This window comes from Dendrobates tinctorius, unplaced genomic scaffold (genome assembly GCF_039654945.1).
Source record: "Dendrobates tinctorius isolate UK_male_01 unplaced genomic scaffold, ASM3965494v1 ptg000203l, whole genome shotgun sequence".
In the NCBI taxonomy this organism is placed as follows: domain Eukaryota; kingdom Metazoa; phylum Chordata; class Amphibia; order Anura; family Dendrobatidae; genus Dendrobates; species Dendrobates tinctorius.
In genome coordinates, this window is record NW_027361870.1 from 6,893,337 (window position 1) to 7,181,694 (window position 288,358).

Below are 288,358 nucleotides of genomic sequence, written 5' to 3' on the forward strand. Positions count from 1 at the left end.
TGAGTATGCTGATCCCCCATATATGCATGTACATCACTGTTTGGGCGCATGGCAGAGCTCGGAAGGGAAAGAGCGCCGTTTGACTTTTCAATGCAAAATTGACTGGAATTGAGATTGGACGCCATGTCGCGTTTGGAGAGCCCCTGATGTGCCTAAACAGTGGAAACCCCCCACAAGTATCATCATTTTGGAAACTAGACCCACTAAGGAACTTATTTAGATGTGTGATGAGCACTTTGAACCCCCAAGTGCTTCACAGAAGATTATAACGTAGAGCCGTAAAAATAAAAAAAATCATATTTTTTTCACAAAAATGATCTTTTTTATTTTCAAAAGGGTAACAGGAGAAATTGGATCCTTAAAGATGTCCAATTTGTCCTGAGTACGCCGATACCCTATATGTGGGGGTAAAGCACTGTTTGGGTGCACAGCAGAGCTCAGAAGGGAAGGAGCGCTGTTTTACTTTTTCAACGCAGAATTGGCTGGAAATGAGATCGGAAGCCATGTCACGTTTGGAGAGCCCCTGATGTGCCTAAACAGTGGAAACCCCCCCAATTCTAACTCCAACCCTAACCCCAACTCACCCCTAACCCTAATCCAAACCCTGACCCTAACTTTAGCTCCAACCCTAACCCTAATGGGAAAATGGAAATAAATACATTTTTTTATTTTATTATTTTCCCCTAACTAAGGGGGTGATAAAGAGGAGTTTGATTTACTATGCTGTCACACGCTAAAAGACGCTTTTTATTACAAAAAATAGTTTTTGCATCACATTTTGAGAGCTATAATTTTTACATATTTTGTCCCACAGAGTCATGTGAGGTCTTTTTTTTTGCGGGACGAGTTGACGTTTTTATTGATACCATTTTTAAGCACGACATTTTTTAATCGCTTTTTATTACGATTTTTGGGAGGCGGAACGAACGAAACCAGCAATTCAGGAATTTCTTTTGGGGGGCGTTTATACCGTTCCGTGTGTCGTAAAATTGATAAAGCGGTTTTATTCTTCAGGGTAAGTACGATTACAGCAATGCATCATTTATGTCTTTTTTATGTTTTGGCGCTTTTATACAATAAAAACTATTTTTTATAAAAAATAATTATTTTTGCATTGCTTTATTCTGAGAGCTATAACCTTTTTTATTTTTTCACTGATGATGCTGTATGGCGGCTCATTTTTTGCGGGACAAGATGACTTTTTCAGTGGTACCATGTTTATTTATATCTTTTTGATCGAGTGTTATTCCACTTTTTGTTTGGCGGTATGTTGATAAAGCAGTTTTTTTGCCTTGATTTATTATGGGGTTCACTAAAGGGGTTAACTAGTGGGACAGTTTTATAGGTCGGGTCGTTATGGACACGACGATATCAAATATCGCGTTGTTCTGAGGGAAGCACACAGGGAGCTCCCTCCCTGCACAAATGCTTCTGTATGCCACCGGGATGCTGCGATCATGTTTGACCGCAGTGTGCCGGGGGTTAAAGTGCCGGCAGCGGTCCGTGACCACTCCTGGTACTTAGTGCCAGGTGTCAGCTGTGAGAATCAGCTGACACCCAGCCACAATCGGCTGCGCTCCCCCCCGTGAGCGCTGCTGATTGGTAAGACGCACTATCCCGTCCAGGGTCAGATAGGCCTAGGACAACTGGATGGGATAGTACATCTAAGGTTAGAGAGGGGTTAAGACTATCTGAAGAATATACTGAAGGAGCACACTGCTGAGGTCATAGATGAACTTCTGACAAGGACACCCACTGTTTTGTTTTGCCACGAAAATGTCAATCAATGAGGTGAAGTAGGGCAGCGCCTGGTGGGAAAGATTTGGGAGACTTCCTCCTGCTGCTCTCGAGTAAGAAAGTATATGCAGCTCTATCCTTGGTCTAAACCTACCCCAAATAAACTTAATGATGGCAGTGCGTAACTTACTAATGAAAATTATGGACGAATTGACGGTAACTGCTAGAAATATGTACAAAAACCTGGAAAAAATGTCCATTATGAGTGTGTTTATCCTCTAAACCAGACCAGGGCAAAGTGCGCCCAGGGGGCCTGTCGGCGGACCGAGACAGCCGTGTGGCTAGAATTCCGGGGTACGCGGGCTGCACGGTGCTCGCCTGCTGGCTCTCTCCGTTTTCTCCCTAGGCGCAGTCAGCATTGGTGGAGGATGGGCCTCCGGCCACTTCCTCCACCAATCAGCATCTGGAACAGCGGACGCGATGATGTCATCTCATCACGTCAGCTGTTTACCGCTGGAGGGTCAGCACACCGGAGGCAGAGAGAGGAGCAGAGCGCCAGGGAACGGGACCGAGGTGAGTATGTGGTGGTCTTTTTTTTTCATGTGTATGAACATGCGGATTCTATGGGAATGACAGACAATACATGAAGATTCTATGGGGGTGCCATGTAGCACATTGGGAGGCTATGGGGGTGACATGTAGCACATGGGGGTGACATGCTGTGCATGGGGAGGCAATGGGGCTGCGGTGCAGAACATAGGGATGCTATGGGGGTGACATGCTGCACATGGGGATGCTATTGGGGTGACATGCTGCACATGGGGAGGCTAGGGAGCTGTTGTGCAGAACATGGGGATGCTATGGGGGTAACATACTGCACTTCGGGATGCTATTGGGGTGGAATGCTGCACATGGGGTGGCTATGGGGGTGTCATGCTGCACATGGATAGGCTATGGGGGTGACATGCTGCACATGGTGAGGCTACGGGGGCCTCATGCAGTATATGGGAAGGCTGTGTGGGGCTCATGTAATATATAGGGAGGCTGTGTGGAGCTCCTGCAGTATATGGGGAGGCTGTGTGGGGCCTCATTCAGTATGTGGAGACACTGTGGGGCTCATGCTGTATATTGGAAGGCTGTGTGTGGCTCATGCAGTATATATAGGGTAGCTGTGTGGGGCTCATGCAATATATGGGGAGGCTGTGTGGGGCTCAAGCTGTATATGGGGAGGCTGTATATAAGGGGCTGTGGGAGGGTTCATACAATATACAGAAGGGGCTGTACTTGGGTTCAAAGATATATAGGGGGTGTCAGCATTCTGCTTAATATTAAATGATACCATAAATATTAACCCCTTACTGCCATGTGACGTACTATCCTGTCCATGTGCCCTGGGACTTAATTCCCAGGGACGGGATAGTACGTCACAGCGATCAGCGGCACCCAGGTGGTGAGCGGCGCTGATCGCGGCCAGGTGTCAGCTGATTATCACAGCTGACACCCGGCACAATGTGTCAGGGGCGGTCACGGACCGCCCCCGACACGTCAACCCCTTGCACACCGCGATCAAACACGATCGCGGTGTACCGGGGGTTAAAGGGAAGCATCGGCAGGGAGGGGGCTCCCTCCGTGCTTCCCTGAGCCCCCCACAGCAGCGCAATGTGCAGCGCAATGTGCAGCACTGCTGCGGGGGGCTCCATCCCTGCAGGTCCCCGAATCCAAGATGGCGACTGGGACCTTCGGGGCCTGCAAGGAGCTGGCTTTCTCATGCCTGCAAAGTGCAGGCAAGGAGGATGCCTGTGTAGTGCCTGTGACAGATTGCTGATATGTCACAGTGATCTGTGATGTGACAGATCAGCGATCTGTCACAGGACAGTGATGTCCCACCTGGGACAATGCAATATGCAATAAAGTAACAAAAAAAAAAAAAAAAGGTGTAAAAATAATTTTAAAAAAAATCGCTAAATAAATAAAAAAAAAATATTCCCTAATAAATTCATTTTTTGGATATAAAAAAAAAATAAAATAAAAGTACACATATTTGGTATCGCCACGTCCGTAACGACCCGCCCTATAAAATGGTCCCACTAGTTAACCCCTTTAGCGAACTCCTTAAAAAATAAAAAACTAAGCAAAAAATAATGATTTATTATCATACCGCCGAACAAAAGTGCAATAAGTTAACGCGTGATCAAAAAAGACGCATATAAATATCCATGGTACCGCTGAAAATATCATCTTGTCCCGCAAAAAACGAGCTGCCACACAGCATCATCAGCAAAAAAATAAAAAAGTTATAGCTCGCAGAATAAAGCGATGCAAAAATAATTATTTTTTATATAAAATTGTTTTCATTGCATAAAAGCGCCAAAACATAAAAAAAGACATAAATGAGGTATCACTGTAACCGTACTGACCTGAATCAATTTTACCGCAGGCGGAATGGTGTAAACGCACCCCCCAAAAGAAATTCATGAAACGCTGGTTTTTGTTCATTCTGTGTCCCAAAAATCGGAATAAAAAGCGATCAAAAAATGTCACATGCCCGAAAATGATACCAATAAAAACGTCAACTTGTCCCGCAAAAAATAAGACCTCACATGACTCGGTGGGTCAAAATATGGAAAAATTATAGCTCTCAATATGTGGTGATGCAAAAACTATTTTTACAATAAAAAGCGTCTTTTAGCGTGTGACAGCTGCCAAACATAAAAAACGCCATAAATAGTAAATCAAACCCCCCCCCGTTATCACCCCCTTAGTTAGGGAAAAATAATAAAATTAAAAGAAAATGTATTTATTTCCATTTTCCCATTAGGGCTGGGGTTAGGGCTAGGGTTAGGGCTAGGGTTAGGGCTGAGATTAGGGTTAGGGGTGTGTTGGGGTTAGGGTTGGAGTTAGAATTGGGGGTTTCCACTGTTTGGGCACATCAGGTGCTCTCCAAATGCAACATGGCGTCTGATCTCAATTCCAGCCAATTCTGCGTTGAAAAAGTCAAATGGTGCTCCTTCCCTTCCAAGCTCTGCCATGCGCCCAAACAGTGTTTTACCCCCACATATGGGGTATCAGCCTACTCAGGACAAATTGCAAAACAACTTTTGGGGTCCAATTTCTCCTGTTACTCTTAGAAAAATAAAAAATTGGGGAAAAAAATGATTTTTTTATTTTCATGCCTGGGCGTTATAAACTTGTGTGAAGCACTTGGGAGTTCAAAGTGCTCACCACACATCTAGATAAGTTCCGTGGGGGTCTAGTTTCCAAAATGGGGTCACTTGTGGGGAGTTTCAATAGTTTAGGTACATCAGGGGCTCTCCAAACGCACATGACACCCGCAGACCATTCCATCAAAGTCTGCATTCCAAAACATCACTACTTCCCTTCCGAGCCCCGACGTGTGCCCATACAGTAGTTTTCTCTCACATATGGGGTATCAGCGTACTCAGGACAAATTGGACAACAACATTTGGGGTCCAATTTCTCCTGTTACCCTTGGGAAAATAACAAAATTGGGGACTAAATGATCTTATTTGTGGAAAAAATGCGTTTTTTTTTATTTTCATGCCCGGGCATTATAAACTTCTGTGAAGCCCTTGGGGGTTCAAAGTGCTCACCACACATCTAGATAAGTTCCTTAGGGGGTCTAGTTTCCAAAATGGTGTCATTTGTGGGGGATTTCCACTGTTTAGGTACATTAGGGGCTCTCCAAAGGCAACATGACACCAGCAGACCATTCCATCAAAGTCTGCATTCCAAAACGTCACTACTTCCCTTCCGAGCCCCGACGTGTGCCCATACAGTAGTTTTTTCCCACATATGGGGTATCCGTGTACTCAGAACAAATTGGACAACAACTTTTGGGGTCCAATTTCTCCTGGTACCCTTGGGAAAATAAAAAAATTGGGGACTAAATGATCATGTTTGTTGAAAAAATACGATTTTTTTATTTTCACGCCCGGTCGTTATAAACTTCTGTGAAAGGTTAGGGGTGTGTTGGGGTTAGGGTTGGAGTTAGAATTGGGGGTTTCCACTGTTTGGGCACATCAGGTGCTCTCCAAATGCAACATGGCATCAATTCCAGCCAATTCTGCGTTGAAAAAGTCAAATGGTGCTCCTTCCCTTCCAAGCTCTGCCATGCGCCCAAACAGTGTTTTACCCCCACATATGGGGTATCAGCCTACTCAGGACAAATTGCAAAACAACTTTTGGGGTCCAATTTCTCCTGTTACTCTTAGAAAAATAAAAAATTGGGGAAAAAAATGATTTTTTTATTTTCATGCCTGGGCGTTATAAACTTGTGTGAAGCACTTGGGGGTACAAAGTGCTCACCACACATCTAGATAAGTTCTGTGGGGGGTCTAGTTTCCAAAATGGGGTCACGTGTGGGGGGTTTCCACTGTTTAGGTACATCAAGGGCTCTCCAAAAGCAACATGACACCCGCAGACCATTCCATCAAAGTCTGCATTCCAAAACGTCACTACTTCCCTTCCAAGCTCTGCCATGCGCCCAAATAGTGGTTTACGCCCACATGTGGGGTATCAGCGTACTCAGGACAAATTGGACAATAACTTTTAGGGTCCTGTTACCCTTGGAAAAATAAGAATTGAGGGTGAAAAGATCATTTTTTTGGAAAAAAATATGATTTTTTAATTGTACGGCTGTGCGTTATAAACTTCTGTGAAGCCCTTGGGGGTTCAAAGTTCTCACCACACATCTAGATAAGTTCCTTGGGGGGTCTAGTTTCCAAAATGGTGTCATTTGTGGGGGGTTTCCACTGTTTTGGTACATCAGGGGTTTTCCAATCGCGACATGGTGTCCGATCTCAATTCCAGCCAAAAAAGTCAAATGGCGCTGCTTCCCTTCTGAGCCCTGCCATGCGCCCAAATAGTCGTTTACACCCACATATGGGGTATCACCGTACTCAGGACAAATTGCACAATAACTTTTAGGTCCTGTTACCCTTGGAAAAATAAAAATTGGGGGTGAAAAGATCATTTTTGTGGAAAAAATATGATTTTTTAATTGTACCGCTGTACGTTATAACCTTCTGTGAAGCCCTTGTGGGTTCAAAGTTCTCACCACACATCTAGATAAGTTCCTTGGAGGAGTCTAGTTTCCAAAATGGGGTTACTTGTGGAGGGTTTCCATTGTTTAGGTACATCAGGGGCTCTCCAAACGTGACATGGCGTCCGATCTGAATTCCAGCCAATTTTGCATTGAAAAAGTCAAACAACGCTCCTTCCCTTCTGAGCTCTGCCATGCGCCGAAACAGTGGTTCCCCCCCACATATCAGGTATCAGCGTACTCAGGACAAATAACACAATAACTTTTCCAGTCCAATTTCTCCTGTTACCCTTGGTAAAATAAAAAAAATTGAACCTGAATATTTTTTTGTGAAAAAAAGTTAAATGTTCATTTTTTTTTAAATATTCAAAATATTCCTGTGACGCACCTGAAGGGTTAATAAACTTCTTGAATGTGGTTTTGAGCACCTTAAGGGGTGCAGTTTTTAGAATGGTGTCACTTTTGGGTATTTTCTATCATATAGACCCCTCAAAGTGGCTTCAAATGTGATGTGGTCCGTAAAAATAAAATGGTGTTGCAAAAATGAGAAATCGCTGTTCAACTTTTAACCCTTATAACTTCCTAACAAAAAAAAATTTTGGTTCCAAAATTGTGCTGATGTAAAGTAAACATGTGGGAAATGTTACTTTTTAAGTTTTTTTTGTGTGCCGTATATCTGTGATTTAAGGGCATAAAAATTCAAAGTTGGAAAATTGCGAAATTTTAAAAATTTTTGCCAAATTTCCGTTTTTTTCACAAATAAACGCAAATTATTTGAAGGAAATTTTACCACTAACATGAAGTACAATATGTCACGAGAAAACATTGTCAGAATCACCAGGATCCATGGAAGCGTTATAGAGTTATTACCTCATAAAGGGACAGTGGTCAGAATAATAAAAATTGGCCCGGTCATGAACGTGCAAACCATCCTTGGGGGTTAAGGGGTTAATTAATATTGAGAATTAATTTCAAGCTATTGGTTCAGCCCTCCACAACAGTCATGGTCTCTCATGTGGCCTCTCGGGAAAATTAATTGCCCACCCCTGCTCTAACCTAAGACTTTTTCTTAGGCTGAGTGCAGACGGAGTTTTGAGCCCTGCGGATTTTTCCGTGCAGAATGGAAGAAAACCGCAGGTCAAATGACCTGCATTTTTCCTGCGGATTTCTTCCATTTTTCACGCGGTTTTCATGCGGTTTTTGTGCGGTTTTCCCCCTGCGGATTTGGTGACAGGGGAGATAGAAAACCGCACAAAAGAAGTAACATGCTGCGGATTTTGTACCGCAGGAAAACCGCGCGGAAAAATCCGCAGCGTCTGCACAGCGTTTTTTTTTTCCATTCATTTTAAAGGTACTGTACATCACAATGCGGATATGCAACGTTTCTGCGCGGTAAAATCCGCTGCGGAAACGCTGCAAATCTGCATCGTGTGCACACAGCCTTATTGGAGGAAATGTGATTTTTAAATACAGTAAGATTTGATAGTTAGTTGTATACTTTACTGTGTTTGAATGGGAATTTCACTCCCAAATGCTTGATATCTGCTAATTGCCATGTGAGAAGAAAATTCTCTGTTATTTTTGACTTGTTCTGATAGAAAAGAGACATTGAGGGCCTCTATTTTCATAAAATTCACTCTTGTAGCAGCCATTTGAAAGGAACATGAAGCTGAGAAATATATGAGATCTTCTAGGTGTAGTGCAGTCTTAGGCTGGGTTCACACGTAGCGGAACTCTTGCGGAAATTACCGCGAGAATTCCGGAATTCCATTCCGCGGGAAAAATCGCATTTTATATTCCCGCGATTTTCCCGTGGAAAAACTAGCATTTTGCAAGCGTAATTAGCTTGCAGAATTGCTAGCGTTTTCCAAGCGGAGAACTGATTGACAGGTTGGTCACACTCGTCAAACATAGTGTTTGACGAGTGTGACCAACTTTTTACTATTGAGGCGGCCTATGCGGCATCAATAGTAAAAGATAGAATGTAAAAAATAATAAAAAAAAATTGTTATTCTCACCTTCCGACATCCCGCGCAGCCTTCCCGCCTCTCTCCACGCTCCCAGTAATCCTTTGCGACAATTACCGCGATGATGTCCGTTCTCGCGGATCGCGACGTCTCGCGGTCATTCGCGATGACGTCGCACGAATGACCGCGAGACTTCGTGATCCCGCGAGAACGGACGTCATCGCTCGCAAAGGCTTACTGGGACCGGGAGCGTGGAGAGAGGCGGGAAGGCTGCGCGGGACGTCGGAAGGTGAGAATAACAATATTTTTTATTTTAATTCTATTTTTTACAGGGATATGGTACCCACAGCCCGGAGGACAGTCTCCTCTCCTCCGGACCGTGGGTACCATCCGCAAATGTTCTGCTTACTTTTCACATGGTGTGCACAGCCACATGCGGAAAGTAAGTAGAACAATGCATTCCTATGGGTGCGGGATCGCCGCGATTCCGCAAAATTAATGAGCATGCTGCGTTATTTACCGCGAAGCGATTCCGCTGCGGTAAAAGCCGCAGCATTAGCACAGCATTGCGGAATCCCATAGAAATGCATGGGATGCTTATTTTTCGCAGTTAAAACCGCCGCAGAAACGCGAAAACAACGCCACGTGTGAACTCAGCCTTATACTCTGTCGAGCCCATAGGGAGATCTCATCTTCTTCTGAATTGCCACTGCATGATGATCCTTTAATTCTACACACATCAAAAAAGAATGGATACATTTGTCTAGATCTTCTGTATGAGCATGGATGTGAAGAAGGATATTGAAGTATTGTTAAAATCGGTATGGGCATTTTTTTTTTTACAGAATGTATTTATTGTGGACGTCTATGAGCAGAGATCCCACAGTGATATCTGTAGCACCATTTAGCACTGCAGATTTCATTGCAAAAAAGGTACTTTTTTTGCAAAGGTGAGGGAGTACTTTGCATTGCAAAAAAGTGCAGTTTTTATTGACTGCATAGAAATACATGCAGCCGCACACTCCGGTCCCGAGTGCAGGCGGCAGTGCTGTGTATTGAGGCGAGACTCACGCAAGTTTCTCGCATTGCACTTGCAAGTGTGACCCCGGCATTATACCGACGTTTATGTATAACTAATTGCATAGTCAGTAATTTATGTTTATTCAGCAGATATAAAAAGAAATTAAAAAATCCCAAATGTATAAAATCCATTGCACAAGTGCGATAACTTTGTATTTTTCAATTAACATAGCTGTATGATTTTTTTTGTTTTTTTTTCAGGACATGTTGTAGTTTTAAATGACCCCATTCACCTTGCCATATAATGTAAAAGAAAAAATTCTTTGGACGGCGGAATAGTTAGAAAATTACAATTCTGCCCGTTGTTGTTTTGGTTTAATTTTTATGCACTCACTGTAAACATGACCTTGTAACCATATTCGGCAGGTCAGTATAAAATTAAAGCAAAATCAAATGTATAGTTTTTGTTGTTTTTTTTTAGAATTTAAAAAAAAATCATTAATTAGTAAAAACTGAGTATGTATTGTCATTTTTTGAGGCCCATTTTTAAAAAATAATCTTTCCATTGATTGGACTGTGTGTGAGGGCTTGCTTTTGCTGTGTGAGCTGTAGCTTTTTTTGGAACCATTTTGACCTTTCATTGGATTTTTTTACATTTAAATTCCGACTTGGTGCTGCTCCACTGATTCTGGAACCGTTTTATTTCTTTTTCGTCTGTGCCCCTCATTTCAAAACATACTACCCCTGGTAATAATGATGAAAATTTTCCCATCAACCAACTGGCCATGTACCACAGGACTTTCCTGTGGATGTTTGCATTTTCTCCTCTCCTACATGGCAGAGCCGATAGAGATGCTCTTTGGTTCACACCCAGATGGTTGAATGGAGAATTTGGATCATTATTTTCGGAAGGGGGGGGGGCATTACTTTTCAACATAGGGGCACAGAAAAAAAAAACACTGTTCAACAATCAGTGGAGAAGCACCAACTGAAGGAAGTACTCATTTTAAATGAAAATAAAAACCCAGTGAAAGGTCTAATATAAAAATGGTAAAAAAGTGATTTATTTTGAAATTATTTTTATTTTTAACATTTTTTTATTAGTCCCAGTATGGGGCGTGAACCTGGTGATTCTGTATTGCACTATATTGTACAATCCCCTGCAATGATCAGTGATGCCCTGTTGTGGAAGAACAAAAAAGCATGAAGATGACAGAGATAGGGGTTCTTTGGCAGGCTCCCAGCTGCCATTACAATACATCATCACCCTACGATTGCAAAGGATGAGGAGACAAAAAGTCTTGGTTGCAAGTGGCATCTAATGTGTTAAAATGCATCAATGGTAGCGGTCGCTGGTTGGGTAGGCAGGTGCTGATTGTATTACACAGCCGACTTGCCCTAACATGTTGGGCAGGAGTTAAGAAGCGTGCATTTAAAAAAAAAAAATGAAAAAAAGATAGGTAACTTCTCCACAGCTCCACTCTCCAATGTCAGCGGTGCAAAATACGTAAAATTAGGATCACATGTGGATGTGGGCCAATATGAGAATCAGAACGAGGGGCAGCTATTTCTGCGTTTATGCACTTTGTCCACTGACCGCAGGGAACATGGAAATATTTGATGTAGTAACTGAAGCAAATAAACCGAGGCAGAGAATAAACAGTGTATGCACTAAACAAGTGTTCAAAAACATATACATTTGTATAGATGAGGAAGAAAAGTGAACTATAGGTAAGAAGCGGAAAAGATCTTTATTCATAAAACAATAAAAACAATCATTCAACACAACTTAGTATCCACTAGGTAACAAAGTCTAAGGTGCCGCACACACTGATAAAGAGTAAAGAGCAATTGTATGATTTTTCCAATAATTGGATTTTACTGGCGCTCTGCTGATTCGTCTTATGTTTAATCTGTTTTTATTGTGAATTTTTCAGAGCGACAAGAAATAATGTCAAATTAAATGTACACAACAAAACATTTCATATAACAGATAAAACATGAACTGTTTTTGCAGTCATACACAATAGGAAGGTGACAAGAAGTAAAAAAAAAACAGGCATACAGCAAAAAAATATAATAAAACATAAATAAGCAAGAATCAGGCTCTGTTCACACTTGGATAGGAAGCCTCTGTTGGGGATTAACCCAATTTTATGTCTCAACTGTTAATTTTGCTATAAAAATAGCAAAGTCTAAACTATTAGAACTGGGACGCTAAAGGAACTCTGACAAAGCTAATTAAAGCCAAGAGTCCATGATCCATTGAGGAACCAATAAGGGTCCAAACTGGACAAAAGAAGGGGCAGATATAAAGCCTTCTATTTTTGGGATATGCCTTCTAAATGGGTTTTGCTAGGTAACTGGATAAATGTCAAACCTTATTACATTGACTATGGTCTTGTACCTTCAAATTCAACCTGGAAAGATTCAGCCTGTGAATGAAGTCTGGCGTAATCTGGTCTTTTGTCGTGAAAGTTGGATTCTGACGAGAAACTTATCTGTAATACGGAACAGGATACGTGTGATATGTTCAGCTCTTCTTGTCAAGTATGAAAGAAACATGGATTCTCGGATTCCTTCATATCTTACAGGACGCCACTCCTCCACTTATGTGGCAGACACTGATTGGATCTTATCTACAGTTCTAGAATAATCTCTATGACTAATGGCCAAAGGTATTTCCTGTAAAACCACCGTTACACAGCCTCTCCCAGCTATTCAAACTTCAAAGGGTGTAAAAGTTCACCTACGGGGAAATATGCATTTGAAACAATTGTTTATGACATGGTTACAGTTAAAAATAATTTGTCAACCATAACAACTATGTAAATACTTTATGTATTTACTGTTTGCTGTCTGATAATAGAGCATGTAAAAGTATACATGATTCTAAATAAGTCCACTATGGAAAAACAGTGATATTTAAAAGGAATATCCCATGACAGACGTTTGTGGCATCCCAGTAAAGATAAAGAAGAGCAGCATCCAGTCCAGGTGAAAGAGTATATGAAAATTTATTCAGTCATGAAACTGCGACGTTTCGGCCATCAAATGGCCTTTTTCAAGCATAAGTATACAGCATAGATGGCGGTCTTAAATAGGCCAGCATGACTAATCATAATTAAGTACCCGCCCATAAAACAGTAAATAACATTAATATACAAAAAAACATACAAAAAATATAAAACACATGAAAGCACAATACAATATTGACATAATTCATAAAGCTCATTACAGAAATGGTGCAATCAAATCATCACAAAATAAAAATAAATACAAATAAATCAAATTCCATTCCTAGAACTGCCAATCAGAGGTTAGCTTCCCCATGTAACCTAGCAATCCTCCACCAATAGAACATGATCATACAACCAGCGTCACTATTTCGATATGCTAGCCAATTGTTGTGTCCCCTCAAAATCGGCGCCAAACCACCATGACCTATCAAATCTGTCCACACATCCCAAAAGGTCCCAGACCTACCATTCGGCATATAGCACCCGCCCATTATCAATACCACAAAGCGCCAGTCTATCTAAGGTATAGGAAATGACACCACCAGAGTCAAATCTCGCGGTAAAGCGTCACACATAACTCCCGCGCATGCGCAATAGCGCTAAGCACGATCGGTTAACCTGTAACCAAAGACGCCCATAGCAACTCAGTAGCGGTCACATGACCGATCATGGGACTCCAGTCTTCACGATGCCTGACCCCACATAGCGCTTGTGCAATAGTACACGGCCCGGGTAACCTGCCTGTAACTATAGACGCCCAGCGCAGTTTCATGGCTGAATAAATTTTCATATACTCTTTCACCTGGACTGGATGCTGCTCTTCTTTATCTTTACTGGAATTCCTGATGTCCAACTGGGTCTTTGGACTTTGAGCGTGCATCCCTTGGATCCTGGAAGTGCTGTTAGCCATTCTATTGATATTTGACGTTTGTGGCATATCAGACAAAAAAGGTATCCCCTGATCCTCCGTTCTATTTGGTGCTCAACCACATTAACAGGAAGGCGACTGCTCTCTATACACGACTATGGGAGCTCCAGATTAAGCTGAGTGCACTTGCATCTACTAGATATTTAAGGCTTGAGAAACAAGTCGCGAGACAATCTCTTCAAATAAGAAAAATAGGGTATGGTCTTCTATGCGCTGTTTTTTTTTTTACTGTATTGAATGCTAAATGTGAAATGAAACAACCTTCTATATAGTTTTTATTTGAAATTTCATACCAAAGTTGTTGTAGTCTGTATAGCTCCTTCACATAGCTGGCTGTTCTGCTGTCAAGCTGCAAATTAATCCTGCAAATATCAACTTTTTTTTACTCTGTCTCTTTTTCCAGTCTAAAAGGAAGGAGGTGAATCTTATAGGCTGTGTATGAGTGTAGATAGGAAGAACAGAACCCACATCAGAACCTGGAAGGGGTATGGGGGTAATCACACTCATCAGCATCAGTGAGCACAAAAGAAATAAGATACCCCATGAGCATTAGAACGACAATTTTTTACAGGAATATCAGTGAAAGCAGTAGCATCCCGAACTCACAGACTTCACACCCAGCCTGCATTACTAAGAGGGAACATGTTAAATAGTTAGAAAAGGTTGAAACTGAGTAAATTCCAAACTACACGTCAAGATGCTGGAAAGTAAATGAGGGAATGGAGATTGCAGAATGAAATATACTGCAACTAACTCAAAGCCTACTAGAGACTATGTAAACCAATGATATGTCTAATGAACTTTCACACAGAGCTAAATCAGGGAGCTGTGTCAAAGGTAACCTTAACCTTAGCCTCCTCAAGGAGGTATACACTTTCACATAGGGTATCCCCAAATAGTCTCTGTCAGCAACCGATTACACATTGTAACATCCTTGTCGGCATCACTTCATGGCTTTCCATCCCCCACCATGCAGGGATACCAACTTACTCACCACTCTAAGGCCTCTTTTACACTTCAGTTTTTTCGCGTCAGTCATAATCCGCCAATTTTTTTAAAAAAACGGATCTGCCAGAAAAGAGGCGGATCCGATTTTTTCCCCCATAGACTTACATTATTGACGGATCTTGACTGACGGTCGTCCGTCACCCCCATTTTTTGACGGATCCGCCAAAATTTTTCTGGCTCCCGGGCGGATGAGACGGACACTGCAATGTTTTTTCCTCTTGACGGTCCGCTATTTTCATGTGCGCATGGCCGGAAGCTTCGCTCTCTTTTTTTTCCGGCCACGGGTTCATTTAAAATTCAACCTTCGCCGGATCCGTCAAAACAACGGTCCAGTGCCACACGTTGCTGTCATTCCGCTGACGGATCCGTTTTCCGCGGATTACAACTTATCTGAAAAAAGGAGGTGTGAAACAGGCCTAAACCGTGCAGTGTGTGACATGCCCTGCGCTTGCTGTGCATGCTTAGGGTGGCCGCGCCTGCATTTCCTGATTCTTAAAGAGACAGTGTGTGCACTCCTAATGTGTCCCCAGTCTATTGCTAAGAAGCACTTAGTACTTAAGGCACGTTCACCTGTTGGAAGATGCCTGAGCAATATTCTATTTCAGTGTGTGTGCAAAGTCTGAGTTGCCAGGCCCTTTCCTGTTCTTGCAAGCCTGGGGGCTGAATACCCAAGCCTGTAATCTGAATCTGTACCTCTATCTGATGTTTCCGGTGTCTTCCACCCTGACCTTGTCTGAATGAGGACCTATCACTTAACTTGTTTGTATCCAAACCTGGATCTCTCCCTAAACATGCTATGTATGCACCTGTACTAATCTCTATAACCTGCAGTGTCTGAACCAATACCTATCTCTTCCTATCTTTCATGCTTGTACTTCAATCTATCTCTAAAAACCTGCAGTTTCTGAACCGGTACCCATCTCTATTCTATTATATTGTCTCTGTACAACATTAGTAATCTTGGTGTACACTTGCTACTTCACTGTAAGTACCCTGTGTGAATCTGGGTCTGTCTGTCCTGCTTGTACCTGTCCTTGTATTGGTTTTGAGTGAACTTGTTCCTGTCTGTCCTGTGTGTACTTGTCCATGTAATTGTCCTATGCTTTCCTGTTGGCTTCCTCACTGATCGCGTCTAAGGTTTCCTGACTGACCGCGTCTGCAGTTTGCTGCCTCTCCGCTTCTGCAGATCGGCACCTGTCTGCATCTGCAGCGCTACGACTTTCCGCATGTGGCTCTGTGCCTGACTGCGTCTGCGGTCTCCTGCCTGACCGCGTCTGTGGTTTCCTGCCTGTCAGTGTCTGCATCTCTACGCCTGTCTGCATCTGTGGTCCCTTGTCTGAACTGCATCCTACCTGTCCCTGTATTCGTCTTACCTGCCTGTGTCTCAGCCCTTCCTGAAACTGTTCCTGTCCCTCTAGTCTGAACTGGCTCCTACCTCTACCTGTGTATCAGCTGTGCCCGCATGCCAGTGTTAGGTGTCGGATTTCTGCGTTTACGCCGCAGGGATCCAGACCCTCACAATCTGCAGCCTCCTGCTGTTTATCTACTGCAGAGGAGATTGCAGAGGAGATTGCCTTGCAGCAAATCTCTCCTGAGGCTAAGTCCTTCTGTCCTCCTACTGAGCATGTTCATGGGACGATCTCCCATTGGAGATCGGGGGTCATGTGCTCAGGTCCCGCTCCAGATCTCATTGGTCCATCTCAGAGATCTGGAAGCTTACGGAAGGTCCCGGCTGCTATAAAAGGCGCGCATGGCTATTCCGCCATGCGCTAGTATAGACTTACTTGCTGCTGTATGAGGACGGATGTATGATTCTGGTGAATGACTCATTAAAAAACCCCTTCCCTCTGATATTACGTATGTGGTTAGGGACTGAGTTAGAATCAGCGCCAGCGCTCCTCTGCTACAACATCCACAGCTGCTAGCGTCCGACATTGCGCTTGCGTCTTAGCCTTGTCGTTTAGCGGCAGTGTCCACGCCGCGCTGCAGTAGCAGCCCGTTTGTGTCCGCAGTTGCGACGCTCCGCACATGGTAGGTCTAGACGGACGTAGTGCCGCCGTCTGGGGCTACTCCTGTGACCTGATACCGTGTGCGTTTTTACTGAGTACTGTGACCTCAACAGGCTCAGTCTTTTGTGTTTGTACTTATTTGGCATCTCTGTGAATTAACTGAGATTGCTCTGCGCACCTGGGTGAAGTTTGACCCTGTACGCATTTCCGCCATATTGCTCCTTCCACCACTTAGCAGCGGTTATATCACCTACTGCTCGGTGGACCCCGAGCGGCGAACGCACTTTATTATTATTTTTATTTAGTGTGTTCCGCCGTTCCTAACAGCCAGTCTATCAGCTGTGCCCGCCAGCGCCCACCTGCCTGTATTCCGGCGTGTCTGTATCACCTGTATACTCCAGTACAGCGCCCTACAGGGCAAGTGGGGTATTCGGTACCGGGCCGCTTCTTAAAGGGGCAGTGTCACAGCGGCGGTGACCCGGTCCGTGGCCCTGGGCGTCCAATAAAAGGGGTGTATTTACAAGGGAATGAAAAATAAAGCGTTTTTGTAAAGAGTTCATGACACCACCCGTGGTATCTGATCAATAGTGACCAGCGATGCAGTGCAGATCCGCTGGGACTGATGGTGATGCAGCTAAATTGGTAAAGCTCTCCACAGGTGGAGCTGAGTCCCAGGGCAGGTGAAAGATGTTGAGGAATAGATGGGGATGTAGTAGGTAGCAAGAGATGTAGCAGTGCTGAGAAGGTGATGTAGGAAGAATTCAAAGGACACAACAAAGTGAAGTTTCTTTTACCTTTTACTGTGCTTTGTAGGTACAGTCCAGGACTCAGATTACAGATGGTACAGGAGTTAGTCAGCCTGGAAGCAATTTTGGAATCTCTCTATGCAGGTGGGTTGTGAGGTCTCCTTTTCTAGCACTATTCTTAAGTACTTGCAGTTCTGAACTCCACACAAGTTCCTCTTTCTGGCTGTTACTTAGAACTCCACTCGCATGACAGGATGCTGTAGCCTCCTTTTCTCTGGCTCACACACGTTGCTGCTGTGTCGTCGAGACTCAGTTGGGAACAGAGCAATTACAGCCTTTATTCCTCCGGTTTCTGCTGTGAGACCATTAGTATCCACACAGCCTTGGACTCCGTCGTCCGCTTTCCACGATTCAGCTTGGGGACGAGCTCTGCTGTAGCTCCAGTCCCCAGCTCTTCTCCCATGTCCTCACTCTTCCCTGTCCAAACTTCAACTACCTTCCTATTCCTGACCACAGAGAGCAGCTCCTCTGCTGTTAGGTTCAGAGGTCCCTCTGCTGGCCTGGAGTAGGAACTGTGCTGTGTGCTGGAACTACCTGATAAAGAGACACTTTCACTGCTTCCAGGCATGACATCACTCTCCCTAGGAGGGAGGCAAGGCCATTGTGGCGACCGTACTCCTGGGGGCACCACATTAGCACCAGTCTGCATTCCAGCTGTGGCTGCCAGTATATGCCTGTCTATGCTTCACCTGAGGCAGACTTGCCTACAGGACTTGCCTGCACATACAGTGACCTGTGTTTTGAATTCTCTTGCTCGGAGTTCTGAGCCGAAGCTCCCTCTGCTGGTTGCTGAGAGTAGTGGAGCTGGCCAGGAGGATGGAAGTTCCCCACCTGACGACGATAATTGGAAACCTGGGATTACTGGCTGGGAGCATATAATTGTGCTGGCTGCTCTTGGAGGTTGCTGGTGATTTCCATCGTGTGCATTTGGAGCTCTTTTGTCCCCTGCCTGATCTGAATATTCAGCTAAGTGATTCTTTAGCTAATCCTTTGCATCTAATCTGGTTGTGTCTTTTTTTTTTTTTTCTTTCTGTTTTGCTGCTAGGGTTCAGCGTGCTCCCTGCTGTGGGCAGCGCTGGGCCCTGCTTCATATGTTGCAGCTTGTTCAGTCCCGTTATGTTAGCATATTTTTGCTTTGCTGCCAGTTTATACCAGAGTGCTGATCTAGTGGGAGTGAGATCGTGTGACCTCAGGATTTTTGTATATCAGAAGTGTTGGACTTTTTCAGGGTTTTGTGTGTGATTGCAGACAGTATCTTTTCTGTCCTCTCCTGTCTAGACAGCTTGGGCCCCACCATTTGCTCAGTCTGTTCTCTGCCTGTGTTTGTGTCTCATCTTGTCTCACCGACAATATATGTTTGGGGGCTATTCTTTGGGGATCTGCTCCCGGGCTGTTTAGATTTCATCTTTCTGTCTTTAGGCTTAGTTAGCTCTCTGGCTGTGACGAAGCGTCTAGGGCATCGTAGGAACGCTCCACGGCTACTGCTAGTTGTGTGGATAGGATCAGGGGTCTGCAATCCGCTTAGTTACCAACCTCTCTAGTCTTCTGGTGGCTTGGCCTGTTCCTGCCATCCTCCTCGGTGACCCATTCATAACAGTCCTGTCTCCCTTGGGGGTCAGCTACTACTGCGAGATGTCGCCCTGGAGTGGTACCTGGCAGCTACCTGCTGTACAGGCCTGACCTCACATGTGCCGGTGAATTATGTCCCTGAACACAGTGAAATACTTCCAAGACATAGTTCACCGGCGCATGCGCACTAATGCTTTTTGGCTTTGCTCGCAGTTGGGCAAATAATACTGTGCGTGCGCGAGTAAGGATTGCAATGCGCACGCGCGTAATATGGAGGACAACTACGGAAATATTACAGACAGCGGCCAAAGTGAGGTGGAGGAAAGTACCCAAAGCACTGCCCATTGGACCAGACAGAAATCATTTACATAGCCTGCCAAAATGAGGTGACAGATTCCCTTTAACTTACTACTAAGCTCTCTCCTCTGAATCAAAACCTTTCCAGCCAGTGAGATATAAGGTCTTCCCTCTGAACTCTAACATCCAAAATCTATTTGATCTCATGCTCAGCATCAGGACACCAAGAAGGCACTAGGGAGGATGCAGGAAACCTGGAAAAAATGACCACAGATTAGATGCTGGAGCAAAGACATAAAATTAATTGGTCATCTGCAAAGACAATTTACATTGCTCTGTTTCAAGCCATTGTTAAAAAGATCACATCGGGGAAAAATATTTAAACCCATTGTTATCACAAGCGTCAGCCCCGTGACCCGGCCTACTGTGACCACAAGTGGCGGACACGTGACCCTGCCTACTGTGACCACAAGTGGCGGACACGTGACCCTGCCTACTGTGACAAGTGTCAGACCCGTGACCCGGCCTACTGTGACCACAAGTGTCAGACCCATGACCCTGCCTACTGTGACCACAAGTGTCAGACTCATGACCCTGCCTACTGTGACCACAAGTGTCAGAGCCATGACCCTGCCTACTGTGACCACAAGTGTCAGAGCCATGACCCTGCCTACTGTGACCACAAGTGTCAGAGCCATGACCCTGCCTACTGTGACCACAAGTGTCAGAGCCATGACCCTGCCTACTGTGACCACAAGTGTCAGAGCCATGACCCTGCCTACTGTGACCACAAGTGGCGGACACGTGACCCTGCCTACTGTGACAAGTGTCAGACCCGTGACCCGGCCTACTGTGACCACAAGTGTCAGACCCATGACCCTGCCTACTGTGACCACAAGTGTCAGACCCATGACCCTGCCTACTGTGACCACAAGTGTCAGAGCCATGACCCTGCCTACTGTGACCACAAGTGTCAGACCCATGACCCTGCCTACTGTGACCACAAGTGTCAGAGCCATGACCCTGCCTACTGTGACCACAAGTGTCAGAGCCATGACCCTGCCTACTGTGACCACAAGTGTCAGAGCCATGACCCTGCCTACTGTGACCACAAGTGTCAGACCCATGACCCTGCCTACTGTGACCACAAGTGGCAGACCCATGACCCCGCCCACAGTTACAAGTGTCAGAGCCATGACCCTGCCTACTGTGACCACAAGTGTCAGAGCCATGACCCTGCCTACTGTGACCACAAGTGGCAGACCCATGACCCTGCCTACTGTGACCACAAGTGGCAGACCCATGACCCCGCCCACAGTAAGGCCGGTTTCACACTAGCGCTTTTTCAGCGCGCGCACGGCCGGGGGTAGCTCCGCCCCCGAGCCGGCTCTCTGCCCGGCGTGCCCGCCCCTTCCTTGTAGCGCCGCCTCCTAGCGGACAGCGGCGCCTGCGATCGGCGCACCCTATCTTTAGCATAGGGTGCGCCGATCGTGCGCTAGTTGCGCTTTGACCTGCGCTGCGCACTTATGACGGTGCGCCGTGCGCGCCAAAATCCGAAAAGTTCGATTTTGGCGCGCACGGCGCACCGTCAAAAGTGCGCAGCGCAGGTCAAAGCGCAACTAGCGCACGACCTGCGCACGATCGGCGCACCCTATGCTAAAGATAGGGTGCGCCGATCGCAGGCGCCGCCGTCCGCTAGGAGGCGGCGCTACAGGCAAGGGGCGGGCACGCCGGGCAGAGAGCCGGATCGGGGGCGGAGCTACCCCCGGCCGTGCGTGCGCATAAAATGCGCTAATGTGAAACCGGCCTTACAAGTGTCAGAGCCATGACCCTGCCTACTGTGACCACAAGTGTCAGAGCCATGACCCTGCCTACTGTGACCACAAGTGGCAGACCCATGACCCTGCCTACTGTGACCACAAGTGGCAGACCCATGACCCCGCCCACAGTTACCACAAGTGTCAGACCCATGACCCTGCCTACTGTGACAAGTGGCAGACCCATGACCCTGCCTACTGTGACCACAAGTGTCAGACCCATGACCCTGCCTACTGTGACCACAAGTGCCAGAGCCATGACCCTGCCTACTGTGACCACAAGTGTCAGACCCATGACCCTGCCTACTGTGACCACAAGTGCCAGAGCCATGACCCTGCCTACTGTGACCACAAGTGTCAGAGCCATGACCCTGCCTACTGTGACCACAAGTGTCAGACCCATGACCCTGCCTACTGTGACCACAAGTGGCAGACCCATGACCCCGCCCACAGTTACCACAAGTGGCAGACACGTGACCCCGCGCCTCATTGCCACATGGGGTCCAGTAGTTTTTACGTCAGGAACTGTCCGTGTGTTCATCACGTGATTCATGTTTACTTCCTCGACTTCAGCTGCTCTGTGACAGGCTGACACCACACCACGTGACACACCAGGAAGTGCCGGCCGCCTAGCACGCAGTGTGACTGTGGAGGGAGATTTCCCTGCGTCCTGTGCGGCGCTGACAGCGGGCTCCTCCGTTCCTGGCGGCTGAGCCTGGTGTGACATGTCCGGCTACCGGCTGGAGGCCACGGATGGCAGCGGCAGCCATGTTATTCCGGCGGGGGAGACTGTGGTTGGAAGGGGACCGCTCCTGGGTGTAAGTGCTGCGCAGTGTGCCTGGCGTCTGTGTACTGCCCCACTGTGCGGACACATCTGCCGGCATCACCTGCTGGACGCTGGGAGGAGAGCAGGGAGGAGTCCGGGGCATGTGCGGCCGTGTAGGGCAGCGTGTGGACGTCCTAGGGTTATCTGCTGTTAACCCCTGCTGCACTGTGAGGACACTTCTGGGGACAGAGTAGTCCCTGGGATGTCCCAGCAGTGTGCTTCACCACACTTAGTTTTGGAGGATCGATTATTCCTATTCTTGGGTTATGACCCTTTAGATTTCAGGCACTGTTCACACGTGTGGGGAATGTTCACTGTTAATGTGTTGCGAACGTCTGCCTTCAGCAATGCAACATACACTGATCCCAGTAGCCAGACCGTGCAGACAGTGATGGGCTGCAGCACTGACACTATGACATCACTGCAGCCGGTCACTGATCTCAGCAGCCTCGGCAGTGCAGGTAGTGATGAGCTGCAGCGCTGTCGCCATGACATCACTGCAGCCCATCACTGATCTCAGCAGCCCCGGCAGTGCACATAGTGATGGTCTGCAGCGCTGTTGCCGTGACATCACTGCAGCCGATCACTGATCTCAGCAGCCCCGGCAGTGCACATAGTGATGAGCTGCAGCGCTGTCGCCATGACATCACTGCAGCCTAACACTGATCTCAGCAGCCCAGCACTGCAGATAGTGATGGTCTGCAGCACTGTCGCCATGACATCACTGCAGCCCATCACGGATCTCAGCAGCCCCGGCAGTGCACATAGTGATGGTCTGCAGCGCTGTTGCCGTGACATCACTGCAGCCGATCACTGATCTCAGCAGCCTCGGCAGTGCACATAGTGATGAGCTGCAGCGCTGTCGCCATGACATCACTGCAGCCCATCGCTGATCTCTGCAGCCCTGACAATGCACATAGTGATGATCTGCAGCGCTGTCGCCGTGACATCACTGTAGCCGATCACTGATCTCAGCAGCCTCGGCAGTGCACATAGTGATGATCTGCAGCGCTGTCGCCGTGACATCACTGCAGCCGATCACGGATCTCAGCAGCCTCGGCAGTGCACATAGTGATGAGCTGCAGCGCTGTTGCCATGACATCACTGCAGCCGATCACGGATCTCAGCAGCCTCGGCAGTGCACATAGTGATGATCTGCAGCGCTGTCGCCGTGACATCACTGCAGCCGATCACGGATCTCAGCAGCCTCGGCAGTGCACATAGTGATGAGCTGCAGCGCTGTTGCCATGACATCACTGCAGCCGATCACGGATCTCAGCAGCCTCGGCAGTGCACATAGTGATGATCTGCAGCGCTGTCGCCGTGACATCACTGCAGCCGATCACGGATCTCAGCAGCCTCGGCAGTGCACATAGTGATGAGCTGCAGCGCTGTCGCCATGACATCACTGCAGCCCATCACTGATCTCTGCAGCCCCGACAGTGCACATAGTGATGATCTGCAGCGCTGTCGCCGTGACATCACTGTAGCCGATCACTGATCTCAGCAGCCTCGGCAGTGCACATAGTGATGAGCTGCAGCGCTGTCGCCATGACATCACTGCAGCCTAACACTGATCTCAGCAGCCCAGCAGTGCAGATAGTGATGGTCTGCAGCACTGTCGCCATGACATCACTGCAGCCCATCACTGATCTCAGCAGCCCCGGCAGTGCACATAGTGATCAGCTGCAGCGCTGTCGCCATGACATCACTGCAGCCGATCACTGATCTCAGCAGCCCAGCAGTGCAGATACTGATGGTCTGCAGCGCTGTCGCCGTGACATCACTACAGCCGATCGCTGATCTCAGCAGCCCCGGCAGTGCAGGTAGTGATGAGCTGCAGCGCTGTCGCAGGGACGTCACTGCAGCCTAACACTGATCTCAGCAGCCCCGGCAGTGCAGGTAGTGACGAGCTGCAGCGCTGTAGCTGTGACATCACTGCAGCCTGTACACTAGGTCCAGAGCCGCAGACAGAGGCGGTGTTGGACTTTGGGAGGCAAAGCAGCTCAGTTTGGTCTTTTTTCCTTCTTGATCTTGTGGAGCAATAATCTTAGGAGACTACCAGTTTAAAGAATTCTGTCAGCAGGTCAGGAGTGGCCACTTTGTGCCCCGATTCTTATTCCCAGTGCCCCCCTGACTGTTCCATTTATTTATTTTTTAAACCCTCCATGTGTTTCCTGAGATATGGACCTTGTTATTTAGAGGAAATATTTCTGCTGTTTACCAATGGGACATGGCTCACGGGATTATCGGGGGGGGGGGGGGGGGTACGTGTCGTTAGCTACTCTACACAATTACCCTGTGAGCCCTGGAGACCCGCCACCTCTGTAGGCGCCATGAATATTAGCATTAAATATAAAGGCCCATATCTGTGGAAACGTACGGTGGATTTTAAAGATGTAAAAACTGCAATATTCAGGGAATCGGCAGTAATAAAATGCAAGAAAAACTGTCCCCTTTTGATCTGGTCACAGGTCCTCTCATAAAGCTCAATGCACATTGCATATAAGCTTTATTTTTATATACAGTTCTTGTCATGCCATATTTTCCATTAGTCACCTGACTGCTGCAGCCAATCGCTGGCCTCAGTGGTAGCATTACACTACATTACTGCTGAGTCAAGTGATTGGCTGCAGCACTCAGGGAACTGATGGATAATACATCGTCACGTTCTGGCACATTGATGAACCACTGAAATGATGGCGTTAGCTGCAAGGATTGGTTTCTTACATAATCCTGGACACCCTCTTCTCATCAGTGGTATTAATAGTGATTTTTCCGTGTTATTTCCTTTAGATTGCAGATAAGAGAGTATCCAGGAGCCATGCTGTACTCGAGGTGGTAGATGACCAGCTCCGCATTAAAGCCGTAAGTACTGAAGAGTTCATATGGTCTGAAGAGAGCGATGCGGAAGTTGGCTTCTTATTCAGCAAAAGTTTTTTACAGGTTTAACTACAAAAATAAAAAATAACAATATTGAGATACAATGCAGCGAGGTGCCGTGATGTGAATACGCTTAAAAGCAGCTGCAAAAGTCATAAAACTGCCACAAAAACGGGCACCAGAGCACCTCGCCGCATTGTATCTTATATTGTCATTTTTTATTTTTGCCGTTAAACCGGTAAAATAAACAAAACAGAAAAAAATGCAGAATAAGGAGCCAACGTCAGCACCCTATGAAGAGAATGATCTCCTATTTTACCAACTCTTACCATGTTAGTCTATTTGAGATGGGGTCTGGATATGGTGAAAACACAAATATCTTAGGAAATTGTCATATGTAAAACGAATTGATCATAGAGAATGAAATACAATGCAGGATAAGCACAAAATCTGGAAGCAGATCTGGCCACAGTAAGATGAATCCGTTACAGAGCACAATGATGTTTCCCTCATTTTTCTTACTTTTTAGAAGAAGGTGAACAAGCGGCACCTACATCAGACACTTTATGCACCTTTGGGTAATGTCATCCACTTAGGTGGGGTGCTGTATCTTCGCGAATCTGAAAAAACTGTGTTTTATGATCCCATAGACACATAAGGTTAATTATGACCAACTAATGTGTTTGAGGCCTCCTGACTCTCTCAGTAGATATTGTCTCATTAAAGCAGTGATGAGCTGGCACCATTGATTGTCTGGCAGCAGCCTAGGGCCGTGCAGACTTCTGTAGATCTCAGTCCGATCATAGACCCACTGCACAGACCGGCAGGTTTCCTGATATGAGTGCGACATCCTCATTGGATTACATGAAGCTGTCATGCTCTGGTTGGGAGACTTGTGGCCAGTCTCTGATTGGGCCGAGATCCACGGATGTCTGCATGAACCCTGTCTCCTCTGCAATAATATGTATGCTCAGCTGAACTGAGAGTGCTGGTCAGCCGATGGTTGCAGAACAGGAAGTTATGTCAGACAAATGGAATAGTTTTGTCAGTTACTTCTTTACAGCCCCGTAACATGCTGCCATTATTTCTTATTATTTTTATTTTTTGGTCTTTGAGCCTTGGTGTATTAAGCAACTTGAAAAGTGCACTTGGGTGGGGACCAGGATAATTCACGTTACCTTACCAAAGAAAAGTTTAATTTTAAGTGTCTGTGCACATGTCTTTGTCAGGTGGATTCCACCTGTATCCCACCTATTAAAAAAAAACAAAACCACAGCAAAAATAATCAACACATGCGCTGCTCTGTGAAAATGACTTATTGAGTCTTTTTGAGCTTTCTTTAACCACTCCAGGAATGACCCTAACTGTGCAATCCTCATCCTCCATTGTGTCCAATGCTGAATGCTTCTGCTTTTGCTGTCTGGTACTGTCTGCAGCATTGGTGTCACGTTGGCAGCGCTGCTATCAATCAGTGAGCTCAGCAGCTCTGCCCGAGTTGACAGTATGCTGAGCTCACTGATTGATAGCAGCGCTGTCAGTGTGAAATCATTGCTGTAGACACCATTGCAGCGGTGGAGACTTGGTGCTGGATCTGGTGGAGGATGAGTAAAGCATATTACCTCTGAAAAATCACTCCACAGTGCAGGCTATTCGTTTTCTCCCTTTTGTGTAACTTACTGTCCGTTGACTGTTGACCTACGGTATGTAATGTATCTCTAATAACAGAGGTACAAAGACAAAGGAAAGGAAGTTCCAGCAGTTATCGTGCTGACAGAATTCTGATTTAGAAGATCGGGCACTGAATAAGAGTGCATGGCAATTTACAGGGCATGAGAATCACGATAGTTCTTGATATTGGTCTGGTATGTGCACCTAAAGCAGTTTCAAAATGATGTGGAAGTAAGGGCAGCTAGACCGTGCTCTTCTACAGGTTTTGCATTAAAGGAAAGGTACATTTTAGTAAAGATATCTGTTCCCAAGCAGCATCCCGCTGTGACAGTCAGTAAGGCATGTGAGGTGAGTGAACGTATGACATCTGCTTTCCAAGAATCTGAATTCCCCGAATGGAAAGCGGCAGATACAATCTTCCTAACGTTCTACATGGGAATTACGGCAGAACTTGAATTCTTAGACGTTATGTGCGCAGTTTAGAAAATGATAACTGGACGTCATTTGACTTTCAGTGCATGGAGAATTTTTCTAACATTATTTCCACTACCTAAAATCTCTGATACAGACCTTTAGCCTTCTAGGTGAATAAACACAATTTTATAGATTACATTTGTTAAAGCGGACCTGTCACCTGTTTTGGCTGCTATAAGATGTGGCCGCTGTGGCTTTCAGGGTTTTATCTACAGCATTCTGTAAGCCCCCGATCTCACCTGAAAGATAAGAAAAACAAGTTTTATTATACTCACCTGGGGGCGGACCGGTCCTATGGGCGTTGCCGGTCCGGGTACGGCGCCTCCCATCTTCAGGCGATGTCGTCATCTTCCTTGCTTCGTGTCGCGGCTCCTGCCAGGCGTACTGATCTGCCCTGTTGAGGGCAGAGCCAAGTACTGCAGTGCGCAGGCGACAACATCATATGAAGATGGGAGGCGCCGGACCCGGACCTGCGGCGCCCATTGGACGGGACCGCCCCCGGGTGAGTATAATAAAACTTGTTTTACTTATCTTTCAGGTTAGATCGGGGGCTTATCTACAGCATTCCAGAATGCTGTAGGTAAGCCCTGAAAGGCAGTGGCCACAGCTTATAGCTGAAAAACGATGTGACAGGTTCCCTTGGAGATGCACTTGTGGTACACTCCCCAATTACTTGCACTGGATTTTTTGATTAAGGTATCCAGGGCAGGTTTCCCCTCAGAATACCAAGAATTGTATACTGTCCATGGGTGGTGTCTGGCATTGCATTTCCATTGGAGTGAATGGAATTGAGCTGCAATACCACATACTGCCATTGAATAGGTGCTGTTTTGGACTTGTGCAGATACTTTTTCTGAGCCTTATTTTGCTAATTGTGATCAGTCAAAATGGTGTGATAAGTAGAAGAAGCGATCCTGGAGACCCGTATAGTCTGACTGCCAGGACCCCACCACTCCTTATATTTTTCACAATGGCACTAACTGTAGGGCAATCTACAGCAGAGCTTTGTTCAGGGACAAAGCCATATGGTCTCTTTCCCCTTTATGTGGTCGAATCGTCAACAAAACCACAGTCACATTGAGCGTTTCCATATAGCCGATGCCTTGTGCATATAGTAATAAGGTGGCCATAAATATTATATGAATGCAAAATTTCATAGGGCCTGATCAACCAGCTAGTGATTGTCTCAGTTAAGAGACGGTTTTGGCAGGCACCTGTCCAGCGGTCACGCAATACTACGTTGCCGATGGACCGAGCGCTGCAAATTGATTTGCACCGAATCTAGTAGGTACGATTACAGCATTGCTAAACTTGTATAGTATTTTATTATTTTAATGGTTAAATTTATTTTTAAACTTTGTAATTAAAAAATTTAGTTTGTCTGTTTTCTCAGATAACATTTTTGGTTGATGGAGCTTTGTGAGGAAAGTTAAGCTCACAATTTTATTCATACCGGTTTTTGGTTAATGCAATATTTTGATCACTTGCAGGGGCGGTGCTGGTCTCTGCTTGCATGTTCTCCTTGCAATAAGCACTGACCAGGTTGCTGAGAGAGCGCACTGTCACTACACTGAGAAAAATGGCACACAGTGACAAGACCCTACTGGGCATCCATTGGCATTGGCAACCGACTCGTGGTTAGTATTGCAGGGACTATCCCAACCTCTGAAGGGATATCACTGATGACGGTTCAATGAAAAGAAATGGGATTCCTCTGTGCTGCTTATAGGGATCCAAAGGGTTAATTGAGATCCACAGGGTTAATGAAGTTGCTCGCTTGCTACAATTCCCAATGTATCAGTGATCAGTATAACGAGCTCTGCAGACAAGATCCAGGAATCAGAATGAGCTTGCACTCACACTAAGTGTTTGCCACTGTGCTCCTGCAGTGTCAGTGCACACCTGTAGGGATGCAGATTGTGTTCAAGCAAGGCTCATTTTGGGGAAGCAAAGTGCTAAAAATGTAAATGGTCATGAGGCCTTGGTTACGCCAAGGGTGTACCAGAGACTCACTCATTTGCACATAGAGTAATGAAGTAGCTGCTATTACACTAGAATGTATACCGCTGGTATTATTCTTGTATGGGTGAAGTCCCCTGTATAACCAGAAAACCTGTCACCTTGGAAAACACTTTTTACCAGCAGATATAGGGTTAATTTATAGGTAAGCAGCATTGTAAGTGTGGTTACCGGAGTAAACTTGACTTATTTCATCCGAGAGCCGTTAGCTTTCAGTCTTTGGAGAGAGTGTAAGTACACATTGGCGTTTTGCTTGACAGCTCGCCCGGCACAGACATGCAGCAGAGCCAGCTGTCAAAAGGCCATGGGAGGTACTTATAGCAGCGATGTATGGCAGGATATTAATTCCTTAGTATGTAATTACACTGCTCCTTAAGCCCTGTGCCATGGACATACTGTATATCTGGACCAATAGACCGAAGCAGGGATTGACTAGTTCTCTGCAGCCATTGTGACACTGCCTCTGCAATAATTTTCTAGTAAATACACCAAGGGTTACTTTGAGATCATACCCAGAATACTGTTTTCATTGGTTTTGCCATCGTCATCTTCTCTTTTCTAAAATCATTCATCGACTTTTATAGGTCAGCGTCATGTAATATCTTGGTTCATTGTGAGCGAATTATATCTAATATTTCCATTTAGTAGTGATAGACTTGTTTTTGTTCTAATAACACCCCAACAAATGACAATATGATTATATTCTTCAGCACAGAACATAAAGTACATTATTTGCGATCGCTAATAGACACGGCTATTATTTTGCTTGTGATAATGGCAGACTGAAGTCTGTGCGCCACATGAGCGCTGCCTAATCACGTTTAGGTGTCTTGTTAGGAACAGCAATTCTAATCTATCAGCATTGTATCTTCTCATTTATGTCAGACATTTTTTTAACAAAATACTTTTGCAAAAGGAAATGGCGTACAATCAATTTTTAATTCTCTTAGGCCATGCTAAACTGAACATTTTTTTTTCAATTGAATTCATTGTTACAAAATGTTCCTGTGTCCAGAGCTTGTTGTGCAACCTTTTTTTCAATTGCCACTTAAAATTTCTTCTTATTTAGGGAATATTTATGAAGAGCTCTGTACACAGTTACATTAAAAAGAAGCATCATTTTCTGCACTCCATATTTGCACAAAAGAATTTTTTCTCTAGTCACCCTCCATAACAGCACCATAGAAGGATACTCCCCGACCTAATAGGTACAGGAAACACAGAGGTCAAATAGTCCCACCCCACTTCCTCCAGGTTTTTTCCTGTCCCTATGGGGCACGAGAAGGTCCTCCTGCGGTGCTCTGTGGACGGCGACAGAGACTGCACAGATTACCTGTTCAAGCCGGGCAGCTGAGATGATCGCTCCGACCTTCCCCTCCTGAAGCTGCTTCCGTCTCCCCTGGACTCAGGACTTTTTCCCCCCTTCCTGCGCCTCTGGGTAAAGCAGGGTGGCAGGACGCGGGGTCCTCTCGGAGCTCCCCAGCTCTCCTTCTCTCTCTTCCTCTCGCACATGTCAGGCAGTGACTGGAAGTGATGTCAGACATGGAGTCGAGGTCTGGTGGCGTCACTTCCACCGTGGAACACAACCGGAACACACCGCCGGAAGAAGCGATTGCGGGGACATGTACTCTTGTTGGGGCATAATGCCAATACACTGGAGGATTGATGACTGGAAACGTCCGCACCTGGGGGCACTTTCAAAGGAGACAGAGAGGGGGATGGACATCGTATCAGGATGATGTGCTGGGATCTTGGCCCCTATATAAGGAGCCCAGATGGAAGACACCACAAGGTAGGACCTTTGCTGTGATGGAGGGTGGTCGTTGTTCTTGCTCTGCATCTTCAGAACCCAGCGCTGTCCCAAACCCAGTAAGTATCTGGCTTGGTGTCTCTTTATCTTTGGAGCAGGAATGTCCTTGGGTTATACTTACGGTCCCTTCCGTTTTAAGGGAGAAAAGTATCCTGATCCAAAAAGAAAAGACAAGATGTCCCAGAAAGGTACCATCTGTCTTAAAAAGTTAGCTTCTTCATACAAGAAACGCCTTTGTCCGGATTGCGCAGACAATATTGTTAAAGAGGAACAGCCTTCTTGGATAGAGTTAAGGAGTATGGTTCACCAGGAGGTCCAATCATCCCTAGCCACTTTTTCCCAGTCCCTCCCAGTAACGCCATCAGGGGTGAAAAACAGGAAGCTATCCATAGAGGAGCATTCTGACTCCGACTCCCAGGGAGGTCCGGGATTCTTCACTAGTGAGTGGTGTGAAGAAGGCGAGTATGTTTCAGGAAGAGATCAGTCCCAAAGCATTAAAAAAAAATATTACTTTGCATCAGAAGATTTGGAGGAACTTCTGACGGCGGTGAGAACTACTATGAATGTGGAGGAGGAAGAAGTTGTCCAGAACACAGTTCAGGACGAAATGTTTGGGGGTCTAAGATCTCGGAAAAAGTTAGTGTTTCTGGTACATGAAAATATTCAAAAGCTGATACTGGATGAGTGGGGAACTACCAGAAAAGTTTGGTAACACCTACAGAGCTGAAAGGAAGATTCCCACTGGAGGAGAAAATATCCAAATGCTGGATGGCCAAAAGTACCAAAAGTGGATATTCAGGTTGCAAGAAACACAACCTTGCCCTTTGAGGATTCCTCCCAATTATGAGACCCTATGGATCGCAAGACAGCCTGCTAAAGGAATCGTGGAAATGTTTGCGGCTTTGTTGGATGCGAACGTGGGATCTACATGTGTAGCCAGGTCAATGTTCCGATGGCTAAATAAACTGGAGGAACACCTCAACATGAGTATTTCAAGAGAAGAGCCATTGGGATCTATACCTCTCTTAAAGAAAGCCACGGGGTTCCTGGCTGATGCCTCCGCAGAGTCAGTAGAGATGGCGACCAGAGCTTCGGTCTTGTCGAACACGACTAGAAGAGCAGTGTGGCTGCAGTTGTGGAGCGGAGACATTGCTTCAAAGGTCAAACTTTGCTCTATCCCCTTCAAAGGGGAATATATGTTCGTTCAAGCCCTGGACAAATCGTTGGAAAAGTCAATGGACAAAAAGAAAGTACTGCCAGAACCCAAAGAGGACCACTTCTTGGCCATTCTCTCCCCTCAGAATCAACCATCCTCATATAGGGGAAAGAGGAAAACCTGATGATGGAGCTATCCAAAGGAAGGTAGAGGCAGAAACATTTTACTCTCCTAGGGACAACGTCAAGAAAAACAATGATGTCGAATCGGTAGGGAGTCGGTTCCTTCTTACCTCCAATCAATGGGTGAGACAATCAGTCCAAGGTGGGGGGGTAAAAATTGAGTTCTCCTCCAGACCTCCACAGATATTGAGAGTAATCTCCCTGCCATCTCAGGAGATACAAAACGCCTTAATGACTGGTCTCCAAATATTACTCTGGCAGATATCCCCATTTCTAAAAACAGTGTGCGGAATAGGACATTATTCGCTCGTGTTCCTAATAAAAAAACAAATGGAACACACAGAATGATAATAAATTTAAAACCTCTAAATACAGTATGTACATAAAGTACAAGAGGATCAAGAATGGATTGTTAAAAAGCACCATTCTATTGGTAGGCCAAGACTTTGTAATGGCAACCATTGACCTTCGGGATGCTTACTATCACATCCCCATTCACCCAACGCATCGAAGATATCTGTGGTTTGCAGTTGCTCCGGGATGATGGGTACATCACTATCAGTTAAATGTGCTCTGTAAGGCATTTCTTCGGTACCCTGGGCCTTCACCAAAATAATGGCAGAGTTGATAGCGGCTATCTGGAACAGAAATATCTGTATCATGTCTTACCTAAACAACCTGATACTCGTAGGTCAATCAGGAGTTGTCCTCGAGGGCCAAATACGAGAAGTTCTGGGTCTTCTTACATCTTTAGGATGGTTAATAAATTATCAAAAATCCAACCTGGTATCATCCACCAGGAGTATCTTCTTGGGAATAATGTTGGAGTCGCAAGACCAGATGTCTCCTCTACCAAAAGAGAAACAAATACTGATACAGTCCAAGATAACAGCCTTGCGGGATCAAAGAAAAGTATCTCTCAGGTTGGCAAGTTCAGCACTAGGGTCCATGACCTCCTGCATTCCAGCAGTAGCTTGTGCCCAGGAACACACAAGATGTTTACAGTCTCACATTTTATCTTGCTGGGACGGTGCCACTGGCTCCCTGAGTAAGACTATTTGCCTGCCAGGTCGAGTAAAAGCCACACACAGGTGATGGCTCAAGCTGAAGAATTTGAATAGGGGAGTGGCTTGGGATCAAAATCTCCTATCAACCGTCACAACAGACGCCAGTGGAAAAGAATGGGGAGCCATGGTCTCCCATGCCGCATTCCAGAGGATATGGTCCCAAGACGCCAATCTTCGTTCTTTCAGCTTCAGGGAGTTGAAGACAGTAGACTTGGTAAAAGGGACTCTTATAAATATATATTCAGACAATTTGACCACAGTAGTGCATCTGTGACACCAAGGGAGCATGAGACATGAAAGCCTGAAGGCAATTTCAAACAGGATCTTTGCTGGGGTAGAACAAAACGTGTGGTCCCTGTCTGCATTCCATCTAAAGGGATCTGCCAACGTTCAAGCATGTTTCCTCAGCAGAAACACAATATACCCAGGAGAATGGAACATAGGTGGTGGAGTCTTTCAGTGGTTAACAGAAAAATGGGGGCTCCCAGAGGTAGACCTGTTTGCTACCCATTTAAATACAAAAGTTAGCAAATACTTCTTTCTAGACCCGAACGACACATGCATAGTGGTGGATGCTTTCGCCCACCTCTGGAACTTCAAGTTGGCATATGCCTTCCCTCCGATTCCTCTCCTACCAAGGACGTTACAGGAGTGACAAGACAAAGACCATACTAGTAACACCTCTGTTTTTTCATGACATATCGTACTTCATGATAGTGGTAAAATTTGGTCTATATGACTTGTGTTTATTTGTGAAAATACACAACTAATCCCACATATCACATAGTGGAAAAAAGAAGAGATCCCACAATATAATATAATAAAAAGGTATATACAGTGGGGCAAAAAAGTATTTAGTCAGTCAGCAATAGTGCAAGTTCCACCACTTAAAAAGATGAGAGGCGTCTGTAATTTACATCATAGGTAGACCTCAACTATGGGAGACAAACTGAGAAAAAAAAATCCAGAAAATCACATTGTCTGTTTTTTTTCATTTTATTTGCATATTATGGTGGAAAATAAGTATTTGGTCAGAAACAAAATTTCATCTCAATACTTTGTGATATATCCTTTGTTGGCAATGACAGAGGTCAAACGTTTTCTGTAAGTCTTCACAAGGTTGCCACACACTGTTGTTGGTATGTTGGCCCATTCCTCCATGCAGATCTCCTCTAGAGCAGTGATGTTTTTGGCTTTTCGCTTGGCAACACGGACTTTCAACTCCCTCCAAAGGTTTTCTATAGGGTTGAGATCTGGAGACTGGCTAGGCCACTCCAGGACCTTGAAATGCTTCTTACGAAGCCACTCCTTCGTTGCCCTGGCGGTGTGCTTTGGATCATTGTCATGTTGAAAGACCCAGCCACGTTTCATCATCAATGCCCTTGCTGATGGAAGGAGGTTTGCACTCAAAATCTCACGATACATGGCCCCATTCATTCTTTCATGTACCCGGATCAGTCGTCCTGGCCCCTTTGCAGAGAAACAGCCCCAAAGCATGATGTTTCCACCACCATGCTTTACAGTAGGTATGGTGTTTGATGGATGCAACTCAGTATTCTTTTTCCTCCAAACACGACAAGTTGTGTTTCTACCAAACAGTTCCAGTTTGGTTTCATCAGACCATAGGACATTCTCCCAAAACTCCTCTGGATCATCCAAATGCTCTCTAGCAAACTTCAGACGGGCCCGGACATGTACAGGCTTAAGCAGTGGGACACGTCTGGCACTGCAGGATCTGAGTCCATGGTGGCGTAGTGTGTTACTTATGGTAGGCCTTGTTACATTGGTCCCAGCTCTCTGCAGTTCATTCACTAGGTCCCCCCGCGTGGTTCTGGAATTTTTGCTCACCGTTCTTGTGATCATTCTGACCCCACGGGGTGGGATTTTGCGTGGAGCACCAGATCGAGGGAGATTATCAGTGGTCTTGTATGTCTTCCATTTTCTAATTATTGCTCCCACAGTTGATTTCTTCACTCCAAGCTGGTTGGCTATTGCAGATTCAGTCTTCCCAGCCTGGTGCAGGGCTACAATTTTGTTTCTGGTGTCCTTTGACAGCTCTTTGGTCTTCACCATAGTGGAGTTTGGAGTCGGACTGTTTGAGGGTGTGCACAGGTGTCTTTTTATACTGATAACAAGTTTAAACAGGTGCCATTACTACAGGTAATGAGAGGAGGAAAGAGGAGACTCTTAAAGAAGAAGTTACAGGTCTGTGAGAGCCAGAAATCTTGATTGCTTGTTTCTGACCAAATACTTATTTTCCACCATAATATGCAAATAAAATGAAAAAAAAAACAGACAATGTGATTTTCTGGATTTTTTTTTTTTCTCAGTTTGTCTCCCATAGTTGAGGTCTACCTATGATGTAAATTACAGACGCCTCTCATCTTTTTAAGTGGTGGAACTTGCACTATTGCTGACTGACTAAATACTTTTTTGCCCCACTGTACTTTATTGAAAGAAATCACTAAAACCAACGTGAAATAGTAGCAAGATTGCCATGAAGAGGACACACTGCAAAGGCCTTTATAAGGACTATATATTCATGCAGTATGGCATATTAACATACAATTTACATGTGATTACACAAGAAAATTTAAAATATGCAGTGCTTTATTATAGTGAATACATAAATATGGGCTCTACAATAGAGTAATCCCCAGACTCAATGACTGTAACAAACAATATTAAAGCCCATGCTGCAAAAAGAGATATACCATACAATTGCTAATGAAGTCCTAATAATGCCAAAGAAAGCCACAGAGTGTGAATCAACTAACTCAGCTCCAGTAATAACCACCAATGTAACCGGTATATAATAAACCGCGTGTAGACCAAAGGAGCAGAGTAAATATATTTATCTACCTGTGGCAGAGCGGTGTCCCCACACCCCGACGTGCGTTTCGCCGCCTACTTCTTCCGGGGCTTCTTCTGTGGCTTTCTTTGGCATTATTAGGACTTCATTAGCAATTGTATGGTATATCTCTTTTTGCAGCATGGGCTTTAATGGTGTTTGTTACAGTCATTGAGTCTGGGGATTACTCTATTGTACAGCCCATATTTATGTATTCACTATAATAAAGCACTGCATATTTTAAATTTTCTTGTGTAATCACATGTAAATTGTATGTTAATATGCCATACTGCATGAATATATAGTCCTTATAAAGGCCTTTGCAGTGTGTCCTCTTCATGTCAATCTTGCTACTATTTCACGTTGGTTTTAGTGATTTCTTTCAATAAAGTATATACCTTTTTTATTATATTATATTGTGGGATCTCTTCTTTTTTTCCACTATGTGATATGTGGGATTAGTTGTGTATTATTGGTTGAATTGCCTTATCTACCTTTATTGGACTATTGTTATTTTATTTGTGAAAAATCAGAAATTTGGTGAAAAATTTGCAATTTTCAAACTTTTATGCCCTTAAGCCAGAGAGTTATGTCACACAAAATGGTTAAATAACATTTGCCACATGTCTATTTTACATCAGCACAATGTTTTAAATATATTTTTTGTTAGGAAATTAGAAAGATTAAAAGTTGACCAGCAATTTCTAATTTTTTCAACTAAACAATTTTTTATTAGGGACCACATCACATTTGACTTTGGGGGGCCTTTATGACAGAAAATGCCCCAAGTTGACACTATTCTGAAAACTGCTCTCCTTAAAACCACTTTCAAAAAGTTTATTAACCCTTCAGGTGCTTAACAGGAATTAATGCATTGTGGAAGCAAACATTTTTTTTTTACTTTTTTCACAAAAACTATAGCCCCATTTTTTTTTTTTTTTTTAATTTTCACAAGGGTAAAAGGAGAAAATGGAACCCCACAATTTGTTGTGCAATTTCTGAGTACACAGATACCCCATATGTAGAGGAAAACTACTGTTTGGGTGCACGGCAGGACTTGGAAGGGAAGAAGCACTGTTTTGACTTTTTGAACTCAAAAATGTCTGGAATCGTTAGCGAAGTCTATGTTGTATTTGGAGAGCCCCTGACGTGCCTAAACAGTGGAAACACCCCACAAGTGAAGCCATTTTGGAAACTAGACCCCCCTCAAGGAATTTATCTAGACCTGTGAGCACTTTGAACCCACATATGCTTCCCAACGTTGAACTGTGAAAATGAAAAAAAAAATTTCTCTCAAAAATTTATTTGGGTTTTGCCCATATTTTTCATTTTTGCAAGGATAACAGGAGCAAAATGGACTGCAAAAGTTGTTGTGCAATTTCTCCTGAGTACACAGATACTCCATATGTGGCTGAAAACTTCTTTTGAGGCACATTGCAAAGCTCAGAAGGGAAGAAGCGCCATATTGTAGTTCAGATTTTGCTGGATTGGTTTGAGGGTGCCATGTCACATTGGGAGAGCCCCTGAGGTGCCAAAACAACAGAAACCCCCATTATGTGAACTAATTTTACAACCTACACTCCCCAATGACTTTATCTAGGGGTTCAGTGATCATACTGACACCACATGTGTACAGAAATTTATACCATTGGGCGATTGAAGAAACCTGGTTTCCACCACACACACTTGACACGCTCTTTATATAATAAGGTTATCTTCGTCACAACAGACGACACAGAGCATGGTTCCAGTAATCCATGTCCTTAGTCTGCTTGTTTTCAGCAGAATGTTTTTGGGCTCTCTTGCGCATAATCTTTAGATGAGGCTTCCTTCTAGGCGACAGCCATGCAAAACAATGCAGTGTCCGGTGGATGGTCTGAGCACTGACGGGCGGACCCCACACCCCTTTAACCCCTTCACGACCTGTGACAGTGTATGCGTCATGAAAGTCGGTGCCAATCCGACCCATGACGCATACCCTGTGTCATGACTTCAAAGCCCCCCTGCGGGTCGGGTGACCGGGGTCAATGAAAGGTCACCTGACCCGCAGATACAGGAGGCTTTGTTCTTCACCACAGGGGGCGTGGCTTCACCCCCACATCGCTACGATCGCTCTGATTGGCTGTTAAAAGTGAAACAGCCAATCAGAGCGATAGTAATATTTCATCAATGAAAATTGATGAAATATTACAATCCAGCCATGGCTGATGCTGAAATAGCATCGGACATGGCTGGAGACACTAAGTTAACCCCCCCCCGCCGACTGACGGCGCCGATCGGCTGCCGCCACCGACTGACGGCGCCGATCGGCCGCTGCTGTCACAATCTGCCCCCTCCCCCTTCCCTCCGCTCCCCCCACCTTCCGATTCCCCCCCCCACAATACTCACTAATCCCTTCTGGCCGTCCGGCTGTCCCGGTCCATGGGCGCCGCCATCTTGGAAAATGGTGGGCGCATGTGCTGTGCGCCCGCCGGCATTTCCCGGAGGAAGATTCATTTTTTTTTAATTTTGATCACTGTGATAAACTCTCACCGTGATCAAAATAAAAAAAAAAAGTAAATCACTACCCCCCATAGGGACAAATAATAAAATATTTTTATTTTTCAATTAGGGTTAGAAATAGGGCTAGGGTTAGAGCTAGGGGTGGGTTGGGGTTGGGATTAGGGTTAGGTTTGTGATTAGGGTTAGGGGTGTGTTGGGGTTATGATTAGGGTTGGAGATAGAATTCAGGGGTTTCCACTGTTTAGGCACATCAGGGGGTCTCCAAACACGACATGGCGCCACCCTTTATTCCAGCCAATTTTGCGTTCAAAAAGGCGAACAGTGCTGCCTCCATTCCGAGCCCCAACGTGTGCCCAAACAGTGGTTTTCCCCCACATATGGGGTATCAGTGTTCTCAGGAAAATTGCACAAGAACTTTGGGGGTCTAATTTCTCCTGTTACCCTTGGGAAAATTAAAAATTGGGGGCTAAAAAAATAATTTTTGTGGAGAAAAAATTATTTTTATTTTCACGGCTCTGCGTTATAAACTTCTGTGAAGCACTTGGGGGTTCAACGTGCTCACCACACATCTAGGTTAGTTGAATGGGTGGTCTAGTTTCCAAAATGGGGTCATTTGTTGGGGGTTTCCACTGTTTAGGTACATCAGGGGCTCTGCAAACATAACATGATGCCCGCAGACCATTCCATCAAGTCGACATTGTGGTCCCCCCCACATATGGGGTACCAGCGTACTCAGGACAAACTGAACAACAACTTTTAGGGTCCAATTTATCCTGTTACCCTTGTGAAAATAAAAAATAGTGGGCTTAAAATCATTTTTTGAGGGAAAAAAAATATTTTTTTTCATGGTTCTGCGTTATAAACTTCTGTGAAGCACTTGGGGGTTCAGAGTGCTCACCACACATCTACATAAGCTCCTTAGGGGGTCTAGATTCCAAAATGGGGTCATTTGTGGGGGAGCTCCAAAGTTTAGGCACACCAGGGCTCTCCAAACACGACATGGTGTCCGCTAACGATTGGAGCTAATTTTCCATTCAAAAAGTAAAATGGCGCTCCTTCCCTTCTGGGCCCTGCCGTGCGTTCAAACAGTGGTTTTTGACCACATATGAGGTATCGGTGCACTCAGGAGAAATTGACCAACAAATTTTAGGATCCATTTTATCCTGTTGCCCATGTGAAAATGAAAAAACTGAGGCTAAAAGGACATTTTTGTGAAAAAAAAGTACTTTTTTTTTTTCTACGGATCAATTTGTGAAGCACCTGGGGGTTCAAATTGCTCATTATGCATCTAGATAAGTTTCTTGGAGGGCCTAGTTTCCAAAATGGGGTCATTTGTGGGGGAGCTCCAATGTTTAGGCACACAGGGGCTCTCCAAACCCGACATGGCAACCGCTAGATATTCCAGCATATTTTCCATTCAAAAAGTCAAATGGCACTCCTTCCCTTCTGAGCCCTGACGTGCGCACAAACAGTGGTTTTTGACCACATATGAGGTATCAGTGTACTCAGGAGAAATTGCCCAACAAATTTTAGGATCTATTTTATCCTGTTGCCCATGTGAAAATGAAGGAATTGATGCTAAAAGAAAATTTTTGTTGGAAAAATTAAAATGTCCATTTTTTCCTTCCACGTTGCTTTAGTTCCTGTGAAGCACCTGAAGGGTTAATAATCTTCTTGAATGTAGATTTGAGTAGCTTGAGGGGTGCAGTTTTTAGAATGGTGTCACTTTTGGGTATTTTCTGCCATATAGACCCCTCAAAGTGACTTCAAATGTGAGGTGGTCCCTAAAAAAAAATGGTTTTGTAAATTTCGTTGTAAAAATGAGAAATCGCTGGTCAACTTTTAACCCTTATAACTCCCTAACACAAAAAAATTTTGTTTCCAAAATTATGCTGATGTAAAGTAGACATGTGGGAAATGTTATTTAGTAACTATTTTGTGTCACATGCCTCTCTGGTTTAACAGAATAAAAATTTGAAAAATGCGAAATTTTCAAAATTTTCGCCAAATTTCCATTTTTTTCACAAATAAACGAAAAAAATTATCGACCTAATTTTACCACTAACATGAAGTCCAATATGTCACGAAGAAACAGTCTCAGAATCGCTAGGATCCGTTGAAGCGTTCCTGAGTTATTACCTCATAAAGGGACACTGGTCAGAATTGCAAAAAATGGCCTGGTCATTAAGGTCAAAATAGGCTGGGTCATGAAGGGGTTAACGTCTGCAGCAGTGCTGGCAGCACTCGTATGTCTATGTTGAAAAGACAATCTCTAGATATGGTGCTGAGAACATGCACTCAACCTCCTTAGTAGACCATGGCGAGGCCAGTTCTGAGAGGAACCTGTCTTGTTAAACCCTTGTGTGGTCATGCTGAAGCTCAATGTCAGGGTGTTGGCAATCTTCTTATAGCCTGGGCCATCTTTACGCAGAGCAACTATTCTTTTTTTCAGATTCTGAGAGAGTTCTTTGCCGTGAGGAGCCATATTGAGCTTCGAGTGATCAGTATGTGAGAGTGTGAGGGCGATAACACCAAACTTGCCACACCTTCTCCCCATTCATACCGGAGACCTGTAACACTAATGGGTCACATGACACCGGGGAGGGAAAATGGCTACTTGGGCACAATTTAGCCATTTTCACTTAGAGGTGTACTCACTTTTATTTATTGCCAGTGGTTCAGGCATTGATGGTTTTGTGTTGAGTTATTTAGATGGCACATCAAATTTACATTGTTAGGCTGCGTTCCCACTAGCAAATCACACGCAATGGTAATGACCCTCGGCTCCTTCTCTTCTGCGAGCACGAGCCGACTGTCAGCGCTCTGTGCTCCGATCCTCTAGTGAGAGAGAATGGCAGCACATCTGCGGAGGAGACGGAGAAATTAATTTTGGAAATCGCAGGTGATATCCAAGTTCAATGCGATGTATCACACGGCCCCACAGACTTATATGGGTGCTTGTGATCCAAATTCAGCTTCCAGTCGCAGCATGCTGTTCTTTTTTTTTTTTTTTTTTTCCCTGTCCCATCGAGTAGGAAAAAAAAAAACGCAATTGAAAACAGAACCATAGGGAGCGAGCTCTTATACAAGCTGTACACTCATTACTTTACATTGTATCAAAATTTCATATCGTTAGTGTTGTCCCATGAAAAGATCTTATAAAATGTGAGGGGTGTACTCAGTTTTGTGATATACTGTATGTTACAAAGTTTCTTATCTCTTATACTATTGATTTATGCTTGGTTTACAGAAACGATAGTGAATATTCAAAAACTTTGTGGAGACAACCCATTTAACAGAATAGCTATGCAAATCTCTAATAAGAAACAAGCAGCATTGAAAATATTTTTGCTTTGCTTATATAGCGCTAGATTGTTCCGCAGCGCTCTATGCACCTTATCATGATTGATATAAATTTCATACGCACCTTGTGAGACGCGATCTGGTGTCCATGCAATAGATAAAATAATAATAGTAATCCAGCCATTGAAGGTATGGAATAAAGCCATTATGTTGGACTCGCCTCCCCGAGGTGGATTCACAAAGCCACAGGTCAGGGTGGACACAAGGACCCAGGGCTTTGGTGTAGATAACTGGAGAGCCAGGGCTTGGACACACTGGAACAACAGGGCAGAAGAAAGGGAACATGACAAATCCAAAGCTGCACACATACTGTAGGAATGTAAAGGGATGAAAGGTGTTCTTGAAATGATGAATACACAGTATGAACAGTCAGAAAACAGTTCGTTAACTTACCGCCATCGGTGGGTTAATCCAGGAGGTGGCTAGCAGAGGGTTAACCGGCAGGACTTTATGGTATGCAGGATCACAGAACATTTGTGAGATGGATGGACAAAGTGAACAAATGGTGGAGCGTTCCAAGCAGCAACTAAACTATTGAGTCTCAATACTGAGACACAGCTCAGTGTCTAATCGGTTTTTAAGTGGCCTAAGGAGATGACGTCACCGCGACACATTGGGCAACTTGGAAAACCCTATGTGGACCACAGTAAGGATATGCTCACGGTCTGGTGTTGCTGCGGGTTTGACTCTGCGTACTTGTGCCGCTTCAAACCCGCAGCGGGCAGGTGTTACGGCATAGTGGATGGGATATCCACAGAAGCCCACGGAGACAGACATGCGACACGTCTTCACCCATAGAATGTATTGAACTCTGTGAATCCGCATGTTTCAGTGGACACAAGCAGATTCACCTGTGTTCAATAGACAGCAGCGCTTTGGATGCAGCGCACATGCACTGAGTCCATAGCGCTGCTGCTTCCCGATCATCGGCACCCGGCCTTACGGGTAGCAGCCATCGGGAAAAGGCACTGAGCCAGCCAGAGCAGGTGTGTGACACCCAATCCTGTAGTTTTTCATCTTGGGCTATGTTCCCACTATGAGCTTTTTGATGTTGCAGATTTTCTGCACCCATTAAGTAAGATGGGTTACTTGCATTTTATCTGAAATGCGCATCATCAAAAACTCACCAAACACTCTTGGGAATGTGGCCTTACAAGGAGATTTTAAGGGGCTTCTTTTGGGTTGAAACGTTGCATGAGTTAATAAGGGATCTCCCCCCCCCCCCCCCCCCCCCCGCGGATCAGCGCTGCCTGGGCTATTATTTTGTGTATTCGCATTCTGTGCTGCCTATAAACTACACCACTTTCACAGGTGCAAATGACTCATATGGTGGTGTGTCACCCTTACAAATTTAACGTTGGTATGAACTTTTTCTGTTTTTCAATGCAATTATGTCAGTAAATCTGAGCTTTCCCCATGGAGCATAGCGTGCATTAAATATACTGTATTTCCGTACATGACCACAGTTCCCCTTTGCTACCAGTAGATGGCGCACTTCGTACATTAGAATAGATGTGCTGTTGGGATGAATGCCTTTGAAGTCAGGCAGATTTTCGGAACCACCAAAGTTTCATCACAAATGTCAGGGTTATGCCGATTTTCCACTTCTGGAAATACTGGGCAATTTACATTCTTGGACTCAGAATGTTCTTCCATCACAAAATCAGGCTGTCGCCAGTGCTCAGTGTGGATGTTGTAACCGTGGACACTAACCTTTTAATCATACTCTCTAGAGTATTTTGAACAGCGATGACAGGTCACACTATCACATTTTTGAATTTTTATTATTCACATGGGCGAAGGAGAATTTCACTAGAGTCTGTGCCATCAGCCATAGATTTGCCTCCCACTGACCGTCACTTATCATGATACTGCAGTACTGGGCACTTGTTCTAGTTGTCATAGAACTAACACCTACAATGCCAAGGTATCATATACTGGGGTTACTGTGTTAAGAGAATCTGGGTCATTACAGTGGAAAAAGTTCAGATTAAAGTAAAAAGTACTTTTTTTTTTCCCTATAGTGATTCTAAATCTGAGCTAATTACCAGATAATCCAACTTTTCTCACTTGTCATCCAGTAGCCCGTACTTTAAGTCCTTACCGCAAGAGACAATACTGTACAAAAGTTTTAGGCGCATGTGAAAGAAAGCCTGCAATGCAAGAATGCTTTAAAAAAGACAAATGATGGTTTATTTTTATCAATTAGTAAAATGCAAAGTGAAAACAAAAGAAAAAATCTAAATCAAATATTTGCTTTGATATTGCACTTTTCTGAAGGCAAAGCATCACTTCTTCTCGGTACACTTGCACACTGTTTTTGAAAGAAGCCAGCAAGGATATTTGAATATTTTTATTTTTTTTACCTGACATCTTAGAATATTTTATTTTCGTTTTGTTTTTCAGGTGCTACTTTCCGGAGTTTAAAAAGAAGTTTTAAATTTTTAAAATCATTAGTGAATTTTTTTTTTTATAGATTCCTAAAGTTTTGAAAAAAACAAATAGAATTTTGGGACTTGTATTACTTGGCATTTTTTATCATATCTCAGGCTAGAATTAAGGTAACGAGTTGGCGGAGGCACCAATGTATTCAGAATTGTACAGGCTTTAATTTGATATGCCACAAGTATATGTGGTTAGTTGATATTTTGTTTTTGAGGAGTCAAATTTTAAATTTTAGTATGCGATTTTGGGAAAACTGTTATACATTTAAAAAAAAAAAAAAAAAAATTCCTACATGTTACCTATGTTCTTGGTTACATTTGTTCAGGGATTCAAGTTGGGATCTCCGTAGGGTCATATTCCTAGGTGCGATTTTCTAAATTCAGTCTCCTCCTACTCATATGTTTAATACTAAAAATAATATCTCTAACACCTTTTTAAATACAGATGTAACATTTTTTTTTTGTTATTGCATCACTAGACATGTCTGTTTTTAAAAATAGTGCAGCAGTTAAATCGTCATGCTTATAAAATATAGGAACTAGCCTTTATTAATAGTGAGTCTTTACACTGACCTTTTATCATCAATTTGTCCCTTCTACTGGGTGAAATGTAATCCTGTCTGCAATCTCTTACTAACAATGGCCATTTCCTTTTGTGTCACAGTATGTCTGGCCTATTATGGGTTAATATCCGATTTTTGATTACTTTTATAATGTCTGGTTTTTTTGGCTGCACAAAAAACGGTGATGAACCAGAAGGTGTGGAAAAGTAACTTCTACTACTTCTTCATTGTCTTAATCTTTGGAGAATAGATTAGCCAGCCACCAGTGCCCATCATATTCACAAGGCACATGACCAGTCATATCATCCATTGCCAATCTTGTGCCGCCTTCAATCACTTCATGGACTTCACTGTGTGGAATTGCCGAGTCCATTTAATGGGTTCTGCTTCCTGTAAATGATGTTTTATAAAAATTCCTCCTCCTTCGTAGTCCTGCTTTGTACAGTACGTGAACTGGATGTTAAGAATATTTTTCTCATTCCAATTGAAAAGTTGCATGGGTGTTAAGATTTGGTGTGAATATGGCCTCTAGCTCGAGCTGCAAGGCATTTCACGGGCCCTCCTAAACCTAAATTCCCGTTCAGCATCCACTCCAAAATCTTTCTTGTGGTGGCAGACATTTGTAAAGTTTCTCCTGTTTTTATGCTGTGCAGAAGAGCCATCCAAGAAGAAGTAGACCTTGCTCAAACTTGGTAGGAGGTCAGTTTTTATCACTGAAATCAATTTTTTTTTTCTAACAAATGAACAGATATTGAATCATACACTTAGATACCATAATTACACTTTTGTATTTTATTTCTGACTGCGCCACATCCTGAACAACAAAGGAACAGTTTTCTGAAAAGTCTAAGCTTATTACTGCCGCACTCTGATGGTGATCGTAGTAGCCCGACTGTTGGCGAGCTATAAATGTGTTTTGTTTTTTTTTAATTTTTTAAAAAAAAATTTTCAGGGTTAATACGAAACCCAAAGTTAAATTTCAATTAATAAATCATTAAAAACTAATAACTTTTGTAATTTACGTCATGATAATATTCTGTACCATTCAATCCGTGCTGCAACTTAGGGTTCTGTCTATATTACCCACTTCCTATGACGATTCGTTTGAGAAACCCCAGTGCATGATGGGATACTCAGACAAATCATAACCTGCTGACAGAAACTGCTGTCACTCCCCTTTCCGCCCTGCAAAAAGTGTCACCGGGGAGTGTAGGGGGATGGGAAAACCCAAAATATTATTTTTAAATATATATAATCATTATGTAAACTAGGGGGCAGGTCAGTGAGGGATCAGTGACCTGCCAGAAGCCATTCAGATGAATATGTAAGCAGAGCACCACAAAACCCTGCCCATAGCCCCCCCACAGGCCGCCCCGGAGCGCGAGCATATCATTACTCGAAACTGAAAGTAAAGATTACACAGCAACCACAAGACGGATTTCATCACCAAGTATCATTGTAATCAGTATAACGGCGCCGACCTGACACTGTCTGTAGGTTACTGTGCACAATCCTGCTGCTCTCTCTAACCTAGAATGCGGGACATCAGAAATCTTCATATTAACGTATTGGGGGCCCCCATGCAAATCATATGGAAAAACACACTTGTATAACTTTTACAAGTTTATTTTAAAACTGCTAAATAAATTATGATTAGTAAACAAAATTTTAATTATAATTTTTCATGGCCTTATCTCTCCCTCCAAAAATCACATGACATCCTCATATGGCATTATCCACACCCTGGCCCCTCCACCAGCATTACTGAGTACAAATAAAGTAACTTGAGACACAAACACTACTGAGAACATGATAAAAAATACATGGGGGCCTAAAAGGCCTCCAATCCGTACAGATGTGGTTTTCACCAAAAAAGCATTGTTACACCGAAATGCCTATGAAAAAAAGTTATATGAACAACTGGATATTACCAACAACGACATACTAAGAGGATTACCTGGAGTTTCAAAATTCTAACTTACCGTATTTTCCGCTTTGTAAGACGCACTTTTTTTCCCCCAAACTTGGGGGGAAAATGGGGGTGCGTCTTACAAAGAGGATATACCTTATCGGGTGAAGGCCGCAGGGGTGTCCGGGTGTCCGTCGGCGCTGTGGGTGTCTCCGGGTGCCCAGCCGTGTCTCCACGTGCCCAGCGGTGTCTCCGGTTCCCCTCCCGGGGCTCTGCCGACATTTTGCGACAGGCCAGAACCCCGGGGCTCCCTCTCGGTTCCCTCTGTATTGGCTGGCTCCGGCAATATGGCGGCCGCCACTGGGGACGGCGCATGCGCTGATGGTGATCTCGGGACTGAGATCTCGAGGGATGAGATTTCAGCGCTGAAAGTCTGGATGTATCTCAGCCCACCATCGACTGCCTGTAGCATGGTAGCAAAGCTGTAGTCACAGATCACAACTCAGACTTCGTGAGGATGAGAGAAGTGAGATCTGATGAGAATAATTAGTGGGTCATTGTCCCCTGCAGTTGGTTCTGTACGTGTCTTTTTTCTATCTGAGTAAGAATTCCCTTTTATATTCAGATGATATAGTAGGGGCCACAAAGCACAAGACTGAAGAATAGATAAAGTTAGAGGACGCGCTCTTGCAGAAACCCCCATAACTGTGTGGAGCAGTAAACTGAGATTGACTTTTAGTAAAGTTATAACCACACAAAGTGCTGACAAGATATAAAACACAGGTTTTGTTACTGTTGTGACATATGGCACTTTATTCTTTCATTATCTGCGTGCGACTAGTTGACAAGAACATAATTGTGTACTTTGTCATCCCTCCGTTTGCAAAGCTTAAGTGGACCGAAAATAACAAATTGAGATGCTCTTTTACCCTCTCAGATATTATTTTCTTAGCATTACAATTAAAATGATTTATTCTTCACCTCCTGTTATGTTGAATATGAAAATTAGATGTTTTCCACTTTTCCATATTCCGGTTGCATTTATTTTACTTGTGTTTTGCACAATGTTTTTAATAAGTGCATTTGGCCCCTATCTAAAGAAAAAATGGTGCAGCCTACAGATTATTCCATAGTGATGCATCACGTGGGCAAAGTGCGAGAACTAAAACTGGCATTAATCATGTTGACAAACAGGCTTCATGCGCTTCCTGGCTAGTTATCTATTGCCACCTAGTACCCAGCGGTGAATACGCTGGTTAGGTGCACTATGGCTTAGGGCAGGGGTGGGGAACCTTTTTTTTGGCCAAGGACCAATTTGAATTTTATAGTATCGTTCTGGGGTCGTATTAAATTTTTAACTTAAACATTATCCAACTATATTTATTCAAACATTTAAATAACTTGCAGCTCCTCCCACACATAGTACAGTGCATCTCCCCCCACACACAGTACAGTGCATCTCCCCCCCACACACAGTACAGTGCAGCTCCCCCCCACACATAGTACAGTGCATCTCCCCCCACACACAGTACAGTGCAGCTCCCCCCCACACATAGTACAGTGCAGCTCCCCCCCACACATAGTACAGTGCAGCTCCCCCCACACACAGTATAGTGCAGCGCCCCCCACACACAGTATAGTGCAGCTCCCCCCACACACAGTATAGTGCAGCTCCCCCCACACACAGTATAGTGCAGCTCCCCCCACACACAGTATAGTGCAGCTCCCCCCACACACAGTATAGTGCAGCTCCCCCCACACACAGTATAGTGCAGCTCCCCCCACACACAGTATAGTGCAGCTCCCCCCACACACAGTATAGTGCAGCTCCCCCCACACACAGTATAGTGCAGCTCCCCCCACACACAGTATAGTGCAGCTCCCCCCACACACAGTATAGTGCAGCTCCCCCCACACACAGTATAGTGCAGCTCCCCCCACACACAGTATAGTGCAGCTCCCCCCACACACAGTATAGTGCAGCTCCCCCCACACACAGTATAGTGCAGCTCCCCCCACACACAGTATAGTGCAGCTCCCCCCACACACAGTATAGTGCAGCTCCCCCCACACACAGTATAGTGCAGCTCCCCCCACACACAGTATAGTGCAGCTCCCCCCACACACAGTATAGTGCAGCTCCCCCCACACACAGTATAGTGCAGCTCCCCCCACACACAGTATAGTGCAGCTCCCCCCACACACAGTATAGTGCAGCTCCCCCCACACACAGTATAGTGCAGCTCCCCCCACACACAGTATAGTGCAGCTCCCCCCACACACAGTATAGTGCAGCTCCCCCCACACACAGTATAGTGCAACTCCCCCCACACACAGTATAGTGCAGCTCCCCCCACACACAGTATAGTGCAGCTCCCCCCACACACAGTATAGTGCAGCTCCCCCCACACACAGTATAGTGCAGCTCCCCCCACACACAGTATAGTGCAGCTCCCCCCACACACAGTATAGTGCAGCGCCCCCCACACACAGTATAGTGCAGCTCCCCCAAACACAGTATAGTGCAGCTCCCCCCACACACAGTATAGTGCAGCTCCCCCCCACACACAGTATAGTGCAGCTCCCCCCACACACAGTATAGTGCAGCTCCCCCCACACACAGTATAGTGCAGCTCCCCCCACACACAGTATAGTGCAGCTCCCCCCACACACAGTATAGTGCAGCTCCCCCCACACACAGTATAGTGCAGCTCCCCCCACACACAGTATAGTGCAGCTCCCCCCACACACAGTATAGTGCAGCTCCCCCCACACACAGTATAGTGCAGCTCCCCCCACACACAGTATAGTGCAGCTCCCCCCACACACAGTATAGTGCAGCTCCCCCCACACACAGTATAGTGCAGCTCCCCCCACACACAGTATAGTGCAGCTCCCCCCACACACAGTATAGTGCAGCTCCCCCCACACACAGTATAGTGCAGCTCCCCCCACACACAGTATAGTGCAGCTCCCCCCACACACAGTATAGTGCAGCTCCCCCCACACACAGTATAGTGCAGCTCCCCCCACACACAGTATAGTGCAGCTCCCCCCACACACAGTATAGTGCAGCTCCCCCCACACACAGTATAGTGCAGCTCCCCCCACACACAGTATAGTGCAGCTCCCCCCACACACAGTATAGTGCAGCTCCCCCCACACACAGTATAGTGCAGCTCCCCCCACACACAGTATAGTGCAGCTCCCCCCACACACAGTATAGTGCAGCTCCCCCCACACACAGTATAGTGCAGCTCCCCCCACACACAGTATAGTGCAGCTCCCCCCACACACAGTATAGTGCAGCTCCCCCCACACACAGTATAGTGCAGCTCCCCCCACACATAGTATAGTGCAGCTCCCTCCACACACAGTACAGTGCATCTCCCCACCAACACACAGTATAATGCAGCCCCTACACACACAGTATAGTGCAGCTCCCTCCACACACAGTACAGTGCATCTCCCCACCAACACACAGTATAATGCAGCCCACACACACACACACACACACACACACACACACACACACACTAATACATACTCACACAATACTCACCCCTCCTCCTGCTCCGGTCTCATCGGCTCCACTGCTGGTACAGTGTGGCGCACGATGAAGTGATGTCATTGCGTGCCCGCTGAGTCACAAGCAGAGGGAGAGTGATGGGAGACGGAGCGCCTGACGCTCTCTCCTCCATCACTGCTTTCAGCTGTATCGACGACTATGGTGCCGTCTATGAATGAGTAATGGGGGCGTCACTGGGCCACATAGCGGCCGTCCGTGCGCACCTCTGAAAAATTAAAGGGTCCGCGGCCAAAAATGGGCAAAGTGGCAGCGGGACGCACCAGGGAATCTTCAGTGGGCCACGGCTTTCAGTCAAACCCTCAGCACCCTTCTATTGCTTTACAAGGGGTTATAGACGGACAGCCCTATTGGTGCATCCAAGATTGACAGCAGCATTTATGTTACTAAGGCCTCTTTCACACTTCAGTTTTTCGCCATCAGTCAAAATCCGCCAAAATTTGAAAATGGCGGATCCGCAAAAAATGTATAAAAACGGATGCCAGCTGATGGAACGGATCCGTTTTTTTAAGGATCCGCTATACCGATTTTAGTGCAGATCGTTAACAAAACGGATCAGTACCATCCGTTGGCATCCGTTTTTCTCATCCGTTGAATCCGTTTTCTTGCGGATCCGTTTTTCCACACCTCCAAAATGGGATGCTCCCAAATATGATTCGCTCTTGGAGAATGCTCCCAAATGTGATTGGATACTGGAAACTAGGGATAAATATATCTAGGGTGTTGTGATACAATTTCTTTGAAAGGTTTTAGAGCTAGTGGCAGCGATGGAAGGAGTTAATGCAAGTCTGGAAGGAGTTATTGCGAGTATTGACAGCTTCTGTGTGGAATTGGATCTTCACTTGAATCGGTTGGCAATTATTGCTCTCGAGAGGGAGAAAAGAAGATTGCGAATCCTGCGTATGAGGAGACGGCGCCAGTGGATTCATCCCATTAATGCGCAGAGGTTCACCCGTGGCTTTTTTTTCCACACTGTACCTGGAATTGAGGGATAATCCGGACAAGTTCTTCAACTACGTGCGCATGAGGCTGGAATTCTTTGAGATATTGGTGGATCGTGTTGGAGAACAAATCTGGAGAAGGGACACACAAATGCGGTTTTCTATATCACCGGCGGAGCGTTTGATGGTGACCCTTCGGTAAGTTATCTACCTTTTAAAATGTTTCAGATTCTGCAGGCTTTTATTGTTATGTTATGGCTTGTAGTTTGTATTAATTTTACTTTTTTCCATTTTTTAACAGATTCCTGGCAACTGGAGAATCCTTCACCTCCCTCCATTTCCAGTTCCGGATTGGGATTTCAACTATTGCTGGAATTGTACAACAGACCTGCCGGGCATTGTGGGATTCTCTACAGGAGGAATACATCCCAGAGCCAACACAGGAGAGGTGGCTGGAGATTGCCGACAAGTTTCAAGAAATCTGCCAGTTTCCAAACTGCATCGGTGCCGTAGATGGCAAGCATATCAGGATTGTGAAACCCATGGGATCTGGTTCACAGTTTTACAACTATAAGAAATACTTTTCTATTGTGCTTATGGCCATTTTGGATGCAAACTGCAAATTCATTGCCGTGGACATTGGTGCATACGGTCGTTCTAATGACTCTCAGGTATTCAAGATGTCCACCATGGGCCGTCGCTTGTATGGAGACAATTTTGACTTCCCACCTCCAAGACCACTCCCTGGAACAACAGTTCCACCAATGCCTTTTGTGTGCGTTGGCGACGATGCTTTTCAGCTTTCTAAACACCTACTCAAACCATATGGTAGTCGTGGACTAACACACCGGAAAAGAATCTATAACTATCGGTTAACCAGAGCGCGCAGAGTGGTGGAGTGTGCATTTGGAATTTTAACTGCCAAATGGAGAGTCCTGTTAACGGCCATGAAAATGAAAACAGAGACTGTGGATGAGGTGGTGAAGGCTGTGTAATCCTGCACAATTTTGTCCTTTCAAAGGAACCAGTTTCCATCGATGAAAATCTGTCTGAAACCACCTTGTGGGATTATGAGCAGCAAACTTTTCGGAGTACTGGCTCAGTGGCAAGAATGAGGGACACCTTTGCAAACTATTTTGTGACACCAGAGGGACAAGTGGACTGGCAAGATGACATGATATAATTTTCTTCATACCAATTGTGAGTAACCTTTTTTTTTTTTAACTGAAATTTTACCAAGTGTTTGGTTTTCCCAAGCATTGTGTTACCATGTGATTTGGTTTACCAAGTTTTTTTTTTTTTTTTTTTTTTTTTTTTAAGTTTTACACTTTGCAGTGTTACCAATTGTTGGGTACCAAGCGTAAAGTTTTACCAAGTATTGTGTACCTAGCGTTGTTTTACACTTACAAATGTTACCAAGTGTTGGGTACCAAGCGTAAAATTTTACACTTTGAAATTTTACCAAGTGTTGTGTACCAAGCGTTTTACACTTTGAAATGTTAACAAGTGTTGGGTACCAAATGTTGTGCTACCAAGTGTTGGTTTTTTGTACCTTGTACACCACCAGTGTACTGTGAAATATTACCCAGTGTTGTGTGTTGTGTTACCAAGTGTTGTGTTACCAAGTGTTGTGTTTACCTTTTACACCACTGGTGTAATTTGAATATTTCCAAAGAAAGAAGCAAAAAAGAAACAAAGTTTTTTTGAAAAAAAAAAAAACATAGTTTATTTCTGAATTTGTAATAACTGTTTTTTTTTAAATTTTTGGTTTTTTTTTAAATTTTTTTTTGGTATCTTAAACCTTTTTTGTAACTTTTTTTTTTTGCTATATATTACCTTTTTTTGGAAAACAGAAAAAACATTACAAAGTGTGATAATGTTGCGTGGAGATAGTATTGGAGGGGTTAACAGGGTTGACCACATCGAGGGGGGTAGAGGACTGGGGAGGGAGTTGGTGAGGACCAGAAGTGGAAGGGGGGTTTAACACATGCGGTGGTTGGGACGGGAGTGGATGGACAGACGAGGTTTGTGGGTACATTGAAGGTGTATGTGGGGGTGGGTATGGTGAGGGCATTGGGGTATAATGCAATGGGGAAGGAAAGTACTGGGAAGAATGGAATGGGGAACTAGAGAAAGGAGAGGGAGTGGTAGGAGGAGGGACGGCTGTATGATGGATGGACTGTGGAAGGATGGACTGTGGAAGGATGGACTGTGGAAGGATGGACTGTGGAAGGATGGGATGCTTCAGCAAGTACTTCCACTAGAGCATTCTGACAGGCTTGCATCACACGCATCTGCTGGTGAGTACTTAAACCTTCCATTTGCCGGACAACAGATTGAAAAAAGGTATGTCTCGGTGTCTGGTTTGATTCTAAATTCATCTGTTCCATGTATCTTCTGAGTTCCATGATACTTTGATTGATCATGGTCAACCCAGAAGATAACCGTTCTCCATAAGTGTGGAAAGCATGCTGGACAGATGAGTTTAGACTCAAACAGTCAGACAAGGTCATCCTTTCCTGACTCCTCAGACGCTGCCGGCCAGAACCAAAAGTTGGTCGAGATGTTGCGGCAGTGTCTGAGGGGTGGGGAACAGGGAACAAGTCGTCACCAGCAGCTTCATGTGATGAAGTCTGCCCTGCTGCTCCAGTGCTGGTGGAGGGGATAGAGGGATGAGACAAGAGGGTAGGTACAGAGGGGTCGGATACCTCGATGTGGTCACCGGGGGCGGTCTCACTAGGGATTACTCCAGAGGGACGCAACTCTGATGCAGATTCCTGAGTGCTGCAGATGGTGCTAAAAAAAGAGAAAAAATGTATATTAAAAATATTGATATTTAATTTAAGTCTGCTGAAAAAAAATTTGGTTAAACATTTCTACTACAGAAATGGTTTGGGGAATATTTACCTTCTGCACACCATTGTTGATCGCAGGAACGCCAGGGCTTTGTAGTTCTTGTACTGGGGTCCCCGGCTTCCTCCCGATCCACTCGGGGTCTGCATCTCCTTGTTGTAGTCCCTCTTGAAGCGATCCCGGAGCGACCACCACCGTGTGATAACCCTGTCACCTGTGAAGCAAAAAAAAAGGGGTTTAGTATTCAACACTTCACATGCTGGAATATAAGTTACTGAAGTTGTAATACTTACGCACAAAATCCCTGGCCCTCGCATTGAGTTCCTCCCAGTTCTCAATAACTGCAGAATAGACCTCATCCCAGAGCCGTCGGGTGGTTGGTTGGTCGGCGTGTAGACGGTTTGCCATGTTCCACAGCGGCTCCCGGTTTTCCACCTCACGGATGAGTTCATCAGTATCAATCATGACACCCTCCTCCAGATGTCTCCGGGGAGCACGCTGTGAACCCTGTGAAGATAAAAAACAAAACAAAAAACAAAAAATGACATTCTATTCAAACACATGATGTTCATGTAAACAATTATCCAAATAGGGTTACTTACCGTTTGCCGACCAACAGATGCATCACCTTGACGACCCTGGGATGTCCTGGGAGTCACTCTAGTGCGGGCACCGGATTCTGAAGACTGTGGGAAAAAAAAAAAAAATTGTTTGGATGGATGCGTAGTTATTGTGTGTGCACTGTGATGAATGTTTGTGTTGGGTGTAGCATTATGTATCTGTGTATGTGCTAAACTTACACTCTGCGCACCCCCTCCTTGCATCTCTCCACCCTGCACGTCTCCTCCTGGAAGCTCCTCTGAATCAGCTTCCTGTTAAAACATAATACATGGATAGTGTTTTTAACCAAAAAAAAAAATTAGTTTAAATAAAAAAAATAAAATTTTTTTTTTTACCTCAGCTCGCTGATGATGTGAGTGGGAGCTTTCAGGAGAAGACATTACGGTTTGGGGCAGCTGCGGTGCTTCCTGAAGTGATCTGCAAGTATAAAGACACTTGTTAAGCTACTATACAAAGGATCATAATAAGCTTTCAGGCCTTTATACTTACAGGGAAACAAATGGTTGCCTGTACTCTGCTGCGGCCTGGCTGTCCGTATCTGCTGCGGTCAAGCTGTCCGTATCTGCTGCGGTCAAGCTGTCCGTCTCTGCTGCGGTCAGGCTGACCGTCTCTGCTGCAGCCTGACCGGTCATCTCTGCTGCGTTCTCGCCGGTCGTCTCTGCTGCGGTCTCGTTCACCATCCCTGCTGCGGCCTGGCTGGCTGTGTCTGCTGCTGCTTTTCTGGTGGCGCTTCATTAAATGATCTGCAAGTATAAAGAAAATGATATGAAAGTTTAAAAAAAAAATATTCATTTGTATATAATGTGTAATTCCCTGAAACTAAGTATACGCAATTTTAAGTGTTTGCATGTCTAAATTTCCTTATCTCTCACCGAGTGTAACCACAGTGATTGAAGGTGTGTAATATTTTGTGTAAACCCACACTTTCTTTGCATGTGTTTGAATTCCCTGAAAAAGTGTAACTGAGTGTAACCAGTGATTGAAGGTGTGTAATTGCTGTGTATACCAGTGTTTGCATTCCCTCAAAAACTCTGACCGAGAGTGTAACCAGTGATTGAAGGTCTCACCGAGAGTGTAACCAGTGATTGAAGGTGTTTAATATCTGTGTATACCCACACTGTGTTTGCATGTTTTTGAATTCCCTGAAAAACTCTCAGCTGTGTATACCCAGATTTTTTTCATGGTATGTTGCAATCTCTCACTTTTAACCACACTTGTATACCAAAAAATTTAATGTACCTTTATGGTAACTTAATTTTACCTTTTTTTTTTTAAATGATACAAAGGAGATTTTTTCAAAACAGTTTATTTATTTTTTTTTTTGTATAATTTTTTTTCCAACAAATAGGAGCTACTCTGCTCTTTATTTTAAATACCACAATAAATGAAAAATAAAAAAACACCGATTTACAACAGATACATTAATCACACCACAATTGCAAATATGAAAATAAAATCAAATAAACATGCAAAAGAAAAGCAATTAAAATATTTAAAAAAAAAACCCACACAAACACGCATAACACACAGCCAGGCCACACACACACACACTCCAGGGGTCTTGCAGGTGGAAGATTTGCAGCTGAGTTTGGTATTCTATCAGTCAGGCTGGTGTTTGATGTCTGGTTCGGTGTCTTCAGTGTGGCTGTTGCCAGATGTCTGGGCCCAATTACACCACATACAATACGAGGGCTGTGGAGTCGGTAAGCCACAGTTGCGACTCCGACTCCTGGATTTTATCAGGCTCCGACTCCGACTCCTTCATAAATGACCAATTCATAACAACAAATTTGCTGTTGTAAAATATTAAACATCGTGCTTATTCAGTTTCTCACCATCATATAAGTAATCAGACCACTTAGAGCAAAAACTACATTTATTAGAATACAATTAGAATATAGCAAATAACTTTTATAAACTTTTCTAAACTGTAAGTAAATATGCAATAAACACTTTTATGCAGTTAATAAGAAGAAATCTATAAATTTGTCCTCAGAAAAAGTATTGCCTCTGTCAGATCCTCCTTCATGGATGCCCTCAAATCTGATCTAATTATTTTGAGAGCAGAGAACAACCTCTCTACACTAACTTGTGTTGGTGGCAAAGCAGTAACCACTCGGGCAACATCTCTGACAATGTCAGGATACAGAGGAATCGATTGTTGCACTGTTATTTTTGATGAACGGTCAAATTTCTCAATTTCTTTTAGTGCACATGAAAAATTCTGCTGAAATGTACTTGCTGTGTTCCTTGATGGGGATGACTCTTCTATGCGGGAACGCTTTGCACGGTCCTTGTGATCCAAATATTTTTCAAAATTAAATTCTTCATCAGTTGATGATGAGGGTGAAGATGTGGCAGGACGACCAAATTCTTCTTGTTCCTCCTGACTGTTCTGCAAACCTTTCATCCTTACTGCTATTTCAAACAGAGCTTCTTTTCCTTTACCTAGCTGTTGATCATCTAGAAGAATCCGATGCATTGGGTCTACATAAACAGCTGCCAAAAGAATGTTATTTTGTAATAGTAGCTCCTCTCTCCGTTTCATTGATGTAGCAATGCCACTTGCAATTAACCCTCCTCTTTGGGACAGGCGAAACATCAGGTTCTTCCACTCCTTTAAGAAAATACCTGGAGTTAAGTCCTCTGCTTGTAATTTTTTAGTCACTGTAAATGGGTGCTCTGGCAATTTTTCCAGCTCAGTCACCTGATTCCACTGACTTTCATTTAGCGTCAGTTGAGGGTTAGCCATGTCTACAAGAAAGGTTTTCAGTTCAAGCGCTGAATCATTAAGTAAGTACTGCCCCATCGTGTGGCTTGATCAATAATTACCCCTTTTCCAGCACGTCTCTTCAAAATTGAGTCAACTTTAGGGGTTCTGGCAACAGTAGCCAATTTTCTCACCTTGCCAATCAGTGCAGCAGCATGTCCTTCTTGCAGACTGTCTCTTATAGCCAGCTGTAGCGTATGCACAACACAGCGCATGTGATGAATGAAAGAACATATTGACACAGTTTCAACAAGATCATCTAAACTATCATGTTGCTGTTCATCTGAAGCAACTTCAGTTTGCTCCTCAGTTACAATACTGTGTTCCTCTATTTCAAACATTTCTGTGTCTGTGGACCCAGAATGTTCTTCTAGCTGCTGGTCACCATCATTACTCTGATTCATTAGCTTAATAGTACTTATCATATTTGAAGCATTGTCAGTTACGACAGAAAGAACTTGCTCTTTTTTAAGTTCATAGTCTTGCAGAACCTTTTCCACCAAGACCTGGAGAAACTCACTGGTGTGATGAGCTTTGGTGTCTTTTACTGCCAATGTCTTGGTAACTATTTCATTTTTGTCACAAACAAATCGAGCATTGATGGCAAAATAGTTCACTCTGTGACGTGTGCAGGCATCCATTTTAAGAAACAGAAAGCGTCCCTTGAGAGTTTTTTTAAGTTCTTCCTTTTGTTTAAAAGCTTCTTCGATTACTAATTTTCTAATACTCTCTCTCTCCAGAGAAACACCAAGCTTGCGGGCCATTTCCCCATTCAGACACACAAAAGCTGGTCGTGAAAATAATGAAATAGGCACAGTATCCTTTACAACAAGCTCTATGATCTGTTTTTTAAATATATCTACTGTCATTGTCACAGTAACTTTGTCACTGACAAAATATCTTGCAACTGATGGCTGCGTGCAAAGTTCTCTGCTCCTTTGTTTGGCTGGAAGAGCTGGGCACTGGTTCATTGGTTTGGATGCAGTCTTTCTCATCCACTGCTTTCAGTACTTCTGGATGAAAGCGCTGCAAATGTCTCTTTAGATTAGAAGCTCTGGTAGGAGCATTTTTATCTTTGCCTGAATATGCACTCATCTTGGCTTCACAGCATTTGTTTTCGTCTGGATCATTTGTCATACACTGACAGACATAATGTTTTCTATCTTGAGTGATGGTGAAATGTTCAAATACAGCTAATTTAATGTGATGCTTCTTTGACATTCTCAGGTTTTTAATTCTGCATTCACAATCCAAATGACAATTGTTTTTCCTAAAAACAATTGTACAAAATTATTGCCAGGTCGTACAACTGATATAGTGGTCAGTAATACTGTTATTATTCCTCATGTACTCACAGTTAACTGATGCAAAGTTTGTTGAAAGGATAATACTTCTTACAGTCTTCCTCTTCTGAGTAGCAGGCAGCTGTGAGATGCTTGGAAGACGCACACCTAGTATGATCTAGTCTAGAGGAGGAGCTTTACTACTAAGAATTTGCAACACATTTTCACTTTCAGTTTCATACATTGTAAGTAGGGGGGTTGGGGCAGCATGAGGTTAACCAAGTATAAGATTAGATAAGGGCAGTGGAGAACAGTGACACACAAGAAGTAAGAAATGTCTCTATCTCCAGCAGAACTGCTTATCACTGTTGTTCATAGTTTGATAGAACATATATATTTGAGTAACATTTATAAAATTCATATGAAAGGTTAATTATGAAATATTAATACATTTTTTTAAAGCTGGAGTCGGTACATTTCTACCGACTCCGACTCCAACCAAAACTAACTCCGACTCCAACTCCACGACTCCGACTCCGACTCCACAGCCCTGTACAATACCAGTTAGGCCAGTTTCACATTTGCACTTTATAGCGCAGCGATGACCTGCACACGGCCGCCGCTAATCACCGCCCCATCCGGTCATCACCGCCTACTAGCACACATGGACGCTTGCGATCTGCGCACCCTATCTTTAGTATGGGGTGCGCAGATGGTGCGCTGGCAGGATTTTACCGTGTGCTGCGCACTTTTGAAGGTGTGCCGTGCGCGCCAAAATGCAACATGCTGCGTTTGGCGCACAAGGGCACACCTTCAAAAGTGCGCAGCACACGGTAAAATCCTGCCAGCGCACCACCTGCACACCCTATGCTAAAGATAGGGTGCGCAGATCGCAAGCGTTCATGTGCGCTAGTAGGCGGCGATGACCGGATGGGGCGGGGATTAGTGGCGGACGTGTGCAGGTTATCGCTGCGCTATAAAGTGCAAATATGAAACCGGCCTTACACCACACAATCACAGCAAGAAATACAATATTACAGTTGTATGAAAATAAAATGCAGTACACATGCAACAGAAAAAAAAAAAAGGATGGAAAAAAAAAAAAATGCATTACACACACACACACACACACACACACACACACTCCACGGGTCTTGCAGGTGGTAGACTTGCAGCTGGGCAGGCAGGTTTTATAGCTCTAGTTCAATCTTCTATCAGTCAGACTGCAGTCGGATGTCTTGCTTGGTGTCTTCAGTGTTGCTGGTGCCGGATTGTCTGGGCCCAATTACACCACATACCATACACCACTTAATCACAGCAATAACAGCATAAAAAATACAATATAATTACAGTTGTATGAAAATAAAATGCAGTACACAAGCAACAGAAAAAAAAGTATGAAAAAAAAACAAAACACAGACATGCAACACTCACAGACCACACACACACACAGGCAGGCTACACACTAGCAGGCCATACACACACACACACACACACACACACACACACACACACACGTCATAAATAGGTATACTCACACTTGTAGGTGAGCTGGGACTGGCAGGCCTCTTGATATCTGATATGTGTGGCAGCTTGGTGGGTGTCTGGCAGGCTTGATAGCTGTGTGGCTGTCTGCAGGCTTGGTGGGTGTCTGGCAGGCTTGGTGGGTGTCTGGCAGGCTTGGTGGGTGGCTTGGTTCCTGGCTGGCTTGCTGGTTGACTGCTACTGCATGTCTGGGCCTAATTAGCCCACCTTATATAGTTTTGGGACTGTCTGGAAAAGTATCTTTTTTTTCTGGGCATGCGCAGTGCGATTTTGCGGATCCTGCCGGCGGATTCCGCAAAATCGCGGGTCCTGGCGGATCCGCCGCCCATAGGCGGCCATTCTACCGCATGGCGGATGACGGCGGATCCGCCGTCACCCGCCATTTTGACGGCGAAAAAAAACTTTGCAAGCTCCGTCCCCCTCAGACAGAATCCGCAAGGAATTTTGCGGATCCGCCGAATACCAGACGCAACGGACGACCATCCGTCAAAATCCGCCACTAATGTATCCCAAAGGGGGAAATGGCGGATCCGCAACAAGAAAAAGCGGATCCGCCATTTTCAAATTTTGGTGGATTTTGACTGATGGCAAAAAACTGAAGTGTGAAAGAGGCCTAAGCTGCAGAGATATTTTTGTTAGAGGCAGGTGACAGGCAGCATCTTTTTTTGTATGGGACTGATTGCCTCCTGAACCCGCTCCATACACCCGTACCTGGGTTTAACGTACTTTTACGTCGTATGTTGGGAAGGGATTAAAAAAGTCGTCCACAGTTAAGTAAATTTTCGGCAAGCCGTGCAGCTCGCCAAATGTTACCTGCGTGTAATGTAAACGCCATTAGGATTCTTCTTCGCTTGTTGGATGCATTTGTCACAAGTATATGATTTGCTGACTAGAGCCACAGCCACATTTTGCAATGTTCTGTTGAGCAAAAGCATCTGAGACTCTATTCGGCACATGACTGTAACTGAGACAAATCCTAATGGTGTGTACGTTTTACACCAATAGGATTTTTGAATCTGCAAAGCAAACCAAAAAGTGCTCAGGGGTGGAGGAGAACACCTTTTCAAGCAGTTGCCTAACTTCTAAATACTTTTAGCCAGAAGCAGGTACCATTATAAAATAATAGCCAGAGCTATTCTCACTGCTTTCGATACAATAGCAAGGAACAAAAAGAGGTATAATCTGCTGTGCTATAAATACTAATTAATATTCCAGAGAACGAATAGTGATCCAGGATAAAAGAATGCAGTTTATTGTTGAAGCGTTTCAATCTCCTTCCTCCGACTTGTGGTTTGCCCTGAGGAAGAAGTTATCCTTTGGTACTTGTGGCAGCGCAGAAATTAAATCCCTTTGTTTCCTTGCTGCTGTTTCATGGACAGCCATGCGGGTGTGCAGCAACCATGTCAAGCACATTGTATGTTGTAGTCTTACAACCCGTCCAGGTGAGCAATTCCCCAATTCCCCGTATCCTAATATCTTAGTCAACTATAAAAGACAGTATTGCGCCATTGTTTTCTCCACAGCTCCCCATTATTCTCACTGCTTTAGTACTCCTCGTTGCCGCTCTGGCGTCTTGAGTGGTTTCACCCAGGAGTGGAAGTCATGGCGCTCCATTCCAGTCACTTAACCGCTGCAGCTAATCACTGACTTCACCAGTCGGGTGACTACAAAATGGGACATAATTTCAAGATTTGTGCAGAGTATGGTTTTGTTGCTGTTTTATAATATCATCTATATTGGGCTCAAGTTGGACAAGCCCTTTAACGTGATAGAATAGGTATCCCTGCAGTTCCAAGCAATGGTGAGACCCTCAATATGGTCCATTGTAGGGTATTAGACTTCACTCACATATTCCCATGTGCCCGTTCCTCTGTTCCTTTCAGAAGGGATATTGTCCTATATAATGTATCCGTGTAGATAATGGGGAAACCTCTTGTACAATACAAATGTTCTGCATGAAAAGGACCTCGTGCCATTATCGTTTCATGGCAGCATACAATTACGTGTGCTGTGACCTCTCTGCTTAATGTACAATGTGAGACCAGCCGGGGATTTCACGTGTGAATGAATAATATATGATTATGGTAACAAGCCGCTATTGAGAAGTTGACATTAAATGAATGCAGAATTTTTACTGGAAGTGATTTTTTTTTTCTGCATTCCCTTGAAAGGATAAATAAAATACAGAATTTATTCAAAATGCAAATACTTTTAAATTGCCTGGTGCCAGCACATCGCAGCGCCTCGTGAAGGCACAAAATTGCACTTGTGCTTTTCCATACAAGAGCTTGTATGACAAAAGATAACCTTAATGAAGATGAGGACTTCTCCCCACTGATATTGGGCTTGGATAGTAAAGCTGCATTCTGCGTGGTCGATGGCCAAAGTGATATTTTAAGAGGGAGTAGATTTGCTCGCCATCATTTAAAGGGAATCTGTCACCTCATTTTTGGCCTATGAGATGCGGCCACCGCCATCAGGGGCTTATCTACAGCATTCTGTAATGCTGTAGATAAGCCCCCGATGTAACCTGAAAGATAAGAAAAACGAGTCAGATTATACTCGCCCGGAGGTCTAGTCCGATGGGTGTCGCAGTCCGCGCCTCCCATCTTCTAGTGATGACGTCCTCCTCTTTATTTCTACCGCGGCTCCTGCGCAGGCGTACTTTATCTGCCTTGTTGAGGGCAGAGTAAAGTACTGCGGTGCGCACGCGCCGGAGCTTTGACCTTTCCCGGCGCCTGCGCACTGCAGTACTCTGCTCTGCCCTCAACAAGGCAGATAAAGTACACCTGCGCAGGAGCCACGTCAGAAGTAAGAAGGAGGATGTCATCTCTAGAAGATAGGAGGCGCCGGACTGGATCGCGACACCCATTGGACCAGACCCCCGGGTGAGTATAATCTAACTCGTTTTTCTTATCTTTCAGGTGACATCGGGGGCTTATCTACAGCATTACAGAATGCTGTAGATAAGCCCCTGATGGTGGTGGCCGCATCTCATATCGGAAAAATGAGGTGATAGATTCCCTTTAATGATACACAAGACGCCTAGCTGACTTCATTTACTTACAATGGGGGCCGACGTTCTAACAGTTTAAAGGGATGCTTGCTATTCTTACTGTTGAGTGGCAATAACGCAGGCTGCAGCTCCAATGTAAAGCTCAAATGCCATTGTGATCACACTTTCCGTAGTTTACTTAGCAAAATCCTGCTGACAGGTTTGCTTTAATTTTGATGTAGCTCCGCTGCAAAACTGAGCACAACCCATGAATACGCATTTCACAGCTTCAGGAGCTTTGCTGATAAAGGCCACTTTTGAATTAACTTTATTACGTACCATATATACTCATGTATAAGCCGACCTGAGTATAAGACGAAGCATCTAATTTTGCCACAAAAATCATAGAAAACATATACTTGAGTATAAGCCGGGTATGCATTGTCCCCTCATCCCCATCCTTGTCTGCGTGGCTCCTTAGTCCTATCCTTGTCTGCATGGCTCCTTAGTCCTATCCTTGTCTGCGTGGCTCCTTATTCCCATCCTCGTCTGCGTGGTCCTTATTCCCATCCTCGTCTGCGTGGCTCCTTATTCCCATCCTCGTCTGCGTGGCTCCTTATTCCCATCCTCGTCTGCATGGCTCCTTAGTCCTATCCTTGTCTGCGTGGCTCCTTATTCCCATCCTCGTCTGCGTGGTCCTTATTCCCATCCTCGTCTGCGTGGCTCCTTATTCCCATCCTCGTCTGCGTGGCTCCTTATTCCCACCCTCGTCTGCGTGGCTCCTTATTCCCACCCTCGTCTGCGTGGCTCCTTATTCCCACCCTCGTCTGCGTGGCTCCTTATTCCCATCCTCGTCTGCGTGGCTCCTTATTCCCATCCTCGTCTGCGTGGCTCCTTATTCCCATCCTCGTCTGCGTGGCTCCTTATTCCCATCCTCGTCTGCGTGGCTCCTTATTCCCATCCTCGTCTGCGTGGCTCCTTATTCCCATCCTCGTCTGCGTGGCTCCTTATTCCCATCCTCATCTGCGTGGCTCCTTATTCCCATCCTCGTCTGCGTGGCTCCTTATTCCCATCCTCGTCTGCGTGGCTCCTTATTCCCATCCTCGTCTGCGTGGCTCTTTATTCCCATCCTCGTCTGCGTGGCTCCTTATTCCCATCCTCGTCTAATTGCACATATATGAAAAAGTCATTTAAAATTACAAAAGGTCTCTCAAGACCAAGAAATAGACAATCAGGTGAGGAAATAATAAAAGGAAAAGTCTCACCAAGTAGAGTCATGGGTCAGGAGTCACAGAAAATCCTCTGTTCAGTCCAACTGGAGGATAGATGAAGGGAAGACAATACCCTGCCAAATCCCTAAGGGGCTAACAATAAGCTTATCCCCAGACTCCTGCCCTAACAAGGGCAGTCCACAACTAGCCCTAAATTGCACATGCCCTGCACTTTCCCTAAGGCGGTGTCCGACCGCCGTAGGGAACACCGCCTTAGGGAAAGTGCAGGGCATGTGCAATTTAGGGCTAGTTGTGGACTGCCTTTGTTAGGGCAGGAGCCTGGGGATCAGTTTATTGTTAGCCCCTTAGGGATTTGGCAGGGTATTGTCTTCCCTTCAGGGTATTGTCATTCCCTTCGTTTCAGCACAAAAAATGTGCTGAAAATCTCGGCTTATACACAAGCATATACGGTAAGCTTATCTAATGTCTAACCTCTAATGAAAAGCTTTTCTACAGTTAAGGTATTTGTACATGAATGCATTTACTAATATAAAACTAGTACTGTCAACCGAATGAGGCAGATTTTGCATAGAGACTTTTCCTGACCAAGTCATAAAGGCGGGTGTAATTTGTACTGTAGGAAAATTGCATTCTGAAGTTTGCTAGATGTTGCTCCAAAGCATCGCATTTTCCATTTTGTGTTGAAAACACACAGATTCATTCCATTAGTACTAATACTATTGATTTGTTTCGTGGCTTCCATTGTGAGCAGTTTAAAGCCAGACTTCTAATGGTCCCAATCATGTCTAAATGACGGCCTGCGGGCATCGAGCTGGCTGCGCCTTCTACTCTCTGGCTTTCACAAGCGCAATGAAGCAAGCAAACAGATTTATATACATCGTGAGTTTGTGGCTGCCATGAAAACATTGCATGCTGTGAGATTTTCAAGTCTGACTTTAGAAGGTATCTGGGAAAAGTAGACGTTCTTCACTTTGTGAGTGTGCTGTGTCTGTTACTGAATGGACATGATCATCTGGGAAAGTACGATCCTCCATGAAGGGGACATCTGTAGGGCACATATCGTATTTTTACTGCTCACTATTACTGCAGTGGATGGTTTATTCTGAAATCTAGAGTTGTAGGATAAATGCTTGGTCTTGTTTTTTTTTTTTTTCTCATGCGGTCTAAAGATTGTCCTTTGCCAAAGACTTTACTCCTAACTAAATTGAGTTCTGGTACCCACTACTATGCTAAAATGTATGTTACTAATGCAGGAGACTCCTCGGTGACTCCATGTGCCACTGTTAAGGGACCGTTGTGATGTGCATGATCTCGACCTGTTTTGTTTCTGTAGTTAAAGGATTTTGTCAATTTTGGGCAAAATCTGTTTATTAAATGCCCCCCTGCCCCTGGGGTATAGCAAGAACATGGGGGAGTTATCTCTCTGATCAAGTCCTCCAGCAATAGAGTGGAGTGCCATGAGAAAAGCCAAGGTGTGGTACAAGAAGCTGACCGTGCACATTGTACAGATGGCAATGTACAAAGCTTTCATGATATCATGATGTGCAGGTCAGACCAGCACTTCTGGAACTGAAGGTGCTCGTATCGTGCCAGGCCAACATTTCACAGGTGATTTCCCTCAAAGAAACGAAGGTCGCAAAAGAGGTGCCAGTTGTGTGACAGAATGGGATACTCCAAAACACCATTTGGCAATGGGACACCTGCTGTGACAAACCTGGCCTATGTATAAAAGAATGCTTCAAACTGTTCCACACATCCATGGACTACTAAATTAATTTCTGACTTGCAGAACTCGCATATGCCAAACTGACGTACACTAAGTAACTCACATATACCAACCTGATGCACTCTACAAAATGGACGTATGCCACCACATTATTACATTCATATATCAGGAAAACATTAGATCAATTCCAATATAGGGTCACTTGAGGGGGGGGCGAGTGTTTTCTACTCCTCAGGCACATTAGGGGCTCTCCAAATGCAACATGACGCCCGCAGACCATTCCACAAAAGTCTGCATTACAAAATGTCACTCCTTCCCTTTCGATAGGGGTCTGTTTTCCAAAATAGGGTCACGTGTGGGTAGTGTCTCTGTTTAGGCAAATCAGGGGACTCCCCAAATGCGACATGGTGTCGGCTCTCGATTCCAGCCAATTTGTGTTCAAAAAGTCAATCTGTGAACCTGGCCTAAAACATCTAGATCAAAAGTGCATAACCTTATAAGGTCCATGTGCCAAATTTTGTGATTGCACCACTCGAAAGGGCCATATAGAATTCAAAGTGGTACGCTGATACGAGGTATATTTTGGCATACAACCTGAATTTAAGTTGGTGTTCCATATCTGGAACTTCCAGTACTGTAGGCTAGAAATTCCTTACAGCCGCTGTGCTTCTCAGTGCCCTCGGTGTGTCTTCAACCAGTGTCGGTGTCCTCAACCTTCTGTGATCTTTCTCTCCTGTCCTAACAGACACATGTGAATCCCTGTTTTCATCGAGCCAGTGGCAAAAACACATATGCGCCCTTGGAAAGAAATGAATGGTGTTGGCTGCGTTCTGGCGACTGCATCTCTCTCCTGCCAGACAAATACTTCTTCAAAGTCATTACCAGACATCCATCACAGGAGGCCACATTAAGGTAAAGTAATTGGTAGCAGTGGCAAAGTCTAGTGCAGAAATGAACCTTTACACTTAATTAGTAACGTTTAGTTTAGTAAAAACTCATCACTTGTTGCAGTCCAGATGAAAAGTACACTAGCTATTGAACCCGTTCTACACCCAGGTGGTGAGCATTGATATTGGTACATGGTCTCCATCCTGGTATGTGCTGCTTCCATCCTGCACCCTAATCTTCTCATGTGCTACCATTTTGCCACCCCATCCTGTCATATGCTGCTCTCATCCTGTTTTGTGCACCTCCATCTTGTCATGTGCTACTCTCTTCCTGTGCCCTCTTCCTGAAAATGTGCTCCCATCCTGCACCCCAATCCTGTCATGTGCTCCCATCCTGCGCACCAGTCCTGTCATGTGCTCCCAGTGCCCCAATCATGTCATGTGCTCCCATCCTGTGCCCCAATCCTGTCATGTGCTCCCATCCTGCAACCCCGTCCTGTCATGTGGTGTTCCCATCCTGCGCCCCCATTCTGGTACGTGCTGCCCCCATCTTGGTATGTGCTACTCCAATTCTGCATCTCCATCCTGTCATGTGGTGCTCTCATACTTTGCCCCATCCTGTCATGTACTGCTCCCATCCTGCGCCCCCATCCTGTCATGTGCTGCTCCTATCCTGCGCCCCCATCCTGTCATGTGCTGCTCCCATCCTGCGCCCCCATCCTGTCATGTGCTGCTCCCATCCTGCGCCCCCATCCTGTCGTGTGCTGCTCCCATCCTGCGCCCCCATCCTGTCATGTGCTGCTCCCATCCTGCTCCCCCATCCTGTCATGTGCTGCTCCCATCCTGCTCCCCCATCCTGTCATGTGCTGCTCCCATCCTGCTCCCCCATCCTGTCATGTGCTGCTCCCATCTGGCGCCCCCATCCTGTCATGTGCTGCTCCCATCCTGCGGCCCCATCCTGTCATGTGCTCAAATCCTGCGTCCCAATCCTGTCATGTGCTCCCATCCTCCACCCCCATGCTGTCATGTGCTGCTCCCATCCTGCGCCCCCATTCTGGTACGTGCTGCCCCCATCTTGGTATGTGCTACTCCAATTCTGCGTCCCCATCCTGGCATGTGGTGCTCACATTCTGTCATGTGCTGCTCCCATCCTGCGCCCCCATCCTGTCATGTGCTGCTCCCATCCTGCGCCCCCATCCTGTCATGTGCTGCTCCCATCCTGCGCCCCCATCCTGTCATGTGCTGCTCCCATCCTGCGCCCCCATCCTGTCATGTGCTGCTCCCATCCTGCGCCCCCATTCTGTCATGTGCTGCTCCCATCCTGCGCCCCCATTCTGTCATGTGCTGCTCCCATCCTGCGCCCCCATTCTGTCATGTGCTGCTCCCATCCTGCGCCCCCATTCTGTCATGTGCTGCTCCCATCCTGCGCCCCCATTCTGTCATGTGCTGCTCCCATCCTGCGCCCCCATTCTGTCATGTGCTGCTCCCATCCTGCGCCCCCATTCTGTCATGTGCTGCTCCCATCCTGCGCCCCCATTCTGTCATGTGCTGCTCCCATCCTGCGCCCCCATTCTGTCATGTGCTGCTCCCATCCTGCGCCCCCATTCTGTCATGTGCTGCTCCCATCCTGCGCCCCCATTCTGTCATGTGCTGCTCCCATCCTGCGCCCCCATTCTGTCATGTGCTGCTCCCATCCTGCGCCCCCATTCTGTCATGTGCTGCTCCCATCCTGCGCCCCCATTCTGTCATGTGCTGCTCCCATCCTGCGCCCCCATTCTGTCATGTGCTGCTCCCATCCTGCGCCCCCATTCTGTCATGTGCTGCTCCCATCCTGCGCCCCCATTCTGTCATGTGCTGCTCCCATCCTGCGCCCCCATTCTGTCATGTGCTGCTCCCATCCTGCGCCCCCATTCTGTCATGTGCTGCTCCCATCCTGCGCCCCCATTCTGTCATGTGCTGCTCCCATCCTGCTCCCCCATCCTGTCATGTGCTGCTCCCATCCTGCGCCCCCATGCTATCATGTGCTGCTCCCATCCTGCTCCCCCATCCTGTCAATGTGCTGCTCCCATCCTGCTCCCCCATCCTGTCATATGCTGCTCCCATCCTGCTCCCCCATCCTGTCATATGCTGCTCCCATCCTGCGCCCCCATCCTGTCATGTGGTGCTCACATCCTGTCATGGGCTGCTCCCATCCTGCGCCCCCATCCTGTCATGTGCTGCTCCCATCCTGCTCCCCCATCCTGTCAATGTGCTGCTCCCATCCTGCTCCCCCATCCTGTCATATGCTGCTCCCATCCTGCGCCCCCATCCTGTCATGTGGTGCTCACATCCTGTCATGGGCTGCTCCCATCCTGCGCCCCCATCCTGTCATGTGCTGCTCCCATCCTGCTCCCCCATCCTGTCAATGTGCTGCTCCCATCCTGCTCCCCCATCCTGTCATATGCTGCTCCCATCCTGCTCCCCATCCTGTCATATGCTGCTCCCATCCTGCGCCCCCATCCTGTCATGTGGTGCTCACATCCTGTCATGGGCTGCTCCCATCCTGCGCCCCCATCCTGTCATGTGCTCCCATCCTGTGCCCCCATCCTGTCATGTGGTGCTCACATCCTGTCATGGGCTGCTCCCATCCTGCGCCCCCATCCTGTCATGGGCTGCTCCCATCCTGCGCCCCCATCCTGTCATGGGCTGCTCCCATCCTGCGCCCCCATCCTGTCATGGGCTGCTCCCATCCTGCGCCCCCATCCAGTCATGGGCTGCTCCCATCCTGCGCCCCCATCCTGTCATGGGCTGCTCCCATCCTGCGCCCCCATCCTGTCATGGGCTGCTCCCATCCTGCGCCCCCATTCTGTCATGGGCTGCTCCCATCCTGCGCCCCCATTCTGTCATGTGCTCCCATCCTGTGCCCCCATCCTGTCATGTGGTGCTCACATCCTGTCATGGGCTGCTCCCATCCTGCGCCCCCATCCTGTCATGGGCTGCTCCCATCCTGCGCCCCCATTCCGTCATGTGCTGCTCCCATCCTGCGCCCCCATCCTATCATGTTCTGCTCCCATCCTGCTCCCCCATCCTGTCAATGTGCTGCTCCCATCCTGCGCCCCCATCCTGTCATATGCTGCTCCCATCCTGCGCCCCCATCCTGTCATATGCTGCTCCCATCCTGCGCCCCCATCCTGTCATATGCTGCTCCCATCCTGCTCCCCCATCCTGTCATATGCTGCTCCCATCCTGCATCCCCATCCTGTCATGTGGTGCTCACATCCTGTCATGGGCTGCTCCCATCCTGTGCCCCCATTCTGTCATGGGCTGCTCCCATCCTGTGCCCCCATTCTGTCATGTGCTGCTCCCATCCTGCGCCCCCATTCTGTCATGTGCTGCTCCCATCCTGTGCCCCCATTCTGTCATGTGCTGCTCCCATCCTGTGCCCCCATCCTGTCATGTGGTGCTCACATCCTGTCATGGGCTGCTCCCATCCTGCGCCCCCATCCTGTCATGGGCTGCTCCCATCCTGCGCCCCATCCTGTCATGTGCTGCTCCCATCCTGCTCCCCCATCCTGTCATGTGCTGCTGCTCCCATCTTGCGCCTCCATCCTTTCATATGCTGCTCCCATCCTGCCCCTCCATCCTGTCATGTGCTGCTTCCATTCTGCACCCGATCCTGTCATGTGCTGCTCCCATCCTGCGCCCCCATTCTGCCATGTGCTGCTCCCATCCGGCGCCCCATCCTGTCATGTGCTGCTCCCATCCTGCGCCCCCATCCTGTCATGTGCTGCTCCCATCCTGCGCCCCCATCCGGTCATGTGCTGCTATATATATTCAGTAAAAAGTGTTTGGGATGCTGCGCTGATGTATTTTCTATATATATTCAGTAGAAAGTGGCTGGATTGCTCCGCTGACATATCTGTAAAAATGGTGCCGGAAAGCATGGACTGCACAACCCGCCCTCTTCTGACATCACGGCCTTATTTCAATATTTTCCGCCCACCAAAAAAATGGCGAATGAAGTGCGCTATACGCATGCGCCATTTCCGCCTGAGGATTCTTGTCCAGGCCTCCGGCCTGAAGAAACGAACTTACCGGAGATGGCGCATATCGCGATCTCCTGGGCCACAATCCTCATCCCAGGATGCTTAACTCTGTGGGGCCAGACTGCGCAGGCGCGTTGCGCTTGCGCAGTTCATAAAGGCTTCGGACAGAGTGATGCTCCTAGCAAAAAAATTTATATATATATTTAAAAAATCTTCTTTTACATTTTAAAAGTTACTAAAAGGAAAATGCACCGATGCAAGTGTTTTGCACCTTGCATGGTTAGTACCTATAGTGAAAATAGAATATTTATTTTAATTGATTTGTTGCCCGTGCCTCTTTATCCCTATTAATGATATGGGATGATGAATAATATGATTGGTTTGAGGTTGGTAAGACACCTTGAATGGACTTTTGATAGTTACTATGGTTAGTACTTAGTAGCACCCCCTTTTGAAAGTATGGCAGCTTGTAAACACTTTTTGTAGCCAGCCAAGAGTCCTTCAATTCTTGTTTGAGGGATTTTCATCCATTCTTCCTTGGAAAATTCTTGAGTTCTGTGAGTACTGCTGTTTTGAAGTCTAGTCACAGATTTTCAATGATGTTCAGATCAGGGGACTATTGTAAAACCCTCAGCTTGCTTGCATCTTTTGATGGCATCTATTGTGGATTTTGACATGTGTTCACGATTATCATCCATTTGTACAAGCCATCCTCTTTTCAACTTCAGCTTTTTTTACAGATGGTGTTATGTTTGCATCAAGAGTTTGAAATTTTATTAAATCCATTCTTCCCTCTACCGGTGTAATGTTCTTTGTGCCATTAGCTGCATTACAACCCGAAAGCATGAGTGATCTACACACATGCTTAATGGTCGGCAATATTTTCTTTTTCTGAAATTGTGTCCTTTTTTCTCCACACATACCTTTGATCATTGGTTCACAGGACTTGTTTCCAAAATGTATCAAGCTTGTTTAGATGTTTTTTTGCATACTTCTGATGCTGAATTTTATGATGAGGACACAGGAGTGGTATTCTTCTGATGACTCTTCCATGAAGGCCATATTTGTGCAGGTGTCTGTGAACAGCAGTCTGCTAAATCTTTCTGAAAGTTTTTTGCAGTCAAGCAGGGGTTCTGATTTGCCTCTCTAACAATCCTACAAGCAGCTGACACTGAAATTTTGCTTGGTCTTCAAGACTTTATATTGACCTCCACTGTTCCGATCAACTGCCATTTCTTAATTACATTTGAACTGAGGAAAGAGCAATTTGGAGAAAAAAACCTTTTCTGTCTTTTTATAGCCTTCTCCTGCTTTGTGTGCCTCCACCATTTTCATTTTCAGAGTGCTAGGCAGCTTCTTAGACGAACCCATGGCTGCTGTTTTCTGGCACAAGGTTAGAGGGGGCAGAGTTTTTATAAAGCTAAAAAATTTGCATAATTTGGCGTTTCATAGCGGTGATGGTGAACAAGACATAACCCTAACAGGCTGATTAAAGCCTGAAACCTTGGTTAAAGTTATCTGAGCACTAGTGATCAGCGAGTATACTCATTGCTTGGGTTTTCTTGAACATGCTCAGGTGATCTCCGAGTATTTTGGCATGCTCGGAGATTTAGTTTCTGTTGCCGCAGCTGCATGTTTGCGGCTACTTGGCAGCCTGAATACATGTTGAGATTGCCTGTTTGTTAGGGAATTTCCACATGTATTCAGGCTGTCAAGTAGCCGCAAACATGCAGCTGCGGCAACAGAAACTAAATCTCCGAGCACTTCCAAATACTCAGAGATCACCTGATCATGCTCTGGAAAACCCGAGCAATGAGTATACTCGCTCATCACTAGTGAGCACACATCTCCAAGGGTGCCCAAACTTTTGCATCTGCCTATATTCCTTTTTGGAATGTGTAAAATGTAATAAAGATGACTAATTTTGCCTAAAATGCAAAGGAAATGTGTCATCTTTAAATGTAACCCTTTTAGAGATCATTTCATCTTCAACTTGCTTAACTGTTCACAATAACAGTAATTTTGACCAGAGGTGCCCAAACTTTTACATGCCACTGTAGTTGTCAAGTAAAACCTTGCCTCCATGTCCTTGAATTCCAATACAGACACTCGGAACACCTGTGCAATATAATACAGTGAGGCTGAGGTGTATACATATGACAGTGGTGTTCTGAGCCCGGATGGTGCAAATGTCTGCCCTGGATTCTAAAGACAACGGCGTTGAGGTCACCTGGCTGGAGTGGGTCGATCAAAGTGAAAGGACGCCTCTCCACACCACGACTCTGCTAGTAAACTGGACCATCCCAATGACATGGTGTATCAGTTATACTCTAAGGCTAGGTTCACATCGCGTTAGCGCATCCGTTTAACGGAGCCATTAAACGGATTGCCCTAACGATGAACCCCAAATTGTCTGTTTTTTTGCAATCGCGTTAACGCATGGTTGCTTTGCTTCACCCTGCGTTACCAATAGAGTTCTATGCAGAACAAACGCTTCCGTTCTCTGTGCGTTCGCAGGTGCGTCACAAAATAACGGACCATCACTAACACATGCCGATTTTGACATGCGTTAGGATGCGTTACGCTAATGGAAGTCAGTGGGTGCGTTAACAGATCCTTTACATTGCGTTAGTGCCGCATAGAAACGGATCTGTTAAACGGATTGCCCTAACGCGATGTGAACCTAGCCTAATGGAGTAAAGTTTTTAATTAATAACTATATTAATAGCACAAATACTGCACACACAATGTAGATAAAAACATCATTGTAAGGCTAAGGCCAGGTTCATACTGCATTAAAGCGGTCCGTTCAACGTATAGCATTGACGGGCTGCGTTAACGCTATAGCATAACGCAATTGCGTTATGCTATACCGCTAGCGGTGACAGACCCTCGGATGCTGCAGCCCGTGTCCGAGGGTCCGTCACAGAATGACAGCACATTGCTAGCGCATGCCGATTATGGCGTGCGTTGGTGATGCGCCCGATAATGGGGGTTAATGGCAGTGTTAACAGATTGCGTTACACCACGTTATGCCGCAGTGTAACGAATTCCGTTAAATGGACTGCCTAACTCAGTGTGACCCCAGCCTTAGTTCGCTCGACCGTATAAAAAAATTGTCCGAGTGTCATCCAGAAACTCAGATTTTTTTTTTTCTCCTACTAGTTCTCCATGTGCAATCCATTTTATTTTGAGCAGCAGCGGCTTGTAATAATTTACAAGACCATTCAGACTTTCCTATGTTAACGTATTCCATACAGTGACTCCATATGGCATCCCATTTTTTTAGGGTACACCTAAATGGGTTAGTTTCATCTTCTCATACAACACTCGAGAGTAACTATTGCATGCTATGATTTTTTTTTTTTATTTTTCATTGGTCCGTGTACTTTCCGTTATTCACAGACATAGGCTCATAGGGGAAGCCTGTTGACAAATGTAGGATACAAATCGGATTCTTTCCATAAATAGTGTAATTCCTCATGTACACAAACAACCGCTGAACAACCATCTAAAATGGCCGCTACTTCAGCCTCCGAGGCTTCGTCAGTTAATGTCTCTTACTCGGGCGCACGCTTATCCCATTTCTAGGCAACATTGTGCACAAATGTTTTTAAAGAGGACATTTACATATTTCTAAGGAAAACCATGACTAATGACTCCAATTTTGTATAATCTGAGCCGCCGAGACTTAGACTTTCTCTCTGCCAATAATTTGCCAGCGAGTGATTAGCTTTGGATGAGAGGACCTAATTATATAGGAACATTTAATCTAAGCTCAATTAGCTATTAGGCATTATATGCAAAACTCTTGTACTTCCATTAATTAAAGAAATCACTACATATCTACTCTCCACAGTCCAAGAAAAACATGGTAATAAGTTATATACTGCCAGAATTCATCCACTTCTCATTACACAGTCACATCCTCTATCTGTGGTTATTGCCTCACTTGTTAGCGAATATTCCAGTTCATTTGTAGGTATATCTACCTTTTAAATGGGGAGTCCTCCTCCACACTTTACATGTCAGTCTGTCTGGGTGTTGCATCTCTGAAAATTCATATCTTTAGTAAACTAATTACTGCCTCCGTTCTGCAAAATTGAAGTTTTATCTGATATGCTTATTTAGGATGCTTGGTGCACCCTTGGTGTGGCCAGGAGGCTTAAGTGCACTAAAGCATTTTCGGACAGTAGAAAAAAATACTAGCAACAGTGTGTATATATAAGCAATGCATAATCGTAATAGGTGATATCTTTGAGAAATGGCTTTCTTCTTGCCACTCTTCCATAAAGGCTGGAATGTGCAGAGTACAACTGATTTGTTGTCCTATGGACAGACTGTCCCACCTCAGCTGTAGATCTCTGCAGTTCAACCAGAGTGATCATGGGCCTCTTGGCTGCATCTCTGATCAGTCTTCTCCTTGTTTGAGATGAAAGTTTAGAGGGACGGCCGGGTCTTGGTAGATTTGCAGTGGTATGATACTCCTTCCATTTCAATATGATCGCTTGCACAGTGCTCCTTGGGATGTTTAAAGTTTTGGAAATCATTTTGTATCCAAATCCGGCTTTAAACTTCTCCACAAGAGTATCACGGACCTGCCTGTTGTGTTCCTTGGTCTTCATGATGCTCTCTGTGCTTCAAACAGAACCCTGAGACTATCACAGAGCAGGTGCATTTATACGGAGACTTGATTACACACAGGTGGATTATATTTATCATCAGTCATTTAGGACAACATTGGATCATTCAGAGATCCACAATGAACTTCTGGAGTGAGTTTGCTGCACTGTAAGTAAAGGGGCCGAATAATATTGCACGCCCCACTTTTCACATTTCCACAAAAATTTAAAATAAACAATACATTTCGTTCAACTTCACAATTGTGTTCCACTTGTTGTTGATTCTTCGCCAAAAATTTACATTTGGTATCTTTATGTTTGAAGCATGATATGTGGGAAAAGGTTGAAAAGTTCCAGGGGTCCGAATACTTTCGGAAGCCACTGTACATAACTCATAATACACTTCAGCTACTGCAGAACCTCAGAATACTCACCTAAGCTGCTGAACAACCTCATAATTCATGCCTCAGCTGTTGTAGAACATCATAAATCACACATCGGCTGCTGCAGAACCTCACAGTGCACACTTCAGCTGTTGCAGAACCTCACAAATCACACCTCAGCTGCCACAGAACCTTATAATACACCTATCACCTGCTGCAGAACCTCATCATACACACATCAACTGTTGCAGAATAGTGATGAGCAAACATGCTTGGATAACGTCTTATCTGAGGCTGCTCGGGTGTTTTCCCTGCATCTGGGAGTGCTCGTATATTATGTTAAAGGCCCTGCGGCTGTATAATTTGTGGCTATTAGCCTAAAAACGTGTGGATTCCCTAACAAACAGGCAATCCCCACGTATTTAGGCTGTCTAACTATCGCAAATCATGCAGTCACAGGCGATCTAACATAATATACGAGCACGCCCAAGATACTCGGATACCACCTGAGCATGCTCGCATAAGATGTTATTCGAGCACGTTCGCTCATCACTATTGCAGAACCCCTGACGAAGGAGTATATCTCCGAAACGCGCGTCGGGGTGACGTGCGGATCTCCCGGCCATTTGGACTTTCACCATTTGAGGTAATACCATCTTGGGGTTATTGACCCTTTCTGTGTGGGCGCTAGTATGTGTTCCCCGGTAGGGCAGGTAATATGTCTCCTCGATATGACGAGCTCTCACCGGCAATAATCCTTACTTTGAGGTATTGGTAGTAATTGGCTACGTTAATATTTTGGTCACACTATCTAAATGATTATAGGTACATTATAGGTATGGACTTATATGTACACAGGTCTGTTATCATGTAGGCCTTTTAAAACGCCGTTGTGAGCAGGTCATATGATTGCTGGTGATTAAGTATGCAATTTTGACTGTATTTTCTGCTATGCATTTTTTTTGGAGACTATAATAAGATATCTTTTGCCTCTAGAATACCATGTTAGTGATACTTTGGTATCCAAATATATTTGTTTTGGCCGTGGTTAATCCTGCATGTCCTCTAACACTGCTGCACTTTGTTTGCTCCTTTGCACATGTTCCCCATTTTCTCCCGTTTATTTGTCCTTCCCTAATGAAGAGATACTACTTTTTGCTTAATATTGGATCCTTGGTCGTATTTTTTTTGTGGTTTTCACATCCCCGTTCTATATTCACTACGACTGATCCTTTATTGTGTCCATGATTCACAGCACCTGTTGTTGCATTGTCACATACAGGGTGCTGGTATATACCTTTGCTATTGTATTACAGAACCTTATAATGCACACCTTAGCCGCTGCAGACCCTCATAATATACATATCAACTGCTGCAGAACTTCACGATACACACATCATCTGCTGCTCATAATACATCTTGGCTGGTATCATTGAATTAAATTGATAGAATGGCTTTTGTTTGCACATCGGGCCAATACATGGTGAGCTGGAGATTGCAGTTTGTAATGTACAGTAAGACGCTGAGGCTTCCAATGTTATTTTGCCACATTATTGAAACCTGACAGCTGATTCCTGCTGCATGACCCCCGGGCCGTATGAATCAGATTGTAGCTCATTTGTTGCAGTCGTGTATGTTTTACTCTGAAATTCTGCCATGTTTCAGATAAAATATAGATTTAATATCCGTCTGGAGACTTTGATGACAAGCTTAAGAGTCCGGTCCCCTGCGACTTCTCGCTGCTTGGCTCCTCTAGGGTGACAGGTGTCCCCTGTGTTTGGAGTTCTGCAGGTTGAGATTGACACTCTGAATCCTAAAGGTGCGTCATATGCGCTGTTAGGATTTCCCTGTACTTGCTAATTCGATCTGCTGTCACATGATTCTTTCTTTCTTTCTTTCTTTCTTTCTTTCTTTCTTTCTTTCTTTCTTTCTTTCTTTCTTTCTTTCTTTCTTTCTTTCTTTCTTTTTCCTCTCTGCTTTTTCCACTCCTTTCCTCTATTACTGTTTAAAAAAAATCAAAGCAATCTCTCACCTGTCCCCAGTCCCACTTCACGTGGCTTATACCTCTTTCATATTTTACTGGCTGGTTCCATATAAATAATATTATAACCATATATTATGTCGATAGGTAGATAGATAATGGATACACAGATAATCAAATAGATAATAGAGAACAGATAAATAATATATAATAGATGATAGATATGAGAAAGACGGCTGATAAATATATAATAGATAAATATATAAATAAATACATAGATACATAGTTAATAGGTAAATGGATATTCGGTAGCTAGAAAATAAATAAAAAAGATGGATAAATAGATAATGGATAGATCGTTAGACAGACACTCATACAACACAGCACACTATACTCGCCTATGACGCCCCCCTCCAAGAAGCCGACGAGAAACGCGCGTAGGGGCTGGCATCCTGCTGACAAACACTGCGACCAATATGGTTGAGGATCAATCTTGAGCTAGCCACTTTAGTAAGGTGTACACACATTACACTTTACGGTCTAACTTTTTAAGAGCTTGATTCCTTCGTTGTACACTTTTCAAGTGAAGTTTTATCTCCAGGTCTTTCTTTACCTGTGTTATTCATAGTCATTATACCCATGTAAAATTACACATGTACCCATATCCAAATAAGTGTGATGTTTCATATATAAATTTTTATATAATTTTTTTTTTTTTTTCTTTTTTTGCTGCTCAATTTTTCCACTATTTCTTCAAAGGAAAATACTAGACCAGGTGTGACCACCTCCTCCAGAATCAGGTGAGAGCTAGTCACATGCTGAAGTGTGGAATCTAGGCAACGGTGCAGAATGCTGACAGGGAGTATATTACAAGCTGTCAGCATTCTGCAGCCTATGTACACCTACAGAATAGGAAAAGAGCCCGGACAACCCCTTTAAGAAAAACTGATGTGAGAATCCTCACTTTTGTTCTGGTCCACAGACTTTTTGTTGCAGTAAATTTATTTGTTTCTAATTTTACAGGAATAGTCAAGTTCTTGGTGAGGACATTGAAGTAGATGACGTCTCTCCTGGCCCTCCACTAACAACTGAAACGGAAGACATGGCACCACCACAATATGGTCCATCATCTGCCGCAAGCAGCTCCAGGACTAATGGAAAGATCTGCAGCAACTTGGTAAGTTTTTTTTTTCATTTTGCTCTACTTAATTTTTTTTTTCATAAGTTGGAAAAGTCACTGAATTAAACAAAAGTCATGTATAGTTACTTTTTTACTTTGTGTTCACAAGTTCAGGATTTACTAATGACAAATCCAACATGTATTTACAAGAGAATTCACAGCATAGATTTCAGGCCGACACACAGATTTCTTCCATGGATGTCTCAGTCAATACAAGGATTTGCTCAATTATCCGGCATGGATAATCTGTTGTTCTTCTGTTCAGAATCTGGAAGAACAATGAACATGAATGAGCATGCCTACTGCTAATGATTTTTCTGAACGGCAGGTACAAATCCATGAAGATTGTTTCCGGAGAATGTGAATAGGGTGTAACACCTGGAACATTTATCTTTTGGGCACAAGGATTTGTTGTGGATTTTCCATATTTAGTTCCTGTAGGAGTTCTAAATATGAAAGAAAACCCAACTGTTTTTCTTCACCTGCAAAAAAAAACAAAAAACCATCCGATCATATGAAAAAAACAAAACCAAACCCTATACTCCACTTCCAGCAAGGACAAGGAATCCTTTGTCACAGAAGTTTCTATGAAGGTGTAAATAGTATTTTATTTCACATAATCGGCTGTGTTTTACAGGGCTGTGGAGTCGGTAAGCCATAGTTGCGACTCCGACTCCTGGATTTTATCAGACTCCGACTCTGGCTCCGACTCCTTCATAAATGGCCAATTCATAACAACAAATTTACTGTTGTAAAATATTAAACATCGTGCTTATTCAGTTTCTCACCATCATATAAGTAATCAGACCACTTAGAGCAAAAACTACATTTATTAGAATACAATTAGAATATAGCAAATAACTTTTATAAACTTTTCTAAACTGTAAGTAAATATGCAATAAACACTTTTATGCAGTTAATAAGAAGAAATCTATAAATTTGTCCTCAGAAAAAGTATTGCCTCTGTCAGATCCTCCTTCATGGATGCCCTCAAATCTGATCTAATTATTTTGAGAGCAGAGAACAACCTCTCTACACTAACTTGTGTTGGTGGCAAAGCAGTAACCACTCGGGCAACATCTCTGACAATGTCAGGATACAGAGGAATCGCTTGTTGCACTGTTATTTTTGATGAACGGCCAAATTTCTCAATTTCTTTTAGTGCACATGAAAAATTCTGCTGAAATATACTGGCTGTTTTCCTTGATGGGGATGACTCTTCTTCTATGCGGGAACGCTTTGCACGGTCCTTGTGATCCAAATATTTTTCGAAATTAAATTCTTCATCAGTTGATGATGAGGGTGAAGATGTGGCAGGACGACCAAATTCTTCTTGTTCCTCCTGACTGTTCTGCAACCCTTTCATCCTTACTGCTATTTCAAACAGAGCTTCTTTTCCTTTACTTAGCTGTTGATCATCTAGAAGAAGCCGATGCATTGGGTCTACATAAACAGCTGCCAAAAGAATGTTATTTTGTAATAGTAGCTCCTCTCTCCGTTTCATTGATGTAGCAATGCCACTTGCAATTAACCCTCCTCTTTGGGACAGGCGAAACATCAGGTTCTTCTACTCCTTTAAGAAAATACCTGGAGTTAAGTCCTCTGCTTGTAATTTTTTAGTCACTGTAAATGGGTGCTCTGGCAATTTTTCCAGCTCAGTCACCTGATTCCACTGACTTTCATTTAGCGTCAGTTGAGGGTTAGCCATGTCTACAAGAAAGGTTTTCAGTTTAACCAAGCGCTGAATCATTAAGTAAGTACTGTCCCATCGTGTGGCTTGATCAATAATTGCCCCTTTTCCAGCACGTCTCTTCAAAATTGAGTCAACTTTAGGGGTTCTGGCAACAGTAGCCAATTTTCTCACCTTGCCAATCAGTGCAGCAGCATGTCCTTCTTGCATACTGTCTCTTATAGCCAGCTGTAGCGTATGCACAACACAGCGCATGTGATGAATGAAAAAACATATTGACACAGTTTCAACAAGATCATCTAAACTATCATGTTGCTGTTCATCTGAAGCAACTTCAGTTTGCTCCTCAGTTACAATACTGTGTTCCTCTATTTCAAACATTTCTGTGTCTGTGGACCCAGAATGTTCTTCTAGCTGCTGGTCACCACCATTACTCTCATTCATTAGTTTAATAGTACTTATCATATTTGAAGCATTGTCAGTTACGACAGAAAGAGCTTGCTCTTTTTTAAGTTCATAGTCTTGCAGAACCTTTTCCACCAAGACCTGGAGAAACTCACTGGTGTGATGAGCTTTGGTGTCTTTTACTGCCAATGTCTTGGTAACTATTTCATTTTTGTCACAAACAAATCGGACATTGATGGCAAAATAGTTCACTCTGTGACGTGTGCAGGCATCCATTTTAAGAAACAGAAAGCGTCCCTTGAGAGTTTTTTTAAGTTCTTCCTTTTGTTTAAAAGCTTCTTCGATTACTAATTTTCTAATTCTCTCTCCAGAGAAACACCAAGCTTGCGGGCCATTTCCCCATTCAGACACATAAAAGCTGGTCATGAAAATAATGAAATAGGCACACTATCCTTTACAACAAGCTCTATGATCTGTTTTTTAAATGTATCTACTGTCATTGTCACAGTAACTTTGTCACTGACAAAATATCTTGCAACTGATGGCTGCAAAGTTCTCTGCTCCTTTGTTTGGCTGGAAGAGCTGGGTACTGGTTCATTGGTTTGGATGCAGTCTTTCTCATCCACTGCTTTCAGTACTTCTGGATGAAAGCGCTGTAAATGTCTCTTTAGATTAGAAGCTCTGGTAGGAGCATTTTTATCTTTGCCTGAATATGCACTCATCTTGGCTTCACAGCACTTGTTTTCGTCTGGATCATTTGTCATACACTGACAGACATAATGTTTTCTATCTTGAGTGATGGTGAAATGTTCAAATACAACTGATTTAATGTGATGCTTCTTTGACATTCTCAGGTTTTTAATTCTGCATTCACAATCCAAATGACAATTGTTTTTCCTAAAAACAATTGTACAAAATTATTGCCAGGTCGTACAACTGATATAGTGGTCAGTAATACTGTTATTATTCCACATGTACTCACAGTCAACTGATGCAAAGTTTGTTGAAAGGATAATACTTCTTACAGTCTTCCTCTTCTGAGTAGCAGGCAGCTGTGAGATGCTTGGAAGACGCACACCTAGTATGATCTAGTCTAGAGGAGGAGCTTTACTACTAAGAATTTGCCACACATTTTCACTTTCAGTTTCATACATTGTAAGTAGGGGGGTTGGGGCAGCATGAGGTTAACCAAGTATAAGATTAGATAAGGGCAGTAGAGAACAGTGACACACAAGAAGTAAGAAATGTCTCTATCTCCAGCAGAACTGCTTATCACTGTTGTTCATAGTTTGATAGAACATATATATTTGAGTAACATTTATAAAATTCATATGAAAGTTCAATTATGAAATATTAATACATTTTTTTTAAAGCTGGAGTCGGTACATTTCTACCGACTCCGACTCCAACCAAAACTAACTCCGACTGCACGACTCCGACTCCACAGCCCTGGTGTTTTATATTTTTTTTTCTCATGGAAATCAGAACTTGTCAGTGCACCTTAAGTTGGTGTCTGGACGCTAATCTTAGAATAGTAGAGTCTGTAGCTATTCACAAGTTTATACACCATGCAGAAAATGTAATCCACTCTCTGAAAAACCGGCTGCTTGACATTAGATAGCGAGCCTCAAGTCCTTGAGCCGAAGCCTCTGCTGAGCAGAGATATCACATTTCTGCTTGCTATATAGGAAATGCTGAGGCTGACCCTTTTTTGTGCCACCTATCAGCGGCTTTAGCGTCTGTGTGTCATTCTGTAAATGACTTATTGCCGGTCATCTGCAGTATTTGGGATTACATTTCACAGTTATTGTGATTGCATCTTCGCCTCTACCTCCCTGATCCGCTCATCTCATGCTAACCCTCAGCAGGAATTCCTTCTACTCCATCAATTCCTTCTTGCCGCTGACATTTCTCATCTCTCCAATCGTCTGCGGGAGAGGAACTGCGGCTGATTACTTGGAGCTCGCGCTGACATATGTTACTCTTGGCGATCATTCGTTTATTCGGCATCAGATCAAATGAGTAGGGAAGACTGTATAATCTGGTAAATGACAATTTCACCCTTTCCTTTATGCTTATTAGTGGCCTTTTATATCCTCTCCTCTGTAGGGCTCCCTGAACGCACCATGAAATCCCACTTTGAGTCTGATGAAACGTTTTATCTGAACAGCCATCAGTTTTCATATTATTATGATAACAAAGCAATTTAAAGTTCTCGGTTATCTTTTTCAAAGTGGTTTTTTTCCCCCTTTTTCTTTCCCTTTCGCCACATTACACTGTTGATTTGAATTTCATTTATATCCTTAATATTAGTGGAATTTATATTCCAAACTTTCCAATACAGTGGGACCCAGATTCTTCAAGACCGGCAATGTTCACTCCAGTTTTGATGAGGGGTTGTGTTGAGGTTAGAGGTAGAGTTGAGCGACTTTGGTCGGATCGGGTTTCGTGAAACCCGAATGAAACAAAATAAGTTTCAGATGAAACTCGTCCGACTAGAGCAAAAAAAGTCGGAGTTTCGTCCGACTTTTATTTCCCATTGACTTGCTTTGGGGTCGGGTTTCGGACGAAACTCCGACTTTGTTTTGCTCTAGTCGGACGAGTTTCATCTGAAACTTATTTTGTTTCATTCGGGTTTCACGAAACCCGATCCGACCAAAGTCGCTCAACTCTAGTTAGAGGCTCATGCCTTTTAATGAATCAGGCGTGTCTTAAAAGTGGATTGCACAGCTGTGCGCCTCGGCAGAAATCTTGTGGTGTAAGGTATTCCACAGGTTGTCGTAAATTAGAAAACTGGGTTTTGCTACAACTCGTTCCTCCTTTTTCCCACCCCAACTAGAACCATTTTTTGCATAGCTTGCTGTTCCTCACATGCAAATGCCAAAGGTTGCATATTTTTGGTGCAACCTCACATTGTAAAACATTTTTGTGACTTTTTAAAGTGTCTTACACCAGATTTACAAAACATAAACTTTAAGCTGTTATGCATAGTCGTATGTTTTTATGGCCCCCGTGGATCACTGCCTTGAGAATAAGTCTCCATACATAGTTGAGTCTCTTTAAAGTGAACCTCTCAGCTGATACATGAAGCCCAATCCATGGAAACCTGTCAATCCAGGGAAGCTCGTGGAGAGAAGCCGATGGGGACCCGCCTGTCTGATTAATCTACAGCAAAGTCTCAGTCCCCAGCGGTTTTTAAAGTATTTTTTTCTCTGAAACACCACAGCATTTGAGTCAAACCTACCTGGCTGAGGTAGTACAGCCAAAGCCTGATACATGCTGTACCATCGGAGCTGCATCTAGACTTCTCATTCAGCTAACCAGTACTCTGCACTGAACTAGTAAGGGGCAAAACCCCTGAAACAGTTCTGTCTTCAGATGGGTCTTTGATTTGATTGGTACAAGTTACATAGCTTTTTTAATTCCTGTGGATCATTGACTGTGGATCATTGACTTGAAAAAAGAGGCCCATTTTGACTGGCCAGTATTAGGGAACAATTGTTCATAGGAACGCTCATTCCCTATTATTGGTCTATGTAAAAAAGTGGACAATCACCCAAGCAAATCGCTTGTTTGTTGGGTGTGATGATTTTTAAGCAGTCTTAAAAATCATCGTGCTCTGCAGCACATCTTCTGCACAAACAGGTACAAATTGCTGATAACATGATGTTATATGCACACAGAGCAATCTTACTAACAGTTGTTCTTTGTGCATGGAAGTGTGGTTGAATGATCTTTTAGGGTCATTAAACAACTGCTGATCTGCTTGCACATAGCCGATTGTTGGTCGTTTAATGGCTGTTGTTGGCCTTTGTAAATAAATGAAATACAGAATCAATGGATCGGAGTTGCACATGCTCATCCTCCACTTCATTTGGATAGGACTCTGCGGAGTCCTGTTCTCTTGATCGGTTAGGGTCCCAGCTATTGGTATGATTGGGGCTAACTTAAAAATGTGTTGCAAACCCTGATGCATATTAATATGCGTTATTTCTAGGGATGGGCGAACCTGAACGGTAAAGTTCAGGTTCCTAACCGAACACCTAGTGTCCGTGCATGGACTCTGAACACTGACCTCTCCCTGAAGTCCGTGTTACTGTTGGGGTTCGTCAGCCCGAACATCCGGTGTTTACCACACTTTTCATCTTTGTGACAGCACGAGAACCACCAGCTCTGATTAGCGGTACGTTCCGCTAACACTGTTCAGAGCCCTGCAATTCTGTCGCTGTCATACAGATGACAGTGTGTGAGCCAGCAGCTGTGACTGGCGGTGAAAAGGTTACCGCTGGTCACAGGTGTGGATTGATGAGAGTACAACGATGAGAGCATTTATCAGCCAGCGCCTGGGCAATAAATAAAATTAAAAATTGGAGCGGGTCCCCATCTATTTTTGGTAACCAGTGCCTGCAAAACCAACACCTGCTTTCAGCTGTTAGTGTTATCTTAGCTGGTTATCAAAATATAGGGGTCGCCACTCCATTTTTTAATTATTTCAATTAAATAAATTTTTGACAACCAGCCAAGCTAAGGCAGACAGTTGAGGGCTGGTATTCCCAAACTGGGAGGGGGAATTGGATATTGCCCCCACCCATACCAAAAAATAACAGCCCTCAGCCGCCCCAGGAAAGGTGCATCTGTTAGGTGCCCCAATTTTGGCGCTTTGCCCAGCTCTTGCCACTTGCCATGGTGCGGTCAGCTGAGATAAAGCCCACAGGTTACTCATGGAGAGACGTCAATAAGACATCCCCATTTCTAACCCTATAGTCAGATGTAATAAAGACACAGAGAAAAGTCCTTTAATTCAAATAAAAACGCAGACTCCTTTATTTGAAAGAAAAACTCCCCACCCTCTTTTAGCTATTTATTACTGTAAAATTAAAAATAATAAAACACCATATTCCTCACAGGTTTGACGATAATCCATATGTCCCACTACGTGCTCCAACTCTGCTTTATCTGGATGGCTGAGCGGTGACATGATGTGACTGCTCAGTTGTGGATCAAGGAGAGACTGAGCTGAGCCTGAGAGCGCAGCTTCAGTTACCTGCAGTAACGTCATTGAGGTTACCGCAGGTCACAGGCAGCGCTTCACAGGCTCAGCTCAGTGTCTCTTGGATTCATGACTGAGCGGTCGCATCATGCCACCGCTCAGCAATGCAATCCAGATGAAGCATAGTTGGGCTGTTCGTGGGACTAATGGATTATTTTCAGACAGGTGAGGACTATGGTGTTTTGTTTTATTTTTTTTTCATTTTACAGTAATTAATGGATAAAAGAGGGTGGGGAGTGTTTATTTCAAATAAAGATTTTTTTTCTGTGTCTTTATTTAATTTTCACTATGGGGTTAGTAAAGGGGACATCTTATAGACGCCTCTTTATTACTAACCCCTGAGCTTGATATCGGCCGACATTACAAAGCTAACCTCAACCCCCACAAATATTTATAGGGGTCCCCTATAATTTTCATAACCAGCTGAGGGAAAGCCCCACGGCTGGTGTCTGATGTTGATATGCTGGGAATAGGCCAATATCCATAAAGGTCCCCAAGCTATAAATATCAGTTTCCAGCTGTTTGCTTAGCCTTTACTGGTTATTATAGGGGAGACCTCCCCAAAAATGATGTGGGGGTCTTTCCTATATTCAATAACCAGCAATGGTTAAACAGACCGATGCGGGCAGATATTAACCCCTTACCTACAAAGGACGTAATATTCCGTCCATGTGACCCTCGACCTAACTACCATGGACGGAATATTACGTCCCAGCGATCAGCGGCGCCCACGTGGTGAGCGCCGCTGATCGCGGCCGGGTGTCAGCTGATTATCACAGCTGACACCCGGCACAATGTGTCAGGGGCGGTCACGGACCGCCCCCGACACGCTAACCCCTTGTACACCGCGATCAAACGCGATCGCGGTGTACCGGGGGTTAAAGGGAAGCATCGGCAGGGAGGGGGCTCCCTCCGTGCTTCCCTGAGCCCCCCACGGCAGCGCAATGTGCAGCGCTGCTGCGGGGGGCTCTTTCCCTACAGGCCCCCGGATCCAAGATGGCGACGGGGGCCTTCGGGGGCCTGTAGAGAGCTGACTTCCTCACTGCCTGCAAAGCGCAGGCATGAGGAAGTCTGCAGCAGTGCCTGTGACAGATCGCTGATCTGTCACAGTGATCTGTGATGTGACAGATCAGCGATCTGTCACAGGACAGTGATGTCCCACCTGGGACAAGGTAATAAAGTAAAAAAAAGTGTTAAAAATAATTAAAAAAAAAAAATCGCTAAATAAATTAGTAAAAAAAAAAAAAATTTTCCCCAATAAATCCATTTTTTCAAAATAAAAAAAAAAAAACAATAAAAGTACACATATTTGGTATCGCCGCGTCCGTAATGACCTGCCCTATAAAACTGTCCCATTATTTAACCCCTTTAGCGAACCCCTTAAAAAATAAAAATAAAAAACGAAGCAAAAAATAATGATTTATTATCATACCACCGAACAAAAAGTGCAATAACGCGCTATCAAAAAGACGCATATAAATATCCATGGTACCGCTGAAAACGTCATCTTGTCCCGCAAAAAACGAGCCGCCATACAGCGTCATCCGCAAAAAAATAAAAAAAGTTATAGCTCGCAGAATAAAGCGATACAAAAATAATTATTTTTTATATAAAATTGTTTTCATTGCAAAAAACCGACAAAACATAAAAAAAACCTAAATGAGGTATCGCTGTAACCGTACTGACCCGAAGAATAAAAACGCTTTATCAATTTTACCGCACGCGGAACGGTGTAAACGCACCCCCACCAAAAGAAATTCATGAAAAGCTGGTTTTTGTTCATTCTGCGTCCCAAAAATCGGAATAAAAAGCGATCAAAAAATGTCATGTGCCCGAAAATGGTACCAATAAAAACGTCAACTCGTCCCGCAAAAAATAAGACCTCACATGACTCGGTGGGTCAAAATACGGAAAAATTATAGCTCTCAATATGTGGTGATGCAAAAACTATTTTTACAATAAAAAGCGTCTTTTAGCATGCGACAGCTGCCAAACATAAAAACCGCCATAAATAGTAAATTAAACCCCCCGTTATCACCCCCTTAGTTAGGGAAAAATAATAAAACTAAAAGAAAATGTATTTATTTCCATTTTCCCGCTAGGGTTAGGGCTAGGGCTCAGATTAGGGTTCGGAGTGTGTTGAGGTTAGGGTTGGAGTTATAATTGGGGGGTTTCCACTGTTTGGGCACATCAGGTGCTCTCCAAAGGCAACATGGCGTCTGATCTCAATTCCAGCCAATTCTGCGTTGAAAAAGTCAAATGGTGCTCCTTCCCTTCCAAGCTCTGCCATGCGCCCAAACAGTGTTTTACCCCCACATGTAGGGTATCAGCCTACTCAGGACAAATTACAAAACAACTTTTGGGGTCCAATTTCTCCTGTTACCCTTAGGAAAATAAAAAATTGGGGGCAAAAATATAATTTTGCGGAAAAAAATGTTTTTTTTATTTTCACGCCCAGGCGTTATAAACTTCTGTGAAGCACTTGGGGGTTCAAAGTGCTCTCCACACATCTAGATAAGCTCCGTGGGGGGTCTAGTTTCCAAAATGGGGTCACTTGTGGGGAGTTTCAATAGTTTAGGTACATCAGGGGCTCTCCAAACGCACATGACACCCGCAGACCAATCCATCAAAGTCTGCATTCCAAAACGTCACTACTTCCCTTCCGAGCCCCGACGTGTGCCCATACAGTAGTTTTCTCCTACATATGAGATATCAGCGTACTCAGGACAAATTGGACAACAACTTTTGGGGGTCCAATTTCTCCTGTTACCCTTGGGAAAATAAAAAAATTGGAGACTAATTGATCATGTTTGTGGAAAAAATACGTTTTTTTTATTTTCATGCCTGGGCATTATAAACTTCTGTGAAGCCCTTGGGGGTTCAAAGTGCTCACCACACATCTAGATAAGTTCCTCAGGGGGTCTAGTTTCCAAAATGGGATCATTTGTGGGGGGTTTCCACTGTTTAGGTACATTAGGGGCTCTCCAAAGGCAACATGACACCCAGAGACCATTCCATCAAAGTCTGCATTCCAAAACGTCACTACTTCCCTTCCGAGCCCCGACGTGTCCCCATACAGTAGTTTTCTCCCACATATGGGGTGTCAGCGTACTCAGGACAAATTGGACAACAACTTTTGGGGTCCAATTTCTCCCGTTACCCTTGGGAAAATAAAAAAAATGGGGACTAAAAGATGATGTTTGTGGAAAAAATACGATTTTTTTATTTTCACGCCCGGACGTTATAAACTTCAGTGAAGCACTGGGGGGTTCAAAGTGCTCACCACACATGTAGATAAGTTCCTTGGGGGGTCTAGTTTCCAAAATGGTGTCATTTGTGGGGGGTTTCTACTGTTTTGGTACATCAGGGGCTTTCCTAACGCGACATGGTGTCCGATCTCAATTCCAGCCAAAAACGTCAAATGGCGCTGCTTCCCTTCCGAGCTCTGCCATGCGCCCAAATAGTGGTTTACACCCACATGTGGGGTATCAGCGTACTCAGGATAAATTGCACAATATGTTTTAGGGTCCTGTTACTTTTGGAAAAATAAGAATTGAGGGTGAAAAGATCATTTTTGTGGAAAAAATATGATTTTTTAATTGTACTGCTGTACGTTATAAACTTCTGTGAAGCCCTTGTGGGTTCAAAGTTCTCACCACACATCTAGATAAGTTCCTTGGGGGGGGGTCTAGTTTCCAAAATGGGGTCACTTGGGGGGGTTTCCACTGTTTAGGTACATCAGGGGCTCGCCAAACGCGACATGGCGTCCGATCTGAATTCCAGCCAATTTTGCATTGAAAAAGTCAAACGGCGCTCCTTCCCTACTGAGGTTTGCCATGCGCCGAAACAGTGGTTCCCCCCCACATGTCAGGTATCAGCGTACTCAGGACAAATTGCACAATAACTTTTGCAGTCCAATTTCTCCTGTTACCCTTGGTAAAATGAAGAAAATTGAACCTGAAGTATTTTTTTTGTGAAAAAAAGTTAAATGTTCATTTTTTTTTTTAATATTCAAAAAATTCCTGTGACGCACCTAAAAGGTTAATAAACTTCTTGAATGTGGTTTTAAGCACCTTAAGGGGTGCAGTTTTTAGAATGGTGTCACTTTTGGGTATTTTCTATCATATAGACCCCTCAAAGTGGCTTCAAATGTGATGTGGTCCCTAAAAATAAAATGGTGTTGCAAAAATGAGAAATCGCTGGTCAATTTTTAACCCTTATAACTTCCTAACAAAAAAAAATTTTGGTTCCAAAATTGTGCTGATGTAAAGTAAACATGTGGGAAATGTTATATATTAAGTTTTTTGTGTGCCGTATCGCTGTGATTTAAGGGCATAAAAATTCAAAGTTGGAAAATTGCAAAATTTTCAAAATTTTCGCCAAATTTCCGTTTTTTTCACAAATAAACGCAAGTTATTTGAATGCAATTTTACCACTAACATGTAGTACAATATGTCACGAGAAAACAATGTCAGAATCACCGGGATCCATGGAAGCGTTCCAGAGTTATGACCTCATAAAGGGACAGTGGTCAGAATTGTAAAAATTGGCCCGGGAGTTAACGTGCAAACCACCCTTGGTAGTGAAGGGGTTAATAGCCTAGGAAAGGGCCATGGATATTGGCGCCCCCCCCAGACTGGGAACATCAGCTCTCCGCCGCCCCAGGAATGGCGCATTCATAAGATGCTCCAATTTTGGCAATTAGCCTCCACTTTCCCAGTTGCCTTAGTGCGGTGGCAAGTGGGATAATAGGTTTAGGGTTGATGTAAGCTGTTTTATGGCTGCTGACCTGAAGCACAGGGGTTAGTAATGGAGAGGCGTCTATAACCTGCCCACAGTACTAACCCCATAGTCATATTGTAATGAAGATACAGGCAGAATAAAGTTCTTTATTTGAAATTAAACTCCCCGACCCTTTTTTTTTTTTTTACCCATCACTAGTTATTTCTATTTAAACTCCTCTTGTCAGAACTCAGATTGACAGCTTTGTACCTAGTATTGTGGATGGGGGGATGCTGTCAGTCCGTGTCGGGAGGATGGGAGGAAAAGCTGCATTTCATGAATACATCGAATTACTTACTGCTGGCGTCGTGCTTCAGGTGTAAAACTAGTACACTTGCTAATTGCAGATAATACATAGGCTGGAAAGAAGTGCGCTTGCAGTACATGCGTATCCTGACAGGTTCCTTATATGTGAGGGTCATCAATTGCTTTACATCCAGTTCTACCTGTCAGACTCCAGAACAAGGCTCTTTGTGTACTCAGGGTATTGCTGCACACTAATATTAAGCCTTCAGACGACCGTCTTTGTCTCCTTACAGTTGGGTAGAAGCACTTTTTCTTCTATCAATTGTGATTTATCACGGATGTTTAATCTAAGTGTTAGCAAATTATCCTTAATTTATAGTTATTTGCTGCGTTCAGTACTATCAATGAAATGTATTGTATGAAAGTAAATTGTGTGCATTTCAGAAGAAAATAACAATATCGTTAGTAAATCAGTCCTGTAAGTTTTTGGAAACTTTACCAGTGCGTAGTGGAATGGAGCAACCAACAGGGCACTAATCCTGTCTAATGCACAGAAAGCATGGATCGTGGTTGATGATATTTGATGCACCTTAAGGCTGAGTACAGACGGAGTTTTGAGCCCTGCGGATTTTTCCGTGCAGAATGGAAGAAATCCGCAGGTCAAATGACCTGCATTTTTCCTGCAGATTTCTTCCATTTTTCACGCGGTTTTCATGCGGTTTTTGTGCGGTTTTCCATCGCGGTTTTCCCCCTGCGGATTTGGTGACAGGGGAGATGGAAAACCGCACAAAAGAAGTAACATGCTGCGGATTTTGTACCGCGGGAAAACCGCGCGGAAAAATCCGCAGCGTCTGCACAGCGTTTTTTTTTTACATTGATTTTAAGGCTACTGTACATCATAATGCAGAAATGCAACATTTCTGAGCGGTAAAATCCGCTGCGGAACCGCTGCAAATCTGCATCGTGTGCACACAGCCTTAGATACTTTTTTTTGGCTGACCCTTACATCACCTCTTGTTTGGCTTTTTAGATCAGTATTTTGGTTCAAACTTTTCGCATGCCTCGGCGCCTTTTATGCATTAAAGGCTATCTGTCACCAGGTAATCTGAGGACAGCATGAGATAGGGGTTAAAACACAGAATTCAGTGGTGTCACATGTCAAGCTGTGTGCTGCTGTAGACGCAAGCTTTAATCACCTGGTGACTCATTGCTGGGACTACATCAGGGTGTGAGCCCTAGTGCGACTCCGCTTCCTTCTGTGATAAGTAGCTCACGGTCAATAGACTGTACACAGAGCTTGGTGTGGGCGGGATTATCTTTCTCAGCTCTGCTGCGTTGCTAAATCTGAAAACTGATTGTGTCGCAACGGCAGTAATCTAAGTGATATATCGTTGGATTCAACTTCTCTTTGCCTACATAAGGCTGCTCTCAGATGAGGTAGCAAAAACCTGCCGACAGATTCCCTTTACTATATTTTGTTATTGTGTAAGCGGATATTTTACCCACCCAACCCTGGCTTTATATTATACATTATACCGCACAATGAAGAGTGATTCATGTAACTCTAAGGCAGAGGTCCCCAACATTTCTGACCTTGAGAGTCACATTCATCTATGAAAGAGGGTCTCGAGACACATCCAGCTTCTGCCCCACTTACAGTAGTGACAACCAGAGCCCCCATTACCGGTATAATTACAGTCAAAGCTTTTTCACTGAAATCACACCAAGGCAGTGTGCCAAGCTTTATGGTTTCCTATCTTATCCCCATTCAGATCTGCTCTTCTATGCAGGGCTACACACAAAAGTCACCATCTGGAGATCTGCTCTTAACAGCTGTTTGCTACACCTGGTGATAGTGCTCCAAGCTGGCAGACAGTCGCGAGCCACACATCATGGACCGGGGATCCACATATGGCTCCTGAGCTACAGGTTGAGGACCCCTGCTCTAAGGAAACATTGTTGAGATTGCCATGACTAAAGTTTAAATGCATTGAAAAATTCAACTCTGTTTGCCCACCAAAAAATCCCTCTAAGGCTGGTTTCACATTTGCGTTTTATAGCGCTGGAAAAAAACGCATATTTGCGCATGCGTTTTTTCCCCTATATTTAACATGGGTGCGCATACCTGCGCGCTTGTAAGCGCATGTATGCGATTTTCATGCGCTGCGTTTTTTTGGGGTGTGCGTTTGTATTTTCCAGACGCAGCATGTTGCATTTTTTGGCCCTGCAAAAAAGCGCATGCGCACATATGCGCACGTTTTGCGCTAAAAATGGCCATTATAGCCTATGGATGCGCATATGTGCGCACTGGCATGCTCATGTATGCGTTTTTTTGCATATGCGTTTTTTTTTTTAACCATGGAATTTAATTTTTTTTATTCAACCTTGTCACCTGCTCGGAGTACTGCCATATGTGGTCTGACGACGATGTGGCACAGTGGGGGACCATCCTCTGAAGTGGCAAGCCTCATTTCACAGAGTGCTAGTAGGAGGCTGTGAATATTGATCAGTGAAGAATTACCCGCTCTACCGTGAAGTGCATCAGCACATGCTGGGAGACATTCTCAATGGATTTGAGGGATTTTCAGTAGTTTTCTTTAACTTGGTGAGGCTGAGAGAGTTTTTCTAGATATAATATATGAATAATCCCACTTAGTATTTACAAATGATTGAGATTATCGGTTTATAGTATTTTTGGCTTATTTAGTAGCTCACTGCTCAGATTAATTAGGCTGACTTTCTACTTCAATGCAACAGATCTGATGACGCTGCTTGGCCTTTTTTGGTTTGTGATGAAGAACAAGACTGAGAAGTTCTGCTTGGCTGGTGGAGCCATTCTGAAGCACCAATATCACCGATTTCCAGTCCTTTTAAATACAGAAAAACCCAAAAAGAAAAAATGGACATCGGAGCAATGATAAAATATTCTTGAATTTTATTGAAATGTTCACAAATAGAATTAAATTAAATAATGATAATAAGCAGAGACTCAGCGACACCCAGTACCACACTGAAGTGAGGCTGGTAAAAATGAGGACACTGATAGGAATATAGGTTGATGGATAAAGTAGTCAAAATGCATAGGCTACACAAGACAAGTTCATATATTCAAAGCTATAAAGTGCAAAAATAGTGCCAATTTTCTCATAGTGAGTACATATGGTATTTGACAAAGTCTTGTCAGGATTAAAAATAGTAGTCTATAATACCCTTTAAACAGTGCAAATAAACCATATAAGTATAAGAATGATAGATCTAATGGCCCATTTCTATCTTCACCAAACAGAAATACCGCTAAAATAGTCACAACCTAAATATCCAAAGTCATAAGAGTGCCAGGACCAACCTTGCCATAAAATGTGGACAGGGATTCGTGCTTCCTCGCCAACGCGCGTTTCGCATTCGTGCTTCCTTGAGGAAGGACAAATGCGAAACGCACGGTGGGGTCTTCCTGTTCACACTTTATGACAAGGTTGGTCTGTGGCACTTCAATAAAATTCAAGAATATTTTAGCATTGCTCCCATCTCCATTTTCTCTCTTTGGGTTTTTATGCATATATATGGATGAGCTTATTTAGCCTTTTTTTTTTGGGGGGGGGGGGATTCTCTTTTAAATACAGAATTTCTAACCATAGTTTAAAAAAATAGAAAATAAAGCAGAGCAGATTGGCTTAAAGCTAGTTAGCTTCCATGGACCCTGTGTCGAGTGTGTGTTGGGAAGGCGATTGTTTTTTTTTTTTTTTTTTTATACAGTTTCACACATCCGTGTTTGGCGGCCCGAGTATGGACCACTATGTTTGGGTCTCTTGTGGATTTCCTGACCCGTTCTTGACCTTCATAGGCATATATGAGGCTGTTGAGTTTGGGTCAGGAGTCTCGTTGCTAATTCATGCATAGCGGCCTGAGAACAGAGTGCAAAACACGGATGAGTGAAATCAACATGTAAATAAAGTAATAATCTGTCAGATAAACTGAATATTGCTGAAAATTTCCACTTGGCCAATTACTGGTGCAGCGTTAGCCCACCTCAGTTGGCGATTACCATATGGGCCTGTTTGCCATGTCCGGTGTAAGATCAGGTCAGTTTCGGACATATGGAGGAATCTCTGAGGATACGGATCACTTTTATTATTTTATAGCTGCTCTGCCTTTTTTTTTCTAAATTTTTTGTCTAAAAGATTCCTTCACATTTCCTAATTTTATGACTAAACTTTCAACCAAGGACGAGAAAGGGGCTGGCTTAACTAATAAGCTTAACCAGAAAGTCAGTTCTTTCATCACATCCCAAAATGAAGGGGGAAGGAAACGCCTGTCGCTTATGGATTGATTGCATGGAGCCATCATGATTAAATTATATTAATAAGATTATTCTGGTTCCACTTGAATGTCATGGTAAAAGCATTGTATCGGTTTGGACGACCACTCTATTATACGGTCCTGATCATCGTTATTGGCACCCATGAAGTGCAAGAATACAATGTTGAATATCTCCTGAAAAAATTAATCAAGTGAAACTTTTTTTTTTTTTTTTGTATGGAGCTCTCGTGTTAAATACAAAAGAGCAAATGATAAACAATAATTTAAAAGAAAAAACAATGGGAGGGAAAACTAGAAAAAACAAAAATTCTGTGACACTGGTATTAGCACCCTTTACATTACATTAGCATAGCTTTTTGTGCAAGAAGCTTATTGGTGGCTACAAGAAACGTTTGGAGGCTGTCATCAATGCCAAAGGGTGGGCAACCAAGTATTAATTAGGGGCGCCTGTATTGCTGCACGAGCGGTTGCTTCTTTGAAATTGCAAGATGTGGTAAGTTGAAAAGCAATGTTTTATTGTTGGATTACTTTGAACCACTTATTATTAAGTCCTGAGGATATAACTATGGCACATTTCCAATTATTTCTGAAGATATTGTGTACAGTCTATGGAAAAAAAAAATGAAGAAGTGCCAATAATGGTGAGCAGCAATGTATAGAAAACCCTGGGCAAGGTACAGATACAGAAAGCTCAGGATTAGTTTTTTGCTGGCCATGTAATCTTGTTTTCTCAACACTTTAATAAGTATCTGTCAAATGATTTTCCTCACTATTGCATTTCTGTATTACAGCCATCTGCTCGCAGCTCTGAAGGTGATGCGAGACCGGTCATACCTGCACCTAGGAAACGTGTTCTTCCAATCTGGATGTTGCTGGGAGATCTCCCAGTTCAGGCTCTTTCAACCCCTGTTATTACAGCAGGTAGGTTTGTGCCTTCGTTTATGATCCTGTGTGAATAATGCATACATTCGTGTCTTTCCTGGTAATCAGCACATGCTGGATTCTCGGTAATTGTGTGTACCTGGTACACATTGTAGGTGCTACAATGGCGGCATTAATTGTTTCATCTGTGTGTTGTCTGGTTCTAGGAATTGTAGTCGAATACATTGTGCCGCATACAGCGGTCACTGCTACCACACATCCGTTACTTCTGGAATATCTCATCAGCGTTACATGGGTATTCTAGCAGAAAATATTTATTCTCCGTCTGATGGAAAAGTGAGAAATATTAGTTTCCAACGTTTGAAAATCCCACTGACTTCTATTACGAGACCTTTTTATTACCATTTCAAAGGATGTCAGACTTTTCCTTATGTAAAGCTGATATTGACTGCATTGATAACTGGGTAACAGTTATTAAGGTTGAAGGAAGACTTTAAGTCCATCTAGTTCAACCCATATCCTATCCTAACCTGCCCTAACATGTTGATCCAGAGGAAGGCAAAAAAACCCCATGTGCTACTGTACAGAATTAAGGTGAATAGGTAGAAAGCCTCGATAGAAACGTGTTGTGGAATGCATGAGCACTGCAACTTACCAAAACATTTTAGGGTTTTTTTCAGAGAGAAGACGACTCAAAAGCATTAAGGTCTATTAAAGGGATCTTATTAATTCCGCCTAAACCACGGACATCATGAATCAGACTGTGCGATTCCAGATGAGATCCTCCAGCTCCAGCGAGTCTTGGTTGACCAGTTTGAGGTAGGTCCCTGGCAGCTTCTCCCTGCCTTTCTTCCCTTGACTGATGGATCTCTCACAATGTTTGCATAGGGAGAGACCTGCCGATCATGGAAAGCGGGTGGGGAGAAGCCGCTGTGGGACCTGTTTCAGACGAGTAGTCCAGCTTAGTGTGTGTTTTTTTTTTTTTTTTGAAATGTGAAAGTTTTTGAATGAAACTAGCACAGATGCAGTTAATACAGTCTGTGTCTGCTTCATGTTGCGCAGTCTGATTTATTTGACAGGCTCCATTTACATCAGATCTGATAAGGCTGGTATACTTTTTGAATAGTCCTATCAGGATGGCTGTATGAGCATCTTTTAAGGCGCGCCCAGGGTTATTTGAATATTAAGGAGGGGGAGAACTTTCAGAAAGGATTTGGGTATGTGCACTCATTAAGTATTTGCAGAATAAATTTCTGCACCAAAACGCTGCAGTTTACAGTATCGGCATAATAAACGAGACTTCTGAAATCTCATGCACACTACTTATTTTTGTCTTGCAAATTTCAAACAGTTTCTAGTTTTCAGCATGTCAATTTTTCTCATGATTTTGCAACATTTTTCACCAGTTTAAATAAATGGGGAAAAATGCATATAAATAGGCTTGTATTTTCCAGTGTTTTTCCTGCCAAGAGTTGCCTTTTTGGTGCAGAAATTTAAGAAGTAAATACTCATTGCGTGTTCCCTTATACAGCCTTTCTGATGTGGGTTTTGACAGTACACCAGTCTCATCTGGTCTTTATAATGACACAGGTCTACAGACAAGTTTTTTTTTTCCAGGTGTCAAGGTTTTTTGATTGTATTTAGGTTATTTTGAGGGTGCAGAATTCAACAATCCCATTACTTTTGCCAAATTAGTTCAAGTTTTGAGAAAATTCATCCATGAAAATAATGCATTTGCCCAGTGTGACTTGTGTGTGATAACAAACGCAGTAGCTTTCAGTCTTTTGACTCTAAGGGCCTCGTCACACACAGCGAGATCGCTGATTTTGTGACACATCAGCGATCTCGCCAGCGAGATCGCTGTGTGTGACGGGGATCAGCGACCAGCCTCCCTGCCGATTATCGCTGATCGTGCTCGAGCGGCCTGGGCCGTTTTCGATCGCTGGTCTCCCGCTGCCCAGCATGCATCGCTGCTCCTGGATACCTGACGTTTGCATTAGAAACCAGCATCCAGCGTCGCTGGTCCTGATCGCTGGGGCTGTCTAACGATGTCCCAGCGATCCCATCGTGTCGGATCGTTGATGGGATCGCTGGGACATTGTTATGTGTAACGGGGGTTTAAGGCTGCTGCTTTTACACTTACCGTGTTTTTGCAGGATGATTTTGCGGACCCAATAGATTTCTATGGGGCCACAAAATCAGCCCACAAAAATTCCACGGTGCGCCGTGTGCTGTTCGGCCGTGAGGGACGTTTTTGAGGCCGTGATAAAAGATCGAGCTTGCTCGGTCTTTTATACGGCATATGGACATGGCCCCCAGTGTAAATCAATAGGGCCGCAAAAACAAACGGAAGTTTGTTTTTGCGGCACACCGTCACTTCCAGTTTTGCGGAACGCAGTTTTTTTTCCAATACTATTTCCATAGTATTGGAATCGAAGAAGTATCATTTCTCCTTGCGGAGAATGACATGCTAAGCATGTCGAGATGAGGAGACTTAACCCCTTTCTGCCACGAGACGTACTATCCCATCCATGTGCCCTGGGACTTAATTCCCAGGGACGGAATATTACGTCATAGCGATCATCGGCGCCCACGTGGTGAGCGCCGCTGATCGCGGCCGGGTGTCAGCTGATTAGCACAGCTGACACCCGGCACAATGTGTCAGGGGCGGTCACGGACCTACCCCGACACGTTAACCCCTCGTACACCGCGATCAAACACGATCGCGGAGTACCGGGGGTTAAAGGGAAGCATCGGCAGGGAGGGGTTTCCCTCCGTGCTTCCCTGAGCCCCCACAGCAGCGCAATGTGCAGCGCTGCTGCGGGGGGCTCTTTCCCTACAGGCCCCCGGATCCAAGATGGCGACAGGGGCCTGTAGGGAGCTGACTTCCTCACTGCCTGCAAAGCGCAGGCATGAGGAAGTCTGCAGCAGTGCCTGTGACAGATCGCTGATCTGTCACAGTGATCTGTGATGTGACAGATCAGCGATCTGTCACAGGACAATGATGTCCCACCTGGAACAATGTAATAAAGTTAAAAAAAAAAAAAAAAAGTGTAAAAATAATTTTTAAAAAATCGCTAAATAAATTAGTAAAAAAAAAAAAATATATTCCCCAATAAATTCATTTTTTGAAAATAAAAAAAACAAAACAATAAAAGTACACATATTTGGTATCGCCGCGTCCGTATCGACCCGCCCTATAAAACTATCCCATTAGTTAACCCCTTTAGCGAACCCCTTAAAAAATAAAAAAAAAGCAAAAAATAATGATTTATTATCATACCACCGAACAAAAAGTGCAATAACGCGCGATCAAAAAAGACGCATATAAATATCCATGGTACCGCTGAAAATGTCATCTTGTCCCGCAAAAAACGAGCCACCACACAGCGTCATTCGCAAAAAAATAAAAGCTATAGCTCGCAGAATAAAGCGATGCAAAAATAATTATTTTTTATATAAAATTGTTTTCATTGCATAAAACCGACAAAACGTAAAAAAACGACCTAAATGAGGTATCGCTGTAACTGTACTGACCTGAAGAATAAAACTGCTTTATCAATTTTACCGCACGCGGAACGGTGTAAAAGCACCCCCCCAAAAGAAATTCATGAAACGCTGGTTTTTGTTCATTCTGCGTCCCAAAAATCGGAATAAAAAGCGATCAAAAGATGTCACGTGCCCGAAAATGATACCAATAAAAACGTCAACTCGTCCCGCAAAGAATAAGACCTCACATGACTCGGTGGGTCAAAATATGGAAAAATTATAGCTCTCAATATGTGGTGATGCAAAAACTATTTTTACAATAAAAAGTGTCTTTTAGCGTGTGACAGCTGCCAAATATAAAACCCGCCATAAATAGTAAATCAACCCCCCCCCCCCCGTTATCATCCCCTTAGTTAGGGAAAAATAATAAAATAAAGTATTTACTTCTCTGGCTAGGGCTAGGGTTAGGGCTGAGATTAGGGTTAGGGGTGTGTTGGGGTTAGGGTTGGAGTTAGAATTGGGGGTTTCCACTGTTTGGGCACATCAGGGGCTCTCCAAATGCAACATGGCGTCTGATCTCAATTCCAGCCAATTCTGCGTTGAAAAAGTCAAATGGTGAACATAACAGAAAAGCAGGGATGGGCTATACGCGGGGGGATCACCACAGACAAATGGTTAACGTTTAGATTAACAACTTTTATTGGACATGTATAAACCACACATAAATTAAAAACATTAAAAAGTCACACATGTGACATGATAATAGCATACACTGGCTCGCAATAGAACCTACACTCTGTGAATACACTCCACAGGAAACCTGCCTATATAAACAGCATACCAACTGGTGGCTAAGTCCCCTGACGAAGCCACTGTGGGTGGTGACACGCGTCGGGTACTTTTCCTCCCTGATTTTGCTCCACATGGGCTCTGCGCTCTGATGCTATTATTTCATACCATTACCTATGGGTCATTGATCCCGTCCATTATTGTTCATGTGCTTATGTCATCTTTTTTTTTGGGTCTGAGAATGCATTTATTTGATGATGTCTATGTGCATGTATGACTCTTATGACGGGCACTGTGGGCGATGGTGACCAATTGTCTTTTCCATGGAATCCATTTAGGGGGTACAACATCATTGAACATCATTGGTTTCCGTCCCTTTATGTATTAAGGTTGGTGGGTGTTACCTTATGCTCACGCACATCCACATCCCCCTGGAAGCTTTCTCATTTCATTTCTCAGACTTAGCCACCAGTTGGTATGCTGTTATGTTCAATATAGTCTCTTTGAATGGGCTGGGGTTGGATCCCACTTTGTTATCTATTTATTGTGGTGCCCCTACTCTTGGTTTGCACAGAAAAAGTCAAATGGTGCTCCTTCCCTTCCAAGCTCTGCCATGCGCCCAAACAGTGTTTTACCCCCACATATAGGGTATCAGCATACTCAGGAAAAATTGCAAAACAACTTTTGGGGTCCAATTTCTCCTGTTACCCTTAGGAAAATAAAAAATTGGGGGCAAAAATATCATTTTGTGGAAAAGAAATGATTTTTTTTATTTTCACGTCCAGGCGTTATAAACTTCTGTGAAGCACTTGGGGGTTCAAAGTGCTCACCGCACATCTAGATAAGTTCCTTAGGGGGTCTAGTTTCCAAAATGGGGTCACTTGTGGGGGGTTTCCACTGTTTAGGTACATCAGGGGCCCTCCAAAAGCAACATGACACCCGCAGACCATTCCATCAAAGTCTGCATTCCAAAACGTCACTACTTCTCTTCCGAGCCCTGACGTGTGCCCCTACAGTAGTTTTCTCTCACATATGAGGTATCAGCTTACTCAGGCCAAATTGGACAACAACTTTTGGGGTCCAATTTCTCCTGGTACCCTTGGGAAAATAAAAAAATTGGGGACTAAAAAATCATATTTGTGGAAAAAATACGATTTTTTGATTTTCACGCCTGGGCGTTATAAACTTCTGTGAAGCACGGGGGGGGGTTAAAAGTGCTTACCACACATCTAGATAAGTTCCTTGGGGGGTCTAGTTTCCAAAATGATGTCATTTGTGGGGGGTTTCTACTGTTTTGGTACATCAGAGGCTTTCCAATCGCGACATGGTGTCCGATCTCAATTCCAGCCGAAAACGTCAAATGGCGCTGCTTCCCTTCCGAGCTCTGCCATGCGCCCAAATAGTCATTTACACCCACATATGGGGTATCAGCGTACTCAGGACAAATTGCACAATAACTTTTAGGGTCCTGTTACCCTTGGAAAAATAAAAATTGGGGGTGAAAAGATCATTTTTTTGGAAAAAATATGATTTTTTAATTGTACCGCTGTACGTTATAAACTTCTGTGAAGCCCTTGGGGGTTCAAAGTTCTCACCACATATCTAGATAAGTTCCTTGGGGGGTCTAGTTTTCAAAATGGGGTCACTTGTGGGGGGTTTCCACTGTTTAGGTACATCAGGGGCTCTCCAAACGCGACATGGCGTCCACCATGCGCCGAAAAAGTGGTTCCCCCCCACATATCAGGTATCAGCGTACTCAGGACAAATTGCACAATAACTTTTGCAGTCCAATTTCTCCTGTTACCCTTGGTAAAATAAAAAAAATTGAACCTGAAGTATTTTTTTTGTGAAAAAAAGATAAATGTTCATTTTTTTTAAATATTCAAAAAATTCCTGTGACGCACCTAAAGGGTTAATAAACTTCTTGAATGTGGTTTTGAGCACCTTAAGGGGTGCAGTTTTTAGAATGGTGTCACTTTTGGGTATTTTCTATCATGTAGACCCCTCAAAGTGGCTTCAAATGTGATGCGGTCCGTAAAAATAAAATGGTGTTGCAAAACTGAGAAATCGCTGGTCAATTTTTAACCCTTATAACTTCCTAACAAAAAAAAATTTGGTTCCAAAATTGTGCTGATGTAAAGTAAACATGTGGGAAATGTTATTTATTAAGTTTTTTGTGTGCCATATCTCTGTGATTTAAGGGCATAAAAATTCAAATTTGGAAAATTGCGAAATTTTCAATTTTCGCCAAATTTCCGTTTTTTCACAAATAAACGCAAGTTATATGAATGAATTTTTACCACTAACATGAAGTACAATATGTGACGAGAAAACAATGTCAGAATCACCGGGATCCATGGAAGTGTTTCAGAGTTATAACCTCATAAAGGGACAGTGGTCAGAATTGTAAAAATTGTCCCGGTCATGAACGTGCAAACCACCCTTGGGGCTTAAGGGGTTAAAGCCACAATACTCCTCTGGGAAATATGCTAATTATGCAAATTGTCTCTTCAGAGAGGAAGAGGACTAGAACTATTGAAAGTAGCAATCCTAAAAGTCAATGTCAACCCTTTAACGAGCCTTGTTACATGACTTAGGGTGGCTTTTATCCTAAGTCATGTAACAAGGCTCGTTAAAGGGTCGACATTGACTTTTAGGATTGCTAATTCCAATAGGTGGCACTAGAGTTCTAGTCCTCTTCCTCTCTGAAGAGACAATTTGCATAATTAGCATAGTATTCAAAAAATGGCGCTCCGCAAACTTTTTTGCGGTCCGTTATTGCGGCAGATCACTAAAAATGCGGCGATTCAGCCCTCTAAAACGTTCCGCAATAACCAGCTGCATAAAAAGCGGTAAGTGTAAAAGTAGCCTAACAGCATCTTAGGAAATGAAATATCCCATATATGCACAGGAGAGGCTGCAGACTGATCCCGGTGCAGCGGCATTCATGTCACAAGCAGTGTATAATGCTTCACACCACAGCAGGAAGGGGCAGACATTACTGAACAGCAATCATCTACAGAAACCAGCTTGAAGAGGATTCAATCACAACACCGAACAGAGAATATTCTTCACATGCATCTATGCAAAGCCCGAATGACATTATTCATTTTGCCTTGAAATTACAAGAAAGAGCATGGTTGTCAGACCTACTGCTAGTTTAATGAGGGCCACCAGAATAATAGCATTTTGTGCCGACCTTCCTCGTTCTCCTTAATGGAGTAAATCTCACAATGTACAAACATCATGGAGCTTTATAGTGGAGGTCTATCTCTGCAGGACTGATTTTTTTGTGACTTTTCTAAAGCAAAACCCTGATGTTCTATAAAACATCATTACAAAGATACCGGTTTTATAATTTGGTCAGTCTGCGATAATGTAAAAACTTCCAACAGACAATACGCAGCAAGTTCTGAGACCTCAATTACAATATCAAGGGCCGTAGAGAACTGAATGTGGCTCCAGGATTTTCGTGTTATTGAAATAAAACATCCTGACAGTATTATACCGACTGAAAACGAAATATCTGCTAGACTAGGTGGATGGCATTTAAACGATTGGATTATGCAGCGACTCAGACATGAGTTTGGTAAGTATACCCGCTTTAAAAGGACACCAAAGTATCCAAAATACCACTCAAAAGAGGTAAAGATAAAATAAATTTTATTCAAAATGAATACACATTAAAAAAGCATGAATCAAGGATTGAACATGATGCATGTAAGAGGGATCAAATGGAGGAAAATAATCAAGAACGAATGAAAGGTAAAGCAGCGTGAGGTCAGGCTGTTGGTAATAATATCAGCAATGTATATGAGCCCTTATTACCAGGGATAAATCATCAAAAGCATTTTAGTCAGAACACATGGGAAGGGATAAAATGTCGAGCTTGCCCATAGTGCAGTTAATTGCCCGTCTGCAATTCCACAGATGCCCCAACGTGCGTTTCGCGGTTGTGCTTTCTCAAGGGGAGTGTCAAATGTATCATGTTCAACCCTTGATTCATGTTTTTTTTTAATGTGTATTAATGTTGAAAAAAATATTTTCGTTTTATATTTATCTCTTCTCAGTGGTGATTTGGATACTTTGTATTCTTTTTTAGGTTGTATATGTCCATAACGCACCCAATTATAATTGCGATACTGATCTTTACGCTTTTAAGACCATTTACATTTATGATATGTTTTTGGATATCTTTATGGTTATAAACCAGGGCTGTGGAGTCGGAGTCGTGGAGTCGGAGTGCTCATTTTGGTGGAGTCGGAGTCAGAGTTGGAGTCGGTATAAAATGGACCGACTCCGACTCCTAAAATATATAATAAATTGGGTACAGTAATTCAATGCAGGATGTGCTGAATATTTTTTCATAGGAGTTTGGGAAAGTTATGAAATGTCCTATAAATGGCTGTTATATTCCTGATCTAAGGCTACATTCACACACAGCGTTTTTCCTGTGTTTTTTGAGGATACGTTTTTCAGCTGCAAAAGGTGATCATCTTTTTAAAAAACTGCATCACCTGAAAGGTTTTTGAGCTCATAGATAATGTTTTCAATAGCAAAAGCAGATTAGAAATCTGCTCTATCTATCCATTTATCCATATCTATCTATCCATATCGTATCTGTACCAAAAAGAATGAAAACCGGGTAGTACACCAATATATATTCTGTTCTGTCTAAATATCTTGATTATTGGATCATAAAAATGATTAAATGTCTGAGGTTCACATTGTACTACAATAAATTTTTCACTTAAATATAAGCAATATGTGTGGGAGTCGGAGTCGGAGTTGGAGTCGGAGTCGGTGTAAGGGAAACTGAGGAGTCGGAGTCGCAGGTTTGGCTTACCGACTCCACAGCCCTGTTATAAACATACCAGCTTTTTAGCTTTTAAACCTCATTCTGTTGTATACATTTTGTATACTTTCTATATATTTTTTTATTAATAGTACGATAACTGTTTCTGGTGTAAATGCTCTTTAGGTCCATTTTTTTCGTGGGCCGAGATTTCGTGACTGCCAGGGTCAAATTTTATCAGTGCAGATGCCTAAGTACAGTCATTGACCTCTGAAGTCATGATTCCTTATAAGCGGAAGAAGCTGGTCGAAGCTGTCATTCACAAGGTATAATCAGAGACAGATTGAGGCCAGGTTCCTTGGGACAATTCTGAGAGACTCTTCTTGTTCTCTGTGCTTCTGGTGCTTTCAAGCCTCTAGAGACGATGCTCAGTCTTCTGTAGTTATTACATAAAATCTCCTGGCTCTTTGATGTTATGTCTCCAGAGGGGGATACAGGTTTAGCTTGCGGTGGTATTTTTAGGATGGACTGTCCTTGCAATATGCAACAGACGTCTGCTCACAAAGCTGCATGTTCTGCCTCGGATCAGGCTCATATCCGCTCTGTTTTCATTTACAAATATTACAAGGCAACCGGTATGTTATGTTGATGGTCTTGATCCTTTTTATGATTTGTGACGTCTTTTTGGCTTTGATGCTCAAAACAAAAGAGAGCGGACGCATTGACCCACACTGCTATATAGCATATTTTTTACTTATTGATAAAATGCATCTATAAAAAAAATGCATAGATTTCTATTTTATCTCTATGAAAGTCCCCTGTGTAAAAGGAAATTATATAAAATATACAATTGTTCATAGCTACATAAAATGATGGGGAACATTTAAGCCTTGCCTCAATGAACTTTTAGGAATGCTCCCAGAAGATCCACTTTTGGATGCAGGTTTAAGCCCCCATCCTTATTTATGGCCTGGTTCCCCTCACTCCAACCTCTGACTTCATTATTTGGATGTACCAAACCATGTCAAAACAGAACTGTAAGAAGAGAATAAATCAAATTAATATCATTAATCAGTTTAAATAGATTTAAGGCGCTTTTTTAAGGGGTTGTCCACTACTATTACAACCCCTTCTCGTCCTGAATGTTTGCCCCCGTTACAATAAAATCACTCATACTCGCCCCTCTGCCAGCGCTGTTCCAGCGGTATCGTTCCTCGCAGTCCCAGGGCTCTCATGAGGTTGGTGGGTCACGGTAGCATCACACCCAATCAATGCTGGCATCAGTGTCCCCACCGTCGGACATATAAGTAATCAAGAGGTTACAGCTCTCACTTCCTGTTGATTACTTTTACATTCAACGCCGGCATTCAGATCAGGGAAGGTTTGTTCTAGTAGTAGACAACCCTTTTAAAGGGAATCTATCAGCAGTATGTAATCTGACAGCAGCATGAGGAAGGGGCTGACACTTTGATTCCAGTGATTTATCACTTGGTGTACTGGGTACAGCAGTTATGATAGTCACAGTTTTCACAGCGGCAGATGTAGCAGAGCTCCGTTGTTGAGCTGAGTATAAAGCCCCCGTTACACATAACGATGTCCCAGCGATCCCACCAACGATCCGACATGATGGGATCGCTGGGACATCGTTGGGCTGATCGCTGGTGAGCTGTCACATAGACAGCCCCAGCGATCAGGACCAGCGACGCTGGACGCTGACTTCTAATGTAAACGTCGGGTATCTAAGAGCCGCGCGACTCCTGGATACCCGCTATTTACATTAGAAACCAGCGTCGCTGATCGTTGGTCTTTCGCTGCCACACGCAGCGATGCACGCTGGCCAGTGGAGACCAGCAATCGAAAAACGGCCCAGGCTGATGCTGCACGATCAGCGATAACTGGCAGGGGGGCCGGTCGCTGATCCCCGTCACACACAGCGATCTCGCTGGCGAGATCGCTGTGGCGTCACAAAATCAGCGATCTCACTGGCGATATTATCGCTGTGTGTGACGGGGCCTTAACAGTGCCCACACTGCAGCTTTCTATGTAAATTGTATAGTGAATAAAAGCTGCTAATCAATGCTAGGGGCGATGTTGGACTAGGAAACACAAGGCCAGTTGTCCTCTACTGATAATCTCCTGCTGATAAAAAAAAAACTGGTTTGTATTTAAACAGCAAAATGCAGCCCAGTAAGTGACACATCCCTGAAATCAGGCGCTCTCCCATTACAGTATGCTGCTGTCAGATTACACTGCAAATGCTGCTGACAGATTCCCTTTAACATTTAAGAAAGCTTATCCTGCTTTTTAAGATGTCAGGAGAGATCAGGATCTGACCTGATGGATTCTTTTGGTTTATGGGAAAGGAGTTTGACAAGTGCCTTCCTCATAGAAAACTCAGGTGCGCTTGGTGGAGCTGAACGATCCTGTGTTTGGAGCAGTCAGGAGAGATGACTGTCAGCCGAATGATCGTCTGTCTGACAGCTGTCTCTCATGTGTATACAGGCTGCAGTTTTACACATGTCTGCCTCTCTTAGCTTTGCTTGCATACTGGATTATCATCCAGGTACCGATACATTGTAGAGAAGACGCAAACATAATTGGGCCGGGTTATCTAAACGATTACATAACTTATTATTACGCTTCTACATATGACAGGTCCCCAATGGCCCACTGCAGCACAAGTTATGGCACCTCCAGCGGGGCTTGGCAGCAGGGGGCTTCTTCTCCTCGTTTTGTGCTGGTGATGCACTTGCCGGTGTATCACTACCGCTATGCTACCTGCCTTCTTTATGGCCGATGCAGAGAGGGCTTAATTCAGTAGGGTCGACGAAGCTCTCTGCTGCATTGCAGACTTGATACCAGGTGAAGAGATATCAAGTCAATCACTGATTAGGACCCCCCAAGAAGCCCAGAACGAGCAGGGTCTCCTAACAATAAAATACAAGCTACGGAACTATTTTTCCACAAGGCTGTATATCTGTCTGTACAGCCCCTAATGCTGCTGTCAGATCAGCGGGGCCATGGCCGATATCACCGGTTCCCTGTAAGCGGGGCATGTTTCCAGCGGGTGGCAGGGAAGATTGAAACACTTGTCCCTTCTTTAACAAAGACTGTGCCTCACAAACAACTGCAGCCACAATGTATTTTGCCCTTTGACTGACATCAATTTTAGGCTTTGTACACACTTACAACTCTTGTCTAATTTTGTGTCCTCAAAAACAAAATTTTTTTATTCGTAACAGCGTGTGCCATCTATTATTTCCTCACTTTAATAATGGGCATGCTTGCTTCTGATCCACAAATATGGCTTAGTAACGTTTATCTGCTGCTGTGCAGTCTGTCCTCAGGAGCAGGTAGTAGACCAGGGTGAAAGCTGGTCCATGTGGACATTATGCTGCACATTGCCCATCAACCAAAAGCACCTGTACCTTGGATTGTTGATGGCTGCAGAACAGTAAAGGTGATTGTCCAGGATTGGGGAAAAAAAGATTGTTTCAAGAAAAAAATCCAATGTTTAATATCCCAAAGGAGCATTGCACGGCCCATAAGTCACTTTACACTGGCATTTCAGGCATGTCATTCTTCACAAGGGAAAGCATTATTCTCAAGTCGGAGGTCTCTCATAAAGCCAAATCAGATCTCATGCTTTGCACTGATGAGGGGCAACACCCAAAAACATGTGTCTGCAAATTGAGATTATGGTTTGGCTTTTATCCGAAGTCATGTGACAAGACTCATTAAAGGGTCAGTATTGATTTTTAGGATTGCTACCTCCTGTAAGTGGCACCAGAGATTAAGGCCTCTTCCTCTCTGAAGAGGCAATTTCCATTATTGTGGACATATGCACCCTCTAAGGCAGTGTTGCCCAGCTCCAGACCGCAAGCCATCAACAGGTCAGATGTCCAGGATTTCCTTAGTATTGCACAGGTGATATCTGCCCTCCTGCACAGCAATAATTCCAACACCTGTGCAATACTAAGGAAATCCTGGACATCTGACCTGTTGGTGGTTCTCGTGGATTGGAGATGGGGAACCCTGCTCTAAAGGCTGACAGGAGCACATGCTGTCTACCTTGGAGCACTCACATGATCCTCTTCATGTTCTAGCCGTGATCATTGCCGTCTGGTACCAAAATGTTGGCCATTTGCATTGTTTGGCGTGCACCTTGCTGGCAGTGCAATAAATCCCTTCATCTTCATTTATTTGCAGCTATTCTTGGAAATACAGATTGGGTCTATTCTTCCTACATCTGAAGCACTCTCTTTTAGCCACAAGTGCCAATTATATCTACTGCCTCACTGCAATACTAGAAACAGCCTATGGGCATAAGTGGCACTGTTTATGGATTTAAAAAAAAAAATAAAGTAAAAGAATCCTTTTTTTTTTCTACTTTTAGACAGCTTTTTTGTACATACAGTAGATGGTTGTAAGGGCTCATACTCACATGTGAGAAACTCGGATGAGTCTCGCACGTCATTTCCCGGTACTCTGATCCGAGCGTTTAGCTGCATGTATTTCTGTGCAGCCGCACACTCCGCCCCCGAGTGCCGGCGCCAGTGCCGGGTATTGACGTGCGAGACTCGTCCGAGTTTCTCACATGTGAGTATGAGCCCTACGGGCTAGTGTGGGAAGTACAGGAGTTGTCCGTGGAGTCCCCTGACCTGCTGGTCCTGCAGCAGCTCGCTGTGGTCTGCCTGGTACAGTAGCTTTCACTATCTTCTCTTTTTATTTGATTAGTTTTGTAGTGAATATTGTAACTGTTAAGTAATATAATGGGAATTATCATTAGATATTAATGTTCTCACGACAATATCTGCTCCGTTCTGACATGAGAAGGGAGTGGGCGGTCGGGACCGGCCAACTCTGATTTTGATGACTGTATCTAAGGAAATGTTTGTACTGGAAATAAAATAATGTGTGGTTAATGATCTGTTAATCCTCAAGGTGCACGGATGACTCGCTCTCTGGTCACAAGTGAAGACGTCTCATTCTTGGATCGGAGGTGATCACACGATCCTTGGATGGATTTGTTACTGTGTTACGGGTTACTGAGCTAGATATTACATGTATTCTGCATTTAGAACTACTCCTGTAAAAGAAGCCTACAACCAGGGTACTGGATTTTCCAAAAAGTATTAGGACTGTTTCTAGATTTTATTTAGAGACCTTTTACACTTTTTTTTTTTTTCTGTCCATACAACACAATGGGTAATAGTGATGTAAAATACTGTAACTTTTACATGTGGGTGATTTTGGTAAATTAATTATGAAAGCAAATGATGAATTTTAAGAGGGTTCTCAAGACACAAAAGTTTTGGAAAGAATAAGGCTAGGGTCACACAAGACCTTTTTATCGTCTCATCCGAGAGAATCAGATTAATAATGCAAATCTAACTCCGGAGAAACTCTCAAATTTTCTCCATCTTCTCCATTGTGTAAGTCTGTGGAAATTGGACTGCACTCAGATGTCATCAGAGTGAAGTCCGATGTTTTCCACGCACTCATAGATTTGCATGGCCAAGTGCGATCTGAATATCGCATCAAGCTTGGGCATGCTGCTATATTTATATTCCCTGGTCCGGCTCTGTTCGATGAAAAAATTGGACATGTGCATGGCCCCATAGACTTGTGTTGGTCCAAGTACGATCCAATGCTTTATTGGATCGCACTCGGACAGAAATTCTTTGCATTGTTCTATTTTTTGTTTTCCTTTTATCTTTTTTTTTTTTTTTTTTTACTTGCGCCCAGTCAGTCTTCCTCTTTTTGGAGGAACTCCTACTTTAAAATCTGTCACCAGGTTTTAGCTATCCTATCTGTGATTACATGATGTAGAGGCGCAGACCCTGATTCCACTGTTGTGTCTTTTGCTGGTCCGATTCCTGCAGTTTTGATAGTTTTATCTGATGCAGATCTACCAGTTCTGTGAATGCTAAATGCTGAGCTCTGTATAACCCCAACCAAATCTTTGGCACATCACTGTGTACACTGTGCATAGGCAAAAAGCTTCCCATAAATATTGGTGCTTGTTATACAGAGCTCATCAATATGGAGGACTACAACATAGCAGGTTTCCTAGTCCTTTAGTCTTAACCTCCTGCTGATTAAAGCTGTGACTTTCTAAAAACTACAGCAAGCAGCCCAGTAAGTAACATATCACTGGGATCAGAGTCTCTGGTGACTTATGCCCTTTACAAATGTTGTAGAAGAGGGAAAAACATTCTGTCGTGTATACTGTACAAATGCTGTGTTCTGGCTAAAGTTATATTCACACAGGACATGTCCACTATTAAGGTTTCCCCAGCTGAAGATCTGCAGTGGCTAAGTATTCTCTAAATAGTGTGGAAATGCTGCGGGTGGGTGGGATCTTTTACCCCTTATATTATAGAACGTGGAAATTGCAGTGAAAATTGTCATGGGGCTAACTTGTGAAGTTCTTGGGTTTTCTGCTACGTGTTCCATGCAACCTTGGGTTCTGAATTGGGAATTGTTGATCACCTGGATTTAAAGAGATTGTCCACTTTATTTTTAACAAATGTATTAGCGGGTCATGATTTTTATTTTTCGTCCCATACTAATATATAGGTATTACAGGTTCCCCACCTGCGCTTGTTATTAGAAGTTGATCCTACACCTTTGAGTGTTGAGAATGAAACCTCTATTTTTCATGCTTTATTGGGGTTATAACAATTTTTTTCTCTTAATTATTGAAATATTCCTTTCCCATAGTTTGGGTATGGGGGTATGAGCCGGCCTTGCATTGCTTTAATTTCTCCATATATCGATCAGTTCTTCCATAAAATTATTTTTCTTTTTCTTTCTTTCCTTTTGTATTTGTAATAAATAATAGCACTTGTCTTAACACGGTGCAGCAATTCTCAGCACATTAAATGCCATTCATCACTGTAGCCATTACTTTGGAGAAATACTTTTCACGTTTTACTTCTGTTTGTTGTAACCGTTGATCCTCACTAAGGGGGTTGCTGTACTGAGGTAGCTCACTTTTGTTTTTTCCTGGTCCATGTACGGCATGTATGATAGGCAGGACCACTAGACTAGTTCTCCATTAGGGGAACATTGTGAAGAAACCTTTTAAGCAAGAATTTGGTTCTGTTCACATCTGAATTCGTTTTGTTGAAATTCTCGTAATGGGCAACAATGGAAACTAATGCATTGGCTATAATGGAGTGGATTGGACGTGGAGACTGTCACCAGATGACTGTTCTAGTTTGCCCTTTTTTTTTTGGGGGGGGGGGGCTGGATCTGCAGCTTTGTGTGGAACCTACAACACATACGTGAAAATGCAGATATAATACAATCGTGGCCAAAGTTTCCTGCTTGTCTTTTATAGTGGCCGTTTGTGTTAACTCTACATTGTTATGAGGAGTGATCAGATAAATTACAGAGTCATTCCTTGACAAGAAAATTAACTTAAGAGGTTTGCTGCAGTTAGTTGTTTACAAAAAATAAAAAATCTGTACTCTCTCTTTCCTGAATCCACCGGCAAGTCTCCACCGCTGTTCCCAGTGTCTGTCATTGGCTGTGGTGCAGGCGTCACTTTGACAGCGCAGCAACCAATTAGTGACCTCACTGGGTCAGCCATTGTAGATGGAACCCGTCAGTCGGAGCCACTGAACTCGGTGAGTACCGCGCTGTTGACATGACCTCAGCGCCTGACGGCATTAGCAGCAGGAGCTGAGACTCACCGGTGGACTCTGGGAGGGTGAGTACTGCATGTTTTGTTCTTTTTTTTTTTTTTTAATTTTTATACCAAACTGTTGCCAGTGTAGAAACTTAATTCAAAGGGAACCACTCTTTAATTCCAAACAGGCCTGTGGAGTCGGTAAGCCAAACCTCAGACTCCTCAATTTCCATGACTCCGACTCCACCATAATGGGCTCCGATTCCACAACTCGGACTCCGCAGCCCTGATTACAAATACCCAATTTTCACTTTAAGCCCTGCCACAAAATTACATGCTTACATAATTTTAGTAATCTTTTTGTTAGCTTGAGAGAAATAGTTAATGAAGACAAGGCAGCTGATATTAAATCTGCATGACACCGTGATAAGAGAAGACTGGCTGTTTTAAAAGTGACTGGTGCTTGAGATTATTTACTTCTGTTAATCACAGTTACCTCCAAGAAAACGTAATGAAGGAAACGTTCAGTCATTATTTAGCATCAAAATGGCTTTACAGGCAACGGTATCGCTGCTTCTAATATTGCTCTTAAAGTAACCATTTATCAGATCATCAACAGAGAGATTCAAGTGCTGAGAAGAAGGCTTTAGGGCTGTCAAGAAAGTCCAGTAAGTGCCACCACCATCTCCTGAAGAGGATTCAGCTGTGAGATTGGTTCTACACCAATGCAGAGCTTGTTCAGGAATGGCGGCAGGCAGAAGTGCATATTCTTGCACATTAAGGTGAAGACTTTTGGACGATGGACTGATGTCAAGAAAAGAACCCACTTGTCTTCAAGAAAAACATTTTGGACAGATTGATATTATGCAGGAAACACAGGGAATGTACTGCAGAAGATTAGGGAAAAAATAATTTCTCTGAAACATCTTTCAGACTCTTTCAGACATTGGTAATAATTATTGTCCGGAAAAGAAAAGTGAGCGCTACAGTAAGTCCTGAATTATTCCAACAGTAAAGCATCCTGAGACCATTCATGTGTGGGGGCTTTTCATCCGAAATAGGGGGGCACACTCACACTTTTACCTAAAATCCGTGCCATGAATAAAGAATGATTTCTAAAAATCATCTCCCCACGAACCAGGAGCAATTAATTTACGTTAGATGAGCTTACATACAGTGCGTTGCGAAAGTATTCGGCCCCCTGGAACTTTTCAACCTTTTCCCAAATATCATGCTTCAAACATAAAGATACCAAATGTACATTTTTGGTGAAGAATCAACAACAAGTTGGACACAATTGTGAAGTTGAACGAAATTTATTGGTTATTTTAAATTTTTGTGGAAATGCAAAAACTGAAAAGTGAGGCGTGCAATATTATTCGGCCCCTTTACTTTCAGAACAGCAAACTCACTCCGGAAGTTCATTGTGGAAATCAGAATGATCCAATGTTGTCCTAAATGACTAATGATGATAAATATAATCCACCTGTGTGTAATCAAGCCTCTGTTTAAATGCACCTGCTCTGTGATAGTCTCAGGGTTCTGTTTGAAGCACAGAGAGCATTATGAAGACCAAGGAACACAACAGGCAGGCCCGTGATACTGTTATGGAGAAGTTTAAAAATGGATTTGGATACAAAATGATTTTCAAAGCTTTAAACATCCCAAGAAGCAATGTGCAAGCGATCATATTGAAATGGAAGGAGTATCATACCACTGCAAATCTACCAAGACCCTGCCGTCCCTCTAAACTTTCATCTCAAACAAGGAGAAGACTGATCAGAGATGCAGCCAAGAGGCCCATGATCACTCTGGATGAACTGCAGAGATCTACAGCTGAGGTGGGACAGTCTGACCATAGGACAACAATCAGTCATACACTGCACAAACCTGGTCTTTATGGAAGAGTGGCAAGAAGAAAGCCATTTCTCAATGATATCCATAAAAAGTGTTTAAAGTTTGCAACAAACCACCTGGGAGACACACCAAACATGTGGAAGAAGGTGCTCTGGTCAGATGAAACCAAAATTGAACTTTTTGGCAACAATGCCAAACGATATGTTTTGGCGTAAAGGCAACACAGCTCATCACCCTGAACACACCATCCCCACTGTCAAACGTGGTGGCAGCATCATGGTTTGGGCCTGGTTTTCTTCAGCGGGGACAGGGAAGATGGTTAAAATTGATGGGAAGATGGATGGAGCCAAATACAAGACCATTCTTGAAGAAAACCTGTTGGAGTCTGCAAAAGACCTGAGACTGGGACTGAGATTTGTCTTCCAACAAGACAATGATCCCAAACATAAAGCAAAATCTATAATGGAATGGTTCACAAATAAAGGTATCCAGGTGTTAGAATGGCCAAGGAACAATGGGCAAGAATTTCAGTCTCTCGATGTACAAAACTGATAGAGACATACCCCAAGCGACTTGCAGCTGTAATCACAGCAAAAGGTGGCGCAACAAAGTATTAATTTAAAGGGGCCGAATAATATTGCACGCCCCACTTTTCAGTTTTTGAATTTCCACAAAAATTTAAAATAAACAAATTTCGTTCAACTTCACAATTGTGTCCCACTTGTTGATGATTCTTCACCAAAAATTTACACTTGGTATCTTTATGTTTGAAGCATGATATGTGGGAAAAGGTTGAAAAGTTCCAGGGAGCCGAATACTTTCGCAAAGGCACTGTATATATAATTTGTGGTTAAATGCAAATTACACTTTTGCAGTTGATTTTGTTTATTGCTTATTATGTTATGTTAATCTGTTATGGTAATCTGGACGCTTAGTTGAGTAAAATATTAAATTCTTTTGTGTATACAGCTCCTATGTAATCATTTGAGTTCTCGTGCCTACATGCAAATACTTCAAAGAAAATCTATCAAACTAAATGTGCCAGAATTTGTCTTTCCTGACTTGCACCATATTTGTGTTTTAGACACTTTTCACATCTTGCCCAACAAAGGTAAATGGCCGAATGGGATAAAATTGTGATACACAGTTCTGGCATAAAGTAAGCCAAATAATAAGTGGTGTAAATTTAGACTACATAGTCTGAAAATTATACAGTCATCAAGCAGCATGTACTACTTTGATAAATTTGCCACATTTCAAGAGTGTATAGTATAAGTTTGTACTGTCTAAGTATCAGGCAGTTCCAATTAATAGGCCCCTTCGTGTAGTCTGCTCGTCTATATGTCATCCTTGCATCTGTGTCCCTTTTCTGATGAAGGCGAGATTGGACTTCATAATCATTAAAGTTGTTCAGCTGACTTTATAAGGTGTATGGGCACCATTGCACACCGTTTGTACCACATATAGGTCTGCTCGGTAACTGTATACCGAAAACGGCACAATATTGTTAAATGCAAAGTCCTCTTTATTTTATGCTTTAACGCAGATCAAATGGTAAACCTTGTATCCAAATGCGACAAACGGGAACTTCTAATACACCGTTAGATCATGTATATTCCTTTCAAAGGACAGTATCACATCTAGCGGTTATGTACCACATACTGGTTAGTGGGCCATCTCCTGGGTTTCCATGTGCTCAGTATGTAACTGACATGCCAGGCTTGGCATGTCACTCTTCACAAAGAGAAACCTTACCCCTTAGATCCCCCGGTCAGAAGCGTCTCACGTGACCAAACCAAATCTCACACTTTGCACTGATGAGGCCAGCACCCTGAAATATCGTGTCTGCAAATCGAGAACTTGACTTCTATCCTAAGTCAGGTGGCAGGGTTCGTTAAAGGGTCGTTATTGACTTTTAGGATTGCTATTTCCTGTAGGTGGCGCTAGTGCTCTAGTCCTCTTCCTCTCTGAAGAGGCAGTTTGCGTATTCAGTATGTAACTTTCATCCCTAATGATATTTACGGTCAAAGTTGTAATTACTGTAGAATCAAAATTGCTTCCTTTTGAAGTGTGGGCCTAACGTTTTTCAATCTAACGATACTTGCTCTGTTCTCATTAGTATTTGATCTTCAATTTAAGGGAAAAAGAAGAGGACTACAATCCGAAAGACTCAATCATCACCATCCCTTAAATCAAAGGATGAGGACGTTCCTAAGAAGAAACAATCAGAGGTAAGATTGACTTTTTTTTGTAGGACAGGGGTTTGGAAAGCAAGACATTGTATAGGAATATATTGGGGTTTTTTTGCAAATTCCTCTGCAGCATTTTCTTCTAGCTTCATAAAATTCACATTATTTTTTTGTTAATGTTCATTCCTGTTCACCTCAAACACTGTAATATCAATTGTCTGATAAATCTGTCTTTGATTAAAGAAACACAACAGTCTATATTTTTTATTAAGTGTGTGTATATGTGCATATAATACAGTGAGTGTACTGTATTAAAGGAGTTGTCCGATCTAAATCGATAAGTCTGCAGTCGATTTGTGACTTGCAGACTTATGACTCTCCCCAACACATGTGCTGTGCGCTGCAGGAATTTGCCGGTTTCTGAGCCAGGATCGGCAGGTACACATGCGCTATGCATATCTGCCGTCCTGAGCACGTCTAGTGGGCGCCACCTCGCTCCATGCACCTGTGGGCATGGTGTCACTCTATACGAGTGTATGGAGCGAGGCCATGCCCACTAGTCAGACTCTAACTTTGGAGTATACATGACGCATACTTACGTAACGGTCCCATCTCAGAAGCCGGCGAACCCCCGCAGCGCATGCAGTGGGAGATTTATACGTCTGCTTCGCTGCGATGTCACCGCAGTTGTAATTAGCCGGCTCACTCTGTGCTCTATGTGTGAGCCGGAAGACTTTTACAATGAAAACCTATGATGCCTCGTTCGCTTGCATTGTAAAAGCCACTTCCCGATCACACACAGCGCAGTATGCCACCTACAGTCTGCAGAGGGGTGACATCACTGAGAAGAGAAGAACAGCGCTGCACACCAAAGAGAGCTGGGGTAGGTGAGTATATAATACCCTCATACTACATTACATGCATATATACACATACTTAATTAAAAAGTATAGACGGGAGTGCTGCTTTAAGGGGGAAATGCTGCACAGAGACACACACAGTTCTACTGCTTCTAGGAAATGCTCTTCTTTTTCTCCTCTTTGGTGGAGTCGCATCTAAATTGCTCCTTACTCCGTGATGTAGTCACAGCTACATTGCTTATTACCGCAGCATAATTTCCTTTTTATGATGCTTTTTCAATATGTGTGGGCAGAATTTGCTGAAGACGGTTCAACACGCTTATGTTTCCTCAGTTCTCTTCATTTTTGTTGCCTTCTGTTATTCACAGTTGTACTCTGTCTCTGGTGTGGCGGATATTACTAGTCATTAGGGTTTATAGAATAGCTTCGGATAAGAGCTTATCCGAATAGCTATGGCGCTTACCGAATAGCTACATTGGTAACCCGGATACCTGGAGCGCTCTCGATAATCAGCTGTTCGGCACCGCAGCTGCATGTGTCGGGCTATTTCACAGTCACAACACATGCATGGGGAGCCCAACACACAGTCTCTCCATGCATGTGTTGTGACTGTCACACAGCCGCGACACATGCAGCTGCGGCACCGAACAGATGATTATCGTGAGCGCTCCAGGTATCCGGGTTACCAATGTAGCTATTCGGATAATCTCTTATCCAAAGCTGTTCGCTCATCCCTACTAGTCATGTCTCCTCACTCCATTGTAGGTCGGACCTTGGAATATACATACTCTTAGGTGAAACTATTGGGTTAGAGTTCTTCCTCTTGGTGGAGCGCTATTTTTATAAGACATAAAAACAGAGCAGAAGAGATGGAGTATATGTATTCCAGGCTCCTACTTAGCTCAATAATCCTCCTGTCTGACTCCTGGTATGATTATATATGTATAATCCCACAATCTGTATGCATGCCCGTCTCCTAGGAAATCGTTGCTATTTCCTGAAGTCATTCCGTTACATACAAGGTTGTGGTTGCACCGCTCTGCAGATCAGTGAGATGCTAATGTGTATATAGCGATAGGCATATTATTTCCTGCTTGATTTTGGTCCATGCTTTATGTAGCCGATATCGACTTCATTCTCTGGTAGAATATAGGCTTTGTTCTTTTTCCTCTTTTATTGACGAATGTCTCATTTTGCTGAGCCGCTCCCAGCTCGTTCCCGGCGCCCTGCCGGTTGGCTTTCTTTCTGTTTTACCGCTTTCCCCTGTGGCACCGCACGTTCCCTCCACCCGGATTGCGTACTGTGAATGTAAAATAGACAGTGAAGCGAAGAAGGACAGAAAAGCGATTACACTGGACCCCATATTAAACTACTACTGGGGGGACGCTGGAGAGATGATTACTGGTGACCGGACTTTCTAAGTTTCACCACTTCACTGTAGTCCAAAAATGTATTCTACTCAGCGTGTTGGTCTATTGAAACATAGTATATTTCATATGATGGCACACACATTAAAGTGGTATTCCAATCTCCAAGATCTTATCCCAGTATGTAGCAGATGTAGTAGTAATAATATTAGCCAATACCTCCAATAAGAAATATAAAATAGTTCTTCTGATTCACTTTGTTGCTTACTCCATCTGCAGGGCATTGCAGGAGCTTAGGTATCCATCATTACAACCACTCATATAGTGACAGTTAGTTGTTAGTGGTCGTAACCATGGATACCTGTTACTGCAATGCCCTGCACATGGGGTAAGCAATATAATGAATCAGAAGGACTATACTATATTTCTAGTTGGAGGTATTTGATATTATTATTATTATTATTCCTTCTACATATTGGGATAGGATCTAGGAGATGGGAATACAACTTTTAAGGTAAAAAGCAAATGTCAGATATAACCTTGAGACCGCTTGCCTCATGCCACCCAAACAGCTGTGGACTCTGCAGGGTCTATGAAGGTGTGCCGCGGTATCTGGCACCCAGAAGCACATCTGCTTAGTCCTGTAAGGTAGAGTGGGGTCTCCATGGCTAAGGCTTGTTTATGTATCGCATCCCGCAGATACTTAATCAGATTACATCTGGAGAATTAGAGGCCACATCGTCACCTTGAACTTATTTCCATGTTCCTCAAACCTTTCTTGAATGTTTTTTTTTTTTGTCTTCAGAAAACGTCCGCTGCCAGTAAGGTATATTGTTACCATAAAGCTGTGTAGTAGGTCTACAACTATATTTCTGTGTGTGGTATGTGGCAATGTAGCTTCCACAGTAATGCCAGGACCAAGAGATTCCCAGTAGAACATTTCCCTGAGCATCACAATGCCTCCGCCATCTTGTCTTCCTCCTATAGTATGGCACCATCTATTCTTCATTTAAGCAACACCTACTCCTGTCTGTCTATACCAGTGGTCCCCAACCTTTTTTGCACCAGGGACCGACTTCAAGCAAGAACATTTTTCCATGGCCTGGCAGAGTGAGGTGGGGGTGGGGCAGGGCTTTGGTAATATATGGGACCGGGGTATATATAGTATGATCGCCCAACATGTAATCCCCCATCTATAGTATTATGGACCCACACCTGTAATCGCCCATATATAGTATAATGGCCCCACACCTGTAATCCCCCATAATATAGTATGATGGCCCCACACCTGGAATCCCCCATAATATATTATTATGACTCCACACCTGGAATCCCCCATAATATATTATTATGACCCCACACCTGTAATCCCCCATATATAGTATGATGGCCCCACACCTGTAATCTTCCATAATATAGTATAATGGCCCCACACCTGTAATCCCCCATAATATAGTATGATGGCCCCACACCTGTAATCCCCCATAATATAGTATGATGGCCCCACACCTGTAATCCCCCATAATATAGTATGATGGCCCCACACCTGGAATCCCCCATAATATATTATTATGACTCCACACCTGGAATCCCCCATAATATATTATTATGACCCCACACCTGTAATCCCCCATATATAGTATGATGGCCCCACACCTGTAATCTTCCATAATATAGTATAATGGCCCCACACCTGTAATCCCCCATAATATAGTATGATGGCCCCACACCTGTAATCCCCCATAATATAGTATAATGGCCCCACACCTGTAATCCCCCATAATATAGTATGATGGCCCCACACCTGGAATCCCCCATAATATATTATTATGACTCCACACCTGGAATCCCCCATAATATATTATTATGACCCCACACCTGTAATCCCCCATATATAGTATGATGGCCCCACACCTGTAATCCCCCATATATAGTATGATGGCCCCACACCTGTAATCCCCCATATATAGTATAATGGCCCCACACCTGTAATCCCCCATAATATAGTATGATGGCCCCACACCTGGAATCCCCCATAATATATTATTATGACTCCACACCTGGAATCCCCCATAATATATTATTATGACCCCACACCTGTAATCCCCCATATATAGTATGATGGCCCCACACCTGTAATCTTCCATAATATAGTATGATGGCCCCACACCTGTAATCCCCCATAATATAGTATGATGGCCCCACACCTGTAATCCCACATCTATAATATGATGGCCCCACACCTGGAATCCCCCATATATAGTATGATGGCCCCACACCTGTAATCTTCCATAATATAGTATGATGGCCTCACACCTGTAATCCCTCATATATAGTATGATGGCCCCACACCTGTAATTCCCCATAATATAGTATGATGGCCCCACACCTGGAATCCCCCATAATATATTATTATGACCCCACACCTGTAATCCCCCATATATAGTATGATGGCCCCACACCTGTAATCTTCCATAATATAGTATGATGGCCCCACACCTGTAATCCCCCATAATATAGTATGATGGCCCCACACCTGTAATCTTCCATAATATAGTATGATGGCCTCACACCTGTAATCCCTCATATATAGTATGATGGCCCCACACCTGTAATTCCCCATAATATAGTATGATGGCCCCACACCTGGAATCCCCCATAATATATTATTATGACCCCACACCTGTAATCCCCCATATATAGTATGATGGCCCCACACCTGTAATCTTCCATAATATAGTATGATGGCCCCACACCTGTAATCCCCCATAATATAGTATGATGGCCCCACACCTGTAATCTTCCATAATATAGTATGATGGCCCCACACCTGTAATCCCCCATATATAGCATGATGGCCCCACACCTGTAATCCCACATATATAATATGATGGCCCCACACCTGTAATCCCCCATATATAGTATGATGGCCCCACACCTGTAATCTTCCATAATATAGTACGATGGCCTCACACCTGTAATCCCCCATAATATAGTATGATGGCCCCACACCTGTAATCTTCCATAATATAGTATGATGGCCCCACACCTGTAATCCCCCATAATATAGTATGATGGCCCCACACCTGGAATCCCCCATAATATATTATGACCCCCACACCTGTAATCCCCCATATATAGTATAATGGCCCCACACCTGTAATCCCCCCATATATAGCATGATGGCCCCACACCTGTAATCCTCCATATATAGCATGATGGCCCCAAACCTGTAATCCCACATATATAATATGATGGCCCCAAACCTGTAATCCCACATATATAGTATGATGGCCCCACACCTGGAATCTTCCATAATATAGTATGATGGCCCCACACCTGTAATCTTCCATAATATAGTATGATGGCCCCACACCTGTAATCCCCCATATATAGCATGATGGCCCCACACCTGTAATCCCCCATATATAGTATGATGGCCCCACACCTGTAATCCCCCATATATAGCATGATGGCCCCACACCTGTAATCCCACATATATAATATGATGGCCCCACACCTGGAATCCCCCATATATAGTATGATGGCCCCACACCTGTAATCTTCCATAATATAGTATGATGGCCTCACACCTGTAATCCCCCATAATATAGTATGATGGCCCCACACCTGGAATCCCCCATAATATATTATTATGACCCCACACCTGTAATCCCCCATATATAGTATGATGGCCCCACACCTGTAATCCCACATATATAATATGATGGCCCCACACCTGTAATCCTCCATATATAATATGATGGCCCCACACCTGTAATCCCCCATAATATAGTATGATGGCCCCACACCTGGAATCCCCCATAATATAGTATGATGGTCCCACACCTGGAATCCCCCATAATATATTATTATGACCCCACACCTGTAATCCCCCATAATATAGTATGATGGCCCCACACCTGTAATCCCCCATAATATAGCATGATGGCCCCACACCTGTAATCCCCCATATATAGTATGATGGCCCCACACCTGTAATCCCACATATATAGTATGATGACCCCACACCTGTAATCCCACATATATAATATGATGGCCCCACACCTGTAATCCTCCATATATAATATGATGGCCCCACACCTGTAATCCCACATAATATATTATTATGGCCCCACACCTGTAATCCCACATATATAATATGATGGCCCCACACCTGGAATCCCCCATAATATATTATTATGGCCCCACACCTGGAATCCCCCATAATATATTATTATGGCCCCACACCTGGAATCCCCCATATATAACATGATGGCCCCACACCTGTAATCCCCCATATATAGTATGATGGCCCCGCACCTGTAATCCCCCATAATATAGTATGATGGTTCCACACCTGTAATCCCACATATATAATATGATGGCCCCACACCTGTAATCCCACATAAATAATATGATGGCCCCACACCTGTAATCCCCCATATATAGTATGATGGCCCCACACCTGTAATCCCACATATATAATATTATGGCCCCACACCTGTAATCCCCCATAATATATTATTATGGCTCCACACCTGTAATTCCCCATAATATAGTATGATGGCCCCACACCTGGAATCCCCCATAATATATTATTATGGCCCCACACCTGTAATCCCCCATATATATGATGGCCCCACACCTGTAATCCCCCATATATAGTATGATGGTCCCACACCTGTAATCCCCCATAATATAGTATGATGGTCCCACACCTGTAATCCCCCATAATATAATATGATGGCCCCACACCTGTAATCCCCCATATATAGTATGATGGCCCCACACCTGTAATCCCCCATAATATATCATGATGGCCCCACACCTGTAATCCCCCATATATAGTATGATGGCCCCACACCTGTAATCTCCCATATATAGTATGATGGCCCCACACCTGTAATCCCACATATATAATATGATGGCCCCACACCTGTAATCCCCCATAATATATTATTATGGCCCCACACCTGTAATCCCACATATATAATATGATGGCCCCACACCTGTAATCCCCCATAATATAGTATGATGGCCCCACACCTGGAATCCCCCATAATATATTTTTATGGCCCCACACCTTGAATCCCCCATATATAGCATGATGGCCCCACACCTGTAATCCCCCATATATAGTATGATGGCCCCGCACCTGTAATCCCCCATATATAGTATGATGGCCCCACACCTGTAATCCCCCATAATATAGTATGATGGCTCCACACCTGTAATCCCACATATATAATATGATGGCCCCACACCTGTAATCCCACATAAATAATATGATGGCCCCACACCTGTAATCCCCCATATATAGTATGATGGCCCCACACCTGTAATCCCCCATAATATATTATTATGGCTCCACACCTGTAATCCCCCATAATATAGTATGATGGCCCCACACCTGTAATCCCCCATAATATATTATTATGGCCCCACACCTGTAATCCCCCATAATATAGTATGATGGCCCCACACCTGGAATCCCCCATAATATATTATTATGGCCCCACACCTGTAATCCCCCATATATAGTATGATGGCCCCACACCTGTAATCCCCCATAATATAGTATGATGGCCCCTCACCTGGAATCCCCCATAATATATTATTATGGCCCCACACCTGTAATCCCCCATATATAGTATGATGGCCCCACACCTGTAATCCCCCATATATAGTATGATAGCCCCACACCTGTAATCCCCCATAATATAATATGATGGCCCCACACCTGTAATCCCCCATATATAGTATGATGGCCCCACACCTGTAATCCCCCATAATATAGTATGATGGCCCCACACCTGTAATCCCACATATATAATATGATGGCCCCACACCTGGAATCCCCCATATATAGTATGATGGCCCCACACCTGTAATCTTCCATAATATTGTATGATGGCCCCACACCTGTAATCCCCCATATATAGCATGATGGCCCCACACCTGTAATCCCCCATATATAATATGATGGCCCCACACCTGGAATCCCCCATATATAGTATGATGGCCCCACACCTGTAATCTTCCATAATATAGTATGATGGCCTCACACCTGTAATCCCCCATTATATAGTATGATGGCCCCACACCTGTAATCCCCCATAATATATTATGACCCCACACCTGTAATCTCACATACATAATATGATGGCCCCACACCTGTAATCCCCCATATATAGTATGATGGCCCCACACCTGTAATCCCCCATAATATAGTATGATGGCCCCACACCTGGAATCCCCCATATATAGTATGATGGCCCCACACCTGTAATCCCACATAATATAGTATGATGGCCCCACACCTGTAATCCCACATAATATGATGGCCCCACACCTGTAATCCCCCATAATATATTATTATGGCCCCACACCTGTAATCCCACATATATAATATGATGGCCCCACACCTGGAATCCCCCATATATAGTATGATGGGCCCCACACCTGTAATCCCCCATAATATAGTATGATGGCCCCACACCTGGAATCCCCCATAATATATTATTATGGCCCCACACCTGTAATCCCACATAAATAATATGATGGCCCCACACCTGTAATCCCCCATATATAGTATGATGGCCCCACACCTGTAATCCCCCATATATAGTATGATGGCCCCACACCTGGAATCCCCCATAATATATTATTATGGCCCCACACCTGTAATCCCACATATATAATATGATGGCCCCACACCTGTAATCCCCCATATATAGTATGATGGGCCCCACACCTGTAATCCCCCATAATATAGTAAGATGGCCCCACACCTGGAATCCCCCATAATATATTATTATGGCCCCACTCCTGTAATCCCACATAAATAATATGATGGCCCCACACCTGGAATCCCCCATATATAGTATGATGGCCCCACACCTGTAATCCCCCATATATAGTATGATGGCCCCACACCTGTAATCCCACATATATAGTATGATGACCCCACACCTGTAATCCCACATATATAATATGATGGCCCCACACCTGGAATCCTCCATAATATATTATGATGGCCCCACACCTGGAATCCCCCATAATATATTATTATGGCCCCACACCTGGAATCCCCCATATATAGCATGATGGCCCCACACCTGTAATCCCCCATATATAGTATGATGGCCCCACACCTGTAATCCCCCATATATAGTATGATGGCCCCACACCTGTAATCCCCCATATATATGATGGCCCCGCACCTGTAATCCCCCATATATAGTATGATGGCCCCACACCTGTAATCCCCCATAATATAGTATGATGGTTCCACACCTGTAATCCCACATATATAATATGATGGCCCCACACCTGTAATCCCACATAAATAATATGATGGCCCCACACCTGTAATCCCCCATATATAGTATGATGGCCCCACACCTGTAATCCCACATATATAATATTATGGCTCCACACCTGTAATTCCCCATAATATAGTATGATGGCCCCACACCTGGAATCCCCCATAATATATTATTATGGCCCCACACCTGTAATCCCCCATATATATGATGGCCCCACACCTGTAATCCCCCATAATATAGTATGATGGCCCCACACCTGTAATCCCCCATATATAGTATGATGGCCCCACACCTGTAATCCCCCATATATAGCATGATGGCCCCACAGCTGTAATCCTCCATATATAATATGATGGCCCCACACCTGTAATCCCCCATAATATAGTATGATGGCCCCACACCTGTAATCCCCCATAATATAGTATGATGGCCCCACACCTGTAATCCCCCATAATATAGCATGATGGCCCCACACCTGTAATCCCCCATATATAGTATGATGGCCCCACACCTGTAATCCCCCATATATAGTATGATGGCCCCACACCTGTAATCCCACATATATAATATGATGGCCCCACACCTGTAATCCCCCCTAATATATTATTATGGCCCCACACCTGTAATCCCACATATATAATATGATGGCCCCACACCTGTAATCCCCCATAATATAGTATGATGGCCCCACACCTGGAATCCCCCATAATATATTATTATGGCCCCACACCTGGAATCCCCCATATATAGCATGATGGCCCCACACCTGTAATCCCCCATATATAGTATGATGGCCCCACACCTGTAATCCCCCATATATAGTATGATGGCCCCACACCTGTAATCCCCCATATATATGATGGCCCCACACCTGGAATCCCCCATAATATATTATTATGGCCCCACACCTGGAATCCCCCATATATAGCATGATGGCCCCACACCTGTAATCCCCCATATATAGTATGATGGCCCCACACCTGTAATCCCCCATATATAGTATGATGGCCCCACACCTGTAATCCCCCATATATATGATGGCCCCGCACCTGTAATCCCCCATATATAGTATGATGGCCCCACACCTGTAATCCCCCATAATATAGTATGATGGTTCCACACCTGTAATCCCACATATATAATATGATGGCCCCACACCTGTAATCCCACATAAATAATATGATGGCCCCACACCTGTAATCCCCCATATATAGTATGATGGCCCCACACCTGTAATCCCACATATATAATATTATGGCTCCACACCTGTAATTCCCCATAATATAGTATGATGGCCCCACACCTGGAATCCCCCATAATATATTATTATGGCCCCACACCTGTAATCCCCCATATATATGATGGCCCCACACCTGTAATCCCCCATAATATAGTATGATGGCCCCACACCTGTAATCCCCCATATATAGTATGATGGCCCCACACCTGTAATCCCCCATATATAGCATGATGGCCCCACAGCTGTAATCCTCCATATATAATATGATGGCCCCACACCTGTAATCCCCCATAATATAGTATGATGGCCCCACACCTGTAATCCCCCATAATATAGTATGATGGCCCCACACCTGTAATCCCCCATAATATAGCATGATGGCCCCACACCTGTAATCCCCCATATATAGTATGATGGCCCCACACCTGTAATCCCCCATATATAGTATGATGGCCCCACACCTGTAATCCCACATATATAATATGATGGCCCCACACCTGTAATCCCCCCTAATATATTATTATGGCCCCACACCTGTAATCCCACATATATAATATGATGGCCCCACACCTGTAATCCCCCATAATATAGTATGATGGCCCCACACCTGGAATCCCCCATAATATATTATTATGGCCCCACACCTGGAATCCCCCATATATAGCATGATGGCCCCACACCTGTAATCCCCCATATATAGTATGATGGCCCCACACCTGTAATCCCCCATATATAGTATGATGGCCCCACACCTGTAATCCCCCATATATATGATGGCCCCGCACCTGTAATCCCCCATATATAGTATGATGGCCCCACACCTGTAATCCCCCATAATATAGTATGATGGCTCCACACCTGTAATCCCACATAAATAATATGAGGGCCCCACACCTGTAATCCCCCATATATAGTATGATGGCCCCACACCTGTAATCTCACATATATAATATTATGGCCCCACACCTGTAATCCCCCATAATATATTATTATGGCTCCACACCTGTAATTCCCCATATATAGTATGATGGCCCCACACCTGTAATCCCCCATAATATAGTATGATGGCCCCACACCTGTAATCCCCCATAATATATTATTATGGCCCCACACCTGTAATCCCCCATGTATAGTATGATGGCCCCACACCTGTAATCCCCCATAATATAGTATGATGGCCCCTCACCTGGAATCCCCCATAATATATTATGGCCCCACACCTGTAATCCCCCATATATATAGTATGATGGCCCCACACCTGTAATCTTCCATAATATTGTATGATGGCCCCACACCTGTAATCCCCCATATATAGCATGATGGCCCCACACCTGTAATCCCCCATATATAGTATGATGGCCCCACACCTGTAATCCCCCATATATAGCATGATGGCCCCACACCTGTAATCCCACATATATAATATGATGGCCCCACACCTGGAATCCCCCATATATAGTATGATGGCCCCACACCTGTAATCTTCCATAATATAGTATGATGGCCTCACACCTGTAATCCCCCATAATATAGTATGATGGCCCCACACCTGTAATCCCCCTTAATATATTATGACCCCACACCTGTAATCCCACATACAGTACATAATATGATGGCCCCACACCTGTAATCCCCCATATATAGTATGATGGCCCCACACCTGTAATCCCCCATAATATAGTATGATGGCCCCACACCTGGAATCCCCCATAATATATTATTATGACCCCACACCTGTAATCCCCCATATATAGTATGATGGCCCCACACCTGTAATTGCACATAATATAGTATGATGGCCCCACACCTGTAATCCCACATAAAATGATGGCCCCACACCTGTAATCCCCCATAATATAGTATGATGGCCCCACACCTGGAATCCCCCATAATATATTATTATGACCCCACACCTGTAATCCCCCATATATAGTATGATGGCCCCACACCTGTAATCGCACATAATATAGTATGATGGCCCCACACCTGTAATCCCACATATATAATATGATGGCCCCACACCTGTAATCCCCCATAATATAGTATGATGGCCCCACACCTGGAATCCCCCATATACATGATGGCCCCGCACCTGTAATCCCCCATATATAGTATGATGGCCCCACACCTGTAATCCCCCATAATATAGTATGATGGCTCCACACCTGTAATCCCACATATATAATATGATGGCCCCACACCTGTAATCCCACATAAATAATATGATGGCCCCACACCTGTAATCCCCCATATATAGTATGATGGCCCCACACCTGTAATCCCACATATATAATATGATGGCCCCACACCTGTAATCCCCCATAATATATTATTATGGCTCCACACCTGTAATCCCCCATATATAGTATGATGGCCCCACACCTGTAATCCCCCATATATAGTATGATGGCCCCACACCTGTAATCCTCCATATATAATATGATGGCCCCACACCTGTAATCCCCCATAATATAGTATGATGGCCCCACACCTGTAATCCCCCATAATATAGTATGATGGCCCCACACCTGTAATCCCCCATAATATAGCATGATGGCCCCACACCTGTAATCCCCCATATATAGTATGATGGCCCCACACCTGTAATCCCACATATATAGTATGATGACCCCACACCTGTAATCCCACATATATAATATGATGGCCCCACACCTGTAATCCCCCATAATATATTATTATGGCCCCACACCTGTAATCCCACATATATAATATGATGGCCCCACACCTGGAATCCCCCATAATATATTATTATGGCCCCACACCTGGAATCCCCCATATATAGCATGATCGCCCCACACCTGTAATCCCCCATATATAGTATGATGGCCCCACACCTGTAATCCCCCATATATAGTATGATGGCCCCACACCTGTAATCCCCCATATATAGTATGATGGCCCCACACCTGTAATCCCCCATATATATGATGGCCCCACACCTGTAATCCCCCATATATAGTATGATGGCCCCACACCTGTAATCCCCCATAATATAGTATGATGGTTCCACACCTGTAATCCCACATATATAATATGAGGGCCCCACACCTGTAATCCCACATATATAATATGATGGCCCCACACCTGTAATCCCCCATAATATATTATTATGGCCCCACACCTGTAATCCCACATATATAATATGATGGCCCCACACCTGGAATCCCCCATATATAGTATGATGGCCCCACACCTGTAATCCCCCATATATATGATGGCCCCACACCTGTAATCCCCCATATATAGTATGATGGCCCCACACCTGTAATCCCCCATAATATAGTATGATGGCCCCACACCTGTAATCCCACATAAATAATATGAGGGCCCCACACCTGTAATCCCCCATATATAGTATGATGGCCCCACACCTGTAATCCCCCATAATATATTATTATGGCTCCACACCTGTAATTCCCCATATATAGTGTGATGGCCCCACACCTGTAATCCCCCATAATATAGTATGATGGCCCCACACCTGTAATCCCCCATAATATATTATTATGGCCCCACACCTGTAATCCCCCATGTATAGTATGATGGCCCCACACCTGTAATCCCCCATAATATAGTATGATGGCCCCTCACCTGGAATCCCCCATAATATATTATGGCCCCACACCTGTAATCCCCCATATATAGTATGATGGCCCCACACCTGTATTCCCCCATAATATAGTATGATGTCCCCACACCTGTAATCCCTCATAATATAGTATGGTGGTCCCACACCTGTAATCCCCCGTAATATAGTATGACGGCCCCCACACCTGTAATCCTCAATCATATGGTATGATGTCCCCACACCTGTAATCCCCCATATATAATATGATGTCCCCACACCTGTAATCCCTCATATATAGTATGATGTCCCCACACCTGTAATCCCTCATATATAGTATGATGGCCCCACACCTGTAATCCCCCATAATATAGTATGATGGCCCCCACACCTGTAATCCCCCATAATATAGTATGATGGCCCCACACCTGTAATCCACCATAATATAGTATGACGGCCCCCACACCTGTAATCCCCCATAATATAGTATAATGTCCCCACACCTGTAATACCCCATATATAATATGATGGCCCCACACCTGTAATCCCCCCATAATATAGTATAATGTCCCCACACCTGTAATCCCCCATATATAATATGGTGGCCCCACACCTGTAATCCCCCATAATATAGTATGATGGCCCCACACCTGTAATCCCCCATAATATAGTATGACGGCCCCCACACCTGTAATCCCCCATAATATAGTATGACGGCCCCCACACCTGTAATCCCCCATATATAGTATGATGTCCCCACACCTGTAATCCCCCATATATAATATGGTGTCCCCACACCTGTAATCCCTCATATATAATATGATGTCCCCACACCTGTAATCCCTCATATACAGTGGGGAAAAAAAGTATTTAGTCAGTCAGCAATAGTGCAAGTTCCACCACTTAAAAAGATGAGAGGCGTCTGTAATTTACATCATAGGTAGACCTCAACTATGGGAGACAAACTGAGAAAAAAAAATCCAGAAAATCACATTGTCTGTTTTTTTTTCATTTTATTTGCATATTATGGTGGAAAATAAGTATTTGGTCAGAAACAAAATTTCATCTCAATACTTTGTGATATATCCTTTGTTGGCAATGACAGAGGTCAAACGTTTTCTGTAAGTCTTCACAAGGTTGCCACACACTGTTGTTGGTATGTTGGCCCATTCCTCCATGCAGATCTCCTCTAGAGCAGTGATGTTTTTGGCTTTTCGCTTGGCAACACGGACTTTCAACTCCCTCCAAAGGTTTTCTATAGGGTTGAGATCTGGAGACTGGCTAGGCCACTCCTTCGTTGCCCTGGCGGTGTGCTTTGGATCATTGTCATGTTGAAAGACCCAGCCACGTTTCATCTTCAATGCCCTTGCTGATGGAAGGAGGTTTGCACTCAAAATCTCACGATACATGGCCCCATTCATTCTTTCATGTACCCGGATCAGTCATCCTGGCCCCTTTGCAGAGAAACAGCCCCAAAGCGTGATGTTTCCACTACCATGCTTTACAGTAGGTATGGTGTCTGATGGATGCAACTCAGTATTCTTTTTCCTCCAAACACGACAAGTTGTGTTTCTACCAAACAGTTCCAGTTTGGTTTCATCAGACCATAGGACATTCTCCCAAAACTCCTCTGGATCATCCAAATGCTCTCTAGCAAACTTCAGACGGGTCCGGACATGTACAGGCTTAAGCAGTGGGACACGTCTGGCACTGCAGGATCTGAGTCCATGGTGGCGTAGTGTGTTACTAATGGTAGGCCTTGTTACATTGGTCCCAGCTCTCTGCAGTTCATTCACTAGGTCCCCCCGCGTGGTTCTGGGATTTTTGCTCACCATTCTTGTGATCATTCTGACCCCACGGGGTGGGATTTTGCGTGGAGCACCAGATCGAGGGAGATTATCAGTGGTCTTGTATGTCTTCCATTTTCTAATTATTGCTCCCACAGTTGATTTCTTCACTCCAAGCTGGTTGGCTATTGCAGATTCTGTCTTCCCAGCCTGGTGCAGGGCTACAATTTTGTTTCTGGTGTCCTTTGACAGCTCTTTGGTCTTCACCATAGTGGAGTTTGGAGTCAGACTGTTTGAGGGTGTGCACAGGTGTCTTTTTATACTGATAACAAGTTTAAACAGGTGCCATTACTACAGGTAATGAGTGGAGGAAAGAGGAGACTCTTAAAGAAGAAGTTACAGGTCTGTGAGAGCCAGAAATCTTGATTGCTTGTTTCTGACCAAATACTTATTTTCCACCATAATATGCAAATAAAATGAAAAAAAAAACAGACAATGTGATTTTCTGGATTTTTTTTTCTCAGTTTGTCTCCCATAGTTGAGGTCTACCTATGATGTAAATTACAGACGCCTCTCATCTTTTTAAGTGGTGGAACTTGCACTATTGCTGACTGACTAAATACTTTTTTTCCCCACTGTATAGTATGATGGCCCCACACCTGTAATCCCCCATATATAATATGATGTCCCCACACCTGTAATCCCTCATATATAATATGATGGCCCCACACCTGTAATCCCCATAATACAGTATAGTATGATGTGCATTCCTGGCTGCAGCCACATGTGCGTCGCAATGTTCAGATGATGAACGCTATTTGCGTACGCTCACCTCGCCCCGGTGATAATGAACTACGAGGGCAGGCACCCGGAAAATTAAAATGGTCGGCAGCCATCGCAGAGCACACTGTCGGCATTTATTGCTCGTCTGCGGGGGCAGAACGGACCGGTAAAAAACCCCAATGGCCCAGTCCTGGTCTGCGGACCGGTGGTTGGGGGCTCCTGGTCTATACGATCTAACAGTTTTCAGACGCCAGACCAGGCCACCTTCTATGTGAAGTTCTGACATCTACATAAAGTAGGAACTTTAGGTTCGGCATGGGGTTGACATAGATATGCTGAGTGATCGCCAGTTCTGTAGGCAGAAAGCAGAGTTTTACCAGAGTTCTGACACATATCTGTTAGTCAGTATTAAAGGGGAAATAAGGTTTCAGAATATCCCTGTCCTTTGGCTTCCTTTAAAAAAAAAAAAAAAATATTATTTTCATCCTCCCCAGGTCCAACGCTGAGTCTCTGCCACTGCTTACTGTGTCTGTTAAGGTCTACAACACTGACAGCATGTGAACAGCGCTGCAGTCAATAGCTGAGCTCGGTGATTAGCTGCAGCACTGTCGATGTACAGCCAATGAGAGCAGTAGCGGAAATTCTGCGCTGGACCAGGGAGCAGAAGTAAAGCAGGTTGTTTATTTTTCTTTTTTTTTCTTTTTTTTTTCTTTTAAACAAACTGCAGCTTCCCCTTACACTTTTTTGGTGGTTGTGCTATGATAGCTGTTCCGTGAGATCAGACCATGGGTCCTTTACACATTTTAGATTTACCATATAGAGTTGTTTCGCTGGTTTTAGTATTTTCTTTTTATTTATTTATTTATTTATTTTTAATAGGCCTCTCTCCCAACAACATCTAGTAATTTGACGAAAATCACAGCCAGACCTGTCAGTTTACAGAGGGATCATGTGGAGGACAATGAGGAAGAAGAGATGGAAGAGGAGCATGGTGACTACACTCCCAAACTCTCCATTCCACCACCTGACAACCATAGTCCATCAGGGAGTCCATCTACTTCAAACCTGAAGCCTTCAGTCACTAATGACAATATTAGTCTTAGTCCAACGTCATCCCAGAACACCCAGCAATCGCCAAAAAAGAGAGTTCCCTGCATGTATGGCGAGCAGTGCTACAGGTAAGAGCAGTTCACTTTTCATCACATGTTGAGAATAAATCCCCTGTTTAGCTGATGTAATGTGCAGATTTGCTGTTAGTCTGCTGGTCAATGGCGTTCTGAAGCTTTGCAGCCGCTGCACTGAGAGCCCCGCTGCCAGGAGGAAGTTACCTTTTAGGCTATGTGCACACGTGAGGAAATGCTGCTGACAAGTGTGACCAACTTTTTACTATTGATGCTGCCTATGCAGGGGGTGAGGGGGACCATACATATCAGGATAGGGGGGTGAGGGGTAGCATGCATACCAGGATTGGGGGGTGAGAGGACCATGCATTCCAGGATTGGGGGTTGAGGGGACCATGCATACCAGGATTGGGGGGTGAGGGGACCATGCATTCCAGGATTGGGGGGTGAGGGGACCATGCATACCAGGATTGGGGGGTGAGGGGACCATGCATACCAGGATTGGGGGGTGAGGGGACCATGCATTCCAGGATTGGGGGGTGAGGGGACCATGCATACCAGGATTGGGGGGTGAGGGTACCATACATACCAGGATAGGGATGAGGGGACCATGCATTCCAGGATAGGGATGAGGGGAGTACCATGCATACAAGGATTGGGGGGTGAGGGGACCATGCATACCAGGATGAAGAATGGGGTGCCATGCATACCAGGATTGGTGGGGGGGGAGGGGACCATACATACCATTATAGGGATGAGGGGGCCATGCATACCAGGATTAGGGGTGAGGGGGCTATGCATATCAGGATTGGGGGGTGAGGAGACCATGCATACCAGGATTGGGGGGGTGAGGGGACCATGTATATCACTTTGCTTTGTGTGATGTTTTGTTTCGAGTGGAATCTAAAAAGGAGGCATCATCTGGAGGCACTTACTTCCCCACAGCATTTATTACCCCTCCTGGTCCATGACATCATCAGGGGAGGGGGAGCGCTGCATTCGCTACCACTGTTACTTTCATAGACGTCCTCTGAAGATGTCCTGGATCCATGGGGCTGATAGAGGCTTTGAGAGAAGTAAACACAGTGCCTACACTCTGCTTCTAACTGTGATAAATATGTTTTTGTGACACCAGCGCCGGCCCACAGCTTCTGTCACTGCGCTCAAATGAGTCATCAGGGAGTGGTGATAGAAGCAGGGTAAGTGACACCAGCACCTCCCCACAGCTTATATCACCGCCCTTAGTCTAATCGTCATCAGGGGTGGTGGAAGAAGTGGTGAGTGACACCGGCACTGCCCCCGATGATCAGTTCCATATGCGGCTTGGGGTTGCATTTTGTGCCATCTGTTAGCCAATGGGTAGAGGCTAGCTAAGTTATGTCCTACTGCTCACGGAGCAGAGCGGGAGGCTTCTGGTGTAGACAAACACACCACAGAAGTGAGTTGCCAGAACAGTGCCAGTTTCATACCAGTGTGGCAAATGTTAAACTGAAATATTTATCTGTAATTAATAGTCTATGATTTTGTGTTGAATGTTGTTTTTTTTTTAATTATTGAATTTTGGCTTGTGGCCATTATTGAAAGCTGAACATTGGTCACAAGGTACGAAAAGCTTGCGGACCCCTTCCGATGGCAAACTGCGTCATAACCAGTGTGTGCACGGATACAAGACAACATGGCTTATCATGTGGATGCTGTCCAATGTGCAAAAAGTAGTAGCTCTGTGCATAGAGAAAAAACAGACTCTAATGTAACTATATGCATAAATCCCCAAACAGAGGCCAGGATATCCAAGGGGGCAGCAGAGCAAAAATCTGGGGCTGTAGGAATAGGGGATATAATCAGTCAATGGAGCAGCTAAGGCCAGAAATGAGGCTCCATGAGTGTAAGGTAAGTGGAGAAGGACGCGTCTGGCAGCTTTTCTTCACAGTAAAGTTATTGCAGTCAGGTATTCTGCTTGCTTTGTGATTACAAGACCTTTAGAGAAATGTCCGGTGTATTGCTGCTAAGTCATTGTCATTATTTATATGTTATAATTAATTTTAGTGCCGGCAAAGTAATTATTTGATCCCATTGATTTTCAGAGCAAGGACGACCATATAACATATGACTGTGGTCAGCATCTCCCTGGCCAAATAAAAACAATAGCTTTTATTATAGTAAATCAATGAGTTTCAACAGGAAAGTTAATTTATTTTTATCCAGGTAATGAAAACTGTATTGTGGGATGAATGTAATGTAGAAATCTAAGTTCAACCAAACTGGTTATGGCTCCTAGTGAGGGGATAAACCACTTTGTAAAGAAAAAAAAAGAAATGACATACAGTATATTAAAGTACGCCTGGGGAATCTACACTTACTCTCCATTCACTAGCAGGTCTGATCTGAAAATACTAGGAACATGCAGAATATGTAAGCGTCCCATCGCCTGCTTTTCACACTGTTGGCAGGTATTTGACGACCCATAGCCAGAATAGAAAAGTATTGTGCCATTTGGCTGTCGGGCATGCTCCCAGATCTCACCGGACACATACACCGCAGCCCTATAGTCACTGTCGCTCAGGTGCAGTGCATCAATAAGTAATACTTTTCAACTGTAAGGTAAGCTGACACTTTTTATTTTTCTGTATTTTATGGAATAGTTTTGGTGTCGTTTTGGCTATTAGGAAAGCAGACCTGTCACCATACTGTGCTGTCCTTACCTAGTCTGATGACCACTGCATCCAGTTTCAGTCCAGTAGGTGTACACTCTCAAAAGCAGTGCATGGCAGAGCGCACACGTTCGCTCTGCCGGCCCCATTGCAGCCTATGGCCCCGTCGGCGCACACGCCAATATCCCATCTTGTGTGGGGGGGTTCGGACGTATGCCCTGACTGGGCCACCGAGCACAAACTCTTTCAACTAGTTATTGGGGTAAAGAAAGGTTGGACATGTCTTATTTTTCTCTCTCATGAGATTTTCAGCAGCTAACTCCTCTCTCACCATTGACAACACATGCAGTTTCACCTGAGCCGAGAAAGCAGAAATAGCTGTGGAGTTGAACAAGAGCTATAAGTTGTCTATAGATCGAGAAGGTTGTACCTGTCATTTCTGGTGACTGTTGAAAATAAGTTATCGGTCAGTACGTGAGGAATAACACTTTCTCTGGCCATTTTATGACTTCTGTCCTACAATTTTCTCTGAACAGGCTCTAAATATTATTATTTTTTGTTGTCTCTGAGCAAGTAGTCAGAGACTACCTGTGTTATAATGTTTCATGTTCCTAAAGACATAAAATATTCCTGCTCTCCTGTCTGTATGTAGCAGCAGAATATTAAACAGGAGTGCTGAGCAGTGTAGCTGTGAATTCAGTGGCGGGGTGAGATTAAATTCTTACTAGAAAGCAGCAGTATGATCGATCTCTCTCTCTCTGTTGCCTCTTTTCTCTGATCCTGCCTTCTTTACCTTACCACTTGGTTTCCAATAATAAGAAGGTGTAATCTGACCCCTAAGTAAAACTGGCAGATGTTTTTAGTTCTGGGCAGGATGATTTTTTTAGCAGTGTTTCAGAGTTTATGATGAGTTCTGGGTCAAGTGATGAGAGGAAAAGAAGTTGCTCTTTCATTGTGTAAAAGAATCATAATTCTTTGTTTCTTATCGCTTATACCATTGATTTGTTTGTAATAATGACAATTTAATAGCACTTTAATAACCAGTCAGTACAGCAATTTAGTGGAGAACGCTGAGTTACATCTATGAATGAGGTCGAGGGAGGGCGACTGAATTCTGTGTAGCAGGTTTTGGGGAACGGAATGGAGGAGAGGATATATCTGCAATCTGATGTTTATTTCAGAATTCTCCACTTTTTGTTAATGTGTAAATGAGCTGTTAAGATCTATGGGCGAGACAATGATTTCCCTGAGAATCTGCCTTTCAGAACTTATTTTCATTGAAAGGGGTGCTACCAATGTAAGACATGTAATGGCCAACAGTGTGCTCTCCCAAACGATGTTTTCCCCTTTCATTTTAAAAAAAGGGAGATTCTCAGGAAGATCTATAGCCGGCCCATAGATCTTAAGAGCTAATTAACATTAATAAAAGTGTGGACCACACTGTAGTTAGATATCATATTGCAGATATCAAGGTATCATTTTTAATCCACTTACTTTGACTTGCATGCCCATGTAAACAAGTTTTGCATGGTTGATTCTGCTGACAGATTCCCTTAAATGGACTCTGTCAGCACATTTTTGCTATGTGATATGAGAGCTGCATGATGTAGGGACAGAGAACCTAATTCCATTGATGTATCATTTACTAGACTGATTAGTGCAGTTCTGATACAATCCCTTTTTTCTCTGTTGTAGATGTAGTAGTTCTTGGAATACTGAGCTGTGTATAATCCCACCCACACCCCTGATTGGCAGCTTCCTGTGTATACTGTACATTGTCAACGAGCTGCCAGTAAGTGGTGGGGGCGGGGTTAAACATTATCTGACTGCCGTTCACATGAGACCTAGTCCTGCAATAATAATCTCCTGCTGAAAAAACACTGTATAGAAACTACACAACCTGATAAATGACACATCGCTGGAAGCAGGGTCTCTTGACCTATATTACGCTGCTCTTAAATTAAATGTCAAAAACCTGCTGCCAGATTCTATTTAAAAGAAGAGCTGTTGGAAATGAGAGACCATAACTGGTATGTGAGGTCCTAAAAATTAATAGCGATGATTCTCCCCTTAATATTAAGACTTTGCCAAAATATGTGATAACGTTCCAGTCTCTCCGTCAATTTCCCTAGCATTGGTTTGATTGGGTGTCGAAAAATCCTTTTCTGTAAGGGGTAAAAACTGAGAGCTGCTTCTTTCTATAAGAAACGATTTCTGATTCTCTGAAGTGAAAAAAAATGAGTATTTAATCTTCAGGAACCTCTGTTGAAGCTATGAATGATCTGCTTGGTTGTTGATTAACACTCGACCCGCTCTTCATGTACCCGCAGGAGCCAGCATCTTCATGGCCATTAAGGTGCTGTCACACTTAGCGATGCACCAGCGATCCCGACCAGCGATATGACGCAGTCAGGATCTCTGGTGCATCGCTAAGTGGTCGCTAGTGAGCTGCCACTCAGGCAGATCTCACCAGTGACATCGCAGGGGTCGAGGGTCATTACTTACCTGTCAGACGAGGCGATCCTGACGTCCTCCCGCATCCACGCGTCGATCGTCACAACAGGAAGCTGACGACGAGAAACGGTCCTGGACGTTCTCGCTCGATCAGCGATGACCAGCGGGGGAGCCGGTCGGAGGTAAGTATCAGACATAGCGATATCGCTAGCAATATCGCTATAACGTCACAAAAACCAGTGACGATATTGCTAGCGATATCGCTTAGTGTGACTGCCCCTTTAGACAAATAACTATTTCTTCAGAACTCTGTTTCCATTAACATCGCAGTCTGAGAATTAATTCTTTGATATATTCTGTTTATGGTTGACTTATTAACCTCGACACCTTTTATGAAGAGTTACATTATGTAATAATCTCTTGATTTTAACACATCTGATAATCTTTATTAAAGTTACATCAAAACCCAAGGTCAGCGCAGTAGCGTGTGATTATTGGTACAAAGTGTTTACGCGTGACACAGACTGCCTTTCATACTGGAGGGGGTCACATTGTCATTTTGTTACGGAGTCCAATTTTACATTTGCGGAAGCTAATTTGAAGGTGACTTTTTCAGAAATAGCTGATGCAACTTGTCAAAAAAAGTCGATATCTTTGTAAGTAAATACAAATTAATGACCAAACACTGGATGCTGCTCATAACTTTTCATCTATTAGTAGTATATATAATTTGGCCAGTTGGAGAGGATTAGATTTCCTAGCACAAATGCTACTAGTGAGCTGCCTAATTTATTTAGGAGCGCTTCTCTTAATATAAAACAATTTGGAGTTATAATTTATTAACTATATCATTACAGTGATAATAAATTGATCCTCTCCTGAATGTTCTAGAAGTCACTTCAAAACCAGGTTCAGGGCAGTCACAAATAAGAGCAGATAGCATCGGGCGTCATTCATTGTATACTCGTGTCGTGCAGTGAGAACAGTAGTTTATTTGATGTGCATTTAGTATATTTATACTTGTATGGCGTGTGTTTTATCTGAAGATCCACAGGGGTCTCTTCCTGTACCTGGACTTTTAGACTTTTAGCATTTTGTACAGAGTCACTTACAAATGACGTTCTTTAAATGGCTCCTATAAGAGTCACAGCTTGATCAGTGAAATTGGCCTTGGCTGAGCTCTTGCACATTCTTTTTACACCCCATCTGCCCACTTTATTTCTCAGTTTGAAAATGTTTCAACATGTCCTGGCCTAAAGCCATGTTTAGCCTCTTAAGAACTTGTTAAGAAAATGTATAGTTATGGCAGGATGTCCTGGAACATAAAACCCACTGCATTGTATATACACGGTGTGGGTTTCGTGTGTGAGCAGGCATCAGAATATTCTGTACCTAACTGCAGCCGTTCTGACAGGTTTTGGTTTGGCAATGCAGCAGAGTTGAGGAAGCTAACCCTGCCCGCACTAGGCTCTATATTTACAATGTCTATAGACAGTGAGCTGCTTATCATAGAAGGGGGTGTGTCAGACTAGCATATATGCACTGCTGTGTCTCAGCAATGCTAAGCTCCTGGTGCTAACGCAGTCATTGCAAGCAAACAAAACCATAGAGCTTGATAAGCGAGGCATCGCTAAAATCTGTGTTTTAACCCCCTACCTCGTGCTGTCTTTAGATTTAGATAGCAAAAACCTGCTGACCGATTCCCTTTAACCAAATGGTAGTTATTGATGGGTTGCAAATATGTAGGCAATAAATGACTACTAGTTTGGTACATAAAGGCTTTTTCAAGTGGGACTGCTCTGAAACTCGTCTGAAAAAGCACCAAGAACACACTCAAAAAATTCAACATATGCATTTCCATTTCAAAATGACTTCCGCTCATATGTTCAATCCTCTGATCATCTTAAAGTGATCGTTGATTGCTTTCAGATTTCAAGAGACTCCAAATAGTTAAAATAAAATTTCAAAAATACAGATGGAGAAGAGACTTTTTAAAGCGCAGCAAGAATAAAAGCTGACATTTCCTGAAGCGTCTTATTTAAAAAAAAAAAAAAAAGCTCTGTGGGGTCACCTTCATGAAAAAGACGTGCACATACCCTAATAAGTCACGTGTACAAGTTGTGTTGTTGTATTTCATTCTTGAATGGTAAAATTACTCCATAGTCAAAACAATAGACAGTGCTCAGCAGAAGGTCATAGGTGTTTTAACCATGAGTTATAAATTGTATTAATAATACATCCAAGTAGTAACATTTCTCCTTGCAGAGAGTGACTTGTTAAGCATGTTGAGCTGATGAGACTTAAAGCTGCAATGTTCCTCTGGGAAATGTGCACACATAGTCTCTTCAGAGAGGAAGAGGATTAGAACTCTAGTGTCATCTATTGGAAGTAGCAATCCTAAAAGTCAATGTCGACCCTTTAACGAGCCTTGTCACATGACTTGAAATTCAAATTCATTTTTCTCTCATTAATGTACACTCTGCACCCCATCTTGACTGAAAAAACGGAAATGTAGAAATTTTTGCAAATTTATTAAAAAAGAAAAACTGAAATATCACATGGTCATAAGTATTCAGACCCTTTGCTCAGTAGTGGGTAGAAACACCTTTTGAGCTAGTACAGCCATGAGTCGTCTTGGGAATGATGCAACAAGATTTCCACACCTGGATTTGGGGATCTTCTGCCATTCTTCCTTGCAGATCCTCTCCAGTTCCGTCGGGTTGGATGGCGAACGTTGGTGGACAGCCATTTTCAGATCTCTCCAGAGATACTCAATTGGGTTTAGGTCAGGGCTCTGGCTGGGCCAGTCAAGAATAGTCACAGAGTTGTTCTGAAGCCACTTCTTTGTTATTTTATCTGTGTGCTTAGGGTCATTGTCTTGTTACATTTAAAGGGGTCTGAACACTTTCTGTACACACTTTATATGTATGTGTGGGTATACGGTGTATGTATGTGTGTGTGTGTGTGTGTGTGTGTGTACATATATATATATATATATATATATATATATATATATATATATATATATATATATATATATATATATGAGACCACTTTCAAATGATCAGTTTGTCTATTTCTCTTTATAGGTATATTTTTTGACTAAAATGTAAATTGTTCCTTTAGTCTATAAACCTCTGACAATGTGTCTCCGAGAAGATTACCTTACTCCAGTCCTCTATGGTCTAATCCTTATGGTCTTTGGCAAACTTCAGCCTGGCTCTCATTGCTTCTCATTGATGAAAGGCTTTTTTCTAGTTTTACATGACTTGAGCCCTGCCTCTAGGAGCTTATGAACTGTTCTTGCCGTGCACTTCACCCCAGCTGCCATTTGCCATTCCTTTTGTAGGTCACTTGATGTCATCCTGCAATTGCGGAGTGACATTCGAATAAGATGACGGTCATCCCAGTCAGTGGAGAGTCGTTTTCGCCCTCTGCCGGTCTGTAGCTTTGTTGTCCCAATGTCTGCTGCTTGACCTTGTTGTAATGGACTGCCGTCTTAGAAATTTTAAGGATGGAGGCAACATGACGCTCACTGTATCCCTCTGCTAGTAAAGCCAGAATTGAGCCCTTCTTTTCCTCACTCAAGACTTTTCTTTTCAACTCCTTTGGCATGGTTAAAAGTTATTTTTTCATTCCCATTACTTTTGGGATATTACTAGCATTTTTTTTGCCATCCAGCTTGTCCTATTGCAAGAGGATTGTGAACACCACAGCAGGGTTTTTTATACTATCCTTCATTAAATAAGATTTGGTTCAGGTGATCACCTAATCAGAAGCACATTAAGTAGAATGAGGTTTACTCTGGTAGGAATTCACCTGACACTGGAATGGCTGTCAGACATGTAGAGAAGCTGATTTTTATAAAACTGTGCAGTGTTCTCTTAATTTTTGCCAGAGCAGTATACAACATGCTTCTGAACTGCTGATCAATGATCCAAACACCTATATATTTTATATATTATATAATAAATATTTTTTATATATATATATATATATATATATATATATATATATATATATATATATATATATATATATATATATATAATTTTTTTTTTTTTTTTTTTTTTTTTAAGAAGCAGTCCTAGAGTTGGATCTCCTTTATTCTTAACCAAATAAGCTTCCTTTTCTTCTTCCATATTCACCAATGTCCTCTAGGTTTGCTAATCTACTGACAGGGACTGGTTTATTGTACAATATAGAATTTTGTATTGGTGAGATCTGTAGCCATACTTCATGATGCTTGAGTTGGGATAAATTACCTTTTTTGCCTGTGAGATTAGCTACTTGAGGCATTGTTTTATCACAACACGGTAGATGAATTGACATCCTTGTATCCATCTTCAGAGTGACCTGCTGATATAATCCAGTCCATTTAATGCTCGATATGGGACCATGCCTGTGATGTCCTTGTCTATTCCACCGAGTATAGCCGTAATCGTCAGTCTGTGCCTTGTGTATTAAGCACTTAGAATCAACTCAATGTTTTCTCAGTCTTTTTTTCACCCATCCTCTTTCATCTGACCTTGTATTCGATCATACCTTTTTTTTTTTCTATCCACTTTGCATCAACCAGATATGAGATGTTCTTTCTTAACAACTTACGTTGATGCATTCAGAATGGGCTTTTAGCGCCTTTTGGTTAAGGTAGTGTATTGCCATAGAAGATTTCTTCAGCATATAAATATATGATGGTTCATTACCTGGAAAAAAAAATCATTTGGATGTTGGGCCTTTCCCAAAGATCAAACTGTGAACCATTTATTGACCATGGTAATCTCTATAGCCATACGAATAATGCGTTTTGGGACTCTTACTTGAGATCTTAAATCTACATGTATAGAACCGAAGGAGGAGTCCTACAACCTCAAATGCGTTCTGTCTTGAGATACCTTTGCCAATACTTGCTTGGTCTTTGGGAAAGGTGGAGCATCAGTGGGAATTTTTTTTATGTGTAATCCATCATCCTGTATTTCTTCTCATCCTGTCTGGAGACCTCGGTGACTGAGCCCCCGGTGGCCGGAGACCTCTGTGACTGAGCCCCCAGTGGCTACTTCTCCTCAAACCGACCTGTACAGATATACACTTCCAATTCAAAAAGCGGAGCATCTTTTATTAGGGACCTTGAAGACGGCTACATATTTCACAAACGATCCCACACAAGGAGGTGCTCTGTCTTTAGTTTTTTAAATCTTTAATTCTTAGTTGGAGGTTTACTAGTTACTAGTTTGTGACACTGTAGTTTTGAGATTTTATCAGTCTCATTAGTGTTGTTCCATCTATATTTCTTTTAGGACTTTTGTTAGATTCCCCAGTGTACATAGCTCATCTTGTCCCGTTGATGTGCACAGTTTAAATGATAATTCTATATTCATAAAGAATCAGACAGCTGAAATTCTTAACAATTGTGAGAATATGTGTCCAAAAGTCCCCCGTGGGAAAGGAGCAGAATTGAGCATGTGCAACCTGAGCTCGTTTCACTGTGGGAAGGAGTAGTGGTCGCACATGCTCAATAACATTCTATTCAGACCATGAACTTCGTTCTCGGGATTATTGGTGGTGGTCTCATCTGCCAGGCACCCAGTGATCATAAATTTGTCATCTATTCTGTGAAGTTTATGATATTCACTTTTATTACTATTGATTTCTAAATTTTATTAAGCCAAGTACTCTTTGCAACAATTTTCCTTTAGGCTTTGATCATTCTATGTGCGGCTTATTAGGAACTGTCCACCGAAGAACATTTTTTTTTCATAAATCCCTTCAGCAATAGTGTACAATAAAAAGAAAAAAAAATAAAGAAAAGAAGCATACTCACCCTCTTGGTCCCGGCTGCAGCCGGTCACTTGCCATAGTGGTGACATGTTGATGTGAGTCATTGGCTGTCATGTACCCTGCTCCTGAAGACGGAAGCACAGTAACAGTTGGGGAGCCGTGGCATTTGGGGAGGTGAATGCTTTAATCTGTCCTGTTTTTTCAATGTATGGGATAGTTTTATCTGTAAAGCCTACTGTAGTCTTATTTAGTGCCACCCGTCAGAGATATACAGCACATAGGGAAATTTCCCCAACATATGCCTTTAACGTGATCTTTAAACATTGTGAGAAGACCTCTAATTTGTGGTGTCCAGAGTCTAAACCTGTTTTGGTTACCGTAATTTCCTGTTCTGCTTCCCTGTTCTTACATTCTTCATTCACATTTAAATATTAAATGATGTTTTCTCTTTATTTCTAGGAAAAACCCAGTTCACTTCCAAGAATTTAGTCACCCAGGAGACAGTGATTATCGTGACGTAGAGAACGGGAGCCAAGATGAGAATGATGACCGGCCTGAGTGTCCCTACGGTACAGATTGTTACAGGTAAGAAGAAAATACTTGAGAAGTTTGCTATTTGACTTCTTATTCCTTGATCAGTCGTATTCTGTTAGTGGAGAAAGGTATGAATGTGCTGTCTGAGCAACCAGAAGACCAGGGAGACTTACAATGAAAGTTCTTTATGTAACTGAGATAATTGTCCTCCTTTTGTAGGTTATTTTTACATTATTTCAGGGACGTCTATGTCTCTAAGTCTTTATTTTATAATTACTAAGAGTTTAGCTTTTACCTATCTAAGTAACGCACCTGAAGTCACATCCAATGGATATTCAGCCAATTTTGAGCACGTCTCATGTAAATAGATTATTTGTTACAAAAAATAAATTGGTCTTAAGCTACCAGTCCAGTCCTCGGCTGCTAACGCCAATCCCGCAGATATTAAAGGGAATCTGTCAGTATGATCAACCTTTCTAAGCCGTCTATGGGCATGCGGACCATAGAAAGTTGAATAAAATGATACCTTGATAGCTGCGATCTGTTGTCTTTTTCCAGAGAAATCCACGTTTTTTTCTTAATAGAGCTCATTTTAAATGTAAAAGGGCGTTACTAGTGTGAGCCATGTAGATCAGGGGAGCAGACGGTCATTCATTACATGTCTCACTCTGGAGGCAGATTCTCAGGGTGAATCATGTCCCACCCACAGATCTTAACAGCTCATTTAGATATTAAGAAAAATGTGGATTTCTCAGTAATAAGGCTGTGATCCTACTGAAATATTTACTTTCAATATTGCATGAGAGCGGATACTTGACCTCCTTCTCATTAGAACTTGTTCGATTTCAGAACTTTTTGCTGTTCTTGTTAAGGTTTGGGAAGTGCTTTTATATGCCCGGAGCACTCCAGCCACAGATTGCATATATAAAGATGTGGATGACTTTATCTTTCTGAGACCATAATAAACAGTTTGGGGGTTATGGGGGATCAATCAGACAGATTCCCTTTACCACTTTAGCAAAAGACTGGATTTAGAGCACTGTAATAGGAAAACTGAGTTTCAACCATCTTAAAGATATATTATGGAAAATGTTACATTGTAATATGCCCACACAGGTTTTACCCTCTGAGTTGTCAATGTCTGTATGGTTGTTTCCGTTGAACTTGCAACGATGTCTCCTATACCGTGCACACGCATAAAAGAAGACATCTTGTTCCCCTATCTCTTTTGTTTTAGATACTTAGAATTAGCAGTATTTTGTAAAACATTTTATAGCTGTACTGAGCAGTGTAGCTGAGAATTCTGCATTGTGTCGAGATGAAAAACATGATATTACAATCTTTTGTTTTAAAACTTATGTAAATTTTGATGAAACAAAGGTGACCACTTTTATGTACAGAAAGTGGCATCTGCAGTATCCTATAGTGCCCCTTCAATCAATGAGAACAATCACTATGAAATATGTGTAGGCCCTGTGCATATTAGGCAGAAATCCATGTTCTGTAGCAATAACCATATTTATATCATTGTATATAAAGGCCTTTAGCTGTTTGTATTTTTTAGCTTTACACAAGTTCTTTTTGCTACCCTATCTCCAAGGGGCAATATCTCCCAACCGTCCCAGGTCCGGACTGTCTCAAATTGGGGGAGATTTCCCTCTGGCTAAGGAGGACAGGTTGATGTCCTGACTCCAGCAGTGTCTTCAGCTGAAGTCAGGACAGCTTGTGCATCACAGCAATGTCTCCTGCTCTCCTGGCTATGCAGGGATATATTGAATATACTCGTGTATAAGCCAACCCGAGTATAAGCCGAGGCACCTAATTTTGCCATGAAAAACTGGGAAAAATTATTGACTCGAGTATAAGCCGGGTATGCATTGTCCCCTCATCCCTATCCTGGTGTGTATGGTTCCTCATCCCCATCCTTGTCTGCATGGCTCCTTATTCCCATTCTTGTCTGCATGGCTCTTTATTCCCATTCTTGTCTGCATGGCTCCTTATTCCCATCTTTGTCTGCATTTCTTCTCATCCCCATCCTTGTCTGCATGGCTCCTTATTCCCATCCTTGTCTGCATGGCTCCTTATTCCCATCCTTGTCTGCATGGCTCCTTATTCCCATCCTTGTCTGCATGGTTCATAATCTCTATCCTTGTATGCCTGGCCCCCATGAGAAAAGCATAAAAAAAAACAAAAAAACATCCTACTTACCTTTACTGTGCCCCCTCGCAGCATCTTGTTCTGGTGCCAGCAGCTCCTGCAGCTAAGCGATCATGTGTCCCCGCTCATTAAGGGGATAAATATTCACCTCTCTTCACGCCTACGGGAGTGGAGAGAGGTGAATATTCATTACCTTAATGATCGGGGACCCGTGATACCCCGGCAGCTGCTGGAAGCCGGCGCCTGTAACTACGCACGCTATAAGAGAAATGAATATTCATTGCCAGTGCAGTGCAGTGAATATTCATTTCTCTTTAGCAGCAGGCACAGTTAAAGCCGCAGCCGCCAGTTCCTGCCTTCTGTGAACCGCTGCTCTGCCGCTCCCCCTCCCCCGCCATCTTCTGTCACAATGACTCATGTATACGCCGAGGGGGGTGTCTTGAAACATGCTCAGCTAGTCCAGCACCTTTACTCTCAGTTTCTTTAGCAATGCTATGGTCGTCTTGGAGGTGTGTTTGGGTCGTTATATGTTGCAATACTGCCCTGCTGCCCAGTTTCTGAAAGGAGGCGATCATGCTCTGCATCAGTATGTCACAGTACATGTTGGCATCCATGGTTCTCTCAATGAACTGTAGCTCCTCACAGCCGGCAGCACTCATGCAGCCCCAAACCATGACACTCCCACCACCATGCTTGACTGTAGGCAAAACACACTTGTTTGTGTGCTTCTAACTTGGTTGCTGCCACACACGCTTGACACCATCTGAACCAAATAAGATTATCTTGGTCTCATCAGACCACAGAACATGGTGCCAGTAATCCATGTCCTTAGTCTTCAGCAAAGTATTTCCAAGCTTCCTTGTGCATCATCTTTAGAGAGCTTCATTCTGGGACAACAGCCATGCAGACCATTTTGATGCAGTGTGCGATGGCGTATGGTCTGAGTACTTACAAGCTGACTCCACACCCCTTCAACCTCTGCAACAATGCTGGCAGCGCTCATGTGTCTATTTTGAGAAGGCAAACTTATGTTCTGATGCTGAGAACAAGCACTCCATTTCTTTGGTCGACCATGGCTAGGCCTGTGCTGAGTGGAACCGGTCTTGATAATCCCCTGTATGGCCTTGGCCACCGTGCTGCAGCTCAGTGTCAGGGTGTTCACAATCTGCTTATAGCCTAGGCCATTTTTATGTAGAGCAACAATTTTTTTTTCAGATCTTCAGGGTGTTCTTTGCCATGAGGAGCCATGTTGAGCTTCCAGTGACCAGTATGAGAGCATGTGAGAACGATAACACCAAATTTTACACATCTGCTCCCCATTCACACCTGAGACCTTGTATCACTGAGTCACATGGCACCAGAGGGGTGAAAATTGCTAATTTGGCGATTTTTCACTTATGGGGTGTACTCACTTTTGTTGGAATTGGTTTAGACATTAAGGGCTTTGTGTTACCCTGTTATACAAGCTGTACACTGACTAGTCTACATTGTGTCAAAGTATCAGATCTTTAGTGTGGCCAATGAAAAGGTATAATAAAATATTAACAAAAATGTGAGAGGTGTACTCACTTTTGTGATGTACTGTATATCAATCTATCTCAGTCTAATCTGGGCATTCTGTCTAAAAGGTTTTTTTTTTCCCAGAAAGACTTTTATCATCTGTCTATAGGATACGAAATAAATGAAGCCACATCTCTGGGAGGAAAAGTGGATCAAGCATGTGTGGTGCAAGACCACTGTAAGGAGCTTGAATGGAGCGGTGGGCTCAGCATTTATCCTGCGGCTCCATTCAAAGTCTTTCTGGTTGATGTAGTCAGCCGAGTACATCACTCATCTGTAGCCATCAGTACAGCAGATTCTGAATGGATGTATGCTCGGACCACCATGCTCCTTATAGTGGTCGTGCAGTGTGGAAGAACAGTGGACTAGTTATCATAGGGGTCCCAGCGTTGTACATTTATGCTCACTCCTGTGTGATAGGTTGTAAATGTCTTTTCTGGGGAAACTCCTTTTACAGCTCGGTTATCTCTGCCACACAAATATACCTGATTACATCATCATTCAGTTTCCCTCTGGCATAAATTGGCTATAAAGAAATGGACGCACTCCTTTATACTTGATATGATGAAACATTTCAGAGTGTTATTAAACTTCAAGAGGAAAAAAAGGCAATTGATTATAGCTGCAGACATTACTAGAAGGCTCAAAGTGACGATGCTGTAAAAGAACTAGTATAATTTTACTAGTATATATTTATTTATTTCTTACTAGCTGAAGAGCCCGGCGCTGCCCGGACATAGTTACTAACTGTGGTTAGTTATAGCAAATTATAATTATCCTCCATCCCATAGTCCTGTGCCCATATACCCATCATACATATCCACGATCCCATAGGCCCGTGCCAATATACCCATCATACATATTCTCCTTCCCATAGTCGAGTGCCCATATACCCATCACACATCCTCCATCCCATAGTCCCATGCCCATATACCCATCATACATATTCGCCATCCCATAGTCGAGTGCCCATATACCCATCACACATCCTTCATCTCATAGGCCCGTGCCCATACACCCATCATCCATATTCGCCATCCCATAGTCGAGTGCCCATATACCCATCACACATCCTTCATCTCATAGTCCTGTGCCCATATACCCATCATACATATCCGCCATCCCATAGTCCCATGCCAATATCCTCCATCCCATAGTCCCATGCCCATATACCCATCATACATATCCGCCATCCCATAGTCCCATGCCAATATCCTCCATCCCATAGTCCCATGCCCATATACCCATCATACATATCCGCCATCCCATAGTCCCATGCCAATATCCTCCATCCCATAGTCCAGTGCCCATATACCCATCACACATCCTCCATCCCATAGTCCTGTGCCCATATACCCATCATACATATCCTCCATCCCATAGTCCAGTGCCCATATACCCATCACACATCCTCCATCCCATAGTCCTGTGCCCATATACCCATCATACATATCCTCCATCCCATAGTCCAGTGCCCATATACCCATCACACATCCTTACAACCCATAGTCAACCATTATGACATCATAATGAGGGACGGGGCTTGATACACACACTTTTTCCCCATTATGTAGATAAAAGCAAAATTGTTTGGTGAATTGGAACGCGCGGGGTTAAAATTTCGCCTTACAACATAGCCTAGGACGCTCTCGGGTCCAGACGTGTGACTGTGCCAAATTTTGTGGCTGTAGCTGCGACGGTGCGGATGCCAATCACACACACACACACACACACACACACACACACACACACACACACACACACATACATACACACACACACACACGAGAACTTTATATATTAAGATTTGCTTGTTTTACACGTCCCATTGATTTTGAGATCATTTATTCGTGACACATTGCACTTTATGATAATGGTAAACACAGGTTGATATGTTTTGTGTTTATTTATATCCAAGAAGTGTCATTTCTCCTTGCGGAGACTGACATGCTAAGAATGCCGAGATGAGGAGACTTAAAGCCCCAATGCTCCTCTGGGAAGAGACAATTTGCATATTTCTCAGTTTTTTTTTAAGGAAATTTACAAAACTTATTTTTTTAGAGACCAATTCAGTTTTGAAATGACTTTGGGGGTCTCATATATTGGCATCCCCCAAAATTGATACCATTTTAAAAACGCACCCTTCGCCGTATTCAAAATTGCTTTCATGAAGTTTATTAACCCTTCAGGTGCTTTTCAGCAATTAATGCAAACTGACATGTCGGGAACGAAAAAATTTATTTTTACCACCTAAATGTTTCTAACTTCTGAAAAGACCATTATAGCTGGAAGACTTTAAGGACGATATTTGGCCATGAATTGCCATCGCAAACATCTGGGCCACATGATCAAGATCTCAGGGTGCCGATGGGGTTAAAGAGGAAGACCAATACACTCTTTTAGCCATCTAGATTCTGTAGTCAGTATTTACAGCAGCATCCAAGGGGTTAAATGGCCATGGTTGGTGCCAAAACTGATCATGGCTGATGCAGCAAGTTGTCAGCTATAGTGTACAGCTGATAGCTGCTGGATTGTCACCCATCAGAGGATTCTAGTCTCTTACATCGCAGGTCAGTTTTAAGTCATATTAGTGGTCATTAAGGGATTAATGGGAAAATAAACAATTATTACCATCACTGCAGCTTCTAGAGGCCCTCTCATATGCAAGCACACAAGAATGGGGCATTTCATCTTTGCAGTAGCAAGTCTATTATGTGAGAAAGAAAGTCAAAAGATGAGTGTGATGGCGTGCGCTCCCGGATCCATTCCAGTACCTCTGCAGGGCACTTGGCAAGAAATTGTTCTATAAGGAACACCTGTATAACCTCTTCCACAGTAAAGGCGTTTTCCGCTTCCAGCCATCTCCGACATGCCTGGGACATCTTATGTGCATACATCCTAAATGATCCCCCCGTGGTGCATGGGAGGTCTTGGAACTTGGCCCTATACGAGTCTGGGGTGATAGCATGGTAATCCAGGATAGTCCGCTTTACAATGTTATAATCCCGATTCCGCTGTGCGTCAGTGGTTCGGTAAGCCTCCGCCATGCGGCCGGATAGTAAGGGCTTTATCTGCCAGGGCTGCAGCTTTCTCCTCAAAGCCGGGGAAGACTATCACCAGCCACCATGTGGAAACCCCTGGACAACACCCCAACCAGCAGGCTGCCTACCGGGTTCCAGAGGCTGTTGAAGGCATGATAAAGGACGTATTCTGCCATCTCACAGTTCTTGGGCCTCTCCTGTCGTCCTGGACCCCAAGAAGGATGGTACAACACAATTCTGCGTTGATTACAGACGATTAAATGATGCCACCAAGAGTGATGCTTATCCCATGCTCAAGATTGATGATCTATTGGATCGTCTGGCCAGTGCCCAATTTGTGACCACGTTAGACTTGAGCAAGGGGTACTGGCAGATACCCCTAACGGAGGACGCTCGGGAGCGCTCGGCCTTCATTACTCCATTTGGGCTGTTTGAGTTCCTGGGAATGCCCTTTGGGATGAAAACTGCCCCCGCTACTTTCCAGGGACTGGTAGATTGACTGTTACAATGTCAGGACTTTGCCTGTGCTTACTTAGACGACATTGCCATTTTTAGCACAACCTGGGAGAAACATCTTAAACACTTGGGCATAGTGCTAGACTGTATCCTTGCTGCAGGACTGACCATTCGCCCTGATAAGTGCCAAATAGGGATGGCTGAGGTGCAGTACCTCGGGCATAGAGTAGGAGGTGTGACTCTAAGGCTTGAGCCTGCCAAGGAGGAAGCCGTTAGCAACTGGTGTAGACCCCAGACAAAAAAGCAGGTACTAGCATTTTTAGGAACTGCTGGTTACTATCACAAATTTGTTGCTAACTTCAGCACCTTGGCCAAGCCCCTGACCGACCTGACCCGCAAGAACATGCCTAGGAATGTAACGTGGACGACTGCATGCGAGGTTGCCTTTTCAGCATTAAAGACCGCCCTCATCACTGCTTCTGTCTTGGCTGCCCCTGATTATAAGCGCAGGTTCCTCGTGCAGACAGATGCATCCACCTTTGGGATTGGGGCAGTACTTAGCCAAGTGAACGCCGCCAGAGAAGAACATCCTGTTGCTTTTGTCAGTCGGAAACTACTGGATCGGTTCACACCTTTTGGTCCAGTGTTGTGTAATTACATAGAGCATGACCTGACATAATCTGTCAGTTCATGTGTACCTGGAAGCCACGTTAAGGAGATTCTCGTTTTCCAGGACCTAACACTGCCAAGTCCTGGAAAACGAGAATCGCCTTAACATGGCTTCCAGATACACATTAATTGGCCAATTTGTGCGCTAAGCATTCTCAATTTTTCATATTGCTAGTGCAGTAATGCAGTTCAATTTTCATATTTCATGTTTACAAGCTATGGCGCTACAGAGTGCTGCCTTATTTGATTTATATATGAGTTGGTGACTCTAGGTAAGCACCTGTTCAAACCTAGTCTATGTTTGGATGTGACGGTCAGTTTTTTGAGCTCTGACACAATCTGTCTTCATGTGTTCTCTCCTCTGTTCATAGTTCACTTCATCTTCCCTGCGAGGAGCTGAATTGCTTGCTGCTTGTACAGTACACTGTGCTCGCAAGAATTCTACTTCTGTCATATACTCATTATCACTCCTACATCAAGTTGTGTGTCAACTCTCTGATCAAAGAGCATTCTGTAATTATAAAGAGCCTCCGGTTCGGACCATGCACTGCATAGACGTTCTTCACGATATGTCTTGGAGGAGGAGGTTTGTTGATGCATCATGTGAAGCACAGATTTGCCTAGTACAGTTGAGGACATAGAATTGATTTACTTTGTACTTACTTTTTTTTTTATTATTATTTTATTTTATGATATACTCAACATGAAAACAGCCAGAATAACAGCTTCACCTGCTATTTTTCCATGATATACACAGTAACACAGACCATGGCTGTCAGTTATAAATCAACAACTCGTATGCAGTTAAAGTTTCCCGAGAATGGGGCGCTGTCAGGGTGTTTATCAGAATAAACAAATAAAAAAAAAAAAAAGAAGAAAACTAAAGCAAAATATGAACGGCTCATTTTAAAGTTAGGCATGGAAACTTTCAAAAAGTATTATAAAGGCATTCTTGCATGACTTTTTCAATATAAGAAGACCAGCCTCATCAAGTCTAAAAGTCTATGAGATCTAGGCAATATTAAAAGAAGTCTGCATCGTGCAGTGTGGTAAGAGATCCTTTTAAAGCTATCTATCCATAAGTGAATTTACTTTTAAAGGGAAGCATTTATGAAATGTGACATGTTTTTTTTTAAATTCTTTTATTATTTGGTCTCCCATGACAGCACCAAGAGAGAGGGGATCCACCCTTCAGGGACAGGAAAGCAACCGATACAAAAGGGCTGCACCTCTCCCACGCATCAGTTGTCTTCCTGTCTTTAACGGGGACCCTTTTCCTACAGATACCTGTGAGGAGTTGACAGATCCCAGGCCTGGCCGGTCAGTTCAGGTAATGAGGGTCCCCTGCCTCGGTCGGTGCGGGGTTCCTGGAAGCACCACGGTGGTCCAGGATGGATTGCACATCAGTGAGCAGGCAGGTGGAGTGGTGTGTGGAGGATTATCGTCTCCAGAGAGCCAGCGCCAGATGGTAAGTATTCCCCTTTGGTCTGTTGCTGCTCCCAGCATGCGCGGCATGTTGCTAGGGCTCTGGGTTTCCGGATTCGGCCGCGTCTAGGGGTGTGCCGGGTGACGCGACCGGGGGTGGTCCAGGGGCTCGACCAGTGATGCGTCCTGGGTGGTCCTTTGACGCGGTCGGCGTCCGAGCCATGACCTGCTTACCCAGATATCCATGGGAAGGCATGCATAAGAGGGAGCATGCACATGCATGCGTGCTTCTGAGCCATTGGTCACAATGGAAATTGTTGAGCAGCAGCAGGAGAACCCTGCACAGCTGCAGATTACTCAGAAGCTCCGTACTTCCCGGTGAAGATCCCATGACAATACGTGTAGTTGCCAGGCGAATGGTCAGTCCATCCGCAGGAGCTCCTCCAGAGTGGATGCGTCAACAGCGTTGGCTGAGATATCCCCCCCACTCGTGATCCGGTACCTACTTACTGCAAACAGTGGTAAGTGAACGTCGTGAATGTTCACTCGGTGATGCAGTCTTCTCCTTATTTTTCCTGTCCTACTAGGGGAAGAAATGTACAGGAAAGTCAAGGCACAAGGAATGTGCCCTCTGCACATGCCCCCTGCCGGACTCCTGTCCGAGAAGATTGTTACACCTGTGTCCAGCTGACGGTGAGGTTTACCGTGAAGAGGGGGCGACCATCAGCCACTAGGGTAGGATACATTACGTCATGCTTATCCCCCCCAAAGGTAGCAGAAGAGACGCCAAACTTTGCCGCAAATTTGAAGATCATTATTATGGCAGAAGTGAGAGAGTCCATGAAGTCCCTATCCCAGGGAGAGAGTTCCAAATGGAAGCGGAAAGAACTTACAGCATGCTTTTCGGATTCTGACTCCTCTGTTGACTCCACATATAATAAAGAGAAAGCCAGCTCACCTAGTACTTGAAGTCCAGCTTGCACAGAACCAGGTAGATCCACACCAGATAATGTGCTCAAGGAAAAAAAAGGGTTGTTCCAGCGTCTGGTAAAATAGTTCTTTATTTTAAGTCCATTAAAAATTTACAAAAGTTGCATAGACAGGGTAATAGAGCAAGATGCGTTTCGAACGCTCACTTGCGTTCTTTATCGCAGCTTCAATAAAGAACGCAAGTGAGAATGCGAAACTCTTCTTGCTTCCTTGCCCTGTCCATGCAACGTTTGTAAATTTTTTTTTTTAATCAAGTACTTTTTATTAAGGCATATATCAAAAATGTAATACAGTCTGACACAAACTTCAGACAGATACGAAAATTACAAAGCTGATTGAAACATTTTCATTTAACATGAACTAGCCCCTTTACCCAGTACCCCACCCCCCCTCCCTCCCCACAACTCTTGTAAATTTTTAATGGACTTAAAATAAGGAAATAACTATTTTACCAGACGCTGAAATAACAACCCTTTTTTTTCCTCTGTAGACTACATGAGGTATGCAGATTCCTCCGGCTCATCTCCTTCATCTTCTTCCTGGGAGGAGGACTCTGGCCGCGTCTGCTTCCCTTTTAGACTGTGTGGACAAATTTGTAGAGGCGGTCAGAGGAACAATGGGGGTGGAGTCCAGATCGGAGCATTCCGTGCAGGACATCATTTTTGGGGGACTAGATCAGAGGAAGCGTAGGTCCTTTCTCTTAAATGAGAAAATTCAGAACCTGCTACACCGGGAATGAAAAAGGCTGGAGAAAACGGTCTCCTTGCCTCCGGAATTTAAGCGAAGGTACCCCTTCGAGGACCCCGTTGTAAATACTTTGAATAAAGCCCCGAAACTGGATGCGGCGGTGGCCAAGGCATCAAAGAGGTCCTCTTTACCTTTTGAGGACCTGGGGACCCTCCAGATAGGAAGGCTGACACATTCCTTAAAGGGACTTGGGACTTGTCGCCAGGATCCCTGAGGCCAGCAGTGTCTTCCACTTGTACGGCCAGACCAACTTAAGACTCAGCTGAAGGAGGGAGCCTCTTGTGAATCTCTCCTGGGCGCCTTACCACTGATTCAGGGTGCTGCAGCGTTTTTATCTGATGCTTCAGCAGATTCAGTCAGGATGGCTGCTTGAGCAGTGGGTCTTTCTAACGCAGCTCGGAGGGCTTTATGGTTAAAGTGCTGGCCAGGGGATATCGAGGCCAGGTCCAAACTTTGTTCCATCCCATGTGAGGGAGAGTATCTCTTTGGTCCAGTCATGGACGAACTTCTGCACAAGGCAGGGGACCACAAAAAGAAATTCCCCAGCTTGTCGACCCCCTTCCAGCAGAAGAATGTTCAGTCATAGGAGACCTTCCAGGGACCGAGCCAAGTGGAATGAGAAAAGGAAAAGAGTTACCGGGTTCATGTTTAGAGGCTTATCGCAAGAGCGTAAGAAGCCGTCCCAATAACTGGCGGTTCTCAAGGGGGGTAGATTGTCTGCCTTCTACCCACCCTGGTCCCGAATCTCCAACAGTGTTTGGCTTCATAGATTGGAATTTTCTTCTGTTCCACGGGGAAAATTCATGGTAACCCCTTCCCGGTCTTCCTCTCAGAGCAGGCTGCCCTAGAGTTTACTAATATAATTCTCGATCGCAGTGTAGGCTGAATGTGACCTGTTTTTTAAATCGTGTTTTTGTGTTGTATTTTGAAAAAAACGTTGTAATTTTTTTTGTACATAGTACAATCTGTTAAAAAAAACTATAGAAATCTAGCAGTTTTCACGCTGGACACTAGGTCTTTTTTTTTTAGACTCGAACTTCCTATTGTTTCGGAAACTAACACATGTAAGTAGCCACAATGGTCAGACCTCCACCCTAACTTTTGTATTGAAGCATCTGGTTAACATGTGCAGAGGTGATTGTGTAAGGAGGGGTGAGCAAGTGTGCTGTGACATCACCTATTAAGGAGGGGAGCTGTGACATCACCTATTAAGGAGAGGAGATGTAACATCACCTATTAAGGAGGGGAAATGTGACATCACCTGTTAAGGAGGGGGGAGCTGTACTATTACTTATTAACCACTTTCCGACATTGGGTGTAATAGTTTGCCCATGTCGGACTCCCCCTGTTTAAAATTAGCCCCCGCCCCAATTCAAAATAAAACAATAAAAATAAATAGAAAATACACATATTTGGTATCGCCGCATTCAGAATTGCCCGATCTATCAATATAAATTTTTTTTAACCCAATCGCTGAACGTCGTAACGAGAAAAAAATTAAAAATGCCAGAATTATGTTTTTTTGGTCACCGCTACATTGCAATAAAATGCAATAACGGGCAATCAAAAGATCACATCTACACCAAAATGGTATCAATAAAAACATCAGTTTGGCGTGCAAAAAATAAGCTTTCACCCAGCCCCAGATCTTGGAAAATGGCACAATTTTTTTTTTTTAAGCAGATATTTTTTTTTCACCACTTAAAAAAGAAGCTATATATGTTTGGTTTCTATGAACTCATAATGACCTGGAACATCATAATGGCAGGTCAGTTTTAGCATTTAGTGAACATGGCAAAAAAAAAAAAAAAAAAAAACTGTGAAAATGCACTTTTTTCCAGTACAGGAAAAGTTAAAACCAATGGTGGTGTTCAAAAGTACAACTCATCCCGCAAAAAACAAGCCCTCATATGGCCATATTGAGAGAAAAAAAAAAAGTTACGGCTCTAGGAAGAAGGGGAGCAAGAAATGGAAATTCAAATCTGAAATACCCCCGGTCGTTATGGGGTTAAGGAGGGTTGCAGTGACATCACCTATGAAGGATGAGAGCTGTGACATCACCTATTACGTGGACCTTGTAAAGTCATAAAAAAAAGCTCCTGCGTTTAGTATGAAAATCTTAAAATGAAAAAAAAAAGCTTTCTTTTAAATTCCTTTAACAAAAAAATCCTGATTTTAACAATGGGTTGTCTTCTCTTTAAATTAGATTACTGCTGTCCAAACTTTCTCTTTAATTCACAGTACTATTGAAATTAGATTGTGATTCTTGGAAATCTGATTACTAGAATTTGTGGTATGTGAGGAGTCTGCCTCTGAGATTCCCATGGATCCGGAAAATGAAGAGGACACAGCCACCAAGCTGTGCAGAGAGCGGCGGTCATGCGCATCAATCAGTCTGCGCTGCAGGTACTTTCAACACAGGGGGAGTTTGGCAGCAAAAAATAGTAATGGGGACACCACACAGCACAACTGCTTCATCCTTTACATTCTCAGGATTGATAGGAGTCTGTGTCTTAGTGATATGCTCTTTTATTTTCTATCAGATGGGCTAAACACGTTAAACCTATGGCAGGCATTAATAAAACATAGAGACCAAACGCAGAGTAGAAAACTGAAAGTGGAGGGTTTTCATTTCTTTTAGTTATAACTCTCAGAAGATTTCAATAAACCATCATAGCCTTATGTGGCTAACTCTGCATCCTCATGCCAAAAATGTGGTTCAAGTTAAATCTTAAAGGGGTTGTCTACTATTAGGACAAACCTCACTCCGCCCCCATTAAAATAAAAACGCCTTCTGTGCCGGCGCCATTCCAGCGGTGTCGGCACTGGCGTTTTCCGGGCTCACATAAGGTTATGTCACAAACAAACCCTCATACACCCCCATTGTTAAAAATGTGTCTCCTAGAAAATGTTTCTACAAAACACCATAAAAAATAAACCGTAATTGGGGGAAAAATGTAAATGTTCCCTTTTTGCCGCCATCTACATATTTCTTGGAGACAGAATGGTCACTACACCCCTTGAATAGGGTTTGTTGCTGAAAATATGTAAGGTAAACATGTTGACTACACACCTAGATGAAGTTTTTGAGGGCTGTAGTTTTTAAAAATGTAGGTACTTCCCTTTTGAGTACTACTGTTTGCAAAAACATTTGTGTATTGCTGGACTGTGCAGTGCTTTTATTTCCTATTACTCCTTGTGAAAATTAAAAATGTGGCACTAAAACTACATTTATATGGAAAAAAAAATGCATATTCATTACACTTGAAAGAAAATTACACCCAAGGGAAAATCATAGAAATAAAGTCTTACTAGAAGGCAATTTGTTATACTACTTTGCAAAAGTCAACATTTCTCCACTGAGGGCTGACTAATGTGAGGTTTCTATTCACTTTTTAGGCAGGTGAGAGTCATTTTATGTTCCTAGGTATCAAATTATGTTCTTCCACGATCTTTAAAATGTGTGTGTGATGGTACAACTTAAGTGCCTCTTTAGGGTCAGATGAAAAACATCATAATCTGCAGTTTTATCATGGCACATTTATGTACTATCAGATCTTGTTCACACTGACATCAGAGGCAGATCATAGCAAATTTAGTAGTTTTGTCACATTTGATGGCAGGAAAAGTGCAGCATTCATCTCTACGGTAATGGACTCCATTTTAAGTTTATGAGGTCGATTAGACATCAGTGGAATAAGTCATATCATTCATGCAGCAAAACATTGTAGCTTCTGTTATAAATGGAAGTCATGACACAGTTTTTAACAGAGACTTAGAGTGTAATTCTTCAAAAGGAAAATGACTTAGCTACTGAAATTCAAAATGTAGTACTTTATGAATGACTCACACAGATGGGTACTGAAATTGTCACTAATCCATAATAAGGTTGGCACAGCCAACCTTGCAAGTTTTTGTTGATATATATGGCACATGACGAATATGGATCAGCATGTAATATAAAATACACTTATGGTCACGACTCAGCTGTCGGGGTGACCCGGAACCAGGGGCTCCTTCCTTGTCCTTAACACTAGGGGGCACCCTAGCTCGCCCTTTTCCCCGGGAAACTTCTGAAGGTGAAAATGCCGGGGCCTCCACTCTTTCCTTATCTCCTGAATCAGCCCTCTGTCTGTTCCCTTCCCCCTCCCAGGGAAGAGGGGAGCTGCCATGCACCACAGTACACCAACCCAACGAACAAGGCAAGACGAGCATGGGTAAACTGAAAATACCAGGCATACAAATATTCGCTCACATATAACAGAGGAATGCACCGGGGAGTGGAGGACGGGGGAAAACCAAAGTATGAAGAGGGAAGAGAATTGGCACACTTACAAACACACAACAATCACAGATAACTCCTCCAAACTCCTCATATAAGCACCAAAACACCTCTCCTCCAAGCCATGCAGCATAAGCTATCTTCTGACGATGCGTGTCAATCAGGACCCAGATTATAAAGGGGATGGGAGCGGCTAACCAAGCTCAGCTGAGAGCTCAGACTCCCATAGCTCCAAACATGGCCGATTAACCCCTGTTCAGTCAAAAGAAATTAACGCCATTTAAAAATGCGAAGTGATTCTTTTCAGTGCAGGAGTAGGAGCAGTCAGACACTGTGGTCTTCTGGCTCCTCTCTGTTGCGGTAACCCCATGACACCCATATAGATTTCTCCAGAACGCGCACATATCTAAAAACTGCTCCATTTTGAGCTATCCACAGCTGTTTTCTCTAAATGACTTAAAGGGAACCTGTCCCTCGATTCATGCTGCCCAAACCACAGGCACCATAAAACAGAGCCTGGCTGCACAATTCAGAAACAAATGTAGTTTAAAGAGCCTCCTCTGGTCAACTTCTCCCCACACCACTTCAATTTGTACAAGTTTCTCCCTATTTACACAAGTAAGAGACACCTGTCAATTAACTAGAGCAATGGGAGCTAGGGGCTGTGCCGGACTAGTAAGGTTTCTCCCTATAGTCCTTTTTATCTATGTTTTCTTTGTAACTCTAGAGCATTTCAGACAAAAACATAATTAGCTGCAGACGTGCAGTCAGGTACTGGATTCATGCTGCCCATGGTTTGGACAGCACAAATTAAGGGACAGATTCCTTTTAAAGGTTTATTCACAAAATCAGAAGTTATACCTTTTCCCAGCGTTCTTGAGATGAGGCCCCATCAGAACTCTATAATTGGGCTTTGCATCTCCATTCTGAATGTAGCGTAGGTGCACATGCTCGATCTCCACTCCATCGATGGTCAATGGGAGTGCTGGAAAAAGGCGAGTACAGTGCTCCGCTTTCTCCGGCAGTCACATAGACAAATAGACAATGAATGAGGAGGAAGTCAATCATGTGCACCTACGCTCCATTCAAGACCAGTTTCACAACCCTGTTCTTGGTATCTCTGGGTTTCCCAGGAGTCAGAGCATTAGCAACCAGCAAGTTATGCTCTATACATGTACATGTATGAGGAAAATCACAAGACATACTGCAATTAACAGGTTTAATCTGAAATGACACAAAAAAGCTGAAGATGGAGAAGGGCAAATGTTGTTCCTGTCTTCAGTATACTAGGAAAGGTCTTTGAACAAATTATTAAATGGCATGTATGTAAGTACTTTGATAAACATACAGTAATTAACCAAAGCCAGCATGGCTTTGTAGCAAACAAGTCATGCCAAGCTAATCAAATTTCCTTTTATGATGGAATCGCTGACTTGGTGGATCATGGAATTGCAGTAGATACAGTATATCTCGACATCAGCAAAGCATTTGATAGTGTATACGATCCTTATTGAAAAAATAACCAAGTATGAGATTGACTAGGCTACAGGTAGGTAGATTCATAACTAGTTCAGTGATCAATAAGAGGGCTAATAAATGGTTGCACATCCATTTGGAAGAGTGTTTCAAGTGGTACCACAAGGCTCTGTCCTGGCCCCAGTGTTGTTCAACATTTTTTTTAATGATCTAGATAAGGGAACAGAAAGTAAACTAATCACATTTTCAGACTATGCAAAGCTAGAAGGGATTGCTAACACTAGATAAGAAAGAGAAAGGATTCAGAAGGATCTAAATAAGCTTGAACAATGGGCAGCGAGCAAATAGAATGGTATTTTAACAGGGAGAAATGTAAGATTCTACATCTGGGCAAGAAAAATGACAATTACATCTACAGTATGGGAGGAATAGAACTAAGCAACAGCATGTGTGAAAAAGACTGGTATACTAATAAATTACAGACTGCACATAAGTCAGCAGTGTGATGCAGCAGCAAAAAGGCAAACAGTTGTAGGATTAAGCGAAGCATAGAGGCTAGAATACATGAAGTACAGTAATTATCCCCTCTACTTCTCCATGGTCAGGCCTCATCTGGAATACTGTGTCCAGTTCTGAGCACCACATTTAAAAAAAAATAAAGACATTGAAAAACTGGAGCAAGTTCAGAGAAGAGCTACCAGGGATGGTAAGCAAACTACAAAGTGTGCCCTACGAGGAACGGTTAAAGGATCTGGGAATGTTTAGCTTACAAAAAAGGCTAAGATGAGACTTAATGGCTGTCTACAAATATCTGAAACATGGAAAAAAATATATGGAAACATGAGAAGCAATGGACTGAAACTGAAAGAGAGAAAATACAGATTGGATATTAGAAAAAAAAATTGACGGTGATCAATGAGTGGAAGAGGCTGCTACAAGAAGTGGTGAGTTCCCATTCAGTGGAATTCTTCAAACAGAGGCTGGACAGACATTTGCCTGAGATGGTTTAATGACTCCTGCGCTGCATTGAGCAGGGGTTTGGACATGATGACCTTTGAGATCCCTTCCAACTAACATTCTATAATTTTATGATAATTCTATAGTGAGACATCTTTGTGCAGAAAAGAAGCTGGAAATACCCTAATGTGCAATATTCACACTGTATATATGTGCAATAATCAAAGACCCAATAATAGAATGTTTTATGGCTGCAAAGCCAGCTCGCGTCTCCTATCAGTGCACGTAAATTGTTCTTTGGCTTCATCCTCCACGGTATTCTTGTTCCCAGTTTCTGCATCTCAGTGTCCCACTTCCAGGCAAATCTTCTCTTTGACTTCAGCTATGGAAACCTTTTCAGTTCACTCTTTACTTCACAAAAAGTTTTGCAAGTGTCCCAATCTGGCTTCTGTTTGTACTGCTGTTATAAGGTTAATTACTGGAGAGCTGCGAGAAAGCAGATGGAAAGCGGACAATGTAGATTGGCAGAGAGACTACTTATTTTCTACTTTTTAGGCTGAGGAAGCCTGTGGGGTAAAAAAAAATAATAAATTAAACTAGGAACCCCCCCTTTAATTATAAAGCTATCATGAGTCAAATAACTTGTATTTTTACATCCATTACTGGATATTTCACTTCGGTGAATAGTATGGGAATTGGTTACATTCATAGAAATAATTTAATGTTAGAACAAATTTCCAAAAATGCATTTTCTTTTCAAGTCGATCCATTACATTACTGAAAATGACGTTCATTGCACTTGTCTGTATATTGAAGGCACTGAACTGCTTTTATTCAGATTCATTTTATGTTAAGGGAGCCAGTAGCATTAAACAACTTAAGATGCCTAAAGCAAATCACTAAAAAAGACATCAAAATTGCAACATTACTATACTCCATGTTCCAAATTATTATGCAAATGATTTTTTTCTCACAGACAACAACATGGGGAAACAGCTGGTAGGGCCCTTTAAGGTTCCTGAAGGTGTGAAAATTACCTCTGCAAAGTATATAGAGTTTGTGACTGACAACTTTCTTCCATGGTATAAAAAGCAGAAACATGTCTTCAGGAGCAAAATCATCTTCATGCATGACAATCCACCATCTCATGCTGCAAAGAATACCTCTGAGTCATTGACTGCTATGGGCATAAAAGGAGATAAACTCATGGTGTGGCCACTATATTCCCCTGACCTCAACCCTATAGAGAACCTTTGGAGTATCATCAAGCAAAAGATCTATGAGGGTGGGAGGCAGTTCACATCAAAACAGCAGCTCTGGGAGGCTATTCTGACTTCATGCAAAGAAATACAAGCAGAAACTCTCCAAAAACTCACAAGTTCAATGGATGTAAGAATTGTGAAGGTGATATCAAAGAAGGGTTCCTATGATAGCATGTAACTTGGCCAGTTAGGATGTTTTGGAGTTAAATAGCTTTTTTGTTCAGTGAATGTGACCTCCTAATGCTGAAAATTCCACGAATGAGCATTTTCAGTTCAACATATCAAATGTTTAGAAATTCTACTGTGCCTAATAATTTGGAACAGTGCATTTTGAGTTTTTATTCATTTTGGAGATTATACTGTTACTAGATTAAGGCCCGATGCTATCGCATCGGGAGGATAGTGATGTAGCGTTGACCATGTGTTGTGCGGCACTGTGAGCAGCACACCTTGAGAAGGAGATGTGGTGAACAGCCATCCCGCCTATCTCTTTAGCTGTTCACAAAAACCCAGCCCTGTTAAAAGAGGAAAGAATGTAAAGTTGGGCAAATGCGCATTGTTGGTCATCTGAGGGATGTAGTGTTCCAGTTCTATGATAGATCTGGCCATGTATGCGGAAACAGTATGGGCCATATCCAGGAGGTGGTGAAATATTTGCACCCATGGAGGCAAAAGCAAAGGAACTGTTAATACTTCGAATATTATCCATGAAATTTTTGCTAAATTCACTTTGCCCTTTCAGCAAACGTGTAAAGACATCAGTATATTGTAGTATGGGTACATGGACTTTTCCCTTCTGACAGCAGAGCGTAAAGTTGTTATCAGAAGGTATCTCTGCTACAAAATGCAAAGCTTGACAATGCTCACATACATGGGTCATGTCACCACAGCTGTGTTCAGTAATACTATTTTCATCATTAGTGAAAATGTGAGGTTGTAGTAGAAGTGCATGTCCAACCGATGGGGTGCGCCTAGCTTTGAGACCAACGTATATTTGTCTTGTTTGCACTTTCTGCGGGCTAACTGTTGCAGCTTGTATGTGAAGAAACTGTGCGTCGGTATTGACTAATGGTGGTATTGATAGGGCAGAAACAGATTGCTGATTAGTTATGTCAGTGAACGGCATATAGGATGAAGTGTGGTAGTAACTTGTTCCACATGCTGATGTGGAAGCATCCTGTTGTGAGTCTAATAATAATGATGAGGAAGAGGCCGTCTGTTGTCGGCGGTGACGGCGTGCATAGGCTTCTTCAGCCAATCTAATGGATTTAGAGTTAGGGTATTAGTGTGTGAGACGACGGCGTTTATAAGCCTTAATCTTGTCAAGGCGATGGTGTTTTTCCTCAGGAGTCTCATTAGCACGGCGTTGTTTTTGACGTAGTGCTAAAGCTGCTTTCCTTTCACTGGCATTGGCATACTTTTTGGTATGACTCATGTTGGCACAGGTAAAGGAGTCTATTTGGCAGTTATCTGGCAGTGAAGAAGGCGTCCTGGAGTATTGTAGTGTAAACAGATACTTATAGTACTTATAGTCTTATAGAAGTGGGGTACAGCAAAGCAGGGCATATAAATGGCATGAGATAAATGACTTATTAACTGGTGTAATTATGCAGAAGACTTAAACTGGGGTCCTCCTGTAGTTATGCTTAACGTTTGAAGAAACTTGTGTCCTCCTAGTCGAGGCAAAATTGGCCCTTTAATTGCCCAGCAGTAGTTATGAAGTGGTAGAGGCAAATTGGCCCTGTAATTGCCCAGCAGTAGTTATGAAGTGGTAGAGGCAAATTGGCCCTGTAATTGCCCAGCAGTAGTTATGAAGTGGTAGAGGCAAATTGGCCCTGTAATTAGACACCGGCAGTGAACAGGCAGAGGAGCAAGGAAACACGTCCGCACAGCAAGTCGGCGTGAGGTAAATGACGAAATTCCACGGGATCCAAAATGGCGTCGGCGAAATCGCGAGATTTCGTTGACGCCATCTTGAGTATCGCGGGATTTTGCCGATCCAAGATGGCGTCGCCGCAAGAACGTGTCGCCGGCGTGGACAACGTCTGGATCCAGGATGGTGCCAGCAGAAGATGATGTCGGGGATTGTGCTGATGCTGACGGCGATCGTGGAGCAGCGGCGATGACGGCGTGAGTATGAGAGACGGAGTGAGAGGGTCGTATGTGGAGTGAAAGAGGGGGGGACGTGAGAGGAGTGTGTGTTGAGGAGGTGAGTGTATTGAGGAGGAGTGTGTGTTGAGGGTTAACATGGCAAGAGGTGTGTGGTGACGGCTGGCATGGTGAGGAAGGTGTGTGTTAGGAAGGTATATGGTGTCGGGGAGTGTGCGGGGGGCAGAAGAGGCACAGTGCTACCGCCAAAGGCAGCTTCTGTCTGGATGTGACGTCACCAAGTTACAACCGGACGGAAGCTGCTTAGCGCATTTATTATTAGTGATCATTGGGAGGTTTCTTCAATAAAATTCGATGTATACTCTAATGGGTGATGACGACTTTTATTAGACTGACTGTCATTGGCACCGAACATTTAGGAAAATCAGAGAAAAATATAATTTGCTTAATAATTTGGAACATTCTGTAAGCAGGACATGCTTACTGATACAAGGTTATAACACCAGCTCTCGGCAGGATACCTATGGGGCCCTATATGAAGGTTGCACATGTACAAAAAAAAAACTGCAGAACATTCATTCACATACCCATCACTCAAGGTTGGTGGAAGCTTGCAATTTGTGTAAATGATTTTCATGGTCTTCCAAGTCTCTAAAGTAATATAAGGCAGTCCACCTGAAAATGACCTCAACCTTCAGCAAAACACTGACAACGGATCTTACTGAAACAAGGTTAAGTCATAAACTGGTGCATATGAGCACTTTTGATCCTTGAGTTTCAGACAACTGAAAGCCAAACGATCCTGAGAAGTCATAAAGCCATTTTATAGCAAAAGTTTTTTTTAATGATAAATAGGTCTGGAAAAGTCACGTTGCGGGGCCTATAAATCACAAAAGGCATTCGGGATGCTGGCAGGTAGTAGGAAGTATGCAGTTCTCTGATCCGACTGATATGGAGTACAGGCTTGTAAATCACTTTACTCAACTTTTGCCATTTATCATATTCCTTAGGCTGGTTTCACACTAGCGCTTTTTAGCGCTGCACTTCATGCGCGTCCTTGCGTCCTACGTCCCTATCTTTAACATGGGGGCGCATGGTCTAGCGTATGCACGCGTTCGTATGCGTTTTCGTGCGCATGCAGTTTTTTGTAGTGTGCGCCTAGGCGCGCCGGACGCAACCTGTTGCATTTTTGGTCCGTCCAACCTGTCTCAAAAAACCGCTTGCGCACGGAATGCGCAAAGAAATCTATGGGAATGCAGGCATGCGCATAGACATGCGCATGCCTGCGTTTAAAATTGCACGCGTTTTAAGAGTTAACATGGCTAGAAACTGGTTAAAACGCATGCGCCTAAAAAAAGCAAATGCATACAAAACGCATGATGCGTTTTTGCATGCGATTCTATTGCGCACGAAGCGCAGCGCTAAAAAACGCTAGTGTGAAACTAGCCTTAGATATGCAGTCCAGCAAATTTCTTCCATGCATGCTCACTTACCCTGATTATATATCACCCTTTGCATTTCTTTTACATATACACTGTGTTCCAAATTATTATGCAAAAAATATTTCCTCATATTTTCTCTAAATTACCTATATGAATTGCAGTCATTGTTATTTTCCAGTCATCTAATATTCTAATATAATTGCAATGTTTTTGAATAAACTGCCTATGAAAACAGTATATTTTTAAAAATAAGAAACACTCAAAATGCATGTTCCAAATTATTATGCACAGCAGAGTTTTCAACCTTTTTATTTTTATTTTGAACAAAAAAATGGTCAATTGTGAAGTTATAAGCATTATCACAAAATGAAATCAGTTTTCAAGTCAAAACTTTATTCTAGGTGTTGTTACATTTGCACATAGGACCCCTTGTTGGAAAGAAGCTTCTCTTGTCCATTGAATTTGTCAGTTTTTGGGTGGTTTGTGCTTCAATTGTTTTGCATGTGGACAGAATACCCTCCCAGAGCTGTTGCTTAGATGTGAACTGCCTCCCGCCATCATAGACACTCCTTTTGATGATGCTCCAGAGGTTCTCAATGGGGTTGAGGTCAGGGGAAGATGGTGGCCACACCATAAGTTTGTCCTCTTTTATGCCCATAGCAGCCAGAGATGCAGATGTGTTATTTGCAGCATGAGACGGTGCATTATCATGCATGAAAATGATCTTGCTGTGGAAAGCACGGTTCTTCCTCTTGAACCATGGCAGGAAGTGCTGTTTTAGAAACTCCACATAGATTATGGAGTTCATCTTTACCCCTTCAGGGATCCTAAAGGGGCTGACAATCTCTCTCCCCATGATTCCAGCCCAAAACATTACTCCACCTCCTTGTTGGCACCTTAGCCGTGTTTTCATGGGGTGTCCATCAACCAACCATCCTCCACTCCATCCATCTGGACCATCGAGCCTTGCACGGCACTCATCGGTGAATAAAACAGTTTGGAAGTCAGTCTTCATGAATCGTTTGGCCCACTGGAGCCGTTTCTGCTTGTGTGCAGTGGATAGAGGTGGTCGACAGGATGGCTTACGCACAGCTGCAAACCTCTGAAGGACCCTGCATCTTGTTGTTCGGGGGACGTTGGAGGCACCAGCAGCTTCAAAAACTTGTCTACTGCTATGACAAGGCATTTTTGCAGCTGCTCTTTTAACCTGATGCAATTGCCTGTTGGAAAGAGTCCTCAATTTTTCCTTGTCAGCATGCACACGTGTGTGCTGGGAATCAGCTACATACTTCTTGATTGTGCGATGATCACGATGAAGTGTCTTGGCAATGTTGATTGTAGTCATGCCTTGACCTAAATACTCCACAATTTGTTGCTTCTCAGCAGCCGACACATCCTTTTTCTTTCCCATTTTGGCAAAAAATGTAGGCTGCTTAATAATGTGGAACAGTCTTCTTAAGTAGTCTTGCCTTTATTTGGACACACCTGCCAAACTAATGTGCACAGGTATCTGCAATTGCTTTCAGTGATATAAAGAGCCCTGACACACATCACCATCAATGCGTTTAAATGACAAACAAAATAATTCTAACCTTATCACTCCTAAACTTTTTGCATAATAATTTGGAACACAGTTTAGTGCCCTTCCATGACTACCATTCAGTCCAGCTTCTTGCTTTCCTTCACAAACAATCTTTATTCCCAGATTTCCACCAGCATTTTTTTCCTCTGTGCTTTCAATTCCATGATGCATCAGCACAGCTTCAGCGGCTAGAGCCAGTAGAAACTCAGCCTGAAAATACTTTCCTCTGTATTCTCCTACACTAGCTATGTATCGGTAACTATACAGCCAGGGAGGCTGAGCCGTCATCTTCTAAATCCTGTTTGATAGTAGTTGTGTAGTCATCCTCATTGACTGTGATAGGAGCGTCTGTTTTGCCTCTGTGGAGTATCTCAGTGGTGCAGTCCATGCAGTTTCATCATAGAGACATTTATGGTAATTTAGATGGTAATCACCTTCAGAGTGCATAAGTGCATGTAATCCTCAGCTCAGGGGAACCACATCATGAGATCACAGAAATTAACTGAGTATACTTATATACGGTATCGCCACTGATTTTATTTTTTTTTTTAGTTTTTAAGTCCAGAGTAGAGATGAGCTGATCGACTCTCGGGAATCCGATCCAGCATCCATCACAGATGGACCTAGTGGCTAGATGGGAGTCCTGCATATCTCTTGCCTTCTGGTGTTCCCGACTTTGATTAGCCAGGGATGGCATCACGTCGCACAGATGACATTGCGTCTTCCCTGACTAAATGCAGCATCAGAAGGTAGGAGATTCGTGGGACTCCCGTCTAGTCGCCAGCTATCACAGACATGGATGCTGGATCAGAGTCCCAAAAATCCATACGCTCATCTCTAGCCCAGAGCCGTCAAAACCCAAATTATTTCTTAACCAAAGGCTTGTTTTCCTGTCTACTAAAGAGTCTGAGTTCATCTCTATATTTTTTTTTTTTTTGTTGTCATTCTGCCACTTGACTCTGGAGTCTGCTTATCATTAAAGGCTCTGCATAGAACAGTGTTTGTTTGTTTTTTAATTACAATTAGTCTGTGTATTAATGTGAAATTGTGAAGTGTATTAATCATCATCCTCTGCTTCATCAAGTGCTTTCTGAAGGGCTTTAAAGACCTCAAAGTCTTTAAAATAGACATTATTATTATTATAATATTATTACTAATTTCTCTAGCAATGAAATGCTCATGATCATTACATCATGATGCTTGGCTTCTTATGCCCAGCTACAGCCTACACAGTATTTTTTTTAATAATTATTCACATTAGCATAATGGTAAATATATACGGTATGCACTCTTCCACTTCAGCATCACTAAGGACACTTAGACAAATCCATTGCATATAAGTAATCTCAACTAGCACCGTTTTTTTTATCTTATATTTCCTTTTGATATACATATATATATATGTGTGTGTGTAGTATAGCCCTCTAAAAAATTTCAAAATTTACTACAAAAACCTGACCAGCATCTTTGCAAAGAATAAAGCAAGTGTGAACAGGTTCAAGCTGCTATGACTGCCTAATCAACAAACAAAAGAAAACAATTGAATACAAAACGTATGGGACATGCACATAGCGAACAAGTCAGTAGGACAGTGTTCACACCACCAAAAGACTGAAACGCAGTATAACAAACGTGTAAAAATACTCTATTGTAAAAAAATATATATAACCGTAACAGTAAACAGCAAGTGCTAGTAAAAAGATAACAAAACAGGGTATTTAGTTGATACGTTTTTTGCAAAAAATGTATACTAAGCCGCTCTACCAAATGTCAAGGTATACCCATCAGAGCAGTCCCTAACCGATGATGGGTATACATTGACGTTTGGTAGAGCGGCTTAGTATACATTTTTTGCAAAAAACGTATCAACTAAATACCCTGTTTTGTTATCTTTTTACTAGCACTTGCTGTTTACGGTTATATATATTTTTACAACAGTATTTTTACACGTTTGTTATACTGTGTTTCTCTGTGTTTCACACAAAAGAAAACAGCAGCACTCTACTCCCTAAGATGTATGCAAACATTGAATATATGGAATTTGGGCTGCATTAATGCTATGTACTGTAGAATATACTTAGAAAATTAAGCTACAGTTCATGAGAGGCCACCAGCCGTGACAAGTCGTACCTTTCTTTGATGGGACCCTAAACCTAATATTTATCAAACATGCATCTCCCTGGTTAACCCCTTAATCCCATATGACGTACTATCCCGTCCATGTGCCCTGGGACTTAATTCCCTGGGACGGGATAGTACGTCATATCGATCAGCGGCGCCCACGTGGTGAGTGCCGCTGATCACGGCCGGGTGTCAGCTGATTATCACAACTGACACCCGGCACAATGTTAACCCCTTGCACACCGCAATCAAACACAATCGCGGTGTACCGGGGGTTAAAGGGAAGCATCGTCAGGGAGGGGGCTCCCTCCGTGCTTCCCTGAGCCCCCCACGGCAGCGCAATGTGCAGCGCTGCTGCGGGGGGCTCCTTCCCTGCAGGCCCCCAAATCCAAGATGGCGACGGGGGCCTGCAGGGAGCCGGCTTCCTCAGTGCCTGCAAAGCGCAGGCACGAGGAAGCCTGCTGCACTGCCTGTGACAGATCGCTGATCTGTCACAGTGATCTGTGCTGTGACAGATCAGCGATCTGTCACAGGGCAGTGATGTCCCACCTGGGACAATGTAATAAAGTTTAAAAAAAAAAAAAAAAGTGTTAAAATAATTAATAAAAAAATCGCCAAATAAATTAGAAAAAAAAATATTCCAATAAATTCATTTTTTGGAAATAAAAAAAATAAATAAATAAAAGTGCACATATTTGGTATCGCCGATTCCGTAACGACCTGCCCTATAAAACTGTCCCATTAGTTAACCCCTTTAGCGAACCCCTTAAAAAATAAAAAACGAAGCAAAAAATAATGATTTATTATCATACCGCCGAACAAAAAGTGCAATAACGCGCGATCAAAAAAAAGCATATAAATATCCATGGTACCACTGAAAACATCATCTTGTCCCGCAAAAAACGAGGCACCATACAGCATCATCAGCGGAAAAATAAAAAAGTTATAGCTCGCAGAATAAAGCGATGCAAAAATAATTATTTTTTATATAAAATAGTTTTCATTGCATAAAACCGACAAAACATAAGAAAACGACATAAATGAGGTATCACTGTAACCGTACTGACCCGAAGAATAAAACCGCTTTATCAATTTTACCGCACGCGGAACGGTGTAAGCGCACCCCCCCAAAAGAAATTCATGAAACGCTGGTTTTTGTTCATTCTGCGTCCCAAAAATCGGAATAAAAAGCGATCAAAAATTGTCACGTGCCCGAAAATGGTACCAATAAAAATGTCAACTCGTCCCGCAAAAAATAAGACCTCACATGACTCGGTGGGTCAAAATACGGAAAAATTATAGCTTTCAATATGTGGTGATGCAAAAACTATTTTTACAATAAAAAGCGTCTTTTAGCGTGTGACAGCTGCCAAATATAAAAACCTGCCATAAATAGTAAATCAAATCCCCCGTTATCACCACCTAAGTTAGGGAAAAATAATAAAATTAAAAGAAAATGTATTTATTTCCATTTTCCCATTAGGGTTAGGGTTAGGGCAGAGATTAGGGTTAGGGGTGTTTTGGGGTTAGGGTTGGAGTTATAATTGGGGGTTTCCACTGTTTGGGCACATCAGGTGCTCTCCAAATGCAACATGGCGTCTGATCTTAATTCCAGCCAATTCTGAGTTGAAAAAGTCAAATGGTGGTCCTTCCCTTCCAAGCTCTGCCATGCGCCCAAACAGTGTTTTACCCCCACATATGGAGTATCCGCCTACTCAGGACAAATTGCAAAACAACTTTTGGGGTCCAATTTCTCCTGTTACTCTTAGGAAAATAAAAAATTGGGGGCAAAAATATCATTTTTGTGGAAAAAAAATGATTTTATTTTCACGCCCGGGCGTTATAAACTTCTGTGAAGCCCTTGGGGGTTCAAAGTGCTCACCACACATCTAGATAAGATCCTTAGGGGGTCTAGTTTCCAAAATGGGGTCATTTGTGGGGGGTTTCCACTGTTTAGGTACATTAGGGGCTCTCCAAAGGCAACATGGCACCCGCAGACCATTCCATCAAAGTCTGCATTCCAAAACGTCACTACTTCCCTTCCGAGCCCCGACGTGTGCCCATACAGTAGTTTACTCCCACATATGGGGTGTCAGCGTACTCTGGACAAATTGGACAACAACTTTTGAGGTCCAATTTCTCCTGTTACCCGTGGGAAAATAAAAAAAATGGGGACTAAAAGATCATGTTTGTGGAAAAAATACGATTTTTTTTATTTTCACGCCCGGGCGTTATAAACTTTTGTGAAGCACTGGAGGGGTCAAAGTGCTCACCACACATCTAGATAAGTTCCTTGGGGGGTCTAGTTTCCAAAATGGTGTCATTTGTGGGGGATTTCCACTGTTTTGGTACATCAGGGGTTTTCTAATCGCGACATGGTGTCCGATCTCAATTCCAGCCAAAAACGTCAAATGGCGCTGCTTCCCTTCCGAGCTCTGCCATGCGCCCAAATAGTGGTTTACCCCCACATGTGGGGTATCAGCGTACTCAGGACAAATTGCACAATAACTTTTAGGGTCCTGTTACCCTTGGGAAAATAAAAATTGGGGGTAAAAAGATTTTTGTGGAAAAAATGATTTTTTAATTGTACCGCTGTACGTTATAAACTTCTGTGAAGCCCTTGTGGGTTCAAAGTTCTCACCACATATCTAGATAAATTCCTTGGGGGGTCTAGTTTCCAAAATGGGGTCACTTTTGGGGGGTTTTCCACTGTTTAGGTACATCAGGGGCTCTCCAAACGTGACATGGCGTCCGATCTGAATTCCAGCCAATTTTGCATTGAAAAAGTCAAACGGCGCTCCTTCCCTTCTGAGCTCAGCCATGCGCCGAAACAGTGGTTCCCCCCCCCCCACATATCAGGTATCAGTGTACTCAGGACAAATTGCACAATAAATTTTGCAGTCCAATTTCTCCTGTTACCCTTGGTAAAATAAAAAAAATTGAACCTGAAGTATTTTTTTTGTGAAAAAAAGTTAAATGTTCATTTTTTTTTTTTTTTAAATATTCAAAAAATTCCTGTGACGCACCTAAAGGGTTAATAAACTTCTTGAATGTGGTTTTGAGCACCTTAGGGGGTGCAGTTTTTAGAATGGTGTCACTTTTGGGTATTTTCTGTCATATAGACCCCTCAAAGTGGCTTCAAATGTGATGTGGTCCGTAAAAATAAAATGGTGTTGCAAAAATGAGAAATCGCTGGTCAATTTTTAACCCTTATAGCTTCCTAACAAAAAAAAAAAATTTGGTTCCAAAATTGTGCTGATGTAAAGTAAACATGTGGGAAATGTTAGTTATCAAGTTTTTTGTGTGCCGAATCTCTGTGATTTAAGGGCATAAAAATTCAAAGTTGGAAAATTGTGAAATTTTTAATATTTTCGCCAAATTTCCGTTTTTTTCACAAATAAACAAAAGTTATTTGAATGAAATTTTACCACTAACATGAAGTACAATATGTCACGAGAAAACATTGTGAGAATCACCGGGATCCATGGAAGCGTTCCAGAGTTATTACCTCATAAAGAGACAGTGGTCAGAATTGTAAAAATTGGCCCGGTCATGAACGTGCAAACCACCCTTGGGGTTAAGGGGTTAAAAGCCAGCAAATATGGGTAGCCGTTAGATGGAGTTTAATGTCAACACTATTTTTTCTGGATTCAAAGAAGCATTTGTTTTGGGTTCTTACTCATTGGGGAGAAGGGGGGTATTTTGCTATATTGACCTTTCATACTTTAAATACATACGTCTGCTTGAGTAAGAGGCAGCATGCGTCACGAGAGGCACGCTGCATTTAGAAAATGACAGCTTAGCCTCCTCGATTGTGTTCTTGTATCGCTAGTTTAAGGGGATACGGAGGAAAGGATTATTAGTTTCACCGAAGCCGGCTGAGTTGCTGCTTACTCTAGCTGCTGACGCTTTGCCGATGCATCCCTGAGATTGAAAGCATATTACAGATTCCCTTTAAAGGTACAACACAGGGAAGGTGACTGCTGAATCTCCTCTTCTCAGCTTTCTCTATGGTATTGTTATAGACTGTAGGCGAATATAGAAAACCAGGTTGCTTAAGGTCCGCACGCTTCCTAGTCTGGTGTTCTTTACCTGACCAATGAGAGTGGTATACTCTTGAAACTGTTGTACACTTTGTATCACAGAAACAAAGCACAATCTGATATGTATCATGTCTTCGTCCAGTCTTCTGCGATATTGCGATATTTGTGAAACACTGTCAGTGCATCTTTTTTTTTTTCTATTTTTGTAATCAGTCTGAACCCTTTTTAAAAATGTTTTTGTCTTTTCTGTAGACAAGTCCTTTTAATAAAGTATTTTAATTAATATTCTAGCTACATGACTGTTCATTTATTCACACGCTGTTTGCCTAATGACTGAGCGTGTGCTGATGAGATTGTGGTTTATCTGTCTTCATTATGTACTGAGAGGTTCTAAATGGTGTCATATTAATATGCCGTAAATGTTGTTTTCCGGTTTAGGAAAAATCCACAGCACAAGCTGGAGTACAAGCATACCAGGCCACCAGGTAAGAGTGATGAGTGTATGTGTGTTTACAGTAGAATTATTAAAGTGGCTGCCTCACCTTTAACCCCTTTCCGACATAGGGCGTAATAATACGCCCACGTCGGACTCCCCCTGTTTGATGCGGGCTCCGGTGCTGAGCCCGCACCTTTCCGAGCACATGTCAGCTGATATATACATCTGACATGTGCCTGCAACAGCCACGGGTATTAACTAATTAAATGTGAATGGCAGTCCATGTTAATAGAAACAGGCACAAAACACTCAAACATTGAATATAAAAAAAAATTAAAAGGTTTAATTCTCCTGGCCTGAAGTCTTCATTGAGAAGCTGCATTGATACAGTCAGACAAGTGCATAGGACAGCAGGAAAAGGGTCGAGAAGAGCCCCTCATAGGGGGAAGAGTGAAGGAAGGAGCGTATTGGCAGATAAGATGACTGTAAAGTTATTATAATCTATGAAACATGGCAGTTAATGACAAAAATAAAACAAAATCCCTTAATGACTTCCAGCTGTGGGTTGTGCAGGTCCCTAGTCTACACTAATACCTTCTGACATTTGCTGCATTAGCGCTCCTTCAATTTATACTGCTTCATTTTCATTCTTTCCTCACTTCTCTGAAGATCTGGTCTCTTCCCTTCCTGTAAGCAGGCAGCGGCTTATTCCATGTGACCAGGAAGAAACAGGATTTTTTAGGGGTTCATTGCCGTTACCTTCTGATAACGGTCTCATCCCCATTTGTTACAGCTACTGCATATATCGTGGTTCTCATCTCCACATAGTATCGACCTCTTTACTCTCAGGTTACATTGGTTTTCATTTGAAGAAAATGAATCGTGATGAGTACAAACAAATGCTAATACCTCAGAGGACAAGGATACCCTCCAGACAATGTTTGACAATGTAAAAAAACTGATCCTACAGTTAGATAATGACTCTAAGCACTATGCTATGATGTTTAAGATGTGCTCCAAAAACAATGGACAGGTCACCCCTGGGCCCAGACGTCAACATCGAAGACTGCGGTTGAGACTACTTAGAAGTTGAGTGCGTTTTCTTCTTCACAAGACCCCAAGACTAAACTTTGAAGGTGTTTACGTGAAGCGTCCATAATATCATTGCAGACATGTCTGGTGGTGATATTTCAACTAGTAGCATAGACTGAATACACAGTAGAAGGTGACCTATAAAATGAATTTTTTCTGCTTGTTCCCCATAATGTCTCCCTTGAATATCAGATCAAAGTTTGCGTTATCATTGCCATAGGAGTATTACTTTTAGTATTACTATTACCCATTGCTATTTTTTAAGCTATCTTTGAATAAATGTTCAGTGTTAGAAATCTATTCCTAGACAATATTCAGAAAGGAAACTCTGAAACATTGGTGAAGTCTTGCTAATATGTGAAACTTTCTAATTTATCTTTAAATTCTCTGGCAAATCTATCTCCTCTCTGTTAGCAGTTTTCAGAACTTGTGGAAAGTATAAAAGTTAATAGTATAGGACTACACAATGTTTCAGTTCTGCAAAAGAAATAATTGCCTTAGGCTACTTTCACACATCAGGTTTTTGGCGTCAGGCGCGATCCGGCGTCGTGCCGGAACGCTGGATCCGGCAAATGTTTTGTAAAACCTGATGTGCCGGATCCGTTTTTCTGCCGGATCCGTCTTGTTCTTGACAGAAAAAACCGGATCCGTCTCATCCGGTTCATCCATTTTTCTATCCGTTTTTCGACGGATTACGCCGGATCCGGTTTTTAAAATTGACCCTTGTGGCCTTCCGAACGGGATTGGCTACTGGAAAACTATATATAGCGTGTTCCTACAGCCCTTCTTTGACAGGTTGGAGAGGAGAAAGTGCAGGTTGGAGAGAAGAGCAAGTTACTGGCGAAGATGGATGTTGTGATTGGAAATATTTTGAAGAATTTGGCGGATTTTATAGCGGAGGCGAATCGTTTGAGGGTGATTGTTCTGGAGAAGGAGAGAGCGAGACAGCAGCGCATCAGGCATCGTAGACGACGTTTGTGGATCCACCCCATCACAGCCAAGAGAATGACGCGTGGGGTCTATTCTACACTCTGCATGGACCTTCGACGAAACCCGGATAAATTTTTTGGATATGTTCGGATGAAAATTGAGAATTTTGATTACTTGGTGGAGCGCATTGCACACCTCATAAGAAAAGCGGACACCTATTGCCGCTTCTCTGTTTCACCCGCAGAGCGTCTGATGGTGACTTTAAGGTAAGCCACATTTATTGGATATGCTCGCATCAGAGCACACTTTCACTGCAATCTTGTTGGTGGTAGTTTGTATCTCCAAGTGTTATAGCTGAGTTTTGGTATGTAATGCTGTGATTTAAAACTAATTTATTGTTTTTTAATTCCCCACAGATTTCTTGCAACTGGAGAATCCCTTTCGTCACTGCATTTCCAGTACAGACTCGGGATTTCCACCATATCTGGAATAGTGAAGTACACATGCCGTGCACTGTGGGACTCCTTAGCTGAAGAGTTTTTACCAGAGCCCACAACAGAGAGGTGGATTGAAATTGCTGACAAGTTTCAACAGATATGTCAGTTTCCCAACTGCTTGGGCGCTGTGGACGGGAAACATATCCGCATTGTAAAGCCAGCCGGATCGGGATCGGAATATTTCAATTACAAGAAATATTTTTCAATTGTCCTCATGGCCATCGCTGACGCGGAATACAAATTTATTGCTGTTGATATTGGGGCCTATGGCCGCTCCAGTGACTCTCAAGTTTTCAAACTGTCTGCCATGGGGCGTAAACTGTATGGAAACACCTTCCAGTTCCCACCACCTAGACCGCTGCCGCAAACATCTGGTCCACCTATGCCATTTGTCTGTGTAGGGGATGAAGCCTTCCAGCTGTCAGAACACCTTTTGAAACCGTACTCTAGCAGAGGATTGACAAGACCAAAACGCATTTTTAATTACCGCCTCACAAGAGCAAGAAGAATGGTTGAATGTACCTTTGGTATTCTGACAGCCAAATGGCGGGTCCTATTGACTGCGATCAACCTCAAGACAGAAACTGTTGACGAGGTGATCAAAGCTTGCGTGGTACTCCACAATTTTGTTATCTGCAAGGAACCCATTTCCATTGAGGACACCTCTGAAGAAACCACCTTGCAAGATTACCATGACATTACCACTAGAAGTTCTGTGTCGGTTTCAGTAATGAGGGACAATTTTGCACTATACTTTGTCACCTCAAGGCAGAGTACACTGGCAGGATGACAGAGTGTGAAAGATTTGTGCCCAACCAAACTTGTGTACCTTCTGTACCAACAGTATATACCTTTGCCAACCAAAGTTGGCTATCTTGTCATGGTCTCTATTTTTAGCTTTAGGCCACAGGTGTGTACCTGGTTGTGTTTTATGCAAAGTATTTCACCTTTTAACAAAAGTTGTGTACATTGTTAGGAAATCACCAACAATAAACACAACTTTTTAGGTGAAATACTTTGCTTCAAACACGACCAGGAACACAACTGTGGCAAAAAGCTAAAATTTACCCACAGTTATATACCTGGTTTTGAATACCTTTTTACCTTTTAAACACCCTGTATTTAACCTTTTTTTTAAACATATTTCGCCGCAGAAAGAAATGACAGACAACCAGCGTAAACAATAATTTAACTTTTATTTAAAATATTTTTTTTTTGTAAACTGTTTTTAAAGTTAAAAAAACTTTTTTAATAAAGGTTTGAAAAAAAACTGGGCATTTTTATTACAAAACACACATTACAAATCTGTGTAGTGTGGGGTGGAAATACTGCTGGAGGGGCTGCGGGACACTTCGACACTGGGAGTGTGGAGAGAGGACTGGGATCGTGGTGGGGAAGGAACAGTTAGAGGTGATGGTGTGGAAAAAGCTACAGAATGGGTGGACATGTGGGAGGCAGAAGAGGTGGTGGGCGGTGGAGTGGAGGGTTGGGCAGGGACTGTAGGAGCAGATGATGTTGATGGAAAGTTGTATGGGGAAGGAGTTTGGTACGGGGAAGGAGTTTGGTACGGGGAAGGAGTTTGGTACGGGGCAGGTTGCTGGAAGTGGGGAGATGTCTGGTACTGGGGAGGTTGCTGGTACTGGGGAGGTTGCTGGTATGTAATAGGAGGGGGAGGATGGAAAGTGGCTGGAGGGGGTGCAGATGTAATAGGAGGGGGAGGATGGAAAGTGGCTGGAGGGGGTGCAGATGTAATAGGAGGGGGAGGATGGAAAGTGGCTGGAGGGGGTGCAGGTGGAGGAACTACAGTGGTGGGAGGTGGAGGTTGGGAGGTAACCTGCTGTAGAGCACCGTGGCACGAATGCATTACATGCATCTGCTGGGTAGGAGATAGTGTTGCCATGCGCTCCACAACAGACCTGAAAAAGGTGTGGTTTGGCGAAGATCTTGCTTCTGAATGCATGGTTTGCAGAAGTGTCTTCACCTCCAGAATGCTGGAGTTGATCTGCTGAAAGCCTGCGGAGATTTGCTCTGACAAGACTTTTAGACAGTTCTGGAAAGATACATTCAGATGCAAGAACTCTGGCGCATAAGTCTTTTCCTGACCCCTCTGCCGCTGCCGCCCAGTACCCGCAGGTGTACTAGAGGTGGCAGGGGCAGAAGGGTGGGGTAAAGGGAAAGCGATCTCCTCACCAGCAGCTTCATGTAATGTAGGCGGCCACGATGCTCCTGTGCTGGTGTATGGGACAGATGGGTCGAATGTGTGGGAAGGCTGGGAAGGTGCAGATGTACCGGGGCGGTCGAAGTGTCCCTCGGTGACGGTCTCCTCAGGGATCGCCTCAGAAGGGTCCAATCGTGCAGGCTCCCGAGTGCTGCTCACCGTGCTGTGGAATAAAGAGAAAAAAACCCAATTATAATAGTGACATGGTATGGCCCTGGCTGAAAAAAAAAAAAGTTACATCTAAACATTTTTTTGTCACATGTGGTGTGTAATATTTACCTTCTGGTGAGCATTGTCTCCCGGAGGAACGACAGGGCTCGTGCGTACTTGTACTTGCTCCTGCGTCCTCCAGATCCACTCGGGGCCCGCATCTCTTTATTGAACTCCTTCTTGAAACGATCCCTCACAGACCGCCACCGCTTCACAATTCTCTCCCCTGAAACGAGAAAGGACAAAGTGGTTAGTATACAACATCAGTGTTTCCCAAACTCCAGTCCTCATGGTCCCCAGGGGTCATGTTTTCAGGATTTCCAAAGTAAATAGAAATCCTGAACACATGATCCGTGGGGACCACGAGGACTGGAGTTCGGGAAACACTGGTTTAAATCAAGCAACCGGTACTGTATATACTTACGCTCTTTAATCTGGGCCCGAGCTTCGAGGTCCTCCCAGCGGTCCACAAGGAGCGAACAGATTTCCTCCCAGAGTCGTCGGGTAACGATAAGGTCAGCGTGGCGGCGGTCAGCCATATTCCAGAGCGGCTCCCTTTCTCTGACGAGATCGATGAGGCGGTCCACATCAATCCCTCCATCCTCACCGTCAGAGTCGGGAGCACGCTGTGAAGGCTGTTGAAGAAAAAGACAAAAATAACATAATTAGCCTCCACAAAAGAAATGAAATAAAAAGTGCAAAAAAAACAAAGCAAAAATATTTATACTTACACGCTGGTGACCGCCGCGTTGCTGTCGCCGACGACCCCGGGAGGCACTGCGAGGACCTCTTGGCCGAGCACCAGATTGGGAAGACTAGAGAAGAAAACAAAAAATGTTATGTCTTTGGATGTAGGCATTTGTTTGCTGTGTGTGGTCTGCAGAACATTGTTTTCTATGTGTTGTGTGTAGTGTGATGTTGTGTTTCTGCGTTTGATGCAAAAAACTTACCAATTGTGAGCCCACTCCAAGTGTCTGTCCACCCCTTCCTTCTTCTTCTGGGAGCTCCTCTTCATCTTGTGATTCCTGTTTTGAAGTAAAAGGCAATGAATAGACATATATTCCAGAGATGATGGATTTTGGAAATAAAAACTTACCGTCAAACGCTGACGATGCGAGGGAGGGCTCCCAGAAGAAGATGTGCTGTCTTCCTCATGGCCAGACTCCATGGCTGTGGGTGGTGTTCCTGCTGCTGCCATTGCTGCTGCTGCTGCTGCTGCAGCAGCATCTATTGGGCGGCTGTTGAATAAAGAGAAACAAAGGGCCAATGAATATCTTGATATTCCATAGCCCTAGTTTGGAGGAATGGGGGATTTGATAATTACCGTCTCTCATCTGCTGCTGGACTCCCCTCCCGTTGTTCAGCATGCTGCTCCATTTGGGGTGGTGCTGATGGTGCTGCTGCTGCAGATGTCTGCTGCCTTCTCCTGCTCCTGGTTCTTGGCTTGGGTGGCATTTTGGGTGTGGCTGAGGGTCACACTGTCTTGCTTTTATATATGTCTTGTGGGCAGAGCTACTGAGCATGCTCAGACCAAAAAAAACGGATCCGGCCGCCGGATCAGGCGCATTGCGGCCCTCATAGGCTTTCATTGTATGAAAAAGCCGGACACGCCGGATCCGGCGTGTCCGGCTTTTTCGCCGGAGACAAAAAAACGTTACAGTAGCCGTTTTTTCCAGACGCCGGATCGCGTCACATTGCCGGATCCGGCGAAAATCGGATGAAACGCATGGCCATCCGGCTCGATCCGGCTCTAATGCAAGTCAATGGGGGGGAAACCGGATCCGGCATTGCATTTCGCCGGATCCGGTTTTTGTCAAAAGCGCCGGATCGCGCCTGACGGCGAAAACCTGATGTGTGAAAGAGGCATTATGACTCTCCCTTGTCACATCACGACTTTTAAAGTTTCAGCAAAGGAATCAAAAAAATATTATAATGGGACAGAAATCAGAAATAAAAAATAAAAGTACAGCGTAACCACAGATTCAGTTTAGACAAACCCAATTACTGGTAGCGGGTCAGAATTTTCACTGATGGCTTATCTTCACCCTGTCAGTGTTTATGGGTTAAATTGAAACATGGATTCAACACGTGTGGCCTCATTTAGCCTTATCTTAGACTTATTTTTAAAAGACCTCTAAAAGTAAGATCCATAGTTTAAAAGAACATGTCCATTCTTATGAGCTGTCTATTCCCCAAATAATAGTGCTGAAGAACCTTTTTTTGCAACTTGGCATTGCCATTCCTATTATCATTAGGATGTGACATTGTCAGCCTTGATTGGACAGTGTCCGAATAAGAAAACTTCAGTACTGTAATACACAGTAAAGCAACAAAACGTGTGACCGATCATCGTCTGTAGATAATAGAAGGCAGTGGTGCAGGAAGGCTGGCTAGTAGTTGAGTTTGAGGATATTCACACTGCAGTTGAGCTGCTTCTTCTTGGGGCTTCCAACTGAATCCTCAGAAAACAAGTTTCAATCTGACAGATGTGTTAAAATGTTTAAGATGAACAGAGTGTGTAAAGTATGAACCTTTTGGGCTCCATTTTCTTTCCTTTAATCGTTGAGAGTATTTTTGCCACCCAACACAATAACATAGTAGCATAAATATCAAAATACTGACTGTCACTTCCAAACAGAAATCAGGTGTGTACAGGTGCTTACTAAAGGCCCCTTTACATTTAGCGATGCGCCAGCGATCCCGACCACGATACAACCCGGTCAGGATCACTGGTGCATTGCTAAATGGTCGCTAGTGAGCTGCCAAACAGGCAGATCTCACTAGCGATGCAGCAGCGGTCGGCGGTCGCACTTACCTTTCAGATGCGGCGAATGGTGTCCGTCTTCCGCCTACCTCCATGGCTCACTCGTCGGCACCAGCAGGAAGCCGACGACGAGAAATGGACCAGGCCGAACTCGCGCAATCAGCGATAGCCAGCGGGGGAGCCGGTCTGAGGTAAGTATCACATGTAGCGATATCGCTAGCAATATCGCTGCTGCGTCACAAAATCAGTGACGCTTTAGCGATATCGCGATGTGTGAAGCCCCCTTAAGAGTAGCCATCTCTACATACAACTAAACAAATAAGGCCGCACTCTGTAGCGCAATAGCATGCAAACATGAAATCTGAAAATTTAATTGTATTACCGCACTAGAAAATATGAAAAATTGAGAATATTTATCGCATAAATTGGCCAATTCATGAGTACCACGCAGTCACGATAATGCAATTATTGTTACTGGGAACCTGCCTAATGTAAATCCTCTCCTAGACTAAAGTCTACATCTCTATGGGAAGATATGATCCTGCTGTAACTAGATAGGTTCCCAGCAATGAGAATCGCCTTATCGTGGCTGCCGGGTACACATGAATTGGCCAGTTTATGAGCAAAGTATTCTCAATCTTTCATATTTTCCAGTGCAGTAATGCAATTCAATTTTCACATTTCATGTTTGCATGCTATAGCGCTACAGGGTGATCCTTTATTTGCCTAGTTACAATGACCTAGTTGACTACTTTTTTGTGCCCCTTTTGAAAATACACACACCGTTGGAAAGGATCATGACTCCTGTTTTTTTTTGTTTTTTTTTTCTGGTTTTTTTTTTGCACGACTTAATGAATCCGTCCAGGGCACCTTTTGAATCTCATTATTTTTTTTTATTTTTTTTTTGAGTATTCAGATGACATCCTCTGGTATAGGAAGGAACACTCTGCAAATCACAGAACAGACCTTTAGTTGTTACCATAAGCTTTTTATGCCAGAGGTATGAATTAATTCATTATTGTTGCTGTATAGGCTGGTGACGTGTATGGGATGACTTTTTTACTCATAAACTTTTTATCATTTTTTTTTTTTTTTACCAATCACTCCTCAGTTTGTTGAAGTATTGAACACTATATATTACTTATCGCCACAGATCTTGTACTTATAGCAGTGCTGCAAACCTTATAATAGCGAAAAACATAAGAAATAGTGAATTCAATAAGACGTGTAATTTGTTGTTGTATTGTTCTTTATCATAAAATGTCCTAATATCACCATATTGTGCTTTTTTTGCTCTCAGGGAGAAAGCTAAGGAAAAGAATTCCTAAAAAAGGTACTTACCTGCCTATAACCTATTATTAATTTTATTTTATTTTTTTTTTTTTTCTATTTTGTAAATTAAAAAATACCTGGTATCGTTTAACATATATGACAATATTTATTTGACATAAAAAAAATAGTAAATAACAAAAAAATGGCAATTCTGGTATTTTATCTTTTCTCCCCCAAAAAATAAATACCGTATTTTTCGCTTTATAAGACGCACCTGATTATAAGACGCACCCCCAAATGTGGTGAAGGAATAGAGAATTTTTTAATAAATGGGGTCCGTCTTATAATGCCAGTGTCCGTCTAACAAATCATATAGGGTATATGTCCCTCATAGCCCCCCCACCCTAAAATTAGCCCCCTTAATCTGGATATGGCCGCCTTATATTGAATATAGCCCCCTTGTGCTGGCACACGGGCCCCCTGTGGCTGGCACACGGGCCCCCTGTGGCTGGCACACGGGCCCCCTGTGGCTGGCACACGGGCCCCCTGTGGCTGGCACACATCACCCTGTGGCTGGCACACTGGCCCCTGTGGCTGGCACACATCACCCTGTGGCTGGCACACTGGCCCCCTGTGGCTGGCACACATCACCCTGTGGCTGGCACACTGGCCCCCCTGTGGCTGGCACACTGGCCCCCCTGTGGCTGGCACACTGGCCCCCCTGTGGCTGGCACACTGGCCCCCTGTGGCTGGCACACTGGCCCCCTGTGGCTGGCACACATCACCCTGTGGCTGGCACACTGGCCCCCCTGTGGCTGGCACACATCACCCTGTGGCTGGCACACTGGCCCCCCTGTGGCTGGCACACATCACCCTGTGGCTGGCACACTGGCCCCCCTGTGGCTGGCACACTGGCCCCCCTGTGGCTGGCACACATCACCCTGTGGCTGGCACACTGGCCCCCCTGTGGCTGGCACACTGGCCCCCCTGTGGCTGGCACACTGGCCCCCCTGTGGCTGGCACACTGGCCCCCCTGTGGCTGGCACACTGGCCCCCCTGTGGCTGGCACACTGGCCCCCCTGTGGCTGGCACACTGGCCCCCCTGTGGCTGGCACACTGGCCCCCCTGTGGCTGGCACACATCACCCTGTGGCTGGCACACTGGCCCCCTGTGGCTGGCACACATCACCCTGTGGCTGGCACACTGGCCCCCCTGTGGCTGGCACACATCACCCTGTGTTAGATATCGCCTCCATGCTGCTGCTTTTAGTAAAATAAACTCTTTCCTTACCTTCTCAGCGCTGTCCCTCCTCATGTCTCCCTCAGTGTGGTTGAGCTCCTCCTCCACTTCCTGGTTCTCAGAGCCGGTCATGTGATCAGCACAGCAGAGTGCTGATGACAGCAGCAGCAGAGACACCGGGAGATCAGCGCTGGAGGAGGTAAGGAAAGAGTTTTTTATTTTACTATGGGCAGCAGCATGGGGGCGATATCTAACACAGGGGATCATGTGCGATCAAAGGAGGGCGCAGGCAGCTATAATATGCACCGCTCCCCCAGCCAGTCACCGTGGTGCCGTTTCAGCACCATGGTGATGGACAGCGGCAGTGCATATTATATGAGCGGGAGCAGGAGATCAAAGGCTCCCTTCGGCAGCTTTTACCAGCTCACAGCACCGCTCCAAAGCTGCCCCCACCTCCCCTGGACCCTGCAGTACATATATATATATATACACCCCCTCCCCCGTATATTCGGATTATAAGACGCACCCCCTACTTTCCCCCAAAATTTGGGGGAACAAAAGTGCGTCTTATAAAGCGAAAAATACGGTAGATGGGGATAAAAGCCATAAACCAATTGTGTACTCCCTAAACAATTACAAATAAAAACTACAGCTCATCACAGAAGAAACGAGGTATTCCACAAGTCAATTAATGAAAAAATAGAAAGAAATGTTGGTTTTAGAAATATCTCAATGCAAACCAAATTTTTCATTGTGATTAAAAAAAATAATGAAATTGTAAAACAAATGTAATATATATACTGTATATATATAGTGTGTGTGTGTGTGTGTGTGTGTGTGTGTGTGTGTGTGTATATATATATATATATATATATATATATATACACACACACTGCCTTGCGAATGTTTTCAGCCCCCTGGAACTTTTCAACCTTTTCCCACATATCATGCTTCAAACATAAAGATACCAAATGTAAATTTTTGGTGAAAAATCTATAACAAGTGGAACACAATTGTGAAGTTGAACGAAATTTATTGGTTAATTTAAATTTTCTCTTTCCCCCATGACTGCACCACGGAGAGAGAGAGGGATCCGCCCTCAGGGACAGGAAACCTACAGATGAAAAAGGCGGTACCTCTCTCCCACATCAGTTGGTTTCCTGTCCCTGACGGGGAACCTACAGCACGTACCTGCAGTCGACGTGGGATGCCGGGGACCAAGCCAGTCCGGTGATAGGCAGCGGGGCTCCCTGCCTCGGCTGGGTCGAGGCCTTGCGCAGGCTCCCCCCGTAGCACCACCACCGAGGTCGGCGGGCCTTGAAGGTGAGTGGGCGAGAGGCAGAGAAGATCCGTGGACGAAGCCTGCTGATCCCAGAAGAAAAGAAAAAAAGGGGGTTGCTGTCTCCTTTAAAAGAGTGACTGCGGTCACTCAAGGAGAGCCCCCCGCCGAGCGCCAGACCCAGAGCGGCCTGCGGAGGATGGCGGCGGCCACCGGGACCGCAAAAGGTACAGGGTCGGGGCAGGACCTGGGAGCGGCCCGGAGGGGGTGGCGGCGGCCACCAGGAGCCGCAAGGTATATGCCCGCAGGGCTTGCAGCGATGGGGGTGGCGGCGGCCACCGGGAGCCACAAAGTATATCGCCGCAGGGCTTGCAGCGATGGGGGCGGCGGCGGCCACCGCGAGCCGCAAGGTATATGCCTGCACGGCTTGCAGCGATGGGGGTGGCGGCGGTCACCGCGGGCTGCTGAACGCCGGTACCGGACACGCGCGCGAGCAGCAGCTTTCTTAATGAGTCGCAGTGCACTGCTGGGAGATCCCGCAGTGCGCATGCGCGGGCGTCACTTTCGGCGAGGGCTCAGACAGCGGGGAGGAGGCGCCAAATTAAAAAAAAAAAATAGTATATATTAAAGCCCCACTAAAAGAGGAGAGGCGATCACTATGAGTGGAAAGCCTCAGAAAGAGAAGGAGACGCGGCAGCAGTCACGAGAACAACGACAGCGCGACTCCTCGCAGCAGCGCTGCAGCAGCGGTTATACAGGATCGCGGCGCAGCCAGAGCTCCACCATGGCGGCACAGCCAGAAGTGGATTCAGCGGTGGAAGTAATCCCTACGCCCGAGACGGTACCTCTCGTTCCACAAGGAGGTGAGTAATCTCCGTGAAAGCCCGCTTGCTAATATGCGATTATTAATTTTTTCTTCTCAGGGGCGCAAGTGCACAGCAAAATCCAAGCACATGGTATGTTCTATATGCACGGAGGAGCTGCCCCCTACATGGCAGAAAAAGCTCTGCGCAGCATGCATAGAGCAGACTATACAGGAGGAATCTCCGAGGTTTGCTTCAGACCTCAAAACATTCATAAGGACCCAGGTAGAGGACACCCTCAAGGGAGCTAGAACCACTAAGAAAAAATGCAGGTCCAGACATAGATCTCCGGAGTCCAGTACTAGTGAGTCAGGGAGTGAATCATCTAACTTAAGTTGTTCATCATCCTCCCAGTCATAATCATCATCCTCAGAAGGGGGATGCAGCTGCTTCCCTATTGATGAGAAGAACACACTGGTAAAAGCCGTGAGGACAACTATGGGGCTGGTAGATGAGCTCCCTAAAAAAAACAGCGGAAGAGTTGATGTTCAGTGGACTGGAACAAAAAAAAACGGAGAGTTTTTCCGGTAAATGAGAAAATCCACTCTCTAATTAAACGAGAATGGAAAAAAACAGACAAGAAGGCCCTCCTAACACCCAAGAGAAAATACCCTTTTGATGACCCGGCCTGCTCCCTATGGAGTAAAGCACCTAAACTGGATGTGGTGGTTGCAAAGGCTTCTAAAAAATTTGCCCTGCCCTTCGAAGACATGGGTACCCTGAAGGACCCAATGGATAAAAAGGCAGAAAGCTTTCTGAAAAACGCTTGGGAGGCGGCAGGAGGGGGACTAAAGCCAGCCATAGCGTCCACATGCACGGCACGCGCCCTAATGGTCTGGTTAGATCACTTAGATTCCCAAATAAAAGGGAAAGTCCCAAGAGAAACAATACAAAGGTCAGTTTCTGTAATGAAGGGAGCAGCAGCCTTCCTGGCGGATGCGTCAGTAGACTCAACTAGGTTGGCGGCCAGAGCGGCCTCCTTCTCAAATGCCGCGAGACGCGCCTTATGGCTAAAATGCTGGCCGGGAGATCTGCAGACTAAAACCAGATTGTGCGCAATACCATGTGAGGGAGAGTTCTTATTTGGCCCAACGTTAGACGACATCTTGGAGAAGGCGGGAGACAGGAAAAAATCCTTTCCCGGTTTCCCTAATCAGTCATACAAACGGTCTTTTCGGAACAGAAGATTCATGCGGCGAAGACCCCCAAAAGGAAACAGCGAAGGTTGGGAGAATAAGAGAAATAAGAACAAAGGCTTTATGTTCAACAAGCCTTCCGATAACAAAAAGCCACAATGAAGGTGCCCCCCAGGTCGGGGGAAGATTGTCCTACTTCTTCCAGGCCTGGGAAAAGATATCCGGAAGCCAGTGGATCCTGAGCATAGTAAAAGAAGGACTGAGGCTAAAATTCAATACCCTCCCCAACCATTTTTTCGTGATAACGCCCCAAAAGACACCACATGAGCAGCTGGCTCTACAACAAGAGGTCGCGAACCTGAGGGGAAAGGGGGTACTACAAGAAGTCCCCTCCCAGGACAGAGGCAAAGGCTTCTATTCCCCTCTCTTTCTCCGCAGAAAGCCAGACGGAACATACAGGGCCATAATAAATCTAAAAAGACTAAACAAGTTCCTGGAAATTCAGCGTTTCAAGATGGAAACAATAAAATCTTGTGTAAAATTGCTTCCCCCATCATGCTTCATGGCTGTATTAGACCTGAGAGACGCATACTACCATGTACCTATTCACAAAGACCACAGGAAATACCTCAGGGTGGCGGTGACAATCCAGGGGGAGATAAACATTATCAGTTCAGAGTTCTCCCCTTCGGGCTAGCTATTGCCCCAAGAGTATTTACAAAAATAATGTCGGAAGTAATGGCCCACATAAGAGAGCAAAACATCCTGATAGTCCCATACCTGGACGATCTCTTAGTAGTGGGCGTCACCTTTCACCACTGCAAACAACAATTGGACATGGTCATGGGGTCTCTAACGAATCTAGGATGGATGCTGAATTTGCCCAAATCCAAACTCGTACCAAGCCAGGTACAGGAATACTTGGGAATAATACTGGACTCAACCGAACAAAAATGTTACCTTCCACACACTAAGATTCAAAAGATGACACAGATGGTGTCACAAATGATGGCTTCCCCAGTAACTACCCTGAGAAAGGCAATGTCTCTATTAGGGTCAATGACAGCCTGCATACCAGCAGTACAGTGGGCACAAAGCCACACACAAGTCTTACAGTGGGAAATATTAGACGTAGACGTTTCCCTACACGAGAATTTAGAAAGTTGTGGGAAGCAGGGTTTGTTGCAGTCCGTGCTGCCGAGATTCACAAATCACCTGGGATGCAAGATGTTGTAGCAGTGTACTCCTTTATTTCCTCCTACGCGTTTCGGCGCCCTTCCTGGCACCTTCCTCAGGGATATTACATCAGCCATAGGAGCAGGGAATTTATAGCCCCTTACATTAGCAATTATGGGTGTGTTCTGTTTACATGTGATGTCATAATGGTCATCACTGGGGGAGGGGCCAACATTTTTGGCGGAATTTCACATAAATAGCATGATAAAACAAGAAAATGGTCCAAAACACTTGCTAAAATGTACATAAAAATCTTACAAACATAATGATGTAAAAATTTCCATAAAAAATGCAGCAGAAACATTGCTAAAATATCCAGACTATCACTGCAGAAAAAATGCTTTATAAACCCATTGTCACCCGACTTTCAGGGTAGTAGAACCCATGTATTTGCTGGTTTCAGTGTTTTCTCTTGTGACTAATGTTGAGCGCCACCATCTCACTGGTATCAGTGCCTGTGGATCGAAGGTTCTATAAACTGCTTTTTCATGACACTATCCTGTTAAATATATGGTCCTATGGTTGTTATAAAAGAATTGTTATGAAAAATTATCAAAGAAATATGTCAAAAATATTATTATTATTGTAACAAACATTCTTCTTTATTTTTGTTTTAGGAGGGGAGCAAAGAGTGGTACTGCTATTAAAATAAACTTCATAAAATATAAACCAGATTATTAGTGGTACTGGTACTGGCGCTGATACCAGTGAGATGGTGGCGCTCAACATTAGTCACAAGAGAAAACACTGAAACCAGCAAATACATGGGTTCTACTACCCTGAAAGTCGGGTGACAATGGGTTTATAAAGCATTTTTTCTGCAGTGATAGTCTGGATATTTTAGCAATGTTTCTGCTGCATTTTTTATGGAAATTTTTACATCATTATGTTTGTAAGATTTTTATGTACATTTTAGCAAGTGTTTTGGACCATTTTCTTGTTTTATCATGCTATTTATGTGAAATTCCGCCAAAAATGTTGGCCCCTCCCCCAGTGATGACCATTATGACATCACATGTAAACAGAACACACCCATAATTGCTAATGTAAGGGGCTATAAATTCCCTGCTCCTATGGCTGATGTAATATCCCTGAGGAAGGTGCCAGGAAGGGCGCCGAAACGCGTAGGAGGAAATAAAGGAGTACACTGCTACAACATCTTGCATCCCAGGTGATTTGTGAATCTCGGCAGCGCGGACTGCAACACACCCTGCTTCCCACAACTTTCTGAAGGTTTTTCCACGTGCGAGTGGTTGGTGGAGGTCCTGCAGCAGCTGATTCTGTGATATGCTCTCAAGCCAGTTGTGGGTTACACAACTGGAATAGGTGAGTGGAACTGTATTATACCGCTCATACTTCTAGTGTCACTAGTGATAGGGCACTATTGCGCCTCTTGTTCCCCCCACCATTTTTGTATTGATACACGAGAATTTAGACAGGCGGTTAAATATCTCACCAAGCACAATACACTCCTTAGCGTGGTGGACAGACCCAGCCAATCTAACCAAGGGGGTCTCTTGGGCATTACCAGCGGCTAAGATCTTAACTACAGATGCAAACCCCTGGGGGTGGGGTGCACACCTAGGCAGCCAGATAGCGCTAGGGCCCTGGGCTCAAGAAAGACAGTCAGCTTCCTCAAACATGAAAGCTGCTGGCAGTGAAGCTAGCTCTCGTTCATTTTCTAGACTCACTTCGCTCCCAACACAGAAGGGTCTTTTCAGACAACCAAGTAGTGGTAGCATATCTAAACCACCAGGGAGGCACCAGATCTCGAGCACTGATGGAAGTAACAAAATCCATCTTTCACCTAGTGGAACACAATCTGGAATCCCTGACAGCCCTCCACATAAACCGAACAGCAGACTTCTTGAGCAGCACACGCCTAAAGCAGGGGGAGTGGGAACTAAGCCAGTCGGTCTTCAACCAGATTGTGAACCTCTGGGGCCGGCCAGAAATAGACATATTTGCAAACAGTCAGAACCGGAAATTGGAAGCCTTCTGCTCAATAGATCCCCGGGGGGGGGCCAGTAGCTCTAGATGCCTTCACGATTCCCTGGGATTACCATCTGGCTTACGCTTTCCCTCCAATATCTCTTATTCCCTTAGTACTGAGGAAAATACGGGGGGACAAAGCGATGGTAGTAGTAATAGCACCCTTCTGGCCCCGGAGAATATGGTTCCCCTGGGTTCTGCCAGAATCTCCAGTCCTGCTATCCCAGGGACCAGTGTATCACCCACACATAAAAAACCTACACATGACAGCTTGGCTTTTGAGAGGGAACTCCTAAGCAATAGGGGCTTCTCATCAAACTTGGTAACCACGTTACTGCAAAGTAGAAAACCAGTAACCACTATGGCATATGGGAAAGTATAGAAAAAATTCATATCAATATCAGATTCTGACCCAACGGGGGAGATCCCATTAGGAAAAATTCTGTAATTCCTACAGAAGGGGTTGGAAAAGGGACTAGCTACAAGCACCCTGAAAGTACAGGTGGCGGCCTTAGGGGCTTTGTATAATCATGACTTAGCCGGGAATCGGTCGGTTAGGAGGTTCATGAGGGCCGCAAGTAGATCTAGGCCGATCCCCCTACGTACCACCCCCCCTTGGGATCTAAACCTAGTATTGAACGTACTAACCAAGTCTCCCTTCGAACCCCTGGCGGAGGCTCCCTTAAAAATATTATCCCTTAAGACCTGCCTCCTCGTAACCTTAACTTCCGCCCGCCGCATTAGTGATATACAAGCTTTGTCTGCCTACTCACCCTTCACGCAAGTTCTGGATGATAGGGTAGTTCTTAGAACCGACCCAGCATATCTTCCCAAGGTGTCCTCACAGTTTCATAGGACCCAGGAAATCTTCCTACCCTCCTTCTGTCCCAATCCCAAAAACAAAACAGAGGAGGTATGGCACACTTTAGACGTAAAAAGATGCCTGGTCCAGTATTTAACAACCACAAGTGAGCTTAGGAAGGATAGGGCTCTGTTTGTCTGTTTTCAGGGTCCTCAAAAGGGTCAAAAAGCATCAAAGGCCACACTGGCGAGATGGATAAGAGAGGCCATCACCCTATCCTACTCCTCCTGTGGGGCGGCCATCCTGGAGGACGTAAGGGCCCATTCAACCAGGGCACTGGCATCATCTTGGGCGGAGAAAGCCGACGCTTCAATAGAACAGATATCTAGAGCTGCCACTTGGTCTTCCCCCTCCACATTTTTCAAACATTACCGTCTAGACTTGACCTCCTCTTCAGATCTCACCTTTGGGAAAAGGGTTCTGGAAGCGGTGGTCCCTCCCTAGATGTACAATCTTTGTAATTCTCTCCGTGGTGCCGTCATGGGGGAAAGAGAAAATTGTAGTTACTTACCGATAACGGTATTTCTCTGATCCCATGACGGCACCCGTACATCCCCTCCCCTTCACACACACAGGTGTGCACATTAGAGTGAGTTAGTTAGCTTTAGTACTTAGCCACACGGTGCCTCTATTAAGCTTAAGTTGAGTAATTTGATTAATTTTGGATTTTTTATAACCATTTGAGTTGCAGCTGAAAGTTCAGTGTAATGCTCTGTAAACCAACTGATGTGGGAGAGAGGTACCGCCTTTTGAACAGCAGTTTTCAGGTCTTTCCACAGATTCTCGATTGGATTCAAGTCTGGACTTTGACTTGGCCATTCTAACATCTGGATATGTTTATTTTTGAACCATTCCATTGCAGATTTTGCTTTATGTTTGGAATCATTTTCTTGTTGGAAGACAAATCTCTGTCCCAGTCTCAGGTCTTTTGCAGACTCCAACAGGTTTTCTTCAAGAATGGTCCTGTATTTGGCTCCATCCATCATCCCATCAATTATGACCATCTTCCCTGTCCCTGCTGAAGAAAATCAGGCCCAAACCATGATGCTGCCACCACCATGTTTGACAGTGGGGATGGTGTGTTCAGGGTGATGAGCTGTGTTGCCTTTACGCCAAACATATCATTTGGCATTGTTGCCAAAAAGTTCGATTTTGGTTTCATCTGACCAGAGCACCTTCTTCCACATGTTTGGTGTGTCTCCCAGGTGGCTTGTTGCAAACTTTAAATGACACTTTTTATGGATGTCTTTGAGACATGGCTTTCTTTCCACTGTTCCATAAAGGCCAGGTTTGTGCAGTGTACGACTGATTGTTGTCCTATGGACAGACTGTCCCACCTCAGCTGTAGATCTCTGCAGTTCAAACAGAGTGATCATGGGCCTCTTGGCTGCATCTCTGATCAGTCTTCTCCTTGTTTGAGATGAAAGTTTAGCGGGACGGTCGGCTCTTGGTAGATTTGCAGTGGTATGATACTCCTTCCATTTCAATATGATCTTTTGCACAGTGCTCCTTGGGATGTTTAAAGTTTTGGAAATCATTTTGTATCCAAATCCGGCTTTAAACTTCTCTACAACAGTATCACGGACCTGCCTGTTGTGTTCCTTGGTCTTCATGATGCTCTCTGTGCTTCCAACAGAACCCTGAGACTATCACAGAGCAGATGCATTTATACGGAGACTTGATTACACACAGGTGGATTATATTTATCATCATTAGTCATTTAGGACAACATTGAATCATTCAGAGATCCACCATGAACCTCTGGAGTGAGTTTGCTGCATTGAAAGTAAAGGGGCTGAATAATATTGCATGTCCCACTTTTCAGTTTTTGAATTTCCACAAAAATTTGAAATAACCAATAAATTTCGTTGAACTTCACAATTGTGTTCCACTTGTTGATTCTTCACCAAAAATTTACATTTGGTATCTTTATATTTGAAGCATGATATGTGGGAAAAGGTTGAAACGTTCCAGGGGGCCAAATACTTTTGCAATGAAAAGGAGGATGAATGAACTCATGGAGATCAACATCCGACACTGCGGAGACACCATCACGTGTTTCTCAACGCAGTGATTCTAGAGCACTGCCCCCATCCCTTATGGGAAATATGTAAAACATGCAAAACAGAAGCCGCGGAGACACCATCACATGTTTCTCAACGCAAGCAGTGACCAGCCAGGTCTTTGTCCGGGAAGGAACAACCACGGGAAGGGTAGTCTCCAATGAAGGAAACCACCTGTGCCAAAACATGGTATCCATCCACATACAGCTGTTTCGGGGTATTGCCCCTCATCAGTGTGGAGTAGGAAACTGGCTGGTAGGAGCAATGCCTAGTAAAAAGACTATGAAAAGGAGGATGAATGAACTCATGGAGATCAACATCCGACACTGAGGAGACACCATCACGTGTTTCTCAACGCAGTGATTCTAGAGCATTGCCCCCATCCCTTATGGGAAATATGTAAAACATGCAAAACAGAAGCCGCGGAGACACCATCACATGTTGGTTCATTCATCCTCCTTCTCATAGTCTTTTTACTAGGCATTGCTCCTACCAGCCAGTTTCCTACTCCACACTGATGAGGGGCAATACCCCGAAACAGCTGTATGTGGATGGATACCATGTTTTGGCATAGGTGGTTTCCTTCATTGGAGACTGCCCTTCCCGTGGTTGTTCCTTCCCGGGCAAAGACCTGGCTGGTCACTGCTTGCGTTGAGAAACATGTGATGGTGTCTCCGCGGCTTCTGTTTTGCAAATACTTTTGCAAGGCACTGTGCATATGCGCGTAAATTTGATTTTTTTTTCACCACTTTTAAATAATACAGAAAAGAAACAAGACGTATTTGGTGCCTGCATAATTGTACTGATGAGCATAATCATATTGCAAAGTCATTTTAGAACGGAGAGGATTTTTAATAACCCGTAAATTGTAAACGTGCTTCTTTTATACAACAACTTTGAAATTAAAGAATTTGAGAATAACCGTTTAATTAATACGGGTCTGATTGTTCGCTTGTAAAAGTGTGCTGATATTTTAATAAGCAACAAAACAGTACTAAGCAGTTAATCCAAATGCCACCTGACAATCTAGTAATAATATCACATTAATATTTACGACATGAATTAATTCCCTATTTTTTTACCTTCATAATTGTGATGATTTCCTGGTAAGCTCATTCTTTCAGTATTCTTAATCGAGCAATAAATAAAATTTTTGCTTTGGGCAATACGTATTATTTTTTTTTCTTTTAGAAAAACGCAGTGATCCGCTTTCGCTGTGCATCATACCGCATTCAGGGCTGAACTCCGCTCTGTAATTTGTTCAATCGTTAACACTGTAGAAATCACATTTGAGTGACATTCTCTAGGAATTTTCGGAGGCAAAATATTAATGCAAATATCTGGCCCATCCATCAGTGTTATTAGCCACATTTCTTCGGCTAAATTACATTTGCACAGGATTATTGTTTAGGTGATTTCAGGCTCCTGTCTTTCACCCTGACCGGGATCAATGTAATGCAAAGTACCAAATAGCCAATACTAAAATGTTTTGATAAATACTGTGCCCAAAGCTTAAAAATCTAAAATCACACTAATATTTTTTGTTTATTGATCTTCAGTTTTGGATGATAAAATTTAATTTTCTGATTTTTTTTTTTTTTTCCTTTTTATTCCTCCTTTGATAATTTATTTGATTTTTTCTTTCTTTAATTCTTTAGTTTCTTTTTTTTCACATTGTTACTCAGCTATAATCCCTTCCTTGAATTATTCCAATCAATTCTTGTAATATATTTGTATTAACTATTAAATAATTTTTGGGGCATCTTTTCTTAGACCTTAACAAGATTTTATGGTCGTGTTTTTTGTTTTTTGCTGTTTTCTTTTGTACAACTACTGCAAAAAAAACAAAAAAAAAACTGAAGTGCACTGAGTTAATAAGGCCTTGGAGCCTCCACACACATCAGATTTCTTATACAGTTCGTACATGTCCCCTCTGATTTGTAAAGTGCTGGAAAATTTGTTGGCACTATAGAAATGGGGAAAAAAATACATTATCAATGTTCTCTAGCCAATTTTGGTGGAAAATAGGAATCTGGCATTAGCAATTCAGTTTCCTGTTTTTCTTCTCAAGTCAGATAAGCCACTGTCAGATGATTCTGGCAGCGGCTTGCTCCGCTGTCTTAGAGAACACGAAGTCAGGAGAGATGGCTGTTATTGTATGATCAGCTTTAAAAGTGTAAAATATCGATCTGAGACGTTAATGGTGTATCTACTGGAGATGTCTTACGTTTCTGATAGATGTGCATTTTCCTTCTCAAACATATCTGAGCACTTTTGCTCAACTATTTCCTAAACTTCGATAGAGGTAAACAGCGAGACCAATTCACAGCAGCACAAGACGGAGTACAGTTCTCAGATAGGTGCGAGTCCAAGAGTCTATTGATTTGCCAAAAATGCTTGAGATGATGATACCCATTTTAAGAGAAATGGTTAGGCTGTGATTGTGGCTTTAAAGTGCTGCCTATCAGCTACATGTTTCCTGATCGGCGGTCTTTTAATAGCGTTTTTAAACAGATTTCCTGCACTTCCGCTGTGCACAGATTGGTAATAGAATGGTTTGGTGCACATAGATTGTCATTGTTTTCGGCAGCACAGATCCTATTTTCACAGAATGATGTGCTGCTAAGGACAATGGTTTTTAAATAGGTTGTCCACTACTTTTTCTTTGATGACCCACCATAGGTCATCAACATCTGATCAGCTGGGGTCAGATACTCGGCATTCTCGCCGATCAGCTGTTATCGGCTGCAGCCAGGTGTAAATACTTGCGGAGCTTGTGTTCTCTTGATAGTGGCCGCCGCAGAGTACTACACATCCACCTCATATTCAATTTTAAGATGGAGCAGCTCCGCAAGTGAGTATATCCGGCCTGCGACCGCCAACACAAATAACAGCTGATCGGCAGGGGTGCCAGGTGTTGGACCCTGTCCCATCAGACATTGATGACCTAGCCTAAGGCGAGGTCATCAGTAGTGATGAGTGCAAGATTTTCGTTACTCAGGTTTGCCGAGGGTTCTCTCGATTATGCACCAAGTATCACAGGTGCTCGATTGACATGTTAGAGTCCCCGCACCCACATGTTTCGTGGCTGTTAGACAGGGACAAAACATGCAGTGATTGCCTGTGTTTGATAAGCAATCCCCCATGTTTTGTGGCTGTCTAACATGCAACGAAGCATGCAGCCGCGGGAATTGAACATGTCACTCGAGCACCTGCGATACTCTGTACATACCCGAGAACCCTCGGCAAACCCGAGTTACAAGCACTTGCACTCATCACTAGTCATCAATGAAAAAGTAAAAGTAGTGGACAACCTCTTTAAGTGTAATTAGATATAATCTCAACCGACGACCAAGTGTTAGAGAACCTGTCACCAGAATTAGCGGTATGAACCTGCAGAGATATGCGGATAGCCCACATGCAACCGAATGCAGCGGGGAGAAAATGAACTTTATTCTCCCCACCAGCTTTCGGTTTCAGTCATGGGGGCCCTGACTAACAGCTGAGCCCCAATTCAAAGCGAGTGTCTGTAAGGTTCCGGGGGCGCAGTTACAGCAGTCACTCTGTAGTCTTAAGGCCCCGTCTCACTAAGCGACTCACCAGCGATCCCGACACCGATATGAAGGTGTCAGGATCGCTGGTAAGTCGCTATGTGATCGCTGGTGAGCTGTCACACAGACAGCTTCACCAGCGATCAGCACAGCGACGCCGAGTGCCCGGCATCGCTGGCTATCGCTGTAGAAAATAGTATCACTGGGACCGGAGCGTGGAGAGAGGCAGGATGGCTGAACAGGACGTCGGAAGGTGAGAATAACTATATTTTTTATTTTTTTTTATTATTTTTTTACACCTGATCGCTGTTCTCCCGCTGTCACACACAGCGATGCGTGCTGGCCAGCGGGAGACCAGCGACCAAAGAAATGTCCAGAGGTTTCTTCCAGCGATCAGCGATACCGGCAGGGGGGCCGCTCGCTGATCGCTGTCACACACAGCAATCTCGCTGGTGAGATCGCTGTTACGTCACAAAAGTTGTGACTCAGCAGCGATCTCGCTACCGAGATTGCTTAGTGAGACGGGGCCTTTAGAGCAATGACTGACCCAGCAGCACCCCCGCCCCTTTAACTGAACACCAAATGATGGCGGGAGGAGAATAAAGATCATTTTGCTGCGTCCAGGCAGCATAATAACGCTATTAATCTGCAGATTAACCCCATATCTGCAGGTTAATGGCTTTATTCCTAGTGACAGGTTCCCTTTAAACTCGTTTGTCATGTTAGTCTTCTTTACACTGCACGATTATCCTGAAACGAGCATTACTTGGAACGCTCGTTTACGATAATTGGACAGTGTAAATGCCTCCAGATTCCCAGTTGTCAGTTTGTTCGTACATTTCTAGGAAGAATTAACAGGAGGAATGAAAGAAAACCTGCTCCAGAATTGTTATTTTATGGCAAATACAAGTATTTATTATAATGGACAAGTCAGATGAGGTGATAGTGTCTGTTGTTTTTTTTTGTTTTGTTTTGTTTTTTTAAGAGTCTGTTTAATTTGAGTTGTTATATCCTTGCCATCAATTATTACCTAGATGTATAAAGGATCACAACTAATTTCATTGCTCCCCAGCCAAAAGAAGTGTTTTGGATGATGACAGTGACAACGATGGAGAAGAAAATGATTACGATTTAGAAGACAGCTTCATTGACGATGATGAAGAGGAGGATTTCGACATCACCGATGAAGATTCGGACTGGATGCCGGAGTCACAAGACAGTGAAGATGTGAATACTCTGTTAAAGGAAGCCAAAAAATTTGTGAGAGGGAAGCGTTGATTTTACTTTTTTTTTTTTTTAAACATGTGCAGCACTGATGTGTAATAATTTGGTGCTTCCTTTTATTTTTAATTTTACTGAATTTGCTATTGTAAGGATATCTATATTTTATACATAATCTATCATTATAAGATAATAAAGTTAATAAGAATGAAAAGTTGAGCTTTTTTAACCATTTTATAAACTGCATTATCTTGCGTGCGCCTACCTGTCCAATACAGTTCTGTAGACAGTTTGTAGCCTGTCTTTTATTTAGCAATGCATTTACCGCAAACCAGTAGATATAAAATATAGAAATTAGGCAGCCATTTTGTTTCCATGGGGTGTATAGATCATTAGTGGTGGGTTCAATAATAGAAATCTTCTCTCTTCTGCACCTATTTATTTACCAGCTCAGGAATGGAGTGAGAGGATCTCTGAATAGATGAGATTGTGAATGGAGTGGGTTAGTGCAATGTGTTAAGGTGGCTTTACATATCAGCTAGCTTCCAGTCGAATGCTAGTTTGGCCAACGGCTATCTCTCCTGACCCTTTTCCGCATACATTCACGCTTGGGTCACCTTGCTTGCAAGTGTTTTGTATAGAGAGGTGGAGTAAACCACTGATGGACATCTCTGACAGCCGCTCCAGGGAGCATAATACCACTGGTCCATTAAGTTCAAAATACTCAGTCCCTCTCTCCCCCAAAATAGTCAAGAAGTTCTTGGATGGACTGCTGAACCAGGCTGTCGACGTCTGCACCCTCATGCCACTAGAGTAGTGACTACCACATAGATCGCAGTATCGCCTAAGAACGTAGTGGAGAAAGCTTGTGTGGTCCAATGTTCAGTGAAAACCAATTATGTCACTATAGAGCACATTACAAATACCAATGTCAGAGTTATAAAAAAAAAAAGTGGGCATATACATGAGATTTTTATGCATTTGATCTGCCCAATGGAAAGATCAATAAGGTTGTTAGGCTGAAAAAAATTCTGGAAGTACAGGATGGATTAAAAAACAACTAAAATATTGTAAACTCACCCCTTTAATTCCTTTGACTTCAGCAAAGGCAGCTGCAGTTGTCAATGGCGGTTCCACCTTCTTCAGTCACCTGACTGCTGGGACATATGATTGGCTGTAGAGGTCAGGTGACTAGAATTCATTTGTCACCTAACCACTGTAAGGAATTCATCAGGTCTTGTGACTGAAGAAAGTGATATTGATGCTTTCTGACCACTGGAGTGTCCTATGTTTCACCACAGGGTTTAGAGCAAGTGAGTACACATCATCACTTTATTTTTTTACACTTCTTTTGTGTCTGTAAACAGATTTGCAAATCTGACAGTCCTTTGCCTTTTCCTTGTTTTTCTGAAGTTAAAAAAAGCCCTCCTCCCATCAAAGATTTTTTTTTCAGTCCTCATATTATGCATCAATGTGTACTTACAATTGCTCATTTTGCCTTTCCTCCCAGTGAATTCTTCTCTTTCCTCTGCTCTATGTAGAAACATGAAATCTCTTTTCCCTGCATGACTCAATCCCCTCAACTCCTGACACTGCTGCTCCTCCTTCCCTCACCCGGGATAGACTTTTGCAGTGACTTATGACCTGTGCAGAGAAAATTGACCTCCTATTTCTAAATAGGAGCTTGGAAGGATTCAGCTAATCAGTTTTTAATCACGTGATGTCATAAACCTCGTGGAAGAGTGAAGAATTAACTGGTTAGAAAGGACAAATGAGCAATTGTAAGTACACAATGCTATATAATATGACTGCTATATATTAAGAGGAGGTGGTGGGAGGAGGAGGGCTTCTTTAAGCAGTGCTGTCACATATACTTTTGTATATTCCTTTTCCCCTGGCCCCCCACTCCTCCTCAAACCCCTCTAACTTCCCATCCCTACCTCTCATATTCACTAAACAGCGCTACTTTCAGCTGATAATTGAGCTTGGATAATATTTTTATTTTTCCCCAGTATCTTAGGTGTGTAAGATATTGATTGATTAGGTGTGTAAGTGTTGATGCAATTTTTTTTTCCTCCTATAAATTGCTCCAACCCGTTTTGGCCATGAATTGATTGTTAGGGAATGTATCCGTATTGAAATCTGTGTATAGTAGAGTTTCTTGCCCTTGAATGTATGCTGTTTTGGAACGATTCTTGATTGCTGGACCTGCCAATGTTGTGTTCAATAAATTGTGAAAAGTTTTAAACATGGCTATGTGTGATTATCATTGTTGAAATTTCCTATATATCCAGGCAAAGCTGTGTGACCGCAGCCACTGTTAGTGGTAGGCCTTGGATACATGGCACAATCGGTGCAGTCAGTACATGGCAAGTAAACTGTTCAAAAATGCAAAAATTATCCCTTTCACGATGCTTTGCAAAACTAGCTCTGCCATCCAAGTAACCGTATCCAAATTACTGACAATGGAAAGGTTATCTTCCGTAAAGGTTTCCTAAAATCGTGTTATACTCTTCTTCGTTGGAGTCTAATTCCAAGAAAATTCAAATTAAGTAATAAATATGAATCTGGATCCAATCAACCAAACCAGACTTTTCTCACTTCTTCCCATGATCGATGTTTTCCAGTTCACTTTGGTTTTGGAAAAGAATGAAGCAAAAGTAAAATTGTCTTCTATCTAAAGTAAGCTGTCCATGACTCATTTGTTGGAAGATCAGCCCTGAAATATCTCCCCGGGAATACATGTTATTCTCTTGGCATCATATATTTGTTTTTTAATGTTTACGAAAAGTGATGAAAATGTTTTATCATGACATTTATAAAAATCTAGGTGTGCCGCGTGCTGTAACAATCCAGGAATTTGTTTTTGATTGAAAAAAAAAATACATTTACCAATAAAACTAGAAATCTATAGTGGGAGGTGGGCTATTCTGATGTGAATTTTCAATGTAAGTACACCAGCCTCATCTGGTCAAAGAGATTAGTGTAATAATGTATGACGTTTCTTATTGTGTAATCTGATAGTATCACTTTAAAATAACACAACACTATTTTCAGGCTTTTTCAATAGTTGAAGGTATTAGAAATCTAATTTGATGACTCCAAGAATATCTCCGTCAAAATGATGAGGAAGATCCAGACCGATATCCGGTCTATTCTGAAATCAGGCCTGTGTTTTTCCTAAAACAGCATCATACCTTTCAATCTTAAAATTGAGCCGCAGTACCACACACATCCTGTAGACAGGTGTAGCACTGTTTTTGGAACCAGCAGCTTTCTTTTTCTAATCCTGGATGACCATTTTAATCGGTTCCTGATGCAGGATGTACCAGTATGTTCTATGATGGGAGAGAGTTCCAGTATTGGGCTGAGGAGCTGAGCCCACCCTATACGCAGCGGTTGCTGGCTGTGTTAATGAGAGATTGGCATTGTTGCTACATAGTGCAATACAGGTGTAAGTCACCTAGGAAGACTGAACCAAATCAGTGAAAGTTAAGTGAAATTTGTCATCAGGTTTTTGCTATGTAATCTGAGTGCAGCATGATGTGGGAGCTGAGAGCCTGATTCCAGTGATGTCACTCACCAGGCTGTGTGTTGCTGCTTCAATAAAATCAGTGTTTTATCAGCAGGAGATTATGACTACAGGACTAGGTGTCTCGTTCCTCCTAGTCAACCGCTCAGTGTAAAGGGGGCTTTACACATAGCGATATCGCTAAAGCGTCACCGATTTTGTGACGCAGCAGTGATATCGCTACATGTGATACTTACCTCTGACCGGCTCCCCCACTGGCTATCGCTGATCGCTCGAGATCGTCCACGTCCATTTCTCGTCGTCGGCTTCCTGCTGGCGCCGACGAGCGAGCTATGGACGCGGGAGGAAGACGGCGGTCATCGCTTCGTCTGAAAGGTAAGTACGACCGCCGAGCATCGCTACATCGCTGTGAGATCTGCCTGTGTGGCAGCTCACTAGCGACCATTTAGCGATGCACCAGCGATCCTGACCGGGTCGTATCGTGGTCGGGATCGCTGGTGCATCGCTAAATGTAAAGGGGCCTTAACCCTAGCCCCCACCACTGATTAACAGCTTTCTGTAAGTGTACACAAAATTCTTCCAATCAGTGGTGTGCTCGGGGGTTCATACAGGGCTCAGCATTCTGAGCACTGCTAGATCTGCAGCAGAGAGAATGGCGATTGTATAAAAATGACAGCACTCGACAGTAAGTGACATATCGCTGCAATCGGGGTCTTTGCTGATACATCTCGGTGCTCTCAGATTACATACCAAAAACTTGATGACAGATTCACTTTTATTAAAGTTCTTAAAAACCTCAAAGTACGAGCCTTCTACTTTTTTTCCAATAAAAAAAACATTTGGTATTTCCACAGTCACAAGAGTCCAATGTCTGAAAATCGAAAAACAACTAACCGATATAGTAACTGCCACGAAAAATAAGGGAATCTCTCAAACTGGCATTTTTCACTAACCATTCCCCCTCCCAAAACTGCAATACAAAGTGATGAAACCTATATGTCCCTGAATTGTACCAATAAAATGGACACATGCAAATAAACCAACTCGCACACAGTCGTCACAGAAAATGGAGACACGATTCAGATTTTTTTTTTATTTTCACAACAGTTGTGATTTTTTTCAATCAATAAAATTATATATATTTATTTATTTTTGTAATTGTACTGACCTGAAAAATCAAGTTGCCTGGTCTTATTTTAATTTCTTACCGCGCAATGAGTGCCATAAAAAAAAATCAATGGCAGAATTGCAATTTTTTTTCACCCAATTCATTGCCTTGCCAAATCATTAAACAAAAACAGAGTTGTTTCATATGTCGAAGTTTTTGTTCTATGATACCATAAAATGTATATATTTGCAGAAGCCATCACTAAATTTGCTGGAAAAAGGAAGTGCCGAGAATGATTCTTCTACATTTTTAGTTAATCATGAGTGCCGGACATTATAAAGCTCCAAATAGAGAGCAAATCTGTCTGCAACACAAAAAACCTGAAACCTCTTCTGTGATACACTCAGAGCAACTCCCTACGGGCCCAGAAAGAATGTAAGGTGAGAAGAACAAGGAATCCTTCTGGATCCATAGATGAAGAACCTTCCTGTAATCCTGGGGCACAGATTACTTCCTAATAATCTTCACATACTTATTATTTGTACTTTAGATGCTTCCATGAATTTCTCATACAGTTTTTGTTTCATAGCTACAAATTCAAGTTAATAGACTGAAAAAAATATAAAAAAAAATATAAACGCAAGAAGAAATTCAAGGGAATTTGTCACCAGTATTTTTTGCCACCTAATCTGAGAACAGTATAATGTATAGACAGATACCCTGACTCCAGCGATGTGTCAGTAGGCTGTAATATTGATCAAGTCACTTTTATCAGCAGGAGATTATCACTAGAGGACTAGTAACCCTACTTTCAGGTAGTCCTCTATATTCATGAGCTCGGTATAACCACGCCCCCACAATTGATTGGCACCTTTCTGCCTATGCACAGTGTACACATAAAACTGCCAGTAAGTAACGGGGCGGCTCAGCTTTCCCAAAACTGGTGGATCTGCAGCTGAGAAAACTGTGATTTTATCAAAATGACAGGAATCAGCTCAGTAAGTGATACATCACTGTAATCAGGGTCTCTGCTCTCAGAGATGATCGCATGACAGATTCCCTTTTAAGCTCTTTCTATCCATTACACATACAGTTTATATTTTTCTCTGGTGAAGATATATAATTTTAGAAAATTGCAGGCATACGCACTGCCCAGGCTTCGCAGTATGGTCCCCAGTGTGTTCCCTTCTTTGTGGGCTGTGTGTGCATGCCGCATCTCCCGGTGATGTGCCTTGTGCACACTCACCTCCTCTGAAAAGGGCAGTGCGCGCATATATAATAATAATGCAATAATAAAATAACTGATTCCTTGTATAAATTTCAATCTTCATGGTCTTTTTGTAACACAAAACAGGTGTGTACAGGTGCAAACTAAGACTAGCCATTGCCATACATAGCCAACAAATAGCACTACAGAGTACAGCGTTATGTAGAAGAAAGAAGACGCGCACTCTTGCTGTAAGAGTAGGTGCTGACTGAGCATGGATACACCACAGGTAAAAAATCAATGGATGGACAGTCGCACTCAATTTGAATATCAATTGTACCAGAGTCATCAAAGAAATTAAGATTTTATATACTTATCATATATAAACTGCGCCATTCTGTGCCTTCATGCCCAGCACTGCAGACCCCTACCGCTCACATGCCACAGGTTAGTACAGCAGCATCCCCGGCGCCCTCCCTTACCTCTTTTCTGTTTACCTTATTATTTTTCTCCCCCTTTTTTCCACCGCCCCTGCTTTGGGTCTCTGAAAATAATCTCCTCTCTTTACATCTTGACACTTCTATTGAGGTTAGTACTTCATGCTTTCTATACTTCCCTGTGTCAGCCGTCCACCTCCACCATCCCTCCGTTTTACGGTTTTTTCAAGCATATTAAAATTGATTTCTTTTGCCAATAGTTTGCTATGCTCCCTATGACCATCTTCTTTCTAACATTGCATACTTTTTGTTATTGCTCAGATCCTTTTGTAGCCATGTGTGTATATATTTATGTTTATATACTTTGTAATTATAGGGTTTTCCAACAGTTACCCCCCTTTTTTTAAATGTTTATTTTTTAATGTTTACTATTTTTTGTATATATTCATGTCCACTATGCCTCCAGCCTTTTGTGTATTATTTTGTTCCCTCTGTTCAGTGTGTTAATTTTTTTCTTTGTATTTTATCTTACAGTGTAGTTTGAGAAAGACCTAGGTTTAGGTCGAAACGTAACCGTATAATACTCATATTTGGACACTGACCTTTTCTTTGCGGTGTTTTCACTTTTTTGACTTCTTGAAAAAGAAAAATAAATAATAAAAAAATCTTAATTTCTATGTAGTGCTATAGCTATAGCATGAAGTATATGATATCTGAATTGCATTACTGCTCTACAATTTAGAATACTTAGCGCATAAATTGGCCAATTCATGTGTACCCGGCTGCCACAATAAGGTGACTCATTGCTGGATCCTATCCACATAAATGTAGGCCCCCCGTTACTCGACTATCCCCTCTCCAGTCCATACTTAATGCAGCGGCCAGGATCGTCCATCTGGCTAATCGGTACTTGGACACGTCCGCTCTTCGCCAGTCCTTACATTGGCTGCCCATTCACTATAGGATCTAATTCAAAGTACTTGTTCTCACCCGCAAAGCTCTCTACAGTGCAGCACCCCCCTACATCTCCACCCTCATTTCTGTCTATCGGCCTAACCGACCGCTGCGCTCTGCAAACGACTTTCGACTAACCTCTGCACTAATCCGCACCTCCCACTCCCGACTCCAAGACTTCTCCCGCACTGCGCCAATCCTCTGGAATGCACTACCCCAAGAAATTAGGACTATCCACAATTTGCATAGTTTCAGGTGCTCCCTCAAAACACATTTGTTCAGAGCGGCCTATCACGTTCACTAATCAAAGTCATTCTATGTGTAAGTGTGCGTGTGTAGCCCATTCACTATCTCCATCCATCCCTCACTCCTTCAAGATGACTGGACCATCATTGTAAATACACCATTGTAAATACACACCTGTACTTTGTATCTCCCCCACCTCATTGTAGATTGTAAGCTCCCACGAGCAGGGGTGGCTTATTTTGCTTTAATTATTGTATTGTTAACGTTGTTACTTATGATGTATGTTTGGAACTGTTAAACTGTAAAGCGCTGAGGAATATGTTGGCGCTATATAAAGATTATTATTATTAGGCTTCAGCCTAGGAGAGGATTCACATTAGATAGGTTCCCAGCAATGAGAATCGCCTTTTTGTGGCTGCTGGGTACACATGAATTGGCCAATTTACACGCTAAGTATTCTCAATTTCATGCTACAGCGTAACAGAGTGCAACTTTACTTGTTTATATATACTTTATTTTTTTGCAAAGGGTTACAGCTGTGGTTAATAATAAGTTTCAGTATGCACTTAACTCCATCGGTGTCTCTACATGCTGTCCCAGTGATTGTCTGCAGTCATGATGTCACTGCTGCAACAAATCACCAAAGACCAAGACAATGATAGAGAGGCAGCACTGAACCGGTTGAGGGTTTATGTAGCTGAGTTTATTTTCCACAGCTGCAACCCTTAACCATTTTTTTTCCACCTAGACAACTATAAGATCATTACTGTAGTTCCTACTATGTTCTTCATCTGCCTTGAGGTGTTCTCCTGCCAACTACTTTTTTAAACCCCCCAAAAAATTTTAAAAAGTACCTGGGTTTAAATTTGGACTACAGCTATAGTCATTTCTGGACTGAATGTAGTCTGATCCGTCCAACCCACACCCTCTGGCTCTTACATAAGGCTTAGTGCAGATTTTGACCCATTCCAGACGAAAAATCTAAACTTGATTGCTTTAGTCCTCAGCAAAGGAGAGAAACATTCGTTTTGGGAGAGAAAAAATATATATATTTTTTACATGTATCCTTTCTATTTAACCCTAGAACTTAACAGCAAGGGCAATTGAACAACACTTATAAATGTGAAAATATGCCAATGTTAAATTTGCATTTAACGCAGATTCCAAGTTGCAATTTTTCCTACACCATCATGATATCAGTGTCTCAAATCCTGGTATGAAAATTATTCATCCTAAATATCTGGTGTTAAACCAGAATGTGTGAATGTGTTAAACCTTAATCTCTTTCTGACATTGGGCGTAATAGTACGCCAATATCGGACTCCTTCCTTTTTGATGTGGGCTCCGGCAGTGAGCCCACATCTTACCCGGATCATGTCAGCTGTTTTGAACAGCGGGCATGTGCCCGCAATAGCCGCGGGCGGAATTGTGATCCACCCGTGGCTATTAACCCCCCTTAAATGCCGCTGTCAAACTGACAGCGACATTTAACAAGCGCTTCCAGCAATCACCCAGTGGTCGGCGCTCATAGCAAGAGAGTAATTTGACTACATAGAGGCGTATATAGCAGAGCCGATCAGGTTATGGCAGCTTCTAGTCTCCTATGGAGACTATTGAAGCATTCCAAAAGTAGAAAAAGTTTTTTTTTGCCCCATTCAAAATAAAACAATAAAAATAAAATCAAACATACACATATTTGGTATCGCCGTGTTCAGAATCACCCGATCTATCAATAAAAAAGGATTAATCTGATCGCTAAACGGCATAGCGAGAAAAAAAAGTTAATGCCAGAATTAAGGGTTTTTTTGTCGCCGTGACATTGCAAATGCAATAACTGGCGATCAAAAGATCCTATCTGCACCAAAATTGTATAATTAAAAACATCAGCTCGGCACGCAAAAAATAAGCCCTCAGCCAAGCCGAGATCACGAAAAATGGAGACGCTATGGGTATCGGAATATGGCACTTTTTTTTTTTCTTCTTTAACAAAGTTTGGAATTTTTTTTCACCACTAAAAGAACCTAGATATGTTTGGTGTCTATGAACTCATAATGACGTGGAGAATCAGTTTTAGCATTCCACTTTTTTTTTTTTTGCAATTTCACCGCACTTGAAATTTCTTTCCCATTTTCTAGTACACGACATGGTAAAACCAATTATGTTGTTCAAACGTACAACTCACCCCGCAAAAAAACAAGCCCTTACATGGCCATTTTCACAGAAAAATAAAAAAGTTAAGGCTCTGGGAAGGAGGGGAGCGAAAAACGAAAATGCAAAACCAAAAAAAGCTCTGGGGATTAAGGGGTTAAATTAAATAAAATTAAAGTACCCTCATTTTACTCTGATGACAACTTTACTTTACATTTTCTCAGTAAGCTTCAATAGATAGTCACCTGTAATGGCTTCTAATCACCAAGTATGCCTCATCAAGAGTTCAGTTGTGGAATCACTGACCTTCAGTCTGTTTTTGCTACCATCATGTGTGTTTTGCAGAGGCATTGTTGGTGCACTGTTATATATAATGTGCAACCCTATTCGACAATATTCTAAGCCACAATATGGCAAGGACCACTCAAATAAGCAAAACAACCGTTCATCATTACTTTGATTATTTTTATTCCTTCAAGGTTCTAGCAATTTTCAGGATTGACTGACCTTCAAAGTCTTGATGGAGCTGGTTCTAATGAGGACCACCATAAGAAATGTAGACCAAGGATTAAAGGATAAATTCATCAGATTTACCAGTCTCAGAAACCACTCAATGCTGGAATGACACTCTCAATGCTGGAATGAATGTGTCGCATGGATTTATGTCTTTTTACATCAATTAAGTAATTTGCTCCTAAGACCTTGTGGGGGCATCACAACACATTAGGAGACCCCAATCAGAGGACAATAAAACATCCGGACTCCTTATCTATGAACTGGTCCAATATTTATGTTTCTCCCTCTCCCATAATCATAATTCTGCTTCACGTCACTTGTCTCATCTATTGCATTTTTTCTGTGCTGTATTGTGCATAAATATGTGACTCTTCAGATTTTGTATTAGTCTATGCCTGATGAAGAGACCTGAGTAGTCTCGAAAGCTTGCAATGTGTTACCATCTTTTCAGTTAGCCATTAAAAGGTGTCAACCACTGAGGACTCACAATCCTGAATATTTTTGTGTGTAGAGTGAGAGATTGTGCGTCATTTGCCACTTTTATATCCTCCGTAACAATGGTATTATTATGCCTCACACTTTGTCACTCCTTCCACCAGGCTTCAGGATTCTGCAGAACCTCAATTGTATATATAGACATACTGTATGTGCCTGCCATTTGCACAGGACATTGCCTCAAAGTCACACTTAAAAATAAAATGTTTCTCTCAGAAAACTATTGCAGTTACAAGTTGTTATATACAGGCTTGTTTTCTTTATGCGTATTGGAACAATGCAAAAAAACAGAAAACATAGCAAATTGGACATCATTTCACATAAAAACCCCAAAATGGGCCTGACAAAATTGTTGGCACCCTCAACTTAATATTTTGTTGCACACCCTTTGGAATAAATAACTGCAATCAGTCGCTTCCTATAACCATCAATAAGCTTCTTACAAGCTTCAAAAGGAATTTTGGTGCACTATTCTATTGAAAACTGCTCTAGGTCTCTCATATTTGAAGGCGCCTTCTCCCAATAGCAATTTTAAGATCTCTCCACAGGTGTTCAATGGAATTTAGATCCAGTCTCATTTCTGGCCACTTCAGAACACTCCATCGCTTTGTTTACATGCATTTCTGGGTGCTTCTTGAAGTATGTTTGGGGTTATTGTCCTGCTGGAAGACTGATCACCTAGGACACAAACCCAACTTTCTGACACTGGGCACTACATTGCAACCTAATATTCTTTGGTAATTGTAGGGCTGCTGCCAGCTCTCTGCATGGTTTCCCCTTCTCTCTCCATGTAGGGACATCGGCTTATTGCCCCAGCCCCAGTGTGCTCCTACTTCTTGGTCTGTGTGCGCACCACAGTTTCCGGAAGCGCACTCCTGTGATTTTCAAAGAGCAGCACACGCACATGGTAAAATGCCCCAGCTGACAGCAGGGAGGCATTTAGCTAATTTGTACTTCTGCTAGATGTGTCCCAGCCAATAGCTTGGAGGCATCTAGTATAAAAGACACCCTCCACAAATTAAAGGTGCCTGAGTAACCCCTATAGTTACTGTTAGGTGGTGTATGTTGCCATGTCCTCTGTCCCTAGTCTGTTACGGTTTCCTATGTCCCGTTAGTCCATCTTAGTCTTTTTCTCTGTGTCTGCTTCGGCGTTGTCCGTATTCTGAAATTGTATTGGCAGTACCTGAATTGTTTCCTGAGACCAGTGGGTCAAACCTGTCACTGTGGCCATCCCATCTACTATCCGGAGACTGCACACTTTGAATCTGTCACTGTGGCCATCCCGTCTGCTATTCTGAGACTGCACTCTCTGAACCTGTCCCTGTGGCTATCCCGTCTGCTATCCAGTGACTGAACAGTCCGAACCTGTCCCAAGTGGCCGTCATGTCCACACAGTCTGAACCTATCCCAAGTGGCCATCCTGTCTGGACATTCTGAACCTGTCTTTGTGGCTGTCCTCCCCTGTCTAGGAATCTGAGTAAATGGCTTAGACCATTGGGGTTAGCTGCTACTGTCGGACGTCGCCCTGAAGAGGCACCTGGCAGCTACCTGACATCACCACTAGCGGCTCCAGTGAACACCAAAGTAACTGCTTAGTCATGCTCCTCCAGGGTACGTCCATGAACCACGTGCACCACATTTGGGCGTAACAGTAATCTTCAGATTTCATGATGCATTGCAGAGAGTCAAGGCACCCAATGCCAGAGGCAGGAAAACAACTCCAAAACATCTTTGAAGCTCCAACATATTTGACTCTTGGTATTATATTCCTTTATTTGTAGGCCTTTCATTTTCAGTAATAAGTAGAATAATATGCTTTACCAAAAACCTCTATCTTGGTCTCATGTGTACACAAGACGCTTTCCCCGAATGATTTTGGCTTACTCATGTACATTTTTGCCAAACAGCGACTGGCTTTTTTATGTCTCTGTGTCAGCAGAAGGGTCCCCCTGGGTCTTCTGCCATAGCGCTTCATTTAATTCAAATGTCGACAGATAGTTCACGCTGACACTGATGCATCCTAAGCCTGCAGGACAGCTTGAACTTCTTTGGAATTTGATTTGGTCTGCTTATCCACCATCTGGACTATCCTGCGTTGCAACCTTTCATCAGTTTTTCTCTGCCGTCCACGTCCAGGGAGTTTAGATATTATGCCATGGGTTGAAAACTTCTTGATTATATGGTGCACTGTGGAGAAAGGAACATCAAGGTCTCTGGAGATGGACTTATAACCTTGAAGTTGTTGAAACTGCTCATTGATTTTGGTTCTCAAGTCCTCCAACAGTTCTCTTCTCTTCTTTCTGTTCTCCATGCTTATTGTGGCGCACACATACACGCAATGCAAAGACTGAGTCAACTTCTCCTTTTGTTAATCTGGTTTCTGATGTGATTTTCATATTGCCCTCACCTGTTACTTGCCAAGGGTGAGTTTGAACGAGCATTACCTGCTTGAAACAAAGTTGTTTAACCACAATTTTGGAAAGGTGCCAACAATTTGGGGGGTTTTGTGTGAAATGATGTCCAATTTGACTTTTTTTTCTCTTTTTTGTGTTGTTCCAAATCACACAAAGGAAAGAAACTTGTATAACAAAACATTTGTAATTGCAAAGTTACAATAATTTTCTGGGAGAAATAGTTTATTTTCTGGACCAATTTTAAGGGTGGCAACATTTTTGGCCATGAATATATATATATACATATATATATATATACATAATATATACAAACACACATGCATACATACATACATACATTCATAGATACAGTGGGTACCGATAGTATTCAGACCCCTTTAAATTTTTCACTCTTTGTTTCATTGCAGCCATTTGGTGAATTCAAAAAAGTTCATTTTTTTCTCATTAATGTACACTCTACACCCCATCTTGACTGAAAAAAACAGAAATGTAGAAATTTTTGCAAATTTAATAAAAAAGAAAAACTGAAATATCACATGGTCATAAGTATTCAGACCCTTTGCTCAGTATTGAGTAGAAGCACCCTTTTGAGTTAGTACAGCCATGAGTCTTCTTGAGAATGATGCAACAAGCTTTTCACACCTGGATTTGAGCATCCGCTGCCATTCTTCCTTGCAGATACTCTCCAGTTCCGTCAGGTTGGATGGTGAACGTTGATGGACAGCTGTTTTCACATCTCTCCAGAGATGCTCAATTGGGTTTAGGTCAGGGCTCTGGCTGGGACAGTCAAGAATGGTCAGAGAGTTGTTCTGAAGCCTCTCCTTTTATTTTAGCTGTGTGCTTAGGGTCATTGTCTTGTTGGAAGGTGAACCTTCGGCCAAGTCTGAGGTCCAGAGCACTCTGGAAGAGGTTTTCATCCAGGATATCTCTGTACTTGGCTGCATTCATGTTTCCTTCAATTGCAAACAGTCGTCCTGTCCCTGCAGCTGAAAAACACCCCAATAGCAGGATGCTGCCACCACCATGTTTCACTGTTGGGATTGTATTGGGCAGGTGATGAGCAGTGCCTGGTTTTCTCCACACATACTGCTTAGAATTATCACCAAAAAGTTCTATCTTCATCTCATCAGACCAGAGAATCTTATTTCTCATAGTCTGGGAGTCCTTCATGTGTTTTTTAGCAAACTCTATGTGGGTTTTCATATGTGTGGCACTGAGGAGAGGCTTCCGTCAGGCCACTCTACCATAAAGGCCCAACTGGTGGAGGACTGCAAGTGATAGTTGACTTTGTGGAACTCTCTCCCATCTCCCTACTGCATCTGTGGAGCTCAGCCACAGTGATCTTGGGGTTCTTCTTTACCTCTCTCACCAAGGCCCTTCTCCCAGGATTGTTCAGTTTGGCTGGATGGCCAGGTGTTATGATTGGGTCACTGAGGAGGAAAACAAGACCAAGCTAAGCTACAGAAAACCAGAGAGATTGGTAACTAAGCGGATTGCAGACCCCTGATCCACACAACTAGCAGTAGCCGTGGAGCGTGCCTACAATGATTATAGCTGCCTCGACACAGCTGGAGATCTAAATAAGCCTAAAGCAAGAAAAGGGGAAATCTAAACTGCCCCAGAGCAGACCCCAAAGGAATAGACAGCCCCCAAACATATATTGTCGGAGAGACAAGATGAAAACACAAACACAGGTAGGAAAATAGGCTGAGCAAACGATGGGGCCCACACTAACTAGAAAGGACAGGAAAGGAAAGACACTGTCTGCAATCACGCAAAAAACCCTGCAAAAATGTCCAACACTTCTGATCGCGAAAACTCTGAAGTCACTAGACTTCTCCCACTATATCAGCACTCTGACATATTCTGAAAGCAGAGCAAAAAGAGGCCAATCTAATAAGGGACAAAAAACAAACTGACACAAACCGTAACATAAGAATGGAAATTCAGCACAGCCCCAGCTGGGGCTAGCTGACCACACAAAACTGAATAGACAAAACCAAATCAAATGTGAACAATAGCAAAGAACACTTAGCTTGAGCATGCAGGGACTGAACTGAAAATTAAGACCTCAGGAGGCAGGAAAAGTCACCAGCAGGGATAGAGGGAGTCGGCTGTCTTAAATCCAGTCAGAGACTCCAGATGTCCAATCGTCATCCTCATTATCAGGTGGCAGGCCTCTGTCAATTAGATCAGCTCCATTACCTCCTGTAACCACCAGAGGGAGCCCAAAAAGAGAACTCGCGACTCCTCTGTCAATACTACCAGCTCCACTACCTTCACTAGCAACCAGAGGCAGGCCAGAAAGTGAATTCACAACAGCCAGGTCTAGGAAGACTTCTGGTGGTCCCAAACTTCTTCCATTTAAGGATTATGGAGGCCACTGTGCTTTTACAAACCTTGAGTACTGAAGAAATTATTTTGTAACCTTGGCCAGGTCTGTGCCTTGCCACAATTCTGTCTTTGAGCTTCTTGACCAGTTCCTTTGAACTCATGATTCTCATTTGGTCTGACATGCACTGTGAGCTGTGAGGTCTTATATAGACAGGTGTGTGCCTTTACAAATCAAGTCCTATCAGTATAATTAAACACAGCTGGACTCCAATGAAGGAGTAGAACCATCTCGAGGATCACAAGGAAATGGACAGCATGTGACTTAAATATGAGTGTCTGAGCAAAGGGTCTGAATACTTCTGATCATGTGATATTTCAGTTTTTATTTTTAATAAATTTGCAAAAATTTCTACATTTCTGATTTTTTTCCCATCTAGATGGGGTGAAGAGTGTACATTAATGAGAAAAAAAAATAACTTTTTTTGAATTTACCAAATGGCTGCAATGAAACAAAGAGTGAAAAATGTAAAGGGGTCTGAATACTTTCTGTACCCACTGTAAGTGTTGAACACTACACCAATTTTCTAAGTAAATATATTTCTACAGGTGGTATAGACATGACAATCTCACCAGATGTTGGTAACAACCCATCCAATCAAAACAGGCAAAGAAATCAAACCTTAGATGCCAATAAAATAAATTATGGCAATAAAATAAGTAATGTATAATAATGAGAAATGATACAGGGAAAAATATTGAACATATGAAGAAAGTGAGGTGTAAAAAGGTATGGAAAGTCAGGAACGCCAGCTGAAATCTATCAGTAATTAGAAAGCAATCCTGCCACTTAGTAAACAAAATGGTATGGAATGGACAAGGCAACTGTTAGGTGGATTCATAACTGGCTTAGTGATCGGACCCAAAGAGTGGTTGTAAATTGCTGCACATCCAGTTGGAATAATGTCTCAAGTGGGGTACCACAGGGCTCTGTCCTGGGCCCTGTATTGTTCAACATCTTTATCAACGATTTAGATGAAGGAATTGAGGGTAAACTGATTAAATTTGCTGATGACACAAAGCTAGGAGGGATAGCTAATACTAGAGAAGAGAGAGAGGATTCAAAAAGATATAAATAAACTGGAGCAGTGGGCAGCAACTAACAGAATGGTTTTTAACAGGGAAAAATGCAATGTACTACATCTGGGCAATAAAAATGAAAAAAGCATATACAGAATGGGAGGAATAGGGCTTAGCAACAGCACATGTGAAAAAGACTTGGGTATACTAATAGATCACAGACTGAATATGAGTCAACAGTGTGATGCAGCAGCAAAAAAGGCAAATGCAATTTTAGGATGTATTAAGAGAAGCATACAGTCTAGATCACGTGAAGTCATTATTGCCCTCTACTCTTCTTTGGTCAGACCTCATCTGGAATACTGTGTCCAGTTTTGGGTGCCACATTTTAAAAAAGACATTAACAAACTGGAGCAAGTTCAGAAAATAGCGACCAGAATGGTGACCGGTCTGCAAACCCTGTCTTATGAGGAAAGGTTGCAGTATTTGGGAATGTTTAGCTTGCAGAAGAGAAGACTGAGAGGAGACTTAATAGCTGTCTCCAAATATCTCAAGGGCTGTCACATTGTAGAAGGATCATCATTATTCTCATTTGCACAAGGAAAGACTAGAAGCAATGGGATGAAACTGAATGGGATGAGACACAGATTAGATATTAGAAAAAACTGAGTGGAACAGGCTGCCATGAGAGGTGGTGAGTTCTCCTTCAATAGAAGTCTTCAAACAGAGGCTGGACAGACATCTGTCTAGGATGATTTAGCGAATCCTGCTTTGAGCAGGGGGTTGGACCAGATGGCCCAGGAGGTCCCTTACAACTCTACGTTTCAATGATTCTACGGTTCTATGAAAATATCAGTTGGCTCAAATGATGGCCTATAAAAAGTTGTCTCATTATCAAGGTGCCACACAAGAAACATCTCATGATGTGTAAAAACAAGTGATCTCATAAGACCTTTGCAACCTTATTGTTGCAAAACATACTGACCGCATTGGTTACAGAAGAGTTTCTAAACTACTGAAAGTTACATTGAGCACTGATGAGCCCATAATTCTGAACTAGAAAAAACATCATTTCACCATGAACCAGCCACAACCAAGTGCTTCCCATAAGATTTCAAACAGGGGACTGAAAAGAATTATCAGAAGAGTTGTCTATGGGCTGCTGCTGGAAACAGCAGATACAACTGTTTCAAAGAAATTTAGTAGTGCACTCAAATTCCATGGCTTGTATGCACGTTCACCAAGCAAGACTCCATTGCTGTACAAAAAGCTTTTTTATTGATACCATTTGGGTCTAGATACAATGTTTTGATCAGCTGTTACTGTATTTTATTTCAGTGTTGCGGCAACTAAAAAACGTTTGGTATTTTTATTTTTTTCTTGTCACATCGTTTACCAATTAGATCAGATTTTTTTTACATATTTTGATTGAGCGATACCAAATATGTGTATTTTTGATGATTGTTTTCATTTTGAATGAGGAAATGGGGGTGATTTGAACTTTTGTATTTTTAAACATATTTTCGTATTTTTAAAAACTTTTTTTTTTACTTGCTTTTTAGAATACTTGAAGCTGTGATCTTCTGTGTAGCAGTAATGCTCATCTGCTATGAACGCCAGCCACCAGACAGCACTCATAGCAGATTGACATTGACACAACCACACGAGTCTCTTGCATACCCCGGGATGTCATGTCAACTGATCAGCACCCCATGATCATGTGACAGGGGCGTCAATGGGCTGAGCTAGTGAAGTGTTTCCGGTGCGGCAATTTAACATGATAACAGCAGCGGGTGGATCGCGATTCCACCTGTGGCTGTTAGGGGCACATGACAGCTGATCAGCTCAGCTGTCATGTGTCTGAAAGTATGTGGGTTCAGCGCCAGAGCCCACATCAAAAAGGATGAGGCAGTCTATGACGTATCTAAAAGTTTGCTCAACAACATTTAGGCAAGCCTGTGAAATACTGAGAAAATATAGTCTGGTCACATTAGACCAAAACTGAACTCTTAATACACACCATGTTTGGAGGCCAAAAGGCACTACATATCACCCTAAAAACATCATACCAAAGGTGAAGTTTTAAGGCGGGAACATCATGGTGTGGAGCTGTTTTTCAGCATATGGCACTGACAAACTTCATGTCATTGAAGGAAGGATAAACATACTGAGACATTTTTGATAAAAATCTGCTGCCATCTACCAAGATGATGAAGATGAAACGAGGGTGGACATCTCAGCAAGACATTTCACACAGAGTCCTGTAGGTTTGGATTTCTTTTTCCCTTAATAATAAACACCTTCATTTAAAAAATAAAAGCATTTTTGTGATTACTTGTGTTATCTTTGTCTAACATTTAAATTTGTTTGGTGATCTGAAACATTTAAGTATGACAAACATGAGTGAGGAGGCAATCACTTTTTCACACAACTGTGTATATATAGAGAGAGAATGTACCGTGCAAGTGTTTTTGGAATCTGTGGATTGAGTGCTGCAAAGTAAGAATACTCTCAAAAATACTCTCCTCAACATTGAAATTGCAACAAGAAGTAAGAGTTATGGAATATTGGAAATCACAGTATCGATAGATATGCTAATGATATGCAAGAGATAAAAAAATTGGAGACAAAATTTTGATAACATTTTGATTTGTTCAGTATCAAGTATGAATGCCACAAGCAGAAATCCCAGCACTGACACACCTTGTTATGATATCATTAAGGTTATTTCTGAGGAATGTTCTGCCATGCTGAATGCACGTGGACATGCAAATCGTCAAAATATGCTGCTGGCAATTACCAACCAATTATGTCCCATATGTACTGAAAGTTCAGAGAAGTTGCAACTTTACATTATGCCATCCCACACCATAATCCTGGGAGTAGGACTGGTGTGATGTTCCCTCATGAAGACCTTTACGCGGCGTTGCCCACATTGTTGTCATGGGAAGTCTAGGTAACTATAGGCTAAAAACCCCGGGGCCCCTGCGGTGTCCCTCAGACTAGGGGAAACCCTGTCTGTCCCTCAACCCAGGGTTTACACTGAAGGTGTGCCTGCCTGGGCCTCCACCCTGTCCTTGTCTCCTGTCCAGCCCTAAGCTGAACCCACCACCCTCCACCCAGTGAGGAGACCAAACACCAGACCCCACAAATAAGTATGGACAAGGATAAAGGAAACGCACCACACCGCGTACACACAGGAGAATACAATAATGTGCAAGGGCAACCAAAAAATACAACACAGGGAGGAAAAATGGCAACAACAGAATATACTACACCAGAAACAGTATGCTCCTTAGACCACCACTCCAGACCGGTATCGCTAGCACAAGGCAAGAGCTATAGTCGGCAACGCCCATAGTCACACAGGACAATTTAAAGACAGAGGGCGTGGCTAAGCCCTCAGCCAGAATGACAACCTGGTTAACCCAATCCAAGCCGGATCAGAAGACCAACCAGCGCCGCTGAGAACAAAGTGATAGGATGGGGTATTACCGCTGTCTGCCGGACACCTTGGTGCGAACAGTGTCCGTCCGACATGACAGTTGTCTCCTGACCAACCTCCAGCTATCATTGCATCCAAGACAAAAACAGGACTCATTGCTGAAGAAGAGGATAGACCTCCATTCCAATCTTCATTGCAGACTTTTCTCTGCTTTATGATAGCTTTCAAGAGCAATGGTATAAGGTCAATGGACCTCTTGTAGCTGAACATTTGGCTCATAGCCCATTGTGTACAAATGCCTTCTGATGGTTTATATGCACACTGTTTGACTTAGGCTCCTTAGGTAACGTTCAATTTTGCCTGCAATATAAAATGCATCAATCTTGGAACTGGTAGTACACTCATTTCTCTAAAGTGTCCTAGGTGCTGTTTTTCAACACAACACCGCCAGACTACATGATATTTGTGCTACTGTAAGCAGCCTGCATTGTCTAAATGTGCTGCCACTACAGCCTCTGTGGACTTGTCTCCTATCAAGCACATCTGGAACGTAATTGGTCAGTAATTATAAAGGGATCTGCCAGCAGCGGATTTTGGTGATTTGCTTGCCCAAGTGAATTTAGTGTGGTAGAACAATCCTCAGACATCCAAAAAGAACCTCATTGATAGCAGCCAATGCATGTGAGTGTGATGAATTTTGCTTCTGGCTCTCAAACTGGATACTGAATAAATTGATATGTTATGAAAGCTTTGTTTCCATTTTATTAAAATTTGCAAATCATTTACACATCTATCCATCCTGTGATATCTATAATTTCATACATTTTCCTTCTTTGTGTTGCAATATCAATGTTGAGGAATGTTGATATGTTAATAATATATTTTTATCAATTGACAAAATTCAAAACAGAACCAATTTTTTGACACGGGTACCGTTGCACACAGTTTTTGTAGGAACTTGGCAGGAAGGTTATTCCAAATCAAATAGCTTAGAGAATGAATCACATAGCTTCTGCGGAAGTTTCTTGTGCAAATCCTTCTGTCTCCGTATACTGAATGTATCATGTAATCTCTGATTTTTTTTTTAACCATTTTTTCTCCAAAATAGGTATTTGTGTGAATGGATGCCCACAAATAGCTACTCAACTTCATGAGCCTTGGACATCCATTACCCTGTCACAACTTCAATATTTGTCCATCTTGGACCACGTTTGGTAGGTTCTTGCCTTGACATGTCAATTACACCTCATCAGACCTAACATTTTGCAGATGATGTGACCTAATCAACTAGCCATCAAAATTTGGCCTGTGTCAAAGTTGCTTAGATCCTTTCCCATATTTTGTTTCCAACACATAAGCTTCAAAGGATGACTGTTAACTTGCTTCCTATTGTATCCTATCCCTTGACAGGCACTGTAGTAGGGAAAATGAATGTTAATCACTTTGCAAATGCAAGAAAACCAAGGCACTAAACAAATCAATGCAATGAGGGTACATTTTTAGACATCGCTTTTTTGACAATGTTATTCACCTATCAGTGGTTAAATGTTTATGAATCCCTGAAATCTCTAATTTCCTATTGCTATTTCAAGGGCTGCCATTAAATTACGGAGGAAATGTGGCATTCCATAGCACAGCTCACTCTGGTATTATCACTTCAGCATTTGGTACCTCCAGTGAACAATTGATACATTATCTATTGGAATACCTCTCAAAAAATTTTTTTCCATCTGAACTTCTTTCCAGCATGGTAACTTTGGGACTCCACTCTACAAACCCATGGGCAAGATGTAATACTACAACAAGAAATATGAATGGCCACACAAAGCTTACATTGCTCGTAGTGGGGTTTGTCACTACTCATCATGATTATCAAGATAGTTTTAATCTGAGAAGGAATATTTATACGGCGTAAAGCCATTTAAGAAAAACCTTCATGTACCTGGTTCTGCAGTTGTATGAAATTATGTAAAGTGCATATATCTTGAACTAAGTCATTAAAAGCTCTGTTGGCCTCCAAACAAAGCTTTTTTTTTTCTTCATTAAGTTTTCTAAAAAAAACACCCTCCATGCTCTTTTTTATATAACATTTGAATGCATCTATGGTGGTAGGCCTCACCACAGAAGAAAAAGGACAGCACACAGACAGCTTTCCTCTCTATCTTTTTTACATGGTTAGTGTGGCATGCACAGACACACAATACAAAGTCAACTTCTCCACTTTTTATCTGGTTTCAGGTGTGATTTTCATATTGCTAATACCTGTTACTTGCCACAGGTGAGTTTGAACGAGCATCACAAGCTTTGCCCACATTTGGGGGGTTTTGTGTGAAATTATGTCTGTTCAATTTGCCTTTTTACATCAGTTTTTTTGTGTGTTGTTCAAATACACACAAAAGAAAGGAACATGTGTATAACAAAACGTGTAATTGCAATACTTTTAATTTTATGGAACAATTTTGAGGGTGCCAACACTTTCGGCCATGACTATCATACTACTTGATCTAATGAACATATCGGGCGGTTTTTACGAACCTTCTTGTACATGATTAATAGCTCTTAGTAAAAACAGATTGCTCACGGTCAGCACACGGATGACAAGTGAGAAAAAAATCGGCCCACTTTTCAGGATGAAAATCGGACCGATTTTTTTATATTGTTGTGTGACCCAAACATAAATAGGCATAGCAAGCAACTATCAAATAGCAGTTTTTCATTTGATATTATACTATTATAACTATTATTGAACCTGTGTGTGCAGTGTTTGGACCAGTCATATCTCTCGTAATAACAGAAATTTTTTTCCTTCTGAAAATCCTTTCTTAGCATACATTGATACAATATACACTTCCCTTATGACCAAACCAATTTCAGTTTACATTTATTCTGCAATGCAGTTTCCATGTAATCAAATTTTAGGTGATTGCTTTTTGATGAAAAAAATAAAGGTTCACAACATTGCTGTGATATTCGGATACATCTGAAATTGTGTTTTTGGACCCAGCAGTTGCCCTGGAATATTACTTCTGTGTAATAAATGCATACTATCATAATTTTGCAGCTCGATGTCAATTGTCAATGTGTCGTTTTCTAATGAACTTTTTATCATTTTCTATTTAACATATATTTTATGACATATTGGTGAAAGATCAAGAGGATTTTTAAATGTTTCGCTTCTCATTCTGTCAGCTTTATTCTTTTTAATTTTAATTGAAGCCTTGTTTTTGGGAGCCTCATTTTCAGGAAGTAGTATTTAGTTAATATGGGCTTGTCTATTGAATTAGGATATTGGATGTCGTAGTGACTGATTTTAGACAAATTGTGTTCCCTCGAGGAGTCTACATTACATTTATCTTCATGATCATAATGCATGCTGTTATGTTTGATATGAACAAATAAACCACACTATATTCACCCGCCCTTGGTCCACTGGTGAGTCTGGCATTGGTTACAGTGCTAAGGTCTCACAGACAATGCAGTAACCAAACAGTGAACTCAAACGTTCTGTCAGAGTAGATGGAATACCCCATTCTGAGTCGATGAGCCTACTGATTGGGTGCCATGACTTCAGCACCGCAGTTAATGCCAAATACCGGAGCCCTGGCATAAACTCACCCAAGGACCCAAGGATGCTGAGTAAAGATCTATCAGTGTAGATGGAATGCCTTGCTCAGTATATACACTTTACCTTTTCTGAAAGGCCACATTGGCTGCAACACCATTAAGCAAGAGGCACCACTAAACAACCCATGAAGACCATGGAGATCTCCAGACAAGTCAGGGACAAAGTTAGTGAAAAGAACAAGTCATAGTTGGGTTATAAAAAAAATATTCCAATCTCTGATGATCCCCTGGAGCACTATCAAATCCATTATATTCAAATGGAAGGAACATGGTTCCACAACAAACCTGTAGAGAGAGAGCCGCCCACCAAAACTCTCCGCCCAGGCAAGGAGGGCATTAATCAGAGAGGCAGCACAGAGACCAAAGGTCTGAAGGAGCTGCAGAGTTCCTAAGCAAAAACTTGAATACCTGTCCATATGACCACAGTAAGCCTTACATGCCATAAATGCATTTATGGAAGAGTGGGCAGAAAAAAAGCCTTTACTTACACACAAAAAAAATGCAAGGCTTGTTTTGAGTTTGCCAAAAGATACGTGAGAGACTCCTCAAATGTTTGGAGGAAGGTGCTGTGGTCAGATGAGATGACTGAGGTAAACGCTACGTTTGGTGCCAAACCAATACAGCTCATCACCCCAAAAACACCAACCCCAGACTAAAACATGGTGGTGGCAGTATCATGTTGTGGGGATGTTTTTCCGCAGAAAGGACAGGGACAATAGTCTGAGTTGAGGGGAAGATTAATGGTGCAAAATTCAGGGATATTCTTGAGAAAATCCTGTTTCAGTCTGTCAGTGATTTGAGACTGGGACGGAGGTTCACCTTCCAATAAGACAATGACCCAAAGCATACTGCCAAAGTGACACTGGAGTGGTTTAAGTAGAAAAGTGTAAATGTTTTGCAGTGGCCTAGTTACATCTCAGACCTTAATCCAATTGAGAATCTATGGTCAGACTTGAATATTGCTGCTCAACCGGAGAAAACCATCTAACTTGAAGGAGCTGGAGCTGTTTTTCCATGATGAATGGGCAAAACTCCCAGTGGAAAGATGCGGAAAGCTCATAAAGACTTATTTAAATCGACTTGCAGCTATAATTGCTGGAAAAGGAGGCTCTACAAAGTACTGACTTTCGGGGGTGAAGTTTTCAGGCGTTTTGTCTTATTTGTTGCTTGCTTCACAATAAAAAAAACTTATGCAAACCCTCAAAAAACAAACAGTGAAATTCCAGGTTGTAAGGCAACAAAACACAAAAAAATTCCAATGATGGGAGGAGGGGGTTGAATACTTTTGCAACCCACTATATCTAAACCATTAATATGGGCATAGAGGCTATAGACTGCTGAAACTAGTGATATCTGTATGTCTCATATCAGATGTCTTGTATTTGATAAATCATCTTTTATTACTTTATATAAATGACCTCTTCCAGGCTCCAGGGCAGATGGTGCTTGGACATAACTCTGTTCCCAGAGCTTATTTTACATGAAGGGGAATTACTTGTGAGACAAGTAACCAACACAGAACAGCAGAACTGAACTTTGTCTTCTTTTTGCTTCTCTTTCAGCTCTCCTGCATTGAAACAATAATTCAACCCTGTCTGCCCGTGAGTTGGAAGCTGAAGCTGAGAGAAATCTGCGGATGTGTCAGGTATAATTAGGGCCGGTTTTAGGCAAAGTGGGGCCCTACGCAAAGTTTAAAATGGGACCCCAAATGCTAACATATTGCACATCACACAGAAGCACTCTGGTTGTAGTTACATGCACTGAGTTCAGGACGCTAAACGAGCGCGATTGACAATATTGAAATCGTTCAACACTTGTTTCCCGGCCTCTTTCCACCATCTGGGAAAGAATGATGGGGACAGAATGATCACTAATCAATCTGTCCCCATACAGTATCATGTTATCAGCAGCACATCTACTCTTTACACCAGCGATGTGTTGCTGAGAACAATGATTTTTTCCCAACATAAACAATCCAGTCACTCAATGAATATGCAGCATTTTGCTTGTTTAGTATAATACACCACATAGTCCTCCCTCCATATATTATAATGTGCCCCATAGTCCTCCATATAGTATAATACACCCCATAGTCCTCCATATATTATAATGTGCACCACAGTCCTCCATATGTAAAATGCACACCCCATAGTCCTCCATATAATATAGTATGCCCCATAGTCCTCCATATAGTATAATACACTCCCCATATTCCTCCATATAGTATAATACACTCCTCATAGTCCTCTATATAGTATAATACACTCCTCAGTCCTTCATATAGTATTATACACTTCCCATAGTCCTCCATATATCATAATACACTCCTCATAGTCCTCCATATATTAAAATACACTGCTCAGTCCTCCACATAGTATAATACACTTCTCATAGTGCTCCATATAGTATAATGCACCGCCATAGTCATCTATGTAGTAAAATTAATTTCCCATAGTATAATGCACCCCTATAGTTCTTCATATAGTATAATATATTCCCCATAGTCCTCGATACAATATAATGCAGTCCACATATAGTATAATGCAGCCACCCCATAGAGCACAATGCAGCCACCCCACAGAGTATAATACAACCACCCCACAGAGTATAATGTAACCCCCATAGAATATAATGCAGCCTCCCTCATATAGTATAATGTAGCCCCCTCATAGAGTATGATGCAATCACCCCTCATAGAATATAATATAATACAGCCCCCCATAGAATATTATGTAGCCCCAAATAGAATATAATACAGCCCACCTCCCCATAGAATATAATGTAGCCCCAAAAATATGATGCAATCTTCCCTCATAAAATCTAATACAGCCCCCCATGGAATATAATGTAGCCCCCATAGAATATAATACATCCCACCTCCCCATAGAATATAATGTAGCCCCTCATAGAATATAATGCAGCCCCCCCATAGTATATAACACAGCCTCCCCATAGAATATAATGTATAAAGTACCCCCCATGGTATATAACACAGCCACATAGTATATAACACAACCTCCCCCATAGAATATAATATACACCACATAGTATATAACACAGCCTCCCCCATAGAATATAATATAACCTCCAATAGTATATAACACAGCCCTCATAGTATATAGCACAGCCCGCATAGTATATAACACAGCCCGCATAGTATATAACACAGCCCGCATAGTATATAGCACAGTCCGCATAGTATATAGCCCAGCTCGCATAGTATATAACACAGCCCGCATAGTATATAACACAGCCCGCATAGTATATAGCAAGCCCACATAGTATATAGCACAGCCTGCTTAGTATATAACAGTCTGCATAGTATATAGCGCAGCCCGCATAGTATATAACACAGCCCACATAGTATATAGCACAGCCCGCATAGTATATAACACAGCCCGCATAGTATATACACAGTCCGCATAGTATATAGCACAACCCGCATAGTATATAGCACAGTCTGCATAGTATATAACACAGCGTGCATAGTATATAGCACAGCCCACATAGTATATAACACAGCCCGCATAGTATATAGCACAGCCCGCATAATATATAGCACAGTCCGCATAGTATATAGCATGGCCCGCATAGTATATAGCACAGTCCGCATAGTATATAGCACAGCCCGCACAGTATATGACACAGCCTGCATAGTATATAGCACAGCCCACATCTACCCCCCTGAGAATGGCCTCACAGTCCAGTACTCACTGTTATAGTAAAAAAACAACAAAAAAACCCACAATCCTCATCTCTCCTCATGCCCGCGCTGCTCCCGGCTCCTGTCTCGGCGGCTGCACTACCCGGCACACAGTGAGTGTGCGATGACGTCACCTGCAGTGTCAGAGGCAGAGTTTTGGCATAGTATAGTTTAATGCAGCGGCGGCGGGGGGAGTCGGCACTGGCGGCAGGTGGGCCCCCTGCCTCACAGGGGCCCCATAGCGGCTGTGTGATGTGCCGTTAGCTGGGGGCCCCTGGGGGAGTGGGGGCCCTAGGCAGCTGCCTGGTCTGCCTGCCTCTAACGCCGGCCCTGGGTATAATCACACACAGCTCTGCAGTGAGATCAGGAGAGCAGCCATTACACATCACACTGATAACTCCCCCTTATATTTACAATAATCTCTGGGGGCAGAGTTATCTTGCAGGCAGCATCCCCCCCAGAGCATGGAAGAGGTCATGTATATAAAGTAATAAATGACGATTTATCAGCAACAAGGCATTTGATATGGGGCACATCAGGGGCTCTCCAAACGCAACATGGCTTCTGCTCTTGATTACAGCTGGTTTTGCGCCAAAAATTTAAATGGTGCTCCTTCCCTTACGAGCCCTGCTGTGCGCCCAAATGGTAGTAATCCCCCACATATGGGGTAAATGGCGTACTTAGCAGAAAATGTACAACAAAATTTAGGGTCAATTTTCTCCTGTTACCCTTGTGAAAATAACAAATTTGGAGCTAAAGTAAATTTTTTAAAAAAAAAGTTAAATGTTCATTTTTTTCCTTCTATATAGCTTTAGTTCCTGTGAAGCACCGTAAGGGTTAATAAATTTCTTGAATGTGGTTTTGAGCACTTTGAGGGGTGCAGTTTTTAGTATGGTGTCTAGAGTTGAGCGATACCATCCGATACTTCAAAGTATCGTATCGGATGGTATCGGCCGATCTTTAAAAAAAGTATCGGTATCGCCGATTCCGATACCGGAAGTCCCATTCAAGTCTATGGGACTTCCGGTATCGGAATAAGAAAAACCCTTTCCTGCCCTTGTACAGCCTCTCTGGGGTCTGTACGGGCCTTTCGGGGGGCTGTGCCGGCCTGCCAGGGGGTCTGTGCAGGCTCCGGTGGTCTGTGCCGGCCTGCCGGTGGTCTGTGCAGGCTCCGGGGGGCTGTGCCGGCCTGCCGGGGGGCTGTGCCGGCCTGCCAGGGGGTCTGTGCAGGCTCCGGTGGTCTGTGCCGGCCTGCCGGTGGTCTGTGCAGGCTCCGGGGGGCTGTGCCGGCCTGCCGGGGGGCTGTGCCGGCCTGCCGGGGGGCTGTGCCGGCCTGCCGGTGGTCTGTGCAGGCTCCGGGGGTCTGTGCAGGCATCGTCCGATGGGACTACAAGTCCCATCTGGCGATGCCTGCTACCATGACAGTGATTGACACATTAGCCAATGATGGGACAGTAGTAGTCCCATCATCCGGCTAATGTGTTAAATGTAAAAAAAAAAAAAAAAAAAAATTACATGCTACATTCATACTACATACTACATACATGCTACATTCATACTACATACTACATACATGCTACATTCATACTACATGCAACATACATACTACATATATACTACATGCATGCTACATATATACTACATGCATGCTACATACATACTACATCATACATACTACATATATACTACATGCATGCTACATACATACTACATATATACTACATGCATGCTACATACATACTACATGCTACATGCATGCTACATACATACTACATGCTACATGCATGCTACATACATACTACATACATACTACATATATACTACATACATACTACATATATACTACATGCATGCTACATATATACTACATGCATGCTACATACATACTACATGCTACATACATACCACATATATACTACATACATACAATACATTCATACAATACATACATAGACATACAGTACATATAACATAGAGTAACATACTTACCAATACTTGTCACATTGTTCCCCGAAGCCATTGTCGTCTACGGAATAAATATTAACATAACAAACCACAAAAATACTCACCCACGATCCGAAGCAGTCCACGAGTGTGTCCCACGACGATCTTGGGTAGAGAACTGCAGCATCAGCTGATGCTGCCGTTCTCTACGGGCTGCAGGAATCCAATGACGGAAGGTAGGTATCCTTCCGCACTGTATTCCTCCGCCACTTAAAAAAAAAAAAAGTCCCTAGTCTCACTTTATGCCATTGCTGTGTGGGAATTTCCCACACAGCAATGGCATAAAGTGAGACTAGGGACTTTTTTTTTTTTAAGTGGCGGAGGAATACAGTGCGGAAGGATACCTACCTTCCGTCATTGGATTCCTGCAGCCCGTAGAGAACGGCAGCATCATCTGATGCTGCAGTTCTCTACCCAAGATCGTCGTGGGACACACTCGTGGACTGCTTCGGATCGTGGGTGAGTATTTTTGTGGTTTGTTATGTTAATATTTATTCCGGAAAGACAATGGCTTCGGGGAACAATGTGACAAGTATTGGTAAGTATGTTACTCTATGTTATATGTACTGTATGTCTATGTATGTATTGTATGAATGTATTGTATGTATGTAGTATATATGTGGTATGTATGTAGCATGTAGTATGTATGTAGTATGTATGTAGCATGCATGTAGCATGTAGTATGTATGTAGCATGCATGTAGTATATATGTAGTATGTATGTAGCATGCATGTAGTATATATGTAGCATGTATGTAGTATGTATGTGGTATGTATGTAGCATGTAGTATATATGTAGCATGCATGTAGTATATATGTAGTATGTATGTAGTATGTATGTAGCATGTATGTAGTATATATGTAGTATGTATGTAGTATATATGTAGCATGTATGTAGTATATATGTAGTATGTATGTAGTATATATGTAGCATGCATGTAGTATATATGTAGTATGTATGTAGTATATATGTAGCATGCATGTAGTATATATGTAGTATGTATGTAGTATATATGTAGCATGTATGTAGTATGTATGTAGCATGCATGTAGCATGTAGTATGTATGTAGCATGCATGTAGTATATATGTAGTATGTATGTAGCATGCATGTAGTATATATGTAGCATGCATGTAGTATGTATGTGGTATGTATGTAGCATGTAGTATATATGTAGCATGCATGTAGCATGTATGTAGTATGTATGTAGTATGTATGTAGCATGCAGTATGTATGTAGTATGTATGTAGTATATATGTAGTATGTATGTAGCATGCATGTAGTATGTATGTAGTATGTATGTAGTATATATGTAGTATGTATGTAGCATGTAGTATGTATGTAGTATTTTTTTTTTTTTTTTTTTTTTTTTTAACATTTAACACATTAGCCGGATGATGGGACTACTACTGTCCCATCATTGGCTAATGTGTCAATCACTGTCATGGTAGCAGGCATCGCCCGATGGGACTTGTAGTCCCATCGGACGATGCTTGCACAGACCCCCGGACATCAGCACAGCCCCCCGGCAGGCCGGCACAGCCCCCCGGCAGGCCGGTACAGACCCCCACAGGGTGCACAGCCCCCCGGCAGGCCGGCACAGCCCCCCGGCAGGCCGGCAGAGACCCCGGGCAGTCCACACAGCCCCCCGGCAGGCCGGCAGAGACCCCCGGAAGGCCCGAAATGACGGCGCATCATGATGCGCACACACCGCGCATCATGATGACGTCAGGCCGTCAATCAACTGAACTTCCGATTCCGATGCCGAATTCCGATATTGAAAAAATATCGGAAGTCGGTATCGGAATTCCGATACAGCAAGTATCGGCCGATACCCGATACTTGCGGTATCGGAATGCTCAACACTAATGGTGTCACTTTTGGGTGTTTTCTGTCATATAGGCTCCCCAGAGTCACTTTAAAAGTGAGGTGGTCCCTAAAAAAAATGGTTTTATAAGTTTTGTTGGAAAAATTAGAAATTACTGATCAATTTTTAACAATTGTAACTTCTTAACAAAAAAATGTTAAAAAAATGCTACAGATGTAAAGTAGACATGTAGGAAATGTGATTTATTAACTATTTTGTGTGACATAACTTTCTGATATAAGGGCATAAAAATTAAACATTTGAAAATTACAACATTTTCAACATTTTCACCATATTTCTGATATTTTCACAAATAACGCAAGTCATATCGAAGAAATGTTACCACCATCATGAAGGACAATATGTCATGAAAAAACAATCTGAGAATCAGTGAGAAACGTTCCAGAGTTATAACCATATAAAGTGACATTGGTCAGATTTAAAAAATTTGGCCTGGTCATTAAGGTCAAAATTGTCTCACTCATTAAGGAGTTAAGTGGATTTGCAATTATTAGTTTCACCAAAGGAAAAGACTTTTCAAAATGTGACTCTGGTGGGACTTGAACCCACAACCTTTGAATGTCTACACTCCACTAGAAGTCTAATGCGCTACATTGCGCCACAGAGCCACATTGTGCTGAGCCTTTAAAGGGACAGTACATGCAACGTAACCACCACCAATGTCTCAAAGTAGAAGTCACATAGATTTTGTGTCACACAATGTCACTTTGACAGCAGAAATGTATTTGTTGCCATTCATTATACTCTTTAGTTTAGTTCCAAGCTATAAGTAAAAGCTCCTCGAGATAAGTACATTTTTTCTATTTTATATCCTCCAACTTCCAGATTATTTAAATCAATAACTGGGATGAAATTGCATTTTTTAAAAAATGCAATTTCATCCCAGTTATTGATTTAAATAATCTGGAAGTTGGAGGATATAAAATAGAAAAATTTGACTTATCTTGAGGAGCTTTTACTTATAGCTTGGAACTAAACTAAAGAGTATAATGAATGGCAACAAATACATTTCTGCTGTCAAAGTGACATTGTGTGACACAAAATCTATGTGACTTCTACTTTGAGACATTGGTGGTGGTTACGTTGCATGTACTGTCCCTTTAAAGGCATAGAACACCTGGCTCTGTAGCGCAATGGCTAGCACATTGGACTTCTAGTGTAGTGTAGACATTCAAAGTTTGTGGGTTCAAGTCCCACCAGAGTCACATACTGCCAAAAGGTATCTAATGTTATATCACCATGTGGTGAATCTAAAAATTACAAATCCACGTAAAAGGGGCTGTATGATAGTAAAAGTTGTCTGTAATTACCCATCATCAATGAAAAAGAAAAGCATTTTCCTAACTTAGATTTTTAAAAAAATGTCACCTTCTGTTGATATCGCTCCTGATCACTGAGGTTTTTTACTTCCAATGATGTGTTGCGGGAAAGCACTGCCTCTCTGGGTAACACCCCCTGGGCTGCCCGAGAACTCCTACTTTTGGGTGAGGTTTGAAGACCCCCCACCCACTTTGGCTCAGAGCATCCTGGGAAATCCAGGCTAGATGGGTGATTAGGACTGGTTGGCATCTGAGAGCTGGATGTTATGTAACGGGCAGAGATATAGACCGGAGGGCGCACTTTTATTAATAAATGTAAAGCAGGAAATGCTTATTTAACCAAGATGAGATATTAGGAAGAACTGCTTTAATATCAGAAAATACCTTTAAAAAACTAAGATAACCAACACATGTACGGTGGGTAGTCCAATCACTGAGACTATGCAACTGCCAAACGAAGAGCCACAGGCACTCTCATAGGCTATATGAACACAGAGTCTCTTTGCTGAGATATCAGAGCATAAACTGAGCAGAAAGCCAAACTTTTTTATGCGTTTTTCTTAGAATTGAAGGAGTATTTGGATTGTTTCTGCTCCAAAAACTCCTAGAAAAACTCTATGTGGTCATAGCTTTGGGGTATATCCACACTGATTTTTTTTTATCTATGGATTTGGATGCTCTTCAAAATCCACCTCAAAAGCTGCTTCAAGTGCTCTCTGAATACTCTTCCCATTGATTTCAATGAGAGATTCACATTGCTTTTCATACAATGAGATTTCTTCCAATACATAACCTGTTTCATACAGATTCCTTGTTGAATCCACTCCAAATATTGAGTGGATCATTGGAAGTAACACATCATTGGAAGTAAAAAACCTCAGTGATCTGGAGCGATATCAACAGAAGGTGACATTTTTCAAAATAAATCTAAATTAGGAAAATGCTTTTTTTTCACTGACAATGGGAAATTGCAGACAACTTTTACTATCATACAGCCCCTTTAAGTGGATTTGCAATTTTGAGATTTGCCATAGAGAAATTATTTTTTTGTATTCAATGGTGATTTAATATTAGGTAAGCTTTTCAGCAGTATTTCCCCACACAAAATACAACTCTGGTGGGACTCAAACCCACAAGTTTGAATGTTGACACCACACTAGAAGTCTAATGCCAAATCCAGTGCACCACAGAGCTGGCAGCTTTTTATTTAAAGAGACATGCAACATAAAAATACACTAATGTCTTAAGGCAGAAGTGTTGTCACAGATCTTGTGTCACATATTGTCACTTTGACAGCAGAAATGTATTTATTACTCTATTCAATATACTCTTAAGTAAAAACTCCTTGAAATGAGTTACATTTTTCTATTTTATATCCTCTAACATCCAGATTATTTAAATCAACAACTGGGACAAAATTGCAGTTTTTGAAAGGTTTTGCAATTTTTTGTTTCATGGACATGTACTAAAATCATGCATAAAATGTGTCTCATTCCTGGCCCCTTGTGTCTCATTACTAGCCCCATGTGTCTCATTCCTGGCCCCTTTGTCTTATTCCAGGATTCCTGGCCCTTTCTGTCTCATTCCTGGTTCTTTCTGTCTCATTCCTGGTTCCAGGTGTCTCATTCCTGGCCGCTTGTGTCTCATTCCTGGCCCCATTCGTCTCATTCCTGGCCGCTTGTGTCTCATTCCTGGCCCCATTCGTCTCATTCCTGGCCCCTTGTGTCTCATTCCTGGCCCCTTGTGTCTCATTCCTGGCTCCATGTGTCTCATTCCTGGCCCCTTGTGTCTCATTCCTGGCCCCTTGTGTCTCATTCCTGGCTCCATGTGTCTCATTCCTGGCCCCTTGTGTCTCATTCCTGGCCCCATATTTTCTCTCATTCTGACCCATGTCACTCCATCCTGCCCCCATGTCTCTCCATTCTGCATCCATGTCTCGACATACTGCCCCATGTCTCTCCATTCTACCTCCATGTCTCTTCATTCTGCCCCCATGTGTCTCCATACTGACTCCATAGTGCAGCTTTACAAAACAAAGTAAAAAAGAGTTTCTCCTTATATGGCTGTGGTCCAGTGGTGTCCTCTCCCCGATTCATCTGCCAGCGTATGGCAGTGACGTCATATGCTGGCGACATTCGTGTTAACATCAGCTGCTGGCTTGTGATTGACTGGGGGCTGGGTGAGCAGAAGAGAGGGTGCCTGGCACTGGTCCCCTCTGCTCACGGGGCCCCATACGCCAGTAAGGGCAGTAATTCCCTGATGGCGGCTCAGTGCACAATAGTAATGGGGCCCATTTTGGGAGTCAAAGGCAAGTAATAGGTGACAAAGTCAACTACTAAAATTAATAAGATTGTGCATGTGTTGTTAAAGAAATTGTGGGATAGACTTTATTTATGAATTCATGTAGTGAGGTTCTTATCCTGCAGGAACCGAGTGATGATGGATATGCGTATAGTGACGCTAAGCCATTCAGTTCATTAGAGATGGAAATAATAAGTATTCAGTTGCGGGAACCTAGAGATAGCATGTATTTTATTTGATGGACTTACAATTTGTTTCTACTTCTAAATGAAGCTTTTAATATATTTTAGAACAATTTTATTTCTGGAAGTAATGTGCTCTCTGCGGGTGTCACAAGAAATCATTTATTCAGTAAATGTACAAACGGTAACAAATACAATGTAATAATAACACCAAGAAGAGCAAATGGCACCTGACGCTATAAAAATCTAACAAAACTGACACGTGATTACAGAGAGAGCAGGAAACTCCAGCACTAAAAGCATATTCAATAAAAGTGTCTCACTCATCAGGCAGCTGCGGCTTCATTTATCTCAAACATTATGCAGGTTTCTGGTGAACAGGTTAATATTTCATAAGTTTTGCCAATCGCTCTGTTGACTATTCCCAGAATCTTTCCATGTCAGGGAGAAAAACAGAAAATTGCAGCATTTTACGTTTGTCACCATGGTAGGGGCTGGCACTGTTACACGGTCATTGTGTGTTTTGTAATAATTTACGACACTGGGTGGCTGACACTTGTTGGCATTGTTATGAGGTCACTTTGTTGTTTGCATTGTTAGGAAACACTATATGGTTGGCACTGTTATGGGGTCGCTTTGTTGTTTGCATTGTTAGGAAACACTATATGGTTGGCACTGTTATGGGGTCGCTTTGTAGTTTGCATTATTAGGGGACACTATATGGTTGACACAATGATGGGGGCACTGTGCGGAAGTATAAGTTCTACTTTAAATAGCCTAAATGAGAAATCAGAAATATCTCCTGGCCCCTTTTTGGCACTCCAAAGAAGAAGAGAGGTGGATGTGTATACACGCTGTTGCACTGCACTTTGTAATGTGTGATTTATGTCGCTTTGCAGAACTTTCTACCATGTAAATGGTCCTGGGATGGCTAGCATACCCGGTAGTGATGAGCGAGTATACTCGTTGCTCGGGTTTTCTCGAGCATGCTCGGGTGTCCTCCGAGTATTTTGGCGTGCTTGGAGATTTAGTTTTCGTTTTCTCAGCTGCATGATTTGCGACTTGTAGACAGGCTGAATACATGTGGGAATTCCCTAATAAACAGGCATTCCACACATGTATTCAAGCTGTCTAGCCATTGCAATTCATGCAGATGAGATGACGAAAACTAAATCTCTGAGCACTACAAAATACTCGGAGGACACCCAAGCATGCTCGAAAAAACCCGAGCAACAAGTATACTCGCTCATCACTAATACCCGGGTGTCTTGGAAGGCAGGATGGTTGTTGAACGTTTATTCATTGCCACAGTGCTCTACCTAAAAGTGGGGCCAGAAGCTGTTATGTAGAAAAATAGTATGGTATATAAAGAGCAACTTTTGCACCATAAGGAAATGTGGGCCTATGCTGTGGTGGAAGACTACCATTCTGCCGGTTTTGAATGATTTTGAATCCTAATCAAGTAAAACTCAGCAATTTAAATGGATGAAATACCTTCACCAATAGACAATGAATACTTTCCAAAATGTTTATCCTCTTGATGCATCCAAATGTAATTGTACACGATGATTTGTCTTATCTAGAGGAACCACAATGTACAATGAAGACAAAATGATTGGTTGGACAAAGCAACTACATTGTGTTGATGTGGCGCCCCTGAGGCTCAGTCATCACAGAGGCACTGCACCTCCTCCTGAGGTGTGGCACCCCACAATCCAGGTAAGTTGGAGGCTCCTGACCACGGTCCAACACCTGCATCCCACACAACACGGTAGTTCAGCAAAGCCACATTGCGGCTCCCTGCTTGGAGTGTAGCAGAGCACCTTTAGTGGCTCCCTGCTTGGAACACTAAACGTGCTGGGAGGCGGGTGGAGTTAGAATACATAAAAGAGTGGGAAGGTTTAGAATTTCAGTGAGTTCGAGGTCAGTCAGTCGGAGAGAGACACTCAGAGAGGAGTGAGGAAAGAAGATCCCTGGAAGAGTGATGGAGGAAGGGGGTGCTGGCACGGGAAAGGAAAGAAGGAGAAAGAAATTGAACCGAAACCTGATCTTCCATAAGAAGGAAAGACTAGTACCGAACGTAGGAGTAAAAGGGAACAGAGGATGTGGGTTAGAGGAAAAACCCTGCCTAGAAGTTCTAAGCGCAAGGCCGGGGCCTGGTCCCCGAGGTTGTATGGACACTAATGGTTCTACAGCAGACACCGGTGGAGTAGTGGGCTGTAAATGCACTACTCCCATCTAAGACTTGGGGGCACAACAGCAACATTGATAGTGAGCCGCGACTCAGGAGTAAGGAGTCCCCGAAGCAGGCTACAGCTGTCAGCCGTACAAGTAGAGTTCTTGGGAACATCTGTCAGGAGGCACTCCAGTGTAACTCAGTACTAGGAGTACTTCACACTTAAAGGCGCTATAAGAGGAGACGTTCAGAAAGGCACATGTTGGCGGAATGTTGGAAGGGAGCATTCCATCTGGCCTGGAGGTTGACTGAGTCCCTGACCTGGAGGACACAGCACGGAGGCAGGCACCTGTGTGTACTACAGACTTGAGTAAAGCTTTGGAACTACAAGCCCTGGTGTCCTCCATTCATTCTTGTGCCAACGCACCCAGCACTGCTACATCTGGGTACCAGCTCCTGCACCGCCTGTGCCTCTCCTCTACCCCGACATCTACACTGCCCTGGGGCTACAGCTTCACCTGTGGGGAGTTTTTGCATCTTTGCTGCACCATACCATCAGTCCCAGCGGATCTGCATGCAGCGTCGGCTTAACATCTCACTTGCTGAACACCACAGGTGGCGTCACGAACTATTCCATTAACTACATTCCACCATTCAATCTCCCCTTTTTACATTGGGCGCCCAGGGCCACAGACCGGGTCACCGCTGCTGTGACACATCCCGCTGACACCGGTCCGATACAGAGTACCCCACAGCCCTGGGAGGGCGACCCATTGACGTTTAGATTCTGGCTTTAAAGAAAACCTGTCACTAGGTTAAATGGACAGTTATTGCTCCTATTTTATTCCTGCTACTCTCCTAAATATTCCATTTTTATTTTTACTTCTAATTCGCTATGCGGTTTCATAGATATGGGTCTTTTTGTTCAGGGTTACGTTTTAGAGTCTGACCCAAGGAGGCGGTGCTCACAAGATGCTCAGGGGCATGTCTATAGGATGCTCTGTATTTTGACCAAGAGAGCACCGCCTCCTTGGTAATGACCATAAAAATTGGCACTAAATAAAAAGGCACATGTCTCTGGAACCATAGGACGGATTTATAAGAAAACAAACTGAAAATACTCAGTAGAGCTGCAGGAATGAAAGAAAAGAAAAAAATTGCCATTTATGACCCAGTGACAGGTCTTCCTTAAAGTGACCATCTACCCTTGCACTGAAAAGTATATACTTGTAATGTATATTCACCCTACTTTCCATTCTGCTTCCAATACAACTTGGATATAGGAGAACGAGAGCATGGCTCACAGAGGAGAAAGTAACAGGAGGAGGAGGTGGACATACCATTTGTGCAATCTGTGCAGCCGCATTGGGGCCCAAGAAGTAAGGAGGCCAACTTCTATCTCTAAAGCTGGTGGAATTGTCCTATGGCCCCTAAAGGGCCCATATACTGTTCTTTCACATTGGCCCTTCTATATCTTTGTCTGCCAATGGCGGGAGGCAAATGTAGGGTTATTTTAAAGGTGAGCATCAGGGAAAGGTTACTACCTCGTTTTACCACTTATATACGGTAATTAAAACTGATTATGGCATTAAAAAAGTGTAAACAAAGTGAAGGGGGTGTTTTGTTTTCATCCTTGTTAGCCCCGACACTGATATCATCAGAGTTGATGGTTCAATACAGGCAGCCTGTGAGCTAAGAAAGTTCAGTATTAATACATATTTATTTCATAAGCATAGCAATGTACTAAAGTATAAATCTATTCCTATACATCACAGTTAAAAAAAAAGTTAAAAATGTTTTTAGGGGACTAAATAAATACTGTTATCATAAAATAATAAATAATAAATATTTTCTTTTTTATAAGTGATAATATTGATATAAATATCAGAAACACATTTACATATACAGGGTGGGCCATGTATATGGATACACCTAAATAAAATGGGAATGGTTGGTAATATCACCTTTCTGTTTGTGGAACATTAGTATAAGGGAGGGGGAAAACTTTTTAAGTTGGGTGGTGACCATGGTTGCCATTTTGAAGTCGGCCATTTTGGATCCAACTTTATTTTTTTCAATGGCAAGAGGGTCATGTGGCACATCAAACTTATTGAGAATTTCACAAGAAAAACAAAGGTGTGCTTGGTTTTAATGTAACTTCATTCTTTCATTAGTTATTTAAAATGTGTTCAAAGTGCTGCCCATTGTGTTGGATTGTCAATGCAACCTGAAAAAAATGTTCTTATGAGTCCTGATCCCTGTTCTTAGGATTACTGGGATGTAGTAAAGCATCATTGGCATGTGAGGAAATATTGCGTCCCCCACCAATTCAAAAAGCCTTTTCAGAGAACACAAATTCATAGAGATAAAAGCTATTTGTAGAGGTCTAGTGCAAAAAAGAGGGGAGAGAGGACAGCTGTGCAAGTACCTCTAAGGCCGGAGTCACACTAAACGTATGAAAAATTGGTCCGAGTCTCCCTGTCGAGAGTCGCACGAGTGTAATGTGACTGTCATACGAGTACAATGCGATTTTTCACAACTAGCATCCGATTTACATCCGAATGCAATGCGATTTTAACATGGGATTTTACATACAGCAATTCTCTATTTCATTTACACCTTGTTTTCAAAGGAAATATTCATCAAAACACACACATATATATACAGGTAGATAGAAGAAAAGGTGGTAATTTATGTGCCGTGTACAGTAAAATCACACTGACAGGTTAGAATAGAATAGAGACAATAGATATATACACATAGAATACATACAGTAGATATATAGATCTCAGTGATATATATATATATATATATATATACATACTGTACAGTATATATATTACATAGCTAAATAGAAGAAAAGCCGGTAAATCATTTGTCGTGTACTATAAAATCACTGCAGGAGCCGACAGGATAGAGGAAGTGGATGACATGCAGTAAATACAAATAGAATAGGTAGATATATAGATGTCAGTGACAAACAGAATTAGTACAGTGTGTGTGCAAATTACTGTACATGTATTTAATTAATAAAAGATTATTTTTTGGAAAAAACTGGTGTGGGCTCCCGTGTAATTTTCATAAACAGCAGAGGGAAAGCCAACAGCTTGTATTGTCAGGTGACATCAAGCCCATAGGCTTGCATTGGCGAGGAAATAAACTGTGATGTGAGCTGCCCCATAGATTCACACTGGTCTCTGTACTATGCAATGTTTTCTCGCATAGCACTCACTAGTATTCTATGGTAGTGTGATGCCGGCCTAACAGCACAAATGATTCTGAGAAAATCCCAAAAAAAGAGTTTTCTATTTTTAGGAATGTCTACCACAAATCCTCGAAACTTTGGGGTCCAAGTGGTGGAGATCAAGCACTTTACAAAAGGAGGGTGATACCTACTCTATTTGTTATTTTAGGTATTTTAAACATTTTTGGTCCACTTTTTTAATATCAACGTTGGCACATGGGTATCTTTACAACAATAACTCTAAAATAGTTTAGAAGAAGGATCACATTACACTGTTAACCTTAAGGTGTATGCACCTTAACCTGCACACAAAGAGAATGTGACGTGACCCACCATGACGCCATACTAATGATATTTTAAAATAAACGTTTCATATTCAATCAGCATGCATGAAATAGGGTATAACCTAGTATAGTAAAAATCACAGTCTCCTATGAAACCCAGCCACAGGCTAGACTTCACAGGCACACCCAAAATGGTAGGCATCAGGGCCTTCAGTGTTGTCACAATGGCTCCCTGTGATTCGGGTGCTTTAAATTCGACTTTCAGACATTGACAGTGGCATTTAAGGGGTTGACAGCAACAGGGAGACAACTCAACTTAACTAGCTGCTCCTAGTTGACAGATTAATGACTGGGTAACACTGCCATCATCTGCTGGGAATGATGCAAGCTCGGTGCCTAATCTTCCTTGAAAGATTGGAATTTCTTGTATTTTCTTTTGAATGTTCTGCTTATCAGAGCAGCAGCGAAACATTCAGAAGAAGAAACAGGTGCTGATATTTTCACTGCCATCATCAGTACTCCCAGAGCAGGCAAATAGATAGGGGAAGAGCAGGGGTTTGGAAACCACTTACATGCAATTTTTGTTCATAACTTCCCACAAGGGACAAAAGTATTTAAAACCAAAATGAGAATGTAGTTACTATTTAATAATTCCTCACGATATCTCTAAGACCCGGTTGTATCAAAACTATCAAATTGTACTTACCGTAATTAAAAAATAATTAAACTCCTCCATAACAGGTGACCTAATCTTTCAATAGAAGTGCTGTCCAAGAAGTATCATTTCTCCTTGCGGAGAATGACATGCTAAGCATGTCGAGATGAGGAGACTTAAAGCCGCAATGCTCCTCTGGGAAATATGCTAATTATGCAAATTGTCTCTTCAGAGAGGAAGAGGACTAGAACTCTAGTGCCACCTTTTGGAAGTAGCAATCCTAAAAGTCAATGTCGACCCTTTAACGAGCCTTGTTACATGACTTAGGATGAAAGACAAGCCAGAATCTCAATTTGCAGACACTGTGTTTCGGGGTACTGCCCCTCGTCAGTGTGAGATCTGGTTTGGCTGTCAGAGAGGCGTCTGACTGATATCCAAGAAGTATCATTTCTCCTTGCAGAGAATGACATGCTAAGCATGTCAAGATGAGGAGACTTAAAGCCGCAATGCTCCTCTGGGAAATATGCTAATTATGCAAGTGTTGGAATGTTTCGTTCTGCCAATTGTCCACATGATGCACTTTCTTTATTGATGTCTCACTTTCTCTTTCCAAGAGAATAAAAAAGTGCATATCATTGTGCAAAACTGTCACCCAGCAGACATAGATTCCAGGTCTGTTCTTTTCTACTCACAAACAAATGGTTAAGAATTAGTGATGAGCGAACGTGCTTGGATAACGTTTTATCCGAGCACGATCGGGTGTTATCCGAGTATCTCAGGCGTGCTCGTATATTATGTTCGAGTCTGTGCGACTGCAAGTGTTAGACAGCCTCAACACATACAGGGATTGCCTGTTTGTTATGCACTCCCACACCTCCAGATACTCGGATAACACCTGAGCATGCTCAGATAACATGTTATCCGAGCACGTTTGCTCATCACTAATAAGAATAGCAGTTCAAAGAGTCAACTCACATGGTGCAATCCAAGCAGCCCACACCCTGGTTTTGCCTGCACCAGCTTCTTCAGAGGCTTTACTGCCCAAACACAGGTCTCAAATACTGACGATTACAAAATGCATTAAAAATGCACTATAAATACAGTACAATGTATTTAAATGTATATACAGGTGCTTCTCACAAAATTAGAATATCATCAAAAAGTTAATTTATTTCAGTTCTTCAATAGAAAAAATGAAACTCATATATTATATAGAGTCATAAACAAAGTGATCTATTTCAAGTGTTTATTTCTAGTAATGTTGATTATTATGACTTACAGCCAATGAGATCTCAAAAGTTGTTATCTCAGAAAATTAGAATAATTAACAGAAAACACCTTCCTAAGCGCTTAAAAAGGTCCCTTACTCTGTTTCAGTAGGCTCCACAATCATGGGGAAGACTGCTGACTTGACAGATGTCCAGAAGACAGTCATTGACACACTCCACAAGGAGGGTAAGCCACGCAAGGTCATTGCTAAAGAAGCTTGCTGTTCACTGAGTCCTGTATCCAAGCATATTAATGGAAAGTTGAGTGGAAGGAAAAAGTGTGGTAGAAAAAGGTGCACAAGCAACTGGGTTAACCACAGCCTTGAAAGGATTGTTAAGAAAAGGCCATTCAAAAATTTGGGGGAGATTCACAACGAGTGGACTTCTACTGGAGTCATTGCCTCAAGAGCCACCACACACAGACATATCCAGGACATGGACTTACAGGTGTCACATTCCTTGTGTCAAGCCAATAGACAACGCCAGACCGTCTTACCTGAGTGAAGGAGAAAATTAACAGGTCTGTTGCTCAGTGGTCCAAGGTGTTGTTTTCATATGAAAGTAAATTTTGCATTTCATTTGGAAATCAAGGTCCCAGAGTCTGGAGGAAGAGAGGAGAGGACACAATCCAAGCTGCTGGAGGTCTAGTGTGAAGTTTCCACAATCACTGATGGTTTGGGGAGCCATGTCATCTGCTGGTATAGGTACATTGTGTTTTATCAAAACCAAAGTCAGTGCAGCCGTCTACCAGAACTTCCTTCTTCCCTCTGCCGACAAGCTTTTTGGAGATAGAAATTTCATTCTCCAGCAGGACTTGGCACCTGTCCACACTGCCAAAAGTACCAATACCTGGTTTAAAAACAACGGTATCACTGTGCTTGATTGACCAGCAAACTCGTCTGACCTGAGAATCTGAGGTATTGTCAAGAGGAAGATGAGAGACACCAGACCCAACAATGCAAACGAGCTGAAGGCTGCTATCAAAGCAACCTGGGCTTCTATAACACCTCAGCAGTGCCACAGGCTGATCGCCTCCATGCCACACCGCATTGATGCACTAAGGCTAGTTTCACACTTGCTTTTTTTTGCAGCGCTTTTTTCCCGCAAAAAAACGCATTGAAAAAACGCATACAAAAGCATACAACTGCTGCGTTTTTTTCAAGCATTTTTATGAGCATGCATGAAAAAAACGCAGCATTTTTATGCGTTTGTATGCGTTTTTAGTGCGTTTTTACCGCGTTTGCGTTTTTTTCCAACATTAGGTGGCCCCTCACACTAACCCAAACCATGACTTTACTAACCCTAACCCTGACCCTAACCCTTAACCCTAACCCTGACCCTAACCCTAACCCTGACCCTAACCCTTAACCAAACCATACTTAACCCTAACCCAAACCCTAAACCCTAACTAACCCTAACCCTGACCTTAACCCTGACCCTAACCCTTAACCAAACCATACTTAACCCTAACCCAAACCCTAAACCCTAACCTACCCTAACCCTGACCTTAACCCTGACCCTAACCCTAACCCTAACCCTGACCCTAACCCTAACCCTAACCCTGACCCTAACCCTAACCCTAACCCTTAACCAAACCATACTTAACCCTAACCCTGACCCTAACCCTGACCCTAACCCTTAACCAAACCATACTTAACCCTAACCCAAACCCTAAACCCTAACTAACCCTAACCCTGACCTTAACCCTGACCCTAACCCTAACCCTAACCCTGACCCTAACCCTAACCCTGACCCTAACCCTAACCCTAACCCTTAACCAAACCATACTTAACCCTAACCCTGACCCTAACCCTGACCCTAACCCTAACCCTAACCCTAACCCTGACCCTAACCCTTAACCAAACCATACTTAACCCTAACCCTGACCCTAACCCTTAATCAAACCATACTTAACCCTAACCCAAACCCTAACTAACCTTAACCCTAACCCTAACCCTGACCCTAACCCTAACCCTGACCCTAACCCTTAACCAAACCATACTTAACCCTAACCCTGACCCTAACCCTGACCCTAACCCTTAACCAAACCATACTTAACCCTAACCCTGACCCTAACCCTGACCCTAACCCTAACCCTAACCCTGACCCTGACCCTAACCCTAACCCTAACCCTTAACCAAACCATACTTAACCCTAACCCTGACCCTAACCCTTAACCAAACCATACTTAACCCTAACCCTGACCCTAACCCTGACCCTAACCCTAACCCTAACCCTAACCCTGACCCTAACCCTTAACCAAACCATACTTAACCCTAACCCTAACCCTAACCCTGACCCTAACCCTTAACCAAACCATACTTAACCCTAACCCTGACCCTAACCCTAACCCTAACCCTAACCCTGACCCTAACCCTAACCCTAAACCCCCTTAACTAACCCTAACTTTACCCAAACCCCTAAATTCCATTGTCTAAACTAATGGTAAAAAAAAAAACGCATGTGCAAAAAAACGCATACATGAGCATGCCAGTGCGCACATATGCGCATCCATAGGCTATAATGGCCAATTTTAGCGCAAAACGTGCGCATACGTGCGCATGCGCTTTTTTGCAGGGCCAAAAAATGCAACATGCTGCGTCTGGAAAATACAAACGCACACCCCAAAAAAACGCAGCGCATGAAAATCGCATACGTGCGCTTACCAGCGCGCAGGTATGCGCACCCATGTTAAATATAGGGGAAAAAACGCATGCGCAGGTATGCGTTTTTTTCCAGCGCAAAAAAACGCAAATGTGAAACCAGCCTAATTGATGTAAAAGGAGCCCCGACCAAGTACTGAGTGCATTTACTGACCATACATTTCAGTAGGCCAACATTTCAGATTTTAAAATCATTTTTCAAGCTGGTGTTATAAAGTATTCTAATTTACTGAGATATTGACTTTTGGGTTTTCATTGGCTGTAAGCCATAATCATCAACAGAAATAAACACTTGAAATAGATCACTCTGCTTGTAATGACTCTGTATAATATATGAGTTTCACTTTCTGTATTGAAGAACTGAAATAAATTAACTTTTTGATGATATTCTAATTTTGTGAGAAGCACCTGTATATCCATCAAAATAGAAGACGACTATTACCTGGCTTTTAATAATATATAATGATACCCATAGCTAGAAACTAACACCGGACTGCAACAAAATGATAAAGCTGTACATTAGTAATAGCTTCTTATCCTCCCCTATACCATATGGCATAATGCTTTCCATGGAAGGACGGGAGCTTTTCTTTCAATCTATGGAGCTCAAGTTGCAGCTTCAATCGTGTCTCACTTTCACATTCCCATTCATAAATGGGCAGGATGCTACACTGTAATTGTAAAACGTTGCTCACACTGCCACGATCCCTTCAGTCCATGTAAACAAAGCACCACTTATCTTGTATTGCAATACAAATAACAACCCAATCATTATAGTAAAGTGCTTTCTACTTGTTAGAGAGCCATTCTATTACTGTGCAGACTGAACTGTTAACGTTCGTTCACATATATTGCAAAACAATCTCACTTAGTAACAATAATGAACAACTTCTGATGGTACATTACCAACTATGACAAAAATACTTGATACAATATTTTTCCGTCAGACAAAATTTTCAAGCCTTCAGCTGATTTACCTTTTTTTGAATTGGTTGAAGACACAATTTGCCCCAATACACTTTTTAATAATATTCAAATGCTCGACTGTTCTAACTAGGTGGTTATTTTGGGGTATTTTTTTTTCTTGTGCATTGAATGACAACTATTGCCAGAAAGCTACTAAAGGTTCCCCTTCAACTTTTTATATCTAATGTTATCTTCATGTACTTTAATTATGGTTTCATTTATTTCCATTTGTTATCACTATAACATTTTCCTAAAAATCTTTTTTTTATATCAATTCCTTTTGACTTTCTGTGTTTGTCCAATTGGTATAGATTTTCTGTCAAGGTAAAAAAATGACAGCGATTTTTCATAATATCGCTGCTTCTGCCTGTAGGCTTGAAATAGGTTTTAGTTTTTAAAGCACCGCCTTCTAAAAGATGATTCAAAGGTAAGATTTAAGTAAAAAAAAAAAGATAACCTTATAAAGATGCAATTAAATAGAGATTATAAATTAGAGGGAATAGGAGTCAATATTAAATACCTCAATAGCCCTATAATATACCCCAAGGCGCAAAAAAATGAAAAATCTCTCTCTGGAAGCCCCATTATAGAAGATATTATGCTCCCTAGATGGAACATTGCTGAAAACATTTTCTTTAGGATATTGTCATTATAACTATTAGATTCGAAGCATTCGATAGCAGAAGAGAAAAAGTGGATGTTTGATGACATTTGTTTCCTCGTTATTGTAGATGTCAGTTTTCAGTACAGGATCATGATTGCCAAGTAAAGAGGGTATCGAAAGGAAAAACTGATCTACTATTGAGCGCTCTTTGAAATAACCGTATAGCCCAAAAAGAGAAAAGGAAGTAGGAGCATCTCAAATAAAATATACCGTAAACAATCTTTATTGAAAAATTATTTTAAAAGATACATAAAATATCAGTGGGCAGACAAAAATAACAAGTGACATGTTACACAAGGGAGTACAAGATGAGGCAAATAGCTGAGAATAACAGAGACAATGGATTTACCTAAAAGTTTAGTCTATGGATTATATATCATAAAGCTTCAGTGAGTATACTTAATATAAAAGGAAATACTAGACAGGTAAGCACAACACCCACTTGTGGACATTGGGCTATCTTACAACCCTCATGGAGTCTGTTTCTGACAGTTTGAGCAGACACATGGATGCTAGTAACCTGTTGGAGGTTGTTTTGCGGGGCTATGGCACTGCTCCTCCTGTTTCTCCTCGCACATAAGAGGAGAAAGTGGTCCTGCTGCTGGGTTGTTGCCCTCCCCCAGCCCCCTCCATGTCTCCTGGTGTACTGGCCTGTCTTCTGGTATCTGCTCCATTTTCTGGACATTGTGCTGACAGACACAGCTATCCTTCTTACCACAACTTGCATTGATGAGCCATCCTGGATGAGCTGCACTTCCTGAGCAACTTCTTTGGGTTGTAGATACCGCCACATGCTACTGTATAGTACCTCTAAGGGTGAGAGCAATTACACAACTGAGCATCATTTCCTTTTCTTGAGTCATTTCCATTAAAGTTGGATCAGCCTGCAATTTTATTTTCTGCTTTGATTTTGACTATCATTCCAGATCCAGACCTTCATGGAATGTTAATTTTTATTTACATTGATCATTTTTATGTTTTATTGTTCTCAACGCACAACACTATGTAATGAATAAAGATTTGCAACTGGAATATTTCATTCAGTGGTATCACCCACAATCACTACTTTTTCTTTTCAGTTTAGCATCTTTACGGCTTGAATTGGAGATCTGTATAACCGGTCTGATCAGGGAGGTGAAGTCTCAGAAAGTGTCTGTATATGGATATCTACAAAGCTTTTTGTCACCCCTTATTCAAAGTGAGGAATTTTGAACTTTTTGAATTGTCTGATTCCATAATGTGCTACCTCAGAGGAGCACCCTATCGGCTAGTGCGGAATCCATTTGTCTCTTCATGTAACGGTAGGAAAATTCGATGATGTTGACATCAGGGCTCCGCTTATTGCCCCAAAACACAATTTTCTTTGTTTTCAGCTGGTGGTGACGAGATGCTTGACACAAGGTGTAATGTTGATGGTGGGTCATTACTAGTGATGAGCAAGTATACTCGTTGCTCGGGTTTTCTCGAGCATGATCGGGTGTCCTCCGAGTATTTTGGCATGCTCGGAGATTTAGTTTGTGTTGAAGCAGCTACATGATTTGCGACTGCTAGACAGCCTGAATACATGTGGGGATTTCCTAACAAACAGGCATTCCTCACATGTATTCACCCTGTCCAGCAGCCGCAAGTCATGCAGCTACGTCGACACAAACTAAATCTCTGAGCATGCCAAAATACTCGGAGATCACCCAAGCATGCTCGGGGACACCCAAGCAACGAGTATACTCGCTAATCACTAGTCATTACTTGTCATGATATTGGTGTAAATAGTGATCTTCTGTTTACAGAAAAAAATTATAATGTAATAATCATTCTAACATTATATTACTGGAGGCTATTCAATGGAAGATTAAGAAATAGCAAACAGCTCACCATTGGGATAACAATATATTAGATAATCCCGTATGGCTCTAGCCTATGAACCAGTCACCATGAAAAATGTCACAATTTTATTAAAGGTTTGAGAGTAAATTCCCAATTTCTATTTTGTTAGATAATTTGTTATGAGATATTGGTACCATACAATCTCAACTGAATCGTTGCATCCGGAAAAGTTTCTTACCCTAGGGGTTTGCTGAATGAATCTTGTAATGTCAGCTACCATGAAATCATTTTTTTTATTTTAAAATTGCAAACAGTAATGTTTGGTTTAGAAGTGGTTTTATTGTTTAAAATATACTTTGCAGCACAATCATTGAGAATTTCTTGTCCATAATTTAATTTTTTCTAATTACTTAAAATAAAATCGTTTGACATTATACCCCTCATGTAAATACCTACAAGAAACGAAATAAACAAAAACCCTGCTATAACTAAATAAGTAAAAGTGCGTCTAAATAACACAGGGTTCTTAGCAATACGTTTTTTGATCAAAGATCGCATGAAAGCCATCTGACCATCGCCAAGGTGACCCTGATCGAGACAGTGCTACACTGTCTAATATTAAAACCTTACCATGTGTCAAAGTCGACCTCAGTGTGTGAATAAGGACAGATAAAAGGACCTAAGGACACCAGCCTGGGGAGGCTTTTAAATGTAATTTACAGCTCAAGAGGGTGAGGCCACACCCCAACTTGCATAGGATGCAAAAATACAAAAAAAAAAACACACAAAAATTGAGCTTAGTTAAAGTTAGTATACATGCAGCATATAAACGCATGTTCACTTTGGCCATAAAACATTGAAAAAACCTACAAGAAACAAAACAAAAAAAACCCCTGCTATAATTAAATAAGTAAAGAGCAAAAGTGCGTTTAAATGACAAAGGGTTCTTAGTAATATGTTTTTTGATCAAAAATCGCATGTTAGCAGCCATTTGTTAAATCCACATATATATTAGATTACTGTCCGCTGTCAGCTAAGTCTTCTGACTCCTCCATACACAGTAGTGCTCAGCTCAATGAGAGAGCTCACTGAACAAAAAGTCCTGCCGGTGGATATCCAACGTGCTGGATCTCTCACTTCCCTGGCATCATCTGTCAAAGGAGAGTTGGGAGGTCCCCACATACATTACACTGTTGTTTAACCCCACCAATGTAAGTGGGTTTGTCCGATTTTAGTCTAATTTTTTTCGGGGGCATTTAGTCATTTCCAAATAAGATAGTAGAAAGGAAGAGATACAATTAAGGCTATGTTTCCATGGTCAGGAAACCTTCAGGATTTGATGTGGATTGAACGCTGCCTACAGCCGCAGCGTCCAATCCGCAGCATCCAGATGTTACAGCATAGTGGAGAGGATTTTATGAAATCCCATCTCCACTATGCGTGCAGGGCCGCATCCAGCTGCCCTGCATAACCAGACATGCTGCACGTCTTTCCAGACCGTAGCATGTCTATTTATCTTGCGGAGACGCTCTGTCTCTGCAAGATAAATAGCCCATTCTATGAATATGATGCGGTGATTCCTCATGTGTTCAATGAACACATCCAGAATCATTGCAGGTACAACAGGGGGCGGTGCTTTGGGCGGAGTGGGATATCTGCTGCGTCCAAAGCGCAGGAAATCCTGAACGTGGAGACATAGCCTGAGTCTCAATAGCAATCGGTATGATGAAAAAAATATTAAGCAAATCACCTGTAACACATAAACTCATGTCTTTCAAACATTGCCTTAAAACATTCTCTCTATCATTATTCTGGCATTTGGCAAATATTAATAGTTATCGTAATCCTAATTGACCTTACACTGGAAAGGTTTATTCTGATTTCATGTCAGATAGTGAGAAAAACATGCAGATGTGTCTTTTTATATAGTGTAAGTAAACTTCTACTTTCAACTGTATACAGAGATACATATTTATATAATATATACAGTATATATATTGATTTATGCTGGTTATGCTGAGGTGGAGTTTCTGGTTTTAATTGTGTTTAATTATGGAGTTATTGAGCCTAATAAACTAATTTATATATTTTATACTCATAGGTGTGCACCTGTTTCTGTATTCCTTTGTCTCTTTTTTCATTCCTGTAAAAGTGGGCTAGCTGCAGGCAGGGTTAATGATTGGGCCAGCCCTGTATGGCAGGAGTTACGTGGGCACATGGAAATACAGTTTCCTTTTGTTAAGCAAATATGGAGAATATTGAGAAGTGAACAGACCTAGGATCTTGTTGCTTGCAGACCTGCAATGAAAAGTTTTGTGTGCTTCCTTAGAAAAGGTTCCAACATTTAGTAATAGAAGAAATGATATACCAAGATGTGGGTGATTCAACTCAATAGTACCAAGTCTCCAAGAATATGTGATTGGTAAAAGGGTATTTTATTTTTTATTAATAAAAGCCTCCAACATACTAGGATGCTAGAGAATACCAAAATACAATATTAAAACACAACGTGTATTGGCTATCCAGTCTTCATCAGGTGTATAATTGGCCTGATCTATGGAACCTATTTATCTACCTTTCACTAGTATTGGAAAGGGGTGGACTAATTAATGGATTTACCTCCCCCACTACCCATTCACCCATGCACTTGCATCAGTGAGTGGTAATGAACTACCATAGACAAGCATCAGCAGAAATGCTGTGAAAAATCCACAATTACATGTGAAAAGCAGCAAAAAAATCCCACTTAAAACATTCAACACCAACAGAAATGTAATACAATAACATATATTGTTATACGCATATTTATTACTCTTGTGTTTACTGGAACAAAAAAAAAAGCTGGACATAATTTCACACAAAACCTCCAAAATGGGCTGGATAAAATTGTTGGTGCCTTTTCAAAATTGTGGGTATACAACTTTATTTCAAGCATTTGATGCTCATTCAAGCTCACCTGTGGCAAGTAACAGGTCTGGGCTATATAAAAATCACACCTGAAACCAGATATAAAGGGAAGAAGTTGACTCAATCTTTTCATTGTGTGCCTTTGTGCACCACACTAAGCATGGCAAACAGAAAGAAGAGAAAATAACTGTCTAAGGACTTGAGAACCAAAATTGTTGAAAAATATCAACTATCAACAATCACAAGGTTACAATTCCATCTCCAGAGATCTTGATGTTTCTTTGTCCATGATGCGCAACATAATCAAGAAGTTTTTTTTTAATCAATGGCACTGTAACTAATGTCCCTGGACGGGGATGGCAGAGAAAAATTGATGAAAAGTTGCACACCATGATAGTCCAGATGGTGGATAAGCAGCCCCAATCCAGTTTCAAAGAAATTCAAGCTGTCCTACAGTCTCAGAGTGCATCAGTGTCAGCATGAACTATCCTTTGAAATTTGAGTGAAATGAAATGCTGACAGAAGTCCAGGAAGATCCCACTGCTGACACAGAGACATAAAAAGATAGATTGCAGTTTGTCAAAATGTTTGTCAACAAGAAAAAGTCCTTCTGGGAAAGCATCATGTGGACAAATGAGACTAAGATGGAGCTTTTTGTTAAAGCACATCATTCTACTGCTTACAAAAAAATAAAATGAGGCCTACTAAGAAAAGAACACAGTACATACAGTCAAATATGGTGGAGATTCAAAGATGTTTGGGGTTGATTTGCTGTCCCTTGCCCTAGGTGCCTTCACAGTGTGCAAGGCATTATGAAATCTGAAGATTAGCACAGTGTATTGTAAGGGTTCCAATGGATTGTAATGAATAAGAAAATGCTCACACAAGAACTGAATTTACTTAAATTAATTTACTTAATAAATGATAAGATTAAATAATAAACAATATAAAACTATAAATACATATGCATTAATCAGAAACAAGCATTATTCATACGTTACATTATTCAGATAGACATCGACCACTCATCCTCCAGGAGACAAAAGAGACCGAGCACATGAGTCCTGGTTCTTTTAATATGATATGACAAGAGAACATAGAATGGCAGATTTGCAAAAATTTGCAAAAATTCTCTGCAGCCAAAAAAATATGGCAATAATCAGCAAGTGCTGAATAACAAATACAGGGTGTTTAGTCGATATGTTTTTTTGCAAAAAAATGTATACCAAGATGCCTCAACAAAGTCAAGGTAACCCTGCTTCGACACGGGTTACCTTGACGTTGGTGAGGCAGCTTGGTATGGGGTGACTTCACTACATTCCCTGGTTAGCAAAAGAACAGACTCTAAAGAGCAATCTGTCCCTGCCCTTCATGATATTAACCCCTCAGTGCAGGTGTCCAATGACTGAGCATAAGAGTCCTTTCATCTTCTATTGCTGCAGCTGTTCAGGGCCTCACTTTATATGCCATTTGGTTTCCAGCAGAAGCATCTAGGGTTAGTTGTCCCCTCGCTTGTCATCAGCTGGCAGTCATGAGGATTCACCCTGGTGACGGTTCAGCATCATCTGGGCTCAGTCTCAGCGCTCAATTGGACATCTTCTGTCTACACACAAGACACAGCCTGCACTGAGGTAAAGTGAAATTCACAATCATACTTGAAAGTTCCAAAGTCTTGGCAGAGCTAACTCAGTCCAAAGCAACAGTCCAAAATAACTCAGTCCATGATATATTCACAGTCCAAGATAGAATAACTTGTCCAAGGTAACTCCGTCCTGGTGGCTTGTTTTCCGCCCCTTGATCAAATGAATCAAACAAAATTACTGTAGGTTTGTTGGTCCAAATTAATTGTGCCCAGAATGACTTTTGAAATTTTCTACTGTAGCAAATATTTCTACTCTGATAATAACTACTACATAAAATATATCATATGTGTATGGACTTATACACTGAAATAAATCATAATATCAAAATATCAGATACCAGTTATCAAACACATCAAATTCATGTCAATCACATTTGCATAATAGCGATGATCATAATTACCAGTACAATCATGTTCATGGAGATCACAAAATAATGTTACTAGTAGTCAGAATCAGTACAATTACATGTTAAGGAAAACAGAACCCAAACCATTTTGCTATTAACCCAATTCTAGCAAATTATTATTTTTACATAATAATATACACATTACATCAACACACACACTCTGGCTTCACCTAATGCATTCATTCAGTAAGCAGGAGAGATTCTCATTTAAATAGACAAACACACACTTTGGGTAACCACACATTTGCATTGCATGACTCAGGTGTAGGTGAACAAAGCTATATCGAGAACAAAAGACTAACATTAACAAACTAGCATTCATTGAAATCATTTAACATATATGTTCTACAAAATCCAATTTGCGTGGGAGCTCCCAAAAAATAAAAAATGTTAAAACTCAAAAATAAGTAATAAAATATCATCTTATATAAGGTAGATGGACTCCTTTTTCACTACTGCAGAAATGAACTATTTTACTGTGCACTGTATTTACATGTTAATTAAATGGCCAAGGTTTCTTCTTTTACTCCTGCAAACAAAAGATTAATTACACCCCCCACCCCCAAATCCAACATGTAGTGGACTGAAAAGAGAAAAAAAGCAATTCCTTTAAAAACCAAGAATGCTAAATACAGTACAATTAAAATTTAGAAAATGAGCTCATAAAAAATAAAAATATACCAAATAAAAAGTAAAAATAAAAATACCACTTGGATTTTTTCTTTGGCTGAACCAATTTTAACAAGGGATATCCATGACAAATACACAAAGCACATACAGTGACAAAGACAACAGTTAGTACAAATAAGTCATCTATTATCTTGTCAACCCCCCAGTATATTATCAGTCATCTAAGTTTAGGTCAGTCTTAAATTCATTGTCTGTACTGTCACTTTCTCTTTTCCTCGTATGTTTCTCTCACATGGCTCCCACATACAGAATCATCTTATATCTGCTGTGGTCTTTTGCCTTTTAAAACATCAAGGTCTATTACAAACCCTCAAATGCGAAATGCACATTTATGCATCACCAAGACCGAACCCAATTCATCATATATCAGCCAGCGCATATGTCACAGTATGCTCACAGGATTATTTCTCTTCATATATCAGCCAGCGCATACTTCATAGTATGTTCACAGGAATATTTCTCTAAGAAACTCTAGAACGAAAACAAACATCATTAGACATCAAAAAATGTCAAAACTGTTCAAACAACAATTTTCAGGGATGTTCCACAACTTTTATCTAAAATCTGCATTTAAAATTAGTCCATGAGGGAATCTTGGCAGGGGGTGTAGTATGCCATGGTATTGGAAGAGTGCAAGGGGCGGTTACAGTGGGGGCTTTGCATGCCTCCATCAGGTGTACCACCTCTATCTTTCCAACTTCCTATCTCATTTGTCGCCACCCTCTTGGGTCTGGCGAGTTGCAATTTACCTTTTCTCCTCAGATCTTGCCATCTTCTCAACAGGTCACTTGTAGAGATCCTATCTATCTCCTGGAATAGAACTCCACTAGCTATCAGGTCACAAAACAATTCCTTCCTGTTCTTTCTTATTTGGGTATCATCCTCTTTTCTCCTTTCTTGATCTACTCTCTCTACTGTACTATTTTTTGTTACTTTTGCTCTCTCTAGAGCAGATAGCTGGGAGATTAAATTTCATGCTGTGTAGACAGTAGTGGAATTTCCCATAAGTGCACTAAACATAGTGAACAATGAGGCTTTGTATGACGCTGGGGCACCTTCTATGAACTTATTCTTCATCAATACTGTCAATATTGCAGCATCTGGTCCCTTCCAATCCTCAACAACAGCAAAATGATCATTCATATCTGGCAAAGGATTGCGAGTTATGCCACCTATACCTGCGATTTCTCTCAATCTCTCAACTCCATCTGCAAGAGTCTCCCATCGTGTCTGTGGTATTAATTCCATGGGAGAGTCATACACTTGTGCCACAGAATCCCTCACCAAATGCAGCAAAGAGAAAGTCTCTGTAGTGTCCCTTGCACGTCTCATTTTTAGACACACCATAGGATCAATACAAATACTACAAAGTCCTACTGCCTCAAGACGGTTCAAAATTATAGTATCGGCTCCCTGATCCCATAATCTGAGAATCCATGCTAACAAAGGTTCTCCTGCTTGCTGCCTGTACCTGGTAGCTAATTCTGATAATTCTCCAGCTGTAATTGTATAGCTAAAAGGTTGAGACAAGAGCGCAATAGGGTCTTATCTGGGTAAAACGTATAAATAATTAGAGTATTTATACTCACCTTTTCAAAGAAAAAGTAAAGCCTGTATAGTATGTCAGCCTGCTGCACGTCCAACGGTCCACAGCGGAACCGCAACACAGTTACTTAGGAATAAATTCTTGGACTTTCAAGTGCGCTGCCAGACAAATTCCATAACACACCAGGTTAAAAAAGTTAACCCTTTAATCCCTACGCGTTTCGAAGCATAACACTTCTTCTTCAGGGGTTGACACATGAATACAGAGAGCTGTCACCACATTTATACATGCAGGATTCAAATTTGGCGCCATGAAGGACATGTACTGCGCCGTAAAGGTCAAGGATCAAAATAGTTCAAGTGTCAGGAAAAGTTCATTAAAGTGAACTGATCTATAATAAATAAAATCACTTATATGTTTATTTTATACTGCAGATGAAATAAAATGCAAATAGAAGAAAAAGAAAAAAATGTAAAAGAAAAAAATTGTGAAAGAAAAGGAAAAGGAGAAATGAACCCACAACCGTGGGAAAAAAGGAAGAAAGGGATCGCAGTCCAGCAAACATACCACCACACCAAGGAGAGTGTTTGGATTAAAAAAGGATAAAAGGGGAGAAACAAATCGTAATGCCCAACGATCATACAGAAATCGTATCTCTGAAATATATGTGTGAAAAATAAATATGTATGAATATATATGATGATTAGAAATCCGTATTGAAAAAAGATTTAGAAATATATAAATATGGAATAAAATAATTAAAAAAATAATTAAAGTGTCCCAATTATTTTACTTTTAGTCCACCAAGAGGCATTTTTCGATGTGGGAAGAAAAATTGTGCTTGTTGTAGTATTATAACGCATAGAATCAAATGGTTTAGATCAACTACTACGGATGAATCTTTTCCCATCCGAGAATTTCTTAATTGTACTTCTGAATATGTGATTTATTTAATTGAGTGTGACTGTGGGAGACAATATGTTGGTAGAACCACACAGCCGCTACATCTTAGAATTAATTCTCATAGGTACAATATTAAAAAAGGTTTTTTAATGCAAGGTCTGTCTAGACACTTCACTTTGAAACATGATAAAAACCCTAAAGGATTAAAGATTAGCCCCATTGAACAAATTCCTATTAACCATCCTGACAGGATGGGACAATTAAATAGGAAAGAAATTTACTGGATCTATAGGCTGAATACTCTGAAACCCAATGGGTTAAATGAAATTTCTGAAGTGTTTCTCTAATATCCTTGTTATTTTGTTATTTCTAACTTCCTCCAATGTGTTAATTTATCTATATCATTGTTTAGCATAGTCATTTATGCATATATATTTTACTAAGTTTTATCATACATTTTTTTATATGTATACATATATATTCTATATGTTTTCACTATACACTGTCCATTTAGATATATTTTCTTCTTCTTCTTTCATTTTACATCACATGTGGTCCCTCACTATGATTTTGGTTCTCTTTATACAAAACACAATGGGTTAATTACTTTTATACTTTCGTATTATAACTATAATTTTTCGTTTTTAATAATTTTTTCCTGTCAATCTGGTTTATGCTTATAAGATTCCAGATTTGCACTCTATCTTGGGAATTAATCCACTAATGCGTTTTTTTATTCTTTTTTCATTTATATTCCATATTTTTCACAGTAATAAAACTTTTCACAATTATGTATGCACGTAGTCATATTTTCTTCATTTACTTCCTTCCAGCGTTCTTTCTGTTGCATATAGTTGTATTCACTTATTATCACGTATGGTCCTTCACTCCCTTTTTGGTTTCCTTTTTCATACAGAACACAATGGGTTAATTTTATTTACATTTTTTCGGTATTATAATCATAATTTTTCGTTTTCAACAATTTTTTCCTGTTAGTCTGATTCATGCTTTTAAAATTCCATATCCACACTTTATCTTTGGATCCAAATTTCCAATGCGTTTTTTTTGTTCTTTTGGTCTTCATTTCTATATATGTTTTACTTTTTCATAGGAATAATTTAAAATTTTCCTCAGTAACCCTTATAGCGGTTTTTCTATTGATGTACAGTATATTCATGGGTTCTCCCTTTTTTACTATTTTTTCATGTTTTTAACGTTCCCTTTTTTAATAATATTAATATTAATGTTGTACTCTATTGCTTTTATCCTGAGCGGTGAATGATCTGATGATCGTTTACGGGCTGATTTTTTCGGATGTGTTTAGATCATTAAGTCGCGCCACTGACTTCCTTCGGAATAGAAAGTAAAATAATTGGGACACTTTAATTATTTTTTTAATTATTTTATTCCATATTTATATATTTATAAATCTTTTTTCAATACGGATTTCTAATCATCATATATATTCATACATATTTATTTTTCACACATATATTTCAGAGATACGATTTCTGTATGATCGTTGGGCATTACGATTTGTTTCTCCCCTTTTTTCCTTTTTTAGTCCAAACACTCTCCTTGGTGTGGTGGTATGTTTGCTGGACTGCGATCCCTTTCTTCCTTTTTTCCCACGGTTGTGGGTTCATTTCTCCTTTTCCTTTTCTTTCACAATTTTTTTCTTTTACATTTTTTTCTTTTTCTTCTATTTGCATTTTATTTCATCTGCAGTATAAAATAAACATATAAGTGATTTTATTTATTATAGATCAGTTAACTTTAATGAACTTTTCCTGACACTTGAACTATTTTGATCCTTGACCTTTACGGCGCAGCACATGTCCTTCATGGCGCCAAATTTGAATCCTGCATGTATAAATGTGGTGACAGCTCTCTGTATTCATGTGTCAACCCCTGAAGAAGAAGTGTTATGCTTCGAAACGCGTAGGGATTAAAGGGTTAACTTTTTTAACCTGGTGTTTTATGGAATTTGTCTGGCAGCGCACTTGAAAGTCCAAGAATTTATTCCTAAGTAACAATTCTCCAGCTGTATAATTCCTAGTTTCCTCGGTCATTGAAGCTTCTGCTCCTGTAGCTGCGTTTCCTGCATCCATCCTATCTCCACTACGCTGTGTGACTTCTCTCCTAGTTTTAGTAGTCACAATCGGTCTGGCTTGCTTTTCTTCCTCATCTGTCTCACTGTTACAGCCATCACATTCTAGCAAATCTGACCATTTCTCATGTGCAATCATGGTTCTAATCTGTGCAGTACAAATATCTGACACTGGCTGCTGTCTCCTCCTGCGCCTATTCTTATTCACATTTTTCATTACATAATCTTCAAAATTCCTTTGCATATTGTCATGCTGTTTCATTTGGTCTCTCAAGGCTGATTGCAAGCTAATCCTTTGCTCTATAACTGTGTGCAGCTCTAAACGCAAATTATCTATCTGCTCCTGTAAGCTTTGAGACACTTGCACACAGATCCATCCAACGGTTGCTGTAGCTTTCTGCTCTTTTGCATCATACCTTGAGAGGTCAAATTTGGCAGCCACATCCTGGGGATTTGGCAAGCGCTGTCCCTCCATATATTTGTTACATTCCTGTGCCATTGGGGTCCACTTTCCTGGTAACACCCATTCTGGCAAAGATCTGACACTACTCTCAACTGCTTTCCTACTCTTAACAAACTTATTCAATTTTGTAAACATTTTTATTCAAAACAATCCCACTTCTGACACCAATTTGTATTGTAAGGGCTCCAATGGATTGTAATGAATAAGAAAATGCTCACACAAGAACTGAATTCACTTAAATTGATTTACTTAATAAATGATAAGATTAATTAATAAACAATATAAAACTATAAATACATATGCATTAATCAGAAACAAGCATTATTCATATGTTACATTATTCAGATAGTCGTCGACCACTCATCCTCCTGGAGACAAAAGAGACCCAGCACATGTGTCCTGGTTCTTTTAATGTCCAGCTAAAAGGTGTGTCCAGCCCCACCATGTGGGGAATGATGTCACAAGTCTATTGTCCATTGGCTATAAACATATCCCCTCAATACCTGTTTTAACCAGTATACGAGGGGCGATCCAAAAGTAATGATAATCAATAATAAACACAATGAATATAGTCAAAAAATTTTTTTATTTTTCTACATAGTCTCCTAACAAGTCTATACATTTAGTCCATCTCTTTTCTAAACTTAGAATTCCCTTTGAAAAAAATTCTTGATCTTGACCCTCAAAAAACTCCCCAACAGCGGTTATCACGTCGCTATTGTCGTCAAATTTCTTGCCCCAGAGGTGTTCCTTGAGCCGAGGAAAGGGAAAGAAGTCACTGGGGGCTAGATCTGACGAATAGGGGGGGTGTTCCACCAGTTCGAAGCCCGTTTCTTGAATGGTAGCCATGTCAACTGCAGCTTTGTGAGCCGGTGCGTTATCTTGGTGAAACAGCACTCCAGCCCGCAGTTTGCCGCGCCTTTTCTCCTTGATAGCCTCCCTCAATCTTCTTATTTGTTCTGCGTAGTAGGAGCCCGTAATAGTGGCTCCCTTCTCCAAATAGTCCACCATAATAATTCTGTCAGCGTCCCAAAAACGGACGCCATAACCTTCCCTGCTGAGCTTGACACTTTGAATTTCTTCGGCGTCGGTTCGTTGGCTCATTTCCATGTCATCGATTGTTGTTTAGTTTCGGGATCAAAGTGGTGGATCCAGGTCTCATCCATGGTCAAAAAACCTGACAAAAAATTCTCCTTGTCTGCTTGGAACTTTTCGAGATTTGCTATTGAAATGTCAACTTGTTTCTTCTTTTGCTCATCGGTTAACAATTTTGGCACCCAACACACGGAGACCTTTCTCATATGCAATTCTTTTGCAAGGATTCTTTGAATACTGCCATATGAGATCCCTGTGACCTCAGCTACATGCCTGATAGTCACTCTTCGATCTGCCAACACAACTTCTTCAACTTTTTTCACATTTTCTTCATTGAGGGACGTGGATGGGCGTCCTTCGCGATGATCATCTTCCGTCGATGTTCTTCCCAGCTTAAATTCCTTGGCCCAGCGTGCAACTGTGGAATATGGAGAAAAGTCCCCCAATGTTTCCACCAAGTTGCTGTGTATGTCTTTGGTAGACATTTTTTTCAAGCAGAGGTATTTGATGACAGCTCTGAGCTCGTTTTTTTCCATTTTGATGTTCACTCCTTGGCAGTTCATATTCAAATGAATGTAGCTCCCGGGAATCGTGGCCTATTTAAGTGATATTTTTTTCCTGGACTAGTGGGTACCTAAGAGAGAAGAAAACATTTTATTTTAATTTCTGTGTGCAATAGAAATAACCGATTATCATTACTTTTGGATCGCCCCTCGTATAATACAGGAAACTAGAGGAGGGGGCCTCATGTGTGCCACATGGCAGAAATACAGCAAGCTGGAGGAGGGACTTCGTAGCACATGTGGGGGAATTATATATAGATATATATATATATTAGTAAAATAATTAATTGGAGTGTTGAAACCATTAAAAATAACTTTTACTATACACACAGCATTTTGGGTCCCAATGTAGTGCCCAATGTTAGAAAGTTGGGTTTGCATCCTAGGTCATGGATCTTCCAACAGGATAATGACCCCAAACATACTTCAAGAAGACCCCATAAATGGATGGAAAACAGAGCGCTGGAAAGTTCTGTAGTGGCCAGAAATGAGTCAAAATAAAAAAAAAAAACATTGAACATGTGGAGAGATCTTAAAATTGCTGTTGGGAGAAGACACCCTTCAAAAATGAGAGACCTGGAGCAGATTACAAAAGAAGAATGGTCCAAAATTGAGAGTTGTAAGAAGCTTGTTGATTTTTATAAGAAGCGATTGATTGCAGTATCTATTCCAAAGGGTGTGCAACCAAATATTAAGTTGAGGGTGCCAACAATTTTGTCCTATCCATTTTTAGCATTTTGTGTGAAGTTATGTCCAATTTGCCTTTTTTTCATCTTTTTGTGCTGTTCCAATACACATAAATGAAATAAATATGTGTATAACAAAACAGGAAACTGCAATAATTTTCTGAGTGAAATACTTCATTTTCTGGAACAATTTTATCAGTGCCAACACTTTTGGCCATGACTGTATATACTATTTTAGTTTTTCATGTATACAGAAGGTGAGAACTTTTGCTCCTTGTGTTGTGTTTTGGCCCATAACTTGTTTCAGATTTCAACGTACAGTAGCGTTTTCAGACATATTTTACTTGGGACATACAGCAACTATTATCTTTATGATTGCAATATTGGGGATAACAGGAAGAGGACAGTCATGAACCAAACCAGAGGACACACAGTGTAGTTTTAACAACCTCTAACAATTATGAAATCCCCATCCGCTGTCTGCTGTCCTTCCAGCATAGGCATGCTGCTGGTGAATGCTGCAATAATAATCACATTTGTTCAAAGTGATGTGAAGCATAGATTCAGCATGTTCCAATTTTAGTCTGCGTACACAGTCATCACGACTAAATCAAATTACTGACTCTATGTAAGACTGACGTAAGAGGTTCATCAACTGCATTCTCCTCGAGGCTTGGTCCTAGGTTTTTACTCGTTGCAGGAACAGAAGTTCATTACTTGATGCCCTGGGATGTTTTCCTGTGTGTTAGAACATGTTAAACATTTCTCTGATAACTTGACTTGGTTCAAAAACATTTTTTTAGCATTTTCGTTTTGATATTTTCATAGAGGAACTAATGACGATGATAGCGGGAAGCCACCTGAGCTTCTTTGCATCATAAGCTCTCATGCCGCCTAAGATTTCTCTTACTTTAATTGGATCTCTGAAGAATATAATGACTGAAATCCTAACACTGTATAGTTGCGCAAAGGAAATACGGAATCTTGAGAAGTCCTCAGCGTAATACAGAATGACTAGTTTCTTTAACATGGTCTTTATACAGACTAATAATATTAGGGTAGGAACCATCTGCGGCCAACATCAGAAGAACACTTAGGTTTGCTCAGTATTTTGTTATGTAATGAGTAATTTTATGTAGATAGATTCACAGAATCATAGAATGTTAGAGGTCGAAAGGGACCACAAGGGTCATTGTGTCCAACCCCCTGCTCAATGCAGGATTCAGATGCACAAATATTTTGGACTCTGATGTTGACTGAGAGTGTTCAGTAGCTTTTACATTAATAGCATAGAGCTTTGTGCATATCATGGTTGTGGGTTGTAATTGACAACAATACTGATAGAAAGTAGTCAGTGCTCTGAAATGGAAAACGTAATAAGTATGCATCATGGCCTTCTTTTTGCGGAAAACATTTCAGGCATTGCTTAATATTCATGGCTGTCAAGCTGTGCTATTCCCAGTGCTATTGGAACCCACATAGAAATATTAAGCAGCTCTTAATGCCATAGGTTTTATTCAATGTTATTGTTTTGCTTATCCACTAACGTGCAATACTTGTATTCTCCTGGTGCTGGATCTTAGCATCTTGACATCAGTATAACTCGCTATTGTTAGTGAGCAAAATTGAACAGTTTGTACAAGTACATTAGTAAATTATTATAGTATATTTGTACTTGAAGATATAGGAGTGTTGGAGCCATACAATACAGGTAGTTCAAGTATAATATAGCAAGAACATGTGTTTCAGCGCTTGTCTTCCTCGGGGGGGGGGACTCCAGGGGTGACTCCCCACTTTGTCTTCCTTGGGGGAACTTCGGGGGGCTAGGTAGCACTGGGAGCATCAAAGGACAATGGAACAGGGTTTGTTGGAATGGACCCATGAATTCAGGAGCCAGATCTTTGCAGAGAGCTCTTACAAATTGGCGGACAGTGTTTATCAGCACTTTTATTTGCTTTGAGTGCTGTCAAATTGTATTGCACCTCAGTCCAGCCTTATTGATCCTCTCAGTTTGTCCTTGACTTTTGGTGTGGAGATGTCAATTGTTTTTGTCTTCATTTGCATGTAGTCAAATAGAATTTAATAATGCTCTTTCTATTGCACAGCCTTTAAAGTAAAATTTGCATGCTAAGCATTTCAAGTTTAGTTAAAAGTATGCTTGAAAAACAGAATCATAATAATCCTTTTTTCATAAATAATAAGGGTTTTTTTTGGCAGGTACAAACAAATAAGGTTGTATTTATTATTCATAAAAAGCTCATTTTGTGTTTGAAATTAAAGTATTAAAAAATGTTACACTACCAGACTAAATTTCACATAATTAAGGATTTATTTCAGTGCAGTTCACACAAAGAAAGAGCTATTGGTTTAAAAAATGGAAATGGTCCCAAATATGAAAAACATTGTGCAAACTCCAACAGGTTTAAAGTGGCACAAAATAATAATGCTCATAAAAGTAAATTTATAAGCTAAATAATCAACTTGGTGAAAAACCACAAAACAAATCTATAAAAAGCCATATTGTGGCACACTGTCTTTGATGCATTTTGAATGCATTTTGACTCTTGGATATCGGTCAGATGCCTCTCACACAGCCAAACCAGATCTCACGCTTTGCACTGACAAGGGGCAGTACCCGGAAACACATTATCTGCAAATTGAGATTCTGGTTTTGGCTTTTATCCTATGTAACAAGGCCCGATAAAGGGTCGAAATTGACTTTTAGGATTGCGACTTCCAATAGGTGGCACTCACTAGAGTTCTAGTCCTCTTCCTCTCTGAAGAGATAATTTGCATATTTCCCAGAGGAGCATTGCGGCTTTAAGTCTCCTCATCTCGGCATGCTTAGCATGTCATTCTCCGCAAGGAGAAATGATACTTCTTGGACTGCATTTATATAATGTGGAAAAAAAAGCGCACCTGTGTTTTTTTTTTTTTTTTTAAATGCAATTTTGATGTGCTTCATATATACAGCTCTGGCAAAAATTAAGAGACCACCACATCAAAACCCTGTCATGGGCAGCCCATTCTCCAGACCTGAACCCCATTGAAAACCTCTGGAATGTAATCAAGAGGATGATGGATAGTCACTCACAAGCCATCAAACAAAGAAGAACTGCTTACATTTTTGCGCCAGAAGCAGTGTGAGAGGCTGGTGGCCAGGGCCGGACTGGGACAAAAAAGCAGCCCTGCCACACAAACCCCACCAGCCCACAAACTATAACACTCCTCACCCCGATCAGTGAATTTTGCTATACTTTGTCATGCCCCTCACTCTCCTAAAAGGAGATATTTGAAGAGCCACATGTGAATGGCGCCACAGTGCGTTTGATCGACCACAGCTGCATTTACATGGTGCTCTACAGAGCTCCGATTTTCAGGATCATGGAAGTCCCAGCAGTCGGATCTCCAGCAATTGGAAAGTTATCCCCTATCCAGTGGAGAGGGGATTACTTGGGATAATCCATTTAAACAGCTTTTCCAACATTTTATTTTTATTTGGCCATAGTAATATTGAAAATACTAAACCAACATTGACCCTTCCAAAGTCCAATGTCACCTCTTCGACAACAGGACAGGAGAAGTGGTATTGTGCAGTGTATACAGGGCCAGCTCCAGGTTTCTGTGGGCCCCGGGGTGAAAGTCTCAGTGGGCCTCTTTAACACGTACCACAATTCATAATGCACACATACAGCAAAGAAATATAGGTATACAATGCCAAAGATTTCACTTCTTACATTACATGAGTGATAACTATTGTACATTCTACAAGAGGTCATAAATCAGACAGTATAGTCCTCCATACAGTATTCTGGGCACCACATAACCCCCCATACAGAATAATAAACCCTATATATTGCTCCATACAGTATAATGAGCCCCATATATTGCTCCATACTGAATAATGAGCCACATATATTGCTCCATACAGTATTATGGGCACCACGTAGACCTCCACACATTATAATGAACCTCATATATTGCTTCATACAGTATAATGAGCCCCATATATTGCTCCATATGGAATAACTCCATATATTGCTCCATACAGTATTATGGGCACCACATAGTCATCCATACAGTATTGTGGGCACCACATAGCCCCCACACATTATAATGAGCCCCATATATTGCTCCATACAGTATAATGAGCCCCATATATTTCTCCATACAGAATAATGAGCCCCATATATTGCCCCATACAGAATAATGAGCCCCATATATTGCTCCATACAATATTATGGGCACCACATAGTCATCTATACAGTATTGTGGGCACCACATAGCGCCCACACATTATAATGAACCCCATATATTGCTCCATACAGTATAATGAGCCCCATATATTGCTCCATACTGAATAATGAGCCCCATATATTGCTCCATACAGTATTATGGGCACCACAAGCACATAGCCCTCCACACATTATAATGAACCCCATATTTTGCTCCATACAGTATACTGAGCCCCATATATTGCTCCATACAGAATAATAAGCCCCATATATTGCTCCATTCAGTATTATGGGCAACACATAGTGCTCCATTCAGAACATGCCCCATATATTGCTACATACAGAATAATGAGCCCCATATATTTCCCCATACAGTATAATGAGCCCCATATATTTGTCCATACAGAATAATAAGCCCCATATATTGCTCCATACAGTATTATGGGCACCACATAGTCCTCCATACAGCATTGTGGGCACCACATAGCGCTCCATACAGAACAATATATTGCTCCATACAGAACAATGATCCCCATATATTGCTCCATACAGTATTATGGGCACCACATAGTCCTCCATACAGTATTGTGGGCACCACATAACGCTCCATACAGTATAACAAGCTCATATATTGCTCCATACAGAACAATGAGCCCCATATATTGCTCCATACAGTATTATGGGCACCACATAGTCCTCCATACAGTTTTGTGGGCACCATATAGGTCTCCATACAGAATAACATGCCCCATATATTGCTCCACACAGTATTTTGGGTACCATATAGTGCTCCATACAGTATAATGAGCCCCATATATTGCTCCATGAGCCCCATATATTGCTCCATATAGTATAATGAGCACCATATAATGTTCCATACTGAATAATGATCCTCATATATTGCTCCATACAGTATAATGAGCCCCATATAATGCTACAAACAGTATAATGAGCCCCATATAATGCTCCATACAGTATAATGTGCCCCATATAACACTCCATACAGTTAAAATGAGCCCTATATATTGCTCCAAGCAGAATGGGCCCTATATTAGTCACAATATGAGGCTCCATATATACTGGTCCCCATATGATGCTCCAGTATATAATGGGCCCCATATGATGCTCCAAGGTATGATGGGTCCCATATATTGCTCAAAACATTAAAAACAAAAACTGAAATCCTCACCTCTCCTTGCTGGCCACTGCTCTGCTCTGAACTCCTAAACGTTGGCATCTTCCTGATCTCTGCACTGTGACTGTTCAGGCAGAGGGAGCACAGACGTGACGTCATTGTACCCTCTGACCCGAAACATCACAGTCAGAAGACGCCACAGTGGAGGAGCGGGAAGAGGTAAGTATCACAAATGTCGGGGCCCTGAGCAAGCGGGGAGGGGTGGACTCTTTATTAGCCCATGTGGCAACAATTGAGTTCCACAGCAGAGAAAGGTTATGTTATGGATCTGAAACGTTGCCACATGGGTTAATAAAGAGTCCGCCACTTTTTTCAAAACTTATAGGAGGATAGGAGAAGTATATACAGCTTCACACTATATACTGTGCTAAGGAATATTGAGTGGAGCTGTGTATATAATATATAGTGTAGAGCTGTGCCAGTGTATATAGTGTGGATTCCACACTATATACTATATACACAGCAACATACTATATAAACATCTGTACATTCTATACTATATACACACAACTCTACATTATACACTATATTAAGACAGCATTATACTATATACTATATTATGTTGCATATATCATATAGGTGAGTGCTGTATATACATTATATAGGTGCAGAATCACCTATGTAACATATCTACAGCAGTATCACCCATATATTGTATTTATAAGTCACAGTATCCCCTATATAATGTATATAGACTGCTGTATATACATTATATAGGTGATACTGTGAGTATACGCAGATTTAGCAGCCAGTATCACCTATATAATGTATATACAGTATACAGGTGATAGTGCAAGTGCTGTACATACATAAAACAAAGTTTCCATATTGGGACTCACCCAGGTCCCTGAGATGGGGAGGATGAACAGCTGAGGTGCGTCCATCGTTGGGTGTGCACAGGAGCGGGTCCCTGGCTTGGACAGTAAGTAGAGCAGGAAACAAAAATGGGGATATACAGCACTGGCGGGGACAGGCATCACCGGGGAGGCACATAGATCACCGGGGAAACACAGAAATCACAGGAGGGCACATAGCTGAAGGGCACAGAGATCACGGAGGGGCAAATAGCTGGAGGGGACAGAGATTTCAGGGGCACAGAGATCACAAGGGAGCACAAATATCACAGGGGGCACAGGGGTGCACATAGCTGGGGCCATAGATCACAGGGGGGCACATAGCTGGGGCCACAGAGATCACGGGGGGCACATAGCTGGGGCCAGAGTGATCATGGGGGGCACATAGCTGGTGCCATAGAGGTCACGGGGGGGCACATAGCTGAAGCCACAGAGATCACGGGGGGGCACATAGCTGGAGCCAGAGAGATCACAGAAGGGCACATAGCTGGAGCCACAGAGATCACAGGGGGGCATGTAGCTGGAGACAGAGAGATCACAGGGGGGCACGTAACTGGGGCCACAGAGATCACAGGGGGGCATGTAGCTGGGGCCACAGAGATCACAGGGGGGCATTTAGCTGGAGCCACAGATATCACAGGGGGCACGTAGCTGGAGCCACAGAGATCACAGGGGGCACATGGCTGGAGCCACAGAGATCACGGGGGGGCACATAGCTGGAGCCAGAGAGATCACAGGGGGGCACGTAGCTGGAGACAGAGAGATCACAGGGGGCATGTAACTGGGGCCACTGAGAGATCACAGGGGGCATGTAGCTGGGGCCACAAAGATCACAGGGGGGCACATACCTGGAGCCACAGAGATCACAGGGGGATGCATAGCTAGAGCCAGAGAGATCACAGAGGGGCACATAGCTGGAGCCACAGAGATCACAGGGGGGCACGTAGCTGGAGACAGAGAGATCACGGGGGGCATGTAAGTGGGGCCACAGAGATCACAGGGGGACATGTAGCTGGGGCCACAGAGATCACAGGGAGCATGTAGCTGGAGCCATAGAGATCACAGGGGGGCACATAGCTGGAGCCACAGAGATCACGGGGGGCATATGGCTGGAACCACAGAGATCACAGGGGCACATAGCTGGGGCCAGAGAGATCACAGGGGGCACATAGCTGGGGCCATAGAGGTCACAGGGGGCATATAGCTGGGGCCATAGAGGTCACAGGGGGCAAATAGCTGGAGCCACATAGATCACAGGGGGCACATAGCTGGAGCCACAGAGATCACAGGGGGTCACATAGCTGGGCTCACAGAGATCACAGGGGGTCATGTTATGAACTGGAAACCGAGGAGGAAAAACAAGACAACAAGCTAAGTCTCAGAAAACCAGAGAAGTTGGTAACTATGCAGATTGTAGATCCCTGATCTAAACCGCACAACTAGCAGCAGTCGTGGAGCGTTCCTACATTGGTCCTAGACACCTCGTCACAACCAGAGAACTACATAAGCCTAAAGCAGGAAAAGAGGAAAACTAACTGCCCCAGAGCAGACCCCAAAGGAAAGACAGCCCCCCACATGTATTGACGGTGAAACAAGATGAAAGCACAAACACAGGCAGGAAAATAGGCTGAGCAAACGATGGGGCCCAAACTAACTAGAAAGGACAGAAAAGGAAAGACACTGTCTGCAATCTGCCAAAAACAACCTACAAAAATATTGTCCAACACTTCTGATAGCAAAATTAACTCTGAAGTCACTAGACTTCTAAACCTATATCAGCACTCTGAAATATTCTGAGACAGAGCAAAAAAGAGGCCAATCTAATAAGGGACAAAAAGCAGATTGGCAAATACTGATTAATAGGAGTGGAATTTCAGCATAGCCCCAGCAGGGGCAGGCTGATTACACAACAAACTGAATTGACCAACAAGCGCAAGTGTGAACATTAGCAAAAAGCAAACTTAACTTGAGAAGACTGGAAGAGAGCTGAAGTCCAGGACCTGAGAAGCAGACTGAATCACCAGCACCCGGATAGGGCGTCGGCTGTCTTATATCCAGTCTGATACTCCAGAGATCCAATCGTTATTTTCCTCATCAGGTGGCAGATCATTACCACTTAAACCAACCGCACTACCTCCTGTCACCACCAGAGGGAGAACGGAAGGGGAACTCTCAACTGGTGGAGCAGAAAATGAGTTCATGACAGGGTCACATAGCTGGGGGCACATAGCTGGGGCCATAGAGATCACAGGGGGCACATAGCTGGGGCCATAGAGGTCACAGGGGGGCACATAGCTGGAGCCACAGAGATCACAGGGGGTCACAAAGCTGGGGTCACAGAGATCACAGGGGGTCACATAGCTGGGGCCAGAGAGATCATGGGGGCACATAGCTGGAGCCAGAGAGATCACAAGGGGGTATGTAGCTGGGGTCCAAGAGATCACAGGGGGTGGGGGGGCACATGGCTGGAACCACAGAGATCACGGGGGGCACATAGCTGGGGCCAGAGAGATCACAGGGGGCACATAGCTTGGGCCATAGAGGTCACAGGGGGGCACATATCTGGAGCCACAGAAATCACAGGGGGTCACATAGCTGGGGTCACAGAGATCACAGGGGGTCACATAGCTGGGGTCACAGAGATCACAGGGGGTCACATAGCTGGGGTCACAGAGATCACAGGGGGGGCACATAGCTGGGGCCATAGATGTCACAGGGGCACATAGCTGGGGCCATGGAGGTCACAGGGGGGCACATAGCTGGAGCCACAGAGATCACAGGGGGCACATAGCTGGAGCCACAGAGATCACAGGGGGTCACATAGCTGGGGTCACAGAGATCACAGGGGGCACATAGCTGGTGCCAGAGAGATTACATGGGGGGCACATAACTGGAGGGCACAGAAATCACAGGGGGAACAGAGATCATGGGGGGACATATAGCTATGGGACACAGATTACAGGGGGTGGGGCTCCTAGCTGGGGTCATAGAGATTACAGGGGGTCACATAGCTGGGGCCATAGAGATTACAGGGGGGTCACATAGCTGGGGCCATAGAGGTCACGGGGGCACATAGCTGGGAGGCACATAGTTGGGGAGGCCACAGAGATCACAGGGGGACATACATATCACAGGGGGGCACTTAGCTGAGGAGCACAGATCTCCAGCAGACAGTCACAGAGCTGCCGGCAAAGAGATCTCTCTGGCAGCAGCAGCTCCTCTAGTTCCGGGACAGTAGCAACTAGAATGGAGTTGATTGTATGAGGTAATGATGTCACTGGAAGGGGCGGGACTAGCACTGTCTAGATTAGAGTGACTAAAATGACGAGGATCACAAAAAATCAACTCCAATCTAGACGGCGCTAGTCCCGCCCCTTCCGGTGACATCATTACCTCATACAATCCACTACATTCTAGCTGCAACCCTCATGTCAGCAGATTTAAAGGGCCAGCGGACAGAAAAACGGGCCGGTAGTTGGCTCAGTGGGCATCACCGGCCCACGGCCCACTGCGATGGAAAACATCGCGGCCCAGCGGGAAAATGCCCGGTATGTTACATTGCCAATCCTGGCCTGCTAGTGGCAAGCATGCCAAGACGCATGAAAGCTGTGATTAAAAATCATGGTTATTCCACAAAATATTGATTTCAGTACTCTTCTTGAGTTAAAACATTAGTATTGTTGTTTCTAAATGATTGTGAACTTGTCTTCTTTGCATTATTTGAGGTCTGAAAGCACTATTTTTTTTAAAATTTTGACCCTTTTTATTTGTCAGAAAAAAAATACAAAATGTATTGCTTGGAAATTCGGCGACAAGTTGTCAGAAGTTTATAGACTAAAAGAACAATTTACATTTTACTCAAAAATATACCTATAAAGAGAAAAATCAGACAAACTGAACATTTGAAAGTGGTCTCTTAATTTTTGCCAGAGCTGTATTTTATGCCCAATGGGTTTAAACTCCTGCGGAAAGAATTTTATTAAAAAAAAAAACTTTCAGTCCAGTTGCACTAAGGGTATTAAGCTCATAAATACAAAACCCCTCCTTTTTCTTAATTCTTTTTGTAAATTACTCTAGTCAGTAGAGTTGAGCGATACCGTCCGATACTTCAAAGTATCGGATCGGAATGGATCGGCCGATCTTAAAAAAAAGTATCGGTATCACCGATTCCGATACCGGAAGTCCCATTCAAGTCTATGGGACTTCCGGTATCGGAATAAGAAAAACCCTGTTTTTGCCTTGTACAGCCTCTCTGGGGTCTGTACGGGCCTTTCGGGGGGCTGTGCCGGCCTGCCAGGGGGTCTGTGCAGGCTCCAGTGGTCTGTGCCGGCCTGCCGGGGGGATGTGCCGGCCTGCCGGGGGGGCTGTGCAGGCTCCGGTGGGCTGTGCCGGCCTGCCGGGGGGCTGTGCCAGCCTGCCGGTGGTCTGTGCAGGCTCCGGTGGGCTGTGCCGGCCTGCCGGGGGGCTGTGCCGGCCTGCCGGGGGGCTGTGCAGGCTTCGGGGGTCTGTGCAGGCATCGTCCGATGGGACTACAAGTCCCATCGGGCGATGCCTGATACCATGACAGTGATTGACACATTAGCCAATGATGGGACAGTAGTAGTCCCATCATCCGGCTAATGTGTTGAATGTAAAAAAAAAAAAAAAAATTACATGCTACATACATGCTACATTCATACTACATACATGCTACATTCATACTACATATATACTACATGCAACATACATACTACATATATACTACATGCATGCAACATGCATACTACATATATACTACATGCATGCAACATGCATACTACATACATACTACATGCATGCTACATACATACTACATGCATGCTACATACATACTACATACATACTACATGCATGCTACATACATACTACATGCTACATACATACTACATATATACTACATGCATGCTACATACATACTACATGCTACATACATACCACATACATACTACATATATACTACATGCATGCTACATACATACTGCATGCTACATGCATGCTACATACATACTACATACATACTACATGCTACATACATACCACATATATACTACATACATACTACATACAATACATTCATACAATACATACATAGACATACAGTACATATAACATAGAGTAACATACTTACCAATACTTGTCACATTGTTCCCCGAAGCCATTGTCTTTTAAAGGAATAAATATTAACATAACAAACCACAAAAATACTCACCCACGATCCGAAGCAGTCCACGAGTGTGTCCCACGACGATCTTGGGTAGAGAACTGCAGCATCAGCTGATGCCGCCGTTCTCTACGGGCTGCAGGAATCCAATGACGGAAGGTAGGTATCCTTCCGCACTGTATTCCTCCGCCACTTAAAAAAAAAATGTCCCTAGTCTCACTTTATGCCATTGCTGTGTGGGAATTTCCCACGCAGCAATGGCATAAAGTGAGACTAGGGACTTTTTTTTTTTAAGTGGCGGAGGAATACAGTGCGGAAGGATACCTACCTTCCGTCATTGGATCCCTGCAGCCCGTAGAGAACGGCGGCATCAGCTGATGCTGCAGTTCTCTACCCAAGATCGTCATGGGACACACTCGTGGACTGCTTCGGATCGTGGGTGAGTATTTTTGTGGTTTGTTATGTTAATATTTATTCCTTTAAAAGACAATGGCTTCGGGGAACAATGTGACAAGTATTGGTAAGTATGTTACTCTATGTTATATGTACTGTATGTCTATGTATGTATTGTATGAATGTATTGTATGTAGTATGTATGTAGTATATATGTGGTATGTATGTAGCATGTAGTATGTATGTAGTATGTATGTAGCATGCATGTAGTATGTATGTAGTATGTATGTAGCATGTAGTATGTATGTAGTATGTATGTAGCATGCATGTAGTATGTATGTAGCATGTAGTATATATGTAGCATGTAGTATGTATGTAGCATGCATGTAGTATGTATGTAGCATGTAGTATATATGTAGCATGTAGTATGTATGTAGCATGCATGTAGTATATACAGTCATGGCCAAAAGTATTGACACCCCTGCAATTCTGTCAGATAATATTCAGTTTCTTCCTGAAAATGATTGCAAACACAAATTCTTTGGTATTATTATCTTCATTTAATTTGTCTTAAATGAAAAAACACAAAAGAGAATGAAGCAAAAAGCAAAACATTGATCATTTCACACAAAACTCCAAAAATGGGCCGGACAAAAGTATTGGCACCCTCAGCCTAATACTTGGTTGCACAACCTTTAGCCAAAATAACTGCGACCAACCGCTTCCGGTAACCATCAATGAGTTTCTTACAATGCTCTGCTGGAATTTTAGACCATTCTTCTTTGGCAAACTACTCCAGGTCCCTGATATTTGAAGGGTGCCTTCTCCAAACTGCCATTTTTAGATCTCTCCACAGGTGTTCTATGGGATTCAGGTCTGGACTCATTGCTGGCCACCTTAGAAGTCTCCAGTGCTTTCTCTCAAACCATTTTCTAGTGCTTTTTGAAGTGTGTTTTGGGTTATTGTCCTGCTGGAAGACCCATGACCTCTGAGGTAGACCCAGCTTTCTCACACTGGGCCCTAAATTATGCTGCAAAATTTGTTGGTAGTCTTCTGACTTCATAATGCCATGCACACGGTCAAGCAGTCCAGTGCCAGAGGCAGCAAAGCAACCCCAAAACATAAGGGAACCTCCGCCACGTTTGATTGTAGGGACCGTGTACTTTTCTTTGAATGCCTCTTTTTTCTCCTGTAAACTCTATGTTGATGTTTTTGCTCTAAAAGCTCTACTTTTGTCTCATCTGACCAGAGAACATTCTTCCAAAATGTTTTAGGCTTTTTCAGGTAAGTTTTGGCAAACTCCAGCCTGGCTTTTTTATGTCTCGGGGTAAAAAGTGGAGTCTTCCTGGGTCTCCTACCATACAGTCCCTTTTCATTCAGATGCCGACGGATAGTACGGGTTGACACCGTTGTACCCTCGGACTGCAGGGCAGCTTGAACTTGTTTGGATGTTAGTGGAGGTTTTTTATCCAACATCCGCACAATCTTGCGTTGAAATCTCTTGTCAATTTTTCTTTTCCGGCCACATCTAGGGAGGTTAGCCACAGTGCCATGGGCTTTAAACTTCTTGATGACACTGCGCACGGTAGACACAGGAACATTCAGGTCTTTGGAGATAGACTTGTAGCCTTGAGATTGCTCATGCTTCCTCACAATTTGGTTTCTCAAGTCCTCAGACAGTTCTTTGGTCTTCTTTCTTTTCTCCGTGCTCAATGTGGTACACACAAGGACACAGGACAGAGGTTGAGTCAACTTTAATCCATGTCAACTGGCTGCAGGTGTGATTTAGTTATTGCCAACACCTGTTAGGTGCCACAGGTAAGTTATAGGTGCTGTTAATTACACAAATTAGAGAAGCATCACATGATTTTTCGAACAGTGCCAATACTTTTGTCCACCCTCTTTGTTATGTTTGGTGTGGAATTGTATCCAGTTTGGCTTTAGGACAATTCTTTTTGTGTTTTTTCATTTAAGACAAATTAAATGAAGATAATAATACCAAAGAATTTGTGTTTGCAATCATTTTCAGGAAGAAACTGAGTATTATCTGACAGAATTGCAGGGGTGTCAATACTTTTGGCCATGACTGTATGTAGTATGTATGTAGCATGCAGTATGTATGTAGCATGCATGTAGTATATATGTAGTATGTATGTAGCATGTAGTATGTATGTAGCATGCATGTAGTATGTATGTAGTATTTTTTTTTTTTTAACATTTAACACATTAGCCGGATGATGGGACTACTACTGTCCCATCATTGGCTAATGTGTCAATCACTGTCATGGTAGCAGGCATCGCCAGATGGGACTTATAGTCCCATCGGACGATGCTTGCACAGACCCCCGGACATCAGCACAGCCCCCGGCAGGCCGGCACAGCCCCCCGGCAGGCCGGTACAGACCCCCACAGGGTGCACAGACCACCGGCAGGCCGGCACAGCCCCCCGGCAGGCCGGTACAGACCCCGGGCAGTCCACACAGCCCCCCGGCAGGCCGCACAGCCCCCCGGCAGGCCGGCAGAGACCCCCGGAAGGCCCGAAATGACGGCGCATCATGATGCGCACACACCGCGCATCATGATGACGTCAGGCTGTCAATCAACTTTGAACTTCCGATTCCGATGCCGACTTCCGATATTGAAAAAATATCGGAAGTCTGTATCGGAATTCCGATACAGCAAGTATCGGCCGATACCCGATACTTGCGGTATCGGAATGCTCAACACTACTAGTCAGTATTAACCAATTCAGTCCCCAAGAAAAAAATACCATCAGGGTTACTATTTTGTGTAGAATTGAAATGAACTGATAAACTGTGTTAAAATTTGTTTTCTAATATTCATTAGTCTTCCCTAATTCTAGTTTTTAGCTTACATTCAGTTCTCCCTATATATTGAAATCCACAAGGGCACATGATACAATACTACATTGTGATGGTCACATGAGATGTAAGCTTTTATGGTAAATTCTTTATCTTTGGAAAACATAATGAACTTTTATTGCTTAGTTGTCCTTTTTTGCCAGCAACGTCCTTACACCCTTTGCATTTACCACAATTATTAAAGCCCTTTATACTCAAATAATTATTTATTTAATTTTTAACATAACTTTTTTGTGACAAAATATGACATGCTCTTTGGAAGATAATTAACCCTTCCCTAGATTTGTCCAAAACCCCAGTAAGTGCTCTGTTAGTCTTATTCAATAAACTTTATACCAGGCTATTTGCGCTCCTGTAGGTGTAGCATCCGAGGCTTCTTATTATCCAAAAAAGGTTTTTATTATTTCTCAAGAAAAAGCACATACAATGCATTTCGTCAGTATAAAATGTCTTCCTCAGGTATATTGTGATAAGTGTTCCAAAATTGTGGATAGCTTTATAAGAAGTAGTATTATGCTAAATAGGGTGTGGACCACTAAAATTAGTTCCTAACACACCCACTATATAGCTGCTATACAAGTTAGAAGTCTACAAGAGGACATAATGATGGTAAAAGCACATGCATTACATAAATATATAAAAAACATAATAAAATTAGATTATTACAGATTTTTCTCATTTCTCTGTTATTTCAATTGTATGTTTTTCCAAAAGCGAATCTCCTATTTTTTAATGGGAAAATGTTTTATAAAACATTAAAATAGTTGTGCATTAGTAACTCAAATGGGGCTATGGTGCGTCTCACATTTTTATTCTTCCAAACCTTTTTTTAAAAATGGGCATGGACTACCATATTTTTTGGACTATTGGATGCACTTTTTTCGCCCCCTGACAAAGCTCCGGGTGAAATGCGCGTAGGGGACATTGGACTAGGTTACACACATCTTCCCCTCTTGGACACACCACTTTATGTAAGAACCACCTGCCTCCATAGGCAGTGATAAGTTCTCTATGGACTGTATTGGCACAAAGCCTTTAGATTAGGGGATTTATAATACTCTTATTCTATATTCACTCCGTCATTATGTATTACTTTATATATAAATGTGTTTACTGGACCAATCTTTTAGGAATACTCTGTTTTTCTTGTTGTCTAACTGTTTTTTTTGTACTAATAAGGAAATTAATCTTATGAGACCTATTGGCATTTTGTTTCTTGCATTAGTCATACAGATACCAAAGATGTATAGGTTTGTGTTATTTAAGTATTGAAAAAAAATTTGGACTTTTTTTTAATTATATCTCCATTTTCCAAGACCTTTAAAAATTTCATTTTTCAGAATATTGGGCTGTGTGAGGGCTTATTGTTTGAGCCCTGTGCTGACATTATTATTGATACCATTTTGGAGCAGATTCAATGTTTTGAACGCCTCCTATTGCATTTTATTTCAAAATTGCGGTGGCCAAAAAAACACAATTTTGGCATTTTTATTTTTTCACTTTACGCTGTTTACTGATCTGCTTCAATTACTTTATATTTGGATAATTTGGACTTTAACAAATGCAGTGATAACAAATACGTGTATTTTTGTTACGTTGTTTTATTTTTATTGGGGAACTTTTGTGTTTTTTTAGCTTTTTAAAAAACTTTTGTTTTTAACTGAATTTAATAGTCCCTTTAGGAGATTTGAAGATTCTGTATAGAGAAGGGCTTCAGCACTGATATGTATAGCTAAAATCACAATCTCTTATTAACGCTGTCCATGGGTAGGCATTCACAGGAAAATCATGATGACGGGTATGGGAGTCATCAGCAGACTCACCAGCTGCATGACAACCCATCAGTGCCCCACGATCACGTGACAGGGGCATCAATGGGTGGGATGAATGATGCGCTTCCGGATGGCAAAAGTTAAATCCTGCTGTCAGTGATTGACAGTGGGATATAACTGGTTAACATCCATGGGTGGAGCACCACTCTATTCTCGGCTGTTAAAGGCACACGTTGACTGATTGCACTGCAGCCTTGCAACGCTGGAGTCCTTTGTTCAAATCTCAAGGACAACATCTGCAAGGACTTTGTGTCATGATCCAGTTTGCATCTGACAGTTTGAATGCACAATGTGAGTTTTTTTTCCTTTGGCTTGGTGCCAAAGTGATGTGATTGCCCCCGGTGGCCATTAGAATTATCACACGTGGTGTCGTTCATTCTGAGTTGCCCCGGTGGTGGTGAGTGGTAGTGCACTTTAGTTTCTTTGGTTTAATGTGCACTTAATTACAAAGCAGGTGTTAGTCTCTATAAAAGAGAGTCAGAGGTTTTCAATCACGGTTGGTGATATTGATTTTGTGTTCATTTGGCAAGTAAGCCTGGGGTGAGGAAGGAGCTGAACATGAGTCCTGCGCAGCCCAGCCAGAGGGGATGAGTGGCAGCTATGTGGTCTGCAAGAAGGGCTGGCATGGCGTGGTGGAGTCACAGTTTATGGTGTCGGCAGGGCGTGCTTGCATGGCTTGGTGGAGTGGCGACTTTGGAGAGAGTTGCACTCAGCATGCGGGACTTGGTTGCTGAGAGCTGGACTCAAGCATGCTGGACTTCTTGGGCAGGAGCTGAACTCATCTTTGGGACTTTGTTACTGGACAGCTGCAACTGGTGGTGGACTCTGCTCCAAGGCTGCACTATGGTGAAGGATCCAGTTATGGTGTTGGATCCGGGTGGAGGAGAAGATGCACGTAGGTGGTGGGCTCTGTTGCTAGGAGCGTACTGTTGTGAGTTCATTTTTCCCTTCACCATTGAGGTCTGATGAACTCCCTCCTCTGGTGAAGGAAGGTAGTGAGGCTGATTACCAAACACATGGGCAGCTAGATGATGACTGGGTGGCTAGAATTGAGGACTGGATATAAGGCTGCCGACGCCCTTCTTCCTGGCTGGTGATTTTCCTGCTGGATTCTTGGAGACCAGTCTGATTCCTGCATCTCAAAGCTAAGTTTTCTGCTCTTCTTTGTACTCTTCAGTTTTGTTTTTCTGTTTTGCCTTGTTTTTTGGGAGTTCTGCCATCCCCGGCCGGGGGTGAGCTGAACTCCATTTTTGTCTCTGATCTGTTGATATTTTGCTCTGTCTTCAGAATATACCTGTGTGCTGATATAGTCTTTTGAAGCCTAGCGACTTCAGGGCCTGTTTTTCCTATCAGTCGGTTGACTCATTTTGATAGGGTTTTTGCGGATGGCAGACAGCAGCTTTCCTATCCTGTCCTATGTAGTTAGCTTGGGCCCCATCATTTGCTCAACCTATCTTTCTATCTGTGTTAGTGTTTTCATCTTGCTTCACTGTCATTATATGTTGGGGGATGCCTATTGCTTTGGGGTCTGCTCTGGGGCAGTTTAGTTTTTCCCCTTTCTGTCTTTAGGCTATATAGTTCTCCGGCTGTGATCGAGGGGTCTAGGGCACCGTAGGAACCCCCCACGGCTACTGCTAGTTGTTGTGGATAGGTTCAGGGGTCTGCAATCCGATAGCTGCCAACCTCTCTGGTTTTTCTGGACTTAGCTGGTATTTTGTTTTTTCCTCCTTCGGTGTCTCATCATAGCAGAAAAAACAAAACTGAAGACTACAAAGAAGAGCAGAAAACTTAGCTTTGAGATGCAGGAATCAGACTGGTCTCCACGAATCCTGCAGGAAAATCACCAGCCAGGAAGAAGGGCGTCGGCAGCCTTATATCCAGTCCTCAATTCCAGCCACCCAGTCATCATCTAGCTGCCCATGTGTTTAGTAATCAGCCTCACTACCTTCCTTCACCAGAGGAGGGAGTTCATCAGACCTCAATGGTGAAGGGAAAAATGAACTCACAACAGCGTACGCAACAGAGCAAAGCTAAGTGGTGTTTCCCCTGTTTTGTCATCTTTCCTCATGTGTGTTTTAGTGCAGTGGTGGGAATAGTTTCCGAACCGACCAATTCCCTAGTGAGGGTTTAGGTCAGGGCGAGTCAGGGTTTGAGGTACGCATGCGTCGCCCGGTGCAGAACTGGCATAGGGAACGTTAGGAGTACAGGGACACTGGCTCAGGGGAGCTCAGGAGGTCTCCACTTCCCTATTCCCTATCGCAGGGCCCACCATTGTTAATGTTTCCCAGGTTTCCCATATTGTTTAAATTCGCCTTACTAGAGGCGGGGTTTTCAGACTTGTATATACGTGTAATGTCTAAATTCGCCAGTTGGAGGCGGTGTATCCAGCTGCACGTGTTTATTATTTAAATTCGCCCCACTGGAGGCGGTGTATCCAGGGTCACGTGTGTCATATGGGTTCGCCTTGTGGTACTCGCTGCGTCCAGACACACGTGACCATGACAGTTTGTATGTTCTCCCGTGTTTGCGTGGGTTTCCTCCCAGTACTTCGATTTCCTCCCACATTCCAAAGACATACTGATAGGGAATTTAGATTGTGAGCCCCATCGGGGACAGTGCCAATAATGTCTGTAAAGTGCTGTGGAATTAATGGCGCTTTATAAATGAGTAAAGTAAAATAAATAAATAAAAATTAAATCAGTCATCATGTGCGGTGGAAGATGTAGTCTTCGCATTTGAGCCCACTATAAAGGCAGGGACACAACGATTGACATAAATATATATCAAAGGTTGTGAAGGGGTTAAAGTCATCCATAAAAAAGTAGGTGTTTCACAAAAATGGGAATTTAAGAGATCAAGGAACTGGTGGCATGACAACTTCCTTTCTCAAGAAAAATATGTGAAAAGAATTTGATGGTAACAAGTTACAAGTTGGGGATTGCCTTAAAGTGTGACATAGAAAGTGATAATAGTATACCTACTCCTTCAGCCTTTCTTTTTTCAGGTCTCAGAGTTTGAGGAAAGTGAAGTTCACCATAGGTTAGAGCAGCAGTATGTGAAATAGTATCATTAGAATACATGGTAAAAGTTGATAATAAATAAAGATTAGTTTGTTGCATACTGACTAAGTCCAGATTCACACATTTGACCGAGATGGTTGGACCGGCCACGTGTCACCAGATGTAACCCTCATAACTTCATCGGCATACATGAGGGTATAAAGTTCGGGTCAGGAGAACCGCGGGCTGGTCTGTGTATCGCGGTAAGAGTTATAAAGAGAAGTAGGGGGAGTGTCTTGTTTTATAAAGGCTTTGTGGGATTCCATTTTTAGGAAAGCCTTATTACTCTTTTCCGTGGACTGTGTCAGTTGTCGCAAATTATTTGCATTCGGATCTACAAACTCAGAAGCACTCCATGAACAAGACAGGTGTTAATTTTGAGAGAAGAAAAAGCAAACTTATTTTCTGATCTCAGACAACCAACAGAAAGTGGGAATCTTCTTAAGAAAAATCAAAGTAAAAAAAGTACCTGTTTTCTGAGTTCAAATTTCGGATCTGACTTCAATTAAACCGAGACCTAGCAAATGACAGAAGATCCCCCATGCGCACAACCCATCTCCAGGACACAGTCATTGTCACATGTACTAGCTTTCATTAACAAATGTTGGAAAAAGGAGTTCAAAGGCAAATACAGCCCAACTACATAACATCTGAATATATTACGTACTGAAGTTTAAACCGGGACAGGCAATTAATATGTGTTTTCCGTGTTTAATTATGTAAAAGTGAGAGAGTTATCATTTTATGTAGTGAATGCAAGTCAAAGAACACAATGTATGATCAATAAATTGTAAAACAAGGTTTTGCGTACATTTTGCTCTTGTAGATAAAAAGCTAAGCCGAAGCCTGCAGCGTATAAAACAAGTGAAATCCAATTTACTACTCTGGAGGAATAGCAAATGAAGCAATAGAGGCTTTTTACATGCCTATTATGTATATATTAAAGCTTGGGTAAGTTAAGTGCATAGAGGTGGGATTTTAATTGAAACTAATCTATTGCGTACCTCTAAATGTCATGTCAGACCACTAGTCCTACCATTAAAGTAAAAATTAGATCTATTCCATATACAGTATTAATGCGCTAAAAGTGTTCATTTTGGAAATGTTGGCCGTCGCTATCAATCCTTCTTTACATATAGTTCCTATTGTCGTTTCTGATTTCTTGCAGTAAATTTACCAAAATGGCACATGTGATAAATATGGTACATACACCTCATCGTTTATACTAATATATAAAACGTTATGTGCAAATTTGGAATTATCCCAGAATTAATCGTTCCTGCAAATGTTAATATGCTGGTTTTCTTTGACATCAAATTAGTCACATATAGATCAGGAGTCTTCACTTCTTCAGTAGCTTATAGATACTTATTTGTGCTCTAGAAAATAACACGAACACAACGTAGCCATCCACAATAGTGAAGATCTGCTGAACCAGAATTAAAGCACAAGATTTTTTTCTACTTACAAAATGCCATAGATGAAACACAATATCATAAAAACTTATTGAATTCAGTAACCCGACTCGAGTTTCACCTTTTGGCTTCCTCTGAGGCGTCCTTCCTATTTAATTTCCTTTTATCTGCCTGCATCCTGTGTGCCTCTTCTGATTAGGAGGCCCCACAACGTCATATCATTGTGGTATGATACAGTAAATCATGACATTGCAGGGGCCTCATAATCAGGAGAGATGGCCAGGATTCTGGCAATTAGTGGGACATTGGAGGTGCTGTGATCTCGCTGCCACAGAGTATCGACGTGACCACTACAGCAAGGTATTAAGAACAGCAATAGCTTCATATAGAAAGTCCTGACCCCAACAAGCAGAATTAGGGACTTTTTCTATCTGGCCATTTGAGGGAGCCCCAGGATTGTGAGTAATGCAGGGTAAGCAGTCTACACTATGTAATAAAAAAGTAGTCCAATTGGAATCTCTCCTTTAGGTCACATAATTTGCCCCTAGTAATGAGTTGAACGTGTATTGTACATCCTACTATAAGAATTCTAAAAATCAGAGTTATCAACCCCCTTAACCACCTTGGGATTTTTTTTTTACTTTTCATGTTTTTGCTTCCTTTCTTCCCAGATCCACGCCTTTTTTATTTTTCAGTCAATATGTCCGTGTGAGGGCCATTTTTTTGCCGGACGAGTTTTCAATGACACCTGTTGTGAGCTCTCTTGATCCGACTTTTGAGGCAAGGCTCCCTCTGGTGGATACTGCCGGTAGTGGTGCTGGTCAACATGATGTTAACCAACAGCTGCAGCTTGGAGGAGTGGTGGTAGTGACTGGGACTACATAAACGAGCAGACTTCTCTCAGTGACTGCCGGTGATACTCCTTTCTTTGCCTACTGAGGATTTCTGTCTGCTGCCTGATCCTGCATTTTTTCAGCTAAGTGTCGTTTGTTAAACACTTTGCATTTTTTTTGCCTTGCTGTCAGGGGTCTGCTTGCTCCCCCTGGGGCTGCTGGCTCCTGTCCTGTATTTTTGTATCTTGTGTTTGTTTGCTCATTCCCCTGCTGTATTAACCTGTTGCTAGCCGCCAGTTCACATCTAAGTGCTGATATAGTGGGGGCGAGGTTGTTCAAAACTCAGTATTTTTGTACATCAGTTGTGTTGGAATTATTAGGGTTTTTGCGTGATTGCAGACAGTGCCTTTTCTGTCCTGTCCTATCTAATCAGTGTGGGCCTCATCATTTGCTCAGTCTATTTTCTGTCTGTGTTTGTGCTTCATCTTGTCACCAACAATATATGGTTGGGGGCTGTCTATTCCTTTGGGGATCTGCTCCGGGGCAGTTTAGATTTCACCTTTCTGTCTTTAGGCTTAGTTAGTCCTCCGGCTGTGACGAGACGTCTAGGGCAACGTAGGAACGCTCCACGACTACTGCTAGTTGTGTTGTTAAGATCAGGGGTCTGCAATCTGCTGAGTGACCAACCTCTCTGGTGTTCTCCTGGCATAGCCTATTGCGCTCTCCTCCTCGGTGACCCATTCATAACAGACACCATTGATTTTACTATATAGTGTATTAGAAAATGGGACAAAAAATCCAAATGCGGTTAAATTGCCAAAAAAGTGCAATTCCACAATGTGCCCGAAGCACAAACAGTCTCACTCTGTCTCTATGATGAGGAACATGTTTGTGCTTTTGGATGGTCTGTGGGCAGGTCTCTTCTTGGTTTCTTTACCTTAGAGCAGGCGAATGTGACTCTGCCTACAGTCCCACCCCAGAGTACCGGCATATCATTAACTGAAAACTTCTAACATGGATTACACAAGAACCAAAGGACGGATTTCTTCACTCCAGGCATCATTTCATTCAGTATAACAGCAGCAGCCTGACAATGTCTGTAGTTTACTTAGCAAAATCCTGCTGGCAGGTTCGCTTTAAGTGGTAAAAAAAATCCAAAATTTAAAAAAAATAAAATAAAATAAAACAAAAGGCTTCATTTTCCGAGACCCATAGTGTCTCCATTTTTTGAGATCTGGGGCTAGATGAGGGCTTATGTTTTGCTCATTTAGCTGACGATTTTATTGATACCATTTGGGGGGTAGATTTAAGAGGTTTTATCGCCTGTTATTACATTTTATTGCAATGTTCTGGTGTTTTGATTTTTTCCAAGGCCGTTTACTGATCGGATTCTTTTTCTATTTTGATAGATCAGGTGTTTCTGAACATGGCGATAACAAATATGTGCATTTTTTGTTGTTGTCTTATTTTGAATGGGAAAAAAGAAGGTGATCTGAAGTTTTATATTTTTACGTTATTTAAAACTTTTTTTCTACTTTTTACTTGCTGCAATAGTCTTCATAGGAGACTTGAAGCTGCAATCTTCTGATCGCTTGTGCTACACATAGCAGAGCTCCAGCTGTGTGTAGCAGAAATGGTTATCTGATATGAATGTCAGCCATGGGGTGGCGCTCTTAGCAGATCAGCAATGACAACCACAGGAGGTCTGCTGCAGACGCTGGGGTCTCATACCAACCCATTAGCTCCCTGTGTCTATATGACAGGGGTGCCAATGCGCGGAGCTAGTGACGTGCTTCCGGTGCGGGCTTGTTAAATGTCGTTGTCAGAGATTGATAGCGGCATTTAACATGTTAACAGCCTCAGGAGGATCGCAATTCCACCCTCGACTGTTAGGGGCACATGACAGCTGATCAGATCTCCTGTCATGTTCCTGAAAACATGTGAGCTCTATATAGCAGTCACTTTGTAAAGAGGTGGACATATTGTCCTGCTAGCCCTGGATGACATCAGTGCTGTCTATTATGTCTTGTGTAATCTGAATAATGTCATGCATCTTGTGTACATATTGTGTCATTTGAAGTGTAAGACATTTTTCTATGTAATGTATGCAGTAATGTAAGCGATGTACAGTACATGATGTGTTAGTACAGGATAAGCATTATAAGTGCAACAGATTCAGTGTATAGTATTATAGATTATACATTGTTAGTATGAAGCTGTAGTCTGCCCAGCCACAGGTAGCTGGCACAGACAGGGAGAGTTATGATGCAGTTAATGTTTGGGAATAGCCCACAGTGGGAGGGGCTAGTACCAGGGGCAGCAGATTACTTCCTGAACAGAAGCAGTGAGAAGTTGGAGAGCAAGGAGTGCTAGAAGGAGATGGGAAGTGACAGAAAGCACAGAG

General features: G+C 42.8%; 1 protein-coding gene and 1 non-coding gene across 2 annotated transcripts; both read left to right on the forward strand.

The window, feature by feature from the left end:
• The first annotated feature begins 21,755 nt into the window (after positions 1-21,755).
• APLF (aprataxin and PNKP like factor) lies at positions 21,756-204,637 on the forward strand. Its single transcript, XM_073553796.1, has 11 exons — positions 21,756-22,058; positions 24,863-24,934; positions 67,255-67,421; positions 79,431-79,584; positions 96,869-96,998; positions 117,668-117,759; positions 135,551-135,849; positions 147,135-147,260; positions 177,967-178,013; positions 186,976-187,008; positions 202,241-204,637. The coding sequence occupies exons 1-11, from the start codon at positions 21,966-21,968 to the stop codon at positions 202,444-202,446; spliced, it is 1,419 nt and encodes a 472-aa protein (XP_073409897.1). The 5' UTR covers positions 21,756-21,965; the 3' UTR covers positions 202,447-204,637.
• A 30,001-nt stretch (positions 204,638-234,638) lies between these two features.
• Positions 234,639-234,724, forward strand: TRNAR-UCU (transfer RNA arginine (anticodon UCU)). The gene is given in 2 exon segments: positions 234,639-234,675; positions 234,689-234,724. It is a non-coding gene; the product is annotated as a tRNA-Arg (tRNA).
• Positions 234,725-288,358: the final 53,634 nt, after the last annotated feature.

Excerpts from the sequence above, each read along its gene's own strand:
- APLF (XM_073553796.1), top strand. The coding sequence starts at position 21,966 with ATGTCCGGCTACCGGCTGGAGGCCACGGATGGCAGCGGCAGCCATGTT. Across the intron at positions 67,422-79,430 it reads TCACAGGAGGCCACATTAAG|GAATAGTCAAGTTCTTGGTG; the intron begins GTAAAGTAATTG and ends CTAATTTTACAG. Across the intron at positions 117,760-135,550 it reads CTAAGAAGAAACAATCAGAG|GCCTCTCTCCCAACAACATC; the intron begins GTAAGATTGACT and ends TATTTTTAATAG.